We start from the raw sequence: 248,901 nt of genomic DNA on the forward strand, positions 1-248,901 counted from the left end.
CGCAGGGAGCCGTAACCAAGATGAAGAAACACACCTCTGGGCTTGGCCAGCATTCTCTCCAGCTGACTGAAGAAAATGACTGTGGAAGCTCCCCACGGCTGAGGCCAGAATCCTTTTAACCCTGAAGTTCCTTCTTCCTTAGGAAGCCCCTTCAGAAGAAAAGCATTTTCTTCTTAGCCTAAAATGCCCCTCCTCTCAGGTCTCCTCTAGGACCACCTCAGCCAGTAGATGATAACAATGACTTGTTGAATGGACGAATCCAGAGAAGGTGTCATCTAAATATGTCACCCTAAAAGCCTATACTCACCTTTTGGGTATATTGGCAGATGGGAAAACCTGGGTCGCTCTAGGCCTTAGAAAGTTCCCGTTTTATTAAAAATTTCTTTCCTTGCTGAGAAGTAAGCCCCACCTTCACTCTCTTCTGAGTACGTGCAACCTCAAAACTACAAGTCCCATAAGGCCGGCCGCGGGGAGTCACCATCTTGATGCACCTTAGCGCGCATGTCGGCGGGAGAGGGAGCATTTGGGGAGAAGAAACCCCGCCCCCCTGCAGCCCATTGGTTGGAGGAGCCGGCGGCGAGCTCAGCGGTTGGCCAGCGTGCCCGCCCGTCCGTCGCGTCGGCCGGGGTCAGAGTGCGCGGAGGTGAGTCGGTGTGTTGTGGACTCGTGGTGCTGGCTGCCGCTGTTGAGGCGGCCGGGAACGGGCGGTGGGGAGCGGGCCGAGCTGGCCCTGCCTCTGCCTGGCCGACGCCGCAGTCGGCGCGGGCCGCGCCGGTCGCCGTAAACTGCCCCGAGCGCCTGCTGAGGCCGAGGGAAACGTCGGGGCCTGCACTTGGAGGGAGCCTGCCGCGCTGGCCCCGAGGAGGGGGCGTTGCCATGGCGACAGCCTCTCCCGCCGCTGACGGGGGGCGGGGGCGGCCCTGGGAAGGAGGGCTGGTCTCCTGGCCCCCTGCCCCTCCTCTTACTCTCCCCTGGACTTGGATGGGTCCGAGTTGGGGGCAACACCCCGGGGTGGGTGATGGGGAGCGCCTCCCCAGATTGGGCCCTGGTTAATGCATGCGGGGTGAGGGTCGTGGCGCGCACAGTTTGTGCAGCCTGGGGTGGCCCATGTGCTCACCCTGGATGCGTGATCTACTGAGTAACGTTCTGGCGGAGAGGGACTGGGGCAGGGCTTTGCAAGACAGACCGGGTGAGGTGATTAAGGGTGCTGACTTCCTACCTGGGATTACTAGGGAAGAGGAAGAGAGGTTTGACCAGAGAGGATAGAAACTCAGCAAGGAGGTGGATAGAAAATCCCCCTTCCCCTCTCCCTAACACACACACCTACACACAAGGTTAGCCGTTTACCTGTTTGTAAATCTGTAGCGGTGATAGTAGTGACGAGGAAGGAGGAGTCAGGGGCCTGACTTGACTAGCTTTCTGTTTGCTTTTCCTTCAAATGTTCCAGCAACAGGTGTTTTCTTAAAACAAAGCGGCATGAACTTGGATTGGGGCTTGACTGCGAATTCTTGCAAAATGTAACTGCTTCTTGCTGACTTGAAAGATGGTGAATGTGGCCCCTCATTGGGGCTTTGGATTTTGTCCGTAGGGCTGGATTTTGCAAACTGATAGTGCCTATCATTGCCTCTGCTCTAGGTCTCTGTCCACTTCCTATGGTATTAGCGCTTGTCAGACATTTTATCAGTCTCCCAACTGAAGGGCAAAAATCCACGAATTCCATTGGCTAAAGACTGTAACACTGTTTGAACTGTAGTAGGTTGTGATTGGCCGAATGATTTTTGATTGTAGAGTTTCTACCAGAAATTGGCTTCATCAAATTCTGCTTTATTCTGACTTTATCATACACAGCATGCCTTGTTTTAGTGGGTTTGTGCCTGTAGCTTAAGTATATTATACCTGAATCCCCTACCATTTAAAAGCCAATTTATAAACAGGGATGTGGAGTGTGACTCCACTAATGTGTGTGTCTGTGATCTTGGTTAGAAACCCACTTGGCTGCCTTTCATCAGAGACGTGGGTGGGGGAAGGGAGCTGCCGGGAAGTGATTGATAAGGTTTCCTTTATGGATTCTGTGGTGCTTCACTGGAGCTCAGAGCACTTTGGCAACTTAAGCACTCCAAATTAAAAGCTCATTAACAATTCCTGCCCAAAGATCCTGTAAATAATCGGCTAGCTAGGTCACAGAGCTTGGCTGAGAGCTTTCCTTCCGACTTGAAATTTCCAAATAAAAGTGCTTTTATTCCCTTTCATTTTGAAAAGTGTTTTCTTTGTGGTGGGGTAAGTTGGTGTCATTTTCCCAGGGGATCTGAGTAGAATAAAGTTTTAAATGTGTAGAGTGGTAGACAGGAATAGGTTGGTTCCAAACCTAGGCGTTTCTTTGTGCAAAGGGCATTGTTAGCTTACAAGGGCACCTCTGCAACTTCTAGTCCTTCGGAAGATCTGAATTAGGTGGTAAATATGACAGGTGTCCACTGGTGATTTGACTTGGCATTTGGTTACCTTGACTTTCTTAGAACTTGAGGCAGACCTGAAGTATCCTGCAAGTGTTTCCTGGTCTGTGTGGCCATTTGCAGTATGTCTTGTGAGTTTGTGGCAACCAAGCCGTCCCTCAAACCTGGCCTCAGTTCCTGAGTTCTGAATATTGTCAGTCCTACCAGTGTAGACTAGGATTCTGAGATTATTCAGAGAGCCGCCACTTCATGGTCATCTTTGTCAGTCCAAGCTCAGATACTGTAAATGTTTAGTGTTTCTAGGTGAGAAGCCTCCTTAAAAAGAAAAGTATGCTACTAGGGAACATAAAATTTATTATTCTAAAATATGTAGTACTCGTAACTTCTGAAAGCTCTGTAGGGGCACTGTCCTTCCACGTAGATAGTTGTTATCCCAAAGTAGTTTGAGTTTAGGAGTTTGAAGTATAGTGTGGTCCTTAAATTGTTTCAAACAGCAGCCCCCTTGGGGATTTGATCCTTTATATTGAAGTAGACTTGTTGCAGAGATGTGTATTTATCCACAGCATTGGGGCTTTCCAGCTCTCACAGAACCTTCAGCATCCCCAGCTGCCAGTCTTGGCATCTTCGAAGTAAGGAGAGGTGAGAATCCTTGTTGCATGGTCAAGTTTGGCTTGACTTCTTCCTTACGAGTATTTGGGCTTAGCAGGTGGGTGGTGGGGGCTGGTGGAGTTTGTATTGTTCTATACCTTTTTCTGATAAGACACTGTATGCTTAAAGACTACTGAAACTTACCCAAAGTCTGTAAGTGATGAGAGTTGGAGGTGGGGGATCCCGACTCTCAAGTTCTGTCGTGATTTCTTTGTGGGCATTGCATGAGCAGGTACTTTAGGTTAAGGAAGGTTGAATAGAGCCGGAATAATCCTTTATCCTGAGAAATAGACATCTTAAGACAATAGGAGGAACACAATCATTTGACTTTTGATAATGCATTTGACCAAGGCCTTTGGGATCTTGGCTTGTGGGTCACTGTTGGGTGGATGGTTAATCCCAGCCTATCTCCATTTTACAAGGATTGGGGCTGGCTAAAAAGGTGGACTCTGATGATTGATATCCAGGATCTTAGAGGCTGTTTGTTCAATAACTAGAAGGCAGGCGCTTTGCTAGGTCCTGGGATTGTGTGAACAAGATAGCCGCTGTCCCTGACACCAAAGAGTTTCCAGATTCATGGGAGAGACCAATAGAGTAAAGAAGCAGTTATGATACGCTCTGAGAGTGCTATAATAAGGTAAGTATAGGTGCTTTGGGAGTACTCAGAAGAGTCCCCAACCTAGACTGGTGGGCTGAGAGAAGGCTCTCAGAGGAAGTAACCTCCTCGTCTAGAATTAGATGAAGACATGAGGGATCAAGTGTGAAGGTCAGAGCTTTGTTGAGTTTGAGAAACTGAAGTTCAGTGATTGAAACATAGAGTACTCAGTGGGCAGGGGGTGGGAGAGCATGGTGAGAAATGAAGCAAAAAAGGTAAGCAGAGGCCAGGGCCGTATAAGCTTTTAGGAGTAGATGGTGGTTGGAAAGAAAATTAGAGTATGTTGGCAAACTTTTTCTGTACAGGACCGGGTACTAAATATTTAGGCTTTGTGAGTTTCTGTCACAACTATTCAACTCTACTCAACTCTGCTGTTATAGCATGAAAGTAGCCATGGTATGAAAATGAATGAGCATGGCTATGTTCCAATAAAACTTTATAAAAACAGGTAATAGCTGGATTTGGCCTGTGGACCATAGTTTGCCAAGCCCTGGATCAGACTATCATAAGAGCAGTAAGAAGCCATTGAAAGGTTTTAAGCAATGGACTGATGCTAGATTTGTGTTTTAGAAAGTTTGCTCTGATTCCACTATTTAAGAATGGGTTGAATGGGGCCAATACTGGAGGCAGAGAACAGTAAGGAGGCTGTGGGAGTTACATGGGTAGTATTTTATATTTCTGCCTTTGAGGCAGTATTTTGACACTTAAAAATTGAGTATAACTGAATCTTTGCATATATGTGTATATTGATTCTCTTTACTAATTTCCTGGCCATCTGGAGCTTAAAAGATGTCTACCAAAAGTTGTTGGCAATCCCAGCTCCTATTTCATAGACTAGAAAAGATGTAGGAAGGGAAAGTTGGTGTAGGATGAATGAAGGGTTTCGGGAACTCTTTTCTGTTGAAAGAAGTGGGGAATAAATGGAGCCCTGGTAGGGTTCCTGGTCTTGGGGCTCAAAGCTTAATGTCAGTTGCTTTGAACTTCTTGAACTATCCACACATGGAGGAGAACCCATTTTCCTAAGCTTTCCAAGGAATTGTCCTCTCTATATATGCCCTACTCAGTCTTTCCTTGCTTGTAGCAAACTGATGACCTTTTTCTGGTTTGGGGAATGTTTCCTAGTTCAGGTCTGATGGTATGTGTCAGGCGCAGGGACTAAAGAAAGTATTTGTTGAGTATCCGATGAATTGTCTTCCTCCTGCAAGCCCCAGTGTACTTGTATTGCTGAAGGGAAGCCTGTAGGTTTCTGATAACACTGTTTGTGTGACCTTGGGCAAGTGGCTTCTCTGAGTTTATCTTTCCTGTCTGTAAAATGGAGATAATGGGACTTAATGAGGTTGGTCAAAGGATTTAATGAGATAATGTATGTAAAGCTCTATGCACAGTGTCTTTAACTTTTCTTACTAATAGTGTTTCACACTATTAATAATTTTTAAAAAAGCAGCCAGCAATTGAGTGAGTTGACCTTTGGCTTACTTAGTATGTTTTGGGTTCTTACAGTTGTCACTGTGGTCATATAATAGAAACATAGTCCCTGGCAGAGGCAGCCAGCAGACAGGAGGAAGTTACAAATAAAGCAAGGCATCCCTTTTCATAATGGACAATTTTCAGACAGGAGGAAGTTACAACTAAAGCAAGGCACCCCTCTTCATAATGGACAATTTTCAAACAGCAAGAGTCCCATTCAGAATCCCAGAACTTTCTTCAGGGTGGACCTTAGCCCCAACCCCATCAGTGAAGCGATTTGAGTGAGCAGCTACCCGAAAGAAATTCACCGAAGTGTGACCAGTCGTTTCTCCCTGTCTGTCGGGGTCATTTATTAGTGTTGCCACCCCGTGGCCCTGTATCTTTGTAAAGTGCCTCTCAAATGTTTTGTATTACTTTTCGCCACTACTCTGGGAAGTGGGTCAGGTGGTCAGCATTATTGTTCTTGCTACCCCTGTGAGGAAACTGAGGCCCAGGAAGGTTAAGTGTGTTGCTGGAGGTCGTGCTGTGAGGTACTGTCAGAGCTAGTGCAGATTTACCTCCAGATGAAATTGTGTTAGTTTATTGCTGTGATTTCTCTTCCTTTGAGTGAGAGATGTGTAGTCATTGCAGAACTGCTCTCTGATGTATGCCTTGTCTAGGTCTGCTAGGCTTGGTTTGGGTCCCACTGTATCCACTTGGTCCTGTTGGGTTTTAATTGATGACTGCTAGGAACAGGCCTGTGGGGAAGCAGATTCCCTTTGGGTCATTGTTTTTAGCCCGTCCTCCTTTGGGGACATTCTTGGGGGAGCCTTGGGTTACAAGAGATTGCTTTGATATGTTCAAAATTGTGCCTTGTGCCCCACAGCTACAGGTAAAATCAAAAGGCGGATAATTTATGGGAGTGTCAGAGCTGGCCGCTGGCACCTCAGGAGGCCATTAGTATGCCTGTTCAGACCCTCTGTGTCCTTGCAATTGATTCTTCTTTGCATGAGCTTGATTTGGGAAGCTGTAGATCTGTGGGTAGTGATTGGATGTGACAGTCCAAACACCGGTCCCTAAATTAATCCTTTTAATAGTATTCTGGCACCAAGGCAATGCGTGCTCTTCTTTCTCTCTCTCTCTTCAACCGGGGAGGACAGAATGGGGTGGGCTAGGACGAGGAAGAGAGGAAGAAAGAAAAGAAGCTTTGCTTGGTACTCAGGCCCTGCTCTGTTCTAACCTGTTCTGATTCCAGAGCAATTGACATCATGACTGTGGGCATATTAATTCATTCAGCAAACATTTACTCACACTTTGTGCCTAGCCCTGTGCTGGGTGCCAGGTATAAAGAAATGAATAAAACGTGGTCCTTGCCCTTAAAGATCTATGTCTAGCTCAGTATTTCTCAGACTTTTTAAACTCTTGCCCTATTTCGATGAAAAAAACTAATCTTATGCTTTTCTTTACTGCTACTTGAAAGTTTAAAATGCATTAGAGTCTGACAAAGAAGCAAGTCCAAGAAATTATTACGTCAAATATGCTTTTTTACACACTTGTGTGCGCACGCACACACACACCTCCTATCTTCCATCCTTCTCACCTAATTCCCTAAAAATTACTGGTAGGAAGAGAAACATAACTACGATCTTACAATATAGTGAGATAAAAGTTATGAAAGAGGAATAAACTGTGCCACTGGATCTCACTTAAGCAATTAACTTTATGATGGAGGGTCAGAGAAAGCTGCTAAAAAGAGGAATTTGAGCTGGATTTCGAAGAAACAGCAATAATTTGCCTGGTAAGAATGGAAGTACATTCCAAAACGAGGAGTAGCATTTGCCAAGGCACAGATTCGTAAAAGGAAACATTACATTTGGGGACCTGAGCAAGGGCTGGATGTCACCCTGCCTCCTGCCGCTTTCTCTGCTCTGTGAGATGGGAAGATCTGCTCCTCTGGAATTGTGTTTGAGAAGAGGCTTTGACTTGGGTTGTAGTTGTTTTAATCCAAAGGACCCCTTCCTGTTTCTGCTTTTTGTACCCAGGGCTGCAATTAGTTTTTCTTGTTAAAGTATAAAAAATTTATTATGAAAACCAAATTTGGTTGATTTGGACAGACTTAATTATTGCTGGTGGTTGAGTTACTTTTAGTTAAAGTCCCACCTTACCTCAAAAGAAAACTGAAGTTGATATGTACCATTAGCCCCTGGCTGATGGGAGAATCATCAAGTGGAGAAATGTGGGCTCTCAAACACTGGAGCGGAGAACAGGACCCCGAAGAGCCGAGTGCCTCTGAGCCTTAGTCTTCTCATGTGGATTAAGTGAGATGAAATATGTAAATATGTAAATCACTAATACAGTGCCTGGTATATAGTAGATTTTCAGAAAATGGTCTTTCCTCTTTTCCATGTACTAATGATAGCTCCCTTTTATTGAGCACTTAGTATTGTGCAAAGTACTTGATATACGTTGTATAGTTGAATTGAACACCAAAGAGATAGGTATTGTTATAGCTATTATTACAAAGAATATGTGATGAAGTCAGGATTTGAAGCTTGACTTTTCTAATACCAGCGTTTTAAGAACTCGGCTGTATGACTCCTTGTTTCTGTACCAGTTCCATCTTGGAAGCAGGGGTATAGGAGGTTCTGGGTACCTCTCCTCTGGGGTTAGATGCTGTCTACAAGTGTGGGAGGTGCTTAAAGGGATGAGAGTACCATACCCTGCCCTCCCTTCCTTTCTATCCTGTTTATCGTGTGTTAGGAAACAAGCCTTTGCCCCATCTTGTGTGACTCACACGAGACTTTCCCCCTGAAAACTGACTTGCAGGACTTTGCAAAGAGATGTTTCCCAGCTTTGGCCCTTTGGTGGAGTTTGCCAAAGTTCCTGGGTGTGGCTGATGGGTTAGCAAAAGGCAGGCAAATCACAGTCACTTCTTTTTGTGTGCTGCCTTGAGCTGTTGAGACAGGCTCATTGAAGGGGAGAGTGAGCCTGCTGTGGCCTGTGGTGTTGCTATCAGGATTTGGTGTTCCTGAAGGTCTTCAGTGACTTTGGCTCTACTGGTAGTTTCGGTTTAGCAGCTGCTTCTGATGTTGGACAAGCTCTCCCTAGCCCTGCCTTGGAGCAGAAGCAGCTGAAGCCTACAGGCCAAGGAAGTGATAGGTTGTAGAGAGGAGCTTTTTTGCTGAGGTGAACACCCAGCTTTAGAGTTCCTGCTTCCATTCCACTTTGGGGCTATCAGGAAGTTGCATAGAGGTTGCAGGGCATGTCAAGCTTTGTTTATCTCAACCTCTAGCCTTCAGCAGACTAGACCAAGCCCTCGGGCTCCTGGCCTCCATTGTGAGACTGCAGAGAAGCTTGAGGGTTGGGTGGTCAGGCTCCTCCTTGTGTTGGGCAGTGGCCTGGTCTGGGGTCAGGAGCCCTGGGTTCTGTTCTTACTCTTACTTGCTACATGGGCCTTGGGCAGTTCTTTTCTCTTCCTGGGGCTCATTTTCCCTGGCTGGTTGGACTGTGTCTCCTCTTAGGTTTTCTTTCACCTTTGACAGTGTGATTTTCAGAGGAAGTGGTCTGGCAGTAAGGATGCATTCATGAGGTTGAAGATTATGACTTTTGAAGGCCTGCAGTTTGTATTTTTCCCAGGCTATTTTTAGCTGCCTAGCACAGAGCCTGTGCCTGGGTGAGTTCCAGACAGGTATTAACCGCGTTCTCTGTTAATGCCTCTGTAACTCAGGTGCACTTGTGATACTATGGGTCAGATTGGGACAGGGGCTTGCCTCAGGACTGGGCACTGGGGAAGCTGTAGCTGTCTCAATGCTTCTAGTCAGCTTGACTCAGAACCTGTCTCTGGTGCCTTGGAGTTTCTCTAGAATGTCCCGCTGCCTCCCAATCTGGCTTTAAATGGAATGGATTGAATCCAGACATGGTAGAAACCCTTATCCTCCCCAGAGATTCCAAGTATATGTGGCTGGGGAGATGGGGTGGGAGTAGACCCTGTATTTCATGATGGGCTTCTCTTCTTTCCCATCCCCCAGGCTCCCCTGGCCTGTGTATGTGGATATTAAAGGATGGCCCCCTCCCTTTGCCCTCCCTTCCCCCCTCCAGTAATGGAAGGCTATAAAATGTCTATTTACCCAAGACACCAGAATGACTCCTCTGTGGTTCCACTAATCTGGTGATTTGGTGCTTCTCTGGTCTCTCAGGTAAATACAGATTGAAGCTTTTTATAAAGGCATATTATTTCCCTCATTAAATGTGTGTTTTGGCACATGCGTTATTTACCTGACCGACAGTAATGGCTGCAGAGGAGCCATTGGTGTCTGTTGTGTAAATAGTCTGCACAGAAACCATCCTCCAGGGGCTTTGGCCCAGGCCTGTTTCTCCAAATCGGGCTGGCCCTGTGGTAGTCTCTGTTTACCCCTCCCTTGTCCCCACTGGGGGGCTGGTTCCTTCATTTTGAGGAGAGAATCATTCATTTTCCTCCTTGCCATAGGTTACTTATTACCTTTAATTTGCTAGGAGAAGGAAAAGGGTGTCTGAGAATAAGTGTCTATAAATCTTGGTCTCTGATGAAAGAGAGTGTGCAGAAATACACAGAATCATAGACTGTTTCTTTTGAGTTCTGCCCCTCAACTAGATACTCAAAGTCCCAGCTGATAATATAAGTTATATACTTATATTCTGCAAACTTGTGACTAAAGTATGAAGACATTAATAGAAAAGGGAAATCCCTAAGGTGCTAGAGGGGACGAGGGTGGTAGGATGCCTCCGCAGGGAGTGCAGGGGTGTTTCCTGAGAAGTCTCCTATGGTGGCAGGAGTGCCCACTGAGGGGGCATGAGTGGGGGTGCTTATGATGGAAACTCCATGCTATGAGGGCTGGCTTTTGCCAGCCTCCCTGCCTCCCTTCGGTGTGCGGTATGAGGAGATTGCTCTCTCACGTGCTATCTATTCTCTGTTTCTCTTTAAAATCCACGTTGCATATGGATTTTTAAAAAGTTTGAAATAGGCCAAACTGACATAAAAGTTGGAGGTACAGTACAAAGAACTTCTTTCTGGAACCATTTGAGAGTTAAGTTGCCAACTTAACGCTCCATCACCCTGAATAGTTTGCGCGTGTTTTCTACATGCAAGGACATTTTCCTACCTAACCACAATACAACCATCAAAACCAGGAAATTCACATTGATATGTTATCTCCATCTAAGCCTCAAACCCCATTCAAGTTTTCCAGTTGTCCCAGTATTGTTCTTTGTAGCAAAATGATCCAGTTCAGAATCATGTGTTGCATTTAGTTATCAAGTCTCTTTAATCTCTTTTAGACTTTCCTCAGTAAATGTTTCGTGATGTTCATGACCTTGATACTTTTGAAGATCACAGGCTGGTTATTGTATAGACTTTCCCTCATTAGGGTTTGTCTGATATTTTCTCATGATTAGTTTCAGGGTGTACATCTTCAACAGGAATATCACAGAAATGATGCATTGTTCTCATTGCATCCTATCATGTGGTGCACGATTTTGATTTATCCCGTTATTGGTGATGTTCATTTTGATCACTTGTTAAGGTGTTATCTGCCAGCCTTCTGCATTGTGAACTGACTCCCTGTTATAATTCATAAGCATTCTGTGGAGAGATACTTTGAAACTATGTGACTATCCCTTATCAAACTTTAATTTTATTTATTTATTTGTATCTTTATGGACTCATGGTTTCCTTTTTTTATTCAGTACATTATAATCCATTAATATCATTATTTGTTTGGCAGAGCGAGCCTCTTCAAGCTGGCTTCTGCATCCTTTTGATATCTTCCCATCATTCTTTGAGTATTTCCTTGCTTTCTGGAACGAAAAGATACTCTAGGCTCATCTTGTACTTACCCTGCGACAGCCCTGGAATCAGCCATTTCTCCAAAGAGCTGTAGTTCTTTCAGTGGAGAATGTTATTTAGAAGGCAACTGGGTGCTAGATGTGCTCCTTGTTATTGGAGCATTGCTGCTCCCTGACCCTTCAGTAGACAGAGCTAGAATATATGCATGTGTGTATATATATCTGCGTATACGTATATCATGCTCATATTTACAATGTATCGTACTCACGTTTACATCCAGCTTTATTTTTATATATTATATATATCAGAAACCATGGGTTCACACTGTTAACTTCCAATTCCAATCCAACACCACAGATTTTTTCTCTTTCCATATTTTAATTCCATCCTCTGTGAGAAACCTAGTTCGCATTACCCTTAATATATGCTCTTTTTTGATCAGTCCCTCTGTGTGTAACTAATCTCTCATTGTTGCCACTGCCCTTTCCCTCTCTTGGGTGCCTGTTTTACCTTGCCCATGACTCCCCACGTCACACTCTGCCCCCACACATGTGGATGCCCTCTGCAACCCCATTTGGGCTCTGACTTGCTACATCACACCTTCCTGTCTCTGTATGGATGCCCTCCTCATCCTGCTTGGACTCTGATACTCCCCCCGAAACGCTTCTGGCTTCCCCCACTCCAACTGGTGTAGACACCTATCTTTCTCTGCCTTAATGGCTCTAAAGCCACTAGACTGGATTTTTCAGGAAGGGAAGAGGAAGAGCCGGTCTCTGTTTCTTGACTTGAGTTAAACTCAGTTGTTAGAGGTAAGAGAAGTATGGAATGCATTGACTACTGACATGTGGAGGCCTGGTCTCCTAATGTCTGTTTGCAAGACTTCCTACAGCAGAATCTTCTTGTTTGGTTGAAATCAGGTGAGAAAGCAAGGCCTGCAGGTAAGAAGACCTCAGGCCATCAATGTATTTGTCCATGGGAGGGGATAGGATATATATAGTTTGCTATATGGGAGGTGCAGAACATTCTAGGGATGCAGGAGACATTGATGTACTCTTTGAGGTTGTCTTATGTATTAGTTGGATTTATAGGCCCAAAGGATCGGGATCCAGGCTTGGCCAGGTGGGCATAGCCCAATAGGATAGCAGTAGTAATAATAGCTAATATTCTTGAGCCCTTATATGCCAGACACTGCTCTTAGAGCTTTACGTGTGTTCTCTCATTTCATTCTCATTTAAGGAGTAGGCACTATTATTATTGTCATTTTACAGATGAGGAATTAAAGAACAGAGCTTGCCTAGGGTGTCATGGCAAATAATTGGCAAAGCCAGGATTCAAACCTGGAAGCCCTCCTTAATCACAGTGCTTAATTGCCTGTAGTATTGGGCAGACGATGTCTGATTGACTCTATATACACTTTATACACTGTTTATACATGTTGGAGAGCAGTAAGACTTTCAAAAATCCTTATGCACTGCCTAACTCCAAGGCATTACAGAGGAGTTCTAAGGCCCTGAGGGACTTTGGGTCCAAACTAGAATGCGTAATCTGGGCAGACAGGGGTCTCCCATCTCAGCGAGTCTTCAGTGCAGTTCAGGAGTGGGTGATGTGAAGAGTTATTTTGGATTCCACTTTTCAAAGGGATATTGGCCCATTAACCTTTCCAAGAGATTCCATAATGAAACTCAAGCCACCCTTTGTCTATCCTGGGCTGAGGAATTTTGGCTGCATCTTTGGAGAGGCTGTAAAACTATGGTAAAAACAAGCACTGTGCTTGTGCAGGGTCCATGAAGAACTTAAAATAGTTGTTGGTCTTAGCGCTACTGAATCCCCAAGGAATCTCACTATAAGGATGGGGAAATTGAGGACCCACACTTGCATATATCCTAATAAATACTCAGGCTAGTTACTATAGCTTGTACAGTGAGTCGGGAGAGCTGAGACAGGAAGTGATAGTTGGCATTGCCTGTGTCCGCTCAGGTGGTAGTGGCTTCATTGCCTCACACACACTGAGTGTGCTCTGGACTTCCCAGGCTGCAATCTCCTCCACCCAACGTGAGGGAGCTGGTGTCCATTTGCAGCCTTTCAGAGGCAAGCTTTTGGCTCTGTTGAAATGGGGCTTCAGCAGGCATAAACTGTGGCCATTTCTGTATTGAGCAGTGAGATTTTCTTGTTTGACTTTGAGGATTAAACTTGAGGGAATTTGAGTGTTGGGTATAAAAGGGGGAAAAACACAGAATTTCTGTTTTGTTCCTGCCTTTTTTTTTTTTTAGGAAGCTTGAGTTATTTGGGAGTAAAACTTAGGCTTTGATTTTTATATTTACTTAGCCCTCTAAGAAGCAGGCATTCTGCAAATTTAAAAGGAAACTTGAAAAGTGATTTGGATTGGGGTTTTTTTTGCACATGTTCACTCAGAAAACTTTACTAGACTTTTAGCAATGCTCCCATTACTGCCACATCTGGGTTTTCTCTTTTTCTTCCCTATTTAAAAAAGTCCCGCAGTCATTCAGGGCCTCTAGTAGAGTGAGTCTAAAGGCAGCAAATGGGAAGGCCTGAGGCTGTTGCCAGCTGTGGTCTGCAGGCCTCATTCATTCCCCCAGGGTGCCACTTATTGGTGTGGGGGCTGGGGAATCACCAGAATATCGTGGCTCCATTCGCTTTCACATTGGGAGAAGGGAGAAGGGAGAAGGGTATGTGGAGATGTCAAGATACTGACAGGGAAGCCAGGGGTAAATGGCTCATCTCAGAGCTGAGGAGAGCATCTTGGGCATTTTCTGCTGTTTGTCTGAGTCTACTTAAGTCTACTTAGCTCCCATAACTGTTTGTGCAACTGGGTCACCTCATGTTACTTTGGGAACCTCAGCTTTAATGTTAACTATTGCCACCTGAGAAGTGACCGCAGTGTTTTTCTCTCTTTTCTCTTTTGAGCTTTAGAGCTCCATTTAAAGATGAAGGCCAGTGTTGCATGTTGTTTTGAGAATGATTTGGGAGACTCAGAGCTGTCATGATGCTGCAGGAGCCAGTATTAGGGTCTTGAACTCTTCAGTAATGAATACTATGATTCAGGAAAGGGGCCCAGAAACACTGGGGAGCGGTTCATGTTGTGTGAATATTCCCGAAGACTAGATGGAACAGGGCCACAGTGGGAGGGGAGTAACCCAGGCTCTCTGTTCTTTTTTTTTTTTTTTTTTTAACTTTCCTCCCCTAAGTTTTAGATGCTTCTGGATGTTCAATGCTAGCACCTTTACAGACTGGAGCAGCTCGATTTTCTTCATATTTACTTTCAAGAGCAAGAAAAGTGCTGGGCTCCCACTTATTTTCTCCCTGTGGTGTTCCGGAGTTCTGCTCCATATCCACCAGAAAGCTGGCGGCCCACGGCTTTGGCGCATCCATGGCGGCAATGGTGTCCTTCCCTCCCCAGAGGTATCACTACTTTTTAGTGCTGGACTTTGAGGCCACGTGCGACAAGCCACAGATTCATCCTCAGGTAACTGTTGCATCATTGCTTCAGAAAAGGTGGGGTGGGCAAGGAGGGAGGGAGGATAAGAGTCTTGCTTCCTGGGACCCAGAGGCACTTTTCCATGTCTTTCTGGCTTTTAGTTACTCATCTGGAGTTCCTGCCTAGGAAGCAGGACTTGGTTCAGGCATGCTAGGGTAAGGTAGACCTGAGAAGTCTCTGGAGAGAACTGGGCACGTTGTTCCTCTCTGGTCTCAGCTTTTGGGAATCAAAATATTTCCTTCTGTCCCATTCTTCCTCTCTCCTATCCCTTCCTTCCTTCCTTCTCCTTCTCCTGCTGCATGTTCTTTTAAGGAATACTGTGGTAGTCAGCCTCCATGATGGCGCCAGTGCTCCTTGCCTCCTGATATTTACACCCTTGGTCACTTCCCTCCCACACTGAATCAGAGCTAGCCCTGTGTAACCAATAGAATATAGTGGAAGAGACATTGTGTGACTTTTGAGGCTAAGTCATAAAAAGCAGTGCAGTCTGCATTGCTCTTTTGGATCACTTTTTCTGGATGAAGCCAGCCGCCATGCTATGAGGACACTCAAGCAGCCCCGTGGAGAGGCACGTGTGTACAGGAACTGAGGCTCTTAGCGAAAAGCCACTACCAGACTTGCCAGTCATGTTTCTTGGCACTCTCTTGGAAGTGAATCCACCAAGCCCAGTCAAGCCTTCAGATAACTAGAGCCTCAATAGACATCTGACTTCTACCTCAGGAGAGACCCTGAGCCAAACTGGCTGCTGAGCCACTCCTGAATTCCTGGCTCACAGACACTGTGAGAGATACTAAATGATTATTGATGTTTTAAGTTGCTAAGTTTTGGGATGATTTGTAATGCAGCATTAGATAACCTGAACAAGTACCATTGTTGGTCTATTGGAAAGGAAAATTTCTGGGCTTGTTTTTTTCTTAGTCACCAACTGCATTCAGAGACCTTTTACCTTTTAAAGTAGTGCTACTAGGAAGCTTGGATTAGTGGCTGAGAGGCACCTGTGCTAGGTGATATTGGCATGCCTGGTATTTGCTTTAGGGGAATGATTGGGGACTGATCTGGCAGTGCATTGTAGTGTGGGGGCCTTGAGTATGCCTGGCTCTAAGACTGTAACTTCCCTGTGGGGCCGGGTTATCAGGTGTGTAATTTTGGGATGCATAGACGTATTCTTCTGGGAGCAGCTTTCAGTAGTAAAGAGGAGGGGGAAAAGAGGACTGTAGCATCAGGTATTGGGGAGACCGGGAGTGGGGTCCATTCAGAGGTAAACTGGGTTCATTTCTCATGGTTTTTTTCCAGAAGGGGGGGACTATCTTCAGAATAGTAGATTATTTTCCATAAAGCAGATAATACAACCCTTTTATCTTCCCCTTTCTCCTCTCCTATTTGCCCTTAAAGTAGTGGTCTGCCTTTGGGACATTGGAATCAGGCCTACTGAGGCTTGGGAAGCCAGGAACAGGATGAGGAGAATGTCTGAAGGAAGGAGCTTTGGATGAAAGGGACTATGGCTTGGGAGCTACCTGAGCCACACGTACTTTCTCAGCCCCTTGCTCCTGCCTGTGCTGTAGAGTCTTCTTCTCTGCGTCTCACAACTGCTAGAGATTCTGGGGTGCGTGTGCTTGGGTGGTGGGTGGGAATTTTGGCTATCTAGATTCTCTCTGGTTGGAAATCAGGGATCCATATCCTGATATGCCGTATTATTTTCCTTCTTGATATAGATTTCAATCACTGAGTAGGCCCTATTGGGACCTGTTTAAAATCCAACACATCCCTGTTGCATATGATTCATTCCTCTTCTATACCCTCATGATTGCTTGGCACCTTCTTTATGTCATTTCCTGCTTTCTGCTTCCTGGCACATGCCTATGTATGTGTCTGAACTTTTCAGTTAGATTATAAGCTCAGGTAATTATGCGGGTCTGTTCTCTTGTCCTACAGAGGGTCCTGTCAATGTTGGTGAAGGTGAAGCCTGATTCATGTCTCAATTTGGTCTGCCAATTTCACCTTGCATCTCTCTTTCAAGGGCATTGTTCTTTTTATTTTTTGTTCTTTTTGTTTATTTATTGCAATGCTGAAGACATAATGCAGTACAGATTTAAATCACTTGTATCCAACCTCCTTCCCAGGCTTAGGCACCAAGGCCTTCTAGACCTAGGCTGAGGTAGGGCTTCATGCTGTTTACCAGGATGTGGGCCTGATTAAAGATTATCTCCAGAATCAATGAACCCTGCTGATGTGATTCCAAGGGCACTTAAGGAATTGGCTGCCCTGGTTCATTATTAGCAAAGCATTAGCTGCTGCTTTAGAGAACTCAGGAAGAAGCATTTGCTGTCTTGCTTATCTTTAAAAGGGGAATACGAATGATCTTGGAAATTATAGACCTGTTAGTTTACTGTGATTCCAGAGAAGATACTTGACCTGATCGTCAGATAATCAATCAGCAAACAGCTAGAAGAGCATAGGGTACTGAGTAATAACTTACATGGGTTTGTGAAGAAGAGCAAATCCTGTCAGATCAATCTAACTTCTTGCTGTGACATAGTGATGGATTTGAGTGGATCTAGGGCAAGTGATAAATGTAATGCATCTCTACTTCATTAAGCCTCTACAATGCTGTGATCAACAGGTAGGAAGGTGAGTTTGAGGCAAGACAGCTCTGTTGGACTACCCATTGGACCACTCTCAGGGAAGGGATGGGCAGCTCAGGAGGGACTTAAGACTTATTGTTCGTGGCAACTTAAAGCCTCTCTCTCTCTCTTTTTAAAAACACCTTCCCTAAAGTTTGTAGGTAGGAGGATCTTGATAGGATTCAGAGAAAATTTGGAAGATGGATTGGAGAAGTTGTCAGTCCCAGATAAGACAGTGTCCTTCCTCTGAGGTCATCATAGGTCAGGTTCTCATTAGAGCCTTTGTGCTATTTAGGTCTTCTGGTCAACAAGGGCAGTGGAGAAATTGGAAAAGCTCAGGATAAGAGGAACAAAAATCACTGGAGGCACAAAAATAGGACTTAGAAAGAAAGAAAAGACATTGAATATGGTTTTAGTGACTGATTTCTTGTCCAAACTAAATAAATTCATCATATGGGAAGTAGTTGTTCAAAGAGGATGTAATAACTTGCTCTTCGTTTTAATAAGGACAAAAAAGAAAGGAATTTAAATGGAAGCAGGGAAGATTGAGATTTGGGATGAGAATGAACTTCCAGAAGAGATAGTAAAAGGACAAGAATATGGTGTGCAAGTTAGGTCAGCCGCCCCTAGTGCTCTCAGAATGGCTTGATGGCTGTCCACTTGACAGAGATGCTTTGTGAGCCAGGTCCGTATGCCTCCTGGGGATGGGCTTGGGACCATGAATCAGAACCAGCCCAGCTCCCCTCCTCCCTGGCTCCCAGGAGCTTTCAATACTCGAGGCCCCTACATAGTACACTTCTGATTTTTGTGGAGGTGTGTCATACCCCTTGGGTGTGTAAGACGCAGAACAAGTTTTGGGTCAGGGCCTATCTGGAGGCTTGTCCTGGGGTTCATTCCTTTCATATGTCTCTGGTTTTCAGAAGTCCTTGAGTCAGCTTATTGGGACTATCCTAAAGGAATGCCACTGTGAAAAACTAGCAGGTGTAGGCTCTGTTGTACTTGGGTGAATAACAATATTGGTTACAAACATGGTAAAATATCCTGTACTTTCCATTTGTCTTCATTTTTGCTGTTTATTTTTGTACTTTGTTCAGCTAGGTGAAACTGGAGTGGTCGGTTTGCCAGTAATAGGCCTTTATTTTCTGGAGTTTGCCCTCATTTTGTTTTACATGTTTCGATTCAGATTAACATGATAGGTATTGGTTGAATATGAGACTATTTTTCATTTGAAAACATTTTTGCACTTAGATGTTAATTTAGGTGGTTTAAAATACTTTAGAGACTCTAAATTTGAGGAATATAATTCCTTTCTTGCTATAGGAAATGTTTCCTGATATAGAAGTAGGTTTTTTTGGGGGAGAATGTGGCTCCTTTGCCCTAGCTAGCAGGAGTTCATGTTGCTCCTTTTGGTGTGGATGTGCATCGAACGATGGTGGTCGTGACCCCGAGGCCCGGGGAGCAGCCTGAAAGCTTTGGTGGGATCTTTAATTGTGCATCTTTAACCTGGGGGCAAGTTCTCTCACCACCTCAGTGTTCAGAAAAGACCAAAGCAAATGTAAGTGAAGAAAATGAGGTATAGGCCACAGTGCGTGGGGAGGAGGAAGTAACCCCAGCTGTCGGATGGCCAGGAAGGGTGCAGCCCGGCTCTCCTCGTCTGGGGAGCCGACCAACTGGCTGCCGCCTCCTCTCCCTCGCTGAGCTCCCTCTGGCCTCCATCAGGCTCCTGGGTACAGTCTTTCTCACTGCTCTGCAGCAGCTCTGCCGGCTGCTTTCCTTCTCATCTGTATTCAAGTGCCCATAACTTTGGAGAAAAATGACCTTTGGGGTTGAGGTTTTCTGGTGGTTGGTCTTTGTCCTCAGGGGCTTTTTCTTTTTTTGTTCTTTTTTTTTTAGGAAACCTTGAAGAGACTCCATCTGCATTTTGAGTTAGAACTATGAGTAAAGGAGTTTCTCTTTTATAGAAAATTGTCCAGATGCTGGGTTGTTTTGGAAGGGTTGGGGGCGTGGGGGTTGATGGTGACAGGAGAAGGAATAATGTAAAAGAGAGGCGTTTGGGGGATTTCAGTATAACTTAAAGTTGCCACATCATTTATTAGTCTTTTGTGAGAGAGACATTTTGGAAAACTTCACAGGAAATTGGTTAAGATCCCTACAAATTCAACTATACAGATTTTGACTCCCTTCTCCTCCATTCAAGGCTGAAAGGTAGGCTCCCCCTGCCCCTGCTGCCCACCTGATACATACACCTTGCTCTTGCTCTCTGTGTACCTTCTTTCCTTCCCTCTGCTCTTCGTTCCTGTGCTCTCCAAGTGGACAGAAAGGCAGTCCCCTAGGGAAAGAACTCACCCTTCCCTCCCCATTCACTCGTCCTGGTAGCAGCTCCTCCAAGAGGGAGGGGTCAGACCCAGCTTTTTAGCGGGAGAGCCCAGTTGTTGGGTTGTTGTGTTGTGGTCCGTCTGCCCGTGGTCCCTGTCAGCCTGCACTTTTTTCTGTACAGACAGGCGAAGGCACTGACGCTATTCTTCTAAACTGGGAAATGAAATGCAAAACCGATGTTAATGCAACATTATGGTTGAGATTAAATGCACCAAAATCAGGAAATTCAAAGTTATGCTTCCCACAGCAACTATAACTCAGCCTCATCTGGCGTGTGTAGTATTTTGTGTTAGTGCGGATGGTGTTATATGTTAAGACATTAAAGTTAACACCATAAGCAGAGCACAAAATGCTTGAGGGGGCTGAGTTATGACGACTGTGTGAGCCGTAAGTGTTCTTGCACAGCCTCCCGACTCCTGGAATAATTTTTCCCCTGCCCATCAGACCAATTATTGCCTTTCTTTGTAGTTATATCTTTGCTTTAACACATTTCTTCTTCCAGGGTCACTATAAATGAATTCCTCTGTTGGTGGCCAGAGATGGTGGTGGGAATGGGGCAGCCCACTAGGCCCTTTTGTCCTTTTTGTTGCTGCTTCCATATATGTGGTGCCTCCCCCGCCCCCTTCCAAAGCCCCCCCTCCTCCACAGGCTGCTGATTCCTGGTGGTCCCTCATGGGGATGGGCCTCCCCCTGACTCTCACAGTGGCTCCTCTCTACTGTTCCCTGAATGGGAACAAGCATTTGCTGTGTCCAGGTCTTGGCCCTGTTGTAACTTCACGGGAAAGCCGAAGGGCCCTTCTTTATTTGGAGCAGACATAGCAATGCAGAAGTAAAATATACATCTCGGGGAGTGGAGCACTGATGCATGGTGGTGCTGCCTTGTGTGTTTGGCATAGCAGAGGCACGATCGAAGTGGGTTTATTTGCTCTATTCAGACTGCTTCTCTACCTTCCCCAGGGTTTATACCTTTCAGCTGCCATGGTGTATAGGTAGGCTGTGGAGTTGCCTGGGGGTGGGACCAGGAACTTTCTTTGGGGAGCACTGGGTCACTGGTAACAAAATCACTACATAGTTTAGTGCAAATCAGGAAACATTCCCCCCCGACCCAGCCTCTTATTATCCTGGTGGCCTCCCCTGGGCTGAGACAGCTGTCGGAATGCAGATTTTGTTAGACACTGGGCTAAGGTTGGTGGTGGGGAAGAGCTCTAAAGAATAGGGCCATTGATAAATGGTGAATGAAATCAGGGCCTGTAAACTAACAGTGGCACTGAGCTGCCTTTGAAAGTTTTTGTTGGACATGACAAAACCACGCAAGTCTGCAAAGGAATGGGGAGGATCTCATTGTAACCACCTTAGAGGCAATGAAAAGCCCTCTTTACTCTTTGGATAGCAACTTCAAGCTCTGTGTTAGATGCTAGGGATAGAAGGACAAATAAGAAATGGCCCCTACCCTCAAGGAGCTCATAGTCGAGGAGGGTAGACATTCGTGTAACCAGCATTAAACAGTATAATAACTACTATCACATAGGTAAGTACTTGGTACAATGGGGGCAAAAAGAAGGGAATGATCAACTCTGCTCATGATTTGGGGAAGGGGTTGCATAGGCTTCGTGTTAAGAGAAATTTAGGAGCCTGGAGGGGGCCAAGTCAGCCCAAGGCCTCTCAGAACTGCTGTAGCAGAAACAAAAGAAGGTGCTCACAGATTACACCAGAATGAATTGGCCTAAGTTTGAAAAACTGACCCGGATTGTAGGCTTGTTTATGGGAATATTGAAAATGAGGAAGAGGGAGAATGAAGACTTTGAACCTGGCAAAGATTTCACCGTTTGGTTAGTAGGATTATCTGTATCAGTTCTGTGGTATTTCTCGCAGTCAAACTAAAAGGTCTTACTGGGATGCTGTAAATGAGAGTACGAAGGCTAGAGGATGTTTAAGAGAATTTTAGCCAATAAAGTGGGCAAAAAGGGTGAGGGTCAGTGTAGAAATATGTGAGCTGGGGCTCTGAGGCATCGCCAGGGCAGGCTGATCTTATCCCTCCGCTGCCATTGAAGGTAGCACTGGGCTGGGCTGCTAGGTCTCTAGGGAGAGGCAAGGGCTGGAGAATGACATGACAGCCCCCACTCTCAAAAATACTGGCAATTTGGATCTGGATCTGCTAGGCATCCCTTGGGAATACCCACCTTCAACAGACTAGGTAGGCTTAGACCCTTCCAACAGGTAAACAGCCAGCTGACTAACATTGAGAAAAGTGAGGAAGGAAGGATGAATGAAGAGGCAGGAGGGCCTGGGTAACAAGAGATTTGCTACAGCGGAGGAGACTGGAGGGCATGGTGGTGGGGTTGAGCGCTCCCTTGAGCAGCTGCAACAGGTGCACAGCCATAGAAAGAGAGCCAGTAGGGGCCAGCCCCATGGCCGAGTGGTTGAGTTCGTGTGCTTCGCTTCAGTGGCCCAGGGTTTCTCTGGTTCAAATCCTGGGCACGGACATGGCACTGCTCATTGGGTCATGCTGAGGTGGCGTCCCACATGCCACAACTAGAAGGACCCACAACTAAAAGTATACAACTATGTACCGGGGGAGCTTTGGGGAGAAAAAGGAAAAATAAAATCTTGAAAAAAAAAAAAAAAGAGAGCCAGTGGATTGGGAAGGGGTGGGGAGAATGAAAGCCAAAGGAGTATTTAAGGTAAGTTCATAGGCTTCACTTTGCCCTGTCCCCGTGCTGTCGTGCTTTTCCTCTCCCCTCTATTGATGACATTTCTTACCTTGAAGGCTGATCTCAGTTGTTTGACATGAGGAAACTGACATTAGGAGATGTTTTCTTTATCTCTGTGTCTTTTTGGGAAAGAGGATCCTGAATCATTTTGATTAAGATGCCATTGGGATGATGATGTTTTATTCTGTTATCCTGGGTGTTCACAATACTTTAAAAGCCCCCACAGTTGTACATTTATGTGATCAGTTTTGAGCCTGAGCTGTGAGAATTGAGTCATAGCCTAAAAGCCTGAAGCAAGAGTGTTCCCAGTTTGATGCCAGCCCCCTAGGCTGGCAGGTCTGCAGCAGAAGGGTGAGCAGGCTGGGACAGGCAGAGAAGGGTTGTGTATGCTGAGTGCCGCCGTGGGCAGAGCTCTGTTAGGTGCTAGGAGAATCAGAAGAGAAGTAAGTAGACTCTGGAGGGAGAGAGAAACATCAGGGAAGCTTTTAATCTGAAGTAGAGGTACCTTGGAATGGGCTGCTATTTAGATCCCGTCCCTGCATGTATTTGGCTAGTGGGAGATCTTGGTCTGTGGACAGCAGACAGGTCTGTTGCATGAGCGCTCCACTTCTGTTCTAGCGCTGTGCTCAGTGTCTAGTCCTGGGGAGGCCCTTCCAGTCAAGGACTGGTCTGAAGGCTAAATGCTGGCAGAGGCTCTTATTTGGAGATGCCAATGTTGCCGAAAGGAAGGGAGTGTGCAGAGTCTACAGTGAGGTTGGGAGCAAAGTTGGTGAGCCAGAATAGGAGTTGTGAATGTTTTGTTGAGTGGAAGAGAGGAAACAGATGTTGGAAGTCAGAGTTCATGGGAATGGAGAAGATCGTGTTCCAAGGGGTTAAAAATGAACATAGAGGAAAGTGGTTAGGAGATATTACTTAAAAGAGATGTTAGTGGGTTGGACTAAGGTGGTGATGGTGGGAATGGAGAGAAGTTATGTGTCATAACCTTTACATGTGCTGGGAAAGAAACGAGCTTGAGAAAAATGCTCTGAAGCAGCTCATAGCTCCTTTGGATACTAGTGGGCTCCTGGGAGTCAGTGGTACCTAGAGATTTGGTCAGGAGTGGAGTATGGAACCTATGGTTGTTGTAAATGGAGTGCTCTGAGTTGAAGATCCATATCAGGGAGAACTGATGGAGGTGAGTTCCTTACTGGTGATGCAGGTAGTTACTCCTTGAGGATCTCTGTATGATGAACTGTTTGGCCATTGGCCTGTGGGAGGTGGGTAGTGATGGTTAGGTAGGTAGGATGACAACTAGCTAGAAAGCTTGGAATCTTGCTCTCCAAAAGTGTGATACGAATTGAGAGCCATGGCTTGAGATTGCAGTGCCTGGAAATGGAGTCCAGGGACTATATCTGCATTGTTCATGGGTGTTTTCCAGCACTGGAAACATTTGAATGAAAGGCCAACTGATTGACTGAAAGGGACTGGTAATTAGTTGGGGAGGGAGGAGGCAGGGACAGATGAATGGGGTGAAAGATGCCATTTTGGTAAGGTCTGCTTTCACTAGAAAGCTAACATGACTAGAGAAGTAATGCCAGGGGCAGGCCTTAAAGGAAGTTTATGGTGTGGAATGTGGTGGTTGGTGATGCGCGCGAGGAGTCCACAGCTTGGTGCCTCAGGATATTGCAGGAATTGCTGTGATCCTGTTCCAGGTCTGTGGCCAGTGTTAGTAGGGCCTTTCTCAGGACCAGAGGCAGTAGGATAGCTCCTGCCTTGTGTCTGTAAGGTCTTCATAAGAGAGGTATCCAATCCTGCTTTTTGGTTCATTTGGACAGAAGGAAGGTGTTTTTCTGGAGAGAATGGTGTGATGAGTGCTCTGTGGGTAGCTGATGCCCTGGTCTTGACAGTATACTTAAAGGGAGCAGGCATTGCCATGACAGGAAGACCTCTTGCCGGTTTCCTAACAGATGTGCCAACTTGCTCTGTAAAGTTCTGGGATGTGGCATGCCAGTTTTTTTCCCCTGGATCTTGGCAGCAAGGAGAATGAAATGTCTGATAGCAAGAGCCAGGAGTGGTTGGCAGATCTAAAGGGCTTGCCCCAGGTTCTTGAAATTGGGCCAAGTAAGGGTTTGTTTTGAGAAAAGAGGGAACCTTGGGCTCTGATTCTCACTTGGGCAGTATCTGTGATAAGGAATTAGTCTCATAGATGTTCTAGATTTCACCTTTGCTATTCAACGTGTAGTCTGAGAACCAGCAGCCTCTTCATCACCTGGGAGCTTGTTAGAAATCCAGAATATCAGGCCCTACTCCACTGCTAAATAGAATTTGTAATTTGACAAGATCTTCAGGTAATTTGAAATCTGAGAAACACTGCTCTAATCTAGACCAATGGTTCTCAAACTTCAGCAAGTGTCAGAATCACCTGGAGGGCTTGTTAAAACACAGATTTTTGGCCCCACCCTCAAGCTTTCTAATTCAGAAAGTCTGAGGTGGAGGCCAGGAATCTGCATTTCTAATCAGCTCCCAGGTGATAAGATGCTGCCTTTGAGGGGTCATACTTTAAACCACTGACTGCCTCAGCTTTCTGTTCTGTAAGATAGCTCAGTAATTCCTACCTGCCTTACAGGGGCAGGGATTAAATGAGCCAATGTGTGAGAAAAGTGTTCGTGCATTATGGACATGATGTCAGTCTGTATATTGCTTGCTTACTAGTCAGTGATTTTAAAAACTCACTGTCGTGCCATACATTCATTTCCCTGTCCTGGCTTCTGGCCTTCAGGTGTGGACAGAGAACAGGGAATCTGTGAAGTACCCAATGGCGATGTAGTCTTCTGTGAAGAGACCAGCAGCCCCTGGGGCTGTGGATGGGGATTACTGAGCAAAGGCCTTCTGAAGCCCAGCCACCTTCTCTGGGCTCCTATCCAAGTTGCCTCAGCAGAACCCTCTGTCTGCCTGAGTGAGCCTGGTCCTGTCTTGATCACCTGTTACTCACCCCCACCTCTTTACCCCCAGCTGGTGGGTCTTTAGTGCAATATTTGCATTGATTGGAAAAATGGTCTTTGTCTAACCACACCTCTGATTCATCTTGTGATCCCGAGCATGTCACATGACTTTTCCCCACCTTATTGGGTGATTAACTGAACAGGCTTTGGCTCCATGTGCCCAAGTCCCAGAATGTGGACTCTGGACCTCTGGAGTGAGGGGAGCTGAGGTAGAGGCTGTTGTGGTGAGAAGCAATATCGCATAGTGGTTCAGAGCGTGGACTCTAGAACCGGACTCTCTGGATTTGAGTCTGGTCTCCACCACCTACTAGCACTATGACTTGCCTTGGGCAAGTTACTTGTACTCTATGCTTCAGTTGCCTTATTGGCAAAATGGGGTTAATAATAGTACCAATCTTATAGGATTGTTGGGAGGATAAATGTAAGTGCTTAGAACACTGCCTGGCTTATCTAATACCTATATGTGTCAGCTCTTTTTAGTAGAATTACTGCTAGTATTATTCTGACACATGGCCTCATAGTAAGCTATTGGGGAACAGCAGGTGGCTGGGAGGCAGCCCCTCCTTCTCTGGGGAGCTTAGAGAGAGCCTGCAGGCTCTCTGTCCCCATAGTGGACAGAGCCACGGCACTACCCAGAGAGACTTTTTTCCTCCACTGGAATGGTAAGTGGGATTTGGCACCCTTCCACTTCCATGCCCTGTGTTAGTGCTGCCTCTGGGGGACCTCTCCTGTACCCAACCTGAGATTTGTTTAAATTAATTTCATGGCAAATATGTGTATACAGGTAGCTACAAAGAAATCATTTGGTTGTTTGCTGCCCTGAAGGGTCCACTTCACAGAGGCCACTAATATGTGAAGTTATTTACAATTGGGTATCTAAAAATGTTTGAACTGAGGCTGATTCAGAGTCTTGTACGTGTAGAGGTAGCCAAAGGCACACACCTGGATGAGGGTGCAGTTTCTACGACTTTGGTCTTCATTTATCGGTATTATATATATTTTTAAAGATTCAGATTTCAGTAAAAGTAAATTATAATTCACTCTGCACCCCCCTTCCAAATAAAGAATAGCAGTGTCTATTTTCAACCTCTTTTCTACATTTTAATTGCTCTGGGGTCTATGGGGATGGTGAAGAGGGACATGGAGGTGAAAAATCAGCCTTTTAAAGCTCTGATTTTTTACCCTTCCTTGTCCTGAAACTTCGAGCATCAGCTCTCATCTGTCAAAGTGTAAATCAGCAATTAAAACCCAAACAGCCAAATGCCAAAGATGACCCGAAGCACAAAGCAACTGACAAACAAGTCCGGACAAATCGACGGGTAATTTATAAGCTTTGCCCTAAAATCTAATTATTTGGCAATTCGAATTTGCAGCCAGCCAGGGCTCGGCAATAAATTTAACCCGCCATAAATTATTTAGGAGCAAGCTGTGGTGTAAATCAAAACCACGAGTGTTTGTTTAAGAAATAAGCTCCTTGTGCATAAAATGTCTTTTTTTTTTTTTTTCCAGGGGAGAAACTGTTAAGCAAATCATGCCCCTTTCGTTGCGCAGTGCAGCCCTCACTGCTCCCTCTCAACTTCCCCTCTTCCCTGTGGCCGGGAGGCTCCTTAATCCCTTGGAGAAAGGGCGTGCCTTTGCATGGGACTTTTATCCAGAAACCAAGTTTTTGGATAAAACCTGTGTTTTTGCCAGGTACTGCTTTTTCTACCTTCTTGTGTCATGATGGTACTTTTGGATTTTATCAAACCTTTCTGTGCAGGGGCTCATATTTTTTGGAATTTTCTTCAAGGGGTTTAGGGAAGAGATAGATTAGTTGTTTCCATCTCTAAATGGAGAGAATGCTAGTTCCTAGGTTGAGGGGGAAGCCATGAAAAGTGATCTGCTTGTTCCCCTATTTCAGACAGGACCATAGAACCATCAGCTCAGACAAAGGAGAATCTGTGCTTTGGAAAAAAGGTCTGTAAGAATGCTACACTATTAAACCCTCTGTCCCATTGTCAAGAAATCCCAACAATCTAACCTACGTCCCTTCTGCTTAAAATCCTTTTGTTGTTGTTGTTCTATCTTCAAATATAATCTTATCACTGCAGACACTTTAGTTACAGGGAGTTTGAATACCCTCAAAGCAACCCACACATTTATTTCTTGTAGTCTACTGATTATGGGTGTGAAATTTCATTTGAAATGCTGTTACAGTTTTGTGAACAGTTTATCAAGAGAATTTCTGGGGTTCCTAGGTGAGCAATTAGGAAGCACCTGTGTTTAAAGCCTTTGCTCCAACTTAAGCCTCTGCTCATTTGAAAAGGTAAAACAATATTTCCTTGTGCTGCTTTTTTATCTGTCTGCTCTCCCCTTTAAAAAAAGATTTGCAGCTGGCATTTTATTGAAGGAGACAGCGGACATAATAGATTTGGAACCATGGATACTTTGAAAAATCCAAGTTCTGAGGCTTTTGTCCTTAATTGCCAAGTTGTGGACATTTCCCATCTCCATCAGCAGGCCAGCTTTTTGAGTTTGTGATGCTCTACCCTTGGACAACCTAGTGTGCGGGTAGCTTGTGGATCGTGTAGGGTGACCAACTGTCCCAATTTTAGCACTGAAAGTCCTGTGTTCCAGGAAACTCTTGGTCTGGGCAAACAGAAAACTGGGACATTGGTTTGTAGCAGTTGGGGGAGGATGAGAAACCACTTATAGAAGAGAGGCAGTGGATCTGGTAGAAAGTGCTTTGGAGTGTTATATGTCTGGGTTTGAATCATGGCTGTCCCCTTAGGCAGATGACTTCACCTCTCTGGTCCTGTGGAGAGTCCGTGAAAGCAGAGTGTTTTCTCTTAGAGCCATGTGCTTGTGCTTGGCCTCTATCTTTTCATTTGTCAGTCCTCAACCAAAGGTTGAGAGAGTGAGGTCTGCCTGCTAAAATGGAGCCTGGGTGCTGAGATGCAAACTGAAGGCTCATGGTCCCTCCCTCCGTGAGCTCAGAGTACAGCCCCCTCTGTGTCCTTGCAGCCATAGTGGAGGCTTCGCAGTAGCAAACCTCCAGGACTGTCTGCCTGGTCAGTCCACATTCATTGCTCTTGTAACTTGAGAGCAGCCTCTCTTCCTAGCAGATAGTAGACTGTGCTTCCTAAAGATAGCTTTCAGACTAAAAGAATCAGATCTTTCTCGACCCCTCGGAGTTTGAAAGCTGCCAGCCCTACTCTCTTTAAGTCTCATTTTCCCATTTGGAATCCCAGCTCTGTCCCTTACTAGCATTATAACCTTGAACAAGTGACAGCTTCTTTTTGGGCCTTCGTTTATCTGTGAAATAGGGATAATGATTCCCACCTCATGAGTCGTTAGGATTCAATGAGATCATTCCTGTTAAGCGTTTAGCAGAATGTCTGCCACGTAGTAAACAACAAATGGAAACAATGAAATGAGTCTATTTTCTGCATGTGTCCGAGGATGTTGGGGCCAGCTCCTCTCTATCCGTTGCTCAGACTCTGAGCACTTCAGAGAGAGGAGCCACATCTCATTGTATTTGTCCCTGTGTCCACACCTAGCCCCTGTCTGGTAAACAGTAGGTGCTTAATAGTATTGGCTTATGACCTGTTGGTGATGATGATGATGATGATGATATGACCTATCTTCCAGGATTAATAAGGGTAAAATAAGAAAACTGTATTTGAAAGCACACTGTAGACTGAAAAGCATGACACTCAGTGTGTCCCTCCACTGAGATTTGTCGTAGTTCATTATTTGTTCACATCTCTTTTCTGCTCTCTAGTCCATGCACTTCTCCAAAGCAGAGATTACACTTTATCTCTGAATCCCACTCCAGTACCTGTATGATGTCCTTCACGCAGTAGATGCGCAGGTAGTTTAGTTGAATGCAAATGTCATACAAAAGTAAGGAATTGCAAAACTATTATTAGGGTTGAGAAAGAGGGCTGGTAAAAACAAACTGGTTCTTCTTTTCTTCCTGGTGCTACCTTTACACAAGCAGACACTCAACTGTTCCTGAAAAAAAAAACTTCTTCCCAGGGGAATGATGAAATTGAGGGAGGAAAAAAGAGGAGGGGCAGAAATAACAGCTTCATTATATGAGCAGCTAGCCCTAGAAGCTGGCACTTAGGCACATCTTCACAAGGTCTTGGGCTGAATTGAATGTCATCAACCTATTGCTTTGGGGTTACCGCTCTGATCGTCATCAGCTGATAACTGTTGAAGTGTTTGGCATGCCCCAAGTCATGCACTGGCTGCAGAGTCGTGTCAGCTTGGTACAGAGTGGGGTGCCTCTCCCATGAATGGGCTGTTGGGGCTGTATTTTGAGGTTCTGGGCTTGTCTGGGCAATACGGGAAGGTAAGGAGTACCTAAGTCAGGTCCTTTCTGTTCTGACTCCCCAGAGGTCTTCTATCAGAAGCTCCTCTTTTGCGTCCTCGGTGATTCAAATGAATGTGCCAGTGTGTAAGGTCATTGTTACAACAGCTGCTGACGGGGTTGAGGAAGGATCACTGCAGAGTCATGTTCTGAGATTGGCCCTTGAAAGTCCCTCTTCTTGGTCTTGGGGAGAAGGCCTGGCTGATAGGCCAGCAACATTGGAGAGGTATGTTTCAGATAGGTCCAGTCTGCTGTGCCCTGGGCCTTGGGTTCCTGGCACCCAGGCATTTCAGGGGTCTACCCCTCTTTTTGCATGGAGCTGGGGCTAGCATATTCCTCCTCTCTAGGAAGATGGTACTGAGTGTGAGAACTTGGGTTGGCTCCATTTCCCTAAGGGTGAGGAAGCTAGTGGCAGGAAAGTTTTGAAGACTGGGCTGCAATGGGGAAACCCCAAGGCCAAGTTTTAAGAGAATCTACTGGGGATGCTGACTTGGTGCTGGTCAGAGCGGGAGCTGAAGCGCTCACTATTTTATAATAAATACTAATGAAATTCTAGATCTATAATAACATTTCAGATATCTAAAACAAACCATATGCTTGTAAAAAAGTGGAAAGAGATCAACTTTAAGCCATAAATTCTTGGTAATAGAAGGGTTTTTTTCTATTTATGTTTGATAGATATTTTTGTTTCCAGAGGAATGTCAACTCCTAATTTCATAATGTATCATGGGCTTAAGAAAATTGAATTTAATAAAAGCCAGAGATGAATGGCATCCTTAAAGGTCCCAACACTTGTCTTTATTAGTAGGACAAACTGCAGGTCTCCAAACACTGCTTCTCTCCAAATGAAAGTTTAAATGAAAAGTACAGTTGTGTCACAGGTTAAATTTCATTGTGGGCCCGGCTAACATTGTTAGTGAGGAGCTGGCTGTATTTGTTTCTTTAGACACTAGGGCAGCCAAACTCACCAGGCCGTGGAGCTCTTTCTGTTGGGCAAGTGTTTCTTTTACTTAGTGGGAGAGAGAAGATATATCAGAAATTCAGGAGTCAGATGAGCCTGACTCAGAGGGGCCCTCCTTGGAGTTCGCTCTTGGAAATCTTGGATATCCGATTTTTCAAGGGGACTAATATGTATTTTCTGTGTGTCTGTCCCTCAGTTTTGCTTTTCAGAGCAAAACTCCTCTCCTTGTCCTAGTTTGTAGTGCTCTGTGGGGAACAAGAGGCCTAGGGAATTGGGGCTAAGTCCCCACCTCTCTTCGCCTTGGGAGGAGAGGTGTCGCCTAGTCCTCTCCATCTCCCGTCTGCCTCAGCCTTGCAACCTTTCTGCCCTTCCTACTTCTGGGGGCTCTTGTCAGCTTCCCCATCTGGGGATCAGTGCAGGAGGGACCAGGCAACCAGAACCTTTGAATTTCTCTGTCATGAAGTCTGACTGCCTTGATTTGGTCTTCAGTTCTGATGTAATGAGTTGGATAAAAATCTTTGAAACAAGCTCGATAGAGTGGACATGTTTGGTGGGGAGAACATCCAGCTGTCCTAGGCTGTCATAGAGATTGGCCATTTCTTCTTCTGAGTCCATTTCCCACTCGTCCATTTCCCGAGTGCAGTCAGGTGTCAACAATGCCTGTGTTGCTTCTCCATTCTGGCTGTCCCTGGAGAGAACCAATTTGCCTTGATTGTAGTCATACTGGAAAGTCCTCTCTGGAACAGGGGACCTGGGGTAGGGATGCCACTGGAGCTGACTGTCAGGGCCACTGAGTGGGCAAAGCCCCCCTTCTCTCTCTGCAGTGGCCCCTTTTCCGCATGCTAATTTTACTCGGAGGATTTTACTTTTATTTATTTTTTTTATTATTTCCTATTTGTCTCTTCCAGATGTTTTCAGGGCAGTTTTTTTTTTGTGTTGTAAACTAATTCCATTCATGTTTTAAAAATTTATGAAAGCGCTAATAAAAATGTCAAAGTGGTAAAAATGTTAGCTTTTCCTCTGCTTTGATTAAATTTTGCAAACTGTTTTTGAATATTAAAAAGCAATAATTTTTTTTATTCTCTCTCCTCGCTTTCCCTGTTCTCTCTGGTGTGCGTGTGCTCTCTCCTGCCCTCTCCCCCCTCTGGTGCGTTCCTCCCTTCCCAGGAGCGATGTATGAGGCGTGCTGCACAGCTAGCCTTCTGCAAGCCTGTTTGCACACCAGGACCTTGGTGCTGTGCATCTCTATTAAATAACGGAGACAAATTAATCTTAGAGACACCAAACAAATTGTCACTCCTCCTCCTTCTCTTCCATTACGTTCCAGTGGACTGGGAAGGGCTGGCTAAGCGATTGCAGGGTGGGGGTAGCAGGCTGGAGGGGAGGGTGTATTGCCTGAGAGAAAGGTGGGAGGCACTAGCTCCGATTACTCTTGCTCAGTTTTCTCCTTCTCTTTGGTATCCCCTTTGCCTTTATTTATTATTTATCTTTTTTGTTGTTGTAAAAACTAATGAATAAACTCATTGACTCTGTTTACACTTCATATGCAAAAGTCTGTGCATTGGTCTGTTGGCTGGTTGTCTATATGGCTGGAGATCCAGGCCCATTCCAGGGCAAGGACCTGGGCAAGGAGAAGGGCGGCCTACTTCTAGGGGCTCAAGTGAGCCGGCCTCTACTCGAGACCCAGTTGGGGAAACTGGGGTGGATTGCACTACTGTCTTCCTTCCCCTTTCCAGAGATAATGGTATGTGTGTCCAGTCCCTAGAACCTGTGAAGATATTAACAGTGGGAGGGTTGGGATTGTAATTAAGCTGGCACCATCTCACTCAGTCTTGGGTTTGGCCTGGCAGGAATTAAGGAGCACAAAATGCTCCCTCATTCTTTACTCTGAGTTATTTGAAATGGTTAGTTAAAAAAACTTATTCTTCCTTTTCTGTGTCTTTGCCATTCCAGGAAATCATCGAGTTCCCCATCCTGAAGCTAAATGGCCGGACCATGGAGATTGAGTCTACCTTTCACATGTATGTCCAGCCTGTAGTCCATCCACAGCTTACTCCCTTCTGTACAGAGGTAAGGACCCTGGGGCCAGGCAGCAAGGGCTGCTGGGACAGGAGCTTTTTGATCACTGATGCTCTATAGAGGTCGCATAGGGAAAGCTTAGGTCTTAACAGCAATTAAGGCAGGTGTACATTAGACCCAGCAGGTGGCTTTTTATAAAGTCTGCCACTTCACCTGGGCCACTGTGATCATTGGGGACCCAGGGAAAGCAGTGGCACAATCTGTCCCAGCCTCCCCAATATTTTCCCTTTCTTGTCATCCCTACCCTTCCTGGTGACCAGACTCTTGTTGTCCAGGAGCAGGAAGGTGCTTCTGGGGCTCAGCTTCTTTTCACTTCCATTTCAATAGGGCCCCTTGGCAAGAGGTGAAGATTTCAGCTTCTTGGAAGGATAAGTTATGTTCAGGCTTTCTTACGTTTTGGTGATGTTTTTCAGTCCTTGAGCAAAGTGGTCCTGTGTGTGAAGCATTGGTTGAGTTTGTGGGAAGCACAATTCTATCACAGAGGAAAGAGAAGGGCAGTCCAAGTCGGATATGAGGACAGCCTTGACAAGGCTGAAATGTCCTTATTCTAGGCTGGTACTGTACTTGGTCACCTTGCCAGCAGGTTAGTATTGGCCCCATTTTACAGATTTTGAAACTGGGACTAACTGGAGATCTTGGTGCTTGCTCAAAAGAGCCTTTGGCAGAGAGGCGGTACCCCTGAAGAGTTCTGGCTCTCAGGGCTGTGTGGAGAAGCCTTCTGTGGCTGCTTTCCCCTGTGATGTGTTGTGTTATGCACTCTGTGGTGGCCACAGGTTGTAGTGGAATCATGGGTCAAGTATGTGTGTTGCAAAGGTGATGGGAAAACATGAGTGTTTCTGGAATCTTTTAAGAATTTGGGTCTCAAGTACATTAGAGACTTTGTGCCATCATTTAGAGACCTACTGTCTATATATGAGTCAAATAGGAGGAAAGAAGTTCTTGAGTAATCCCAAAATAATCTCCTTGGTGTGGAGGAAGGCTGGGGAAGGGCCTGCCTGCTACTTGGGGGGCTGGTTCAGTGGGCTCTGAGGCTGACTTAGTCCAGATATGAGGTCCCAAGAATCACTCCGGGGCTTGATGCCAGTGTTTGCCGCCTGACCCTGTGGCCTTTTGTTACAGGCATCCAACTGCCAAGGTGTTTAGTCTCTCAAGCCTTTTGTTGTTCCAGTGAATGATGTTGAGGTTCTTGCTCCCCCTGGGGTTTACGGATTTTTTTCCTTTTTCCCCTGGGAATTACCTATACCACCAGGGGGCGCTAATTTGTCCTTTTTGCCCCTTTTGAAAAATCACCATTTTAGTGATGACGAAAATCCTCTTCCTTACAGGAAGGGAAGGGAAGACTTCCCTTAAACCAGCCAGTCGCCTGAGCCCTCCACTGGCCTGAAAGTGTAGTGTCCTCTTGTCCTTCTCTTCCTCCTCTCTGTGTGCAGACTCCCCCTTGGGTGCTCCAGCTTCTGCTCAGCTGCCTGGTGTAGACAGGCAGGCCCAAATTTTGGAAAGGTTGCTACCTGTTTATGGATGGAATAGAGCGCTTTGGGAGCTCAGCCCCTGGCAGGAGTGGGTGCTGGAGAGGATTGGGGAAAGGGGTCTTTTTCAGAGCAGGGCTGCTACTGCTGCTTTTTGCGGGGAGGGGTGGAGGCATTGTGAGACCATGATGAAAGCTATGTTTCCTTGTTTTTTTTCCTAAGTTTCACTCAAGGACATACATACATCATTTGGAGGGTAGTAGGCATGGTAGTGTTGGGATCCTTGTTATGAAGCCTGTTCGGAAAGTAAAGATGAAGCGTATGGCTGTACTGCAGACACTGAGTCTACAATTTTGTCTCAGGCTTCCAGAGCTCAAAACTCTCCCAGACCTGGTGCCTGCCTTTTTGTCCAGCCCCATATCTCCCTGCTTCATCTCTGCCTCACTGCCCTTACCCAAAGGTCGCCTCTGCATGTGAGGGTTCTTCTGCCTGTACCCTGCGCCTACTCTCCTCCCCCTGGCCCCTACTTGTCCTCCAGGACTCTGATAAAGGTCACCTTCTCTGGGAAGCCTTCCCTGAGCCCCACGCTGCACATGCTCACCCCAACATAGCACCAATCAGATACATTATACTGTAATTATTTATTTGTCTCCCCAGTAGACTGTGAGTTCCTTGAGGACAGAAACTAGACCTGATCCATCTCTGTCCTATTGTTAGGGCCTGGTACCAAGTAAACACTTAATACGCGTTCCTTGAATGAATATTGTCAAAGAGTTATTCAACCACACCTTGCCTTACCGCAGAGAAACTGTACTGCTGACTTGCTCTTTTGAGTAAGTAAAGTCGTCTTTGGAAGACCTCAGATCATCTAAATAATGCCTTGTCTCCACACCAGATGGAATGTAACGCGCAGAACGGGGGCCATTGTTCTGAGACCTCATCCAACCTGGCAGTAGCTGCCTTTGGGGGTAGGGATGGAGGTCGTTCTAGCCAGAGGGAATCTCTCATTAGTAAATTTGGGAACAGCCCAAACCTTCAGATTGCACTGAAGCAGCTCCTCTGGTAGGATTTTCTCTCGTGCACAAGAAGTCCTTAAGAATCCTAGCCTATGTGTGTGTCTGTGTGTGCACGCATCTATACATGTGTGTGTATGCATGCTCATACACACACGACACACATGAGCACACACAGGGGCACATGCTTGTGTGGGGAGAAAGGGTCAGTGCTGAGCAGCAGGAAGAGGGATTCTGCCTGGAGTGAGTCTGTAGCCCACATGTGGACACTCACTGCTCTGTGTAATGAACATGTTGTCAGCCTTCTTGAGGTCCTTTCTTAGTTCCGGTTCATAGTCTGTCTGGAGATGTGGTTCTGACAGAGAAAGGATAGGATGTGTTCCGTTCCTTCCCAAGCTCTTTCCCTTCCACCTCTGGGATCTGCTCCCACCCCTCGGATCTCTGTCTCTAGCAGCTAGGCTGCCGCACAGTCCCTGACCATGTGCAGTCTTTTTTCTTGTTGTCATTCTTGTGAAAAAAACTAGAAAAAATACCTGTTTTGCTAAATGCCAGTAAAGGCCTTGTCTTGCACCTGTACTTAGAAAGGGTGAGATTTATTGGTCTCTTTGTCTGAGGAGAAAGAGCGGGTCTGATTATCAGATTGCACACCAGAAACAAGTGCTTATGTAATCAACAAACTGTCTTGGTGTCAGAATACGATTGTGTGGGAGATAAACGGTGAAAGGAGAAAGCGCTGGATGCTGACATGCTATTGGCACTGAGTGTCCTGGGCTGCTTCCTGTAGTTGCTCGTGTTTATGGTGAGGCCAGCTCGTTCCTGGACAAAGTGCATGTGTGGGTGGGGGATCTGAGGAACCAGCCATGTTATCAGTCAGAGTCAAAAGCCCCTCACCTTGTGGTTTCCTGCCTGGAGATGCGGGAGTTAATCTGTAATCCCTCAGTGAAAGGAGCCACAGAGCACACATTAATTCTTCCTCTCACCTCTCCTGCTGGAAGTGGTTAAGGTCTCTGAGCTCTGTTTAGCCTGTGAGCCCTGGTTCTCAGCTTAATAATACTTGGCTTTGCTCTAGTACCTGTCATTGTGAGGATGTGAAAGCTTTTTACAAACGTATATTAACCCAAGTGGGAATGGGCTTAAACTGCAGCATGAAGGATTTAAGTTATGCCTGAGGCAGAACTTCCCGGTATTTATTTTATTAAATTGTCTCTCTCCCTCACAGCTTCTAGTATAGGTCTTACAGTTATCTTAGAGGTAGTCAGTATCAGGTACAGGGACTAACTTTCTTAATTTCACCACTTCAGCCAGTGCCTTGGCAGACTGATAAGAAGTGATCCATCCTTGGAGGGATTAATAGAGGGGAGTGAGCATGAAAGGATGCTTCTAGTTGAACCAATAGCTCAAGCCTCTGTGACTCTGGATGTTGAGTTCAAGTCCTTTAGGAACTCAGCTGTAAGCCATGTCTTGCTGGACCACAGGTCGTCTGGGAAGCTTGGAGACAGGGAGCTGAGCTCACTAGGCTCCTCCTCCTAAGCTGATGACCCTAGGATTACTGACCTCTGGAGCAGAGTGCGAGAAAGCCCTAGGATCCTGGAGCCCAGGATGGAAGAGGTGGGCCTAGTCTGTAGCGAGAGATCCTGCAGAGCAGCGCTCTTGTTTCCCTTTTTGGTGTAGTGATTTTCTCTCCCCACATCAGCGATTTTCCTAGGACCCAGAGCAGGTGCTGGTGGGGTACACAGAGGCTGACCTCAGTCCCATCTCAAGGAGGGAGGGTTCTGGCAAGGGTGCCATTGGTGTGTGTGAGGGAGACTTTCTGGAAGCCTTTTGGTGTTCAGACTATCTGAGTGACCCTTGGTGGGAACCAAGTGAAGGAGTAGAGGTAACCTTGCCCCAGGAAACTCAGACCAGACACAAGGCTGGCATGCAGGCCCTGGAGCTTTCCAAGAAGTAAGAGTGGCTCTGTGTTTTCCAGGATAGTCCTGACGCTAAGCCCCAGCTCCAAGCTTGAGGACATGGCTTGGCCCTGGAAGAACTAAGCAGGAGAGAAGATGGGCCAGAAAGGGCAGTGGTGGGTACGTGGGCCATGGTCAGTCATCTGGATGTTGGACCTGGAGTTGGCAGTGAGCCTGCTCTGGACTCTGGTCCCTACATGCCTGAGATAAAACACAGGGCAACTGCCCACTCAGTGTGTGGCTCTGGAAGATGTACAGGCTCTGGGTGCTAGCTGGGCTGGGCATAGGAGGGAGCTGCCAAGAAGAATGCGGATTCCATGAGGGCAGGATTTTCATGTTTTTCTTCACTGCTGGATCCCTGGTTCCTAGAATGGGGCCCATCAATAGTTGCTGACTAAATAAAAGGAGGAGTCTTAGCACTCCAAGGTTACAGCTGCTGACCTGGGGCCCTTCCCATCCCCTCCAGCCCTCAGTGGACCATCTTTTCCTGTCTTTGGCTCAGGCCCTCCCTCTACTGGGCAGTTCTTTGGTCTCCCAAGCAAGGAAAGGGTGTGGAGGTGCCAGCCGGGTGGGCATGCTGTGGGTTAAAGCCTTGCGAAACAACAGTGTAGTTAATCTTTCTAATTTATTTTCCTTTTAGACCATGGGAAGTCTGTAGGCAGCAGCTGTTACCCAATTAAAATACAGATTAATATAAAAACAGTTTCTGGAATATAAAATAGAGTGGCTGTGTCCTTACACTTCCTTAAAATACCACCTAATAATGACTTGATGAACTACAGAAACCCACCTAGAGGAACTCAGCGTTCTTAAAATGAAAATTTCTTCCCTAAAAGGTGTGTATTACCATTCCTTGTAAGTTGCTATGAGAAAACAACCCTCCCTCTTAGAGCCAGCGGTTTCTGTGAGTTGGGTATTTGGTATTCATTAAATGTAATTATAGTTTAATTGGAGTTTAATCCCCCCCCCCAACACTTAAAAAAAAAAGTTTCCCAGCAAGCCTGAGATGCTACTCTCTCTGGGAGTAGCCAGGGGCACATTGGGCTTGGTGATTTCCAGCTGGTCCAGGTCTGTGGATGGGGCCTCCTGCCTCCGGTCCTGGAGGCAGTCTGTCTTGGTCTGTGCTTGAGGGATATTTTCACTTCAAAACAAAACAAGCAAAGCAACAAGCTTGTTTAAACCTAGGCCTCAGCTGTGGGGAGCATAGGCCTGTGAGTCAGAAATCCTCTAGATCGGGTTTGTAAATTAGGCCTTTTTGTCTGAGTTTCCCCATCAGTTAAAGGTGCCTGTTTCCCGCTTGGCCCGTGGGTATTGAGGGCCAAGGTGTGCAAGGTGGATGCCTGTGGGGCTCCCCTGGCCCTTCACTGATGTTGGAGGGGAAATGCTGGACCTCGAGGCCCAGAGAAGGGGTGGACTTGAAACCAAGTATGCCTGTCTGGTGTGAGAATTCCTCAAGTTCTACAGGAACTTCTGTGAAGCTTGGAGGTGAATTTACTTTAGACTGTAATTTGTGGAGAGTTATTGAGCCTAGTGAATACAAAAGATACATAAAATCTTTCTTTCCCCCCCCCAAAATAAAGGCTGAAATAGGTATGAGAAACACCTGTGGTCAGCGTGTAGCTATGTATCCCCATCTCAGGGCAGGAGATTGTGGGGGGAAGTTCACATTGTGTCCTGGGACTTGATTCCCAAGGCTTCTGTCAGGTTCTGAGCCTAAAGCAGTGCAGGTCAGTGTCTTTTACGTAGAAGGAGAAAAACAGAAAGAAAAGGATCCAGTCGAGCTTTGAGTCCCTGTGCCCTGGTGGTCCACCCATCGGCTATTTCTCTTTCCTTTCAGCTTACCGGGATTATTCAAGCCATGGTGGATGGTCAGCCAAGCCTGCAGCAAGTGCTAGAGGTAGGTTGAGTGACCTTTAATTCCTGACCTCTGACCCCTTCCTGCTGCCTTTCTCTCTCTCCCCTCCTGAGGATGTAGCCGTGTAATTTGACTATGATTATGGCTTGATTAGAATAACATTTGCTGTCACATCAGTGACATGCTGTTGAGAGTATTGAACCATTGATCTGTCATCTCCAGCTGTTCCCGTCAGGGTTACTGACAAGATGTCCGAGTGCTGCCAGGAGTCGGGTGGAGGGCCCCCAGCCCTCCTGGCCCGTGGCCCGGTGCTGGCCGGCTCGGGGCAGCCTTCGCCGGGCTGGCTGGGGAGTGGGGAAGCTGAGCTGTGGCACTGTGGGACTAGCCCCGGGGACTGGAGGTGTTTTTGTTTAGCTTCAGTGTTGGCTTCTTGTGGCATGTGAGCACTTCATTAACTCACCCAGAACTCCCCATCGATGGCTTTTGTTTGCTGTCAGCTCCTCCAGGAGGTGCGGCTGGGCCCGCCTGCCCCACTGCAGCTTGCCGCTGGATGCATTGTGCCTGTCAGGGGTGCAGAGGCTGCACTGGGTAATGATTCCTAATCAGAATAATTACAACAATTGCCTATGTGAGGGAAATCAAATTAAAGGCTTTAGAACCCTTGGCAGAGACCACACTTCTAGGATGTTCTCCTCGGGGGAACTGGAAAAGGTTAAGATGCTGCTTCTTGTGCTCCAGCCTGAGGGAGTAAGGAAGGGCAGTGCTTGGCCTCAGCTTGTCTCCCAGCCCCTTCCGCTCGTAGGTGGAGGTGGGGGGCGGGAGGGGGGCTGTCCAGAGAGGGGGAAGGTCCCCCTCCCACTCCCTTCTCTCTAGGAGAAGGAGAGAAGAGAAAAAGCCTGTGGATCTCCTGAGGTGCTTTCTTTACTTTTAAGACCAGTGAACCTGAAGCTCAGCTCCATCAAAGCACAGGAGAAAGCAGAGTGTCGGGGGGCTAGCAGGGCACGTCTGCATTGGAGGTAGTCAGCCTACAGGAAGTAGGGTGGTGGCAGGGAGAGGAAGGAAGAACTCTCTATTTAGCCAAGGGCCTGTCCCATGGGGGAGAGAAAAGCAGACTGAATTTGCTGGGGCTCCTCAGGATGGAGTCAGGGCCAGAGAGACAGGTTTCAGCTCACCCTGTGCCAGAGTGTGCTCCCTGACCCTGGAGAGTGCGCGCCTGGGCTCTGGGTGGGCTCGGGGTTAGGGGTCCTGCAATAGACTCGGAGAAGATAAGATGAGCTCTGAGGTGTCTCCCAGCCCCACTGACCCTCTTTTTTTGAGGGGAGATTCCCTCCTATGACAGGTGGCTCCTCAGCATGGACTACTCCCTACAGGACCAGACTCAAGGAGAAAGAGGGCACCCGTCCTTCCCTGTGTCCCAGCCGGCATCCTCAGCCAGGGCCTGGCCCCTGTTGGAGGCCAGAGGACAGGCAGCTTTTCCCTGGAATGTCTTGGGCTGGGATCCTAAGAGGAAAATGCTGCTCTAGCCAGCACCAAATCAAGGCTGTGAGGTTATGGGTTTTTTCCCCTCAGTGGTGCCAATTGAGAGGGAGATAGGGTCTTCAGGAGACTTCCTCCTGCTGACCCCAGGCCAGCCCTGGAGCAGGATGCTCAAAGGATTCCCAGGAAGCTGCTTTCTGCTGCTTCAGCATACTTTATGGCTGAAGAGGGAATATTCTTGGTATCAGCCTGAACAGGGAGTCTCTGACAGGACAAAGAGACCAGACTGGGCTCTGCTTTGCCGATTGGCCCTTAGTTGGTTATAGAACTAAAGAACTCGGGGCTGGCCCCGTTGCTGAGTGGTTAAGTTCACACGCTCCGCTTCGGCGGCCCAGGGTGTCAGTGGCTCAGGGTTTCGCCGGCCCAGGGTTTTGCCGGTTCAGACCCTGGGCGTGGACATGGCACCACTCATCAGGCCACCTTGAGGCGGCATCCCACATAGCACAACCAGAGGCACTCACAACTAAAATATATAACTATGGACTGGGGGGCTTTGGGCAGAAGAATAAAAAAAAAAAAGAACTAAAGAGCTAACTTCTTGTCCTAACCAAGGCCCTGAGCAGGCAGCCAGCTAGATGCTTGTCTGACTCACTTGTTCTAAGTAGGGCTCAGGCTGGGCTCCTCTGGGCCTTCGGTAGCTGGGAGGGCTGGCCCAGCTGACAGGGGTTTTCTTGGTGGTTCCTCGAACTCTTTATCCATTCAAGCAGCGAAGGGAAGGAAAAGGACAGGTCTGATTCCAAATGTAGTATCACTTCCTGGACAAGCCCGTGTTAGAAGATGCTCACTGAATATCTGCTGCATGACTGAATGGCCTGCGCCCTGAGCTTCCAAGGACCCCAGTGAGTACTGGGTGCTCCTTATGATGAAGGCTTGGTCTTGCTGGCCATTGGCTCCTGACAGTCCTGTCCTGTTCTGATTTCTTTTCCAGGACCACTGTGCAGGAGTTGGGGCATTGGGGAGCCCCCATAGCAGGTGGGGCACTTGGGGATTTAAGGCCAGTGAGCCAGAGTGTTAACTGACTTGGGGAACTCCAGGTTTGCCTTACCTCTTTTCTTATGCAAAGTCTGCCTTATTTTCTGTAGGTGACCCTGGGGAAAGGATGTGCATGCGTGTGTGTGCATGTGCGTGCATGTGTGGGTGTGGGTATGTGTCTGTGTGTGTTCATACAAAGGGTTGGATTAGAGTGGCTGGGGAGACAAACCATTCAGGAGTGGAAGGTCGAGAATTCAGCTGCTGGGGAGCCCCTCAGGCTAAGGAGGATTCTCTGGTGTGTAGACTGTGAAGAGGGTGGGCATCGTCTGGCACTGGGGAGCAGTTCTGGTGTTCCGGGAGATAGGACGGCTGTAGCCATGGAACTAGATAGGATCCTTGGCGCTGCTCAAGGACTGCTCCAATATGGGCCAGGCCTCCAGGATCTCTGAGGTGTCCAGGAAGCCATCCTACGCCAGCTAGAAGTAATCTGACTTCACGATTTCCATGGGCTCTCCATTACCTGCTGGGCATACAAGACCCATCACAGTCTGGCCTAACCTAGTCCCCCAGCCTCCATTCCTGTCCCTCCTTTCTACACCATGTGGACTTCGGTCACATTACTCCCTACTCCTATTTCAATCAATCAGCAAATATCTATTGAGAAGATGCTGGGCTGGGTTGGGGATTAAGACAGTGAATGAGACGGGAGAGTCCCTGCCTTCGTGGTGCTTAGTCTGGTGAGGAAGGCAGACATTAAACAGACACTTGCTTCTCAAATACAAAATGATCGTCCCTGTGCCTTTGTCTCTGCCTGGAGTATCCTTTCCTAGGTTCCACCTGTCAAACAAACCCCACTACCAGGCCCCTAGTTCAGTTATGTTCTTTATGAAGCCTTTCTGACTCCTTTCCCTGTGAAAGGTAGAGCTAGCCACTTCCTCCTCTTGGTCCTCGAGGATTCAGGTCACTTCTCCATTGCTGCATCTATTATATCGTATTGTGATGATCTGTCTTTCTCCCCTTCTCAGCCCACTGTCTGTTTTGTGGTAGACAGTTAATGCATTATCACATAGAATTCTCAAAACAACCCTGTAAGGTTAGTCATCCTACCTCGTTTTATAGATGAAGGAGACTGAAGTTCAGAGGGGTTAAATGACTTTTAAATGACTTCCCATCAGGGATACAGCCAAGATGTGGAAGAGCCGAGGTTAGAACTCAGATATGTCTGACTTTCGATCCTGCATGTCTAGCTACTGTGCAATCTCGCCTTTAAAAATAATCCCCCTGTGTGAGTGGAGCAGTGGTGTGATCTGCGGCGCTCCTGCACCTGTCTGGGATCTTCTGAAAAGCAGTCAGTGCTGCCTGGATTCTTTGTGTCATTCTCTCGTTATATACTGATTTTAGTGTTTGTATTTCCAGTGTGGGTGCCAAGAATAAAACCAACCAAAGGGATGAAGGGAAAGGAAGGCTTAAAGTGTTTAGGAGCAGCTTCTTTCCCTGCCTGGGAATTGAGCTCAGCCTTCAAAAGATTCTGCTGAATTTGAACCCTTAACCAGGAGAGGATAAGGGGACGGGCCACAGGGGACTGGACGGTGCCCTCCCCCGCACACCTGGGCTTCCGTGCTCTTCCTGCAGGGGTCTTCCTGCAAGCGCCCCACAGTTCTGAGCCCGGGCTGAGAGCCCAGAGTGGAGCCGTGGCTGGCTAAGATTACATTTTTCTCCTCCTCTGATTACCAGCAGCTTATCTGCGTTTCACTGTTGTGACTCTTCACAGACTCAGGGGAAAAAAAAAAAAAGGAAAATCTCATCTGTTCTTGTTGTGTACTTTTCAGAGGGTCGATGAGTGGATGGCGAAGGAAGGCCTCTTAGATCCAAACGTCAAGTCAATTTTTGTCACCTGTGGAGACTGGGACTTGAAAGTCATGTGAGTATGAGAAGGGCTGCTTTGCTGGAAGGGCTGGGAATCTGTGGGACCAGGGCTTGCCTTTCATAGGCTTAAATGTCCAAGCCGACAGGGCAGCTGGGTCAGGGAGTCCCTGGATCTTTGGGGCGGCCAGGCGAGGAGAGGCCTGGGGGCCCTGCCTTCTGCCCTGGACCAGGAAGTGGGCAGGCCAACGACTCTACCGGAACTGCTCTTGTTGGGGCCTTCCTGCCGTTGCTGGGTCTCGCTGCTCAGGACAGCCCTTCCAGTTGTGGGGCTACATGTTATTGCCCTGGAAGGAAGGAGATAAAAGAGAGTCTTTAATTAAAGCACAGAAAGGTTAAGTAATTTGTCCAAGAACACACAGAGCCAGGATTCAAACCCAGGCAACCCTTCTCTTAACATATACTATTGCTGCCCTCTTATCTGGGATACAAGGCCCTGTGATCCATCTGAGCACCAGTATTGGGATGAGAGAGGGCTGCTTCCAGACAGCTGCCCAAGTCACCAGCCTCCTCTTTCCTCCTTTGTCCCCACTGCTTTTTCTCCTTTGTCTCCTGATCCTGCCCCAGCTATGGGAGACAGAACTGGTTCCTTTGCTGGGTTGACGCTTCTGCCTCTTGTCTATCCTCTTGGATACCTGGCTTCAAACAGCCCCCAGGGACCTAAAGGGGGGTGGAGGTGGAGGGGGCAGTGTTTGCTGAGGATTGATAGAATCGATACCTCTGTGTTCTTTGTGACTGAAGGCAGCAGCAAGCATTCTGTGTGCGTGTGTGTGTGCTTTTGAGCATAGGGTGGGGTGTTGGTGGGGGTGGCGTGGGGAGTAGTGGCTCTGGAGTGACATTTCCTGCCAAATCAGTCATTGTCTCCTCACCAAAGTCCTTTTTATGCCTTTTGGATGCTGAGCATTGAGGTGAAGTTATGTGCCCAGGTGGGTGTCAAGCCTGCTGTTGGACACCAACTCCTTAGGTGAGAAAGGAGGAAGAACAAGCCCAGATCACATAAACTCCCACACACCTCATCTCCCGCGTCCCTTAGGGCATGTGCACACACTGCACACCTCCAGGCTTGTATACACATAGCTCCCAGAACTTCAGAGGCTCTCTCTGCTCCCAGATGATACTCATTTGTCAGGGAAATGATAGAGGCCACGCCTGGAAGCAGATATGAATCAGAGGAGGGGTCCATGGAGAAGGGGAGGAGGAGGAGGAAGGCTGTTGCTCTTGTTTACGGCATCCTGGGCAGCTTTGAGCACTGGAAGCGGTAAGGGACTTACGTGGAGCTCTGCAGCACAGGAGGAGCCATTCGGGGCAGGACAGGGTTCAGGCTGATAACAGACAGTTCTGGGGCTCATGTGGCCCTATCAAGAGGCCCAGTTCCTCCAGGTAGCCTCCGAGGACTCCCACTCTTGCAGTGGTTTTCTCTCTTTGGCATGCTCATGTTCCCAACATCCGCATTTCTGAATATTCTGCGTTACCTGTGAATGGCGTGTACATATATGTGTATATGAAAACCTTCCTGTGAGGTTGGGGACTGTCTGGCTGGGCCTCCGCAGCTTGGAGTTGGTTTCTCCATGAGAAGGAGAGGGAATTTCAGAGGGCGTCGTCATCTTTGGGTCTGGCCTGCAGCACCAGTTCAGCCCTTGGCATGCTGGGCCCTGGACAGATTTTGGTACCTCAGGAGGCCGCCGTGCATTTTCACAAGAAATGATGTAATCAAGAAGAGGGATTGGGTTTTGGAATCCAAGCATATATGAAAGGAAACCAAATTTTAGTGAGCACATACCTTATCTCATTCAGTCCTCCTAACTACCTTCTCTGGTAGGAGGTGGTATCTCCCTTTTATAGATGAAAAAGCAAAATTAAAAACTGAGGCTCAAATTGGTAAAGACTCATAGCTAGACAGAATTGAATTCTCAGACCGTGTAGCTTCCAAAAGAGATGATACGGGCAGCCTTTGGAGGCTGGTTTGGGTTTGCATTGGGAAGGCCAGTAAAGCTCTGAAAAAGAGTGTGCAGGGAGGAGGCAGATGTCAGGTGGCAGAGGCTGGGGGAGGAGAGCTCTGTGGCTGCCTTTTAGAAGCAGGACTCCGCAACTGCTGGGAAGGCTCTTAATTAAATGTGTAACAAAATAAAAACAGCCAGAGAGGAAACCTAAGTAGTGCCGCGTGACAGTGCACAGCTTATCCGTGTTCCTGGAACCTCTCATCAGATGGCTCTCATCAGAGCCATCACCTTTTTATGCGCCTGGTAAAGGCTGCTGATGAGCCTGACAAGGGTGGTGTTAAATTGACACCCACAACTTGTTAGTGTGTGGCTTACCTCTTATTTTGACATCCGTTTTCAGATTTAACTAAGTCTAAAGAATTCAGCAAATATTTTCATTTCCCGCTCTAGTTTCCTGGAGCCATAGCTCCTTCTCATTGCTGTCCTTCCCTTCCCTCCCAGCCCCCTCCCCCAGCCAGCTTCACATCACTTTTGTTGGAAAGGGCCTGATTAGTGAGGCACTGAGAAATGGGGACTGAAGTGGCAGCAGGAATCCCACTGGAGAAAAGAAACCTGCTCCCACCCTGACAACATCATTTTGTGTCCATCTTTTGTTAAAGCCGGATGAGTTGATACTCCAGGTTTACGTGGGCTTTGATGTTATAGCCACAGATCCTGCTAAGGTGGGTTTCAATTTAGTGGGTGCCGATTTAATTTTCCTCTAAACTGTTTAAGAAGTGACACGTTGTGGCTTTGGCCCTTGGTCGGCTTGCCTTCCCCACTTTTCGTTTTCTTTACCTGGTGTTTCTTGAAGCTCCTTGTGGAGTTTGGTGTACTTTCACCAACTTTCTTCTCTGTTTACCCAGGCAGGGAATGTCTTTGGAAAGGGGGTCCATCTTTGATATGGTGGGAAGGTAGGGCTGGTGCAGAGTGAGGAGTGACACCTGCACAGGTGCCACCCTTGAGGAGCTTAGATTTTATTTTAGCCTGTAGCTTGAAGATCTGTACAGCCACTCTCAGAGTGGCTGAGAAGATGGACCAGCGGCTTTCCCAGTGGCCTGTGGATCTGAGAAGAGGAGCAGATCAGGAAGAAAGAAAGACTCGGAGTAGGGGTAGGGTTGGGGGCAGGGGTAGGGAAGAGTGACATGAAGGGAGGACCTGGCCCTCAGTGCAGTCTGGGAAGAGGCTCTTTGGAGGGGGTCAGGATAATCAGACACTGCTCTGGTGGGGCCAGGTCCAGGGGCTGCTCAGAGTCAGTTGAGAGGACCCTCACCTAGGCTCAGACTCGGCTTTGGAAGGGGTTTTCCTCCCACTGGAGGTTGAACGGGTGAATGCTGGGCTGGCATTTGGCTTGAGGGTTTTTCGTATTTTCCTTGTGAGGTGTGCATACCACACCCCTCTGTTGGTGTTGTGCAGATGTGGACCCAGAGCACTTCAGGTTTTAGAAAATGTGGAGATCAAAAGATTTCTTGCTCAGATTATCCCACTCACTGTTTGATTTGGGGGCATGCACTCAACAGGGGCTACCAAGGGTAACTTCAGGGCTGCAGTCAAGTGGCCAAGACTATTGAAGAGCAGAGACTGCTGTGACCTGAAGGGAAGTCCCATCATGATGGACCACATACCTGGGAGAGCACTGTGGGGTAGTGACTATCCTGTTGGGGGGTGTAGGCAATGGCTGAAAGGGAGGGTCAGTGACACGCTTGCTGGGGGTCAGTCTGTACCCTCTTGGCATCATTCACCAGAGTCGACCACTTCGTCTGTCTTTAAACACCTTTTACCTTTGTTTTTCTTATGTCTCCTGTTTCTCTGGCTTTTCCTTCACAGTCTCTTTGAAGATGCTTCTTTCCTTACTTTTTTCTTAAATTTGGTGTTTCTTAAATGTTAGTGTTTCTTTGATCTCTGTCCTAGCAGTTTTTTTTTTATTCTGCACACTCACACTTTCCAGAGTGATCATGTATTTTGCCGTAGCTTCAGATGTCCTCTGTATGCTGAGGTCTTCCATCCTCTTTCTCCAACTGAGAAATGGGAACTGACATGGCAGCAGAGATCCCACTGGAGAAAAGAAATCTGCTCCATGTGGCATCTGGACTCCAGGCATTCATATCCAGCCCTGTATTATATGTCTCCACCTGGATGTCCACAGACCCCTTAAAGCTCAGGTGTTATCTTTCTCCCAACACCTTGTCCTCCAACATTCCTTCAAATAATGACTGGTACCATCTACAGTCATGGGCTGCGTAATGATGTTTCAGTCAATGACAGACCCCATGTATGACAGTAGTCCCATAAGATTAGTACCGTATAGCCTAGGTGTATAGTAACAAAATCACCCAGCGGTGCATTTCTCAGAATGTATCCCCATCGTTAAGTGACAGATGACTGTAGTCAGTAGTTCTGTCAGAAACCTGAGTGTCATCCTTGATTCCTTTCCCTAGCCACAACCAATTAATTGCCAAATCCTGTTGATTCTTCCTCCCAGAGGTTTCTCAGAGTCATTGCCTTCTCTCCATCCCCGCCACCACTGCCCTAGTTAAGGTCAACACATTCTTCTTGGATTACTACGAAAGTCTTCTAATTGGTCTCTTTGACTCCAGTCTTGCTTCTTCTAGCCCATTCTCCTAATTGTAGCAGATTACGTCACACCCCTGCTTAACACCCTTCAAGGCTTCCCCTTGCCCTCAAGGCAAAGTCACACTGTTTATTGCGGCTTTCAAGGCTCAGGCTTACTTCTCTAGCCTCATCTCTCATTACTCTGTATGCATTCCCCTACCCTCCATCCCAGCCAGATTCTCCAGCTGGCCAATTCCTAAGGATCTCTCTTAACATCTTTCTCTAGGCGCTTTCCTGTGTGTTCCTGGAGCACATGTACTTCTTCACACATGAAACTGTATTGTAGCTACCTCTACTTGTCTGTCTCTTTCACTAGATTGTGAGCACCATTGTAACCCTCAGACAATGCTTACCTGTGGTAGTTCAATAAGTATTTGCTGAATAAATGACAATGAAGTACTGGAGTGGGCCTGTGGAATCCCTGCTCAGGAGGAATGACAGGAGTCATATGGGTAGATTCAGGGAGAATGGAAAAGAAGAAGAAATCGTGACCCTTCCTGCACCAGCCTGAGTGTGGGAGGTTAGAGAACTATGCTGTCAATGTCAAGAAGCTCCTGGATTTTCTCACCAGCGGCCCTGCAGGTCCTGTGTAATGGGCCTTCTGTGGTGGGAACTGGGTGAGATGGCCCAAGGGCTTGGCCCCTGGAGGAGGAGTTTGGTCCTAGGAGCCGTGCAGGGCTTTTTCTGAGAGATCTGTGCCTCCAGGACTGAGGGCTGGGATTGCTCCAGAAAGTTTACCTTGGATGATAAAGATAGCCAGCATTTATTGAGCACACGTTACATACCAGGAGTCCTGCTGTGCTATTTCTCCATTGTCTCATTTAATTCTTACCACAATCCTGTGAAATAAGTTCTTTTTATAACCTTGTTTTTTTTAAACAAATGAGGAAACTGGGGCCCAGAGAAGTCAGTAAGTTGTCAAGGGCACACAGCCAGTTAGTGGCTGGGCAGGGATTTGAACTTGGGCGTTCTGACTCTAGAACTCATGTCTTTAACCACTATGCCATCTGGCCATCTGCTTCTGTCCTTCACAGCCCATGGCTTTGTGCTGTGGTGGCAATGCCCTTCCTTCTCTCCTTTGTTTGCACTGAGTGGCAGAGCCTGGGGATGTTCTGACACCCTAGGCTGCTGGTACCTGAGCTGGTGTTGGTGGAGGTCTGGACTGTTAGGTTCATTTTGATATGCGGGTGTGGTTGGCCATGAGGTGTGGTGAGGGATGATTTGGGGCCTTCTCAGAGCTTCCTTGCTGAGCTACAAATGAACGAATCCTCAGATCTGTTTTAAGGATACCGCTGCCACTGTCACTTTGGACCCCTTTGTCCCGTAGGATGTTTGAAAGCCTCTGGGGCATCTCATCGTGTCACTAAGCTCACGAGAGCCTTGTCCCTTGCCCAGGGGTATACCAGTTGGTCTCAGCACTGAACTGCATCACCTTTGATTAGCAGCCTGCTGGGGGAAGGGGCTTGAGGAAGAACTCCCTGGCAGTCCTGACTTGTCTCATTTCCCGATACTTTTATCTGTCACTGCAAGCGCTTGGGCTCCCCTCCTGAGCTAATTAAGTTTGCATGTGTTTAGACACATTGCCAAATAGGGCTTAGCAAAGCGGAACTGAGCTACATCTCTTTCTGAGTAGGGAAGGAAGAGTATATGAATGCTCCTCCTCAAGGGCCAGAGAGAAGCATGGATGACATGGAGTGGCTGTGTGTACGGACGAGAGGCATTCTGCCCTGGCCCTCCTAGGGACACAGCAGGCCTGCAAAGCAACCTTCTGATTGGTTGGCAGGGGCAGGTGAGGGTCCACCCTCCAGCTCTCTTAGTGAGCTGAGCATTCTAAGGGGACTGAAGGTATCAGAGGGCAGGCTCTGATGCATGATTTTTCTTCCAGGCACAAGCAAAACTGAACATCGAGTTTAGTGGGATTTGCAGGGGGAGTTCATAGGGCCATGTGCTGTTTGCTGCTGGCCTGAACCTATCTAGCTCTTAGGTCTAAAGCCATGTGTGACTGGCAGAGTGCAGGTGGCCCTCTTTCTAAGTCTGTGAAAAGTACATTGGAAACATGGACAACCGATGGCCCACATTTTCCTTTTTGCCAGAAGACCCCAGTTCCCCCGCTCAGTCTCCTGCTCCCTGTGAGGTGGCGCCAGGGGAAGGTGGAGGAAAGGAGAGTAGTATCCTTCAGAATCTCCCCACCCTGCAGGTGAGGTTCAGCCTAATGGGTCACCATATGGAGGTGATGGCTGACGGCATGTTTTTATGTCAGACTGATGCCTGCCTTTTCGCTGGTGCTGGTTGGCCTGAGGTCTGAGATGCCCTGTGGCAGAGCATACTTGGGTCTTGCCCAAACAGCAGATATGGGGCACTACCATGTTGTGGACTCATTCTCTGAGGTAAGGAGTGAGGATGTTTCCTATAGAAAGCAGGAGAGCCAGCTGACAGCCCTGCTCAGGGCCTCACTCCTGTAGCTATGAGGCCAATGGGTCAGCTTCCTAGCCCCAAAGCGGCAAGATGGGCTCAGAGTCAGACCAGGTTCCTGGTGCACACGAAGTGTGTCTGTGGGGTGGGGAAGGGGTTCTGGAGGTTGTATAGGAATTCTGGGCCTCAAGCTGCAGCCTAAGCCCAGATAGAATGAGAACCAGACCTTCTGCCCTCCTTTCAGCTTCCCTAGAGCCCTCTCGTCAGCAGAGGTGCATCGGGTTAGCCCCAAGAAGGCAGCTTGAGTTGATGGGGTCATGTTTCAGCTGCAGCTAATCCAAGTCACTCGATATAAATCTCTCCCTGCTGCCTCTTCCCTCCCTCCCAGCCCCAACCCACAGACAGGGAAATGAATCCTGGCCCTCGCCCTGAATACATCATGGCAGGCCTGCCTCTAATGAGAGAGGGCCATTCATTGTGGGGTGAAGCTCCCTGCAGAGCCTGGGATGCCATTAATTAAAGAAGAGCCACCTGAAGCCAGTCGTGCGGCGCAGCCTGCCACGCTCAGATGGAGTGGTAGTGGGGTAGCCTCGTTAGCCTGACAGCTCCTTGGGCCGCGAGTTCCCCGGCTCAGAGGAGTGAGCGGTGCCCCGCCTCCACCTGAGAGCTCACATGCCTCTGGAGCCAGCCTACTCTCTCAAATGCGGGAGCCCCTCCTGCACGTGGCCTGGGGCCTAGAACTGGCAGTAAAGGGGCTCCCGATTGTGGGCTTGGCTGGGGATTATCTGTTTCCTAGGTGCAGGCCTTAGGGCAGGAGCAGGTTTCTCTGGAGCCCGAGGAGGGTCCTGGTTCCTGGCCTGTGCTCCCTTCCCACTCTTCCCCATGTGGTCCTGGAGCTGCAGCTCGACAGACAGCTTGCCTGCGTCCTTCGCTCAGAGCCTGAGTTTGGGAAGTTCGTCTGCTCTGGAAGGACTTTGGGCCTGGAGGGACACTGGAGAGAAGCTCTGCTGTCAGGTCAACAGCACACCCCTCCCTGCAGACAGAGCCTCTGCTGCTCTACCTTCTGCCGCTTCTAGGCTAAAGGGTGGGACTCCAGTGGCAGCCTCATGTCCTCGTCTCCTGGGAAGGTGTCAGAGGGTTTAAAGCACTTTAGTGATTATAGGAACCCCTGGAATGGAAGTTTTGCTCAGTCAAAACCCTGATAAAAGATAAAGACATTGCGTAGTAACTGGTCAGGCTTTGAGGTGTTGATGTCAGCGGGAGCCTCGCGCTTTGGCCTGCTGCAGAGCTGCTGACTGGCCAGCTCTTCACTGCCTAACTGGTCCTGAGGCAAGTGTTGCTGCCTAGACTCTGGACCCTGGACTTATATATGGAGCTTCCCTTGACCACCTATGAGGCTCTTATCACCGCCTCCGTCTTGCTGGCAGGAGGGCTGTAGGCACTGAGACCTTTGCCGTAGCCCAGAGTTGGGGTAGCTCAGCCAGTCTCTGCCCAGCGTGGCGGGAGGACAAATTGCTCCTGCCTCTGTGGCTCTTCGGGGCAGTCTCTGGAAGTCTGGTTCTATGCTCTGTGGCAGACTCTGACAGACAGGCTGCTTCAGAGAGCCTCAGAGGTAGCTGGGGGCATGGCTTGACCATGTGATCCATCTCTGCTTCCCCAGAGTGGGCCTGGTACAGAATAGAGGCAACATGTGGGCTCCCACCGGGCCATGGCCTTCGAGGCCTAGAACTTGGGCTGCACTCCTTTGTGTTTTGAACCTTTTTGGACCTTCCCAGGCCTTGGCCACTTGCTTGGGCCCCTCTGTCATCTGGCAATAGAGAGTGAAGGCTGGAGGGCTTGTCCCTCGAACTCCAGGGAGAAGGAGCCTCTGTTGCTCCTGGACAATATTTTCCTATGGGTGAGATACAGTTTAGATCAGAGTTTCTTGAAGCTCTTTGTGTGACTCTTGAGCACAACTTTCTTTTTTGTCATCTTTTTCGAAATCAAGGTATGCAATAGGTACAGGAGGATGCATAAAGTATACAAATGTAAAGTGTACAGGTCGGTATATTTTTATGCAAGTGTACACCTGTGTGACCACCACCCAGATCAAGAAAAGGAACCTTTTGCTTCATCCCAGAAAGTTCCCTTGTGCCCCTTCCCAGTCAATAATGTTCCCCCGCCCCCGCCAGGTAACTACTGTTCTGACTTCTTTTACTTTCAGGTAATTTTGCTTGTTCTTCGCTTTCATATAAATGGAATCACACAAGAAGTACTCTTTTGTATCTGACTTCCTTTGCTCAACATAACATACAAGAGAGTCCTCCATTAAGACTGTATGTATTAGTTCAGCCTTTTTATTGCTGGCAGTATTCCATTGTATTACTGTGCTGCAGTCTATCCTCCTCTTGTTGGACTACCTGCCTTCTTTAGTCCTTGAGTACATGCTTGTTTGAGTGAGTATGTGAAGGTTCAATCTGATATGAGAATCTCCCTAGGCTTATGAGCTTATCTCAATCCCCCTCATATTTTAAAACCTCATTGCAGTCCCTTGGATGTGTAGTCTTCACTGTCTCTTCTGGAATCCGCGCTGACCTCCCTCTTCTCTGAACTCGTATGACAGTGAGAAGCTGATTCCAGACCTGAGGAAGTGGCCTTTGAGCCGTACTGACCCATTTACTTATTCTTTCAGCAGATGCCTCTTGAATACCCGTTGTATGCCTTGCACTATTCTAGGTATTAAGGATATAGCAGTGGACAAAGAGAGAAAACTTCCAAAGTATCCTGCCTTCGTGGAGTTTACATTCCAGTGCATGCAGCTAGCACTGCCCTCTGCCTTCTGGACCCTGATGCCAGAAGAATCTTTAGTCTTGTTCAGGCTCCTCTATCCTGTGGGATTCTGCAGGAGCTAGGCGGCAGTGGCCCTTGCCACCTTGACAGGGCCTCTCTAGGGCTTGTGGGCTTTGGTCTGTCTTAGCTGCTGCTGCTGCTGCTTGGCAGTGAAAGGGTTTCTCAGTATTGGTACTTCCCCTTCACTATCCAGCAGTCTGATTCCCTCTGTGAGAGGACAGAATTAATCTCCAACTTTCCATGCCTGTAAGGTGAGTGACCTCTGTTTTGTCAGCGCTTGCCAATCTGTCCTCTAATTCCCAGCCAGGGTAATGGAGACATTACTTTGTGCTAAAGCAAACCACCGGTTCTCCTAGTGCGGATGCCGCGCTGATCCGGGCACTGGGAATGGCAGGGCAGCTCTGTGGGGATCTCCTCGCAGGTGTGCAGGCACCTGGAGGCTACAGGGGTGTTGGCAGCTGAACACCTTGGTCCTGCACTGTGGTTGGCAGATTTAGGGAGGGGAGATGCCCTGCCATCATATTCTCCCTAAGCACCATCCATGCCGGTGGAGTGGCTGCTTCAGTTTGGTCTGAAATAGGTTTCTTTTGTCAGGCTCCTAAGAGCACATGAGAGACTGCAAACACCTGAGTGAGGAAGAAGAGTCGGGGAGCAGGGGTCTTGGGAGATGAAGGCCAGGGAACTCAAGGCCGTGACTGGCATAGTGGCCTGTACCTGAACGATCTGTGGACTCTGGGAGCTCAGCTCTGTAGGGCTTTGAGAAGGGCGGCTATGAGTGAGTGGGATAAATTCTCAGTGTCCCTGGCTAAAGGGTGACACGACTCAGGCTTGATAGTTCTGTAAAACTGTTTCTTCCAAAGCCTGCAAGGATGTTGGTTAGGGGAAGAAAGCCAGCCAGCCCAGTGAATCCCGGGAGCCTGACAGGCCTTTTTCTCTGCAATTCTTTCTTGCAGGCAGCCCGAGGCAGCCTGTCTCTTTGTTAACAGAGTGACAGCAATGTGACACCATGGAAATAATTACTAACAAATCACGGTGCTGACTGCAAACAGCTCTCTGTCTTCAGAGGCATGTCAGGGTGCATTAGAGCAGGACTGGAGGAGCGGCACATGTGGGGGCTGAGGCGCAGCCCGCACTCAGATGCTCTCCTCCTCTTCCCCCACCCTGACCCCTTTTTGCTGTGTCTGACTTTCCTGCTCATGGCCTTTTGCACTAGGTCGGCTACGGGACCAGCTGGCTAACTGGCACGTGGCTAGTCCCACTTTCTCTGGGCAGGTAGCTGGGACTCCTGTCTTTACTAAGGAACACCTGGGTAGTGATGAGATCCAGGAGTTTTTCCATTACAGGACCCCCAAAAGGCGAAAGGATGCTCCATTTCTGATTTACTCTCTGCCAGTTGGTACCAGCTTCATCTGCCAGTGGTTTTGGGGTGACAGAGAGTATTTGCTCCAGCTGGACCCAGAATGTGGGGGAAGCCTTGCATCTCAGTGTTGGCTCAGCTCCCTTCCCCCGCTAGCCCTGGTTTCTTCTTCAATTGCCATAGTCAATTTTTGGTAAGTCGACTTTGTCCATTCCCTCTTGGTTAGCAGAGTGATTGCTCTGACTGTCAGGGCTGTAAATAATGTTCCTGGAGTGTGTGGCTGGAGGCGGCTGTGTAGGGTGGGGAAAGGAGTGGAAGGAGGAGCGGCACTCCGATGGCTCTCTCACTTGCCCCCCTCCCCTCTCATACAATATTTATCCAGGGATGGGAGTCAGATGCAGCGACCTCGGGGGTCACCCAGTTAAATAGCTTCTGAACCTCCCTGCATTCTAATTGCTGCAGTTGTCCTTTGCTCTGGAGACTTCTCCTCCCCATTGTCTGCTGAGGCACACACTAATGGCTCTCCTCCCTGGCCCTGCTGGGAGGCATGTGTGTCTGCCCGGGAGAGGGAGAGGGCTCATTGCTACCTTCCTTTCCCCAGGGATAAGGGAATCTAGGGCCTATTAACAAGTGGCTTTAGCTAGGAGGAGCACAATCCCCTGCCCTCCCCAAAGCTGGCAGGAGAAGGAGGCCCAAGCACTGGGCTTGGTTGACAGGGCCAAAGGGCTTCACCCATTTCCAATCCTATGAGCAGAATTGTGGGACTAGTGACTCCCTACAAGGGGACAGACCCTTGAGTACTCAGCTGATGAGCATCATCGTATGTTCTCATGGTCCCACATTCAGGGTTTGGAAACTTCTAATGAGTGATATTTCCAATTGGAATATGCTGCATTTTGCCCAAAGATTGGCCAGGTGGAAAAGTCTCTTTGGTCCCCTGGAGATCAATTTACATGATTGATGATGGTAGCAGGTATGTCCCATTTGTTGATTTAAGAGTGGCATGTGCCACACGTCTTCGCTAGGACTTTCTTGTAAATGTCAGCTACCCTACACTGCAGCTCGTCCCTTCCAAGGGATACTGTTGGAAACTGCCACTGAAGCTGCTAACCACCGCATGTCCTGGCATTCCAGGAAGAAGCCTGAAGTTAGCCCCTGTTAGAGCTGCTCTGGGCTCAGTAAGTACTGTGCTGGGGACTGTAGGGACCGCCTGGTGATCAGGACAGAAAGAGCAGCACATGCATAACTAGTTACAGGCCAAGAAAGGTAGAATATGAGAACACTACAAAGATGCAAAACAAATGCTATGAGAACCCAGAGGAGCACAGTAGACAGATTGAATGGGTAGTATTTTTTAGCAGTAATCTTTTTTTTTTTAGACAAAATATTAAAGCTCAAGCCACTACCTGTTCTAATGCCCACCCAGAAGTGTGACTCTTTTTAGGCCAGGTGCTTACATGTCTTGAAGGAGTCCGAGTTAGCTGGGATCAGAGCAGAGGAAACCAGCCAGGAGGTAAGGGGAACAGCTGTGTCCTTGAATGTATTGGAGCAGAGGTCAGACTGCGTCCCAGATCCTGAACGCTTGCAGGATGCCTCTCCATGGAGCCTCCAGAGGGCATTGTAGGCCACACAAAGGCAGCCCAGGCAAAGGGTCAAGGTGGCCACAGGCCAGGTGGTGACTGAAGTAGGGGATGAGCGAGGAATCTTGGAGACAGCTCCAACTGCTAAGGAGCTCCTGATTTCCCTGGCCAAAAAGAGAAGAGCTCATCAGCTGAAACACTGACCAAAGTGCCCTGGAAACCTCCGGTCCCCTGCTCACCCTCCTCTCCCTACCCAGTCCCTGCTGAGGCGTCTGCTGTTCTATCTGGGAAAGAGAGCTCTGGCCAGGTCCTGGTGGCAGTTCCAGCACTTAGCGCAGTCACAACAGGTGGGGCACTGTGCCCTTTTCCTGGAAGAATTGCCCTGGGAGGGACTCTGGAGGGATACTTGTCTTATTGTTTCACTAGCGAGGGGCTGGGGAGTTACAAGTTATTTGATTTCATGGAGTATTTGTGTCACTGGGGAGGTGCATGTTATACTGTTCCACGGGGTGCTTGTGGCACTTGTGTGCTTTATGTGGTCATTTGTGTGGGCTCCATGTGGGAGTAGAGATAGTTGGCAAGTGGGCAAAAAGCAGTGGAGCAGGGAGGTGCTATATACACGTCCAGTGCCTTTTGGAGGCTTCAAGCAACTGCTTGGCAGTGGGGATTTGAGGTTGGTTTTCTCTGGGAGGACTGGTAGCCTGGCCTGTGGGGCGTCCCTCTGCACCCGCCTGTGTTCTGGTTTCTGTTTGGGAACTCTCCAGAGCGGCATGTCTGGGAACACGTCCAGCTGTGCTGCCAGACCCAGACGCAGGTGACGGCCTTTCGTCTGTACCATAGGGAAACCAAGAGGAAATTAAATGTCATTTGCCCCCTGCACAGCGGGTCGCTGCCAGATCAGACACTGCTGATCGGAGCAGTGCAGAGGGCACCCAAGGGAAGGCTTATGCCTGCAGCCATGCCCTCTGAGCCGTGGCGACTCCCAGGTGATGGCCTGGCTTACTCCCAGGGCTTTCTCTGCCAGGCTGGGTTCACCCTGGCCTGGAGCCCAGCCCTGTGCTACATGGCAGCTGCGGCCCATGCCAGGCTAGAGGTGTGTGGGTACCCGTGGGAGGGAATGGAGGGGCAGGGCAGTAGAGGACACACAAGAGACAATGGGGTGATCAGCCCTTCCTCAGAGAAGCTGCATGGTATTGCGGAAAGAGCAGAGTTGAGAGAAACCTGGGCGAGTCCTGGCTCCCCTATTTACTAGTTGTAGGATCTTGAGAAAGTCACATTACCACTCTTAACCTCCATTTCGTCATCTGTAAAATGGAGATTCTAAGAAGGTCTGGTTCCTGACATCTGCGGGAGAAGTAGCTTCCTTGGGACTGGTGCCAGAGTTCCCTCCCCCACCTCCCCTAGGTCTGGAAGGATGGCTTGGAGCCCTTGTCCGTGGGGCCTCACTGTGAAGTGAGTTAGCTGAGGTTGATGGAAAGTGGGGTGGGTAGTAAGTCTGGCCAGGCAGGCACAGCTGGTAATCTCTCCCTGCCTGACGCCTTTCCTTTTTGTCCTAGTCCTCTCAACCAGGCACCCCAAGGCCTTTATGAGATGAGTATGGTGAGGATGGTCACCCTCTTAATTGCGGGCCTCAGCTGGCTCCCTCCAGGCTCACACTTGCACTCCTCTTCCTGTTTGGGAGGACCTCAGGGCTTACCCCATCCCTCTGTTGCCTTGAAGTTCTAGTGGCGGGCCGTAGTTCTCTGCTTTGCAATAACATTTATTAACAGGGCTTTGGGAAAAGATGTTTTAATATTGTGAGAGTTCTCCCTAGAAAACTCCCCACCCCCACCTCACCCCCCCATCTGAAGCATGGCTGCTGGTGGTGAAATTCATTAGTGTTCCCTGACAGGCAGTGGCGACAGAGGCGCTCGCTGTCTGCTTCCCGCTCCCTCGCTCTCGTGCTCCTGCTTCACGCACACTGATATTTAAAGCTGATGGGCTGCTTATAGACTTCTTGTACCATGACAAGTTTGGGGAGGGGGGTGGGGGAGGAAGAGACAGACAAGGAGCCAGCTGTCACGCTGGTATTTCAAACAGTACTCTCTCCTGACCCTTTGCAGGCTCCAGCAAGTGTATCATCTTTCTGAAGCCTGTGGTTGGAATTGTAACCTGCAGCTGTCCCAGAGGATGGGGGCAAGTGTAGGGGCAAAGTGGTCTGAGAAGGCAGGCAGGGAAGAATGGAGGGACAGAGTGTGTGTGTGTGTGTGTGTGTGTGTGTGTGTGTGGTGTGTGTGTGTGTGTGTGTGTGTGTGGTGTGTGTGTGTGGTGTGTGTGTGTGTGTGTGTATTCTAGCAAAGGGGATTGAAGCTGAGTCTTTGTAAGTGCTCCCCAGCATTGGTCTCCCGTCACCGGAAATGAGATGGCCCTTTCTCAGTAGTCTCTCCTGGAGTGATTTTATGTTTCATGCTGTGGTTATCTTTTGGGTGGGTCTGGAAGCTCCGTGAGTACGGGAATCAGGTCTGATTGGCTTTTACTCCTCGAGGGCCGTGGGTCTCAGTGATACCCATAAATATGTGTTGGCAATTGAGGTAGAAAGTTCTCCCATTTTGTGTCTAGACTGGGGCTTTGGCTTTTGTTCCCTGGTATTTGCCTGCTGATTCTTTGGATTTGGGGAATGAGTTCTAAGGTGACTTCTCCATCCATGACTCTTCCTCTCACCCCTGAGCTTCTTGGAATTCATTTTTCCAACTTTTGAATTGTTCTGGAACTTCCCCTTGGCCTGTCATCCTCAGCAAAGCTTCTCCAGTGTTCTTTTCCTGACTGAGGCACTGTCTTCTCAATGCAGGTGCCCTGGAAGCATCTCCAAAGGCTGTTGCAGGTTTGGTCTCAGCTGACCTCCTTATAGCCAGAATCTCTTCTATCAGCACTTACTTATAAAATATGTTTCTCTTGGCTGGCTCCTTCAGCCTTCACAGAGCAGAGCATGGAGGTGAGGTAACTTGCCCAAGGACACATGGTCACTTGACCAAGTTGTCTCTCAGTGCAGCAGAGCCATGTGCTAGGGGTGGGGGTGGGGGGGGGGGCAATGTACTGTAGTCTCCCTCTCCCCAACCCCGTTTACCTGTACATCTTCTGGTGGAGGGCAGACCAAGAATCCCTTTTCTGTCTATAGACTGAAGTGTGTTCTTGAACTGTTCAGCATCATCTTTCATGTGATCACCTCCTATAACCCCCATCACCCCCATCCTTCCCCAACCCCACACTCTATCCTTTAGGCTTCTAGTAGGGGTTGCTGGCATGGGGCTGCTATCTCTAGGCAGCACCTTTCTTTCCCTTCCTGTCTTTGCTGATCCCTGCATTGACTGAAAGCAGTGAGTGCTCGGCTTGCTGGGGGCAGCCCGGGCTGTATCTTCTGCCATGGTGCATCTCACAGGTGAGATGGAAACTAACCAGCTTTGATAAGTAGGAGGTTTGAGCATTAATTTTTTATACATCAGCAGCCAAGTCAGTGAATTCAATTATGAGTCTGCTTTCTCTCTACCCTCCTCCCCATAATGTGGTGGCTCAAAGCAGAGACTGAGGAACCTGTTGAAATGAGAAACCCCTATTTCCTAGCCTGACCCCCTCACTAATTCGGGTTAAATTGCTACGCTATTGCAGTAGTGACACATTGTGCTTGCCTCTGTTTGTATAAGAGGATGCAGTGGGGGAGGAAGGACCAATTTGCGCAGAGATAAAAGGTGTCACGGACAGATAACTAACGTCCTGCTCTCATTGTTGCTCAATTTGCTCCGTGTGGAAGCCCAGCCTTCCTCTCTTTCTTCCTTCCCTCCCCTTGCTCATATTTTACCTCGATGCCACAGTGTAATGATGCCCTGCGTAGTGGGGGAGGAGATAGGCACCTCTGGCTGACAGCCCTTCCTGATAACCAAATTCCAGCCCATCCATCACCAGCTACTCTCCTCAACTTGAGGAAAAGTGATCATGAAAGGCGGGCCGTTTATCACCCGGGGTCTGTTTATCTCCTCTGGGTGGGAAAATGGAAACAGGAGAGACAAAGAGCTCTGTCCCCAGCTAAGTGCTGCCTTGGCTGAGGCAGCCTGCCTGTGCTGGATGCTGACTGTGGAGGCTCTGACTAGGTAGAACTCCCAGATGGGACCTGGTGGGAATGAGACCTTGCCTGAGGCTCAGCCTTGGGACTTGGAGAGAAGCCTAGCAAATGTGGCGGTTCTGAGATGCAGGACAGCCAGCAACAACATTCTGCGGGAATGCTCATATCCGACTGAACAAGTTTGGAACCCTCATGGAAACAAGCCCTGCCCATCCCTCATAGATATCCCCTTGGCAGGAGCTTCCGTCTGGCTGGTTGACTGGGTCTGCTGGCCTACTCCTTCTCCAGGCTGGGCCTTCCGTGCTTCCATGGTCCAACTGTGGCTTTGAAGAAGACAGAGGCTTTCTCCCTGTTCTTCACCTTTGCTCCTCAACACTGCCCTTCTTCTACATCTCAGATGGACCAAAATAGTTTGCTCCTGTAGATGAGCAGTATGTGCATGTCCTAAAGCTTTTGGACACCTGTCAGGACTGACAGCCTACATCACTCCAAGATCCAAGTCCCACAGCCTTTCCAGAGAGGCATAAATGGGTCAAATATGCCTTCTCCTCTTTAAGGGCTTGAGTCTGCTAAAAGTGAGAGTGGCATGCATCTTCCTGATTTGGGATTGTCCCTAAGACTTGCAGAGAGAGAAGCACAGAAGGAATGGCGTCCAATGACCCTTTCCAGCGCTAGTGCCTGCTCTCCTGCTGGTCCTGGCTGTTGGTGTCTGCCAGTCTGTCTGTCAGACCTCCATGGATGCTGCTGGCCTCTGACTCAAGCCTAGCAGTTCTAGCAGAGCCTCCCAGCTCTGCCTCACCCAATCTTCAAAGCTGAGCTCCTGCTCACAATGGCTTCATCCTGCCTGTACCCATTAGCGAGGGTGGTGTTCCTTAATGAGCCAGTCTCCTGCCTTGGCTGGCGCTGAGCTAGTCACACCTGTTTGCCATCAGGGCTGTCTGGGCCCAGCCCAAGCTCTGGGCTGCAGGTGGTGGGGCTGGATGAGGGGTGGGTGGGGAAGGCCGGGCTCCTTTTGCTTTGGGCTGTTCACTTGTTGGAGGGGTGGTTTCTTGCGCCCATGTTCCTCCCATACTGTTCTCTTCTTTGTAAGCAGGGGAGAGCTCTCTGCTTTCTTTTTTATTATCCAAAAGGAGTAATAAGGGAGCTTGAGGAGAACCCCGTCTTTTCTAACTTCCCCCTGGATGGAGTAGTGAGGAACTAGTCAGGTGTCTGAGGGTAGGGTTTGATGATCTGTTCTGATGATCCTGGAGGGCCAGTGTGGTAAGAGCCGGGCCACATGGTAAATGCCAAAGGCAGAGCCCCTTGCTGGCCCTAGGCCTCACAGTATTTGGAAAGCGACCATATCCCTTACTTTAGAGCCACAGGCAGGACTGGGAGGCCCTTCCTTAAAGGGAGCCCACTGCATTCATGAAGCTGAAGGAAGTTTTGATTTGGTTGAAAAAAATCCCATTCTTTTTTACGGCCTGGACATAATTGGCTTTTTTCTATTGGCCATCAGTGATGTCATTCCGACCCTCATAAAGAAGGGGAAGTCACACCTGTGGACTTGGTGCATAAAATTTCATTGGGCAACAGTAATAAGCATGGCCAGATGATGTTTGGGCAGTTGAGGAGCTTTGTGCCCAGTGATTCCAGCTGCATGGAGACCTGGGCACCATAAACCTGCCTGCACGTTCATGCCCACAGGCTAGTCCAGGGCCCACTGCCAGTGGCTCTTTTCTTGGGATCACTGTCTGGTGGGAACTCACAGCATTCAGATCCCTTGTGTCAGCGGGACTTCTGCCCTTTTCCTCTCCACCCTGGTAGAACCATGTACCCACGGGTAACCATTGACCCTAGCCTTAGGCTCCTAAGAACCTTGGACCCAGTTGGGACCTTGAATGGTGACTGCCATGTTTCCTGCCTCTCCAAGGCCCCAGACCTTGCCATCCCAGGGACTGTAAAGAACTCTAAGTACATCTGTACGACTGATGCCTTATGTGGTCAGAAGACTCAGATCCGTTTCTAGTTCTGCCCTTGGCTTGTTATATAATCAAGCAAATCCTTTTTCTTTTCTGGGTGTCAGTTTCCCCTTTTATGTAGGAGATGACAACTGCTCTAATCCACCTTTCTCACGGAGTTTCTCTTGGTGCTCTCTAAGCTGGGGTAGGATTTTGTCAGAGAAGGGAGTAACTGTCTTCCCATAAAGCACCCGGGAGTTTGGCTCTCTGTGTCTTATGAAGATGGGCCTGGGCCCTGCTACATCTATACTGCTGTGTATTGGCATCATAAGACTAGGACCACCCACAGGCTGGAGGACTCAACAGCCCAAATGCCTGTGAATCTGCAAACTGCATGTGTGCCTGCAAGTGACTGGAGTCCCGAGTGAGGGTTGGAGTCCCGCCCCCTCTGCTTCAGTCAGCTATGGGGACAGGCACCCCTCAGGGTGGCTGCTGAGCTGATTCTGAGGCTGTGTATCCAGCCTGACAATTTCTCTAGTCTTCCTCCATGCAGCCCGTTTGGTATAGGTCCTCCTCCCAGAGGAGCAGGCGGGACCCTACTGAATTAGACCCTTCTTACCTGAGTAGAAATGTCCACAGCTGATGTCTGCCTTTGAAATCCTGCTCAAAAGGGAGCCCTTCCCTCCCCTGGGTAGCCACAGCCAGTAGGACTCCTGACCTGTGTCAACTAAAAGAATCAGGGATGCTGGGGTTGGCTAAGAGAATATGATAGGTGGCCCAGGAGCCCTGCCTTTTGCTGGCCAGTCCCCTGATCTGTTTCTTTGTAGATTCTGCTGCTTCTGGTGGCCCTTCACTCACAGGCCTTAATGTGATTTTTCAAAAATAGCTGACCTAAGCAAGCATTTTCACAAATACCAAGGATAAGAAACGTGACAGAAAAAGTGAAGGAAATGAGAAAATTATCCAAACATCACAATTCTGCTTCTTCGACAACCACATTCCAGCTCCTAAGGATAGCTTTTGTCCTTCAAAACTTGCCTAATTTCCTTATGTTCTTGATCCTTGGCTCCCACAATGGGACATCCTACCTAGGTAGCCCTTCACCATCTTGGCCTCAGCCAGAATTTCCCTTCCAGGAAATTGGCTGGTTGTGGTTAATGTCACTATGCCACCAGAGTGTTTGAGAGGAATCTTCCACTCAGGAACGCTATCTCAGGTCTTAGAAAAGTAAGTCTTTACTATACTGCCTGAAACATGGGGATCAACTTCCTATTAGTGTCTGTCAAATAAGTGAAGAGTGATGGAAGGAAGGCTAGACTGCCCTGAAACTTTCTGGGGTGGAACCAGTCATCTCAACTGGAGTCTCATTCCCAAACTTCCTAAAAAGGGAGTTTGCACTTGTGATCTCCACTTTCTTTTCTCTCTCTCTTTTTTTTTAAATTTAATTTTTATTGAGTTTATGATAGTTTACAATCTTGTGAAATTTCAGTTGTATATTATTGTCTGTCAGTCGTGTTGTAGGTGCACCCCTTCACCCTTTGTGCCCACCCCCCACCCCACCTTTCCCCTGGTAGCCACTAATCTGTTCTCTTTGTTCACATGTTTAAATTCCTCATGTGAGTGGAGTCATACAGAGATTGTCCTTCTCTATCTGGCTTATTTCACTTAACCTAATTCCCTCAAGGTCCATCCATGTTGTTGTGAATGGGACGATTTTATTCCTTTTTATAGCTGAGTAGTATTCCATTGTATGTGTGTATATATATATATATATATATATATATATATATCATATCTTCTTTATCCAATCATCAGTTGATGGGCACTTAGGTTGCTTCCACGTCTTGGCTATTGTAAATAATGCTGCAATGAACATCAATTTCTTTTCTCTTACTCACTGTTCAACACGTTGTATGCTGCCTTCTGCCCCCACCGGTCCACTGATGCCAAATTCATCGGGTTTTTCTCAGCTCTCATCTTGCTTGACCACCTTATGGCTTTTGACACTAGTGACCTGCATTGTAAGCTCAAAAGTCAGTTATATATATTCTAGAAAGGAGAAACTTGGTACCTAGTTTAGATTGACCACAGGTGATGTGAATTGGGGTCAAAAGAGCATGTGTGACCTTGGGTATGTGATACCCAGAAAATGGTCTAGGAGCCCTGCCTCTTGGGAATGGGGGTGGATTAGGTGAGTCTGGACTCATGGTACATTATCTCCTGCAGAATTCTTGAAGGAGTTGAGAGTATATGACCTGGAAAAGGGAACTCTGGGGGAAACTTCCTGGGCTCTCAGATTTTGGAGGGTTCTGCAAGGAAGAGATGGAAATCTCATTCTTTGTAGTTTCTAAAGACTTACCTCAGACTCATGGGTGAAAGTTACAAGGAGACAGGTTTTAGTTTAGTATTAAGGAAGGATGTTCTAAGAATTGAAGGAGTTCAAAATTAGAGCTGACTGCTCTGTGAAGTAGTGAGCTCCTTGTGTGTGGTGATGGTCTGGTAGGAGTGGCCTGGTTTCATTTTAGCTCAATAAAACTTTTGAAACATTAGCTTGAGCTCTGCTCATCTCATTCCATACTCGTCCTGGGTGATCTTATGAACTCTAATGGCTTTAATTTTACAGAAATTACGTTAATGATTCAGCAATTTATGTCTCCCATCAAGATCTCTCCTCAACCTGGACATCCAGCTGCCTCATCATCCCACTGCCCAGTGTCTCCTAGGCACCTCAAACTCAGCAGAGGTTGAGTGCTTACCATGTGCCAGGCATATCCTAAAACTGCATCCCAAACTCATGCCTCCTTCCGGTGGTGACCTAGGGGTGAGGCAGCAGGAGCAGTCCACCCTGGTTTGGGCAGAACGGGGATACACTGTATGTAGAGAATTCTAAAATGACAATAAAATTGACCACACGCTGGTCTGCTCTCGATGTCAAGTATGCTCTCTATGCCCGAGGCTCCTTTGTATCTTTTCTCAGTGAGTAGCATGAAGCTACTCAACCTACACAGCTTTGAATTGGGTTCTACTGCTTTCTCTCATTGGGCCCCATATCCCACTCAGTCACCAAGTCCTCCTTTACATCTCTTATATCTGTTGCTTGCTTGCAATCTCTATGGCTATTGTCTAGTCTCCTGGTTGCTACCCAGCTTTTTTAGTGTGTTGTTTTTGTTGCCCCAGAACAATCTTTGTAAATCACAACTCTTCAGAGGTTCTCCATTGCCTGTGGCCAAGCTCCCCTTAGCAAGAAAACTCTTTGATCTTCCCCAGCTGATATTTCTGGTATCTTTCTCCATCCTTCCATGTACCCCAGTGTTCTATCTTAAAGCTTTTTGTCTATTTCTTTTATTGTCAATTCCATCGAGCAAACTGTGAGCCCCTTATGGGCAGGAGTTAAGCCTTACTTTTTGAGTCCTAAGTGCCTCTTATTAAACATCAGTAAATGTTTGGGCAAATGGATTTGTGTGGGTAAAATGACATCATCAGCAAAAAGGGAAGACAGTTTATAAATTCTAATTTAAAGAAAAGACAAGAACAGACTCGGTTTAAATTCTGACATCTTCTTATCCCTTTGCATGGCCTCTTCTCTATCTGCAGAAAGCCTATAGCTAGAGACTTAAATGTGAGCTGAAGTCCCTGGCCAGCTATCTCTAAATCATGTGCTCTTTCTCTCTCTCCTCCTGCCTTACATCTCTGCCTCTCTGCTGTAACAAAACAACAACAACCACCTGGTGCATTGGAAAGAACATAGTCTTTGGAGTGAGACAGACCTGGGTTCAGTCCGTGGCACTATCGTTTTTTAGCTGTGGGACCTTAGGTAACCCCTCTGAATCTCATTTTCTCATCTGTAAAATGTTGGCAACAGTACCTACCTCACAGCATCGCTCTGAAGAATAATGTGAAAATGTAAGTAAGCTACTCAGCATATGTAGGACATCAGAAAATAGTAGCTGCTGATAGTATTTTGAATAGAGTTTCCAGGTTCTCACATTTGGATCTGAGGGCTGGATCTGGAGCCCACTGTCCTGGGTGCTGGAGGTGGGGTGCCTTTCTTGGGTAGAGTGGGACCCATGGCTAATGAATGGGTTGACCTTTTGAGGTCTAGATGCTCTATAGACTTTGTTGGGTTTCCTAGCTTAAGGCACCATCCCGGGGACATGAGTGTGCCCAACTTGTTCTCTCTTCCCTTTCTTGTAGGCTCCCAGGGCAGTGCCAGTACTTGGGCTTGCCAGTGGCGGATTACTTCAAGCAGTGGATTAATCTGAAAAAGGTACTGTGTCTGGGCCGCACGTGAGTGCTTCTTCTGGTTCTCCTGTGCCTCATGTTTCACCTCCTTCGCTTTCATTTCTCATCTCTGTTCTCTTTTTGTTGCTCTCATCTCTTTCCTTTTCTTTTTATTCTTCTCTTTTCTCAGTACCCCTCCTTCCTCTTCCCTAGCTAACGTGCACTAGAAGGTTGTGGTTATTTCTGGGAGCGGGGAGCTGCTTGGGGACCAGGCTGCTGGGTGGAGTATGACACTGCCCTACTTGGTGTCTCCCGGATGTGCAGAGAAGTCCTAGTTAAGGAAACTTTCCAGGATTCTTGCTCAGAGCTGAATCTCTGGGCTGAGCTGCTTGCATGTAGGAGAGATGTGGTGCTAACAGAGCCTCTGGTAAAGTGTCCTCTTTTGATATGATCACGAGTGTGTCCTCTGACCCTCCTGACCGGCCCTCGTATCTCCCTCTGGTTGGGAGGTAGAGTTGGTCAGGCTGGCTTTGGTCCTGCCCAGCTCCAGCAAAGCCTTGCTTATGTGAGGAGGGGCCATGAAAACTAGAGCCAGTTCCCTTTGTGCGAGGGAGGAGACTGGCACTATGGCAGCACTGAGCACCTGTGGGCCAGGAGGGACTCGGGTAGCTAGGAAAGTGAACCCTGGCAGAGAATGAATCACCCAGGAAACTGTACTTTCCTCGTGTGTGCTGTACTTCCTAGGGAAGCAGAAGGAAGAGGGTGTAGGAATAGAGTCCCCAGATCCCTCTCTGGTGGGATCCCTGCTCCAGGAGGCCCAGTCCTCTGAGGGACACTCACCCCCATAAATCCTTCTGATCGATGGGCAACAGTCCTGGGGCAGCCTCAGGAACCTCATGCCACCAGTCAGCTTAGTGACTGCCAGGAAGCTCAGAGAAAGAAGAACATACCAGGGTCAGGGTCGTGTCTCCCAGGGGGCTCAGAGAAGAGAGGCCATTGGAGGGTCAGGCTAGGTATTGTGAGGATTTGGGTCTTGAGCTGGGCATTCAAGGGAGGCAGGATGTAGATATAGGAGGAGAGAAGGCTTTCTAGGCAGGGGAAGCAGCATGCTTTTGGTGTGTCTGGGCTGGAGCTAAGCCTGAATGTGGAGGAGCAGTGGAAGAGAGTGACCTTGGACTTCGTTCGTAGGTCTCAGGGCAGCCATTCTCTGTGGCACCGTTTGTGAACTCCTTTACTCTGCCCTGGTGTGCAGGTCCTTTGCACTCTGGCTTGTCTATACTTTGACCCCTACCCACTTTCTCCCACTGATCACCTGGGCACCTGAGCAACAGCTACTTGCTACCAACCATCTTTGGCTGAGGAGGCCAGGCTCTGTCCTACCTTCAGGCCTGTGGCCTTACCTCTGTCTTAAATGTCCCCCAGTCATCTTCATCAGGCGTATTCCCTCTCCTTGAAGATTCAGCTCAGGTGTCACCTCTGCTGAGAAGCTCAGCTGTCAGTCTCTTGTCTTGAGGCTTCTTGACACTTTGGATATCAGTGATCTTAGAGTGTTGAAATTGAGTCATGTGTTTCCTTGCAGACATGTCCATCTGGAGCACAGAGACTGATTCCGGTTTCTCTCTGTGTACCTGGTGGCCAGATCAGGGCCAGGTACAGAGTATGTGCTCAGCAAATAATTGCTAGCTGGCTGGCTGATCTTTAAGAGCTGGCTCCATAGAGACTCTCTCGTGTGGGGCTTGGCAGGGCTATGTGAGCGGGTGTGGCTGGGCCCATGCTCCTGGAAGACGGCGTGGCAGCTGTCAGAGTGCATCTGAGGCTGCTTGCTGGCCTTGGCAAATGCAATGTGAAGGCCCGGCCAGGCGAGGCGGGCGCTGACCATGAACAATTGCTCTGTGAAGTTCACTAGACTTTTTGGTGTGTGGATCACTCCCTGCCTCTAGGTCCCTTGGCAGGAAAGGAGCCGACCCGTGTGGTAGCATTGCCACTCAGGGCTACCTTGGTGCTACGGGGGGTGGAGGTGGGCTGTCCTGGGCCTGTTCAGCTTGGTTCTTTGCCAGACTGTGCTGAGCTGTAGAGGAGGGGTGGGTACAAGGGGAAACTGAGGACTCATTTCCCACTTGGCCTTGTGATTTTGCCTCTTGAGAGGTAACCTGAGCAGGTCTAGGAAAAACAAGGGGTCTAACCCCTTTTCCTCTGCCCTCCAGCCACAGCGTATTCCAGCTGTGCTTGAAGACCCAGCAGGAGAGATGAGTTAATTCCAGACTTTAGCTTAGTCCTTGCCAGCAGCCATTCAAGACAGGGAGGCTGCAGGGCCCTGGAGGTCCAGAGGCATTGTGATCTTTCTGACCTTTATACTGCATGAGTTAGTGCAGGCTGCACAAAGATTCTTACTCCCTTAAAAAAGTAAATATAAGGGGCCAACCCAGTGGCCTAATGGTTAAGTTCCATGTGCTCTGCTTCAGTGATGCGTGTTCGGTTCCTGGGCATGGACTTGTCAGCGGCCATGCTGTGGCAGCAACCTATATACAGAATAGAGGAAGATTGGCAACAGATCTTAGCTCAGGCTGAATCTTCCTGAGCAAAAAAAAAAAAGTAGCCAAGTAGTTCATTACCAAGGTTGCAGGAGTATTATGCAAGAGCCTTATTCCATGCTCTCTTTTCCCATGTGTGACCCAGGCCATGACTGTCTACACGGTCTGCTCTTGTCCTTGATCATTACTTTGTCCTCCCCACTTCCCTTCCTTCTCTCCTCCACTCCCCTAGCAGAGCTTTGCCGCATGAAAAAAGTGGGGAGGGTCCTGGTCTGCTTGGCCACATAGACCTGCCTAGTGAACGAGCTACTGGGACTGAATTCACCATCTCCATTTCCTAAGGCCTCTAGTCTGAGAAGAGACATAATATTATCTTTCAGCTGCCCTCTCCTGTCCAGAAATTGTGTGGGTTGCATCAGGGAAGAGCAACTTTTCTATGGCCAGGTTTCTACTTCTGCCGCCTCCACCTACTTCCCCTGTAGCAGTGTGGAGCAAGCCAGTGTTTGCTGACATTTGGAGTGTCATTGAATGATCTTATACTCTTATTGAACTGTCAGCTTAGAGAGGACTTGGGGCCCTGCTCCCAGCTCCTTCCAGGAGGTCAGAGCTGTCACTGAGGGGCCAGAAGAACGAACACACACACACACACATACACATAAATAGACACATGTGTACTCATGTAAATGAATACACCCAAGTGGGCATACTCAAAATTATATGTATATATCCATATGTGCATACATGCGTATGCACATATTCACATAGTCGTTTGCAGAAATACATGGAAACATACACAGACACAAATGTGTTTATACATACATATTCATAAAGTGTAAAGACACATGCACATATATAAACATACACATCTTCATCAATAAATATTCTTGAGTGCCTTCTGTGTTCCAGTTACTGTGCTAGGCTCTGAAGATAAAACAGAAAAGATGGATATTAAACAAATAATTACAATTGTGTTCTAACACTAAAAAGTTCAGAGTCATGGGATCATTTCATAAAGGGGACCTGACTTAGTGGGGTGTGGTCAGAGAATGGTTTTTTGATGAAGGGCATCTAAGCTGAGATCTGAACTGGCTGAGTAGGAATTGACTAATCAGAAGAGACAGCATGTGGCAAGGCCCTGAGGTAAGAAGAAGCCAGGCAGCTTCACAAAACTAAATGTAAGTTCCATGAGAGCAGAGGATTTCTGTCTCTTTTGTTCACTGTTCTGCCCCATCACTTTGACTAGTTCCTGGCACACGGTAGATGTTTAATCATTCTTTGTTGAATGAATGACTGCCTGAAGCATAGTGAATGTAGTGAAGAGAGAAGGGTGGCATGAGATGAAACTAGGGGGGAGGAGGAGCTTGTAGGCCACACTTTAGATTTTGATTTTTATCCTTCAGGTGAGGGGAAGCTATCGAAGGGTACTAAACATAGGGGAGGCATCATCTGATTTGAAGTTTGAAAAAGCTCTCTCTGGCTGCAGTGAAGAGAGGCCTAAGAGTAGATACAGGGGACCAGTACTGGTTTTTCCTAATGGGGCTGCAATTGGCATGTTGGGGTGGGACAAATCATTGTGTGGGCAAAAGTGCGGAATTTGTAGCATCCCTGGCCCCTGTTCATCAAATGCCAATAATGCCTCTCTCCAAGTCATTGTGACAACCAAAAATGTCCCCTCCCCCCACATACACATACATTTCCAGTGGCCTAGACGAGAGTGGAGTGGGGAGGTATTGTCTGTGGTTGAGAACCACAGAATTAGACCTTTGCTGTAGTCCAGGTAAAAGATGATGGGTACTGGGATTAAACTGATAGCAGTGGAAATGTAGAGAAATGTACTGATTCTAGAGGGTTAAATGGTGCAGTCTGTTCAGCTGTAATGTAACATACACCTTCCTAAAAATCACCATGCTATGGAAAGTTGTGCAATAAAAATGGGGTTAGGAGCACAATACTCAAAAACTTTGTCAGAGACACGTAAAAAAGATAGGAATCTAATAAAAATGGTAGCATAATTTTACACATGTTAAATTATTAAGAAATATATAAATACTACAATACATATGGCACTTTACCTTGAAAAACATCTGAAGCTTGCTTGTAGAAATGGGCATGAGAATGCTTGCAGCTTGTGGATTATTGTGAAGTGGTCAAAGGAGCATTCTCTGAAATCAGATGGAAAGTTGCAACCAGATGGATGTGGCTTATAATACATGTGGTGATCTAGATAGCTGGTATGTTTGAGGTGTCTGCATGTGTGCATTTTGTGTATTCTTATACAGCTCTGTTCAGCTGGGTATAGTTTCCTATGTTTATCTAGTATTTCTTATGGACCAAATCACACATAGACAAATGTGAAATTCTCATTATTGTGAGTTGCTAAAACATTCCCTAATACATCAGTTGCATTGGAACAGATCTGCTCTTTCAAAACAAGTGTTATAGCAGAACTGACTGTACAATAGACAAGAAATGCTAATTGATTGGCTGTTAGAGTTGAGGATGAAGGAAGAGACCATGATGACTTTGAGGTGTATGATTGAGCAACAGGGTGAACTGGAATGAATTTACTGAGATAATGGAAGAAGGAGAAGTTTTGGGATTGGAAGAGAAGGTGAACTCAGTGTGGGACATGTTGAGTTTAGATGCCTTTGAGACATTCTTGTGAAGCTATTGTGGAGATAGTTGAATATATAGATCTGGAGTTCAGGGCTAAGGTCTAGATAAGAGATACAGATTTTGGGGAGTTATTGGTATGCGAATAATAATTGAAGCCCTGGGAGTAGAGTGTATAGGATGAGAAGAAAAGAGAGCCTAGGACGGAACACTGAGTAACACCAACATTTGATAGATAGAAGAGGAAGAGTCAGAAATAGAGAAGGAGGAGTGGTCAATAATAGTAATAATAATAGTTCTTATTTAATGCATTTTGTATGCTAGACCCATGTTGTCCAGTATAGTTGCTGCTAGCCACTTCTGGCAATAGATCACTTCAAATGTGGCTGGTATGACTGAGGAACAAATTTTTAATTTAATTTAAATTAATTTAAATTAAATTAAAAACTTTCTTGAAGAACTTTTAAGTATATTTAGAACAATCTGGGTGGTGAATCTACATTTTCAGCTGTTAACTATTTAAAATCTAACTATAGATCAAATATTTCTGATGAAGAGCGAGCCTTGATGGCCTAGCAGTTAAAGTTCGGCATGCTCCGCTTTGGTGGCCCAGGTCTGGTTCCCAGGTGCAGAACTACACCACTTGTCTGTCAGTAGCCAGGCTGTGGTGGCGGCTCACATAGAAGAACCAGAAGAACTTACAAGTATACACAGTTATGTACTGGGGCTTTGGGGAGAGGAAGAAGAAAAAAGGAGGAAGATTGGCAACAGATGGTAGCTTAGGCCAACTCTTCCCCTGCAAAAAAAAAAAAATATATATATATATACATTTCTGGCGAAGATTTAGCATCTGAATTGAGCTGTATTTGTAAGTTTAAATTACACACTTAGTATGAAAAAATACAAAACACTTCATTAATAACTTTTTATATTGATTACATGTTGAAATGATAACTTTTGGCTATACTAAATTAAATAACATTATCAAAATTAATTTCATCTGTTTCTTTTTACTTGAACTGGACATTCATTTCATAAATTGCTTATATGGCTCACATTATATTTGTAATGGACGGTGTTGTGGTAGATGCAGTGCTACCATACCTACATTATATAATGCTCACAACAACACTATACAGTAGTTACTATTATTTTTTGCATTTTTTTTTGAAGATTGGCACCTGAGCTAACATCTGTTGCCAATCTTCTTTTTTTTTTCTTCTCTCCAAAGCACCCCAGTACATAGTTGTATATTCTAGTTGTAGGTTCTTCTGCTTGTGCTATGCGGGACGCTGTCTCAGCATGGCCTGACGCGTGGTGACATGTCTTCGCCCAGGATCCGAACCGGTGAAACCCTGGGTGGCTGAAGCAGAGCACGCAAACTTAACCACTCGGCCATGGGGCCAGCCCCAGTTTTTTGCATTTTGAGGTTGAGAAAACTGAGGCACAGAGTGGTGATGAAACTTGCTTGATGTCTTACAGTGGTACATGGCAGAGCTAGAACTGAAATTTAGTTTTGCCTAACTCTTCGTGTTAAAGAGAGTAAACAGAGTAAAAAAGAGAAAGAGTAAAAGAGTGGTAGAAGAAGAGGTAGACCAGAAATCATGGTGTCACAGAAACCAAGGAAAGAAAGTGTCTTCAGAAGAAGAGGACTGGTCGGCTCAGAGAGAGCCGTGTAGTGTAAAGACAGAACTATGAGCACAGGACCTAGGCACAAGGACCTTGGTGGCCTTGGTGAAAACTCTTGATGGCATGCTAGGGACAGGAGCCAAACTGGAGTGAATTGGGGAGTAAATGAGAAGATAGAGAAATTTTAGCTTTTTCAGAAATGTGGCTTGAAGGAGAGAGAAAGGGCAAGAGCTGTGGTAAGGCAAGTGTGGGGTTGAGGCAGGTTTTGTGTTTTCAGATCGAAGACGTATGTGTTTGTTTGTAGGCACTTTAGAGAAGGAAAGATGAAAATATAGAAAAGAGAGAGAGGTCTCTGAGAAGGTGAGAAGAGATAGGATGGAACCCCAAGTTCTTGAAATCAGCTGTCTTCAGGAGGAAGGTCCCCTCTTCCCTTGTGATGGGGAAGGAGAAGATGAAAACAGATAGATGCAGGTAGGCTTGGAGATTTGATGATGGCAAGTTGAAGCAGTTCCCATCTGATGCCTTTTATTTTTCTCTATGAAATAGGAGATGAGTCATTTGCTGCTAACTAATAGGGGAGGGCTGGAAAGGTTTGCAGAAAGCAGAAAAGGTTTGCTATGGTTTTAGTAAAGAATAGACATGTGAGCTGACTTGAGAAGTGGAGTAGGATTTCTAGGCAGTGTTGAGGGTCCAGTTGAGGTTGGGGACATTTATTCGTGGTGGAACCACTCTGTTGAGTTGTATGACTTTTCTTTAGCAGAGCTCAGCTGCCTGGCTGTGGGCATGCAGAAAGCAGACATTTAGATTCTTCTAGAGCGAGATTTTCCCAAGAAGTTGATGAAAGGAATAAAGGAGTTGAAGATATTGTCAGGACACTGGTTGCCAAGATGGACTATGGGCTCTAAGCTGGATATTGAGGGAAGAAAAGATAGCAGGGGGCCTGATGGATACGGAAATAGTAGATAGGTCCCAGTAAGATGAGGAACAGGTATATCGGTGTGGTTGAGCATGCCACATGGAAGGATAAGAGATTGTGGTTAGAGAGTAGGATTGTCTGAATTAGTGATTTCAGGGGTCGGGCAGTTCTGGCTGTTGGCAACTTCCAAAGTGTGCCCATAGGAGTGGGTAGCTAAGGTTGGGTGGAGGAGAATGTTATTGTAAATAAGTGGTCAAGAAACAGATAGGTTGGATGAGACCTCTGTGAGGATGTGAGGATGTATACATATATGTGGATATACACATGCACACATCATATATGTTTACCCATTGCATGTGCACGGACACACAGGTATAAATGCATGTACCAATGCATGCCTACACATATACATATACAATTCATGCACATTCAGACCAAGCCATGCAAATGTGTGCGCATCACTCACAAATGGTCTGGAATTCCCTCATGCCTAGGCCTGTTTGAATGGGCTTTTGAGGAAGTAGGCAGGCAGCCTTAGGAGGATTCTGAGTCAGACCTGGCAAATGGGTCTCAGCCAGTCATGCTCAGAAGTTTTAGGGGTGGGGGTCACCTAGAATTGAACTGACCCAGATGTACCAGGCTGTGAGCTGCTCCACTTTTCCTCTGCCATCTGTGCTGTATGCTCTGCTACAATTTCTGGATGCTCTGAAGGGGGTGGGGTTGGGACCAGCTGTGAAAGAGGGAGTAAGGAGGAGGAGACCTTCTTGGGTCCATCCAAGAAGCATTTCTGTCTCCTCCTCCCCTGGGAGGGGACAGGAGGAGAAACTGCTGAAGGGAGAGTTGGTGCCTACAATTGAGTACGACTTTTCCTGACCGTGGAGCATTCAGAGTCCCAATCAGCGCAGTAATAAATTAAGGACTTATGGAGGAATAAATTCTCGGTCTTAATGAAGTTCTTTGCTGGAGGCCATAGGCAGGTCAGCAGGTTGGAGGATGTGGATTGGAGGCTCCGGTGAGTGGGCTGAGCTGGCTAGAAAGCCATCAGGAGTGAAAAGATCTGAAACTCTGCTGGTCAGGTCACTTTTTTAGAACTGTAGGGATAAAGCTGCCCAAGCAATGAGCAGCCTGACAGAGGCTGGGACTGTCTAGAATGGTGGCTGTGTGGTGCCAGCTGCAGAGCCTCTTGACTGGGACTATTCGCAAGCTAATTTGGAAAAAAGAAGAACAAAACAAAAATGAAAGCCAAGAGAGCCATGAAGATCTAGGGGCCCCTTCAGGGTGTTTTGTTTTACTTTGGAGCGGGGAGGGCTTGCATCAAGACAGATGCTTCTGGATCACTCAGTGGTCAGAATCAGACTGGGGCTGTGGTCCAGGTCTTTGGCATCATCCAAAGTGCAGAGCGTTGTCCATGGGACAGTGGGCAACTATGGGCTAGTATCCTGGTGGGAGCCAGCTCTGCAGCCAGGAAGATCAGGGCCTCTAGCTGTCTTTGGGAAGAAACATGTGCACAGAGAACAGGACACAGAGCACCAGGTATAAATGAGGGAGAGGTGGGGACACAGGCATGGGATAAGGAGAGGGCAAGTGGGAGGGCAGCCCAGAGCGCTTGCTGCTGGATTTGATGCTGAAGGCCAAGAGGAGCCAGTCTTGGGGGTTGGAGGCTCCTGAATAGTAGAGCTGAAACTAGAACCCAGGCCTCAAGACTCCACATCCTGAGCTCCTTCTCCTTTCATCCCACCCTCTGCAACATCTGCCTTTGGGGATGAGCTCTTGGGATGTAGTCCAGAGCTAGTGGAGGGAACAGTGCTGTATTTGGAGTCAGGGGCAGCTGGAGCTAGAGAGAATATCTCCTTTCTTCTCATCTCCCTGCCCCCATGGCGCAGTGCCCTGCCTGGGCTTTTCCTTTAAATATGTCTTACAGCTGTCTGAACTCTGAAATTTCTTTCACTCCTTCCCTCGCCTTGTTAACATGTGTTGCCTTTGGGGTAATCAGGGAAAAAATATTATGTCCTTTTACAATTACCGGGTTTTGGAATATTAAAATGTCTCGCTGCATCGGCACTGTTATTTTGATTGGTATTCTAACCTTTGACTAGCCCATAAAGCGCGCCGCTCCTGAAGCCAATATTGCAGGACTGAAATTTAATTCCGAAATGATTCCAGATAATAGGGAGACAGATAATATATGCATGAAGGATATTATGTTTGGACTAACTGCAGCAGGGCCAGGGCTGGGGAGCTGAATAATAGCCCAGAGTGAGTTATAATCTGTGGGACAGAAATGCCTTACTGTCAGGGCCGGGAGAGGAACTCTTAAATCAAAGGCACGGAAGAGGGTGCCACTGCAGTGTGCTTGTTTTGACAGGCAGAGCACTGGAGCCAAGAGGGTAGGTGTTGAAGGCTGTGGTCCATCCTTTCCCTTGAGCAAGATACCTGAGGCCCTGGATCATCTAACTCCCTGCAGCATCCCTATCTGCATATCTCCTGTCCCTCTGTGACATTCCGGCCATATCACACTTCTTGCTGCTCTTCAAGTAGACCTGACTATTTCACTTCCCTTTGCTCATTCTGTTCCCTTTGCTTACAGTGCCTTTCCCCTTTTAGTGTGTTGGAAAAACTCCTGTTCATCCTTCAAAACCCTCTTCTGAGAAGCCTTCTCTGACACTCCCCCACCTCTGGTAGAAACAGTAATCGCCTCCTCTTTTTTATGGCTTCAGTATGTTGTGTTCAGTGTATCATATCCTCTTGTAATTATCTGCTGACATGTTTGTGTTTCCTGCCGAACTGTGAGTTCCTTGAGGTCTGTATACCAACCATCTTTGTTTCCAGCGCCCAGCACTGGGCTTAGCATTCTAGGTGTCAACATGCATGAATCGAACCCACATTGAATATAAGGCTGGACTAATGCGCTCGAGTCCAGATGCCTGTTCCCTGGCCAGATTTCCCAGACAAATAGGCTTAGAGAAGTTAAGTAACTTGCCTGGGGGCACATAGCCAGGACGACATAAAGCCAGGATGACATAAAGCCAGGATTTGAACTCAGGTAGGCGTGTTCTTTTCCCCAGACCATGTATCTTAGGCAGGTGGGCAGGGAAGGAGTGGGAGGCCAGAGTAGGAAAGACAGAAACTCACTTCCCTGACTCTTTCCTTCCACAGCTCAGGACTTGAGGCCTCTTTGCTGGAGACTGTATTGGTTCTTAACACTCATGAGACTCAGGTCCTGAAGGGGATTGTGCCTCCTGTTGCTGCTAATGACCTTTGAACCATTATTCTACACAAAAGACACTTCCGTGCTGTGAGTTTTCAACTAAGGATCAGGAAAGTATCTTGAGGAAGACACCTAAGGGTGGTTTTGGAGAGCTCTTAGGGAGGTGGGCAGGCAGAATACATGGAGCTCTTAGTAATGTCAGAAAACTTCACACATTCCCTTCCCCCCTCAGGACTTTCTGGAACTTATATTTTGAGTGTATAGAGGTAAAGGAAGTACACAAAGAAAAAAGCTACAATGTGGGGTCAACCAGGTGGTATAGCGATTAAATTCATGCACTCCGCTTCGATGGCCCAGAGTTCACAGGTTCAGATCCTGGGTGTGGACCTAGCACCACTCATCAGGCCACGCTGAGGCAGCAACCCACATAAAGCAGAGGAAGATTGGCACAGATGTTAGCTCAGTGACAATCTTCCTCAAGCAAAAAGAGGAAGATTGGCAACAGATCTTAGCTCAGGGCCAAAAAAAAAGCTACAGTGAATTTGGTTGGCTTTTAAATGGATTTGTGTTTTGTTAATTACAACACTGTCTGCATAAACCTGGATAGACGGTATGGCTATCTGTGAGACTACCCTTCACTTAGCCTTCAGGTGACACTTAGTGTGTAGTCTGGCCCATGGGGATGTGGCACAGGCTGGAGACCATTGGTGCAAGAGAAAGAGCTTTGGAGCCAGATGGGTCTGGCTCAAACTTCTAATATTGCTGCTAACTAGCTATGTGATCTGGAGCAAATTCCATTACCTCTCTGAACCTATAAAAGATGACTAATATCTGACACACAGAACTTCGGCTCTGGAGTCCAATAGGCTCGATTTAGATTTTTGACTCTGGACTTACTAACTGTGGGGTTTTAGGAAAGTCACTTAACTTCTTTCAGCCTCAGTATCATCCTTTGTAAAACAAGAAAAACAGTACCCACTCCTAGAGTTGTCCTGGGCATGGAACGATAGCACTATGCCTCTGCTCCTCCCTTGTCCTCACATTGACACCGGAGACGAAGTGACAAGGTTACAGGGGCACAGGAGACAGGACCTCGAGGTAGACATAAGCCTTTGTTGGGAGGAGCTAGGAAAAGAGGCTCCCCCAGCAGAATTCAAGTGAGCACTAGGGGGGAGGAGCCGATTGCCATCCTTGGACTAACTCACCCTCAGCTCACACCGAGGAACAGAGCCGATCATCTCATGCCCTTGATTTCAGCTGCCATCAGCATGCTGGCCTGTCCAATGGAGTACAGAGTCACAGTCACCTTCCGACAGTTCCTAGCTTTCTCACATACCTGTGTTATGACTTTGACAGTTACTCACTTTCACAGAACCTTGGTTTCCTGTTTGTAGAGATAATTAATAATAATAATAAACAGGTGCTTCTGTAAAAGCTTTATGTGAATTAACTCACTTAATCCTTTATGTGAGGTAAGTGCTGTTATTAGCCATCTTACAGATGAGGAAACTGAGGTACAGAGACGTTAAGTACCTTCCACAAGGTTCAACAGCTAGCGAGTGATGGAGTAGGTACTTGGATCTAGGAATTAGACTCCAGAGATCATGGTCTGAACTTATTTGCTCTATTGCCTCCAGCACAAAGGAGGGAGGAGTCATTTTCACCTGAGGTGCGGGAAAGAAAACAGAGTTTTCCTTGAGGAAACACTTGATTTGAGCCTTGAATGATGAGTAAGTTTTCAGGAGACAAGGTGAAACGGGCATTCCAGGCAGAGAGAACAGTGTGAACAAAGGCCGGGAGGGGAGAAACAGCTTGCCAGATTGGGGAACTATAAATAGTAGTTTTCAGGTGTTTTAAGCTGCTGATGTGGGCCAACCAAGTGTTTTCCTTTTGCCAGAGGAAAAGCGGAGAAAGTGAGAGCAAGAGAGTGCTATAAGGAACCACCGCCCGGTATCTGGAGTGGAGCCAGACTAAGCTGCCTTCCAAGGATGGGCAGTGGCTGCAGAAAGCTGCCGTGTGTGTCCATGTGAGGGAAGAAGGAGCCTGCAGCCCAGGAGAGCAGGGAGGGAAGGAGGCCTTGTAGCAGTCTTGGCTGTGGGCACTCTAAGACTGCTATGCCAGAAGATCTCAGTATCCTTACCACGAAATGTGGCAAATTATAGTTGAGGAACCAATTAGATCAGGTTTGTAAAGCTCTTAGAGTGCTGGTACTCATTGTGTGGGTGGGCAGCCTGGCACACCCTCAGCCAGGGAGCCAGCCTGCCTTGTTCTGCATCCCTGGTGAGTGTAGCCACAAGGGGGAAGGAGAAAGTGAGGGAATCAGCTCAAGGCATCTGCAAGTCTTGCTTCCTCGGTGAGGTTCCCTGCAGCTGCTGCAGATTGACCTCTACCCTGGAGCTGCTTGCAGTGCCCTGTGTGCCAGGTCTTTACAGCGAGGCCCGCCCTGGGGTCTGTCTGCCTCTCGCGGGCTGCTGCTCAGAGTCTGTGTCCTGTCAAGTGGTGCAACCTCTTCATCCTGCTCCCACCGTGAGCCTCCTCTGTCTTACTCTTGTGTCTTTGAGAAAGTGAATTCTGAGCTCGCTCTGGAGCAGGGGAGAGTGGGGAGCTCTCCTGGGTCTGTTTAGGGCCTGCCTTTAAACCTAGGCATCCTGACTACAGCCCATACGCTAACCCTCAGGCCAGGTCGCAGGGCCCAGATAGCCCAGGGTCTGGGCTTCTTGGCTATTGTGTATGTCCTGGTCTGTCCCTGGTCAGGACCACGAGCCACTTGAGGAGAGGGACTAGGTCTGTTTCTTCTCTGAATCCACAGAGCTAGGCAAACAGAGGGGCCCTCAGGAAGCTGGAAAAGCATATAGATACTGTGGGAAAGCTGAGGGCAGTTTGAGAGGCGAGGTGGGGCGTGGTGGCAAGGGAGAGGTAGCCTTGTCAGTGCTCAGCGTTAAATCTGACAGAGCTAAGGGAACCCTTAGTTACTCTGCCTTCTCCCAGGTTGCGTTTTGTTTTGTGTTTTTCTTTTTGTGTTGTTGTTGCTAGTCTGGACCTTGGAAACTAGGAGGAATTACTGAAAAGGACAAGGAGACTTCCTTGAAGGCAGGGGGCACAGCCCTGCCTCATCTCCCACATTGCCCTGCAGTCACTCAGGAAAGGCAGGTTTGACCACAGTTATTGGTATCAATGATAGAACACCAACACAGTGAGCCCTGTGGGTGCCGGCCTCTGTGCCGAGGGCTTCATGTATGTTATTACATTGAGTCCTCACAGCTGCTCAGCAAGGAAGAGGCTATTGCCCTATTTTATGGGTGCTGAAATAGAGACTCAGAGAGATTAAGAAGCTTGCCCAAGGCCATATGACCAGGATGTAAATCCAGCTTCTCTCCTCCCATAACTTCACTCTTGTCACATCTCCCACAGCAGATACACCTGAAGGCAGTTCCTCTGGTCTGGCCTGGTTTGAGCTGGAGGCCCAGGCAAACACACACCATACTAGTTGTATGGTCAGTGAAAATCAGAGATTGGGGAAGGTTAGGGATTGGCCTCACACTCCAGGTCTCTCGGGAGTGACACCTATTTAATGGGGATCTGTCTGTGTGTGTAAAAGGGTGCACTCATGTGTACATGCATGTCTGTATGTGTTAAAGAAGCGTCTCTCTCTCCCTGTGAGGAGGTTTATGTGTGTGTATCCTCAGGTGTGCACATGTGTCCACACCTGGGAATATGGGTGAGGAGGTAGGTATGGGTTCCGTGGTCCGACTTCGGGCACCTAGACGTGGGCAGAGGAGGCCCTTGTCTCTAGAGGACAGCATGGTGCAAAACAAAGAACCCTGGACTGAACTTGAAGCTAGGAGATAAAGACATGGGTTCTGGTGCTGGGTCACTTGCCCTTTCTGAGGCCTCAGTTTCCTCATCTAATAAATACTGGAGCTGGATGAGGTGATCTCTTCTTGTGGTCTCTTCTACCATTGCTGTTCTGAGATCATTCATAGTACCTTAGGTTTCCTCTTTTTGCTCCCAGAGAGCAAATGAGATACAAGGAAGGTGAGAGAAGTCCCTCTTTCACCCCTAGCTACTTTGATCTCTTTTTGGGAAAAGTTAAGGGTCCAGGGAAGGCAGGGTATTGCCTGGCATCAGGTCAGGAGAGCCTGGGGCTCAGGTGTTGGGGAGGAGTTTGGACAGCTGGCTCCTGTTACAGTTCGGGGTGGCCTGGACTGGAGCTGATTGTCATTGAGGCTGCAAGCTTCTCTGTAAGAGAATGAGGTGGCAGGAAGGGGCCTCTCAGTACCTTAAAGGTGGGGTGCAGCCCAGGCCTTTCCTGGCCTTTGATCCTCTTTGTTGGTTGTCTTGGCAGACACAGAGTGATGGCCAGGGAGAGACCAGAAAAAGTAGCTGGCTGTGTGTTCACATTCATATGGGACTGCTGGCTCAACCCAGGGTCTTCCTGTGAGCTGACTTGGCCTGTTGTCGGCACTCTTGAGGGAAGAGCGGTTTTTCCCTGGGTGGCTCCTAGACAAGATCAGGTTCAGGGTGATATGGCTGTAGACTGGGTGCCTCCTAGAGGTGGCACCTTTGGCCATCTCAGTCTTCAAGTGGGATTGTAGGAGCATTTTGTATATTGTGTCCCATTAATTGACCATCAGTTCCCTGAAATTTCTGAATTTGAATTTGAATTTTTTAGCTGGGTCACTAGAAAGGAACAGGCGTTGTATGGACTCACAGTGCAGCTCCCTCAGCTCTGCTGAGGACTTCTCTCTGTTGGCTGGGCTTAGATCAGCCTGGACCTAGGCCTCGGAGAGCAAGTGACCTGTCTCTGCCTGGGCCAGGACATCAAAATTCACATCCTGCTACCAGTCACTCTTCAAAACCCTGTGCATCATGGCGTTTAGGCTCAGAGAAGAAGGAGTCTGGTCTCCACCTGTGCAGAGCTCCTGGTCTAGCAGGGAAGATGGGTGGGTCAAGGCAGGTGGAGGAAATACAATAGAGGTGGTAAGTGCAGTGATAGGAATATGTGCATGGTATATGTAAATGTGTTTTTAAAAAATAATTTATTTCGAATTTAGCTCTGTACTGAGTCAGAATTTATGAGAGAGAATCCATGTAAGCGTGTCTTTGTGCTCACGTGTCCCTTGCCTGTGTGACTTGCTAAGCTCAAAGCTACCCAGATGGGCTAGCCCCTGCTGCAGCCAGGCCTGTGACTTCTTCAAGGACCTTAAAGCAGAGCCCTTGAGAGACCCTAGGCTGCCCTACTTGGAGAAGAGGCATGGCCTTCCTGAGGAGATGAGGTCTAGCTGCTCAGGAAGTGCTTGTGTGTGGGTGTGGGCAGGTGTGCTTGTGAGTGTGCACAGGCGTGAGCCCAAGTATGCATATGGCAGCAGCCAGTGGTCTGTCCTCAGCACCACAACCAGCTCTTATGGTGCTGGGCCTGGGCTTGGCACCTACTTGGCTGCAAGCAGTACAGCAGGCTGCAGGCAGATCCCAGGGCAGCCCTGAGGCCTCCCCAGTGGTGTGTTTGCTGTGCCTAATTACCCAGCAGTTGTTTAACTATGCAAGCTGCATGCCTGCCTTTATTGCGCTGTGATTGCCGAGCTGCCTATGGGGAGTGTCATAAAAAGATATAAAATGCCCATTATCTGTCTGACGCCCTCCTCCTGGACTGTGGGTGTTTGTGTTTTATTTTATTTTTATGGCTTGAGGGAAGCTCTGCAGGAAGGAAAGGGAGGGAAGAAGAGAGAAGGGAGGGGAGGCCCTACAGGAATTGGGGGCTGGGAGACTGAGGAGCCCCCTTCATCCTGTGGTTAGCCATGAGCTGAAGGGCTCTCCTGACCAGAGGGGAGATGTGGAAATGGCAGATCTCCAGGGTCAGGACAGGATGCTCATGAAATAAGGCTGAGCTCTTCCCCTCATCCACCTGCAAGTCCTGCAGCTTATGTTTCCACGCTACCAAGGCTAGCCTCCGCCCCGCATGTGGGTTCGCTGCCTTGCGTGTAGGGAAGTCCGCAGAGAGTTCTGAGGATGGGCTCGGCCCCACTCAGTTCTTCACTGGCTTTGATGACTCGAATTGCCCGCTGGCCTCCTAGAGCACCATGGCTTGCTTTGGGACAAATACCGTGGGCACCACCCCTTGCTCCTGAAGCCCTCCGCCCCTACCACTTCAGCTTCCCCTTTTTTGCCACCCACAGCGATGAGTTCAGGCTACACCTATCCAAGATTCACCTGGCCTCAGGGGAACCTCCTAGCCCAGGAGAGGGAAGGGAATTAATACACTTTGAGCACCTGCCCTGTGTCAAGCAGAACACAACCTGGGTAAGGCACCAAGGCAAGGATCAGAGATCAGTCAGGGAGGGGCCCTACCTTTGAAGAGCTCACACTATGTAACCAGAGTGCCAGCTGCACAGTAGGTGTTCAATAAATGTTTGTCAAATGGGATTGAATTCAACGTAGTCATTCATTCATTCATTTTCATTCAGTAAATGGCTCTTGAGCACCTACTGGGTCAGGCACTCTGCCAAGCACTGGAGATACAATAGTGAGCAAAATAACAAATCCCAGGCCTCACTGGTCATTCAGGTGCATTGGGAAAAGAATTTAAGGATTTAAACCCTGGATATCCAACTCCAAAAACCATGTCCTTTCAACTAAAGACACGTTGTTTCCCGTGCCTGAACCATCAAACCCCAAGCTATCCTGTCTAACTTCTAACTTCTAACATCTAACTTCTCTACTTGAAAAATCTTGATGTCTACTGAATGAAGCATAAGCTCTCTAGCCTGTCCTTTGAGATCCCCAAAGTACCTTTCCAACTATACCAAGATGGCCTGTGTGGTTCACTTCCAGGCCTTGTTCACATTTGTTCCATTTGCCTGGAATGCTCTTTGCTGCATTTCTGCCTTGTGAACTCCTGCTCATCCTTTAAGACCCAACTCCTTTATGTCCTCTCTGAAGACTTTTCCAGTTTCCCAATGGGAACTTCCTCCCTCTTCAGACACCTACGTTGAGTACCTGGGCACTATGCTGGAGCCTTCCCTGGCTTTGTTCACTGTTGGGGAGCCTGCTGTGGGCTCCTTGCACTCCTTCTATCATAGTATACTTAAAAGTTTTATTGAGATATAAATCACATACCATACAATTCACCCATTTAAAGTGTAAAAGTCAATGTTTCTTAGTATATTCACAGGGTTGTGCAACCATTATCACCATCTAAGTTCAGAACAGTGTTGTATCCCCTAAAACAACCTCCATTAGCATTCACTTCTCATTTCCCCCGAAATGCCCCAGCTCTAAGCAAATCACTAATCTACTTTCTGTCTGAATTTGCCTCTTGCGATTCTGGGAGTTTCTTATATGTGGTCTTTTGTGATTGGCTTCTTTCACTTATCATAATTCTCAAGGTTTATCCATGTTGTACCATGAATCAGTACTTCATTTCTTTTTATTGCTGAGTAATATTCCATTCCGTGGGTAAACTACATTTTATTTATTCTCTCATTAGTTGATGGACGTTTAGGTTGTTTGTACTTTTTAGCTGTTAATTATGCTATGAATATTTGTGTACAAGTTCATTTTATTGTCTTTGCTTTTTTTCCTACATTTATCTGTCTTTCCTAGTAGATTGTGAGCTCCTGAGAGGAGAGTCACTTCTGTGTCATTCACTGCTGTATCCCCACTGCTTAGCCCATGGTTAGCGCTCAGTAGATGCCAGTGAATGAATACATGCATGTTTTCTATTTCTTTCTCCCTCCAAATAATAGCAAATTGTGGGGGCCTGTTTTAATTCCATAACCCACTCTGCCCTGGTATAACTGTATACCCATATCTGCCACCCATGCTGAAGCATAAATTCATGTGTCAGTATCCTGGACCATGCCCTTTTCATTCCACCTTTGGCCTCTCTGGTGTAAGTCCTTTGCCCAACAACAGGTGATATGAGAAACTTTCCCGAGTTGCCCCCACAGTGGCAGATATGGCTTCTCTCTAGCTCCACACTGAGGGAGAGACTGATTCTACCCTTCCCTCTTGGTCTCTCTTCTCCTGAGGGGCCTGGGTTGTTTTCTATGTGGAGGGCTAAATCTATGGGAGGACCCTGGAGGGAATGTTGGGCTGGGTGGCCTCCTGGCTTGAAGCCTGGGCATCTGAGGGAGGAGAAGAAGTTGCCCCTGCCATTCCAGTCAGTAGCCCATATGAACCAGGTCACTGGAAGAAAAGGAATTTCTAGAACCAGTAGCCTCTGAGAGATTAGTAAAACCAATATTTCTCTTTTCTTTGCACTTACTCACCCTAATAGTTTGAGCCCATAATTAGAATTGGGCTTTATTAGGCTAATTAGAAGGTAGGAATGATGGCAGGAGGGCATGTGGAGATGCATCAGGGTGGTGGGCAGTAAATCTAGGGTTTTAATAGGTTTGTTCCATAGTCAGGTGGTCTGGCAGGCTGACTGGGTGGCTGGGCCATCTCCCCTCCCTTCCTTCTACTCCCATCACTCCTTGAAGTGGCCTTCACACTTTGCCGTCCTTGTCCTCGATACTGGCAGTGGCGCTGGGATATGGGGGACTCAGGAGGGAGGGAGGAGACCCCACCCGGAGCTTCATTGCCTATGCACGCGCCATCCAGCCTGGCGGCATGATTACCTTGCTGAGAAATCCGTCCAGGCGCAGGGCTGCTGATAGCAATCATTGATTAAGAGGGTAATTGTCCTGAAAATTCAGATTGATCAGAAGGCAGAAATGATAACTTGTGTAACTGTGTTTAAAGCCACGTCCTGTCAATAGAAGAGACTGAGATGTATCGCGCCAAGAGGGGGGCAAAACGGATGGGTGTGTGCGGGCGGGCAGGTGCTGCCATCCTTCTCTCAGGGCTGAGCAGGATGTTTCTTGTCAGTAACCTGGACTATTGGAGATTCAATCACTTTTATCTCCCCCTCTCTCTCAATCCAAATGCCTTTTCATATTAGGAAATTAGAATCGGCCCTGCTCATGCAAGATTTATTAGCTCTGCTGAGCAGTCGCACCGAAGAGTAAATGATTTTGCTTTGCTGGAGCTTTTTACACATTAGGACCCAACTTCTTCCCTGCTCTATGCCGCTGGCTGCCTGGAGGAGTGGGCTCTAGAACCAATTACTCAGGAAGTAAGCTTTCAAAGTCTGATTTTGGGGGAAAGCATTGCTCGGCTCTGGCGTCTTTACCTGCCAGAGACCCTCTTGTGTCTGGCTGACTTCCTTCTGTCTGATCCCCAGACAGGTCCCTGACTGGGGTCTAGGCTGTCTCTCTCAAGTGAAGGGGCCAAGCCTCCTGAGAGGGTGAAGTTCATCCCTCAGAGTTGGATGACCTGGTAGAGGCTGACCTTGGAGGAGGTGCTGAGACTGTGTATGGAGTAAGGATTGGCAGTAGAGGCAGAGGATAGAAGGGCTGCCATGACTTCTCTTCTCAGAGCCTGGGAGGGTCTTCCTGTCAGAGGTGGGGCTGCAAGGGCTGGACCATCTTTCTGAGGCCTTGAGGAAGCTGTCCAGGAAGTTGTCTGGGAGTTTAGAATATAGAAGTTGGTTAGAATAAATTTACGGGTGTCTGCACCTGCTGTTGTGTGTGTCTAGAAGGCTGTAGGGTTGACTCTGGTTGAGGCTATCTGATCTGCCAGCAATGCAGGCTCTTAGGGAAGGAAGGGCCCGGGGTCCATACTTCTGGAACTCTACTGTGGCCTTGGGCTCAGAGGCAGCGTGAGCCTGTGTCACCAGCTGGACCTAGCCTGCCCTGGAGGCCAGGGCACCAGTGGGCCAGTTTGGTTGTAGGGAGGACCATTCTCCTTCACTGAGACTATATCATTCTCTCTCCTTCTTGCCCTCCCTCTTTAGCCCCCCACCTCCTTGCGTCACTTGGACCCATGGATAAACATCATGGGTCATTGTCATTCTTCCACCCTCCCTATTGCAGGTGTCTGATCCTGGAGGCCTAGTGGAACAGATGAAATTGTGGAGAATTCTTCTGATATGGGGCTGAGGGAAGGTTAACAGAAATTCTGGACTTTTTGTGAAAGGGATATGATCCCAAGGACTACCCTCTACCCACTGTGCTCTTTTACTTGGCCCTTTTCTCTGAACTTTCAAGTTATTTCCCCAAGTAGAGATGTAACTGGACAAACCTGAGAGTTGGAGCTGAAAGTGGTGGGGTCCCCAGGAGTGAATGGTGGAGGTAGGCAGTAGCCATTGTGATCTAAAACGAGGGCTGTGTTTGGGGGCAGGGGGTAGAGGGAGGATTTTGGAGGAAAGAATCTGGCAAGTGCCTGCAAAGGCCCCTAGATGGGACCTGCCACTAAACAGACCACCAGGACACCAGCTTTCTACTGAGGGTCTGCTTCAGGTGTTTCCTGGCCATCACCAGACGCTGTCCATGAGGAAGCCTTCACTTTCTTGGAAAGGTCCTCCTACTAGTCTGGATTGGGCAGGGTGGGTCTTCCTTCTCCACATCCCCGACTCCTTGAGAGTGTTGCCGAGGGATAGAGTGATCCGGGCGGCCTGGTGCAGTCCCACCTTCCCCTACTCTGATGAATTGTGAAGGCAGTGAATGCATAGGACCACCCGAGCTTCCTGGTGTGGCTCACTTCTGCCTTGCCTCTGAGCTCTGTGGGCCGGCTTCCTAGGAATACTTTACAGTCTAGAGGGAGGGCTGAGCCGTGTTCAGCTTAGTCTTCCGTTGGGGCTAGTTTTGGCAAAGTCAAGAAAGAGTGAAAGTGCCATGGGCAGCTTGGACCTGGGAATAGAGAACTCAGAAGGCAATGTCTCACCCAGTGGCGTGAGGGAGACATATAGTCACTACAGGGTGCCGTAAATGGTGTTGCCTTCCAGAGCCCAGAAGAAGGAGTGCCTGAATTCTGGAATGGCTCAGCCCGGCACCCAGAAGGGGGGCTCTTTGAACTGAGTCTGTGAGGAGGCTGGAGAGTGTGCTGTGGAGACCAGTGTGGGTGAGCGTCAGGGCCAAGAGAACAAGAAATGTCACAGATCAGTGGTTAGGGAAAGGGCTGGGTCCCAGTGGGGTTTATTTTCCCTAGCATACTTCTCCATCCTAGTTTAGAGGTATGGGCCACACCTCTGTTTTAGCAAGCCTGAGGCACGCGTACTTTCACCATCTAGCTGGGCTGCTGGGGGGCTGGGTTGGAAACTGACAAGCTGGAGCCTTAGGTTGGAAAGATGTGTAGGACAGAGCCTTAGGGAATGGACCCCAAGCCTTCCCTCTGCCCTGTTCCCTCTCCCTTTCTGCCTAAAGAACAGGGAAGGGGCAGAGGGTCAGGCTAAGGAAACAGCTCTGGCAAAGCCTTGGGCCAGCTTGCTCTGCCCTTGCTACACCCACTCCCAGCCCTATGTTGTACCTAGATCCAGCCCTGCTGCCAGGGGCCCGGTTGGTCCCTGGGCCTGGTAGGGAGGCTGGGAGGAGACCTGGAAGCCAGGAAACTCATTTTCACTGGGATTTGACCTAAAGCAGGATTGGAAGGGAAGAAAAAAATTTGAACAAAAGTACAGGCAGGAAGGCGCGGTTAACAAGCCTTTCTTTCTCTTCGGGGACAGAGTGGAGCGCATAGCGGGGCGCAGCCGCCCGCTCTCCTCCGCGGCTCTCTGGGTAGCTGCAGTCTCTGGCCGCCGCCTGCTCTCCCTCTCTCTCCTTTTTTCCCTCTCCTCTTTCTCGGCTCTCTCTATTATGGGGACTTGCTCCAGCTCTTTCTCTCTCTTCTGTCTCTCCTTTTGTTCTCTCTTTGTCTATTTATCACACTGTGAAGGTTGAAAGAGATGTTATTAATCTGGGAGAATGAAGGCAGGATTAGTGGTATGAATCGGATTTTGAGAGGTGTAATGATAGAAAGACTCGCTCGGCTGGCGGCCTGCGTGAGCTTGATAAATGGGGAGCACTCCAGACTGACTTGCGCCTTCCTCTGCGCTGTGCGCCCTGCCCGCTGGGGCGTGCCGCGCTCTCAGATCTGCCAGCCGGCCCACCCCGCTCCTACCTGAACCGGAGCAAAAAGCCAAGGGTAAAGCAGACACAAATATCTCCCATCGCACTTGGAGACATCATTGCTTTTAGCACCCTTTTCAAGTGGAGGCCTGTCGAGTTCTCAAGGGACTGTAGGCAGAGGGAGTGGGGACCCAGACTTCAGCCTGCTTCTAGGGCCTGTGAGAGTAGAGCTTCCCACCTGCCCCTAACATGGATGTCCGGGGTCAGTGAGTGATAAGACAGTCCCTAGCCCAATCAAGTAAGACTACCAGGCCATATGTAATATACAATTAAGCAAAGTACTGTTGGGAGAACTGTGGTATAAACTTAGGAGGTCAGGGTGAGACATGGGGGAGGGAGTTAGAGAAATCAGGAAGGGCTTCTTGAAGGTGGTATTCTGCCAGACAGACAGGATTTGAAGATGGCAGAGGAAGGCTAGTGTTCCAGGTGGGGAAATAGAGTAAGCAAAGATGTGGGATGTTGAAGAGCCTCAGATCTGATGAATTTCAGATCAGGAAGCGACCTAAGAAATCAAGTAATTAAGCCTCTCATTTTCCAATGAGGAAACCGGCCCAGGGTCTAGAGTCACCATTTCCTGAAATGATTTTCTATTCAAGTCCTGCTGCTTGTTCTAAAGGTGCCCCTTCCACCATCCTGGGACGATACAGTGAGCCTTTCCCTCTTCTCTGCCCTGTGGCTTTGGTCACAGTCTTTGAACCTTCATCTTTGCAACCAGAAGATCCTGGCTTAGGTTCACTGCTGCTTGGTCTCCAGCCCTTTCCCAGGAGCCTTGTCTCAGGGTCCTCCTCACACTCCTGCCACCAGCCCAGTCTGAGTCTGTGTGGAGAGCACCCTAAGATCTCTTAGCATGAGTGGTAGACCATTGGATGGCTTCCTGTCACCTTAGGAAGCAGGACAAGACCATATCGCGTCTTCTATGGCCCTGCATAGCCTGGTATCTCCTGCCTTCCTCATTAGCCACATCTCATGCTTCTTTCTATGCTCCAGAGGCACTAGCCTTGATTTGATTCCTCCAAGTGCTGTGTTACCATTTGCCTAAAGGCCTTAACATATATCATTCCATTGCCCCCAAACACCTCCCCCTCCCAGTCAGTCAGTTTCTGTCCTCAGGGAAGCATTCCCCAACTAAGTTGGGTTCCCGTCTTCCGTCCCATCATAACAGCCTACCTTTCTTCTTTGAGCCCTTTTGGCTATAACTTAGTGATTACGTATGTTGCTATTTATTTAACATCTGCTCTCTCCAATATACTGGAAGCTCTCTGAGGACAGTACTGTGTCTGTGTTGCTACATGTATGCATGTGGCCTGGCATATAGTAGGCTCTCAATAAATGTTTATGGTGACTGAGTCAGTGTGAGTCCAAACACTGCACTGTTCCATCGTATCACCCAGGTAGAGTGAAGGTGGAGGTGACAAAGGGAGGTATAGGGGCCCGCATGCTGGGTGTGCCCAGAGAGGAGGCTCTTTGGGCCTTAGCTCTGGAGGCTCTAGTGTTCAGCCTTCCCGTCTCTCAGCCTTCCCTTTTCCGCCTCCAAATGTCAGAAGAGAGAAGGGCCTCATTCAACCCTAAAGACTTTCATTCTCTTCCTGGGTGATCTTATCCACTCCCGCAGTTTCATGCACCATGCATATGCTTTCTTAGGACTTTCTTGTCTCAGCTCACACCACTGAAGTGAGCTCCTGGCCTACGTGTCCACCTTCCTGAGGCCCTGCTTTGGATGCCCCCCTGAAGACCATTTTGGTTCTTCTCGGCGATTTCCCTCCAGGCCTGGTGAGGGTTTCTCTCTTAGGGATTTTGCAAGATCTCAGCCCCCCACTGTGTGTGAGTTTACACACGTGTTTATGTGTCTCTCATTCTAGCTTGGAAGCTCCTTGAAAGCATTGGCTTAATCTACTTGATCTGTGCATCTCTAGCACCTAGCACAGAGCTTGGCACATGATAGTTGTTCAATAAGTGTGTTTTATGAGCAAGCCAATGTAGAGGGAAGGGGGTCTGGGATGAAGGTTTTGAACACTCTTTTCATTTTTCCCAGGGAATAAGAAAGTGGAGGTGTATGTGCTATGTGCAGGCATGCACACACCTTCGTGTGTGAGGGGTGGGTGGCGGTGGTGCTGGTGGTGGTGTCGTCACATGCTCAATAAAGGATTATATTTTAATTTGGAAAGCACTTTAGAAACTTAAAGTGCTTTGCCTAAGTGCTGACTGCTATTAGTGTCTCCTTTTTATTAGGAAAAAGGACACGATTTTTCTCTTTTATCTTCAGGCCTGTCCAACTTCTGAGAGTCAAACTTAGCAAAATGCCTGCCCCTCACTGAGGACTAGTTGCATGCCAGGTTCAAAGCTTTGGACTTGAAACACAGAATTCTGCTTTGCAGACTGGTTCTGACACCCCTGAGGGGATCAGCCCTAACAGCTCAGAGTCAGGAAGAGGGTGGGAGAGAGAGGGCCATTTGACATAGTTCAGGCTGCAGTCCTGAGCCCCTCCCCTCTCCATGTAGGCCTGGGTGGGAGGACATACGAACTTGGGCCATTTTGGGGGGATAGAGGAAACGACCCCGCTGGATATCAAAAACCCACTTGTTATGCAATACGAAGGACCAGATTTCAGAGAGAGAACTGCAAAGGAATGGCCCCAGGAAGAATTGGGTTTGTTCAGCTCAGGGATGATAGGACCAAGAGGCAGAGACATCACAGCTGCCAGACCTGGTGATGTTAAAAGCTGCCACCACAAAGGCTAGGTCAGAGGGAGGGAGTATGTGTGTCAATAGCAGGAGGAATTCTGGTCCAGAAGGCCATGAGGCAGGAACTTGCCTCGTGCCTTACAAGCACCTTTGAGGGCCTTGCTGGTTTGAAGGAAAGGTAACACCCCTCCCCGTGGACAAGATGTGGTGCTGCAGTGGCTGGAGGTCTGGAAGGCCCAGCTAAACCTTGTCACTGGGCCTCTCTGTGTGGCCTCTGCCCCAAGCTCTTTCCTGAGCAGCCACAAAACAGACAGCACCCTCATCTCAGTCCGGCCTATCTCTGCCAGCCCTGGATGATGAAGGCTCTGTCTATGGCTGAGGAGGTGACTGGGAGGTGAGGGCTGTGGCCCATCTTGCTAGTGCCCTGCAGTCCCCATCTCCTAATTGGGCCCTAATCTGGGAGACCTAGGGCGGGGTTGGGGTGGGGGGAGTACATTGAGCCTTCTGCCTTAACTGAATTTCCATACCTCCTGTTGTTAATTATAGAGATGTAATAATGCGATTAGTGCACGATTAAAAAAAATCCCTGATATGATTACCATGGATTTAATATCACATGATATATCATTATATCGTTATGCAGTGACAGATGTAATTGAAATACACTTATTGGAGCCGGGGGTGGTGTTTCATTCAATCCCCAGCACCCCGGGGAGGAAAGAGCTGGCTAAAAAGAAGCAATGAGAGAGGAAATTGTAATGAAAACAAAGAAAACTCACAATGTAGCTCTTACCCTGGGCAACTGGCTCAGACTGACCTGCTGCCTTCGACTCTGTGACAGTGCATGTGGAGCCCCAGACAGGCCAGCCTCTTCTGTTGGGGCTGAGGCAGCGTGGCTCAGGAGCTCCTTATCTGGTTCTCATCCCAGAAACCTCAATGTCCCGAAGTCCCCTCTGACTCAGCAATGAAGGAAGGGCTCTGGGAATATGAAGGAGATTACTCCACCTAAAAATAGACTCAGGACCCTCATGGGATCAAACTGAGCTGGCAGTTGTCCTCCAAATGTTGTGGACCCTGGACCTGTGGCACAGCCCCTACCTTTGCTGTGGTGGTGGTCCAGTGCACTAGAGGCGGCTGTCCTGTTGTAGGCAGTGAGCAGGAAGGTTAAGTACACAGAGGTGATAATTATCCCACTCAAGTTCTGTTGATGGACAGAGGCAGCAGCAGCAGCTCTGGAGCCCCTGAAGGATGTGAGTAGCCGGGCAACACTGTGAACACACAGAACTACCAGCTACGGGTAGAGAGGATGGTTTTGTGTCACCTGACGTGAGTGTGCATCCTTTTGCTGCTATAGCTGTGTTGGCTAAGCCTCTGTGGGCCTGAGGAATGGGGTGGGAGCTACCCACAAGGCCAGAGAGTTCAGAAAAGGAAAAGGAGGACAGGAACAGTCTCTCCTCCCTTCCTAACATAGGCAGCTGAACCCCTAGTTCTAAGGATGGCTCTGGGGCAATTGCTGTTCTGCTGGGCAAGAACAACAGTGGTTCCTGAAGAGACTGGATAGGATTGGCAGAAGCAGCAGCTCTGAAAACTCTGCCTTCCTGCTTGACAGAACTGCACCCAAAGACCTGTCTTTGTTTCCCTTCCCTCAGTGGAGACCATTTAGAGAGAAAGCAGATACAGCTCCCTGCCCTAAGAATCTCCCAGCATCATGGGGTAACAGATTTGTAAACAAATCTAGTGTTATAGGTGCTGTTCAGAGTGTAGGTGGGTTTAAAGAAGGGATGAGTCAGAAAAGACTTGATAAAAGAAGGTATTTTTGAGTTGAGTGTTAAAAGAGGAGTATGTGTTCATTAGAACAAAAAGTGGGAGAAGGCAGAGGGCATTCTAGGTGGGTGAAGGAATTGCTTGAGTCAAGTCTCGGAGGCATGAAACAGCAATCCCAGGACTTGGTGTGCAGTAAGGAAGAAGAAGGAAGCAAGGTTGACCCCCACATTTGTGGTAGACCAGGTAGACCACGCTTTCACTGGGATTTAGGAACCTAGGAGAAGGAGCACGTTGGGGAGGAGATGTTGAAGTGGGTTCTAAAACATATTGAGAATGAAATGCCTGAATGAAATCCAGGTGGAAATGCCAGGTAGGCAATAGCATATATATGTATGTTTGACACTCAAGTAGTGGCAAGAAAAATCAGCTTGGAAGTTGGAGAGATCGAAGACAAGGGAGTTGAAGAAATCACCCAGGGAGAGTGGTAGAGTGTAGACAAAAACAGGAAGAGAGAGCACATGAGTGTACGCATGACCAGATGCAGGAGAAACTAGACAGGAGGTTGTGAGGAAAATGTCAGGGAAACTCAAAGAGTAGAATGTTGAGAAAACCAAAGGAGAAGGGTTTCAAAGATAAAGCAAGCTGCGGAGTGGTGAAGGCAGCAAGTAACCTGAAACACCATAGATGTGGGCAGCACAGTGCGGGCTGTTGACCTTAGCAGGAGCTAAGTGGCTGGTAGGGCTGGAAACCAGACTGCAGGGTTAAGGAGTGATGGAGCAGGTGAGTGGAGACAGCCATGAGAAGTTCGGTTGTTGACAGAACAGGCAGTAGCTGGACGGGGATGTGGAGTGAATGAAGGACTTTAAAAATAATAATCTAATACTTACATAACTCTCAAAGAGCTGCGCATTGTTTTAAGCACTTTATGTACAATAACTCGTTTAATCCTCTCTGGGGTAGGGACTATAATTATCCCCACTTTACAAAGAGGAAACTGAGACATGGAGAAGTTAAGTAAAGATGATAGCGAGTCAAGCATATGCTTGAATGCTGATGGAAAGGTGACAGCAGAGAAAGGCAGGTTAAGGATTTAGAAAGAAAGAGGATACCAGATGGAGCAGGGCCTGAGGAGGTGGGGAAAGCCTGAGATGTAAAGCACAAGTACAGGATTGGCCCTGGACAAGAAGTGAGGTGTCTCTTCTGTTAGAACAGCATTGGTGAGAGAGCAGTTGGGGAAGATACAGATGCATTTGTAGGTGAGGGGCATGCAGCTGAAAGAGTTCTGCCCAGCAGCTTTTGTTATCTTTGTGGAAGCAGGAGGGGAATAGGATTGTTGGATGCCATTGAGGATTGCTAAGATTGTGATCTTGTATCCGTAGTGGCCGTGTAAAAGTGACTTCTTCTGGCATCACTTAACTCAGGCACAAGTGTGGAGAAACGGAGTCATGGTTGGGGATTTTCAGGGAAGGTGTACTAGGATAAGTGGACAAGGAAGTTGAAGATTGGGGGATGGGTGGTTGAAGTGATAGATTCAAAGGCTCCAGGCTTCGTAGCAAAGGGATTGAGGCCCGAAGGGGATGGACAGACTGGGAAAAAACAAGAGTAGAGGGAGAGAGGGTACACAAGCTGGAAGGATAGGAGGCTGGAGTCAGAGTGGACTCTGTCATTGTTAGAGTTCCAAGGGAGAGCAGTTCTGGATGATAAAGCCCAGGTTGTGGTCACAGGGACAGATGGCTGAAACAGGTAGAGGAGAAGGTCATTAGAGCACAGAGAATTGAGAAATTGAGAGGCAAAGTTCATGGATGGGTTACCCTCTAGATACTAAAGTTACCCAGAGTGAAGATGATTTCTGGAAGTCCCAAAGGGAGAGGAAGAATAGTCTAGAAGCAGCAAGAAAGAAGTTGAAGGTATTGGTAGAGTATATCCAGAAGTGAGTAGGTATTGGTTTTCCAGTTAGTATTGCTGTGTAACTAATCACCCCAAAACTTGGTGACTTAAAACAACAATTATTTTACGGTCTCTCATGGTTTCTGTGAGTCAGGAATTCAGGAAGGACTCAGTTAGGTGGTTCTGGCTCAGGGTCTCTGACGGATTTGTAGTCAGTCACTGGAGCTGGCATAGTGCATGTCTGGAGCAGCTAGGGCCTGGAGGGGGTCTGTCTTTCTTCACCTAGTCTCATGGCTTGTGTATGTGGTCTCTGCATGGGCTGCTTTGGGCTTCCTCACAACATGGCTGCCTTGGAGCAGTCTGGAAGTAGCAGACTACTTAGAGGGCAGCTCAGGGCTCCAGGGCAAGTGTTCCAGTGAATGAAGAGGGAGCTGCCTTGGCTTTTCTGAAATAGCCTTGAAGTCACATAGCATTACTTCTGCGTTACTCTGTTGGTTGAAATAGTCACAAAAGCCTGCTCTTTCTGAAAGGAAGGGACATAAACTCCCCCTCTTGATAACAGGTGTCAAAGTCACATTGTAAGAAGAGCACACGAGATGGGAGTTAGTGTAGTGGCCATCACTGGAAAACCCAATCTGCCACAGTTAGTGTTAGGCTGAACCTGGAAAAGGGAAAGGGAGCAGCATTCTCAAAGGCAATGTGCATTTTGGGTGGTGGCACCCAAATGCCATCTGGAGGTGGCAGTGGGAGTGGGTATTCCTGAGTGACCTCAGGTATACCTAGGGGAAGGAACTATAATCCCATTTTGTAGAACAGGAGACAGGCTCAGAGAGGTTTAATAACTCATCCAAAGTTATAGTGCTAATAACTGGCAGAACTCAGAACAAAATCCAGGTTTGTCTGACTCCTGAGCCTGAACACACTGCCTTTCTATGAGAGCTACTGGGTATGCCATCCTCATGTTTACCTGTGGCCTCAGTACTTGGTTCACCAGCTATAGAAGTGTTGGCCAATTAGATAAAAGGTTAGGTAGTAGTTACGTCTGTCACACTCTCTCTTCCCCATCCTCCAGAGCATCACCTTTACAGCTTCATCTGTTGGGTGTTTATGGGAATGGCAGGTGACCTGATTTGGTTTCTTGTCTTGGGAAATGGCCCATCGGCCTTCGGCCCACAGGGTGACAAGTCACGCAAAGCTGTGGTTAAAGGCCTGCTCCTCGCCACTCCATGGGGAGACTGGATGGGTCAGATGTGCTGGTGCCGGCCTGGAAGCTCTGGGTTTTCTAGAAGTTGCAGAGCAGTCTGTGCTTCTGTCTGCAGTTGAGCTGGGTTCTAGCCCCAACCACTGCCCTGCCCACTCTGTCCACCTCACTCTCAGGGCCCCGGTAGGTAGCAAATGGGTGGGCAGAGACACCCTAGCAGCTGTCGATGCCTCTTCTTTCCTCTTTGAAGGATCTGATGCTGCTACCGATGAGGGCTACTTCATCTATTAAACCCAATACACTTGTCGCAGCTGCTAAGCCCCCGTAAGCCGCCGGGCGCCGTGTTTGTGATGGGACTGACAGTGCATGGAGGAGGCTGATTATACACGATTCCATTTCGCAGGCCCAGCAATGTAATTTCACAGGGCGATCAGCGTTTGCATGTAATAGCAGGCTGTGCTGAGGTGTCAGAATATTAAAGGCGCTAATGGCAAAGCTCCCTGTTACACAGGGGGCCACCCGCCGCGCCTACAGCAGGGCTGTGCGGCAGGCCCGTCGCAGATGGCTGGCCACTAAGCTAATGGGGCAGCAGCCAAGGCGGGCAGAGCTGCGAGAGGGGAGAGCCAGCCCGGAGCAGCTCGGCACCTGCTTCTCCGCGCATGGAAATTACAGCAGCCCAGGGGAAGGGAAGTGTGCGTGCCTGCCTGGCACAGGGCTGGGATGGCATGGTTTGGTAGACCCAGCATCTTTCATCCCAACTCCACCTACCCTGGATAGGACTCAGGGGTTCCTCAGTCATCCTTCCACCTGCCCCACCCTCTGGTCAGGAACCAGCAGCTGAGCAGGTGGCCCCTGATGGCTGAGAGAGGTGCAGTTGCAGAAGCGGCACCCAGAGAATTTGGAACCAGCATGGGAAAGGGGCTTAAGCACAGGCTTTTGGCAAGAGCTCTTAAAACAGATTTTTGCTCCGTACAGATCAAGGTCAGAAAGCCTCTGGGTCCCTCACCCCCACACCCCACAGGCTAGTGGGAGAGATCAGGAATAGGAAGCAGGTGGGAAAAATGGGGTAGATGATAATAAGAGCCCCTTGATTGATGCCAGTGTTACACAGAGCTGGGAGGCAGCACCTCAAGATATGGCTTCTTCCACCCACATTGGCTTCCCAAGCCCTTGCCTGTGCTCTCACCAAGTTTGCTCCTGCCATTCTCCCTTGTCCTTGCTGTGTTTTCTTCTTCGTGCCCTCCAGTACCACTCCCTCCAGGAAGCTTTCCTAGCTACCTCCAACCCTACGTGGGCCTGTTTATCCCCATTGTCCTTGTGGGCACCCACAGGAGAAAGCCTCCCTGATCCTCTTGCTCTGATGGCTCCCTGGGTCCCAGCCTTGACTTCTCAGCCAGAATCTCTGAGACATAGCCCACATCACCTTGCCCTGAGCTGGACTCCCGGGAAGGCTCTGCTAAGATTCATAGATGGATATAATCTCTTAGGGAGGATGTCTGGAGGGAGTGGGGAATGGAAGGATGGGCTGAGGAACCTGAGGGTGAGTTGGTTCCTGTGTGGGTATGTGCGCTTGATGGTGTATATATCGGGGTGGGGGCCCTAGAAGTGAGTGCGGGAGGCAGTGGGTGCTTGGGTACAGGTGTAGAGGGGAAGCAGGTGCGAGGATTCAGACCACACATGGTAGGAACACAGATTGCTGTAGGACCCTGTGTTCTCTGGGTGGCTGGCTGTGTCTGCTGGCTGTGCCTGAGGGGTACCCGAGATGGCAGGAGTTGGGGGAGCTTGTGGTGCTGTGCCCTGGTACTGTGCCTAGGGGGCTCTCCGAGGCTGGTGGTCACATCTGAATGCTCAGCTCTGCAGGGGTGCATGGTAGTACCTGGGGCAGACATGCCAGGGCTCGCAGCAGAGGCAGCAGGGAGAGAGCCCAGGCTGAAGGAGAGCAGTTTTAATTAACCGTTTTTAATATCATTTTGGACTTTGGCTGGTGCGTGAAGGCCCCGCTGGAAGCAGCATTTGTAAAAATTAAATCCCTCTTATTAGGAGCTTGGCAGACCCACGTGCATGCCCCCCCGCCCCTGCCCCCCTGAGGAAGTGCTGAATGAGGCCATGTCATGGCAGCAATTGGTTATCACGCCTTATCTGGGAATATGAAACTGTGCGGCATGACACCCGTGGCTGCAGTGGAGACGCCAATTCATCTCGCCCTCGCTCTGACAAGCTAGACTGCCCTTCCTGAAAGGCATCCGTCAGGCGGGACCAGGGCGACCGCCGTGCCCAGTACCTCTGCTTTCCTGCCATGGGTTCCGGCTTGCCCTGCTCCAGCCAGGCTCGGCCTGGCCCTCCTGGGCTCTGCTGCCCTCCACCCCTTTCCGCACGTCCCAGTCTGGGGAAGATCTTGGGGAGTCGTAATTATAATAATAATCTAATCATGGTGACACGTCGGGGTAAGCGTCTAATGTTATCTGAAGTGGTCTTCTCGCTTAGCTGTGATAAGACTCAGGATGACGTGCAGATAACGTTGAGCTGCCCTGTCCCCGAGCCGCGAGCAGAGCAGAGGGGCCTCAGCAGCCCTGCCGCCCGCCGCTTTAAGCCGGGAAGCGGCAGCACCTGCTAATGCAAGTGTTTAATATTTGATGGGCTGGGATAAAGCAGGATCACCTTCGAATTGAATTGAGTGTCAGCCGAGAATCTATTACTGAAATTCGGGTGTGATTTGACAGCAAAGTAGACGATGTTATTCTTCACTAGTTACTGCAATCTTCTCCCCGACATCACTTAAATATTTTTTTCTTTGCTTGAGTAAACACACATTATCCTTCTTTTTTCCCCCTTCCTTCCCTTTTTCCTTTTTAGAGGGGAAAAAAACCCATCCAGCTCGCCTTCTCCAGGCTGATAGAGTAGATTGTTATTTCTTTATTTGTCCTATTAAATGGAATTTCTGATCATTTAATCCGGCCTTTGTAAGTGATTTTAAAGTACTTGAAAGCCGGCCCGCCGCTGCTCTCTGGCCCACTGCGCTCCAGCCTCGGCCCTGACCACGCTCAGCAGCTCCTCCAGCTGTTCACCGCCCACTGGCTGTTTCCCTGTTGCCTGCGCCCCTGCTCCCTGCCCTGGCTTGAAGCCAGCATCCTCTCCCGTGTCCTTGAGCCTCACCCTCAGCCCCCAATTTGTGTGTACAGCTGTGGCCCGAGAAAGGGTGGGAGGGTTGGCTGGGAAGTTGGGATGTGGCTCTACCTGTGTGGTCAAGGAAAATGGCTTTGGAAGGTGCTGAGGTTGAAGTACACTGGCTCCTCACCTCCCCATGCCCGCAGGGCTGAGCCTTGGTTCCGGCAGCTGGGAAGGAAGGGTACTAGCCCTCTGCCCAACCCCTTGGCCCTGGGACAGACTGTGTGTCCAGTCTCCTGTCTTTTGCTTCTGACCCCGTGCTGAGCATTCTCCCCTGGGAGAGAGTCTGTGGTGAGATGGGGATCTCCTGGGCCCAGTGATGGGTGGGGGTGGGGGGGCACTGTGGTGCCCATCTGACCATGGCTGGCAGTCACTTTGGTTCCATCAGTGGACTTATCATCCAACTTCTAGGAACTCACCCAAGCTTCATTTCCACTGACCACTTTCCTGTACACTGTCACCTTCCTGCCACTGGGAGAAGGGCAGCTTGGTGTTTGGGGACTTCTAAGGTGAGGGGATGGGTAATGTTGGAAGGGTCATCTAGCTACGCAAGCCCACTCATAGAAGCCCAGGACCCTGCTAGCAGGCTGAACAGGATTAAACCCCTGTTGGGCCACTTAACAGCATTCCAACCCTCTTAAGTCTCTTCTTTCTGGGCCTCAGTTTCCTCATCTGTGACATTAGGTCATCATACCTATAAGGCAATGTAAGAGAAGGTGCCGTCCCTCTCCTGCCATGTGCCCCCCAACCATGGAGATCGGTGGCAGCCAGGTGGCTGGAGTCAGGGATGGAAGAGGGCAGTGGAGTGCTGGGGGCCTGAACAGATCAATGCCCCCAGCACTTCCTTCCCCAACCCCAGGAAAACAATTAAGTACAGATCGATGGGTGGCTGCTTTGAATATGCATAAGTGAGCACTTGACCTTCAACAGAGATCTGCTCCCCCAACACACACACACACACACACACACACACACACACACACACACTCTCACACTCCTCCATGTGCTCGCCTCACAGCTGCTTGAGTCACCCAGGTGATCTCAGTTGAGCCCTCACATGGCACTTAGCCTTCCACAGCCTGACCTGCCTCCCTGTCAAAGTAAGCTTGGCCACAGGCAGGTGGTTGGCCCCCTCTGGCTTCAGTTTTCTTTCTGTGGATTGAAGTCTGGATACGTTGGTCTCCAAGTCCTTCCTGACACCAGTCTGTGACTAGTAATACTGTGGGGAAGGAGCCCAGCAGAGTGCTGGGACTCTGAAGAGGGGGGATCTAACAAGGGGTGCCTGGTGAAGGGGTGCCCTGAGGGGAGGAGGTGTCCTGATAAGGAAGGTCTTAGCAAGTGAGAGCTCTCTAGAGAAGAGCCTGGTGAGGGGGCACCCAGTGAGGGCTGGGGGCCTCTGATGGGGAGATACCCAGGAGAAGGGAGCTCTAGAGGAAGAAGGGTTTTTCCTCTGGTGGGGGGCCCTGGTGGAAAGGGGACCCAGCAAGGGGACTCTCAGGAGGTGGCATGAGGAGAGTAAACCCCTGGTGGGAAAATTTGGGGGTGGGTATTGGTGAGTGATGGGTTGGTTCAAGGGTCAGGGCCTCTGTTAACCACTCTTGCCTCCTGTCTTCCAGGCTTACAGCTTCGCCATGGGCTGCTGGCCCAAGAATGGACTTCTAGACATGAACAAGGGCCTCAGCCTGCAACACATAGGCCGGCCCCACAGCGGCATTGGTCAGTCCCTCCACATATCCCCTTGGCAGCTTGGTTAGTCCCTTGCCCGCATGCCCCAGTCCCCTGGCATACAGAGGGGTTCTGTGGCTCATGCAGTGCTCTAACAGGGCACTCTCCATAGCTGGGGGGAGTGGGGAAGGGGAGTGGAGTGAGGGGAGAGTGGAACCAGACCATTGGAAAAGATCTCTCAGAACAACATTTAGGAGGAAGCTTGGGTCTGGGCTTTGGGTGGGTCACAAGTGGCCTTGGATTCAGGCCAAGGTACCCCCACCCCCGGCTGCAACTCTGGTGGGTGATGTCCTCAGAGGTGGGGGCACATTTCAGCTTACCCACTCCCCACAGAGCTGGAGAAGGCTGTTTAATATTGTTTCAAGTCTGTGGCCACTAAACTGGGCGATCAATGGGAGTTAAGGAGATGAATTATTTAAACCTCACCAGCTTTTAATTAGTCGGGGTCCTTCTGACCGATGGCTCCGTCCACAGGGTATTGACTCCCTCGCAGGAGCAGCAGCCTCCAGTGAGTGGTGCCTGGCTTGGGAGGGGCCACTTGGGGTACCAGCTGGGGTGCACCCTCAGGGGGATTCCTGCTTAGGAGGAAGCTGGAGTGGCTGTGGTTCTAGGCATTGGAGGCTTGGCTAGCTTCTGATATATCAGTATGGATATGTGTCTGTCTGAGTGTGTGTGTGTCTGACACCTTCAGCTGAATGTCTCTGTGTGTCCATCTAAGAATATATACGTGTCCATGTATGTGTATATCTATTTGAATGATGCATTTGTGTAACAGTATATCTGTGTACATTTTCCTGAGGTCACGTGTCTGTATATAGAAGCAACCATCACCCTGTATGTGTATCCATCAGAAAGTGTATCTGCTTGTTTCTGTATATCTTATTTGTGTGCGTATGCACACGTGTGCCTGCAAATGCTTTCAAGCAGGGTACTTGACAGGCATAGGCTTTGTTCTAAGTAGGGAGGAGCAGGGGTATTTCTGAGTGGCCCTATGGCATTGTTGTAACCTGTGTACCTTTCGGGAGGTATGGGGAGAGGGGGCTGGCAAGATACACCAAAATGATCCAGTCACCTGCTACAGACTAGCCCCTCATCCTTTCCATAGACATCACTGGTGCCCAGTGGGTGCTAGGCATACTGAGTGGAAGTTCCTGTCCTCAGGGAGCTCACATCCTGGGAGGAGATGGAGACTGGCAGTTGCCACCAGGGGTACTAAGGGCCATTATAGAAACACTTGGGCTGCCCCAAGGGAGGTTTCCCCTGTCTTCAGTTGCCAAGGTAGCTTCTCCTTCTTCATTTACATTTCACCGACTTCAGGGATGCCCCACGTTGTTCTTGTTGGGACACGCCAAGGCTCTCCTGAGGTCCAGGGGAAAAGAGGAAGTGGTCAGTGGGCCATAGCAACTGCAGTTACCTCCCATAGGAGCTGTTCCATCCAACCTAGAGGAGACCCCAAGCCTAGCAAAGTCATATGCCTGAGAGGTCAGCGGGAAGTTTCCTAGAGAAGAGGACACTTGAGTCAGGGCATCCTTGAAGGATAAATAGGAGTTTGCCAGGCAGAAAAATGGGGGAAGGGTTTCTACCTAAGGGGACTGTGTGTACAAAAGCACAAGGGCATGAGGAAGCCCAGCATGTAGAGGACAAGTTCAGACATCTACAAGTAGTTTCCTGGGACTGGAGTGGGACATTTGGGTTATAGAACAGCTAGAAAGTAAATGGGGAAATAAGCAGGCCTCAAAAGCCAGGTTAAAGGGGGTGACAGAGGAAGTTTGTGAGTGAGAACAACATGGTCAGAGCTGTGATTCAGAATCAGTGAGGCCATTTGTTCAGCACAGACTAGTTCTAAGCAGGTGCTCAAGAAGTGGTCTGGGTGAGTGAATGAGTAAAATCAACGAAAGAGAGATGGGAAAGGGAGGGACCCGAGAACCAGTGAGAAGACTTGCACTGGCCCTGGGAAGGAGGAGCTGCCAGAAATTGAGTCCAGCTGGTGGGAGGATCCAGTGGAACTGGCTTAAAGCACGCTGCACAACGTTGAGTTGGGTGCCCTGCTTCTGTGTGTCTGTCCCAGGGGGTGCTTGTGAGAGGAAGGGGTCCCTGCTTCCCACTCTTTGCTGCTTCCTGGGATTCAGTGATGCCCATCTTGTCTGTTCACCCAGGTTGACTCTGGGTTAGGACCCCTGAGGTGTTCTCTCCTTCAGAGATGAAGGTTCTTCCATCTAGGTGGGCCCCAGGTGACAGCCCAAGGCTGAGTGACAATGTTGTAGGGGCTGTGGAGCCAGAAGTTCTGGCTTTACCACCCAGAGCCCTGTGACTTTAGACAAGGGACAATGCTACCCACCTCTCCGGGCTGTTGGGAAGATTCAGTGAAGTCACCTGTGTAAGAGGCTTGTGCAGTGCCTGGCACCCAGTGGGTGCTCAGGGAGCTCCCTCCTCTGCTGCCCTGCCAACAGCAGATCCTCCCCAGGGCACTGGGGGTTCCTGGCACCTAGTCTTTTTATCTTGGAATGCAGAGGGCTGCCCTGCCAGCTCCTGGCTGGCTCTGAGGGGTGGGTGAGGGTGTGTGGAAGGGAGGGAGGATGCAGGGCATTAATTGGGCTGGGAGAGGCAGGGAGGGGAGGTGTGGGTTTTGAGCAGTGAGGTTAATGGCCCTCGTGCCAAAGAGACAGCTTTAATGAGCTTCAGCTGGCGGTGCCCCGAGTTACTGTGCGTGCTAAAAGGGTCGCGCTGTAAGAGTTTGATGTGGACTGTTTCCCAGCCCTGGGGTCAAGGGTCAGCTCCCGTCACTGGCCACTCAGGCTGGTCCTCAGTGACATGGTGCTAATTAACTGTGTGAGGAGCTGCCAGCCTGGAGTGGGGAGTGGTATGTATCTTAGTGGGGGGTGAGGCGGCATTGGTGATGCCGGGTAAGGGTTCTGCAGATCCCACCACTTAGCCATCTCCAGGATCTGCTTGGTTCTCCCACAATACCATGGGGGGCAGTGTGCAAGTCACTAATTACCGTAGGCCCTAGAGGGATCTCCTGAGCCTCTTTTCTAAGGTATGTGTGGTAGGGGGAACCTGTTGGGCCTACCTGGCAGGGCCTCCTGCTGAGCACTGGTATGCTGGAGTTGCTGAGAGAGTAAGGGGGCAGGCATGCTGGTGGGGCTGACAGGGGCTGTAGCAGGGAGAGGGCTCTCTGGCATGGATGTGCACGGCTGATCTTTGAGTTTGGAGGGGAGCCGTGGGAGTGTTGGGGTAGAGGAGTGACCTGGTCAGAGTTGGGCTTCAGTCAGAGCAGTCTGAGAGTTCGTACAGGGAGAACTATGAGGAGAAACTGCAGAAAGGGTGGCCACAGCAGGGATACAGTGAGGTAGGTGGGAGGTAATGGTTAATTCGGAGCCAGCAGTGGCCGTGGGAGTGGAGGCAGGGACTTGTTCAGTGAATGTTTACCTTGCACCTACTACGTGTCAGGAACTGTGGTAGGTGCTAGAAATGTATTGGCAAAGATGACACAGTGCCTTGCCCCCTCGGAGCTCACAGGTACAATCATCAGGAAGGCATGATGGCTTGGTCCTGGGGACCGAGGGAGAGGTAGGGCTCAGGGACGACGCTCTGGGCAGAAAGGGGCTGTTGATGGCTGTCAGCGTGGCCCCTTACTGAGGGGAGGGACGCCTCCTCTTGGGGGAGTGGATTTGGCTTCCTCCTTGGGAGCCTGGTGAACAGGGTGGCGTGGAGCAGATTGTGGGTGAGGAGAGACTGCATGTTTGTAGAACTGCTGGGCCCATGGCTGCTGCAGTGGGCTCGGGCAGCTCCCGAGGCAGGGCAGCCTCCACAGGGGACTGCTGAGTGCCGTGTGGTCCTCCTTTGATTTCAGCAAAGGGTCAGCAAGATACTCACATTATCTGGGGGCATTTTATAATAACTAATTTAATTTTCACACCAATCTTATGCAGGCAGGCATCATCATTCCCATTTTACAGATCAGGAAGCTGAGGCTCAGTTAAGTGATTTGCCTGAGGTCACACAGCCAGTTGAATTGAGGAGCCAGGATTCAAACCCAGGTTCTTCCGAGCACAAAGCCTGTGTTCTTAGCATGGTGCTGAACTAGGAAGCATCTTTGTGGTGCCAGGCTTTGTGCTCCCAACAGAGGCGACGAGGAAGAAAACAAGCTCACATCCCTCGCTTCCCTCCGTGTCATGTGAAATGTGCAGGCCTTGACAAAGCTTCGCTAGCAGCAACTGAGGAAGAAAGGAAAGGAGGCATTGCCACCGCTTCACCCGTGCCACAGTCACCCTCAGAGCCAGGGCCCTACAACTACTGCCTTCTGACCTCCTGACCCGACAGTTCTTACTCTGGTTCCAGTTTGCTCTCCACCTCCTGGCCCAGGAAAATCCTGCCTGTCTTCCAGGGGCCACCTCCTCTGGCAATCTCGGCTGGTCCTCCCAGCACCAGTGTACGGAATACAGCCTTGGGCCCTGATGATAATTTGTTGGGGGTAGTGATCAGGCCCTACCTTCTTGACCTCTCTAAGGGCAGGACCTGGGCCTCCTTCCCTTCTTTCTCTTTTGAAATCCCCACAAGAAATGTCAGTAAAATCTCACCTGTTGTTGGGACGTGGAGGCCCCACACACTGCTGGTTTCAGCTAGCTGGGAGAATAACTGGAACCTTCTCTGATGCCCAGCTGGGTGGTGCTGCCCTGGTTGCTTAGCGCCTCTGCTCAGGGACTGAGGAGGGTCCCTCTGAGGCTCATGGTAAAGCAGGATGGCCAGACACCAAGAAGGTTCTCTCAGGAGCTTGTTGCCCAGCATGGTTTGGCTAGAGAGCTGGGCTGGCAGGTGGCAGGTAGGGGCCTGGCCCAAGGGGGGCAGTACTGGCCTGTGGTGTCCCCTGAAGGAGTGGGGTGTCTATCAGGAGTCCAGTCAGAGCGCATTAGCTCTGTGACACGGATCTCATTAGCGCCCGTGAGAGGTGTCACTGCGGGAGAATCGTCGGCTCAGGGAGATGCTTGTACCAAAAGGAAGAAAGGACAGTGACAGCCTTTTCTCTGCCGCCTCTGCTGCCACGCTCCCTGGGCCGCCCGCCCTCCTCCTCGTGGGGGGGTGGGGGTGCTGGCTAATGAGCTCGTCTCCAGTACAGCTTTGCCTTCCCCTCCTTGAAGTTCCCAGGTCCCTCTGAAGACCTCAGGCCTGGGATTAGCACACACCAAACGCCAGCCCCCCTCTTGCCCAGCAGGAAGTTCCTTCTGATCACCCTGCTCTTGCTACCATCCATCGGCAAGGGAAAGGAGGGGGGCCAAGACAGCGCCACTGTGGCGGGGGGAGGGGCTTTCACCCCTGGGAGGCTCAAGCCCTCTGCCTCCTCTGACCAAGTGACCATGTCTACTTCTCTGACGTGGGTCTTTCTTCTAAGAGTTGTGATCTCTACCCCTCCCTTCTCCATGATAACTCCTATCCCAGCAGTGCCCCCATCCCTATGGTGACCCCTTCTCTCAAGGCAGGGAAGAATGTGGGGACTCTGGCTGAGGGTTCAGTGGGTAGCATTTAGATCTGATCTGATACAGGACTTTCTGGCTCAGGTAGAAGGCTTCACAATCAATAAGAGCCCAGTGTCTGGGCTTCAGATGACCTGAGGCTGGTGAAGTATTGATATGAGGCCCCTGCAAACCTAATAGTCTTCTCTCTGGCTGTCCCAGAGATGCAGTGAGGTACCTCACCCCCAACCCCCACTTCAGCTATCTTCAGGGCTGGGAGGGGAGGAGTCAGCTCAGCTGTCTTATGGGGAGGGGGCAGAGACAGCTGGAGTGCCTGCTTCCCCAGCACTACCCTCCTTGCCGACTCCTGTCCACTTCTTTCTGGTGTGGCCCAGAGAAACTGAAGAGAAGGGGGGATGGAGGGCCATGTCTCCAGGCATTGGCAGCCTCCAGTGGCCTGCCTGGATAGTGCTCAGGGAGAGGGGTGCTCACTCCTTCCTCCCTAAGCTGGCACCCTTGGAGCCCCAGAGTCATCTGAGGAATTGGTCCTTGTCAGACACCAGGCTCTATTCTTTAGTAGCAACCATAGATGGAAAAAATGGATAGATGGATGGACAAGTGAACTGATGGGTGGATGGAGGAAGGTTCTGGTGTACGTATGTGTGTGTTGTGTGTGTGTGATGTCCTGGGAAGTACAATCTTTGTTTCCCTACCTTCCTAGCCCCAGGCCGGCCTGGCCTCCCCTTGTCTCTCTCTGTATCTCCTGTCAAACCATCGCAGACGTAAATGACAAAGAAATCAGAAAGACAGATCAATGCCGGCCAAATTAGCACTTGCAGATAGACTGTGCGGGGATGTCAGCGCCCTGACCCCTGGTGATCTTGCAGCCTCCGCTGCTGATATTATGCAAATTGCATCCATCTGGCAGGACCTGCGTGCTGGCTGCTTCTACTCAGGAGTAATGGGCTGGGGGTGGGCGGGAGTGTTGGAGCAAGAGTCGATGGAGTGAGTGTGTGCGTGTGTGTGCATGTGTGAGCATGTGCTTGAGTGTATGTGAGGGCGTGCAGTGCCCACCAAGCACTGGGCGGTGATGGAGTGATTGACAGGGCAGATAAGGGGCTGCATTGGATTCCTTAGGGCTGGGGGATTAGGAGCAGCCACAGATGGGAGATAACTGGACTTCATTTCAGTTTATTTTCCTCCTTATCCCCTCTCCCCACCTTCACTCCCCGAAAAACACAATCTTTGTAGTTTGCGTTTTCATCAATATTTGCAAGTCATTACCACTGGTTTAAGGTGAGAGACAATGTCAGGGCCCAGACCAGTCCAGCCCCTCCCCCAGTCCTGTACAGGTCTGGTACCCTGAGGATAGCTAGAGCAGCCCAGACAGCCTTCACTCCAGTGGTGTTCACAGCATCCCCTCCTCCCAGGCCCACAGTACTCATGGGACAATCCATACCTCATGGACCAGCCCTACTGACCTACTTCATCTGACCTAATGTCACCACAGTCCTTAAACTGGGCCCCTGCCCCTCCAACCTGAAGCTGCTGTGTGACATCCAGCATAGGTGCTTCTGCCCCTGGTACTAGCTGGGTCCCCTGGGAGCTGCTCTTTGTCTTCTGCAGGGCTCTAGACCCTTCCCCACAGCTCCTCCTGTCCTTGACACTATTGACCAGGGCCCAGACCCCAGCTGGGCAAAATGAGGCCTGTGGCCTAGGAGAGAGGAATTCGTTTGGTCTGCTCTGAATCCTCCATCAATACCAGTATCCTTCCACAACATTTGCTGAGTGCCAGATGTAGTATGGAAGACTTTGTTATCTCAATGAATTTCCAAACACTGTGGGATAGGGGCTGTCACCTCTAGTGAGGCAACTGAGGCTCCAGAAGGTTGTTATTCACCCAAGACTGCAGAGCAAGGAGGTGGGAGAGCCACAATGTAAGCACACATCTGTCTAGGGTCAGAGCTCTTAACCACCAAGCTCTACCTCCTCACTGCCCTGCCACCAGCCTCAGACATCACACATCACCACGCCTGGATCCATTTAAGGGAACCATCCTTGTACAGTAGGCAGGCAAGTTCCTTCAGCTCCTAGCCTCTAAACACAGACCCTGACCCAGACGAGATCCCCTGCCAGGCTGAACCAGACTGAAGGGGACAGGATTCAAACGCATCCCGCCCTCAGGAGCTGTGTGTCTGAGACAATTGGGCTGTAGCAAGAAGGACACACAGAGGACAGAATGCACCCAGCAGCTGAGCCCGCCTAGGGATATGTCACAGCACGTGGCATCCAGGCCCCTGCAGCTCAGAGAGAGGGGCTGAGCAGCTTAGGCCAGCCAGCTGTGGTGGCTGAGGGTATAGCTGTCTCAGGGGCCCCTCCAAAACTGGGTCCCTGCAGTACCCTCCCACCAGGCAGGGTTGGGAGCTGGGAGGGCTGGGGACATGTCCGGGGACACGTGTGCAAGGGGAACTTGTCCTAATGAGGAGAACATGGCTGCTAGTTAGGCAAGGGGCGGGCGGGGAGCCGCAGAGCTGATTGAAGGCAGGGGCAGGGGTCAGACAATTAGGCCCAGATCCGGCCGTTTGATGTGAGTTCTGAGGCCTCAAAGCCTCCCTTCAGCCCGCTCCCTCCACTCCCTCCTCTCCCTCCTCTTTCCTTTCTTCTTCTGCCCAAAGGCAGGAAGGATGGAAACGCTTACTCTCACTGTTACTATTATTAAACTCTGTGGCAGGCCAGGCAGACCCCAAGACTCTTGCCAACAGGGGGCACCCCAGACCCCCAGGAGGCTCCTTGGGCCCCAGGGGGTCATCTGGCCAGAAGCCAAGGCCAGCCTGAGGGCAGGGATGGGCTGAGCCCCACAGCAGGGTAACCCTGCTGCCTCTCTTACTTCGCATGCAGAAGTGAATGGGGCCGCCCAGTGGGGATTTGGGCACAGGGCTGCCTGGGCCACGTTCCAGGCCTGCTTTGAGCATCACCTCCTGCAACCACCTAGTTCTTTTCTAGTCTGTCCTGGGGTTTGGGGATGAGAGCATGGTTCATTCACGCTTATACCCCATCACACAAATAGTTGTCTGCAGCAGTCACACCAAAACCTTGCCCCACAAGATAAAGATACATAGAGCCACACAGCCCCACAGTACCGTCACATTCACACACCAGAACACCCCCCACACCCGCACCCCAGACGTCACGGCCACGCTTACCATCACAGGGTCCCCTACTTGAGTCACACCCACAGGGTCTTGCACAAAAGCCCTGACTGTCTCCTGTGGCAGGGCCCTGGGAGCGCAGCCCCTCCCCCAGAGTAGCTGGGAACAGCAGTCGGATCTTGTGTCCAGGGTGAGTGGGAACCGGGCCCCTCCAGTCCCCCACCCTAGGAAATAAGCCTAGAGAGCTGGTACTGACCAGAGAGTGGGAGGAAGCCAGATTGGGGGGGGCAGTGGGGAGAGGGAGGGTGGGAACAGAGATAAATGTTAGCTCATTTCTTCCGTAATTAGTTACTCCCTCATCCCCGCGTTGTAATTGTGAACAAGCTGTAATGTTTAATTAGTCTGTAAATGAAACCCCAATTTCATAATGGCCTGGCTGACAGGGCTAAGTGAGCAGGGGAGGAGGCGGAGGGGAGGTAATAGGCAGGGCCTGCAGGAGGGAGGCAGACTTGTGGGATCACCTCCTCTTCAGCCCCAGCCTGGCCTCTCTGGGGGGAGGCTATGGGACCAGTCCAGTACTTGCACTCCTGCCTCTAATATCCTCTCCATCGGCTCTTCCTACCAGAAAAAGGAGAGAGAAGGTGAGGTGCCTGACATCCTCCCTCCCTCTGCTGCCTCCCCCATTCTCTGTTTGCCTTACCACAATCACAGCCCCATCTAGATGCTTCTGGTTGGAGAAGCTGACTCTGGGGACCCAGGCCTTATGACCCCAGCAAGGATGATGGCTCCTCCCTAGGTCCAACCTTCTCCCTCCCCAAATCCTCCTACTAAGAGACCTTTGCTTGGCACGTGGACCTCAAGATCTGGTTGGCCCTACATCTAAAGGATCCAGTAATTGGCATAGGATAGGCCCCTCCCCCTCCAGTCCCACCGCTAAGCGGAATCCACGTGCGATGCTGACACCCCAGGCCTGACCTTCCTCTTAGTAGGTATCACTGCAGACTGTGATAAACTGGAGCTGCCGCAGGGGGGAGCCCCTGGCCCCACCGCTGCCTCATCGGTCTCTCCCTGTCTCCCCTACAACGTCCTCACCGCCTGCACACGCCCCCGCCCCGCCTGCTGCAGCCATAAATCTCAATTTACGAGGGCGGCTCTGGTGGGGGAGGGAGGCAGCGCCGCTAATGACGGCTCCTCAGCCGGATTTTTCATGTTGCACAGTCATAAATTTTTAAGAACAGCATGGGCAGCACGTTAGCGAGTTATCGAGGCTGCCTCCGTGCTGGCTGCCTAGCTCCAAGAGAGCAGAGACCCGGTAGGGCAGAGGAGGCGTTTGGGATGAGGGTGGAGAGACGCGGCAGCCAGACCAGTCTGAGGCAAGGGTAAGGCTGGGCCAAGCGTGAGCCTTTGCACAGGGTGAGAAAGTGCCGCCACAGCAGCCGGGAGCCCAGGACAGGCACGCGGTGGGATCAGGCGTGTGGGCACACAGACCATGGCGTTGGGAGGTGCTGATGGATGCCTCTGCTCCAGGACTTGACACCATGATGTACGGGGAGCCTGGAGACATATGGATTTTCAAAGTGGCCACTTTGAATAGAATTACAAACCCTGACCATGTGCACAGTGAGGCCTCTGCCCTGGCAGAGCTACATTTGGTTCATAAACAAGGTGCCTTTTAGATGGTTATGGAGAGCTAGAGTCCCTGGAACCACCAAGAGAGATCCCTGGGGAAATGCCCACAGAGGGGGTGGATCTATGGATATGCTGGAGCCAGAAGCCTGGAGCCAAGCGGACCTCCTCCTAGTTAAGGCTCATCACTTCCAGGTTGTGTGGTCCTGAGTAAGTCATTCACCATCCTGAGCCTTGTTTCTTCCTCTTTAAAATGGTGTTGAGGGGGCTGGCTCTGTGGCCGAGTGGTTAAGTTCGCGCGCTCCGCTGCAGCGGCCCAAGGTTCGGATCCTGGGCACAGACATGGCACCGCTCATCAGGCCACGTTGAGGTGGCGTCCCACATCCCACAACTAGAGGGACCTGCAGCTAGGATATACAACTATGTATGGGGGGGTTGGGGAGATAAAGCAGAAAAAAAAAAAAGATTGGCAACAGTTGTTAGCCCATGTGCCAATCTTTTAAAAAAAATGGGGCTGATGTTGGCCCCTACCTCTCAGGCTTACTATGAAGGTGAAGGAGATAATGCATTTGCAAGTACTGTAAAACCCTGAGTACAAGCTAGCTCCCTTCTCTTTCTGAATCTCTGGAAAATTTTGAGGGGAGTGTCTTGGGAGGAGATCCCTCTGGGAGATGGTGGGGTGTTCACTTTTGTTCAGTTGTTCATTCAGAGGATGTTTGCTGAGTCTTCTGGGTGACAGGCCAGTCCTGGGTTTTCAGAGGTGAGGGATGTTCCTTGCTGGGAGGCAACGTGAGCACTTGTGGCTGAGGTGGCTCAGTGTTCCCAGCCCTAGGTCTGGTCCCACCGCAGGGTCCATGGCCCTAGGCCTCAGGGTACTGAGAGGCCCACACAGGCCCCTTGCAAGCCTGCAGGCCAAGAGCTTACCTGAGTTTCCTGATCTTTGCAGCTGAGGATTGGTGATCTTGACCGCCTCTCAGGAGCCACAAGCACAAGGCCAAGAAATGAGATGTTGCTCTAGTTAGCAGAGGGGCTGTGAGTGTGTGTTTGTATCGGAGTGTTCAGGATGACTCCTTGGTAAGCCACCAGGACAAATGCTGGTCGTTTAGGGAGAAGAGCGTCCCCAGGCTGGGTCTTGTTGGTGTAGGCGAGGTCCCCTACCCCTTCTCAAGCTGCTCTCCTCATGCCCTCTGCTTTCCGGCACAGTGCCCTCCCTCATATTCTGGAACCTGCCATGCCTTCTCTCACCTCAGTGCCTTCCCATATGGTTTTATTTGCCTTGGGAGCCCCCCATTCTCACCCCTTTGCCTAATTAACTCCTGCTCATCCTTCACAGTGCAGCTTCAAATTTGCTTCCCCAGGGAATCCTTCCCTGACTCCTAGACTTGGTCGGGTCCCCCTCCCCTGTGCACTGCTCCTTCATAGCACGCTGCACCTCCCCTTTATAGCATTTGTCTTGGTGGTAATTAAAAAATAAGTTGTTTAATGCCTCTCTCCCAACTAGACTGTAAGTTCCCTGAGGGCAGAAACTTATGTCTGTTTTGTTCAGCTTGTATCCCCAAAACGAAACAGTGTCTGACTTATGTGGGCAGATAGTATATAAAATGTGTTGTTTTGAATTGAGGTAAATTGAAATGGCCCTGGCCCACCCCTGGGTGCCAGGGCCGGGGTAGGTGGGGGGAGTGCACTGAGGGGAGGTGGTTAGCGAAGTGCCTCGGGCTGAGGTGGTTCCCATTAGTCCTCATGATTAATTCACACCACACTGTGATGGAGTAGGCTTGTCCCCAGTCAGCGCCTCCGCTGGGGCCCACCTGTTAGCGACAAACAAACAAAGGGGATAAATAATGCATTGGGAGCTGAGCCAGGCAAGGCGGCTGTATTGAAATTAATAGGGATTAGCTGAGCAGCTTGAGGATGAAATATTTACCAGGTGGGACTGGGCTTAGGGAGGGCAGCCCCCCTCCCAGAGTCCCCAGGCATAGCTAGGCCCTTCTCCAGGGCATCATTGGCTAGGACTGGGGGGGCCCAACACCACTGCTACCACCCCAGATGCCTTGGTTTGCAGGACAGGCTGGCCAGAGTGCTGAGAGCTCAGGTCCCAGTCAGTGTCCTGGCACAGCAGGTCTTGAAATCAAGATACTAGGAAGGAGAAGAGGTGGGGAAGGGGCCAAAGTCTCCAGCACTTTGGAAGCTGGGGACACGATCATGACTGATTTTCAGGGCCTGGGCATGTCCGGGCTTCTAGTGGCAGATGTCAGGGCTAGAGTAGGTCACCTGTGGTCCTGTCCCCTGATCTTTTCCTCCAGTGCTTCCTTTCTTCCACCTAATACATATTTACCGAGGGCCTCTGTGTAGATAACATCAGTGCCCTTAAGGGGTTTGTGGTCCAGCAGGGGTGACAGAGGCAATCACAATGCAGGAACATTGGGTGCTATGGGAGCACACAGAAGGGGTTCCTAATGCAAATGTGGGGACCCAGGTAAGGCCCCTCAGGAAACAGCAAGCTTACGTTCTGAGGAACAAGGCAGAGCTCCAGCTGAGAAGTGAGGGAGGCGCTTTCCAGGCAGAAGGAAGAGCGAGTGAAAAGGCAAGAGGCCAAAGAGGGCTGAACCCCTGGCCCAACAGGAGAGTGGGAAGGATGAGGCCAAGAGGGGAACCTGGGCAGACCCCGGAGCTTTATAAAGGAGTTTGGACACTGTCCTGAGAGCCGTGAGGCACCTCTGGGAGGTGGCTGTTTGTTTCAATTAACTCAAACTTTTTGAACTAATTTTACATTTGCAGAAAAGTTTCTGTATATCTCTTATCCAGCTTTCCTCATGTTGACGTCTTACATAATCACAGTACAATGATCAGCACCAGGAAATTAACGTGGGTAGTATGCTATTAACTAAACTAAAGATCTTATTTGAATTTCACCAGTGTTTCAACTAATGTCTTTTTTCTGTTCCAGGATCATTGAAGGGTTTTAAGACAGGGAGTGAAATGACCAGATTTGTGGCTTAGAAGGACACCAGGGAGGAGATTGTGAAGGGAGGGCACTGCTATCCCCTAGATGAGAGACGGTGGTGCCCTGGACCAGGATGGTGGTGGTGGGAATATAGATTTAGAAATTATTGGAAAATATGTGGTAAATAAAGCTAAGGGGTGGATAAAATTGCCTGGGGAAAGTAGAGAGTGAAAAGGGAAGAGGACCAATGGCAGCTCTGAGCAACCCCACATCTTAGGGGTGCTCAGAAAAATAAGAAGGTACCAAGGAGCTGGAGGAGGGTTGATGGAGAGAGAAGGTGGTGTCACTGAAGCCAAGCAAGGCCTGAGATAGTCCGCTGGGTCGATCTAAACCTGAAAAGCTTCCACTGGCCTTCAGCCCCAGGAGGTCATGGGGATCATTAGAGGAAGCAGTTTGGTAAAGCACTGGTGGGAAATCAGATTGCAGGGTAGGAAATGAGGAAATGAGGCCTGGAGGGGTAGCAACTCGGAAGTTTGGCTATAAAAGGGAGGAGAGATGGGGTACTAGCCACATGGAAAAAGGAGCTAAAGGGAGGTTGTTTTTAAAGATGGGAGAGATGTAATATTTTACATGCTTTTGTGAAGGAAGCAGTGCAGAGGAAACAACTGAAGCGGGACCAGAGAGAAAAGGAGTTACTCATAATGTAAGGCCCTGAAAAGGCAGTAGGGTTAGACACCAGACCCGGGTGCAGGGGAGGGATGGGCTTTAGAAGTGACAGGAGGAGAACAGAGGACTGGCACAGATGCAGAAGAGTGGCATCTGTGTTTCCTGTGAAGTAGGAGACAGGATTGTGTGGGTGAGGAGGGCAGGGGTGATGTTGGGGCTAAGGGATGTGAGATTTGTGGAAAACAGAAAATTTGAAATTGTCGCTAGGGAAAAAGGGAGACAGAGCCTGCGCACTGATCAGGAACATAGAAGATTGGGCAGTTTTATACACCCACTTGAGGTTGATGACTGTGATTTTATGAGTGGCACAAATCTATATGGTGTGATTTTCTCTAGTCACACTCAGCCTCGATGCAAGCATAGAGAAGGCGGAGTTTGGGTCTTTCCAGGCAAGGGTGATGGAAGGAAAAGGGAGCAAGAGGGCTGAGAATATTAGCAAGAAAGGATTGAGATGATGGACCATGGAATCCAAGCTCCAAAGTGAGCTGTATCGGTTATGTTGCTAGGACAGAAACTTCTTGGTACATGCCCAACATCCATTGCCCTTCTTCCTCACTAAATAGAGCCCCAGTAATTAGGGGAAGCAGTATGTACCCAGTTAAAAGACTACTTTTTTTTAGCATCTCATACAGCTAGATATGGTTATGTCTCTGAGTTCTGGCCAGTGAGATAAAGGAAAAGTGTTGTGTAGGACCTCCAGGAATAATATTTAAAGGGAAGTGACTTAGCTGGAAGGTACATTATTCTTGCTTTTTCCTTCTTCCTCTTTAGTAAAATGTGGATATGATGGTTGGAGCTCCAGCAGCCATTTTGGACCATGAGATATCCTGGAAATTGTAAGCAACAAGCTGAAAAGGTCAGGGCAAAAAGAAACCTGAGCCTCTGATGACACTTTGTGGTGCTGTGGACTTTTAATCAACTTAGATTACAACCTATAGACATAAGAAAAACCTTTCTTAGTAAAGTTGTATTTTCTTCTCTCTCTGTTTTCACGTGGGTTCCTGTCTAAACTTGACTCTCTTAGCCTTCTTAGCAACGTGGCAAGCGTCCTGAGATATAGAAAGAAACAATTTGATCAAATGTTTGCAGAGAGCATAACAAGGGTTACCAGCTTCCTAGCCTGAAATAGCAGTGTCCTCGTTGCCCTTTGCCCTACCTCCTCCATTCTGCCAAGTTTACGTTATAGAGTCCATTTGTTATGTCCTTCTCTTTCCTGCCTTTTACATTCTGTATGAGTTGGTATGCTTTCACCTACAAGAAAAAGAAAGCCCAATTTAAACTATCTTAAATAGTAAGTGGATTTATTATCTCCCAAAAGTTTGAAGATAAGGTGATCCTAGGGTTGGTTAATTCAGCATCTCAGCAATGTCATCACGGACCCAGATTTTTTCCATTTTTCTGTTCTTTTATCTTCAGCACGTTCTTTGCAGGCCAGCTCCCCTCAAGGTTGGAAGATGGTTTCTGCAGTCCCAGACATTATGTGCAGACATGAAAACATCCAGCAGAATATAAAGGACTATTTTCCCCTTGTGCTTCTCTTCTTAAGAGTGAAGAAATTTTCCTTGAAGGTCTTTCAGCAAACTTACCCTCCTGTCTCAGGAGCCAGAACACAGGGCCACCCCTAAACCAATGCTGGCGAGGGGGACAGAATCACCACAAATGGCTCCAACTGTGGAGGAGTGACCTTGCACATGAGGGAGGAGTGGGCTCTGCCAGCTTGGCAGAGAGGGAATGGCTGTGGGTAAGCAGTCAAAAGCAGACAGGAAAAAAGTGAAGACAGGAGGGAGAGAGTAGAGGTATAAATGGTTTCAAGGTTCCATGCGATGAAAGAAAAAGTGTATTATTGTCAGTAACTAGAGATATTTGAATTTAATATTTCAAAGGAAGAGCAGTGGAAGATGTTAGAAAGGTGGAGGGCGTGACTGTGGAAATGGGTGGAAATAAGATACAATGGAAACGGTCGTTAGTGCTGAGGTCTAAGAACCAAGAGGCTGGCAGTAAGTTTCTCAAAGGACAGGGTGTAGAGGCTGTGACAGGCAGGTCTCTTGGGAAGGAGGTGGCCATGGTCTGGATTGATAGCACATGCTCACAAGAAAGGCTTCAGATAGGCTGCTGGCACGTGGGTCTGGGGCCGGGTCACAGATGCCTGGGCAGTGCAGGCAAGTAGTCTAACCTCTCGTATCCCAGTGTCCTCATTTTGGAAGGAATCTGCCCCGGTTGGTTAGACCATTCTGAAGGGTGTGAGGCCTGTCACCTTCCCACTGGAGCCACTCAAGGTCCCACAGAAGACAGTCTCACAGGAGACCCCTAAGGACAGCGTCAGGTGGAAGCCTAGTTGGGGCAGAGGTGGTGGCCAGGTATGGCGGATGTGCTCAGCTGTTCTCAGTAGCCACCTCTAACCCTTAACCTCTCCCCAGCCAGGCCTCCTTCACTTGGCCTTAGGTTATCTGGCTATCCTCTGGCACTTCTAGCTCTGGCATCCAGAGCCAGGAGGAGAGCGAGGCTTCTTGGCCCCTCTACCTGGATGGGGCCTTGGCTGGGAATGAGGAGGGGGAGGCGGGCACCCGTTGTAATGGCCAGAGCAGCCGCCCTGTTACTACAGCGTATTTCACTTTTAATTCTGACATATAATGTAATGATCTTTTTTAAGGCCCGATGATATTATCTGCCTGACTAGATTATTGAGTCTTCATCATCTCCAGATAAATTTATGGCCAGGACGAGGCTCAGGATTTATCATCAGTCAATAGAGCTCGATACTCTAACAAGGCGTGTAATAAGATATACATATTTAATGATCCAAGGGGAGGAGCGCTAATGGGAGCCCAGAGTGAGTAGTCCACGGGGCTGGGGCTCTGCCCTAGGGCTGCCATAGCTTTAGGGGCATGGATATGGTCTCTGCCCTGTGGTTCCCAGCTCTGGCCTTTCTCAGGACTGCCTCAGTCTCCTCCTGGTCAAGAACCTGAGGGAGAGGCAGAGAGGGAAGGGGAGAGGTGGCACTAGGGACAGTGTCAGAGCTGAGGCCTAGGCCTCTTCAGCGCAAAGGGTGTACACGCAGCCCAATGGGGAACTCCTCTCCGTGCCTTGGAGGGGTTGGGGTGTCCTTAGACCTGTACGCCCAGGCCCCTGAGCATTAGGGTGGGCCCACAAGGGGAGGGAGTGCCGGGGCTGCGTGCCCAGGCCACACTGATGGTGACGGATGGTTTTTCATTACAGCCTCTCAGGTCCTGCCCGCGCCCTGTGTGGAAATTCTATTTATTCCCTAATTTGTAAAAATTCCCTCTTTATCTGATCCCAATCAGGGTGGGGTAATTGGCTCTCTGGGGCAGCGGCTGGGGTCCTTGATGAAGAGCTATGTGGATGTACCCAGCCCGGCCCCCACCCGGCCCGCCACTAGGGCCCACAATTAATAATGATTTGCAAATGGCAGACAAGCAATAACACAGAAAGATGTGGCGTCCGCGCTGCCTCTTCATTTCCTCCCCTCGCAGATATAAATGGCCACAGAACAAAAACCCAGCACTATAAATTCTGGAATTAGTTATTCACTGGGATAAATGGGGCCTGGAGCTATCAGCCCCTCTCCCGCCACCCTTCTTGCCTGCTTTGCCTGATTCTGGTCTGTCCCCAGGTGTGTTCCTGAGCCTGACCCCTGGCTCCTCTGCGTCTTTGGTTCCCAGCTCAGTTCCCCAGCTTCCTCCTAGATCCTTCCCCACCAATCTAGCTACCCCTTCCTGTGTGGCCCAGAGTTGGGAGTGGTGCACCTGCTCTGGGTCCATAGCTTCCTCCACCTCCACCTCCTCTCATTGACCTCTCTGGCTGCCCAACCTGGCTTCTGTCCCCATTCTGCACTGGAGTTTGAATAGAGTTGATGTGTCCTGCCTGGCCTGGGAGTCTGGATCAGGATTGGTCTTGGGTATCTTCTGTGGCATTTGGGGCCAAACCAGTCATCTGCCTGGCCAAGTCTGAGTTGGGCTCCTGGTAGCCAAGTGTGATATAAGTGACATAAGGGGTTTGATGCTGTGCTTACTGGTCAGGCTATTGTGGGATGTTGGCACAGGCGTTTCCAGGCACTATGCCCTCTCGGCCAGGCGCATCCTCTCCCCGCCCCCTAAGTGGCTGTGAGCTGGCGGGTAATGGGCGTGTAATGGCCTCATTTCCATGCCCGGCCTCCAGGAGCGGCGGTAAGTGTTTGATTGCCTTAATTTCCAAACACATCATTATCCTAGCTTTACCAGCGCTTAATAAACACTTTATGAGGATTTTTTAAAAAACATCTTCGGTCCGCATACTTCTCTGAAGTGATAAACTCTAATTAAGTCTAATATTTAAAAATATGGTAATGGTGAGTTGTTTGAATAAGTGGACTGCATTTCTGTAATTTCATTATTACGTAAAACACGCTAATTATTTGGAGCACGCTTATTACGGAGAGAGAAATCGCCTGCTAATCAAGATGAAATTGCCTTTTCCCCTTATTGTAGAACCACCATCATCCTTCACCATCAGCCCTGTGGCACCTCCAGGCACCTCAGTGGGGTGGAGGGGGCCGAAGGGAGGGGCTAGAAGAGGGGTCACTTTGGAGTTGAGGCTGCAAGGGCCCTGTCTCCAAGGGAGCGGGAAGGAACTGCGGGAGGGTGTCTGCGGGGAGAGGGAGTCTGTGGCTGAGGAGAGGGTGTCGGGTGGGCCAAGGTAGCCCATCTTGGGGCCCAGAGGATTATGTGGGCCAAGGCTGGGACAAAGAACAAGGGGTTGTGGGATATCAGGGTATAACTGTTGGAATAACAATATTATTGTAATAACAACAACAATAATGATAACTAACCCAGCCACTATTTTAAGCACTTCAGAAATAAAAACTCATTTCATCTTTCTAACAAGCCTTTGAGGGAAGTAGTTGCTGTAATTAATCATTATTATTCCTATTTTAGAGAAGAAGAAACTGGAATACAGAGAGGTTAAATGAAGTACAGTAACTTGGTCAAGTTCACACAGTTAGTAAATGATGGCATTTGGGTTCGAACCCAGAATCTGAGGATATACAGGGGCCCTCTGCTGGTTCAGTCCTAAATTCACTGCGTGGCCCCCATCTTCCTTTGAGCTACCATTTGCTGTTGTATCCTGAATTGAGATGCTGGCCCCCAGTGTAGAGTTGCCGATTTAACGAAAATATAGGACATCAGTTAAATTCGAATTCCAGATAAACAACAAATAATTTTTTAGTGTATGTCCCTTGTGGTGCTGGGGACATATTTATTCTGGCAGTCCTTTGTTGAGTAGGCTCGGGATTGACCCACTGGCCCTTTGCTCTCAGGTATGCTGCTGCCGAGATGTCCAGACAGAAAGACAGATGTGGCAACAAAATGAGGTTCTAGAATATTGACACACTTGGGGTTTGTGCTCTCTCATCTTTACATGGCTGCTGCTCCTTGTGCTGTTCTCCTCCCCACCCCTCCCTTTGCTGGCCCCTGCTCCATGGGCTCTGGCCCTTTCTCATCAGCCCCTAGAGATCGCTAATAAGGTATGTTACCAGGCTGCACTTTTTAGGCAGGAGGCTTCAGGTTGTGTCTGAATCTTCCTTTAGGCAACACTGCTTCATCGCCCCATAAGGTCAGCAGCTTGTCACCCTGCTGCCCCGCTGGCCCCCAGTCCAGTTTGCCTCTTTGATCATTTCTTGTTCGTTCTCTTTCTTGGCTCCAACAGACCATGTGTGGGAATTGTATATTTGATAGAGGCATCATTTCAAAAGGGTGGGGAAAGTGTGGACAGTTCAATCAATGGTGACTGGACAACTGGCTGTCCACTAGGGAAAAAATAAAGTGAGATCTTCTATTTCTCACCATAGATAAAAATAAATCCAAGACAGATTAAAATAATATGAAAACTGAAACTATTCAAAGAAAATATATGATAGTTTTCTAATAACACTGGGAGGGAGAAGGCCTAGAAACCGTAAAGGAAATGCCTGATAAGTTTAGAAGTGCCCATAGAAATCTCAAGACTTAACACATTGAAGCTAAGTCCATCACTGCCCCAGACCTGCACTTTCTCTCTTTGCCTCATCTCCGTGAGTGGCACTAAGATCCGAGACTCCTCTCCTCCAGCCCTCCCAATCCCCTCATTAAGACTTGCTCATTCCATTTCCTAAAAATCTCTTGCCTCCATCCACTTTTCCACATCACCGATGTATCTCCACCTCTATCTCCACTGCCACTGGCCTAGTTCTGGGCTGCCCTTTCTACCCTGGACCATAGTACAACCTGCTTATCGGTGTCTCTGCCTCAAGGTTTAGCCCTCCAGTCCGCAAATGATAATTCTGAAACAGATCTGGTCCTGTCCTGTCCCTCCCTAAACATGTTAGTGTCTCCTCATCATTCCCAGAATAATCTTAAGCCCCTTAGCTTAGCATTCAGGGCTCTTCAGGGTTTCCTCTAGCCAGTCACTGCTGACCTTGGCAGCTTCATCTCTTGCCACTCCCCTGCCTCTTAGTCTTCATCACCCCCACTACCTGCTAGACTTCAAATCATTCTGGACACTCTACATTTCCCCTCCAGAAATGTGCCTTTGCTGTTCACTATGCCAAGAACACCTCCCCGCCTCAACCCCAACTTGTTAGCCAGCCCCCTCCCACCTGCCCCTCAGAGCTCGGCTTGACTTTGTCCTTCCAGGAGCCCTTTCTGGATCCTTGGACTGAACGAGGTGCATTTTCTGGGCCTCCTTTTCTCATAGCACTGCTCACACTGCACGACTGATAGGTCTGTCTCTGAGCTCCTTGATGGCAGGGAGCTACAGGGTCTGTGCAGCCCTGTGACCCAGAATGGCATGTGTGCACCCGGCACACAGAAGGTGTCACTGCGTATTTGCTAAAGGAATGAGTGCATGAATAAATGGTCCTCCAAGAGTTTCCTTGGGCCCCTTCCCTTCCGAGGGTGGCCCTGGCCCAGGCCCTGCTTCCTGTCCTCTGTGGTTCAGTTCCCAGAAAAGAGCAGCTAACTGGAGCATGTGTACACCTCAGGTGGTTGCCCTGTGTGAGCTCTCACAGGGTGTCCTAAGCCATCTGAGCCACCTTTCCACTAGCAGCACCTTTGCCAAGCAGATATTTGACTGCCCTTGGGCCCAGCCAACAAGCTTATCATTTGTTAGGGGCTAGCCCCACTCACCTCTCTGAGGGATTGATGCAGCTGCACCCCTGCCATTATAGTCTTGGCAATATAAAAATATTTCCAAAGTGAAGACTATTCATGCCCAGATAAGAACAGAAGAGTGTCATCTTGTCTCAAGTTGATGACCCTGCAGGAACATAAGAACAGATTTGTCTTCTAGAATGTGGAGGTGAGGAAGACCTGCTCTTGGAGACCTCTAATGTGGGCCCCCACCCTTCCCACCACTTCCCCATAACAGCTTCAGGCTGGCCTCATTAGCTCAGTGAGTGGTGCCAGCAGGTGGGGCTGCTGACCCAGGTGGCCCAGGGCTTCAATAAGAGGACTCTCCAAGAGGCCAGGTTGTCACCATGTGCTGCTGTCTCTCTGAACTTACGGCCTATTAAAGCCCCAGATTTGTCTCTGTGCTGCTTCTGCCCAGTTTTCTTCATTTTCTAACTGTGCCATTGACTTTAAACTCATCAGGAGGTAGCATTGACTTTTATGAAGGCTTCAAGGACTAGAAAAAGAGCCTGGGCTGGAAGCCCATAACTGCCATACCACTATCTTGCTGGGTGAACTGGAACAATTGTCTTCCCCAATCTGGGTCTCTCTTTCTTCTTTATAATGGACCAGCTGCAACAAGTTAGACTCCAGAATGCCCAGTACACAGGATCAGCAGTCAGTTTGTGAAGTGAATGACAGTTTCATTAAATGTGCTGGCCTCTATGTCATCTATGCTATAGATTGTACAGTATACACTTTCTCACCATTGGGTCATCCATAAAATTAGCATCCTTGCCTTCCCTTCAAGAAGAGAAGAGGTATTCCAAACATGAAGCATGTGCAAAGGCATGTGGGTGTATCACCTGTTCAGTCCTCACAATGACACCGGGGGGGGGGCATCCATTGTCACCCCTAGTGCAGGAACCTGAAGTCCAAAGAAGTCAAGCACCTGCCGCAGGGCACGCAGCCAATGGGCAAAATTAAGACTGGGAACCGGTCTGTGTGACTCCAAAACCCACCATGGCATTTTCAGAGAACACTAAGTGGTTCCTTGAGACTGGAATATGGGGATTGGGGTAGAGAGTGGTAGAGGTGAGACCAGAGGTAGCCGGAACCCGCTTTTGTAGGGCCTTTACCTGTAAGTCATATTAAAGCATGTAAACTTGAAAGTGGGGGCAAGGGGACCGCAGAAGGGATTTAAAGAGAAAAGGACATGATCAGATTTGTATATGAAAGATCACTTTGGCTACAAGAGAATGAATTGGAGGGAAGAAAAGGAGGACAAGCTGTTGTCCTAAGAGCAAGAGATGGCGGGGTCTGGCCTGGGGCAGCTTCTAGAAGGAAGGGTAGTGGATGATCAGGCAGAAGATAAAATCATCTTCAGTTCATATTTGATCAGATTTAGGGAGTGAGGGAGAGGGCAAGGTGTCAAGCCTGACTCTCAAGTTTCTTTTTGGGCATTTTGGGGTGTCGTTCACTGGGATGGAGAACACAGGGGACTGAAGAACCTTGGGGGAGAAAATTAGTTCATTACTGGACGTTTTGAGTTTGTATGGATATCTAGAAAAGTGATGTTCCAGAGGCGTTTGGATCTGTGGTCTGGAGCTCCAGCAGAAGTCCAGGCTGGGGATGGTGGTGATCTTCAGGGATAGTTGAAGGTCTCAGGATCGGGGTGAAACCATCCAGTGTGTAGCGTGGGGAGAGGCCAAGGACAGAGACTGGGGCACATGGACCTTTTCCCGGCTCAGGGCCAGGCACAAGTGGGAGGTCAGTGCTCACCCACTGGATGGCTGGAGGCCTGTGGGGAGGGGCTGGGCACATTCACTTGGGCCAGGGGGAGGTAGATTGAGCGATTTAACCAGCAATGAGGGAGGAGCCAGATGAAGTCAATAGAAAACTAATTTTCTTTTCTGCTGGAAGAAATGAGGTGTGTGGCCACTGGGTAATTGCAGATAACGAGGGGACTTATTCTTAATATGCACAGCGGCCATGGTCCCCAGAGTGCAGGAGATAGGAAGGATTGGAGGTGCCCTGACGAGGCCAGAGTTATTTGGGAAGAAAATCACCCTACTGTAGCCCTTTTGATGGTGCCATCACAGCGCCTGGGCCCTCTGGTAACCCTCCCTCCTCCCGGGGGCCTCCTGTCCCATCCCCACCCCCACCCCTCTTGCACAGCTCTTCCTGCCCGGTTCCCCTTCCTGTCAACTGCCAAGCTCCTCCTGTCAAAGCCCCCTCCCTCCACCCTCTACCCCCACAGCACAGGCACACACACTAAGGGAGACAAATGATGGGGCCTCAGCTGAGCGGGGCGCGTGTCCGGCCCATAAACCACGGGGATGGGTCACGTCTGGAGTTGCCATGGCCGCCACTACCTATCCATCTGTCTTCCCACTGTTCTGCCTCAGACCCACCCTTGTGGCTTCCTGAGTCCCTGCAGGAACAAGGTGTCCCCGTGTCTGGGTCCTGGGTCACCTCTCCATGCCCACACCCACCATGGGTACATTCATACTGAGTTCTGCAAGACAGAACCCTGTGTGACTTGTCCGGCCCAACCCAGAGACCTTATGTGCCCTAAGCAGGGTCTGCAGAGCTGGTGTCTGGCTAATGATACAGGCCCTGGGCTGACCAGCGACTCCTCCCGCTCCCACAGCCCTTTTCTAGCTCTGGTGGGTCCCCTTTTCTAGTCTAAGGTCCTGCAAAGGACAGGCTGTGGGCCTCAGTGGAAGGGGTTGGTCCTTGACAGATGTGGAGGCCTCTGACCCCACCTTGACCTTACCACCCCCTACACACCTGATTATGACATCAATGTATGATACTTCTGCAATCACAGCATCAATCCCATGAGGGTTGGTGGCAGCTGAGGTCCTGGTGATGGCCCAGGAGCATCTTTGGGAGGTAGGAGAGGGATGGGAGGAGAGGCAGGTGAAGGGACGGGGCGTTGGGGCAGCTCTGGGCAGTGGAACAGACAAACCCAGGCACTTGGGCCGTTTCTGCCCTGGGCTTACTACAGAGGGACAAACGCTGGGCAGCTGCACCTCCTGCTGGTGGTGGTGGGACAAGTCCCAACCCACGTCCATGATACTGAGGTCCTGGAGTACCTGTTCCAGCAGCCACCAGAGTTCTAGGACAGTTTTTGTTTCCCACGGAACCAATACTGGAGAAACTGCTATGACAAGGTCTGGCAGGCACGTACATATTTAACCTGAGATACGGCCAGAGACACAGCTAAAGCCTGACCAACACCAGCTTTGAGCTTCTTGAGGTGCGAAAGGCAGGGCTGGGGCGTACACAGGTGTATCTAGTAGACAGCAGCTGGCCAGGGTGTTAAAAGGACCACAAACCTGGACCCTCTCCACCTGTTGGGCTGCAAAGGAGCAGATGCCCAGGCAGGTTGCTGTTGGAGCACATAAGCCTGTCCCCAGGGTGGGAGTTTCCCAGAGCGCTGGCCTGGAAGTGCCAAGGCTTGTGCCTTGTCACCAGTGATTATGGTCTGGGCCACATCTACACACGCAAGTGCCGGCAAAGTCACCCTGGCCATGGGCGTGATGAATGGCCACACAGTAATGAAATGGAGACATCAAGGCGGGTGGCGGGAAGACGGAGTGTGGCGGACGGGCCGTCCCCACGCGGCGGCAACAAGAAGGATCGCCCAGCGGCCGGGGGCCGTCAAGGGAGAAATTACACATTTACTCTGCCTTTTTCTTACTGCGACGGCGCCCATACATCACCGCTGGGGCCGGGGCGGGACACGGCGGCCAATTTCCAGCATGAATTATGGGGCTGAGAAGCACTGAGACCAGGCTTCCTGCCGGCCCAGCATCACCCAGCCCAACCTGAAGCTGAAGATGCTGCCACTAGGGACCAGGATCCCGTTTTAGAGCCTGTGGCTCCTGAATCTGACCCTGCTTCCCACCCCCCACCCATGTAAGAGCACAAATAGGCACAAAGGGGAGGAGCTGGGGCCCATCTAAATGTCTTCTCTTCCTCTTTTTAGATGACTGCAAGAACATTGCCAACATCATGAAGACACTCGCATATCGAGGCTTCATCTTCAAGCAGACATCGAAGCCATTCTGATTGGCCTAGGATGGGATGGGGCAGGACAGGGTAGCTGCTTGGCCCAGCCCAGAACCCTCCTCCCCCTCACCAGAGGGGAAAAGGGAGAGTGGCACAGCTCTACGTCCAGAGTGTCCCCCAGCCTGCCCTGTGGGCTTGTGCCCTGGGTAAGGGCTTGGCCACGTGGCCCCTCTGGAGCAGGCACTTTGTGCCCCCCCCCCCCACCCCCACCCCTCAACCTCAGCCCAGTATTAGCCCTTCCTGTTGTGGGCCTGGGCTAGGGGGACCCAGGCACTCACCGCCTCCTCCCTGGTACACAGGCTTCTGCAGGGGCCACCAAGCCCCCCTGTGCCCCCTCCCATCCGTAGTGCATGGTGTGTGGTGCCCCCAGGGCTCCAGGACAGATCAGGCCCCACCTTGTGTCTACCCCCATCCCCGCTGTGAACGTGCCACTGAATAAAGTCGGGGAAACGAAGCCCTGGGTGTGTGTGTGAACCAGGCCATGCTGTGCCTGATGCTGTCAGAGGTTAGACTGTGTTCCAGGCTGCTCTGTGCTCAAGACCACCAGTGCAGCTAGTGCTGACTGGAGCAGCTGTGAGACCCTCACTGAATATGCACAGGGACTGTCTGTGCACGAAGTTATGTTTGAAGCTGTGGGTATCTGAGACCACTGCCATGTGTGGACCATCTTGAGTGTAGGACCACTGGTGTTCCCCAGTACAGGTGTTTGGGCAAAACTGGCAGTAGTTAGTGATTAGAGGGCTGCTAAGGGCCTCTAGGCAGGCAAGCCCCCATGCCACCCCCATGGAGTGGGTGTAGTGCTCCCTCCTGCCCACCCTCCCAGCAAGGGGCATCAGAAGTGGTGGGAAGGAAAAGGAAGCAGCCCAGTCCAACTCAGCAGCTCTATTTACACAGCAGCATCACCCACATCCTTTGTGGCCTCTTACGGCTTCTTGGCTTTCTTCACAGAAGAGGAGCTGGAGGCCGATTCCCGTCGCTTCCTCTGAGGAGACAGAGAAGGTGTGGAGGTCAGTGGCCCCTGAGACCTGATTCAGACTTGGTTTCACACTCTCAGGAAGGTGATGCCCACTGGCCACCCACTGCTACTCTCAGTCTCAGAATCTCTCAGAGTGACGACTCCTGTCACGGGCACTAAAGGGAGCAGAGCATATACATACATGTGCGTGTGCTCACATGCAGGGCCAGCTCATGTTCTCCCAACCTGTCCAGGCTCTTACCGAATTGGGCGTGAGGGGTGCGCCCACCACATCAATGATGGTGTCCTTGGTGGGATCAGGGCCAAGACCAGGTTCAGCTACTGCTGGCTCCGCAGAGGCCGGGGCCGGGCCTGACGCTGGTGTGGCAGGGCCCCCCAGCACGCCAGCGCGGGCCAGTGCCTCGTGACGGTGCCGCAGCATCTGTAGCTCATACTCGCAGTTGGCGCAGGCCTGCTTGAGCTCATAGAGCAGCACCAGGTCACTCCGCAGCTCATTGAACATGTGCACCAGCTCCTCTGTGGGTGTTGGGCTCAGCTCTGCAGGTGGGTGGGTGCAAGGCACAGGGGCAAAGCCAGAATGTGGTGAAGGGCCAGCACCAGGAACTGCCCTCCCCCTGCCCAGCCTTCATCCACAGCCTCCGATGGGTACATCCTGTGGAGGTGGAGCCCATTCCCTACACTCACCCACGCCAAGCTCCAGCAGCATCTGTTCCAGGGCCTTGATCTTCTTCTGCCCCACAGAGCTTGGCAGCTTCATCTGCAATGACCCAGGCAGCTAAGCCCTCTCCCCCACAAGTGGCTTAGGATGAAGGGGACTAAATCAGTTGGGGAGTGGTAGAGATGTTAGCCCCTGGAGACAGCTCTGAGTCAGAAAAGGAAATAGCCAGCAGGTGGAATATAGTGAAAGCTGTGACCTCAGCCTGGCCACATCCCCCTGAGAGCCTAGTGAGGCCACCTCTCTCTGCAGCACATGACACAACATCTCCTACTGCTCCAGCCCCATGGCCTATAGCATTCGGGCTCCAGAGCCCAGGGCCCAAACATGTTGATGGAGGTGACTCACGTACCCGCTGGCTCCGCAGTGTGACACCTGCAGACTTGAAGTCTGGAAACTTGATGCCTGCAGTCTCAGGAACAGCCTGGAGGAGAAAGAATTATAGAGACCAAGGTGTCACGGGAGAGGCCCAGTGTTAGTCCCAGCACCCTGCCAGCTCTGGATGCCTCAGAGCCCTTCTCTACGGGTCCCCTGTGCCAGGCAACCCCTCCCTGCTGAGCTGGGCTGACTTAGTCTCCACACCGGCTTCTCAGCCTCCTTCTTCTGGGGTAGCTTCTTCTTGGGGGCCTTGCGTTCCGTGCGCCGCTGCTCTGCAGTGGTGTCTGCCGCTGTTATCAGCTTCTGCAGGTCCTGACTGCGCTTCTCCCGCTCCTTCTTCCGGGCCTCGATCTTGCGCAGCTCCTGTAGCAGGTACTCCTCCTCTGCCACCTGGGAAAGTGAGAGATGCTGAGAAGTGTGTGAGGGCACATCGGGGAGTGAGGGTAGACAGGGAGATGAAGGGGTGCTGGGCCATCTGTGAAGGAATCCAAGACGTAAAGGATCATAAGGGAGGTGAAGGGCTATGGAGGGCAGGGAGGGTGGCCAGTGAGAGGTAGGATGGGGGTGGGGGTGCGGGGAGGCATGCAGGTACCAGTGGGAGGTAAGGGGACTTGGGGGAGGGAGTTGAGGGCACGGAGGAGAGTTTGTGGGGCTCAGGGCTGACCTGCTCTGGGGTCCGGTTGTAGAGACGCTCCAGCTGTTCCTTCCGCCGTCGCTCATGCCCAGCATCAAATACTGGTATTTTGAGGTCTGTGCCTGGCACGGCCCGCACGTTGGCAAGCTTGGCACAGATGTGGTAGTACCGCTCCTTCAAGTCCTCCACAGAACGCTTCTGAGGATAAAGACAAAGGGGAAGGGAGGAATGAACGCTCAGAGGCACGTGAAAGGGACGGCATGAAGGTAGCTGGTCTGCCACACATGCAACTGCACAACACCGGCTCACCTTGAACTGCTGGTGGTCATACCGGTCATGGATAACTACAAAACGTAGGTCAAAGCGGCGGCTGAGGTCAAACAGGTGGTCAGTTTCTGCCTTAGTCCAAGCGTCATCATGAAGATAAAGCTGATACTCCTGCTCTGAATACACGGGCACCTGCACAGTCTACTGGCACAGAGGGAGAGAGTTGGGGCATGCCCACGTCATGTCATGTCCAGCAGGCTCCTCCAGAGCCCCTCCTGTTTATTGCCAATCCCTGTGCTAGAAAAAGCAAAACCTCTGCCTGGAGCCCTGCACAGGGCAGCCTGGAGATGATGTTTCCTGAGTGAAGAAAGAAACTTTCTGCCTGACCAGAGGCCCTGGCAGGCTCTAGGACTGCAGCGTGCCTCTGTATTTACTCCAGGAGCAACTTCACCATGTCTTCAGCTCCAGAGCCTCAGTAACAGGACATATGCTCCTGCCCCTATCGTTAAGGTGAGGGGCCCACATGTAAGCACTTCTGTGGAGTCCAAAGGTCAACTTCGGAGAAGGGCAGAAGGATAAATACTGGAGAAAGGCTGGGGATCCCCTAGTCCATGGAACACTTGTCTGAAGCATTCCTGCCACCCAGTGGTGACAGTGAGACTTGCAGCTCCCCCAGAGCTGGCTAAGGTCACATCTCTTAGAGAGAAGGCGCCTGAATCCTACCCCCAACATATGCACCCATGCCCTTGCCTCCCCTCTCCCACACTCTGTCCCCCAGACCTCCCTCAGGGACAAAGAGCACCACCACCAGCCGGGTATGTCAGGCAGAGACCCCAGGACAGAGTCAATGCTAGTCTGGACCAGGGAAGTTCCTCTTCTCCATCAAAGACCACACTGGCTCTGAATCTGCTCTCAAGATGCTTATTTCCTGCTGCCTCTTGGATATCTCCAACTGCAGGTCCCATATACACCTCAACTTAATATATGTTCAGGTGACAGATGTTAACTAGACTCATTGTGGTGATCATTTCACAACATATACAAATACTGGATCATTATGTTGTACGCCTGAAACTAATAACAACATTCTATGTCAATTACACCTCAATAAAAAATAAACTTCATATGTTCAGTACTGAGCTCATCACCCTCCCTCAAACATCTATCTCCTCCAGTCCAGACCTCAGTCAGCATCACCATCACCCAACCAGATGCCCAAGCCAGAAACCTGGGCGGCATCTTTAATTCCCACCTTTACTCTAGACCCACCCCTTCCCCAAATCGTGCCTTTACCTCTGGAATCTCTTATCTCCACTGCTGCATCCCAGTCCAGACCACCACAACCACTTGCTGGATCAGAGAAACAGCCTCCCCACTGGTCTCTCTGCCTCTAAGCAGTTCTCCAGCTGCAGCCAAGATGTGATCTCTCTGAACAGTGCTACTTAAAGGACAGCCTGCAGACCAGTGCTGTTTGCAAACTGCTATGACTGTCTATGATAAGCAGGGAAACAGAGTAGGCACTTAGAAATCTTTATAACAGTTTTATAGCAATCATACAATGCTGGATCTAATATGAAGAAACAGACTTGTATTTTGTCTTTTCTTGTAGTTTTACTATCTTTATCAGTCTCTGATCGATTGGAAATTTTAAAAAATTCCTGGGGCCGGCCTGGTGTCATAGTGGTTTTTGGGCACTTCGCTTCAGCAGCCTGGGGTTCACAGATTCAGATCCCAGGCATGAACCTACACACCCCTCATCAAGCCATTCTGTAGCAGCATCCCATATACAAAATAGAGGAAGATGGGCACAGATGTTAGCTCAGGGCTAATTTTCCTCAGCAAAAAGAGGAAGATTGGTAATGGATGTCAGCTCAGGGCCACTCTTCCTCACAAAAAAATAAACAAATAAAAACAAAAAACTGTCCTTCAAAGATAATTTGGGAAGCACTGTTCTAGTATATCTGACCATGTTACCCAACCATCCCTATTAAACCCCTCAAAGGCTCCCCACTACCCTAAAAGTGCCTTCTAGATAATTCGCAAACTCCTCAAGAGCAAGGGTTGCCTGGTTCATTCTTAGCTTCCAGGTTCAGCACAGGGCCAGGCACACTAAAGCTATCAATGAATATTTACTGACTCAGTCAATGAACACATGGGTGAATGACCTGGCCTCTCTCTGCAGCCATCGATCTTCACGGACTCTAAGTTCTACCCAAATGACTAGCAGTTTCTGGAACATACCAGGCTCTCCCCCTCAGCCTCTACTGTTCTTGCCTAAAATGCATTCTCACTTCCACATCCCTTCTACCTAGATAACTTCTCATCTTTTTTATCTCTTTCGGGCATCATCTCCTCTGGGAAGTCTCTCTGGTTTCCTAGGCTAGCTTAAATATCCCTCCTATGCATTTCAATTCCATTTAATTAAAAAAAAAATACTCAGGAACTCTGTAGCCAGTCCTGCTCTCAAGGAGCTCACAGCCAAGTGAGAGAGACATTCATTCTTTCAACAAATATTTATCATGGGGGGCCAGTCCCATGGCCAAGTGGTTAAGTTCATCCAATCCAGTTTGGCAGCCTGGGGTTTGCTGGTTTGGATCCTGGGTGTGGACCTACATACCACTCATGAAGCCGTGCTGTGGCAGCATCGCACATAGAAGAACTAGAATGACCTGCAACTAAGATATACAACTATGTACTGGGGCTTTGGGGAGGGGAAAAAAATATCTATTTATCAGGTGTCTGCCAGACCTATGCTGGGGACATGCGGCTGAATAAGAGAAGGGCCTTTTCACAGTCCAAGTGAAAAAATAATTGAGTAAGTATGGCAAGTTTGATGACAAAGGTGTGCCTAGGGTGTAATGAATGACAGTGGGGACAAGGGTTGGTCAGGGAAGAGGTAAGTGAGGCCTGGCTCAGTCTTAAGGATAAGCAGAAGTAAACTGGTGAGGGAAGATGGAGGAGAGAATCCAGGGAGAGGGGGCAACACAAACACAGCGATGAAGAGAAAGAGCCTGATGTGTGCAGGCCCGGCAATCAGGGACATGTGAGGGAAACAGGTAAAGGGAGAGACAGGGAGAGGCATGAACAGAGCCTGAGTCAGCAGAGGCCAGCTGCTGCAGGCCTGTGTCCCCAGCTGAGGGGTCTGGAATCCATCCTGAGGGTGACAGGAGCCAGTAAAGTTAGCTTTAAAGAGAAGAGTGATATGGTCACCACCCTCACAGCAATGAGGACAGACGGTGTGAAAGCAGAGCCCGGAGAGCAGCTGGCAGGATTTAGAAACGATCCAGGTGAGAAGCGAAGAAGCCTGGACTGAGGCAGCATCAGGGAAGGGAAAGCAAAGGGCACAGGCTCAAGAGGCCTTAGAGGACAAACCACAGGACTGGGCAACTGGACGTGATGGGGAGGGAAGACGCTGTCACAGGTGACACCTGTGTCTCTGGCTTGAGCAAAAGAGTAGCTGGGGAGCCACGGACTGAGAACGGGACCCCAGGAATGAGCAGTATTGAAGGGAAGATCATAGTTCCTTTACTCCAACTTCACTCTCCACCCACAGTCACCACGACCTTTCTAAAACTCGGATCCGATCCTGACGCTACTCTACTCAAAATCTGTCAGTGGCACCCAAAGGCATCAGGGCAAAGCCCAAAATCCTGAGCCTGGCTGGCACGCCCTGCCTGACCTGGTCGCTGCCACCCTCTTACCTCCTCTCGCACCATGTCCTACCTTGGGCTTTAGGCTTCATCAGCAGGGCAAGGCCCGCAGCAACCCACACATGTGACTGGTTTTTTATTTATGCCTTTGCTCATTCTGTTCCCTCCACCTGAGAAAGTCACTGCACTCCTTTCCTAATATCACCTGGTAACATCCTCCAAGATTCAACTCAAGCTCGAACTTCTTCAGGAAGCTTCCATGACCTTCAGGTCTTCCCAATATAGCACGTATCCCACCAAACTGTAACTGCCTGTGCCTCCCCAGACCCCCTCCCCAACGATGTGGAGGGTTTCTCGAGGGCAGATGTTGTGTCTGATTCATCTTTGCGTCCTCAATGCCTAGGGCTTGACTTGGCATGCAGCAGTAGTTACTGAATACAAAATGAACATTCTTCTGTCTTCACCTAAAATAGTCTCATCCAACCTTCCCTCCTATTGCCTCAAACACCTCACCTCTTGGTTGTCCCTTCTCAACCTTACATCTCCTGCTTCTCTCTCCACTGGACCTGAGAGGCCTAAGGATGGTGGTGAGACGGGGGAAAACCAGGTTTGGGGCATGGGGGAGAATGATGGGGCACACATGGATGTGCTGAGTGTGAGAAGCCTGGGAGCCGTCTGGGGGAGGTGTCCGGGGCAGCTAGCTATCCTGGGCTGAGGGAAAAGAAGTCAGGACTGGGAGTCCTGGGTTCAAGCTGCTAGTGCTTTCAGGCTTGAAGTCTAGGCTGCTCCAGGCTGCAGGGACTGTGAGGCCATATTGTATGGTGGCTTAAACAGTGGCCGAGGAAATCCTAGCCGGGCCCAGCTCTGCCTCTCCCGGGCTGGGTGAGTCTGGGTAAGGCTTTCTCTGTGTGAGCTTCAGTAATCTAGACCAGAGATAATCCAGTTTAGACTAGGGTGCTGGCACAGAGGATGAAGGACATAGGCAGATGTGATCTGTTATGGAAACAGAACAAGCAGGACTCAACGATTAGATTTATCACTGAGGTCTAGTTCAAATGCCGCCTTCCCAGAGAGCCCTCTGTGACCACCCTATCTAAAGGAGGCCTACCCTACACCTGCAAGTTCACTCTTTATCTCGTTTCATATCCCATTCATATCCTGCTTTCACTTTATTGATGGCTCCTACCTGAAAGAAGCCAATTTATTTGCTTCCATGTTTGTTATCTGTTGTCTCCTACCTTCTTTGTCCCGTTGCTGACTGAAATAATTGAGAGCTAAGGAGAAGCTAAGTTAAGGATGATTCCCAAGTTTCTGGTTTGGGCAACTGGGTGGACAGTGGTGCCACTGACTGACATGGGGAACAGGTTTGGGGTGGAGAATAGAGGGAAGATTAGGAGTTCTGTTCAAGGGGACCTACCTGATATGAAGTACCTGTGGGGCCTTCAGGGAGAGACGTTAAGTAAACGATTGGATAGGTGGGAACTAGTGCTCTGGAGTGGAGATAGTCAGTTGGGGTCACTGGCACAGAGAGGGCAACTGAAGCCACAGGGTAAATGAGACACAGGCACAGAGCACAGAGCGAGAAGAGTAGAGCACCTAGGATCCAGCTCTGAGAAACAGTGACATTTGAAGGCCCAAGAGAAGCCACCAAAACCCAGATCAGGTCCAGCAAAGGACAGGATCCCACAGGCAGAAAAGCCTCACAGAGTCCCACCCTGCAGGTATTTGCCATGAGGACTGAGTGGGTAACCATGGTTGGGACAAAGGCCTGAGCATGTCTCTGGAGCCAACCCTAGGAGACTGGAGAGCTCACGCAAGTAGCTCAGAGCAGGTGGGCAACCTTGGCCTATGTCCAGATGGTGGTGGCTCACCTTATTGAACCTGGCAAAGGGGTAGTCCTTGCCCTCCTCAGCTGCCCGTCGCCAGTGGAAGAACATAGCTCCATCCTTGCGGGCTGGGTTGGTGAATGGCATCCACTTCCAGGGCCGCACCTTCTTGGAGCCCAACTTGGCCTTCACTGTGCGGTAGCCTTGGCCAGTGTCACTGGGTAGCAGTGGCGGTGCATCCCTGGCAGCAGGGTTTAGGGAGGTGAGAGGTTAGAGTCAGAAGGTGTGTAGAGAGCCTTTGGGCCCAGGTTGCTGGTCTACCCTGGAGCAAGGAAGTCATGTCCTGGAGCAAGGGATATGAGTTCCTCCTGCATCCTACTAAACAAGCGGGAACGCTGGCTGGGGAGGGAAAGCGGGGAAAGAATTAGCAGAGAAAACTAGGAGTTAGGGACATGCAGGTAGGTCAGGGACCAGAGCGTGCGGGACCTGGGATTCTAATACTTGCTTCTTGTCAGAGTAGAGCAGTGCATAGACCTCCCGGTGCATGCCCTCGGGCCTCTTGAAGGTCAGTGTCTCCGAGGACTTCTTGGACTTTTTCTGAGGAGGGAAACCACAGGAGAGGAACCACGGCCTAGACTCCCTTCCCTGAAAATTCTTTAGCCCAGCTCAACCCCTGAACAAACCAGCACCTACAGGTACAATGACACACTATGAAGGCACAGAAACCCACTCACCAGGGCACCCCGACTCTGAGCAGGTCATTCCCCTCCCCACCCCCACTTCAGCTGGGTAGATTCCCCCACCTGTCAGAGTAGAGGACACTTTTCCACCATCTCTCAGAATGTCACACCAACTAGATACCTACCCCCCACCCCCACTATCCTACAAGTGTCACGCTGTCTGAGTCCTCTCTTCTCCTACAAGTGTCAGACCTTCTTGGTCCCCACCATCTCCCACAGGTGTCCCTCCTCTGTCCCAGCTCAAGGTGACACATATTCTCGGTCCCGTTCTGTCACACCTTTGACAGCCCATCTCCCTAGAAGTGCAGCACCCCATCATCACCTCCCCCGTCTCTTCTGTTGTCACTCCTCCCCATCACTTCACTCCCGCTACCCAACGCTCTCAAACGCCCGCTACCTTGTCCGGGTTGATAATGTCCTTCTTGCTGATGGTCCCGGAGGCCGCATCCCCTTCTGGACCCCCGAGTTCTAGAATGTCTCGCACATCCGCGCCCGTAGCCATCGCGCCCAAGAGATGGGGAGCGCCCCGAGGTCAAGGGTCAGTGCCTGAGGAGGGACCAGGCTCAGATCAGGGGTGGAGCCACTTCAGCCCCAGGTGGGGGCGGGGCGAAGAGGCGGGCCGCGAGGAGAGGGGGCGCAGTTCAGGGCGGGGTTCCGCCTGTGTCCCGCCGCTCAGGTCTCCCTAACGGCCCCATCTGCCTGCGAACCCCCAGCGCCTCCGCACCTGGACTCCCTGACTGCGGGCCCGCCGCTCCCCTATACCTGCAAAGCCGCGGACAGAAACTTCCGGCCGTGCGCTTTAGAAATGTGGCCGACGCGAACACTTCCGGTCTGTGCTGCGCGGAAATGGAGCCGGCTGGCAACCCAGCGTGAAAGCTACTGCCGGCGCGGAGCCTGTCACAGTCCTAGGCTCCCATGAGCCCGTCGTGACCGTCCACTGCCCGTTTTCTGGCATTTTCCGTCTACGTTGCTGCGTTGCCTTTCGGTCAATGAAAACAGAGCAGAGCTTTGGATCTTGGTAGGCGCGTACTTTCTCTGAACCCGCTTCTCATTTGTAAAATGAAAACTAACGGGACCTGCTTAAATGATGTACTGACAGTCCGTGTAAAACATTAGCAAGGAGCCTGGCACATTTAATGTTTTTGTTAAATGAATTAGTGATATTAATCGCCCCTGCTCATTAAGTGCTAAGTATGTACCAGGCCACAGTGCTAAGCGTTTGAGATGAAGAGATTAACTAGACAAGGCGGAGCTTCCCGGGGGGCTGCCAAGATGGGGTGAGGTCTGGACTCCCGTGCGCCTACTCAGATGGGGGTGTCTGTGGGTCAGGGCCTCGCGGGGCTCGCCTGGAGCCCAGCTTCCTGGAACTTAACTAGTCCGGGAGCCAACTGCACTAGGGTGGGTTACAAAGAGGCCCAAGAACACAGCCCCAAGCAACGAGCAGCTGGAAGAAGTAGCCCTCAGGGGAAGAAACTTGCTGATCTCCCTGGAGAGAGAGACTTCTAGAACAGGAGGTCCTGAGCAAGGGCAGAAGGGGCTTGGGAAGCAGCTCCCAATTTCAGCCTCTGCGAACCAGCCTGCAAACGTGGAGGACACGTGGGCATTGAGCGTGGGGATGGCCTGGGGCTTGTTAAGGCATCAAGGAGACCAGACCCCAAACCAAGGCTGCCACAGATCCCAGCAGGGACTAGAGGAGCGTTACAGCCCACACAAGTTAGCTCTCAGTCTTGTAGCCTGTTCTGGTTTGGAGGGGATGGGGACACGGCAACTTCAGCCACAAGCTAGACCCCAAAACTTTGGAGAACTGGGCCTGGAGGTCCAAACCTTGCCCTGTGTCTGAGGCCTGATTCCTAGGTGACTCTTCTGAACTTCACACAGTTTCTGCAGAAGCCAGAGTCTTGCAGCAGAAATTGCCCACAGGGTAAGGGAATGGTCCTTGGAGCCAGAAGTGGACAGAGCAGTGGGAGAGGGTCTTGCACCTCTGCCTCAAACACCTGACTCTACTTATAGTTAATTGGTTGTGAAATTATTTGCTTAATATATATATCCCTTGGTAGACTCATTTCTGTGAGGACAGGGATCATGGTACATAAATGTATGTATGTGCCAGGCATTGTTCTAGGCTCTGGGGATGCAATGGGAGAATGAGATACAAATATCTCCTGGTGGGGCTTATATCCAGTGGAAGAAGAAACACTGAGCATATAAACAATAAGATAATGTAAGTTTTGATGACAAGAGCTATGAAACAAATAAAATAGGGTACTAGAATGGGGGTTATTTTATGCAGTGTGGTCAGGGAAGTTTTCTCTGGGGAGCTGAAATCTGAGCTGAGGTTTGAATGATGGAAACAGCCACAGAATACCTGGGGAGGAAAGTCTTCAGACAGGAGGATTAACAAGTGCGAAGTCCCTAAAATGGAAGGAACTCTTATGTTGAAGGGACGTAAAGAGAAAAGGCCAGTGTAGTGGGTGTTGGTTGAGGAGGGGGAGAATAGGAAGACTCGAGACCAGAGATAGGCACTGGGGACCATGGTAAGGAGTCTGGGTTTACCCTAAGGGCAATTGTATGTCCTGTCTTGGCCACGCGTGGATTCTATTCCCAGCCTTGGAGTGCCTCTTTAGCTGCTGTCACTGGGAAATCACCCAGGGTGACTGGTTCAGAGCTTCTTATCCCTTGGAACTGAGTCCAGGGAGTGGGGAAAACGAGATGAGAATGAGATGCCTCTCTCTTGGCCCTTCTGGGGAGCCACTGCCCACACTTCCTCTACCAGCCTGTAGGTGGCAATGAGTCCCACTACCAGCCCCAATAGGAGCTTGCTCTGCAGCCCTAAGCCCGCTGATCCTCTGGGAGCCCAGCATCCCCTCTGAACAGGCTCTAGCAACTGCAGTGACCTGATGAGGGGCCCGGGAGAATAACTTCAGGCTGGGGCACTCTGGGGCTGCAGAGCCAACTTTAACGGAGTTTTACTTAATCCTGAGAGCAATATGAAACCATTGAAGGGCATGGGGGGTGGGGAGCCAGTTGGGAAGAAGGCTGAAGAGAGTCAGATTCATCTTTTAAAAAGATCACTGGTGGCCTGCCAGTGGGGAGGGTGAAGATGGAGGCAAGAGAACCAGGTGGGAGGCAGTGGTAGAGTCAACTAGAACTAGGAACTGATCGGCTGTGAATATAGGAAGCAGAATACAAAAGGGTCCCAGAAGCCCATCACTCCTCAGCCTGTCTATTCACAGTTGAGCCCAGAAATAGTAGACTGGAGCTCCTGCGTGCCTGGCCTGGCCTGGCCCTCTCCTTCCTTTTCTGCTCTCCCTTCCCCCCTCTCCCCTCTACCTCCTCACCTTCCTCCCTTCTCCTCACCAAGACTCCTTGAGAGTGGCAGCAGGTCTCCTCATCCTGAGTTCTCCCAGCATGAGGTGAGCATGTGGCCCATTTTCAGGGGCTTCTTAGAAACTGGGAAAGGGGGTGATCAAGGGGAGTGTGTCATTGAGATTGTGCTGTGATCGAGATCCAGGGCATCTCCATCTGACCTGGTCTTGCTCAGGTTAATTATAAAGAACACTTTCCAACTACTAAGGACAAATTTCCCACTTTTTCAGATGGGCAAAGAACATGATTAGGAAAGTCACGGAAGAGGTGCAAAAGCCAAGAACTGTACAGGGAAGCATTTGGCCTCACTGGTATGCAAAGAAATGAAAAATTGCAAACTCTAATGAGATACCATTTTTTTCCTGTCAGGTAAAACTTTAAAATAATTGTGATACCCATTCTTGACGAGGACGTGGAAGAAACAGGCACCAGCCTACACTGTTGGTGGGAATGCAAATTGATTCCATTTTGTTCATTAGTTCATTCAACCAATATTCAACCAACTGTTTAGCACTTACTGTAAGCCACTTAGATCTCCAGCAGGACTGGGCTAGGCCCTAGTTATACAGCCATACAGAAGACAAACGTGAGCACAGCCTTCAGCTGGTACATCTAAGAATCGTGCACTTGATCATATGAAAGCTATACCTCAATAAAAGAAACAAGTAGATGGGAACTAAAGCTGCCGATTAGGCCTGATCAAGATGACAGCTCCCCAAAGCATGGAGACCACGTGGCAGAGCCCCTGGGGGAAAGGCCAGTGGGGAGCTGGCCGAGACTGGCAAAGTCCAGGGCAAGAAACTGGAGGACAGGGCCTTTGACAAGGCCTATGTGGTCCCTGGCCAGTTTTCAGCGCTGAAGAATGATGAAGACTTCTTCTGGGAATAGCTGAAAGACTTAGGTAGCACCAACATCAAGCAGTCCCAGGGCTGCTTCGGGTGCCTTCGAGAGTGGAGCGATGCCTTCCTGTGATGCTCTCTGGGGAGCCCCCAATCCCTAACCCCAGCACTGCATCTCCAGAGCTTGCAGCTGAGTGGAGACTCCTCCCCCGTCCTCCACAAAGGAAAAGACTGCTGTGGTCATACTCACCTCTAATGTACTCCAGGGCATTTGGGGATTTCTTTCCCCTCGCCCTTTCAACTTTTTTGGATTCTCACTCTTGCATGCATCTCCTTTCTCCTTCCCCTGCCAGTTGCATGTCGACAGTTACCAGCTTTCCTGGGTGGATTCCTGGCCTCTTCCCTCCCCCCCACTCTCACCTCTCTGGTCTGTTTTACGCCATTTGGCTCCTTTGGTTTTTTTGGCAGAACAGACTTCCCAGCTGCCAGAACTGTGAGCAATAAGTTTCTGTGGTTGAAGCCACCCAGTCTATAGCATTTCTGTTATAGCAGCTCAAACTAAGACGGCTTTTTTCTTTTAAATACATTTTGTAATTTTTATTTAGTGAACCAATCCTTCTAACGTCTGGAGTCTCTTACACACTTCTTTGCAGGTCAGTTCTTTTGCTTTCCCAAACCAACTAAATAAATAAAAATTTAAGTACGAGACAAGATGCCGCCCCTTGAACCACTCACCTCAGAGAAAGTGTTACGAAGCTCGGTGTCCTCTTTGGTTTTGGTGGCCACACGTCTTACCTTTGGATATGCTGCCCTGACCCATTTACCAGGTGTGACCTATAAATTTAGAGAGGGGCCTGGCTCAAAAAGGGCTCCTACAGTAGGGCCAGGTTGCAGTACAAGCTGTGACGCCACTTGGGCCTGATCTTTCAACAGACCCAATGGTTTTGGAAGTATTTTGTGACAAAGATCTTATATATACCTTCCGGCCATCCCAAGGGGAGAATCACAGCACAGGCACCCAAGATTCTGAAGTCAGGCCATGATCGCACCTGCAAAGGACTGGAAAGCAGTTCTGGCTTACAAATGATAGAAATCGGATGCCTGACCAGGAGACACCAACCAACTCAGAGTCTGGAACTGCCCAGCATGAACTGAGAATCATCCGATTCAACGAACCATAAAGTTGGGGATGCAAGTCAGCAGTCCATGATGAAATGTCAGGGGTATATAACCTTTCTTTTTTCTATTGTAAATACTTAACAACTATAAATTTCACCCAAATCACTGCCTTAGCTGCATCCTGCAAATTATGTTACATCTTCACTATCATTCTAATCTCCCTCGTCATTGCTTCTTTGGTCCATGGATTACTTAGAACTATGTTGCTTAATTTCCAAATATTTGGGAGTTTTCGAGGTACCTTATAATTATTGATATCTAGTTTAATTCCATGGGAGTTAGAGAACATATTCTATATGATTTCAACCCTTTCAAACGTATTGAGACTTGTTTTATGGCCCAGCATGTGGTACATTGGTGAACATACCACATGTACTTGAAAAGAATGTGTATCCTGCACTCGTTTAATATAGAATTCTGTAAATATCAATTAGGTCAAGGTGATTGACACCATCGTTCATATACTCTATGTCTTAATTGATTTTTTTGTCTATTGTTCTGTCAGTTGCTGAGGGGGATTTTAAAATCTCTAACTACGATTGTGGAATCGTCTATTTCTTCCTTTAATTCTGTCAATTTTTGCTTCACATACTTTGAAGCTCTGTTATTAGGCAGACACACATTTATAATTCTTATATCTCTCTGGTGAATTGACCCTTCGTCATTATGAAATATCTCTCTTTATCTCTGGCAGTAGTTTTTGTCTGGAAGTGTACTTTATCTGATATTGTAGCCACTCCAGCCTTTGCTGGTTTACTGTTTGCGTAGTATATCTTTTTCCTTCCATTTTCTTTCATCTTTTTTTGTATGTTTACACTTAAAGTACATCTCTTCTATACAGCAGATATTTGAATTTTGCTTTTTTTAATCCGCGTGAACAATCTCTACCTCTTGAGACCATAGGTGTTGGTTGAGGGGTGGGTGGCAAAAGAGAACATGCTCAGGCTGGGTCTCGTTTGGTTCTTTTGGGATTTTTTTTTTTTTTTTTTGCTTTTTCTCCCCAAGTCCCGCCAGTACTTAGGTGTATATTTTTAGTTGTGGGCCCTTGTACTTGCAGCATGTGGGACGGCACCTCAACATGGCCTGATGAGCAGTGCCATGTCTGTAACCGAAAGTTCGGTCTCTGAACCCAATGCCAATCCAAATAATGAGAACAGAGTCTTGAGTGGAAGAGGAAAGGTTTTTACTATGCCAGGCACGGGGAGAAAAGCAAGGGCTCATGCCTGAAAAATTGCTAGCTCCCCGATGAGGAATGGGTAGGGATTTTTATTTGGGGTTTTGGGTAGGGGAGGGGGTGCATGTAGCTGTGCAGGCTGGCGTTTTCCCACCAGCCTGCGTTTGGCCTTGAGTGGCTGCTTGCAGCAAGGCGGGGGCGGGGGGCGGGGCGGGTGAGATAGGAGGATGGCAGGTGGGCGTCCTTCGCCGTTGTAGATTGTCTCGTCTTCCTGTTTGAGGAGGGTTCGAGCGCCGGGAGTGAGGAGTTGAGGTCTAGGAAGCCTCCGCTCCTTGATACTCTTGAGACAGTGGCTTTCCTGGCAAACTCAAGGACACATGATGAGCTAAACTTTAGTGTGCCTCCAACTCCAGGCCACCTGGGCTTTGAACAATTTGTAACTCCCATTTAGCTGTAAAGCTCAAGGAGTCCAAGTTTAAAGAAACAGGTATTTACATATGAGTGGAGCTAGAGAAGCAGGAAAGGGGGGTGGGTTTTAGTTTTAACCCCATATACGCTGGGTTCAATGTGGGGAACTGATATCAGGGCTGATGTTAAGAGCCTGTAACATGTCCACGCCCAGGATCCAAACCGGCAAAATCGACGGCCGCTGAAGCGGAGCATGAAAACCCAACCACTCAGCCACGGGGCCGGCCCCAGGCCTGGTCTCGTTTGTATCCTTCTACTTAAGGATGAAGCTTTGGACACTACAGGCTTCATGGTGGATCAAATAGTTTGCAGGTTATATCGGGCAGTTCAGTTTGCAGGGCCGCCTGGTTGTCCCATGGACAAGGATTCAGTCTCTTTCAGGTCCCAGTAGTGAGATAAAGCTGTTTCTCAAAAGGAGATCAGTTCTTTGCCAAACTAGGCCTGGCTTTCTTCATAAGTCCCAGGAGCTTCTCCTGCAGTATTCCATGTGGGCTTGCTATACACTCCGTCAGCGTGGTGATCGCAACATGATTGGATCTGGTGGGGCATGACGACCAAGTGGCCTAACTACTTACACTGCAGCCTAGACAACTGGATAGTTTTCCTTGTGCTCTGGATTCCTCTCAAAGCTGACAGCCTTTCAGGTCACTTAGTAAATGAGTAGGGTGCTAGACACCCAAATATGATGTATGTCCCCTCAAAAATCCGAGAAGACCACCAAGAACCATATTTCAACGAATCTGAGACACTATCAACTGAAAGTTGCGCCTTCATTTATGTTCCACTATGAAGAATTTTTAAAACACTGTCAATTAAACTGTAATATACTTTTGATTGTAAGATGAATTCTCATTTCAGAGATGTTAAAATGTGGGGGGAAACATTGTGAACGTACTAAATGCCACCAAATTGTTCACTTAAGAAGGGTTAATTTTGGGGCTGGCCCGGTCGTGTAGTAGTTAAGTTCATGCGCTCCACTTTGGCAGCCCAGGGTTCACTGGTTTGGATTGCAGGCACAGACCTGCACACCACTCATCAAGCAATGGTGTGGCAGCATCCCACATACAAAATAGAGGAAGTTGGCACAGATGTTAGCTCAGGGACAATCTTCCTCAAGCAAAAAGAGAAAGATTGGCAACAGATGTTAGCTCAGAGACAATCTTCCTCACCAAAAAAAATAATAAAATAAAATGGTTAATGTTATGTTATGTGAATTTTACTTCAATAAATTTTTTTAAAATGTGAATCAATAAAATGGTATTCTGCCTCTTTCATATTGTAGGCGGGTGTAAGGTGAAGCAACTTGTACTTAAGAGAGGACATTGTGACGCCCCCCTAGAACACTGGACCTCCAGAAACATCACTGAGATGTGTTTTCATGGGGTTTACCTTATTTCATTGAATCTAAGAAGCTTTGATTCTGGCACATTCTTGATTTACCAGAAGGTGTCAACATAAGGCTTTCACAGAACTGTGTCACTATTTCCTCTTGCTGACAAGGAATGTCAGAAGTCACTCATTAGCCACAGCAGGGGAAGAGGAGCCACTTCTGCTGGCAAGGGAGGCTCAGAGGGGTGGGATTTGGGATGCTCTGAATCATCTGAATGCTTTCTTTTCTGGTCAACACTCCAACATTCATGCAAGAGTCCTGGCAAAGCTGCGATTTCACTGGCATTGCACTCCAGTCATTCTCAGCATCACACTTTGAGTTTGATTTTTATAATCAGCCCCATGACTGCAAGAGATAAATTATTTTGATCATAAACATTAGAAAGTCAATGGTTTAGGACTTGCCTTGAGCCAAAAGTTTAGGGCATTGAGCTTGACATTCTTTTTCTTTACTCTATCCAGAAAGACACCCTCCTCACTGTAGTTCACAGATCCCTTCTGCCTTCCATCCTGTTCTGTGGCAGAGGCCATTTGTTTCCCTAAAGCTTTGCCTTCAATCTGTCTTGCATTCAGATGATAGCCGATTGCCCGTGATAATCTGTTAGCGGCAGGCGAAGGGCTGCCTTTGGTAGTAGCTGCATTTTCTCTGCCCAAAAGTAAATACCAAATTCATGCCTGCTCTGATACCAATTTCTTTATCAGTTAAAGCTCATAGTTCTTAGTTACGTTTTCTAGTAAAAACAGGTAGCCAAAATTGTTCCAAGAATTAGAAAACTGAATAGAGCAATAACCACAGAAAAACTAAAAATATTGTTATTGAGCTACAATTTTAAAAGATAACAGGCTGAAAATTATAAATAAGTGAGTTGTAGTTGACCTTCAAGAAACAGATCATGGGGCCGGCTCCGTGGCCGAGTGGTTAAGCTCGTGCGCTCCGCTGCGGCGGCCCAGGGTTCAGATCCTGGGCGCGGACATGGCACTGCTCATCAGGCCATGTTGAGGTGGCGTCCCACATCCCACAACTAGAAGGACGTGCAACTAAGATATACAACTGTGTACGGGGGGGTTTGGGGAGATAAAAGCAGAAAAAAAAAAGAAACAGATTATTCCTCGTTTAAGTCTGCTTAGAACGTATAGGAAGTTGAAAATTTTCTCTATTCAACTTATGAAAGTAGCACCATATCAGAACCCAATAAAGAGAGAAATGCCTTCGAAGAATACATAGTTCTCACCTTATATAAACTATTTGAGGAAAGGCTGAACATCCTCCTAACCGATCAGGGCACGTGGTGGGGTGGGGCTGGAGGGCGGGACAGGCACGGTACACTAGGGGTTGGAAAACCATGCTACGCAAAGAACTTGTGTCAAGACCAGAACTGAAATATATTCAGGTGGATGATTTGGCTCAAAAAGTCTGATCACCAGATGTTATGAAGTCTAGCTAGATGGCTTCTCCCAAGAGTGTGCTGAAAGAAGCACAGATCACAGCACAAATCCCCAAGGATGTGGAGATTACAGAATGTGAGGCAAGAGTTATAGATCAGATATTGGAGTTTGCCTTCCATTTGTGGCCACAATTCTAGATGGATAGATAGATAAGCAAAAACTTATTCAAGCCATGCTAAGAAAACTACTGTTGATGCAGATGATGCGCAATTGGCCATCGGGTGTCGCCCTGACCAGTCTTTTACTTCTCTTCCCCAAGAGATTTTTTCTTGGATATGGCAAGGCGAAGAAAGCAAGCCCCTTTGCATTGTTCAAACCGTATTCACACTCGATACATAATGCCTGACTGCTCCAAGCTATAGACTTAAGTCTTTACAAAAAAGATTTTTATTCTGTGGGAAGAACAGCAGTTCCACAAGTAAGTGTTGGTTCAGTTATTAACAGACCACTGCCTCCTCTCTAGGCGCACCAACCCCGCAAACCTTGTCTAGTTCAACTAAGGTAGGGACTCCAATGTCCCCCACAGGGCAAAGATATACAATGCAGATGCTCACTTCACAGTTCCCAGCTGTAAAAGCCTCAATTCCTGCAACATCAGCTGTTTGGAATGTTCTAATTAATCCATCATAAATGGAGTCCAAAAACATTCTTTTATTTTTTTAATCTTTTTGAGGAAGTTTAGCCCTTAGCTAACTACTGCCAATCCTCCTCTTTTTGCTGAGGAAGACTGGCCCTGAGCTAACATCCATGCCCATCTCCCTGGCCCTGAGCTAACATCCATGCCCATCTTCCTCTACTTTTTACACGTGGGACACCTACCACAGCGTGGCTTTTGCCAAGCGGTGCCATGTCCGTACCCAAGATCCGAACCAGCGAACCACGGGCTGCCGAGAAGTGGAACGTGTGAATGTAACCGCTGTGCCACCAGGCCGGCCCCCAAAAACATTCTCATTACACTAATGCTGTCATCACAAAATACTTGCCAATGAATCATCAAATGCATTACAAGAAAGTGTGAAGATGGTGATGATGACGACTATGATTATTTGTAACCCAGCCTCCATGCGTGTAACAAGTATACCTGGTCTTGAATCCATTGTACTGAAATTAAACATGCATGCTGGATGTTTTAAGTTGTTTTAGAAAACTTAAATAGTATTTAATGAGTAAATATAGTTACCATACATTTCACTTAAGATGTTGGATTTTCTTTAAGGGGATTAGTGATGGTTTTTCATCGGTCTTTAAGTGTAAAAAATAAACTTGTCATTCACCAAAAAAAAAAAAAAAAAGAGGAAAGAAAGAAAGAAAGAAGAAAAGATGGAAAGCCACTCAACACATTTTACTGACCAGCATATCCTGACAGCAAAGCCAGAGAAGGACAGCAAGAGAAAAAATATGTACGTGATCCCACATATGAACAATGAAGCAAAAATCCTAAATAAAATGTTAACCAATTAAATCCGCAATGTGTTAAAAGAATAATTCATCAAGTCCAAAGAGGATGTAGCCTAGCATTGCTAAGAAGGCTCAGCATTAGACTATATATCAATTTAACTTATTATAATAATAAATTAAAAGTTAAAATATGACTATTTTAATAAATTCAACACTCATCAATGATATAAAATAAAAAATCTCCTAGAAAACTAGGAAAAGAACAGCCTTAATTAGAGACTGTTTGTTTTTAATAAAACAATGATAAAACCTATAGTAAATGCCAGACTTAATGGTGAAACATAAGACACAGTCCAGTTGAAGTCAGAAAAAAGACAAGAATGGCCTTTATCACCACCACTATTCAAAATGGAATCAGATGTTCTCTCTAAGGCAGAAGGAAAGCAATAAGAGGTATAATCATTAGAAAGGAAGAGGCAAACTGCAATTATTTGCAGATGACACTATCACTTACATAGAGAAACCTGAGAAAAATCAATTGACAAACTATTAGAATTAATAAGAAAATTCAGCAAGGTGACCACATACAAGATCAACGTACAAAAATCAATAGCTTTCCTATATACCAGCAATAGCCAATTAGAAAATGTAATAGAAAATAAGATTCCATTCCCAATAGCAACGAAGACTACTAACCACCTAAGAATACGCTTAAAAATAGAAATTATTTTGGGCCCTTAAGGATAGTTCAAAATTAGGAAATCCGTCAACCTAATTAATCTCATTGATAAAATCTAATTGAAAACTATACAATTTTATTATATGGCAGCCGAGAAAACTCAAGAACCATTTCTAGTAAAAATGTTAAGTAAAACAAAAGACAATGGACATTTCCTAACTATGATAGACAGTTGGTTTGTTTTCTTTTTCCGAGAAACTAAGAGCAAATATCATATTAAACGGTAAATATTAAACGTACTGCCATTAAAGTCAGGAACAAGGCAGGGACTATCGCTCTCTCAAAATCATTTCATGTAAAAATGAAATAGAGGACTTGAAAATGGGAGAAACAGCTTCCTATAGCAGACCCTTTTCCAGAGTCTGTCAAATATAGATTGGAAGTCCTCCCTCAATAAGCAAGACTGCTTTGATTTCATGTTATACAATAGGATGGAAATTGAAATCTCACCCAGAGACAGAGACTGATCGTAAGGGGTCTTACTTTCTTTTTTCCTTATCAAAGCCATTGCCAAGCATTATCCAGACAGTACTCACACTGCTCTCGTCCTCTGCTTGAAGGAAAGATTTTTTTAAGTATCTAAACAGTCCTGAGACCCAGAGCTGGTTTTGGCAATGGGGCAATGGGGGCTGATGACAGAAGGATGCCCGAAATGCAGCTATGCAACTGAGGGTACAAACAGCTATCATACCAGTGGAGATGGGGTCTGACACCTTTTGCCACTTTCCTCGTGCTCACAAATTGTAGGCACATTTGGATGTCCTATCACAGCTCTTACCTTGCTTTGGAAACTGAGGGCTACATTTATTCCTAATTTTTTTTTAAGAAAGGGAAAACCCCCACCAAGATGGGTTCTAAACAAAGTTGGAGGGTGGGGCTTTTAAGCGGGAGGTTTCCTGAAGTTAATGTTTGCTTCTCATCTCTGGTAAAGAGCACATATGCATTACTTTAGAATAAAAACACTTACTCCAGAGTAAGTTGGAGGTGAGATGGGGGTTTTTTGAATCTCCCCATAACCCCTCATGAAAACAGACAGAGTACTGCGTGTTGAGCCCCTTGAGAAGCATCCTCTGAAACAGCTACTCTGATCTCTCTTTAGGGAGTACTCTTGGTACCTGCACCTATAGAGGGAAAGGGAAAAAGCAGGTTTGGGCTTTTCTATTATTAAAATTATTCTATTAGTTAAAAGGAGAAGTTGGACTGTGATAAAATCCCAACAAGGCCTCAGCTGACCCCTCGAGGTACCCTGAAGGTGGGATGACCCTTCAGAGTTGTCTCCAGATGGCGTGAGGCAACCAAACCCTTGTTTTCCCATGTCAACCTGTCATCAGATGTGATGACTTTGCTATCCTGTGAAGCGGAATGACCTTGGGTGAGGTGACTGTCTTCAATGAAGGCAATTTCAATTTCAGCTACTGGGAGAATCCAGCCTTCTAAGCAGCTGGGGGAACCCAGGCAACATAGTATAGCACCCGCTAAACAAAGTAACTAGGATAGAAAAGGAAAAAAATGCACAGACAGCATTTTTGACAATGTTTCAACAAAACGGGGGTGGAAAATATTGCCCACAAACCCTAGAATATGACCTGGCGGGGTCAAACAACAACAAGACCTGGGTGGTATAAACAACAATGAAGGAGGAAGCACAGAGAAGCCAAAGGATAAATCTAGAAGTCATCAACAAGTATTCACCTCCGAAAGGGAGGCTACCACCCAGAGTGGAGGACTTGGCTGGCAGAACTGAGAACAGTCAAAACTGGGAGGAAGTTACCCAGGCTTTGATATTTAGGTGGGCATAAAGGGGCTGCAGGAAGGTCTGAGGGAACTCAGGCAGTCTGGGTCCTCAAGGCTCCGGAAAATATCCAATGAGAGGACAGAATGCTCCATTCACTGAGAAAAAACTAATGTGAACAGTGTACAAATTGATCAGGGCAAATATTCTGGAGATAAATAAGAAAGAAGATTGGGGCCAGCCCGGTGGTGTAGCAGTTAAGTTCGAATGTTCCACTTCGGTGGCCCGGGTTGGCGCGTTGGGATCCCTAGTGCGGACATGGCACCACTTGGCAAGCCACACTGTGGCAGGCATCCCACATATAAAGTAGAGGAAGATGAGCACGGATGTTAGCTCAGGGCCAGTCTTCCTCAGCAAAATGAGGAGGATTGGCAGCAGATGTTAGCTCAGGGCTAATCTTCCTAAAAAAAAAAAGAAGAAAGAAGGCTTAGCTATTTGTTGGAGAAAGGACAAGAAGGGATAGATATCTGAGACTGCTGGTGAGGTGGTAACCCTGATCAAGTATACTTCTTAATGCTTCAGAGTGAAAATATAAAAGAGATCTTTAGAGCCATGAAACTAAGAAAGGCATCCTGGCCCACTCCCCACTCCAATATGGAAACCTTCTCCTAAAAGCACAAGGAAACCAATCTCACTTAAACATGAGCAACAGAAAGGGATTGTGGTTAAACTCCATGGAAATTGTAAGAAAAAAAGGATAAAAATAATAACATACCTGCAGAAAATGAGGCAACTGGAAAAATATGGCCACAAAGCTGAAGACTGTAACTTAATATTTTTTAATGACCAAAAGAAATTAAGAAAATAATAGAAGCTCTGAGAGAGTAACACAAATCAAAATTTTAAAAGCTCAGACATAGAATGGGTAGGCAACAAGAAAACTTAAAAAGAAACTAATAGAGCTCAGAAAAGAATTAGAAATAATAGAAAGATGTTTCAGAGATAAAGACTAAGCAGAAGGAACCAGAATGACTAGACAGCACTGAAAATTACATAAATTGAAGATGGAAGGGAGAAAAAAGAAAGCAATCAAATGAAAATTAAGAAAGATATTTTAAAAAAGCCTTGAGAGAAAGTGATGTGGAAAGCAGGCAAACAAGATTCAGAGTACGTATAATGGGAGAACCCAAAGGAGAAAGTCAAAGCGATGAAACAGAACAAACACTAAGAACTGTAATCCTAGAAAACCCTCCACAATATAAGAAGGTACACATAGAACACGAGAAAGAGGGCACTATATGGCTGATAAAGTTAGCCCGGAAGGACCAACACTGAGACGTAGTCTAATAAAAATATCGATTTCAAAGAAAAGAAAAATAATCTGAGCATCCAGGCAAGAAGACTGAATTACTTATAAGTAAAAGAAAATTACATTTGCACCAGTGTTTTCAGATGAAGCATTTTCTGCCAGAAGAGAATAAAGTAACGTACTTAAAATACTCAAGAAAATGTAAGCCAAGCATTTTATATCCAGCTAAACTGACCGTAAAGTATAAAAACCATAGATAAGCTGTTATGAACGTGTGAGAACTCAGGAAATATTGCTCTCATGACATCGTTCTTGAGAAATGTAGCAGAGAATAAACTCCAAACCACCAAGAAATAATTGGAGAAGCTTCATCATAAGGACTAGTGGTAAACATTGAATACGTTTGATTGTAAAACTAAAAGTTAATACTGTAGTGAGGATATGAGTGACAGAATGATACATACTTTTATATGCTCTGACAATGTAGATAAACTCCAATATCAAAAATGGGGGAAAGAAATGGAGGATATATGGAAAATAGGATAAGCTCATCAATTGCCTTGTAGTTAAGAGGGAGTAATAATATATTACCTTAAATAGATGTCAGGGAGAAGGAGAAGATGAAGAAGTTATAATTAGTTAATTTTAATATTGTTCAAAGTAGGGAACCAACAGACTATTATCTGAAAAAAGAGGGAAAATGGTATTTTGCAAAGGTATTATTATAAAGGTAACAATTAGAACAAAATGTAAAACTATATTCCAAGAGAAATATTTTTTAAAAGAGCTGAAGAGTAAGAGAGAGAGAGAAAAAAACAGATGGCCATATAGTGAAATATTTTATAATTGAAAAAAACCATATTGGTTTTTATCAATGACATAAATGAAGCTAACTCACACATTAAATGAAAGCATTTTCAAATTGTCAAACAAAGCAGAGTGTGAGCCTATGGTACATATAAGACACACCTAAAGCAAAGAGATTAAGAAAATTGAAAAATAAAAGGATGGATCAATATATACCAGGTAAAATGTAAAACGCAAAGAAAGCAAGGGTGATGATGTTTGCTATCTGTTAAGGTAGCATTCTGACCAAGAAGCATCAAAAAGAAAAAGGAGGACGTTTTATAAGGTTAGTAGCTAAATTAACAATGGAGATAGATATATATCTTCTCATAACACAGAAATCAACTTTCATAAAATAAAAACTAGATGAGATGCAGACGAAATAGAAACACATTAACAAGAGAAAAGTTTAACACATGACTCTCATTCCAAGACAAATCAAGTGGACAAAAAATGAATAAGGATTTAGAAACCGAATCCAGTTCTACTGAAAATGTGATTCCAGACTGGTGCCAGTTCATGAACTGTGGTTACAGATGCCATGGGCTAAGAAGTCTGCTCCAGAATATAAATCACTGTACCACTTCCTTCACTGAGGCAATCTGGCTACCAAAAAAAAAACAGTCTGCTGAACTGTTACGTGTGTAGTAGACCGGCTAGTTTGAGTAGCACTGACCTAAACAACATAGTCGACACGGGAACTCTTACAAATATACATCAAACTCTGAATCCCAACATTAGACAATACAATTTCTTTTGAATGCACATGGAATGTTCATAAAAATTGTATCTTAGGCCATAAAGAAAAACTGCATTAAAATGCAAATAACACAAGCCGTGCTCTCTGACTACAATGCTAGAAATTGATAAGAATAACAAAGTTTCTTCCACTTCGAAATTTTTTTAAATGCACATACTTTTAAATGATTCCTGCAATAAAGAGAAAATTTAGAACTCTTGAAAATAATACTTCTAATAATGAAGACATCACTTAATGTGCTATCCAGTTCTGGATCCAGTTCACATCCGAATAAATGATCTACAGCAGAAACAATTATTAGAGAAAAATTCTTACTATTAAATACTTAGATCAATGAAAATGAAAGTAAATAAATGAAACATTGATGTCACAAAAGTAGAAAAAGATCAAAGAAAATCAAAGGAAAGCATAAGGAAGGAACTAATGAGTGAAAAATGAATGAATTAAAAAAAGAAACAGAATAAAAGTAATAAATAAATTAAAAGGCTTATTATTTGAAAACACTAACAATGAACATAAACTTTTAGATAACTTAATTTTTTAAAAAAGAGAGAAAATACAAACATACAAACTAAATGACAAGGGAGACATGGCGTTGAAATAGAGCCAACTAATTTGTACATTTTTTTGCAAATAAATATGAAAATTTTGATGAAATAGAGAATTTTCTAAAAAAACATAATTTACCAAAATTGATCCCAGAGACGATATAAAGTCTAAACAGACAGAATTCTGCATAAGTATGAAGTTGTAAAACAGAAACCCAACAAAAAAAGCATCAGTGCCAAATGGCTTCCCAGGACATTTATACCGAATCTTTAAAGACAATCCTGAGGGCTGGCCCAGTGGTGTAGTGGTTAAGTTTGCATACTCTGCTTCAGTGGCCCAGAGTTCATAGGTTTGGATCCCGGGTGAGGACCAGGTGCGGCTTGTCTAGCCACACTGTGGCAGCATCCCACATGAAATGGAGGAATGTCAGCACAGATGTTAGCTCAGCGACAACCTTCCTCAATCGAAAAGAGGAAGATTGGCAACAGGTGTTAGCTCAGGGCTGATCTTCCTGTCACACACACAAAATACTGTCTACCAATAAATACTCACTTAAAAAATGATAAAATAAAGACAATCTGAATGTTACTTACACACTTCTAGGGTATAGAAGATGAAGAAACATTTCTAATTTCTTTTTGTTAAAGTATAACATTGTTACTAAATGAACAAAAAGGATAAAATATTAGCTAACAGAACTGGATAGCACATTAAGTAAATACACATAACCAAGTGGAGTTTATTTCAGAAATACAAACGTAATTTAACATATTAAAAACAAGACAACAAGCCCAAAATGGAGTCACTTATGCTAAGCCCCAGGTCACCAAACCAAGGCTTAATTACAGTTTCAGCTCTCCTAGAAATGAAACCTTAAACCAGGCAGTCAGGAATCGCCTATCACCACTAGTTAGGCAATGTACTTGATAGACCCCTGCCTTCCCCTAAAGGAAAGTGTCCTTGCCACACCCAGTGCCCTTTTTGCTGATATAAATTCCTTGCTCCAGCTCTCTTTTGCCTATAAGTCCTTCCAACTCCTCAGAGCTCCTCTCTATCTGCTAGATTGGTTGCTGCCCGATTCAGGAATCACTGAATAAAGACAATTTGTTTTTTAACAAATATTAGGAAATCTTTTAACATAATGTGTCAAACTCATACATCCAAGAAGAAAATCAACTGATAATCTCCATAGATGCTGAAAAGGCATTTGACAGAATTCAAAGAGCATTTATGTTAAAGACTCAGTACAACAGAAATGGAGGGCTCTTTCCCTTACATATCTTTACCCCAAATTTACCCTCTTAATTAATGGGCAAACACTAGTGACTTTGCTGTTTGTGATATAATTAAACATTTTTTTTGGTTTTTGTCCTAGGTTCCTGGCACAGAGCTTCAAAAGCCCTTGGAATTTCCTGAGTGATAGGAGTGTCTTGTTCATAATGAGCCCCTTGATACTTGAGTTTGTGTACTCAACACTTTATAAACTCAACACTTGAGTTTATGCTAATGAGGTGATTCGTGGGGGTGATTCATGGGGGGAGGGGTTTGGTAGTTTCAGGTTGGGAGCTGGGGCCAGAGGGTCCAACCACGTGATTAGAAGGTTTGAATTTTCAGCCCCATCTGCAACCTCAGGAAACGGGAAAGGGACCGGAGACTGAGTTCAGTCACGAAGCCAGTGTTTTAATAACCCTAGGCTACAAGGCTAAGGGAGCTTCTGATGTTGGTGAACACCCCGATAGGCTGGGAGGGCTCAAATTCTGCAGGGAGAGGGCATGGAAACTCTGTGGCCCAACCCTTTCCCTGCAAGACCTTGCCCTATCCTTTACAAGATCCTTTAAAAGAAAATGGAAATTGTAAATATAGCACATTCCTGAGTTCTGTGCGTTGTTCTAGTGAATTGTCAACCTGAGGGGATTGTGGAAAGCCCCAAATTTGTAGCCAGCCAGGCAGAAGTGTGGGTGGCCTGGGCACACCCAGGAAATTCAACTGGCATATGATGTGGGGGCAGTCCTGTGGGACTGAGAATCTTGACCTGTGGGCTCTTGGCTAACTGTGGGTAGTCAGTGTCAGAATTGAATGGAATTGTAGGGCACAATTGGTGTTGGAAGTTACTGCAAAAATCAGAAAAAGGACAGGGACACCCACTATTTTAATACAAGAGAAAGCAATTAGAGGCATAAGAATTGAAGAAGAGATAAAATTACATCTCTGTGCAGATGATATATTTCTAGAAAACTTATAAAGAATGAGAAACCTTCTATGAACAGTAAAACATTTTGTAAAGTAGCATGATATAAAATTAACATACGGAAATAGAGTCTTAGTAACCACTTGGAAGAAACAGTAAGCACTTGGAAGAAACAATGGAAAATGGGATCTCAGACTCCATTTAGAACAGCAAAAGCAAAATAAAACAAAATGCAAGCACCAATTTAACGAGAATTGTGTAAAACTTACATAAGGAAAACTAAAATATTCTTACAGGACAAAAAGCAGACTTGACTAAATAGAAAAGCATACCATAGTATTGATCAGAACAATCAATACAGGCAAGATATCCATTCTCTCCAAGTTAAAATGTATAAACTTAACGTGATCTCAATAAAAATATCTTCAGATTTTTTTGTTTTTTCTGGACCCAGATAAATTGATTATAAAGTTATTTTGGAAAATAAATACAAGACTAGCCAAGAATCTCCTAAGACAGAAGAACAATGGGGGACTGGCCCTACCCGACATTAAAACATTGATAAAGCCCCTCTAATTAAAACGTTACAGCATTGGTGCCTAACCAGGGTATAAAATCCAAAGACAGACTCAAAGGCATATGGAAATTGTGTTTGATAAATAAATGGTGTTGGAACGACTGATAGCCATGTGGATGAAAATAAAATTGGATCCTGTGGCCGGCCTGGTGGCACAGTGGTTAAGTGCGCACATTCCGCTTCGGCTGCCTGGGGTTTGCCGGTTCGGATCGCAGGTGCGGACATGGCACAACTAGAAGGACCCACAACAAAGAATATACAACTATGTACTGGGGGGCTTTGGGGAGAAATAAAATCTTAAAAAAAAAAAAGAAACTCAAATCCTAGTCTCACAATCTAGTAAAAAAATAGGAAAATTATAGAAAAATAAATGCAAATAGCTCTTAAATATAGGAAAAGATGTTCAACCTTGCTCATAATAAGAGAAATGCATATTAAAACTAAATGGATGGGCGGGCCCAGTGGCGCATCGGTTAAGTGTGCACGTTCTGCTTCAGCGGCCTGGGGTTCCCCAGTTCAGATCCTGGGTGCAGGCATGGCACCACACGACAAGCCATGCTGTGGTAGGCATCCCACATATAAAGTAGAGGAAGATGGGCATGAATGTTAGCTCAGGGCCGGTCTTCCTCAGCAAAAAGAGGAGGATTGGCAGCAGATGTTAGCTCAGGGCTAATCTTCCTCAAAAAAAAAAAAAAAAAAAAACCCTAAATGGAGATACCATTCTTAACTATCAGATTTGCAAAAATCCCAAACTTGACAACACACTGAGTTGATGAGACTTCAGAGAAATGGTACTTTCATGTATTGCTGATGAGGATGAAAAGCAGTATGACCATGGAGGGAAATTTACTGTATCTAGCAAAATTATGTATACGTTTACCCTTTGTCCAAGCAACTTCCCTTCCAGGTACATGTACCTAAGACAAAAATGACAAAAATCTGAAATGATGAATGCTCAAGGCTATTTATTGCAGCACATTTTGTAGTAATACAAGACTATGAACAGCCCATATGTCTTTCTATAGAGGACAGGTAAGGAAACAATGGTATGCATGTGCACTGGAATACTCTTCAGCTGTGAAAAGAAAGAAGACTCTCTCTTTATATTACTAAAGAGTGATCTCCAGAATAAAGTTGAAAAAAGTAACAGGCAGAAGAGTGTTTACAGTATTATACTTTTTGTGTAAGAATGAAAAGAAAATAAATAAATATGTATACATATCTATCTATCTATATATATACAAAAAATTGTTTCTATTTTCAAAATTTAAAAGTGTGTAAAACAAAAACTAATAAAAATGATTACCGGGGCCGGCCCAGTGGTGCAACGGTCAAGTTTGTGCGTTCTGCCTCTCGGCAGCCCAGGGTTTGCCGGTTCAGATCCCAGGTGCGGACATGGCACAGCTTAGCAAAAGCCATGCTGTGGTAGGCATCCCAAATATGAAAAAAGTAGAGGAAGATGGGCATGGATGTTTGCTCAGGGCCAGTCTTCCTCAGCAAAAAGAGGAGGATTGGCAGTAGTTAGCTCAGGGCTAATCTTCCTCAAAAAAAAAAAAAATGATTACCTATCAGAAAAAGGATAGAGATGGAAGCTGTATCCCTCTGAATATGCCTTGTTTTATAGTTTGGATATAATAAAATATATACATAATTAAAAAACAAATTTAACTACAAAAGAAAAAAGCAATCACTATTTTTAAAAAGCTGAATAAAAACAAACCTATTTGTCTATCAACTTGTGTCACAACCACACAGAGAAGAGCTCTTTCAAGTGACGTTGAAACAGTATGTTGGCTGTACAGTGAGACAGATCTGAAGGACAAAACAAACACTGTTTTAAAGTCTTTTTTCCTCCCCAAAGTGCAGTGCCTAGTTGTATAGCCTAGTTGTACGTCCTTCTAGTTCTATGTGAGTCCTTGCCACAGCACGGCAGCTGACAGATGGGCGGTGCGGTTCCGGTTCCGTGACGGGGAAACAAACCTGGGCCGCCAAAGTAGTGAGAGGGCCAAACTTTCACCACTAGGCCTTCAGGCTGGCTCAAGAAATCCTTAAACAATAATCAGTAGACTTACTGTTAGTAATAATATTGATATTTCAAAACTATTATATTCATAGAATAAAGTAAATATCATTAGGAACCAAGGTCTTCAGTATGAGAGAAAAAAGCATGTTTGTATAAAATCATGAAGTTAAGTAAAAACTATATAATCTTTAATTTGAGTCAAAAATGTCAATTTGAACTCTTGATTGTTTACTCCCTTTCTAAAAAAATAAGTATTTCCTCTTTCTGGTCACTAAAAGCCCTAGAAGCGATGACAATCTAGTAGCGATGAGTACCCCTAGTGGTCAGGTTTTGGTCTCTAAAATGCTATTTCCCTCTAAAAGTTACCAGAGCTCTTTGGAGAAATGGCTGCTTCGGAAATATACAGAATGAGCCTAGGCTATCTTATACCTGAAACTAAAGGAGCTGGAAGAGGCTTTCATTGGCCAAATAGGGAACAATTCCAGCATCAAGAAGAATTATGACTACAATGAATGAAAACACATGGAATATATACACATTCATGATTTCACGATGATGATAATTTTTTGAAACCTCATTGCTACATGCTGATCTTTTGTGACTCATTGTTTTGAATATCTATTGCTGCATAATAAACCACTCCCGAAACTTGATGGCTTAAAAAAGCAAAAACCTCATTGGTCACCTCTGGATGTTGCTAGGGTACCATCTCACTATTCTGAAAATTGATTTTTTTTTTTTTTTTAAAGAAAAGGATGCAACTGCCTTTTCTGCAGGTCCTGGATTTCAGGCTATCAAAATCAATGATGAGAGAAAGTTCTTTATAGAAAAACCACAGCTAATAAATGCAAAAGAAATGACAGAAATAGAAAAATCACTATTTTGTGATCCCTTAGGATATAATGGATCTAGGCAATGATCATCAATTACTACTAAAATTATCAGGTGAAAAGTTCATGGCAAACTTGAAGCCAGGCTGAAAATGCCTGAACCCACTGATCAATCTCGACATCATTTCAAGCCAGACAATGTCATGTGCCTCCTCCGGATAGGATGCAGTAGAAAGTACAGAATGCCACTTACAAAATATTCTTGACAAAAAGGAAAAATCAAGCCTCTAGGCATAGGCATCAGTTTATAGAGAATGTGGAGGATACAAGAATATATTCAGTGACATCACGAGGTTACAAATCCAAATCCAGAAGGTGGGAAATCCCATGTGACAAATTACCTAGTTTCCTCAAAAAATAAATGGCACAAGACAAAACCAAAAGGAAACCAGTAACAAAAAAGAAGGGTCATTTTATTGATTAAAAGAGACTTGAGAGTATCGAAGTTTGGCCCCAGCAAGATGGCAGACTCGTGGGAGCCCGGTTACTGGGAAGGTGTCTGGAAGCTCCCATCCTACACAGTGAGTCCCTAGTGGTGACATCTTATACCAAATTTTCTGGGGCACTCTTTTTGTTGTTGTTATTTATTTATTTATTTTATCAAGATCATATTGGCTTTTAACACTGTGTAAATTTCAGGTGCGCATTATCGTATTTCAGTTTCTTTGTAAATTGCATCGTACTTATGGTGCGCTCTTAAATGTCAGTCTCATAGATAACACACGGAGAGGGTCAAGAAGAGATGCACCAATTTGGACAACTGACGACAACATTGCTTCTCAGCCAGCAAACACACTAAACTTTTTTTTTCCTGCTTTTTCTTTTTTCTCCCCAAATCCCCCCAGTACACAGTTGTATATTTTAGTTATGGGTTCTTCTAATTGTGGCATGGGGGAATGCCGCCTTAACATGGCCTAACGAGTGGTGCCATGTCCACGCCCAGGATCCGAACCCTGGGCCGGCAAAGCGGAGTGCGCGAACTTAACCACTCGGCCACAGGGCCGGCCCCCATACTAAACTTTTTAAGAAAACACAAACATAATGCTGATTATGCAATCTCAGCAAGACAAGGGGCGGATACACTGGCTTACATTGCTGTCCTCGAAAAAAAGCTACTTCCTGCAGTGCTTCCGCATTTTCGACTGAGAGTGACAGTTCTCTGCTGTGACAAAGCTATGGCTTGGGTCTGCGCCATGAATCCCTCTTCCCTTGAGTTTGGCCCTTCCTGGAAGAATGTCTAAGGGAGAACTGAACAGGATTCTGCTGACCAGACAGCCTCCGTCTACACCGCTGGGACATGGAAGCACAGGCACACACAGCTGCCAAGGAGGGTCTGAATCTTCTGTCCAACAGATTAGGGACACCTCAGTTTTTCTTTGGAGAGACCCTTCTACCTTGGCTGCCTATGTTTTTGGCTTCCCTGCACCTCTAAGTTCACTTTCCTAAAGTTCAGTTACAAGAACATTTGAAACAGTTCTCCAACCTGTGTGCTCTTTCAATGACATCCTAAACCGTTATTTCAGGCTCAGTCTTGGAGATCGATGACAATCTCGCCAAAGCCCTCAACTCCCTCCTGAGTGTTGGAGGAGGCCATGGAGAGAACGTGACCTCTGGTTTACTGCTGAAGCTGGCCCCCGGCAATCAGAGACTCTTACTCCTTCCTCTGTCCTGGGAATGTACATTCTGCCCACTGTTCCCACACTCGGAGCCATTTCAAGGATGCAGCCTTGGGAAAGTAATGTGGTGTTGAGACCATTTGGACCAGATACAGGCCTGAATCCCGTTAAGGTCTAAACGTTTAAGATTCCGGCAGGCGGGTACAGAGATCTACTCATCTTGCAGCCTCCCAAGACAAGCCTCGTATGTAAGTTTTCTTGCTTATTAAAACTGCCACCTACCAATCTGGAGTGGTCTCCTTCTTTCTTCCGTCTCTCCTTGCCCTCCGTGTGCAGGGGCCAGTTTCAGACTGCACACAGGGAACTCCCGAGATGGCAAACTCGCGCTCAGAAACTGCCAACACTCAAGTTGACTCCAGCAGAGGAAGAAAGCAATTCCCTACAGCAGCCATCACCCTGACAGTTGTCACGCTTTGTGCCTAAGGTTTTGCTTTTGAGTCACAGGACTGTTGCAGTAATCTCTTACAGGAAGCGAAGGCAAAAATAAAACACCGTTAATAGGTTAGAGGAAGACTCTGAAACAAAGGGAACTTTCTGGGCCATCTTTTTTTTTTTTTAAAGATTTTATTTTTCCTTTTTCTCCCCAAAGCCCCCCGGTACATAGTTGTATATTCTTCGTTGTGGGTCCTTCTAGTTGTGGCATGTGGGACGCTGCCTCAGCGTGGTCTGATGAGCAGTGCCGTGTCCGCGCCCAGGATTCGAACCAACGAAACACTGGGCCGCCTGCAGCGGAGCGCACAAACTTCACCACTCGGCCATGGGGCCAGCCCCTAGGCCATCTTTTTTTTTACTATGAAGGTTCTATTTTAACTTGGCCATGCACGTTATATAATATCAAGATGAACATTAAATGAACGTGGAGGAAAAAAATACATTGTGCCATATATATATGTTTTTTGAAAAACCTGCCTTAATCTTGGCAGATTTTTGCCTTTGGTTCACATTTTCCTGACCAAAAGGTACAATTCTGTTCAAATGTGCATTCAGTTTATTCGAGTTAATTAATTCAATTTATTGGTTCTCTTAGACCAGTCTGAATATCTCATACGTGGCTCTTTGGCTAAGACTTTTTTCTTCTGTTTAGAAACCTGATGCCTGTGTTAGGAACTAGGAAAAATATAAATTGCTGCAAAAGAAAAGCCTGTATTTAACTTTGAAAAAAGAAAGACAGAGACTTAAGAGACCCACCAATCAAACACAATATGTAGATCTTGTTTAGATCCTGATTTACATAAACCAACTATAAAAACAGATTTTGAGACAATTGGGGAAAACTGAACATGGACTGATTATTAGATGATATTAAGGAATTATTAATTTTGCTGGATATGATCATGAAATGGTGATTATATTATGGTTATAAAATAAGTCTGTATGTGTTAGAGATTTTTACTGAGGAATTTACAAGTGAAATGGTACGATGTCTTGGATTGTTTTAAAACACTTCAGCAAAACAGAAAAAGTAGTGGTGGGAAGGGTGAGTATAAATAAGAGCAATAGAATGTTGATAATTGTTGAAGCCGAGTGATAGGTGTATGGAAGCTTATTATAGCATTCTCTCCACTTTACGTATGTTTGAAACTTTCCATAATAAAAAGGTATGAATTCCCTCGCTCACTTGTCTCCCCAGGTGAAGCCATTGAACTCAAAAGAGAAAGATCAAGTGTTAGATCAAATAAAAATGTTATAACATAAATTACTTTCTTTAAGTTGCTTTCTTTGGTCTTGAAAGCCTTTTAGCAGATAGAAGTTAAAGTATTATGGAAAAATAAAAGACCATTGTCACAGTCTGTTAATCCCATATGCTTCCCATGAGAACGATAAATAGTTAAATGGTGGTTTTGTGGGATCCAGGGCCCACTCTAGGAAAACTTCCCAAAGGGCTCTCTAACACTCCATCCTTCCTTTTCTTCTTCTTTTTTATTTTTTTTTAATCAATGTGGGCAGATGGGGAAAAAAATTGAGGCATGAAGTAATCTCTTACTTGACTAGTGAGAGCAAAGTAAAGATGAGGGCTTTGGTTTGAGATACTCTGCTGTGATAGAAACCTAAGTATGTTAAAGCTACAAGGACAATTATCTGAAATTGCTAACTTTACCCTAATAAATAGAGGGTCTTTTAGAAAGCATGTCCTCTTCAGCAAGTGGCTCGTCTTCTGAGAACTAGCACCTGGCTTGCTACCGTACTCCAGGAAAGTATAAAAACACTTAACCATGAAATACTGGGTGACTGTGCAACTCAAACTGATCCTAAACCCTGAAACAGAGAGCCCCCATCCATCAAGAGGAAGTGGTATTTCTAAGACCAGGCCCAAGTCTGAATATGCAAGTAAGTTGCATGAGCTGGCTGCTTACATTCCTAGTACGTCTGCTCCTATCATATGTCATCCATCCCTCACAGAGTTTCCCTTGATCAGTGAGAAAAGAAGGAAAACTTTGAGCCTTTTTACAGAACACTCAGCACGGAAAACTGGCAGTGGCTACAAGTATACTATTGTCTCATTGTGTGATGCTCAGTGTCCCTGAAGGATGCAGAGAAGGGAAATCCTTCTAGTGGGTAGAAATTCAGCTAGCACAGCTTGTTGTCCATTTTCCCTGTCAGGGAGGACAGCCTGAGGTAAGGTCCTACAGGGATACGTAAAATGGCAAATTGTTAGGCTGTATGGTCAGGGACTTGCAAGGGGCAAGATAAGAAAATTGACGAGGGGCCGGCCCCGTGGCCAAGTGGTTAAGTTCGCATGCTCCGCTTCGGCAGCCCAGGGGTTCGCCAGCCCAGATCCTGGACGTGGACCTGGAACTGCTCACCTGCCATGCTGAGGCGGCGTCCCACATGGCGCAGTCAGAGGCACTCACAACTAGAATATGCAACTATGTACTGGGGGGCTTTGTGGAGAAGAAGGGGGAAAAAGAAGATTGACAACAGATGTTAGCTCAGGTGCCAATCTTTAAGAAAAAAAGAAAAGAAAATTGATGACAAGGAAGATTGGAAAAGAGGTATGTAAATAGCTTTAAGACCACCTTAAAATGAGTCCAGACTGCGAGAGTATTTATGCACCTTATGATTACAAATCCTCAAAATAGAAGACACTCTCCAGGGGCCAGCCCTGTGGCCGAGTGGTTAAGTTTGCACGCTCCACTTGGCGGCCCAGGGCTTCGCCAGTTCGGATCCTGGGCGCGGACATGGCACCGCTCATCAGGCCACGCTGAGGTGGCGTCCCACATAGCACGGCCAGATGCACTCACAACTAGAATATACAACTATGTACTGGGGGGCTTTAGGGAGAAGAAAAACAAAAAACAAAAAGAAGATTGGCAACAGTTGTTAGCTCAGAAACCAATCTTTAAAAAAAAAAAAAAGAAGACACTCTCCATAATCTGGTAGACAAGATGACCTGTTCTGTGGGTGTCAGTCAGCCTCCTTCCCTAGTCACTCCAGTACGTGCTCAATGGGTTCATAAATAAAATGGGCACACTGACATGGACTTCCCCTTACCAAGGTTGGCATGCTTATTGCCATGACTGATGCCCGATTTACCGGCTGCAGCGACTAACTCTTCACCCCTTGCACTTGGGACAGCCAGGCACCTGGAGGCAGGTTGATTACACGATAAAGCGGTAGTGACTTGACTCCCACCAGAATCGACACACATTCTGCTGTGGATTTCCCCTGCTCACCATGTCTCTGGCAGCACAACGGCCCGAGGCTCGTTCAGTGCGTTACGCAGTTACAGTGTCTCATATTTGTGAATAATGCTCATTTAAAGGCAAAAAAAGACATCCGTGCACATTTTTTGAATATGGAATCCCACTAGTCATAGGTTTATCTTATTCTTACGCACAAAAGGAAAATAGAAAATTTCCAGTCATGCCCAATAGAAAGTACAGCTGTGAAACTGTAGTACGTCTGGAGTCCTTGAAAGTAGCTTTTTCTTGATTGTTGGAGAGATGCTGCTCCCCTGCAGAGATATTGTGTTCTAGGCAGTGGACTGAGGGCACCATAACATTCACATAAATGGGAATTTTTTTCACAAAAGCATTGAGGCTCTTCTAGGCTACACAGGAAAGACAGTTGTTCTGTTTGCAGGCATCTAGTGAAGGAAGAACAGCAGGTCATGGCTATGTGGAATGACACTAGACGACCAGGAAACAAAATTATCAAGCCCTTTTAAATCATTTTGTAGATGGCCTTAGAATGTTTTCTGTGTAGATCGGAACAGAGAAGCTAGAACCGAAGCCTGTGATTGTGAACTGTTTAGCAGTACGTGGAATTTAGGACCATGTTGTAGCTGGATTAGGGGCAATTGGAAATGAAGGCAATATTGGTTCATTAAGAGAGTGGAGATCTTGATTAAAAGATAGATATTCTGGGGCCGGCCCGGTGGCGCAGCGATTAAGTGTGCATCTTCCACTTCCGCGACCTGGGTTCGCCGGTTCGGATCCCTGGTGTGGACATGGCACCGCTTGGCAAGCCATGCTGTGGTAGGCGTCCCACATATAAAGTGGAGGAAGATGGGCATGGATGTTAGCTCAGGGCCAGTCTTCCTCAGCGAAAAGAGGAGGATTGGCAGCAGATGTTAGCTCATGGCTGATCTTCCTCAAAAAAAAGGTGTTCTTACTAACTTTGTAGCTTCCCAAAAGGTATCTAGGTACACAAAAACTCTCACTGGAAAAATAATCTGTTTTCAAAGTGATTTAATTACAGAAAGGAGACCTTCTTCTGCTTCCAGATGTGAAGGATACTGCACTGGTTTCCTGGGGCTGCTGCAAAAGCGTCCTGGACCCAGTTCCAACATGTGTGTGGAGCCTTCCCCACACCAACAGGCAGTTCTCGGCCGCCAGCTGAACGTTCAACTCAATTCTGACACTATCTATCTGGAGGTAGAATCAGATTCCGCAGGTAAAAGGCTCAGTTCCCCCAAGACCACCCTCCCTGTCAGACGCCAGCCGTGAGCCCAGGTCTTTCCCTGTGCTTCTGAGCGACCAGCTACAAACTGGGAGTCCCCACGACCCCCTACTTGGGTTCAACTAATTTGCTAGGATGGCTCACAGCAGTCAGGGAAGCACTTAGTTACTCACATTTACCAGTTTATTAAAGGATATGATAAAGGGTGCAGGACGAACATCCAGATGGAAGAGATGCTAAGGGCAGGGTATGAGGGAAGGGGCGCAGAAATTCCCTGCCCCCTCTGAAGCGCCACACTCCCAGCACCTCCACAAATCCACCCGTCTGGAAGCTTTCTGGAAAACAAAGCCAGCAGCTGTCCTCTTGGCTTTTCATGGAGGCTTCATGACATAGTCACGTTTGGCTAAGTCATTGGCCATTGGAAATTGATTTGACCTCAAGCTACCTCCTCCCCTCCCTGGAAATCAGGGGGTGGGGCTGAAAGTTCCTGTCCTCTGATCACATGGCTGGTTCTCCTGGAAACCAGCCCCTACCTTGGGTGGGGCCCAAAAGTCACCTTTATTAACATAAACAAGAAATTCCAAGGGTTTGGGAGCCGTGAGCCAGGAAGTATAGTTGAAGACCACGTATGTATGAGAAACATATTTTGGTCATCTGAATGACCAAATCTATATTTCTTATAAGTCACAGTATGGCAGCTGCCACAGCAAAGTACCACAGACTAGGTGGCTTAAAAAATGGAAATTTCTGGGGCCAGCCCTGTGGCGCAGCAGTTAAATGCACACGTTCTGCTTTGGCGGCCCGGGGTTCGCCAGTTCGGATCCCGGGTGGCGCATATGACACCACTTGGCAGGCCATGCTGTGGGAGGCGTCCCACATATAAAGTAGAGGAAGATAGGCATGGATGTTAGCTCAGGGCCAGTCTTCCTCAGCGAAAAGAGGAGGGTTAGCAGCAGTTAGCTCAGGGCTAATCGTCCTCAATAAATAAATAAAGTGGAAATTTATTTTCTCACAGTTCTGGGAGCTTGAAGTCTGAGATCAAGGTGTTGGCAGGGTCGGTTTCCTCTGAAACCTCTCTCCTTGGCTTATAGATGGCATCTTCTCCCTGTGTCTTTACAGGATCTGTACCTGTCTGTCCAATTGCCTCCTCTTATAAAGACACCAGTCAAACTGGGTTAGGGCCCACTCGAATGACCTCTTTTTAACTTATCTCTTTAAAGACTCTATCTCACAATTCAGTCACATTCTGAGGTCCCAGAGGTTAGGAATTCAACACGTGATTTTGAGGGGGACATAATTCAGCCCATAACAGGTACTTTGAGAATAGATTTACCTGCAGGAAGTGGTTGCTCCAGGGCCTTGCCCAGATGCTCTCAGTTCCCCTGTATCAGCTCTTCTCCCAGCTTCCACTTGCTTTCCTGCTAAAAGCGTACACTTGCAGCCTTCTGAGGATTGCCCTGGCGCACTGGATGCCCACTTCTACCCCACCATAGAGAGGGCTGGAAGTGCCTGGGAGTCTTACAAGTCCACCTGACCCTCAGCCCAGGCAGCCCTCAGCTAGTCGTTGACTGAGAGTACACAAGCCCATCTCTCTAGCGCAGGGCAAACTCTGAAGCCTAATTCCTGCCCCAGAGCCCCCAGCAGGACCAGGTACGTCTGGAACATCACCTGCAGTCTTGCCCTTGCCTCGCTTCTGCCTGTTTGGGATCCCGCTTCTCCATTCCCTCACGGTTCTCCTGGGAGCCTTCCTTATAAACCATTTCCACATGGGTCCTTGGCTCGGAGTGATCTTCTGGAAGAATCCTACCTAAAATCTATTTTAACTGGCTAAACAATGAATAACCCAACCTACCATGTCGAGGCCAGAAGGAAAGGGCATGGAAGCAAGGACTCTCGTTGTTTGGAGGTCATTGAAATGGTGTTCTTAGAACTGGACTTCGGAGATGCAGTTCGAGCTGCTAAGGCAGAAACCTCCTGCCCAGGTCTGCTGATGGGGATTCTTAAAGGGAATTATGACTCAACAGGTTCATAGGAAAGGAAAGATTTCATTACAAATGCAGAATGACCCTAAAGTAACATTTGCAGTCACAATTGGATTAGAAATTCCCACAAAATTAAAAATTTCTGAAGAGAGAGAGAAATTTCCCAAAACTTATCAGAACTGGAACATGGGGACAAGCCCTTGACTTGGATGCCACCTAGTGTGCGGAAGACCTGAAGACCAGGGTGACCTAGGGGTTCTGCCATATGGAAACGACCTTCTAATTCCCAGGCTCCCACAGAGGAGTATGGATTTGGGGGTGCAGCTTGATTCTGAGCCCATTGAGGAGGTGGGTCCAAGAAATTATTATAGTCTGGAGGTCAATATAGGTATTTATTTTTCTAAAGGTCTCTTTGCCTGCAGAAATGAAAAGTTTCCCACCCAGAACCCTTGTTAAAAGCCTTTCCTCCTCTTTCCTTAGTAGTTACTCTGTCCTCTTCCAACATTTCAATTTTTTTTTAATTTGTAAGGCTGTGATTCTATTATTTTGCTCTAAAAATTATGAGCAACTTTCTGCTACTGTCAGAAAACTAGCAGTAGCGATTGACTTGAATCTGTATTCAACTATTGGCACTAAGTAGAAACAAAGGCTTCTGCTACCTCTGTCCCTTGGTGTAGAACAGGCCCAAGATTTGGTTGGTAGGGTCACACGTTTGGCCACATGGCCAACACAGTCAGCAATGTGGGAGATACAGATTTGATCAGTGCTGCTGGTATGGTCCACGGGGTTGAAGCCAAGGAGGAGGGCAGTGCAGTAGGCATGGTTGGCAGGACCAGCACCAAGGGATTGGCTGGCTCAGCCAGAGTATCCAGAGGTCAGTGGGATCAAGGTCAACAGGCTACCAGTGCGGCCGGAAGATTTCTTACATACAGGCATGTTGAGCAAGCAAGTAAATACACTGAAAATAATGGGAACCTGGCTTCTCAGTTTGGAGAAGGGAGTTACAAATACAGAAGGGGGAAAGACTAGAATAATTCTGTAGGATTGTATTAAAATTGGAGGTATCAACGAGAACTCATGATTTTTAACAGAAAGATATTAAAAAGCAAATATAGATGTTTTTATACATCTGTGTTTGTGAGTGTGTGTGTGCATGTATGTGTGTTTCCTAGCTCTTCCCACTGAGAAGGCCTAGAAGCAAGGACACCCAATAGCAACGAGGGCACCTAGCATCCAGATATAAACACTATTTTCTCCTAAAAGGAAACAGGGCTTCTAAAAGAAATGGCTGGTTCCAGGACTGGATAGGAAAAACAAAAAAGAGCCTAGGATATCCTGTTGTGTCAGAAAATAAGGAAATGGTGAAAGAATTATAGGAATAGGTCAAAAGGAACTTGAGAAAAGGATACAGGTACTACCTCTGACCAAATTAGGGACAATTTGAGCATCAAAATATATAATGATAGCAATGGATTATAACTCATTGAATAAAATAGGGACCCATGATCCCATGTTCATACAGTAGCCCCCCCTTATCTGCAGGCAATATGTTCCAAGACCCTCAGTGGATGCCTGAAAACACGGACAGTACTGAGCCCTATAGATATACTACGTTTTTTCCTATACATACAAATCTATGATAAAGTTTTATTTACAAATTTAGGCACAATAAAAGATTAAAAACAATAATAATAAAATAGAACAATTATAACAATATACTGTAATAAAAGTTACCATAGATCTTAGCAACCTCAGCATGTGATTTTTTTCTTTCCTTATTAAGTCAAGAACTTTCACCTTTTCACTTAAAGGAAGCCCTTTATGGCTTCTCTTTGGCATATCCAAATTGCCAGCATCACTACTCTTGCACTTTGGGGCCATTATTAAGTAAAATAAAGGTTGCTTGAACACAATCACTGCAATCCACAACAGTTGACCTGAATATCGAGATGGTTGCTAAGTGACTAACAAGCGTATACAGTATGGATACGCTGGACAAAGGGATGATTCACGTCCTGGGTGGGACAGAGTGGGACAGCAAGAGATTTCATCATGCTACTCAGAACAGCATACAATTTAAAAATTATAAACTGATTATTTCTGGAATTTTCCATTTAATATTTTCAGACCGTGGTTGACCGAAGGTAACTGAAATCTCAGAATGCAAAACTTGGCTAAGGGGGGACCACTGTATAAATAAATAAATGAATAAAAAAATAAATGAGGAAAAATGGAAAGCTCTGCCTTACAATAGGATGCCAGCTAATAAGTGTAGTAGAAAGGGCAGAACCAGAATATTATCAAGTGGCCATCATCATCATCATCATTGATTTACACAAGTATCATCAATGAATGCTAAAACTAATGGGGAATGTTTGATGAGGAAACAGGTATTCGCATAATCTCAAATTGTGTCCCACAAAACACTTATTAATTGCTTGCTAAATTTACAAGTACAAAATACTTGCTAGTTAAGTTAATAAGGACAACACTTCTGTTAATTACCTTTACAGTGGCGAAAACTGGAAGACACCATCTTCACCAAGTGATTAAAAGTTAACGTTAACAGTAATGAGGCAAATGAACATCATATACCTCCTGATATGAGGTACTGAGAAGAACAGAGCATCACTTCTCAGATATTCCTGCCAAAGCACATAGTCTGAATCTAATCATTGAAAACATCATACAGACCCAAACTGAGGGACATTCTACAAAGTAACTGGTCTGCACTCTTACAAGAACGTCAAGGGCTGGCCCCATGGCGGAGTGGTTAAGTTCACGTGCTCCGCTTCAGGTGGCCCAGAGTTTTCCAGTTCAAATCCTGGGCGTGGACATGGCACCACTCATCGAGACATGCTGAGGCAGCATCCCACATGCCACAACTAGAGGGACCCACAACTAAAAATACACAACTATGTACTGGGGGGCTTTGGGGAGAAAAAGGAAAAATAAAATCTTTAAAAAAAAAAAAGAATGTCAGCATGCTGAAAGACAAGGTAAGACCAAAGCGCGGTTGCATATTAAAGAAGAATAAAGAGGCATAACAAGTAAATGCAATAGATGACCCTGGATTGAATCTTGGACCCACAAAAGACATTAAGATAATAGGCAAAATGTGAGTGGGGCCTGTAGATTACACGGTCAAATTGCTTTGATGTTAATTTTCTGATTTTGATGGTTGGTTGTACTGTGGTTATGTAGGAGAGTGCCTTTGGTTTTAAGAAATTGACATTAAAGTACTAAGGGGTAGTATTAATGGGGCATTGTGTGCAACTTGCTTTTAAATGGTTCAGGAAAAAACAAACATATCTATATCTATATACACAGAGAGAGAATAACAATAAGGATAATAAGGAAAATGTGGTAAAATATCAACAAGTGGGGAATCTGGTTGGAGGGTATATATTGGAGTCCTTTGTACTATTCCTGCAACTTTTCTGCAAGTTTGAAATGATTTCAAAATAAATTTCTTCCTCAAAAAATGGAATTCATTGGGGTTCTAGAATCCTCCTAAAATCTTCATTCTCTCTCTCTCAATCAATTCATGCTTTCCTCTGGAAAAAAATAAAATAAAAAGATCTCACACACTCAAAGAGTTGGAGAATTCATCAAATTCTCAGGCAATTTAGAGACTTTAAGAAGACCTTCCTCTGAGACAACAGGTCTCCTTTCCCCAAAATCAAGTTCTGGTGTGTATCCAGTCCAGGCACAGAGCTTGTAAGCCAGGAAACTCCCATGTGAGGAATGTATTATTGGAGAATACATCTTCCTATTATATATTCTGCAGAAGGAGCTGCATGCAAGAGTGGAGAATGTGGACGGTTCCTAGCAGTGGCAGAACACAGACAATATCAACAAGGATTCACCTCCAGGAGAGGAACCCATCCTGAAGGCAACCACTGAGAGCAGGTCTGAGACTGAGGTGTCAGAGCTTTAGCAGTAGAGCAGTCAAAAGGAAGTGGCTTGAAAATGCCTGTGACCAAAGTTGTGAAGTCTCTGGAAGGCACCACTTCTAAAGGAGAAAAAGAGAGACACCCTGGAAGATAGCAGTGTCCCAAGGAGGACTCAGTAGATGATGAAGAGGAGGAAAGAAGCAATTCATAATAAGGATTCTAATTAAATAGATAATATCTAAGGATCAGAGAAAGTTTGACCAGAAATAAAGTTACCATATATTAAAGAAACAGCACTACACTGAGGCAACAGAAGAGGGAGCCCTTGAACTGAAAATTAGTAAAAACACTTAAACCTTCCCTTCTCGCCCTCCAAAAGTTCTTCCTTCAAATAGATGGTCCAGAAAAACTCAACACGTTCCAAACACAAACAAGAAAAATTTAAATCAAGCATACATACAAACATACAATGATTTTTAAAAATGAGAATCCATTATTTTTGTCAGGTGAATACACAGAAAAATTCCTATTATGTAGCAGAGGAAGATTGCAAAACAACACTCCAATCTGAATTTAAAATACTTAAACAAGCAATTGTAGATATAAGGGGGAAGAAATCACAAGAAACAAAAATGCAAACATATAGAAACAGACCAAACCAAAGGATGATGTAAACTGTAGCTTATTAGCTCAAAAAAGAGATCAAAAAAACCAAAATTATCTCAGAAATGAAGAGTAAATTACAGGGTGTCCAAGGCAGAGCAAATAAGCTGAAAATACAGTAAAGGATATAGAGAACAGAAATGAAAAGAACCAAGAAAATGATTCAAAAATAAAAAGAGATTTAAAAAAATGTTCAGAAAGAAAGTAATAGATCCAGAAAAGAGGCAAGGGAGATTCAACAGATGTATAATTGGAGTCTCTGAAAAAGAAAATCAAAATAGTGAAATGGAACTAATTTTTGAAACTCTAATTCAAGAAAACATTTTGAAATTAAATAGGATCCAAATGTATTTATTTAAAAGGCACTGCATTTACCCGGAGAAATTGACTCAGTACAATTAACCCTGAGACATATTCTGGTAGAATTATTAGACTTTAAAGATAAAAACACACACTCACACACACAAAACCCTTAGAGACTCCAAGAAGAAAGACCAAGTCATTTAACAAGTGGAAAAATCAGTCTGGCATTATATTCTTGACATAAACGTTCAATACAAGAAAACAGTAGAATAGCATCTACACAAGAAAAGGAATTGTGGGACAGTTAACCTGTATCATTAAGGCAGTGGAAACACAATTTTAAACACGCCAGAACTCAGAGAATATTTTTCCCATTAGCTCTTCCTGAAAAGGGGTGGGGATAGAGCTGACAGGAGCAGTTTTTGTATGATATTGAAGTTAAGCTGGTATAAATTCTAATTAGAGTGTTAAAACTTCAAGATGTTAAACATAAGCCCCATGGTAACCACAAAGAAAATAGCTATAGAATATATGCAAAAGGAAACAAGAAAGAAACTAAAACCCACCAAAAGAAATCAACTAAATACAAAAGAAGACAGCTATAATGCTGGAAATGAGACCAAAAAAATGCTATAAGGCATATAGAAAACAAATAACAAGATGGCAGAATTAAATCCTTCCTTGTTAGTAATTACTTTAAATGTAAATGGATTAAACTCTCCAATCAAAGACAGAGATTGATAGAATGGATTAAAGAAACATGGTGCAAACTTTAGATCCAAAGACAAAAAGTGAATTGAAATTGAAAGAACAGAAAAAGACGCTCCATGCAAATAATAGCCAAAAGAGAGTGGGAGTTGCTATACTAATGCCAGACAAACAGACTTTAAATCAAAAACAGTTAAAGAGACAAAGAAGGATATTATATATTAACAAAAGATTTGATACAGCAAGAAGATATAACAATTATAAACATTTACATACATAATAACATTCTTCTAACTTTCAACTACACATTCTTCTCAAGTGCACATGGGACATTCTCGAATATAGACCATATATTAGGCTACAATTCTCAATAGATTTTTAAAAATAGGTATCATACAAAGTATTTTTTTTTAAGATTTTACTTTTTTTCCTTTTTCTCCCCAAAGCCCCCGGGTACATAGTTGTATATTCTTTGTTGTGGGTCCTTCTAGTTGTGGCATGTGGGATGCTGCCTCAGCATGGTTTGATGAGCAGTGCCATGTCCGTGCCCAGGATTCGAACCAACAAAACACTGGGCTGTCTGCAGCAGAGCACGTGAACTTAACCACTCGACCACGGGGCCAGCCCCCTCATGCAAAGTATTTTCTCTGACCACAACAAGATCAATAAGAGAATCAATAACAATATCAATCCAATATCAACAAAATCAATAACAGAAGGAAAATTGGATAATTCATAAATTTATGTAAACTAAACAACATATTAAACAACCAATGGGTCAAATAAGAAATCATAAGGGAAATTTGAAAATACTTAGAGACAAATAAAAATGAAAATACACTGTTCTCATTTGCACACTAATGAAAATATCAAAACTTGTGGGATGCAGTGGAAGCAGTCCTAAGGGGGAAATTTAAAGCCATAAATGCTTATGTTAAAAAGGAAGAAAGATCTCAAATCAGCAACCTAACTTCGCACTTTAAGGAATTAGAAAAGAAGAGCAAACTAAACCCAAAGCTAGCAGGTGGAAGGAAATAATAAAGATTAAAGCAGAGATAAATGAAATAGAGAAAAGAAAAAGAATAGAGAAAATCAAGGAAACCAAAACTTGGTTCTTCTAAAAGATGGACAACCCTCTAGCTAGACTGACTAAGAAGACTACATTTGAATTTCAACAGGTTTTCCACTACTGTCCTTTTTCTTTTTCAGAATCCAGTCCAGGATACTGCGCTGCGTTCATTGTCATGTTCCCTTTATCTCCTCCAATCTTTAATAGTTTCTGCCGTGTTGGCTTGTTTTTCACAATCTGGACACTTTTGAAGAGTACTGGTCAGGGATGTTGTAGAATGTTCCTCAATTAAGGTTTTTCTGCTTTTCCCAGGATTCCATTGGAGTTACGTATTTGGGGGGAAAATACCACAGAGGAGAAGTGCCCTTTTCGGGGTACATGATATGAACATGACTTATTACTGTTCAGGGGAGAAACAACCTTATGACAGCTCTGAAGTTTTGTCCTGACACTTTTCCCCGCGTTGTGGGAATGACAAACAAGGCAGGTTTTACTGCCCTGTAGAACGACTCTGGAAGAATTAGGAGCATAGCAATTTTTTTCTAAAACCCCTTTGAGGGTGCATTGCCTTAGAACGCCCAAGCAAGGTGAGGAGCAAACCTTCCGTGCTATTCCGTGACTCTCCAGCTGGGGACACAGGCAAAAATAATCCGAGCGCAAGAGAGATCTTGATCATGGAGAACGGCAGGATCAGAAAAAGTCACCGAAAAAAACTGGTGAGTTCACAACCATAAGAGCAAAGGTGACGAAGAATGAGAAATGGCTACACTCTTGCCTATGCTATTAATCAGTGACAATATTTTGGTACATCTCGACACAAAGTAACATAAGGAGCATTAGAAACTTCTACTCCTTTAAGAGTGAGAGGGTAATAGTTTCACAAATGTCTCAAGTGGAACTATCCAAAAATGTAATACAAGTCAGTCCAAATGTTAACACACTCTTGAGGATAGGGTTAATACTTGGTGAGACCACCTAAGCAGAAGGGATAAAAGAAAGACAACATTTTTCCACCTAGTTTTGACCACAGATTATGCACCGAGAGCCCAATCCTTTTATCTCTGAGCCACCAGTCTCTCTCTTTTATACATTTCTTCTATTTGCTAACTTTATTATACATTGAAACTTCAGTAGGCACATCTACACATATTTATATAGTCACTTTAAACAGTGTATTTAAATGATATTATTTAAAGCTTTAAATTCTGTTTTTTAAAATAAAATTAACCTACTCAGTCGCCTTCTGGGGCAGAGTTACACAAAGCAGTCCCCTGACCCGCAGGAGCAGCATCACCTCAGAGCTTGGTGGCTTCAGATTCTCCTGATTTATTTCAGACCTACTGAGTCAGGATCTCCAGAGGCGGGCCCAGAAATCTGTATTTTAGTAAGCTTTCCAGGTGATTCTTATAAACTCTAAAGCTAATGCAAAGATGCACTATTTTAGGACAACGATTTCCAGACATGGATTGACTTTACATCTTAATTTGAACATTGTGAAAAACAAATGTATAGTCAAGAATACATAGGTCAAAAATTCATTTGAGGACTGTATGGGCCGGCCTGGTGGTGCAGCAGTGAAGTTTGCACGTCCCACTTCTTGGCAGCCCAGGGTTTGCCAGTTCGGATCCCGGGTGCGGACATGGCACCGCTTGGCATGCCATGCTGTGGTAGGCGTCCCACACATAAAGTAGAAGAAGATGGGCACAGATGTTAGCTCAGGGCCAGGCTTCCTCAACAAAAAGAGGAAGACTGGAAGTAGTTAGCTCAGGGCTAATCTTCCTCAAAGAAAAAAGAAAAGAAAAAAAAAGAAAAGAAAAAAAATTCATTTGAGGACTGTATGGCAATTAAGAATTTTATTTTCTCCCCCTTTCTGAATTTTAATTTCTTTGGAGCTAAAGGGAAACAGTGACCATTAATTATATCACTATTGTATTAGTCCAAGATCTTAAGTCAGTTAGCAATCTTAGATAACATAATTATCATTCAAGAATAATACAATCAACTGTTAATAACAAGAAATCTGACAGAGAAATATGATCTCTTAAGACTTTACCCAGTTAGTATGTATCTGAGCAACGGGCTCACTCTGTTTGCTGAGATCTGAGCCAATAAATCACAAGTTAGAGATAAAGAAAGGAAGTTTAATTAGATTAGCCGGCAAATCAGAAGATGAATGACTAATGTCTCAAAAACCCACCTTCAAGGATTACAGAATCTTGAGGCAGTTATGAAGGGAAAACGGGCAGTAAGGAGGGGGTTTCCTCGGATATGACGGACTCCAGGGTCTTTCATTGTTCCATTCTTCTGTCAGCTCTGATGGATACCTTGTAGATGTGTTTCCCGCCTGTGGTCAGCCTGTTCCTGGAGAGAAACTCATAGAACAAAGTTTTAATTTATCAAGCTCTCGGGGAGTACATACATAAGTGGGAGGCCATAAATTAGGAGAGCATGTGAATTTTTCGGAGTACGTGCAGAGCAGCGAATAGTCACACAAGGAGGGGCTGGGGCCATTTAGCGGAACAAGATGGCCTCACCTTGGTCTCCTACGAGTACGGTTAGCATAACTCCATAGGCTCACATAATTTTCACTTTTGTCTGAGATTTATTTAGGACAAAATTTATAAAGATTCTAGTTATTTAAATTATGATTCAACTTAATTGTACACCCATGTTTACATTTAGAATTCTTAAATACTAACATTTAGTCAGTATTTAATAGTATATTAAATAGTAGTAAACTATATGACTCATAAGGCAATTTTAAGGAATTTACATGATTCTTTTAATTTAGCCTTTTTATTTAAACCAAATCCAGAGACTTACATAAATTAAACAGATATATTTGCATGTTTCTTTCTCATAGTGGTAAAATCAAGAAATCAAATAGCCATCCTTTAAACCCCAGACTCCTCAAACAATTTAATTTACCAAAAGGTTTACCTTGATTAGGTGTATTAAATTAATTTTTATGACATGTTAATTTCCTTGATTTAGTTTACTTTCTAAATCTCAAAGTCTTAGAACAAAAGAGTTTCTTGAAACCTTTTCTACGACTATTAATTGTTGACCTAATGTCAATTTGCATGTCTTCATTCTTTATTTTCAACTCAGCATGAACACTAGAGCCAAGAGCCAAAGACAGCTTTTCTCTTTTCTTACCAAACTCTTTAGGCAAAGGAATTTTATTAGAGGAATACAATTTAAAATTTTGCAAATAACTTAGTTGTTGTCATGGTTATTCACATGAAATTCTAAATTGTTATTAGAGTGTAATGTTTACCTTTTTAAAATTTTAGAACTCATTCTATTCCAATTTAATTCTTTTTTGCACTTGGCAGCCACATTTTTTTCAAATAGAAAACCATAGTAAGATTCAGACTACTAAAGACTAATTTCTTCAACCTGTTTACTGTATTTTGTTAGCCAATCAATGTAAATTCAGTCAGTGACATTGAATTTGAGAAGCTTATGCCCTTTATTTTCTACACATCTATGAAGGCGGACTGGCCTCCCTTATTCAAATTTCTCAATTTATTCAAAGGTAACTTCAAAGGGAACTGACTTTCCTTTGCCCTGGTGGTGTGCTCACCCAAAATGCTTCCCTACTCGCTCTGTTTCAGAATCAGGAAAGCCAGTCTCTCCTGGGGACCCGAGCACTCCGGGATGGCACCCCCTCATTCTCTCTAGTCTCACAAAGGAAAAAACCTGCAGTTAAAAGGAGTACACTAATCCTCTGTCCACATGAATAGATCTCACGACATAACATCCAGTGAAAAAAGCAAATTTCAGAATAAGTGCTGAATAATGCCATTTATATGAATTTAAAAGCTATACTTTGTCATTTATACACATGAAGTAGTGAGAGAAAGCAGATCTGTGGTCGCCTGGGGATGGAGGGGTGGGGGTGACACAGCAGGGATTATAAACTTGTCCCAGGGCAGTGGCTGCCTCAGAGTGACGGGAGAACAAGGGAACCAGTGATGTGGACAAGGACAGGCCTGCAGCACGGCGAGCAGAAGCCAAGGTCTGGGAGTCCCGGGCTCCAGGCTCCTACGGCCCCTCTCGCCTCACCTCTCAACGCACCAAGGGCCCCTGGCCAAGGGGCGTGGGTGGCTTGCCTTAAAAATTTTGGAGACCTGAGCCTGGCTGGGTGGCCCTCTGGCTGGACTTTCCCCAATCGCTGGAGCCCCGAGGCTCGCTGGGGACGGATGGGCCACAGCGGTGGGGACCCGATGGAGACCGAGGACAGAGTCCGAAGCGGGTCACAGGTCTCTCATGGCCCCCAGGCCTGTGTCACCTGCCGGGGTGAAACAGTCTCTGGGACCTGACGGTTGGGAGGAAGGGAGATCGGCATTCAAAAACGCCATTACCATTTCTAGGTGACCTGATCGAATTTGGAATTTCATCCAGGAAGTAACTCTGATTAGATTTGCACCAAAGAGATGGAATTTGCATAACCGAGCGGTTGATTGGATCTAGGGTTGAGGCCTCGTGTGTGTTTAAGGACTCAGACTACAAGCGCAAGGTCTTTTGAGTTCAAATCTAGACTCTCAGATTGACTCTCTTTGTGACGTCCAGCAAATTACTTAACCTCTCTGAGCCTCAGTTTCTGCATCGTTTGATGACAACTATAAAGTCCACCTCATCGGACTGTGGCGAGGATGCAATAGGCTAATTCATGTAAATTGCTTCCCTGCACAGTGGGGAAACTTGGGAAATGATTGTCTCGACGCCCGGAGCGCCTTGTGGGTAACGTAATCTGTCCCTATCCCGAGAGGTCTGGACTACGCAGGTGGCTGGAAGATGGTGCCCTGGACTCCGCCCCGAGGGGCGTGGCCAACCAAAGGCGCGAATCTGTGACCCTAGCGCTTCCGTCCTGGCGCTATAAGAGGCCGGGCCCTGCGCCCAGCAGCTCAGTGCTGGCTGCCCTTAGCCCTCGAAGTCGCAGGCCCTGGCCACAACGCTGGTTCCATTCATGGTGAGTCTGCACCTCCAAACGCAGCGGCAAACGTCCGGATCCTGGGGTGGGAGGTCAGAAGCTCCCAGGTGGACAGTCGGGAATCCTAGCAGGGTGTCCACTCATGGGGGAGGAGGGGCTGAAACATCCAAAATGGTTCATTTCTTTGGGGACGCGGTTATTGAGCGCCCCTGCGTGCCTGCCCTGCCCAGGGGGGTGCCCTCTAGACAGACGCGGGCCTGCAGAGGAGACAGTGGTGGCACTGGTAGTGTTGGCTGCTGTCGCCTAAGACTCCTCGACGGCATGGTCGCTACCTGGCTGGTCCCTCAGAGTCCTGGTCCTGGGCCACTGGAACCTCTGTGGAAGGGATGGAGGGATGCGCAAAACGCGAGGCCAGTGAGGGGAGGGGCTTGGGTGGGTTCCGTTAAAAATTAGAGATCAGGAGAGGGAAGTATAGCACTTGAATGGGACTGGTTTCTTCCTTCTTTGAAAATCTTTTTATTTTCCCCAGCTTTATTGAGGTGTAATTGACAAAGAAACTTGCATGTGTTTAAGATGTACAATGTGATGATTTGTACACATTGATGATGATGTATGCATATACGCTTTGAAATGATTACCACAATCAAGATAATTAACACAGTCATCACCTCCCATGGTTACCTTTTTGGTTTTGATGAGAATGCTTAATATCCACTCTCTTAGCAAATTTCAAGTATACAATACAGCATTATTAACTATAACCGCCATGATGTACGTTAGATCTTTAGAACGTGTTCACCTTATAACTGAAAGTTTGTAGCCTTTGACCAACATCTCCTGTTTCCCCACCCTGCAGACCCTGACAACCACCATTCTATTCTCTGATTCTATGGGTTCGACTTTTTTTTCCACATATAAGTGATACCATACAGTCTTTGTCTTTCTCTGTCTGAATTATTTCAGGTAGCATAATGCCCACCAGGTTCATCCATGTTGTCACAAATGGCAGGATTTTCTCCTTTTTTACAGCTGAGTAATATTCCATTGTGTATATATATATACCACATTTTCCTTATCCGTTCATCCTGTTAACAGACAGGCACTTAGTTTTCGTGTCTTGGCCATTGTGAATAATGCTGCAATGAACATAGTGTGCAGATGTCTCTGAGAGTCTTGATTTCGTTTCCTTCTGATAGATACCCAGAAGTGGAATGGCTGGATCATATAGTTCTGTTTTTAATTTTTCGAGGAACCTCCATACAGGATAATACTGGCCTCATAAAATGAGTTTGGAAGTGTTCCTTCCTCTTCAGGTTTTTGGAAGAGTTTGAAAAGGACTGGCATTAATTCTTCTCTAAATATTTGGTAAATGCACCAGTGAAGTCATCTGGTCTTGAGCTTTTCTTTGTTGGGAGATTTTGTTTACTGATTCAATCTCCTTACTAGTTATAGGTCTATTCAGGTTTTCTATTTCTTCATGGTTCAGTCTTGGTAAGTTGTATGTTTCTAGGAATTTATCCATTTCCTCTAGGTTATCCAATTTGTTGATGTATAATTGTTCATAGTAATCTCTCATGATCTTTGTATTTCCAAAGTATCAGTTGTACTATCTCCTCTTTCACACTTGATTTTATTTATTTGAGTATTGTCTTTTTTTCATAGTTACTCTAGCTAAAGGTTTGTCAATTTTGTTTATCTTTTCTATTATTATTCTAGTCTCTTATTTCATTTATTTCTGCTCTGATCTTTGTTATTTCCTTTCTTCTGCTAACTTTGGACTTAATCTGGTTTTTCTATAGTTCCTTGAGGAATAAAGTTAGGTTGTTTGAGAACTTTCTTGTTTCTTTTTTTTTTGTTCTGCTTTATCTCCCCAACCCCACCCCGTACACAGTTGTATATCTTAGTTGCACGTCCTTCTAGTTGTGGGATGTGGGACGCCGCCTCAACGTGGCCTGACAAGCAGTGCCTTGTCCGCTCCCAGGATCCGAACCCCGGGCCGCCCAGCGGAGCGCGTGAACTTAACCACTCGGCCACGGAGCCGGCCCCCTTGTTTCTTAATACAGATGTTTAAACTGCTTTTGCTGTGTCTCATAAGTTTTGGTATGTTGCATTTCCATTTTCATTTATCTCAAGATATTTTATCTCTCTTTTGATTTCTTCTTTGGCCCATTGATTGTTCAGGAGTGTGCTGTTAAATTTCTACATATTTGTGAATTTTCCAGCCTTTCTCCTGTTGATTTCTAGTTTCATACCATTGTGTCAGAAAACAAACTTGATATGATCTTAATCTTCTTAAATGTTTAAAACTTGTTTTGTGACCTAACATACGATTTATCCTGGAGAATGTTCTGTGTGCACTTGAGAAGAATGTGTATTCTGTTGCTGTTGGATGAAATGTTCTGTATATGTCTATTAGGTCCATTTGGTCTAAAGTTCAATAGTTTCTTACTGATCTTCTGTCTGGATGATCTACCTATCATTGAAAGTGGGGAATGAAGTCCCCTACTACTATTGTGTTGCTGTCTATTTCTCCCTTCAGATCTGTTAATATTTGATTAATATATTTAGGTGCTTTTACATTAGGTGCATATGTCTACAATTGTTATATCCTCTTGATTAATTGATCCCTTTTATCATTATATAAACCTTCTTTGTCTCTTGTTACAGTTTTTGACCTAAAGTCTATTTTTTGATATAGTATAGCTACCCCTGCTCTCTTTTGGCTTCCATTTGCATGAAATATCTTTTTTCATCCTTTCGCTTTCAGCCTATGTGTGTCCTTAATGCCGAAGTGAGTCTCTTGTAGGCAGCATGTACAGTCGGCCCTCCATATCCATGGGTTCCACATCCATGAGTTCCACATCCATGGATGTATATACACTGTACATAGTTGTATTTCCTAGTTGTAAGTCCTTCTAATTCTTCTATGTGGGATGCCTCCACAGCATGGCTTAATGAGCAGTGTGTAGGTCTGCACCCAGGATCTGAACTGATGAACCCCAGGCTGCCAAAGCAGAGCATGCAAACTTAACCACTATGCCACCAGACCAGTCCCTTTACATCATTTTATATTGTGCATCCATTAAAAAATTAGTGTAGCTATATTATCCTACCCTGGGATCCACAATGGTGATGGCTGTTAGTTACTCCAAGGGCAAAAACTGCAGGTGTCCTCTGTGGAGCAGGCCACTTGTGTCCACACTTGACAACGTTATGAGATACTTTGCTGTGAAAGCTGCAGGAAGTCCACAGCTATCACAGGGACCATTGAGGTCCTCAGTGGCAAAGGCTGCTGGATTCCCCCTCAGAGTAGGCCACTGGGGATGGCAATGGCATCTGCTGTGTGCCTGTTATAGCCTTTACTCTTCTTCTTTGTTCCTAGCCATCTCCAGACATCTCAGCTAAGACAGTATTCCAGCGATCCTTTCTCTGGGATTATTCTCTGTTTTTTGCTCCACTGTTCTGCTGTAGGTTCTTAATCCTTGAGCCCTTCCAGAGCTGTTTTCCTTCAAGGATTGCTATCTAGTTGTTTTCTGTGTGTGCTGGGGGGAGATGAATGATGGTATATTCTGCTCTGCCATCATGCTGACATCACTCCTGAAAACCCAGGACTGATCTATGTGTCCTTAAAGCTGGGAGGGATCTGCCTGCTTTCCTGAAGGCCTGAAGTATTAGGGACTGGATGCAGACCTCGAGGTGAGGAAGTGGGACTCAGAAGTCCTTCTTTGGGTCCCTGTTTTCTGAGGTCCTCCCAGCAGGATCTGTCAGACTCTGCTCAGGATGAAATAGAGTTCTCTGGCCTTGAGGAGCTTCCAGTCCAGAGGTAGGGGCAGGGGAGTAGATAAGAATTAAACTATTACAAGGGTAGGAATGGTTGGAAAGGAAGTACCAGAGTAAGATGTTATTAGAGGTTGACTTTTGATGAGGCCATCATCTCAGAGAAACCCTAGGTTTGATGGCTCCTCTTGGCGGAGTGTCACTACAATGGCATTGGACTCGTGGAGGTGCCCTCAGCCCACATCTCCAAGTGACAGTGGCCCCTATTTACATTGTGGCTTGGAAAATTCCATTTATTTCCAAGTGTGATTTTATATATTAATTAAATGTAAAGCCATCTATCACTTCTATGGATTTGGCGTAGAAGAAGAGGACTTGACAGTTCCCTGTGGCACTAATATGGTAGATGTCAGTCTACCATATTAGATGACAGTGTGCAGTACGGTCGTAAGTTTTGAATACAAATTGGGGAAATTATCATGGCTGTCTCTCTGCTCTGAGAGTCAGGACAGGGCAAGAATAGGAAAGGAGATCATATTTGATAAGACATGATATAACTTGGCTGAGTAAGGCAGGCTGAGCAAGAGACAGGACAGGGACATGGCAAAACTGAGTGCACTGGTCTGGCTGTAGCAGGACAAGAGCTGGAAAGAGGCAGACCAGATGAAAATAATGTGAGGCTACTCACATGATGGCTTTTGGGAGATAATTATAAACCTGGGACCAGATGTATAGGAAACCTAGAATCATAATAGTGGCCATTTTGAATAGAAGTATAAACCTTGACCTTATACCCATTAGGCTTCTGCCGCTAAAAAATCTACTTCTTGGAATAGTTCCTGGAAGCTGATGCTTTCCAGGATGGTTCTCAGGAAGCTAGAATCCCTGGGAGCACCCAGGAAGATCTCTGGGGAAAAGATACAGAGTAGATGCAGGTCTGTGAGCACCCAGAGGTCCAATTCAAGTTAAGAGTCTTCCACTTGGGCCAAGTCACTTCACCTCCTTGGACCTCTGTTTTCTCTTCTTTGAAATGGGATTAATTGTGGCTCCCATCTTTGAGGTCATGGCGGGAATGAAATGAGATAATATGTTTAAAAGTTCATTAATTTAACCAAATCTCCAGTACCATGTCTGGAGAGGCGGGGCATCTTTGGAAAAATCTCTGGGGCAAGATCTCTGCAGGGGATGGTGGACATTCTGAATTCATCTAGAGTCCCGCCTCCATTAGTAGGTAGGAGTAGCATGGTAAGAGTTTGCATTTTAGAAATGCTACCCTGACTGTGTGTGGAGGGTTCATTGGATGGAGACAATTCAGACTCAGAGAGGCCAATTAAGAGGCAATTGCGGGCTTCGAGGCAAGAGATGAGGGTGGGCTAGACTAGGACAGGGTCAGCAGGGATGGAGAGGAAGGGTGCGTAGGGATTTGAGCTGAGTGGGACACCTGAACTTCTAACTTTTTTGCAGGATCCCACAATTGAAGATCTGCTTCAACTATCAGGCAACAGCAGAGAGATTTCCACGGACTCTTTCCTTCAGACATTGGAGGAAATTGAGGAGTGTCTCCAGGACTTCTCTGAGACACATAAGGCAAGAGCCCCAGCTGTACCAGAGCCACAGCTCTATATACCTCCGACTGCCTGTGGTGAGGACAGCCAACGGGAGTCAACCCAGAGCCAGGTAATGACTTCCCTGAAGCCCACAATGATGATTTCTGCTTGTTCTAGCATCCCTGGGATAGTCCTTGTCCAGTACTCAATGCCACCCCCTGTTAAAGCCCTTGATATGCCCCTTGGAGACCTAAGTGAGATTTTTCCCATGGAGCAGGTGATCTCCTTTGATCAGAGAAAACCCACAGCAAATTCCCAGATGAGAGATGTCACTGACACCCCAAAGACATCATTCACTGATTGCCAAAAGATAACCATCACTGCAAGCAAGATGACAATCCCCAATGAAGGTAGCCAGATGAAGACCCTCAGTGATGACCAGACCCTCTTTGGAGGCCAGATGACCTTCAGTGGGGACCAGATCCTCACTGAGCACCATACAGTGACTTCCGGTGGTGACCAGACCCTAAATGGAAGAGAGATGACAACCCTGTGTGAAGAGCAGATACATACCCTCAGTGATGACCAGGTTCTCTATAAAGGGCAGATGAAGACCCTCAGTGGTGACCAGACCCTCTATGGAGGCCAGATGACCTTCAGTGGGGACCAGACCCTCTATGGAGGCCAAATGACCTTCAGTGGGGACCAGATCCTTCATGGGGGCCAGATGAAAGCCCTCAATGATGACCAGAACTTCTATAGAAGCCAGATGACCTTCGTTGGGGACCAGACCCTCCATGGGGGCCAGATGAAAACCCTCAGTAATGACCAGAACCTCGGTGGAAACCAGATGACAGCTCTTAAAGGGGGCTTCACAATGACCTTTGTTGGCAACCAGACCTTCACTGGCAGCCAGATGACAACATACAGTGGTGACCAGACCTTCTGTGGGGGCCAGGTGATGACTTTCAGTTGTGACCAGACCCTCTATGGGGGTCAGATGATGCCCCTTAAGAGGGACTATATGACAGCTTTCCCTGATGACCACACTCTCTCTGGAGGCCATATGATGCCACATCAATCGTCATCATTGCCATACCCAGGATTCCTGTACTTTTCAAATTCCCATTTGATCCAAGGACAATCTCTAGAAAAGCAGAAGTGGAACCTCAAGTCCCAGAGACGTCAGTTCCAGAAGAATTCTGACATTTTGAAGCCCTACGCCTGCACATACCAGGACTGTGGGAAATCATATACAAAGCCTTCCCACCTCCGAATCCATGAGCGCACACACACTGGTGAGTGAGGGCTGAGGGATGGGGGTGGCAGGCAAGTGATGAAAGATTTATGTCTTTACAAAGCTTTGGGATCATTTGAGATTGTTGCCACCTCCCTCTAAGCCTGGGACCCAGAAGACTCTAGAAAAAGTTGGCAAATTTGAAAGGGTGGGTAAAGTGGTCCTAGGGACAGACTCTAGTTCTAGGCCAGAGCCAACCTGGCTGCAGCCTTTAGTGGAGTTGACTGTGCTGGGATGATGGGAGTAAGTGGAGGGATTGGTTTGACCTCTTAGGCTGGTCTTGACCCTACCTCTACTCAGACTGTCACTTCATGGACTCCCTTTAGGCCCAACAGACACCCCCTGCCCTCAACCTCCTTATTCCCCCACTGACTTTCCTGCTGACCCCTGTTCTCCTCCTATTTTTCTTTTTCTCTTCCTTTCCCTCCTTCACAGTTTTCCTCCCATCCTTCCAGCTCATGGTACCCTCCTTCTCTTCCTCTTTCTCTCACCCCTCCAGTCTCCTCTCCTCTGGCTCTCCCTCTTCCACTCCAACATTCCCAAAACCTTTTTCTTCTACATTGACTTTCAACTTCCCTGTCCAACACTAACCTGAAGCATGACGAGTCTCTCTTTTTCTCTCTCTGGTCTAGGGGAGAAGCCCTACGAATGCAATGTGAAGGGATGCACGTGGAAATTCTCCCGTTCGGATGAGCTCAACAGACACAAGAGAAAGCACAGTGGGGAGCGACCCTACTGGTGTACTAAATGCCACAGGACTTTTGCACGGTCTGATCACTTAAAGCAGCATGAAAGAGTCCATAGATGACTTTTGCCTGTGACTGTGAACCCATCGGCCCATGAGGAAATGAGCACAGCTGAAAGATTCTCCCTATTGAGGCTTTGTTTGCTAAGCACCTAGCGCTGTGCCAGCACATAGTCAGTGCTTAATAATAATTGTAAACTTTTAAGGTTTTCATTTATTTTTTTCTAAAACATACAAGGAATACATGTATGCATTACGGTAAAATCAGAAGCACTCTTCACTCCCTCCTCTCTCCAGCAGTGTGCTATGAATCCTTCTAGATCTTGCTCTGTGCCTTTATCTCTGTGTGTACATGTAAAATGTATATATGTAGACGATTGAAATGTATACATAGTTCAGATGTGTAAAGAGTGTAGTATTCTATATCTGAACTCATGTTTGGAGCTCCATTTCTATGGGGTTAAGAGAAGGGGGACCCTTGGTCACTTCCGGTATTAAATGGTCTCAGAATAAATGCAAGTCGTTTGGTTGAGTACTTAATCCATTCAAAACTCGAACCTCCTGTCATGGCTCTTCCTTCTCTCAGGCAGTGTCTCCCTGTCCCCTCTGCCTTCTCCATATGCTGTCAGGATACAGAAGGTGATGGCATTGGGGGAGGGGTGGTCAAGTGCAGGCTGCCAGGGGAAGGGTCTATCTTCCAACTGGGCCTTGGGCCCTTGTCTTCATGGCCTCTGCTGACGTGTCTGCCGGTGGGGTAACCTGTGGTCTGTTTTGCGTGGGCGTGGCTTGGTAACTGCTCCCGAGGAGCGTAGCCATCATTCCCTGCTGACTAGGTCCTTCTCCCAGCTCCTGCAGGCCCTGCCCTCTTAGGTCTGGCTTTGACTCCCATCCAACCCCCAGCTCGTGTAATGCCCCTTGGCAAGAACGTCTGGGTAAAGTCAAGGATGTGGTCTATCCCACTCCTCATTTCCAAGGGGGGCACTTTGAAAAGCACTTTCCACCCAGAGCCCTAAAAGGGAGTGGACCGCAGATCCCCAGGGCTTCAATTTGCCATGCACCATTTGAGGCTCTTCTTGGCCCACTCACTCTCACCTCACAGAGGCCCCAGAAGCTAGATCTCTGAATCTTTGAGGGACCCAGACAGCATTTAAAAAATTGTATCTTAATGTTGTATTTGATATTATATGAAATAATATATGCAAGTTATAAGTATAAAAAAAAGAAGATCTTTGACAGCCTATCACCCAATGGCATGCAGTCAGGTGTCAAGTTGGTCAATTAGGACAATGAGCCAAACTGAAAGTAGCAATCAAGCCTTTATATATTTACTGCTACAGAGAAAGCAAGATGCAAAAAGAAGAGGTGCCAGCTCCCCAGTGTTCCATCTTTCCTTATGAAACCAGGCAAGTGTTAAGTGACATGCAGTGCAGATGGGGGGAATTCTCTCACCGCCCCAAACAAAAGGCTCCCATCTTTTGATGGAGGGGGTATAGGGAAAGGAAGAGTGGAAAGGGCTAGGAATGGAAAAGTACTGAGCCAGATGGTGGAAAAAGTGCCTCAGCCAAGGCTCCCAGTAAGGAGGCTAGGAATGCAGAAATGCATATGAGCATGGCTGGCCTGTGTGGTGAGTCCTTAACAACTCCCTTCAGAAAATTGCAATGCGCTGGCTGTGCATCAAGTCTGGTGTGGGGAGGGCAGCTTCCCCCCATGAGGCCTGCCAGGCGGTCTTATAATTACCAGAGGTTGGCCCTGAAATATCACAAAAAGGATTTTGGCCTGGAGTTGGACTCGTTAACTCCACTCCTTGATCCTTCAAGGCCTGAGCAAGAAGCATAGGCTACCTTACCATGGATTCAAATGAGCCAGACATTGAGGGGTTGTGACCATGCTGGGTCATCAGTCTGAGGGCCATCATCAAGGTCACTCCAAGTAGGATGATCAGGCCTGCCTGGAGGAGTGAATGTAGCCATGGGCCCCAATGGCTGTCAAGCCGGAAAAAGATGTCCCATAGTTCATTAGGGTCTAGTCTCGAGAGCCAGGAGGTGTCCTGCCTAAGCCTCCAAATAGACTGTTCTATTTTGCCGGTTTTATTGATCCAAGTGTTGGCAATCACACAGACCCCCTTCTTGGCTGGCCAGCAGTTACCCAGCACCATTCAGGTCAAAGAGTTGAGGCTGGTCTTTTGTGCCTCCAAAGCTGAGACAGTATCATTAATAACCTCAATGAGGGTAAGGACAGATTGCATATAACCTTTTCTAATTGGATGACCTCAGCAGTGAGAATAACCACACAGTCTGGAGGGCAGGAGGCTACCACCAGTGTGGCCAAATAGCTCTGGTGGCAGATCCTGCACCCCTCTTCCGAATGTTCTGGTTGCCTCCTTCTTTTACATTTAGGGATGTATTTTGCTCCTACAGAATCCAGTTACAGCAATGTATCATGTCCACATTAATAAGGTGGATGCCTCGAGGTACTAGAAAGGCCCTAACAGGCCAATAATTGCCTCTCAAAGGGTGTGTACCTTTCATCTTACTCTGAGAGTTTATGGATCCAAAACCCAAATGGCGCCACTGGCCCATGGCACTGTTCCTCTGCCATAGGCTCCAATCAGCGAACTGAGACCTGTAAGTCAAAGGCAAATGTGGATCCATGGGGCCGAGGGGAAGGGTGGCCAGACGGCTCATTGGAGGGCCTCTGGAGAATTCATTGGTAGAGACCCCACTCTAAGGTAGCAGCCTTTCTGGTAACTCAGTAGATGGATGCCATCAAGATGCCCACATGTGTTATGTGAGAGCACCAGTAGCCGAAGAGATCCACCAATCACTGGGCCTCTTTTTATTTGTCAGGCCAGTCAGCTCTAGAATGATATATCATGCCCATTCCCAGATAATGCCCAGGAATTTCACTGGACCCTAGGTCCTTGTGCCTTGCCTGTGTTAATGGCCTGGTTTTGTTGCTGCCATATAACAGGTCTGTTGTAGTATGGGCGTCAATAGGGTGTCTAATCCTTGTTGGACGGTGCCCTTGTCTGGGTCCACCAGGAGGATGTAGTCAATATAAGGAGGGTTAGTGCCCCCTCCAAGAGCAGGACTTTTTCCAGACCACATTGATGAGAGCTGAAGAATTAGGTAGCCTTGTAGTAGGACATTAAAGGTATATTGCAACCATTCCACATAAAGGTAAATTGATCCTGATCATCTGGGTAGAGAACGGATGCTAAAAAAGGCATTTTCAATAGCAAATGCAGCATACCAAGTTTCCCCAGCTTGGGCAATAACCTCTCCAACAGTCACAACATCAGGTCCACCGGGGCTATGGCACTGAGCCTCCTATAATCAATGATGAGTCTCCAGACTCCCAAGGCCTTGAGCACAGGCCAGACAGGGCTATTGAATGGAAAAACTGTCTCAAGGAGAACTTCGGCTTCCTTGAGATTGGCAATGTGGTCGGTTATTTCTTGTTCTCCCCAAGCAGACAAAATTGTTTCGGGTAGACAATGATACTAGGCACTGGTAGGTAATTGAGCAGATTCATGGGTCATCCATGTGCCTCACTAAAGTGTAGCAGTTCTTTTCAGGCATCTGGAGCAAAGGCAGGTAGGAGTACACAAAGACGATACATCTACACCCATAATACATTCCGTAGTGGGAGCCATAGTAAAGGAGGTTTGTAGGGACCAAAAAGGACCCACCCACAGCTGGGCTTGGGCAAGGGTCCTAGTGGTAGTGGCCTCAAACTCTAAATCAGAGAGCTTTATCTGTTTCCCCCTCATCCTGGAGCCAGGGTTTCAGGGATCACAGTCACTTGTGCACCAACAGCCAAAGGCCCAAGACGTGCAATTCTCCCCTCCATTCTCACTGAACCTTGACCTAGGCATAGGGCCTCTGCTCCCCCAAGGGGACGGGAGGGAGCTTGGCATAACCCCTGGTCTTATTTACTTTTGAATGCCAAGAGGTCCAGGTAAGATTGGCAGATGGGAAAAAGTCATCTCCAATTCATCTCCAGGCTCATTGGGAGCCCCATCAGGTGTCCCACACACCTGCGTACTTGGCCCTGAATTCCTTGGCCTATCAGTCTCCTTCGAGACTGTCAGCCAGTGATCAAATTCAGAGATCTTTTGGGGAAGGCCTTCGCCCAGGTTGCCCAGGAGAGGGTGACCAGGTTATTACTCTTACGCTGCCCTTTGTCCTGGTCAGTCTTTGCTATTTCGCCAGTGGCCGTTTTTTCTGCTTCCGGGAATTTGTCAGTTAAGACTCGGACTTTGTTATGGAAGGATTGACCCGACCTCACGAGGAGATTTAACAGGGCCAGGTGACCCGTGCCAGCAGGAGCAGCATGGACGAACCTGGAAATTTGAGTCTGGCTAACAGTCTTACCACCTTCTGTTCTCAGTTCCTCACTGTAGACCTGAGGGACCAAAAGGATGGCTTGCAAGGATGCTACAGCCTCTGCAGGTGTGGTCCAAACAAGGAGCTTGTTATGGGTGGGCCAAAGCCATTGGAACCAAGTAGTACCCAGTCTTGACGTTTGCACCCTCTCGTCCCCTCTTCCTCCTCCTCCTCAGGCAAGAGGGCCACTGTCAGGGCACTTCAAAAAAGGGGGTCTGTAGTAATGTGCCCCACAAGGCACCATTCTCCATCACTAAGTTTCAAAAGATGATCTTTTTCATTGTGGAGGCGAGCTAACCAAGTCTCTAAGGTCTCTTCGGGCCCCCGGGCAAAGTGATCCCGAAGGACTCTATACCCTTTGCCCAAAGGCATGAGTCTCAATAACAAGCTGTGTTGCAGGATGTGTGTTGGCACCAGGGACCTGCTTAGAGCCAGCAACGGTTACTGGATGCAGCTCAGCACATGGAGTCTCTGACAGTTTTCGGTCCCATTGCTGCAGGACCTTGAGCAGTAGCCAGAGAACTGTTTCCCCCAGCTTCCCCAGAGTCCCTCTCTTGGATTTCTAATCTGACCCACGGGGCGAGCTCAGCCAGGGGGCTGAGGACCAAAGGTTCCCCTCAGAACTGAAAAGTTTCTGTAAATAATCCACTAGCACTCCCCAAGGCCCATTGGGTGCCCCACGGGACCCTCAGACTTCTTATTCTTGCAGAATTGCTACGCGTTCTACTGGCCACCATGATCGCTGCATCGTTTTGTGGAGTTGCCTGGTGCCAAGATGGTTAATCAGGACAATGAGCCAAACTGAAGGCAAAAGCGAGCCTTTATTCACTCACTGTGACAGTACAAGCGAGAGGTAAAAACGAGAGGCATTGCCTCCCTCTCTAATGCTCCATTTTTCCTCGTGGAACAGCATCAGGCGAGGTGAGATCAATGCAGGCAACAGGGGAATTACCTCACTGCCAGGAGCCCCTAACAAAAGACTCCTGCCTTCTTATGGTCCTGGGGGACCTAGGGGAGGAGGAGGGGGCAGGCTAGGAGTGGGAAAGTTCTGACTCAGAGTGAAGAAGTGCCCCACCCCAGTGAGGAGGCTTCTGAGTGGAGGTGACCGTGCTGGAAATGCAAATGTGCATATGAGCATCTCTGGCCCCCAGGGGCCCTGAGTCCTTGCAACTCCCTGCAGAAAAGTTCAGTGCCCGTCTGTATGCTAGGTCTGGTGTGGGAAGGGCGGCTTCCCCAGCTTCCCCAATGAGACCAGCCAGGCAAAGACTTATGGTCAGGCCTAAAAAGAAATATCATACATAGGATTTTGGCCTGGAGCCCGACTCGACTCTTCACCCAACCTAAGAATTAGAATATTGATACTTTCGTATTTACCTGTGTGCTTCCCCCATCCAACCCTCTGTCTATCCTCCAGAATTAACTATTACTCTAAATTTTGTATATATAAATTCCTTTGATTTTCCTTGTATAGATTTGTCACAAATGTATGTATTCAAAAAATGTATAGCTCTTCTTATTCTGAGTTTCATATAAATTATGTTAAACTCTACATAGTCTCCTGGAACTGGTTTATTCTCAGCTCAACATTACATTTCATTCATATATTCATCCATGTTATTGCTAGGACCAAAAAGAAAAAAACCCACAACAACCCCAAGCAAAACTTCTCTACGTTATCAACGCACTGTGGTAGGGAGGAGACCAAAGAGTTATGAGAGAGCATTTGAGTCTTATGTTAAGTGCAACCACCACAAAAAGAAAAGACAATCAGCCATTCCTCATTATCCAAATCTAACCTGCTAGACAGTGAATTTTTAGATGTTAACCTAAATATGAAAAATAGTAACACATTCCCAACCCATCCAAAAACCCCAACCACTTTCCTCAAATTTCATCAAACACTCATATAACAATCCAGCAAGGATTTCACATGATATAAAGCATTAAAACTCCCAATTACATTATTTATTTAAAACATGATGTACTTATTAGTAGACATGGTAGTGTGCGGTATGCAATGATACTGTGTAGTACTGTATGCTATCTGTAATTGCATCAGTCTTAGTCCACTGAGGAGACAGAAAGCACACAGTGATTTACACAGGGGAAGTGTAATATCAGGAATGAATGAACTATGATAAGAGAGTCACTATAAGATATAAGAGAACACTATGTGGTACTCAAGGGCTGAGAGAGGGAGTGCCTAACTACAGAAAGCTTGGAAGATGAGGTTGGGGTTCAGATCTCATTGAAGAAGATATAGTTGCAAAAGGTGGATGGCAGAGAAGTTTGCTGGTTCGTAGTCATTGGAAAAGCAGAGTTGATCCACAATCACCTCCAAGAAGGAAGGTGGCAACCCTCCAGGGGAGCAGGGGAGCTGTAGAGAGGAGCCAGGCATGGAGGGAGTAGAGGTGCTGGCATGGGCAGGAGGCATGGAACACAACAGTGCCCATGATGGAAGGGCTGTGGTGTTGGGAGGGTCAGGAGAGATGTCTTGGGAGTTAGCAGAGTGACTAGGGGCACTGGTGTGGCTGGGAGGTCTGGAGTGTGCAGTGTCTCCATTGAGAAAGCTGCAAGATCAATGAATATGAAAATGGCAAATGAGTAGACTAATAGACCAGTGGAATAAAATAGAAAGTCCCTAAATAGACCCAAGTACGTACAGAAAATAAGTATATGATACAAGTGACATCTAAAATCATTGGAGTGAAGATGAACTTCAAGAAATGGTGCTGAGACAGCTGCTGAACCAGGTAGCAAAAGCCAAAGTTAGATCTGTACCTCATTCCACACATAAGAGCAAACTCCAAATAGATCAGGATTGGTAAAATTGACTGCGTGAAAATAAAAATCTTACACATGGCAAAAAAAAAAAAAGAAAAAGATAAAATCAAAAGACAACTGGCAAACTCTTAAAAATTTAGGGGAAAATACACCAAAACCCAGAGGAAAAGATTGACAAAATCACAAGCAGACAATTCACCAAAAAATAATTTCATAATTTCATAAATATATGAAAAGAAACCTAATTAGCAGCCATAATTTGAAAAGTGCCAATTAAAACTATGGTGAAAGAATGATGTCATTGACAAGGGTGGAGTAAGAACCTCCAAAGTTTCTGTCCTCCATAAAAGCAATGAGAACAGTGGCAAAAATGGTTACAATCAACATTTCCAAATTCAGGAAGTTAATCAAAGGCTTGCAGCCATCTGGGGAGCATTTATTCAAGCAAAATGGCTGAATATCAGTAAGAACAGTGAGCTTTGTGACATCTCAGTTTGTCCTATTCCCATCCCCCCCAGTTCCATGGCAGCCTTGAAAACTCACAGCCTGCAGTCATGGTGAAAACTAGCAGCTTGACAGCCACTGCAGGGGGCAGAACAAGACTGGCGTTCCTTTAAAGCACCACTCCCAGGGAATTGTCATTATTTGTCACATCTGGTGGGTCCCTGGAAGACCCCAATCGCAAGGCTGTCTTGTTTATACTTGACCTGACTCAGAGCTTGCGTAGTGCAAACCACTTTTTCTCTGGGGGCTTTATTGAAAACGATGAGGCAATTTTTGAACATCACATCTGCCTGAGGCAGAGGACAACAGTGGCAGGCAAGCAACAGGCTACCCAAAAGGTTAAATGGAAAAGCTGGAGAATAAGATGTCAATAGGGGACTTTGGAAAGCTCCAAAATATTCCCGGGAATCTAGAAGGCCATGCAGATACATAGGGCTGTGCTCATGCCCAGGGCTCTACGCTCGCTCAGGAAAGACCTGAGAAGGCCTTAAGCTCTCATCTCTGGCTAACTTTGAGGCTTTGTGCAAGCAGGAAGTGAAGACTAAGGTAGAGCTGTCAGTTGCCTGGCTGAATGTTGGAGATGTGCTGCCCCAATATGCACATATAGCTGCTTGGCAAAGACCATGGAGATCGATTGGTTCCAGGAATCTAAGGAAATCTCTATCCAATCATTAGCTGACCACTAAGGTAACCAAGCAGAGACTTCAGTGGTCACACACAACAAAAATACAGACTTTGTAGAATCAGGTCAGAAAAGTCATCAAGCAGATAACAGCAACAACCAACCCTGGAGAGAAGGAGAATCAGATTTCTGGAGTTGCCACATTATATTATTCTGTGTCCAGTTTTCAACAACAACAACAATGACAACAAATGTGAGACGTGCAAAGAAACACAAAATGTGGCCCATACATAGTGGGAAAAAATAGTCAATAAATTGTCTCTGGGAAAGCCCAGACTTTGGAATTATTGAACAAAGAATTGAAATCAGCTATTTTAAATGCAGTCATGCACCACATGGCGACATTTCAGTCAACAATGGACTGCATATACCACAGTGGTCCCATAAGATTAGTATCATATAGCCTAGACGTGTAGTAGGCTATTCCACCTAGGTTTGTGTAAGTACTCTCTACGATGTTTGCACAACAAAATTGTCTAGTGACACATTTCTCAGAACGTATCCCTGTCTTTAAGTGACTTGTGACCGTATGTCCAAAGAACTGAAGAAAAGTATGAAAATGATGTCTCAGCAAATAGAGAATATCAATACGGAACCAAAAACAGCTGGACATCCACACGCAAGAGAAGTCACAGCATACACAAAAATTAACTCAAAATGATCAAAGACCTAAACCTAGAAAACTCTTAGAAGAAAACATATGGGTAAATCTTTATGACCTTGAATTAGACAATGATTTCTTATTTTTAGATTTTTTCCCCCTTTTTCTCCCCAAAGCCCCCGGTACATAGTTGTGTATTTTTAGTTGTGTGTCCTTCTAGTTGTGACACGTGAGATGCCGCCTCAGCATGGCTTGATGAGCAATGCCACGTCCGTGCCCAGGATTCGAACCGGCGAAACCCTGGGCTGCTGAAGCAGAGAGCACGAACTTAACCACTCAGCCACGAGGCTGGCCCCCGGCAATGACTTCTTAGCTGTGACACCAAAAGCACAAGCAACCAAATTAAAAATAGATAAACTGAACTCTATCAAAATTTAAAATTTTAATGCTTCAAAGGCCCCCATCAAGAGTATGAAAATACCACACACAGAGTGGGACAAAGTATTTGCAAATCATATATTTAATAAGGGTCTAGTATCCAGAATGTATAAAAACCTTTACAATTCACCAATAAAAAGACAAATAACTAGGGCTGGCCCCATGGCTGAGTGGTTAAGTTCATGCGCTCTGCTTCGAAGGCCCAGCGTTTCGCCAGTTCAAATCCTGGGTGTGGACAAGGCACCACTTGTCAGGCCATGCTGAGGCAGCGTCCCACATGCCACGACTAGAAGGACCCACAGCTAAAAATACACAACTATGTACAGGGGGCTTTGGGGAAAAAAAGGAAAAATAAAATCTTTTAAAAAAAAAGACAACTGAACTGAAAAATGAACAAGAGATTTGAATAGACATTTCTCCAAAGAGAGAATATGAATGGTCAATTAGCCATATTTGTAAGAAAAATACAAAAGAGAAATATAAATGGCCAATAAGCCCATGAAGAGATGCTTACCATCACTAGTCGTTAGGGAAATGCAAATCAAAACCACAGTGACATACCACTTCACGCCCATTAGAGCGTTGATAATCAAAAAGACGGATGATAATAAGTGTTGGTGAAATGGAGAAATTGGAAGCCTCATACGTTGCCAATGGGAATGTAAAATGGTGCACTCACTTTAGAAATAGTTTGGCAGTTCCTCAAAATGTTAAACAGAGTTACCATATAACTCAGCAATTCCACCCAAAAGAACTGAAAATATATGTTCACACAAAAACCTGTACATGAATATTCATAGCAGTATTACTTATAATAACCAAAAAGTGGAAACAACTCAAATGTTCATCAACTGATGAATGGACAAAGTGTGGTATATCCATACAATGGAATATTATTCAGCCATAAAAGGAGGGAAGTACTGACACATGCTACAGCATAGATGAACCCTGAAAACATTATGCTAAGTGATATAAGCCAGTCACAAAAGGTGACATATTATATGATTTCATTAATATGAAATGCTTGGAATAGGCAAATCCAGAGACAAAAGTAGATTAGTGGTTGCCCAGGGCTAGAGAAAAGGGGGAAATATGGAGGTAACTATTCATGGGTATGGGGTTTCTTCTTTGGGGTAACGAAAATGTCCTGAAATTAGACAGTCGTGATAATTGCACAACTTCATGAATATGTTTAAAAACACAGAATGTACACTTTAAAAGGATTAATTTTATGTTACGTGAATTATATTATTTGGATATAAATTATTAAATGAATAAATAAATAGAGAACAGACAGATCTCCCATGCAGGAGATTCCAAGTAATTTATGTAGAAACTCCACCTTCAGGGAGGTAGAACGCAAGCGCCCCCTCCTTGGTTATGGGCTGCACTTAGCCACTCCCTCCCAAAGAGTCCAGTGCAGCAGGGGAGGAAAGAGTGACTTTATGATGGAGAAACTTCACACTCCCTCAGCCGGGCGCGCAAGCCAACATCAACAGTGGTAATGAGTCACGTGAGTGGTATGTATCGATGCTATGATTTGCTAGACATAGCACTTTATCTCTATGGTCTTTCCTAAAAACACACAACTCCAGCTGAATCGTGCAAAAAACATCAGACAAATCCCGGTCGAGGGACAGATACTCTACAAAATACTTGACCAGTGCTCCTCAAAACTGTCAAAGTCATCAAAAACAAGGAAAGTCTGAGAAACTGGCACAGCCAGGAGGAACCTAAGAAGCCTTGACTATTAAATGTAATGAGCTATCCTGGATGGAATCCTGGAGCAGAAAAAGTTTTGTGGTTTTCTTTTTTGGAAGTTTCTTTTTTGTGTGTGTGGGGAAGATTGGCCCTAAGCTAATGTCTGTTGCCAATCTCCCTCTCTTTTTTTCTTCCCCCAAAGCCCTGGTACATAGTCGAGTATTCTAGTTATAAATCATTCCGGTTCCTCTATGCCACATGCCGCCACAGCATGGCTTGATGAGCAATGTATGGGTCTGTGCCCAGGATCCAAACTGGCAAACCCTGGGCTGCCAAAGCAGAGCGCAGGAACTTAACCACTCGGCCACAAGGTCGGCCACAAGCAAGCTAAATAAAAGTATGGACTTCAGTTAATAAAAATATGTCAATATTGATTTATTAATTGTAACAAATATGCCATACTAATGTAAGATTTAATAATAGGGGAAACTGTATGAAGTATACGAAAACTCATCATGCCCATTTTTCTAAAACTGCTCTAAAATAAAGTTTATTTAACGACCTCCCAAAAGGCAATAAAATAAATCAGTAAGACTAAATATTTATAATTGCAATGGCAATAAATTCCTCTATTAAAAGAAAAATAACTTTCTCAAGATTATACTATCGTTTCACAGCAAAAAGCTGAACGTCCTTCAACAGAAGGCTGATGAAATAAATATGCTACCTCCATACGATGGAATTCTATGCGTCAATTTAAAAGATTCTAGTAGTTCTATATTTGCTTACACAACAGTCTCCAGGATGTACTGATAAGTGAAACAGCTGGGGACGCAACAGTGTGAATAATACGCTGTTTGTATACTATAGATAGGTCTGAAAGGCACACAGCAAAAAGTAGCATCACTTCCGAGGAGAGAAGTTCAAGAGTGGCTGGGGGACTTTTCACTGACTAATGCGTTCTACCTTTTGAATTTTGTACGATAGCTACCTCTCATTTAAAATGTTTTTAATGAAGCAGGCAAAGGAAAAGGAAGAAGGAAAGGAGAAAAAACTGAGTTAGAGGGCTTATCTTTTATCTCAATCCTTAGCACAAGTAAAAGTATGATTCATAGCCTGAGGTATGAGTCAGCAAGCGAGAACTGAATGAATGAATGAACACCTGAAAGCTGAGAGAGAGACAGACTCACTCAAGAGGCATTATTTTCTTGCTATACTATATGTAGGCTAGGACTAGATGTGCCGGTGTTTTCTAAAAGCCTTTTGACATGCCATCCCGCCTATCCCTCCTCCACCCCGCCCCACACACCTTTTCTGTAGCAATTCAGGGCTTCTTCCATCCCCTTTTCCCCGGAACCTGGCATTCTCTTCAGGAACTGTCTCTCCAGTCTGCGGAGGGAGGCAGAATTCCACACTGACCCAGACAGAGGAGCGGGCGTCCCCCTCTGGACCTCAGCCAGGTCTAGGGAAGTTGCTTTTGGGAAGACATTAGCTGCAGCCCCAGAGCCCCAAGTCAGGCAGCCTCCAGTACTTTCTTGACAGAAGCAGGATCATCATCATATGCCACTCAGCACCAGGGGAGTTGCCGGCACAGCTGGGGATCATGGCTGGGGGTTAGGAGGTACCTATAGAATGAAGTCAGAAGTTGTTCTTCTCAGCTCAAATACCTCATCCCAAACACTGCTCCTCAAACTCTGCTTGACCGTGCAGACCACCATCTGCCAGCTTCCCCACATGCAGACGCCTACTCTTCTGCCCAGAATCTTCTATCCATCCTCCACACAAGGCAACCAAGATGGGCTTTCCAAATACAACCGTAATCATCTGTTTCTGAGTCAGCCTTTTCAGCACTTAGCCCAGAGCTCCAGAGTTAGCTAAGATCCAGTTGACCATTTGGCCACTGTATCCCCATCACTGGGAACCCCAGGAACCCAGTAGATACCCAGTAAATTTTTGATGAATGAATGAGAATGAATAAAATGAGAGTTCCAATACTGCTGGGTCAATGTCCAAAAGACCTTTGCAAAGCCTTCCCTTCTTCCAGTTCTTATTTCCTATCCCTCCCCCCCAAATTACTCCACTGTACCCTCTAGAACTCCTGCTCCACAATCTGGGAACTCCCCTACATCCTCCACCTCCTCCAAGAAGCTCTCTCTTCTGCTCACCTTCATATCCCATAGCATCTCTGCCTTGTAAAGATCTCTCATTCTCCCTATCCCATCTACCTTTGGACCTTTCACCACAATGCTACTTAAAAAACATTATTCTCCCGGGGCTGGCCCCGTGGCCGAGTGGTTAAGTTCACGCGCTCCGCTGCAGGCGGCCCAGTGTTTCGTTGGTTCGAGTCCTGGGCGCGGACATGGCACTGCTCATCGGACCACGCTGAGGCAGCGTCCCACATGCCACAACTAGAACCCACAACGAAGAATACACAACTATGTACCGGGGGCTTTGGGGAGAAAAAGGAAAAAATAAAATCTTAAAAAAAAAAAAAAAACAAACATTATTCTCCCTCCCCACCAAAACCCTGTTCCATTGGATACTCCACCTTTCTGCTCCTAGTCACTGTTCTCCACTCACCTCCCTGCTCACTTTCACTCATCCCTAGAATTTGTCACTTGCCTTCTGTACTCTATCCACTTAAGGTTTAGCCATAGTCCTGGGCACCATCCAAGGATGACGCAGATAACACCCTTGACTCTCTGCATTTCCAAAAACCTTCACCTCTAGTCCACCCCAGCCACCCACTTCTCTGGCCATATCTTGGATCTCATCATCATTCTACCTCCAAAAATAGCTACTCGACATCCTTATCTCCACCTCCACCTTTCTCCCTAGCGTCACTCAACTGTTCCTAATCTACCAGTTATCTGCTTCATTGCAACCTCTCGGTAGCTCTGCTGCATCTGTTCCTCAGCCTCCTCTGGACTTCACATTTCCCCACCTCACCCCACCCCATCTTGGATTCCAGGGTCCCTTGATTCTCCTGCCCTTGTCCTAAACTTCCTTGTCCCTTTGTCCTGCTGTGGCACTCACCTGTCAAAATCCTAACTCCTTCTAACTCTAACCAACTCCTCCACAAATACACAAGGAAGTGATGCCACAGGAGAAAGTCCTGTAACAGGATAGACTGACACTTCTATAAATTGTCACCAAGCTCAATCAGGACCTCAACCTTGCCCTACAATCCTGTTTCTATAGTCAGCTGACCACCCACTAACGAGTCAACAAGTACCCTTCAAAAAGTGCCTCAAAGAGAAACTTACAAGTACAGCAGAAGGTTTAGGCAGGAATATTCAGGGCAGCACTTTCTCAATAATAAAAAGAAAGCTGGAAGTGACTCAACAGAATAAATTGTATATTCAGATAATGGAATACTACACAACAATGAAAGTGAAAGAAACTCCATCTGCATGCATGATATTAATAAATCTCAAAAGCATAATTGCAGGCAAAAAATAAATTCACAGAGTTCATTACAACATGATTCCATTTAAACGCATTTTAAAGATGGTGTAACGCACACTGGATTTACCGTCCCACCTTAAACAACGAGAGAACCAGACAAAATACATGAAGCAGTGGATTTCAGCAACGGACAACAGGCAGCACAGAACTGTGACCCCTGAGATAAGGGAGGGAAACCAAAACAGAGTGGGTAAGTCTCACTGAGTTGAGGAGACAGAGACTGAAGTTTGGGAAAGCCAAGGCAGTTAGAATTTACTAGGCAGAGTACCTGAGAGAATAAAGTTTTGCAAAGAGAGAGAGCGCTCAACATCTGGAGGGGGTGTCCTTTTAAGTCTTTGACTGAGTACTGGTCAAGCATGAAAAGAAATTACCCAAGACTAGGAAAAAGCTCACTGAAAAGACACACACAGAAAACCCCTGGAGCTCACACAGGGCTGGATGTAGCTTGTTTCTGCTAGCCAGAACGCAAAGATATAACACAGATCAAGCAGAATCCTCGATATTGCCTTACGAGTGGGGCTAAGTTAGCCCTAGAAAAAAGACAGCTCTGGGTTTGTCCTAAAAAAGCTTAAAAGTAAGCCTCACAGAAATAAAAATTCTCTAAGGGGAAAAAAATAAAGTAGGCCTCCAAGGAATCCAATTAATTCTAAGTAAAATGCATGCCAGAATCAAAGCCAACACTACTTAAAGGGATAAAACAAAACCCAGCAACCAACCAGGTAAATTCACAATCGTCTGGCATCCAGTAAATTATCAGCCATTCAATGCAGGAAAATAGACAACTACCAGGAGAAAAATCAATCAATTGATACAGACCCAGAAATGACAAACATGATGGAACTAGCATCTGAGGACATTAAACCTGCTTTTACGACTATGCTTCCTATGTTCAGTAGGTAGAGGAAAACATGAGAGTGATAAGGAGAGAAATGGAAGACATAAAGAAAGAGCCAGATGCAATCTCTAGAGTTGAAAAACACAGTGAGACACACTAGTTGGAACTGACAGCAGATTATACACTGCAGAAGAAAAGATCAGTTAGCTCCAAGACATCTGAAATGAAGCAGAGAAAGAAAAGAAGACTGAAAAAGATGGATGGAGCATCAGTGACCTGTGGGACAACATCCAGTGGTCCATTATATGGGCACAGCATGTGCCAGAAGGAGAAACGAAGGGACAAAAAATTGACAAAACAATGGTCAAATTTTTTCCAAATTTTATTGGCTGTTAACCTTTGGATTGAAGAAGCTCAATGAACCCCAAACAGAATGAAGTTCAAAACCACATAAAACCAATCACTATACTGTCTAAGAATAGATACATATATGGTAAAAACAACAGAGAGGCAAAGGCAAAATTAACCAAAATTCATGATAGCAGTTACCTCTGTGGGAAGGATGAGGGGACGTGATCAGAGAGGGCCACTCAAAGGCTTCCAATGTATTCCTATGTCCTTTATAAGTGGCATAAAGGGTAAATGAGTGGGGTTTTTTCTTACCTTTTTTTTTTGGCGAGAAAGATTGGCCCTGAGCTAACATCTGTGCCAATCTTCCTCTATTGTGTATGTGGGACGCTGAGACAGCATGGCTTGATGAGCAGTGTGTAGGTCTGTGCCCAGGATTTGAACCTGCAAACCCTGGGCCACCAAAGTGGAGCACAAGAACTCAACCACTAAACCACCGGGCTGACCCCAGGTGTTTTTTTATTATTTAAATCGTATACATACAAAATATTTTTTGCACATATAATAAGTATCACAATGAAAAAGAGAAAAATAAATTAACAAAGTTGTTCATTCTCCTGTTACTTGTAACACAAGCTACAAACCGGGAGTCATCCTTGACCACTCCCTCACCAATCAACTCCAATTATCACCAGGGTTAATTCTCTCTCCTAAATCTTTCTACTACTCTCCACCCATTTTTAAGTGTGACTAATTCTCTTTCTCTTCAGCTTGAATCTATCAATCGTGCCCCACTAGCTATCTGAAGCCAAGAGATACGTAAATTGCCCAGGGCCACAAAGGCAGGAATTGGCAGAGACAGGATTAGAAATCTGCTAGTCTTACTTGAGAGCGTATAATTTCTTACCCACCTACCAGCCTGCCTTGTGTTGAACAAGATAGTGGGAAAGCCTTAGCCCCAGCCTCCCATGGATAAAGGATAGATCGATTTCTTCTCCTCCCTTCACCGTCTCACCTCCTTTCTCTGCCTAACTCCTAGTTAGTCACTACCTCTGAGCTCAAACCACACTTCCCAGCAAATGCCTTCCTAACTCCTTTGCTCTAATGCAGCAAGTCCATGATACTTGTCCTCCCAGCACTCTACATTCCTGTCATCCCTCCTCCACTAGATCGCGACCTCCACAAGGGCAGGGGCCTGTTTCGACCACCACTGTAATGTACATAGCTCACCCCTGCCCTCTCTAGCTCCTCCTCCTTCCATTCCTCAGTGAAAGCGATGGGTCACCAACAGGCCTCTCTTGCATCCCAACAAGCAACCTGGCCTGCTGACCCTACCTGCAGGGCTGTGTGTGAGCCAAGTATGGGGGATGTGGAGACAGAGACCAGCCCTGGCCCACTGAGCCTGAGATGCCCTGCTCCACAAAAGGGACCTAGTGCCCAGGTGAGAATGAGAGAGACTTTGGGTACTCGAAACCTCAGTCTCTGGGGTACCTGGGTAACAAATAGCACTCCCCGTGCCTTTTTTTTTTTTTTAAGTCCTCTCCCCTTGCTTGGAGTTTGGGTGGAAGGCACCTGGATGCCCAGCCCAGGTAAGCTGGGGCCACTAGGGGAATAGACCAAGATGACCATGCAGGGTAAGGTCAGGGTGGAGGTGGGAGGGACAGGGAAGGCACAGCCAAGTCTGTGGGACTTCCCCAGACGCCTATAAGTTTGAGTCCATAGAGGTTCGGCTCCTGTCCTTGGCAGCAGTGAGCACTTTCAGAATTTCTGTCTGTGATCCCTCTGCCCTGAAGCAAGGCACGGTCATGCCCTGAATCCTTAGTGTCCAGCACAGGGCATGACCAAGGGTAGACATCCAGGAAATGGGAGGTCCAGCTAAGCCCCGTGAGCCCTCAGCTGTGACTCAGGCGCCTCCTTGACAAGTCTTTCTTCTCTGACACATCCTTTCCTCGTCTCTGTGCCCCTTGTGAGTTCCCATAGCGGTGGTGTTCTGTGTATTGTGGGCTCAAAGAACACTTGTCAAATGAGTGGAAGCTTTCAGGTTGACTCTCTGAGCAGCTGCCAGGTCCAGCATTCTCTCTGCTTGGAATGCTCTTTCCTCTTCATTCACCTACTCAGTTTATTTCCACATTCAAGGGATTACTAGATGTTACACACACTCACTCAAGGTTCACTTCCCCAGAAAGCCTGACCTTCCCCATTGGAGCACCTCCTCCCCATGGCCACTGTACTTACGTGCACCTCTCAGCCCCTAGACCAAGGTGGTTCCTTCACCACGGGAACCAGACCTGACCATCCTTCTGTGGCCATCTCCTGGCAGTGCTTGGCACTGGACTGGGTGCAGGCAACACCTGTAAAAGGCATCTTCTCTGGAGTAGACAGAGTCTGGTTGGGATCCCAGCTCTGCCACTTGAGAGCTTCCGCAAGTTCCTTTCTATTAGTTGCCGGTCAATAAAATGATTGGCTGCTAAGTCCAGAAATGAGGTTTTTAACTGGCTGGCTGATGACCAGGATAGTTATTATGCCCTTACCCCTGGGGGAAGAGCAGGGCAGGACAGGGCCTTTATACCTGGTATGTGGAAGTCCAGGTAACTGGACTTGGGGTTGGGGAGCAGGGGAAGTTACAGTGGGGTTTGTCCTTCTCTGCCCCACTCTAATGTCCTCCACCCCAAAGTCACTAGGAAACAGAGCCTAAAAAGAGAACAAAGTACTGATGTTTTATTTGGGTGGTGCAAACCCAAGGCACTGAGAGTGAGAAAAGGGAAGCTAGGGCAGGGAAGAGCTGGGGGTAATGCAAGCTGACAGCAGGTTGGGTCCTGATTCATGACTAACATCCAAGAGTCACAGCAGGTGTGTCACTGGCTGCTTGGGAGGTCTCCCCATTAGCTGTACTGTTGGGAGAAATGGTGCCTTGCAGCAATTCAGGCAAGGGAGGGAAGAAGAGGGAATCTATCTGCCTGGCTCTCTCCCATCTCCACTAGTCAAACTCTATCCCAGGAGCAGTGACTCCCCCACACTTCTGGGTTGCTGGTGGCTACTTGAGATCCCAGATCCCATGCCCTGTAGTGGAGCATTCCATCCAAGTCTGGAAGTGGTGGAAAGAGACAGAAACTCTGAGCGTGTGGCTGGTGAGTATCGGAGGGAATCTGATTCGGTTCATAAGATGTGTCCTGAACAGTCTAATACTGTTCTTCTCATTTACCAGAAGAGGAAACACAGCATAGTGCTCAAAGACCTTTCCCAAGGTCATCTGGATAGTAAGTGGTAAATTCAGAATCTGGACATAGCTTGGCCCTGGAAACCGTGAACAACCAAGATAAGGCACTTGGATCTTATGTAGTAGGCAAAGGAGAATCACTAAAGGGTTTCAAGCTGGGGAGTGACATACGATAAAGAGCTTTTTAATAAAGCTCCCAATCTCTACTTTGCTCCATCTTCCCATGTGGCTAAACTCGGCAGAAGACAATTTTTGAGGAGTCCCTGACTGAGTCCAGAGCTCATGTGGGCTTCAACACTGCCTCATAATCTCTGTCTTCATCTAAGCCTACACCTACCAAAGAGACTAGCTGGTCAGAGGCAGGCAGGATCTGGGTGGATATGCCAAAATGAGAGGAAAAGGAGATTGACCTAAAGACCAGGAGCAGGAGGACCAGGCATCTGTCCATTGCTGGCCTGTGCGTCTGAGGATCCTAGCACCTGCAGATGAGTCCTGTGGTGTTGCCTGAGATGGTCAGATCTCATGAACTGTCGGCCGCACTGATCACATCTATACGGTCGATATCTGGTGTGTATCCGCATGTGTCGTCCAAGCTCATCGGAACGAAAGAAAGACCACGTGCAGCCTTCCCATGTGCATTTATAGGGCCTCTCACCTGGGGGGGCAACAAGGGAGAGAAGGAGTTAAGTAGAGGAAAAGGTCAGGAAAGAAGGGGTCTGACTATGAGGCAGAGCAGCCAAGGTTGAGGAATCAAAAGGAAAAACTTAAGAAAGCGGTGAGGAGTCAACACAACCAGTGGTGCCCACCCCCCATCATCTTGGTACAGTCATACTGGACTGTGGGAACCCAAGTCAGTGGGGCCAGGATAGCTTGACCTCAAGTTTGAAGGATGATGGGCTAACCCAAAACCATTATAAACCAGTGGTCCAGCACAAATCTAAAGACCAGGACTCCTCCACCCCACCCCACCTGTCTGACACTTCATTCACCTGTGTGTTTGCGTTGGTGACTCACAAGGTGGGAGCGCTTAGTATATGCTTTTCCACAGTTCTCATACTGACAGTGGTAAGGCCTTGAAACCGGGGATCTCCTCCTGGGAGCCCTTTCCTGGGGTCTGAAATTCTGCTCTGCTCTCTGCGGAGCAAGTAAGGGCTGCTTGGGTAGGAAGAGGTCTTCCTGGGAGGCTGGCTGGCTCACAAGAGTGTCCTGGGATTCTAATGCCAGCAATGTTGGGGAGCCAGCTGGGGACATCCCAAGGTCGTGGGGATCTCTAGCAGGTAACATCTGAGCCAAGGAGGGGAGTGTTGCCTGGACCTCAGTGGAAGGCATGGTTGGGGACAATAACATTTCAGGTGTTAAAGAGTCTCTGTTAGAAGGTACTGTTGGGGGGCCAGAATAAGGCATGGTTGATGCCCTGATGTGGGACATTGTTGAGGTTCCACTAGGAGCTGGGACTAACCCATTGGGAGGCATCCTTAGATTCCCACTGAAGGGCATGGCCACCCCTGGAATACCGGGCTCTCCTAAAGGCATCGTCTGGGGTTCCTTGAAAATCATCATTCCTGGTTGGGAGGGAGACACTCCCCGACAGTAAATCATCTGGGAAGGAGTAAGAGTCACTTGGGGGTAGTAGCTCACACCATGCTCAGGTAGCGACATACTAAACTGCGGCCCCATTTCATTCTCATTCTGCCTAGGTGCCTCGGCAAAGACCAAGGGGATCCTCTCCAGCTCTGTGCACTGAGGGACGTGTTGAATGACTGGCGGGCCATGGTTCCAAGAGGTGTGCACGCCACTGCTTCCAGGAGACGGAGACATGTCCAAGATGGACATTAACTTCTCAGCATCCTTGGAGAGAGAGAGTCAGGTGAAATTCACCCTAGCTCAAATTCCAGTTCCACATGTCCCTCCTCCCCATCTCCAGACCCCACCCTAATCCAGGCCTCCATCATCCCTTGCCTGAATTATCCTGCCTCCAGGCCATTCTCCAGCTCCGGCTTTCTAGGATGCAGGGAGCAAGGTGGAAGCCTAGATGTGATTCTACCATTTTACCTCTTTGCCATTTTACCTCTTTGGCAAGTTTTTTGCTTTTTATTTCATAAAAAGCAACAAAGAGAGCAAATAAAATATTCCACAGCCTACACTTTCAGCAAAACTCTGAGAAAACCCTCAAACTCCAGATTATATTTAAGTGTGGGGGTGAAAGAGCATCCCAAACCAGCAGAATGAATGCAGAAAGCCACAAAGATAGGAAGAATGGAGGGCTCAGATGGATCCTGGCTTTAGCAAGACTTAGAAACCACTGCAAATATTTACCTACAGAAGAGGGCCTCACCTGAATGGGAATTGCTATGTGCAAGTCTGGGATCAAGCATTGGGGGAGACAAAGAAAAGACAGAAAATTTAAAAAGCGCTTTAAGGGGGCTGGCCCAGTGGAGCAGTGACTAAGTTCGCGTGCTCCGCTTTGGCTGCCCTGGGTTCGCTGGTTCCAATCCTGGGCACAGACCGACTCACTACTTGTCAAGCCATACTGTGTTGGCATCCCATGTAGAAAAACCAGAGGGACTTACAACTAAGATACACAACTATGTACTGGGGCTTTGGGGAGGAAAAAAGAAAGGGTAGGGGACTGTCTTGGAAGTCAAGACCAGTATCCCTTGGCGACAGGTATGAAGGGAAGCAAAGAAGGGATTGGTAGCAAAACCTGTTGAAAAAGGATAACATACAAGAATTCTATTTTTTAAAGATGTCCATTACTGTACGAGTAGAGACAGAGCTCTTGGGCTGAGAAACTATTCCACTATTCCACTGAGACAGTAAAGACCAATCAAGTCAAATATGAAAACCAAAACAGAAGTAAAAAATACTGTATCCATCAACTATACTGACACATCAAAATAGAAATAGAAGATTGTAATTTCTCAGAAGAAAAAAGACAATTCACCAGAAAAATGTTGCCCAAGATCAAGGAAAAATTAGCAACATTCTCATAAAATTGAAAAAAAAAAAAAAGAAAGAAAGCTTTTACACCAATTATAGGAGCATCACGGAACAGAAATAGAGGAATTCAAAGAAGCTATGTCCAGACAATAGGCTATGAGTTATATTAGAGGGGAGGGAAGGGGTAATGATATAAGGCACTGGAGAGGCTTCTGTGGTGCTGGCAATACTTCACAGGTGTTTACTTTGTAATAATTCATTAAGCCATACAATTGTATTCACTTTTCTGTTTGTTATTTTTTCACAATAAAATGGTTTTGAAATAATATCGTGAGAAATAAGGATTTTCAGTATAAGTACAAAATTCTATTATAAAAATCAGAGAAGTAAAAATAATGCTAAATTTAAATAGGAGATATTCTATACAAATAAACTCACAAAACCCTCATGCTCAGATTTTGGTCTCTAATTCCCTTCCTTACTAAAAGGAAGAGCCATCCTTGGAGAATCTCCTGACTCCAAGTTTGGAACAAGGGAGGAATACATGAGCCTGGTATATCTTATTGTGCCAGAAAATAAGGAAACTTTCAAAGATGATCAGGACTGGGGCTGGCCCCGTGGCCGAGTGGTTAAGTCTGTGCACTCCGCTGCAGGCGGCCCAGTGTTTCGTTGGTTCGAATCCTGGGCACGGACATGGCACTGCTCATCAAACCACGCTGAGGCAGCGTCCCACATGCTACAACTAGAAGGACCCACAATGAAGAATATACAACTATGTACTGGGGGGCTTTGGGGAGAAAAAGGAAAAAATAAAATCTTTAAAAAAAAAAAAAAAAAAAGATGATCAGGACTGTCTTAAAAGGACATAAAGTGATACCAGGGAAGATGACAGACTAGGAGGCACCAGGAATCTTTGTCCCCACCAAGATAACAATTACATCTGAAGAATTTGTCTGATTTAACTATTTTGGAGCAATGAAGTCTATCAAAGGCTTGCAACTTCCAGAGGAAGACTTGGAAGGTAAACTGCAGTTAATTTCAGCTCTTAGGTAGTGGCTACCCAAAAAACACCCCTGGTCCCATAGTAGGCAGCTATGGACATGTTTCTGGAGCAGCTTGCACTCAGCTTGCAGTAGCCAGAGCGCGAGGGAAGCCATTGTTGCAACTCCTACTGCCATTGTTATAAACCCCTCCTCCTCCAAGTGACAAGACTCTCAGGGTATTTAAAGGGCTGGCACCTGTTTCTCCCCTCCTCCATTTCTCCATTTTTCCCTTTTTCCCCCTTTAGGAGTCAGACATTTAAGGACTAGGATATTCAAAAGCAACCACATATTCTGAGGAATTTAGAAAGTCACCACACATACTGAAGAAAAGATGCTGGCTCAGAAAAGACCTGAGAAGACTTTAAGTTTATACCCCTGGTTGATCCTGGCACAGAGACAAGATACAACAATAAAAAAAAAACTATAAATAAACAAAAACAGCAAATTCTGAGGAAGGAGGGAGAATCTGATTTCCAGAGTTTCTATATTGTAAGATTCAAATGTCCAGTTTTTGACAAAAATAAAATCACAAGGCATAAAAAGACACAGTAAAGTATGACCCATGCAAGGGGAAAAAAATCAACAGAAAACATTCCTCAGAAAGACCAGATGGTGGATTTATCACACAAAGAATTTTAAACAACTGTCTTAAAGACCCTCAAAGAGCTAAAAGATGTGTACAAAATCATGAAAATGCTATATGAACAAAATGGAAGTTTCATTAAAGAGATGGAAAACCTACAGAAAAACCAAAAATAAATTCTAGAGCTGAAAAGGGAAATTAAAAATTGACCGCAGGTTGGAGCTGGCCCCATGGTGCAGTGGTTAAGTGCACACATTACTCTTTGGTGGCCCAGGGTTCACCAGTTCGGAACCCAGTGCAGACATGGCACTGCTTGCCAAGCCATGCTGTGGTAGGCATCCCACATGTGAAGCAGAGGAAGATAGGCAAAGATGCTAGCTCAGGGCTAGTCTTCTTCAGCAAAAAAAAAAAAAGGAGGATTGGCAGCAGATGTTAGCTTAGGGCTGATGTTCCTCAAAAAAAAAAAAAAATTTGACTGGAAGGATTCAAAAGTAGATTTGAGCTGGCAAAAGAAAGAATCAGCTAATCTAAAGATAGGAGAATTGAAATTATTGAGTTGAGAAACAGAAAGAAAAAAGATTAAAGAAAAATGAACAGAGCCTAAAGGACTTGGGGAACACCAGTAAGCTGACTAATATATGCATTGTGGGAATCCAAGAAGAGAGAGAAAGCAGCAGAGTGATTACTGCAAGAAGTAATGGCTGAAACTCCCCAAATTTGATGAAAGACATGAATGTAGACATCTAAGAAGGTTAATGAACTTCAAGTAGGATAAACTCAAAGAAATCCACACCAAGAGACATTACAATAAAACTGTCCAAAAACAAAGAGAGAATCTTGAAAGCAGCAAGAGACGCAATCCATCATAATAAGTGATCCAAAATAAGATTATTAGCAGATTTCTCACTGGAAACCTTGGATGCCAAAAGGCTGTTAGTTGATATATTCAAAATGCTGAAAGAAAAAACCTGATAACCAAGAATCTTATATCTGGCAAAGCTCTCCCTCAAAAATGTGGGAAAAATTAAGACATTCCCAGATAAACAAAAGCTGAAGGAGGAAATGCTAATGGGGTCCTGCAAATGGAAGTGAAATGACAAGACAGGAACTTGAAGCCACATGAAGAAATAAAGATTTCTGGTAGGGGTAAATATTTGGACAATTATAAAAACTAGTCTCATTGTAACCTGATTTGTAACACCACTGTTTGTTTTCTACATGGTTTAAGAGACTAACTGTGAAATAAGAAATCTATGTATTGATCTTTGCCCCAGGTTCCTGACACAGAGCCCCTAAATCTCTTAGGATTTCCTGGCTGACAGGAAGGTCCTTTGTTCTAACAAAGTGAATCTTGGTGGGCTCCTGAATGGTGGCTGGTCACCAGAAAGACTGAGCCATGATTAGAAGCCTGGAACTTTCAGCCACACCCCTCATCCTCCAGAGATGTGAGAGGAGCTGGAAAATGAGTTAATAATTGATCACGGCTACATGCTAAAGCCCCATAAAAATCCCTGAAGGGCAGAGTTCAGAGAGTTTCTGGGTTGTTGAACACATGGAGGTGCTGGGAGGGTGGTGCTCCTGGAGATAGCATGGAAGCTCTGTGCCCCTTCCCCATACTTCCCTCTTCCCCATACCTCATTCAATGCATCTCTTTATCTGGCTGTTCATCTGTATCCTTTAAAATACCCTTTGTAATAAATAAGCAGTAATGAGTAAACTGTTTTCCTGGGTTCTGTGAGCTGCTCTAGCAAATTAGAAAACCTGAGGAGGGGGTTGTGCGAACTGTGATTTATAGCCAGTTGGTCAGAAGCTCAAGTGACTTGGACTTGTGACTGGTGTCCAAAATGGTGTGTGTAGGGCAGATGGGGGTGAGTCTTGTGGGACTAAGCCCTTAACCTATGTGATTGGACACTAACTCTACGCAGTTAGTGTCAGAGTTGCTTGGTGTAGAAAAACCACACATCTGGTGTCAGAGAGTTTTTTCTCAGACACTAATGCATAAAAAAAATTATTAGTCCATATTTTGGATATGCAGTGCACAAAGATGTAATTTTGTGACATCAATAACTGAAATGGGGCAGGGAATAGAGCTGGATGGGGCAGTTTTTGTATGCTACTTAAGTTAAGATGGTATAAATTCAAATTAGTGTTATAACTTTTGGATGTTAAATGTAATCACCATCATAAACACAAAGAAAACAGCTATAGAATATATACAAAAGGAAATGAGAGGGGAATTAAAGTTCACTACAAAAAATCAACTAAACTCAAAAGACATAATGTGGGAGATGAGGGACAAAAAAAGCTAAAACGCATATAGATAAACAGCTCAATGACAGACGGCCCTCCTTATTAGCAATTACTCTAAATGTAAATGACTTAAACTCCCCTCTCCAAAGGCAGAGATTGGCAGAATGGATTAAAAGAAACATGATCCAATTATATGCTGTCTACAAGAGACTTGCTTTGGATCCAAAGACAGAAATAGGTTGAAAATATGGGAAAAGATATTCCAAAGAAATAGTAAACAAAAGAGAGTGGGAGTGGTGATATTATCAGACATAATAGACTTTAAATCAAAAAAGGTTACAAGAGACAGAGGACATTATATATTAATAAATGGTTCAATATAGCAAGAAAATAAAATAATTATAAACACTTATAATGTCAATAACAGAGCCCCAAAATATATGAAGCAAAAGCTGACAGACTTAAAGGGAGAAATAAGACAGCTCTACAATAATACTAGGAGATGTCACTACTTCACTCTAAATAATGCATAGAACAACCAGACAGAAGATGAGTACGGAAATAGAGGACTTGAACAACACAACAAACCAACTAGACCTAACAGACATATACAGAATGCTCTACCCAACTAAAAAATACACACACTTCTCAAGTGCACATGCTACATTCTCCAGGCTAGATCATATGTTAGGTCACAGATTAAGTCTCAATAGATTTAAAAAGATAGTTAGAAAATAATAATGGCAAGAACACTGGAAAATTTCCAAATTTGTGGAATTGAACAACACGCTCTTAAACAACTAATAGGTCAAAAAAGAAATCACAAGAAATCAGAAAATACTTAAGAGATGAATGAAAACAAAAACACAATATAAAAAAACTTGCGGTAAAGCAAAACAGTGCTAAGAAGGACTTCATAGCTGTAAATGCTTACAATAAAAAAGAAAGATCTCAAACCAACAACCCGGCTTTACATCTTAAGGAATTTTTAAAAGGAAAACAAACTAACACCAAAGCTAGCAGAAGGAAGGAAATAATAGAGAAATACCAATGAAAGCAAAAGTTGGCTCTTTGGAAAGATTAAGAAAATCGCCAAGCCTTTAGCTAGATTGACAAGAAAAAAAAGAGAGGATTCAAACTACCAACGTCAGAAATGAAAGTGAGGATGTTACTACTGATTCTACAGAAATTAAAAGGATATGAGAGAGTAGCATGAACAACTGCATGCCAACAAACTGGATAACTTAAACGAAATGGATAAATTCCTAGAAAGATAAAAACTACCAACAACAAATCATGAAGAAATAGAAAATCTGAATAGACCCATAACTAGTAAGGAGAGCAAATAAATAATCAAAAGCCTCCAGGACAAAGAAAGGCCTTGAACTTGATAGCTTCATGATGAATTCTATTAAACATTTAAAGAACATCAATGCTTCCCAGATTCTTCCCAATAATTGAAGAGGAGGGATTACTTCCTAACTCATTCTATGAGCCCAGCATTGCCCTGATACTGAAGCCTGACAAAAACATCACATGTTAAAGAAAACAATAGACCACCATCTTTTATGAATATAGATGTGAAAATCTTCAACAAAAAACTAACAAACCAAGTCCATCAGCACATTAAGCGGATTATACAACATAACCAAGTAAAATTCATCCCAGGAATGCAAGCGTGATTCAACATATGAAATCAATCGGTGTAGCATACTATATAATAAAGGAAAAAACACATCATCTCAATTTGATGCAGAAAAAGCATTTGAAACACTTCAATACTCTTTCATGATTAAAAAAAAACACTCAAAAAACTAAGATTAGAAAGAAACTTCCAACACGATACAGGGCATTTATGAACAATCAACTGCTAACATCATACTCAACGGTGAAAGACTGAAGGCTTTTCCTCTAAGATCAGGAACAAGACAAGAATACTCACTTTTACCACTTCTATTCAATATCGTATTGGAAGTTTTAATCAGAGCAATTAGGCAAGAAAAAGAAATAAAAGGCATCCAAATTGGGAAAGAGGAAGTAAAACTCTCTCTGTTCCCAGATGATATAATCTTATATGTAGAAAATCCTCAAGATTACACACACACACACACAAACCTGTTAGAACTAATAAACAAATTCAGCAAAGTGGCATGATACAAATTCAATACACAAAAATCAGTTGTTTCTATACACTGACAATGAACAATCTGGAAAGGAAATAAGGAGAACAATTCAATTTACAATAGCATCCAAAAGAATTAAATAATTAGAAATAATCAAAGAGGTTAATAATCAGTGAAAACTACAAAACACTGCTGAAAGGAATTAAAGACGTAAATAAATAGAAAGGCATCTTATGTTCATGTATTGCAGAACTCAGTAGTTATGATGTCAACATTACCCAAAGCAACCTACAGATCCAATACAATCCCTGTCAAAATCCCTTTTTGCAAAAATAGAAAAATTCCCTCCAAAATTCACGTGAAATCTGAAGAGACCCCTAAATTGCCAAAATCAACCTTGCAAAAGAAGAACAAAATTGGAAAATTCAGGCTTTCTGATTCAGAATTTACTACAAAGCTACAGTAATCAAAACAGCATGGTATTGGCATTAAGGATAAACCTACAGATCAACAGAAAGAAACAGAGCCTAGAGGTAAACCCTCACATATATGGTGAAATGATTTTCACCAGGGGTGCCAAGACCTTTCAAGGGGAAAAAGATAGTTTTTTCAATAAATGGTGCTGATATAATTGGATGTCCACATGCGAAAGAATGAAGTTGGACCCTTACTTAATACCACATACAAAAATTAACTCAAAATGGATCAAAGACCTAAACGTAAAAGCTAAAACTGTAAAATTCTTAAAAGAAAATATAGCGGGAAGCTTCACGACATTGCGTCTGGCAATGATTTCTTGGATATGACACCCAATGCACAGGCAACAACAGAAAAATTACACCAAATTGGATTTCATCAAAATCAAAAATTTTGTGCATCAAAGGACACTATCAACAGTATAAAGGCAACCCACAAAATGGGAGAAAACATTTGCAAATCACATATCTGGTAAAGGACTAATATCCAGTATATACAGAGAACTCCTAAAACGTAACAGAAAAATAACCCAATTCAAAATGGGCAAAGGACTTGAATACACATTTCTCCAAAGACATACAAATGGCCAATAAGCACATGAAAAGACGCTCAACATCACTAATCATTAGGGAAATGTACATCAAAACCACAATGAGATCCCACTTTCCACCCATTAAAACGACTATTATCAAAAAAACAAGTGTTGGCAAGAGGTGGAGAAATTGGAATCCTTGTGCACTGCTGGTGGAAATGTAAAATGGTGCAGCCACTGTGGAAAACAGTATGGCAGTTCCTCAACAAATTAAAAATAAAATTGCCATATGATCCAGCAATTCCACTTCTGGTTATATAGCTATAAGCACTGAAATCAGGGACTGGAAATGGATATTTGTACACCCATGTTCAGAGCAGCATTATTCACAATGGCCAAAAGGTGACAGTAACCCACGTGTCCATCAACAGATGACTGGATAAACAAAATGTGGTATATACATACAATAGAATATTATTCAACCTTAAAATGGAAGGAAATTCTGACACATGCTTCAATATAAATGAACCTTGAGGAGATTATGTTAAGTAAAACAAGCCAGTCACAAAAGGAAGAATGATGAATGATTCCATTTATATGGGGGTACTTAAGGAAGTCAAATTCAAAGAGATAGAAAGTAGAACGGGGGTTGCCAGGTACTGAGGGGAGGATTAGGAAGTTACTGTTTGTTTAATGGTTAAGGAGTTTCAGCTTGGGAAGATGAAAAGAGTTCTGGAGACGGATGGTGGGGATGGATGCACAATAACGTGGATGTGCTTAATGCCACTGAAGTATACACTTAAACCTGGTTATAATGACAATTTTATGGTATGTAGATTGGACTACAATTTTTTTAATGTTTAAAAAAGGACAAGGAAGGGATTCTCACTGGGCAAATTTGTAACAATTTGAGAATCACAAAGAATAATAACTGTTGATTTTACTAGATTGAATCTATGAAAATTCATGAGCCCAAAGTGACAAAAGGTCGGCTATTATCCCAGCTTTGAACATTGCTAATTGAAGTGAAAGAATTAAGCATTTTTTCTCTTTCCAGTAGGAAACTTATTTCAAAATCACCAAATGATTCCCGTTGTTTAAGAAAAATATTACTTTACAGAAGAATACAAACTAATAAATGCAGAAGAAATGGTGAAACTGGAAAATCATTATTTTATAACCCCTAATGAAACTTCTGGTTGAGGAAAAATTAACACTTCGTTGAAATCAGTAGGTGAGCGATTGGTGGGGAACTGGACATTCTGAGGCTTCCAAGGTAACATTACAGATTACTTTCTACCCAAGAGACTAAAAGATAAGTTTGAATACAGAGATCCATCGGGCTTTTCGTTACCTGAATTCAAGGGCCAAGCCCTGTGTCACCAAATGTGAGGAGCCAGACGTGTCTCCTAATGTAATGCAAGATGAAGCCTTGTGTATCTGTGAGAAATGCTTACCAAAACCCTGGAATCCAATTAAGCCTTAAGATCTCAGGCCAATTTAGACGTAAATCAAGAGAAAGAAGGATCAAGTTAACTTATACCATGAGAAAGCAATCTGATAAATCTGGAAAAAGGCACACTCTACAAAAGTTAGGATCACGAAAAACGGAAAGGCAGTCAGGAAAAAGGACTATTCTAATTTCAAACAGGCTCAAGAGACACAGTAACCAGATGCAGTGCGTGGTCTTAAATTGGATCCTGGTTTGGACATATCCGCTGTAAAAGCCATTTTAGGGACAACTAGGAGAATTTGAAAAAGAATTACATCTAAGATGATATTAAGCAAGTGTCACTCATTTTGATAGGTTTGATACTGTTTTGATATGGAGGGAAAAAAAATTTTTTTTAACCCTACAAGGGTTGGGGAGATCTTATCTGTTTTATTCACCCGATAAGCTCAGCAACTAGCATAAAGTAAGCACGTAACAGGCCCCAAAGAACTGTCTATTGGACGGGTATTTCCGGAGTGCTCAGTCCCTTTTCCCTCCCTCTCGGCAATGGCCGTTTTTTATTTTCCTGATCCTTCACAGCCAAACTTCTTTGAAGATGTCTAAACACAACTTTAACTACCTCGCCTAATTATTCCCCAAACTCACTCTGGCCCCCATCTCTCCACAGGAACAGCTTTCATAAAGGCCACTGATGGCTTCCATGTCACTAAATCCAAACACTTGTCACACTCCTCCTTGCTCCACCTCTCAGGAGCTTCTGAGACTCTTCCTGAAATGCCTCCTCCCCTTGACCTCAGAAACGCACTGCCACAGTTGCCTGGTTTTGCTCCTCCCCTTCTCTCCTGGCCCTCCTCCTCCTCAGTCTTCTTTGCAGGTTTTCCTTATGCTACTCTCTGGGTAATCTTTCTCATGCTAATGAATCCATTTCTGTTTCTATCCCAATTATTCTTAAAGCAAGAGCTCCAGGGCAGACCTCTCCAGAATCTTCCAGCTGCCAAACGCTTGGTCTATTTGGATAGCCCACAGGCTATTCAACGGACTAGTATGTCCAAAACTCAGGATCATCCTTACCCACCCACCCTCAAGGGAAGAAAAAAAACCTATTAATCCTGTTTCTTCTCATCCGTTGCTCTCTCAGAAAATGTCACCACTATTCTCACCCAACTGTGCAAGCCAGACGTCTGGTATATTATCCTGGATGACTTCCTTGCCACCTAGATCCAAGTAATTACCAGTTCTTGGGGTCTCTACCTCCAAAACGTCTCCAGAAGCTTTTCCGTTTTCTCCATCTCCACTTCAACCTCTCTAGTGAGGCCGCCATTTTGATTCCAGCTTGGATTCTCACAATAGCTTTCTAACTAGTGCCTTGAATTCTGTCCACGCCTGCCACGGCACTCTTTAAAAAATGCAAATCTAATTGTGACTGATCCTGTTTAAACTCATGAGTGGCTTCCTGCCGCTCTTGGATTAACCAACTCAAGCCCTGCAGGACCTCCATGGTGCCCGGGGTTCCTGCCTCTGGCCTCCCTGGGCGACTCTCCCATCGCTCTCTTGGCCTTGGTCTCACAGTTCATCTTTCACGTCCTCCAAGGTGGAGGCGTACTATCTGGGTCTCTCGACCTGCAAACTCTTCACCTAACCGGTTCTCCAATCCCAGACCAAATCCTCCGCTGTCCTCTCCACCTCCTAAAGCAGATCAAACACCTCTGCTGTTTGTTCCCGTGGCCCTGGTGCTTCTTGACTGTAATTTGTACGCTTCCAATCATTTGGCTATTTATTAATAAAATGGTATAATATGGTAAATCACCATTGCATACCCAGGGTCTGGCAAAGGCCTGCCACTTACTAGAGCTCCAATAAATATTTAATTTCTTCTCCCTGGCCCCTCCCCGCTTCGGAACTTTGTCTCTTTGCTGAGTACTCAAGTCTCTCCACCAGAAGTTGCCTGGAAGCTTTTTACCCCCAGCGCCCAACATCTGCGCTAATGCTCGGTGGATATTAACTGAATAAACGACACATCATTTACGTCCTCCATCTCCCATCCCTGCCCTTCCCAACCCAGTCCCTCCGACTTCTAATGCCCCAGAAGTCGGCTTCCCTGCACACACCCACTACCTCCCCACTAGTCCCCACGCCCCGCCCCCCCGGGGCTGAGGCCTGGACTCACCTCCTCCAGCTGCTGCTGAGCCGCCTGCCACTGGCTCAGCCCCTCGGCCTCCTGCTCCATCTCAGCCTGGGATCGGCTACACATCGGGACCGTGAGCGGGTCCAGACCCACATCAGACCAGAGCAGAGACTGGCAGCCGCGGCGTGGCGGGTCAGCTGACCCGCAGCACCACGCCACAATCGCCACGCTCAGCTTCGACTTCCCACCGCGCTGGGGGGCGGAGCCAAGGGCCGCACCCAGCGACCCACCCAACAGGGGCTGCCCCACCCTGCCCCGCTCCAGCCAGACCCCTGCCGTGACGCAGCAGGGTCACTAACAGGGGGTCTCAGACCTTCACTACTTCTTCAGTCTTTCGTCTGCCCCGCCCTACTTACCCCATCCGCCCTTCAGTCTGAGCATCTCTGTTTGGCCGAAGTGGGCGTGGGGGCAACGATATTTCAGACTCCAGGCAGGCCTCCCTGACCTTCCAGTGGAGAAATGAGGAAGGAGTCTGGAGAGAGTCTCTGCAGACGGGAGAACCTGCACCCCCACCCCCATCCCCATCCCCCCAGGTCAGGGCTCTTGCCATAGGCCCCCCACCCCCACCCCGGAGGCCTGGATTTTCTCCGCTGGAGGCCAGAGCTTGTCGCTTGTGTGTACACCACGGCACGGTGTCTTTATTCTGTGTTACTCAGTGAGTACGCGCTGTGGATCAGACACTGTTTTTTGGGACTAGGGATACAATGGCAAACGAGACAGAAGAAAGTCCTTCGTCTTAAGGAATTTTCATCCTAAATGGGCAGACGTGAAATGAATATAATAAAGTCGCTAGTTCATATAATTTTAGGTGGCGGTGAGTGTTAGAGAGAAAACAAAGTAGCAAAATGTGAGCTGAGAACCAAGAGCCTGAAAGGAACCAGCCATGGGAAGACTGGAGGGATCTGAGGCAAGAAAGAGCTTGACATGTGGGAGGAAGCATAGGACGGCCAGGTGACCTCTGTGATGTGAGCAAAGGGGAGTGGAATGACATGAGGACAGAGAGGGACAGGTCTTGGAGGCCGTGGAAACTAGTGTGGGTTGTATTCTAAGTGTGGTGGGAAGCTGCTGAAGGATTTTAAGCAGGAAGTGGATTTAAGTTTTTAAGATAATCGTTGGGCTCCGGTGAGGTTTACCATCATAGGGAACAAGATGGAAGCCACAAGAGGGATTCCAGTTGGAAAGCTAAAGGAGCTCTCCTAGAAAGAGATGTCAGTGTTTGGTGGGTGGTGGTGATGGTGATTAGAGAATATTTTACAATTAAATGGGGCAGGACTTGGTAATGAATTGGAATAGTAAAGGGCTGGGAGGAAAAGAGGAATCAAAGATGATTCCTACATTATTGACTTGAGCGACTGAGTGATGACTGCACCATTTGGTGATATGGAAAAATGGGAAGAGGAGCAGATTCGGAGGCAACTGCAATGAGAATTCCATCTTAGACGTGTTGATTTTGAGACATCTATTAAATACGCTCAGGGAGACCCCAGGCCTGTAAATGTAAATTTGGGTGTTGTCAGCAAGGAGGTAGTGGTTATATTTAGAGTGGATTATATCAACTAGAAGGATAGTTAGTGAAAAGGACTGAGGACAGAGCCTGGGGACCTCCTATATTTAAGGGCCAGCAGAACAGTGAGGTCATCCAAAAAAACTGGGAAGTAACAGCCAGAGAAGCAGGGGAAAGTCAGGAGCCTATATTTTAAGAAGCCAAGAGAAACACGTATTTAAAAGAGGGACTGTTCAGCGGCCTCAAACGTTGCTCAGATAAGAACCAGGTAAGTGCCTATTGGATTTGGCAAGATGGAAGTCATCGGTGACTTTGACAAAAGCAGTTAGAGAGGAGAGAGAAGCCTAATGGGAGTGGATAAGAAGAGAACAGGAGTTGATGGGGTGAAAACACTGAGACACTGTCTGTAAAGAACTCTTTCAAAGAAGCTTTGCTGTGAATGGGGCAGAGAATTGAGGTGTCGGTTGGAAAGAGGATGAAGGGAGGCTGATGGAGACCCACTAATAAAGAGAAACTGATACTGAAGCTGAGAGAGAGCTTAGTTAGAGGAGCGACATTGACATTGTCCTTTCTTGACAGGACCCAGGGTACACATGACAAGAGGGCCTTTGGTGACAGCAGGGACTTTTGCTCCATTGTAATAGATGGGGTAACAAGAGTCTTAAGTGTGTCTCCCGCTACTAGCACGGGGTGGGGCTGAGAGCAGGCCCCTAAGAAATGGTGGCTATGCTTCGTGACCAACAGCTGCCCAGGTCTCAGCTGAGGTGTCACGTCCTCCTGGGGCCATCTCTGACTCCCATTTGATGCCTCTTCTAGTTCCCACACATCTAGTTTTCTCCCAACGTGGTACTTAGAAAATATTTGTGGAATGAATCATATTTGACACATGGAGCAGATTTTTAAATACCTCACTCCTCTATGGGATAAAATTATTTTCATAATTCAAATTTCATATTTTCAAATAATCATGAAATGAAATGAAAAATAATAATGACCAGAAAAGAAGTGCAGAAGTGAAATTTTTCTTTTACAAAGCTTTGTATGTATATTCATGCCGGTAAAATAAATAAATACATACAATTAATATTACAGTCCAAAAAAAATGAAAAAGTTCCAACTATTTACTTCAGTCATTTCACATCTACCTAATTGTTTGGACTTTGATCCTTTCATTACACGCTGATATAATAGCTTATGTAAATGATCCTCCAGTAACTAACAAGTGAATTTAAATAAGACCGAAACTGCTAAATTGCACCACTGGTGTAGCACTTATTTTCCTGATTTATCTTTCGTTTTAAAACAACGAACACTTTTAAAGGAATAAATTTCCATTTTAAAAGTATGATTCAAATTCAGTAAAATATTCTGATAACCACCAAGCTGTTCTCTGTCTTTATGAGTTCAGCGTTTTGTTTGTTTTAGATTCCACTTATAAGTGAGATTATACAGTATTTGTCTTTCTCTGTCTGACTTATTTCGCTTAGCCCTGAAGGTCCATCCATACTGTTGTACATGGCAGGATTTCCTTCTTTTTTATGGCTGAATAATATTCCATTGTGTATACATACATATATATATATATATATATATATACACACATCACATTTTCTTTATCCATTCATCCATTGATGGACACTTAGGATGCTTCCATGTCTTGGCTATTGTAAATAATGCTGCAGTGAATATGGGAGTGCAGATATTTTTTTTGTCTTCGTGTTTTCTTTTCCTTCAGATAAATACCCAGAGGTGGGATTGCTGGATCATATGGTAGTTCTATTTTTAATTTTTCGAGGAACCTCCATACTGTTTTCCATAGTGGCTGCACCAATTTACATTCCCACCCCAACAGTGCACAAGGATTCCCTTTTCTCCACATCCTTGCCAACACTTATTATCTCTTGTCTTGTTGATAACAGCCATTCTAATAGGTGTGAGATGCTATCTCATTGTGGTTTTGATTTTCATTTCCCTGATGGTTAGTGATGTTAAGCACCTTTTCATATACCTATTGGCCATTGGTATGTCTTCTTCAGAAAAATGTCTATTCAACATCTCTGTCATTTTTTAATAAGAATGTTTGTTCTTTTACTATTTTTTTTTTTAAGGAAGATTGGCCCTGAGCTAACATCTGCTGCCAATCCTCATCTTTTTGCTGAGGAAGACTGGCCCTGAGCTAACATCCATGCACATCTTCCTCTACTTTATATGTGGGACGCTGGCCACATCATGGCTTGCCAAGTGGTGCAGTGTCAGCACCTGGGATCCGAACCAGAGAACCCCAGGCTGTGGAATGAGCAAACTCAACCGCTGGGCCACTGGGCTGGCCCCTGTTCTTTTACTACTGAGTTGTGAGTTCCTTACATATTTTTTTGATATTAACACCTTATCGGATATATGATTTGTAAATATTTTCTCACATTCAGGAGATTGCTTTTTCATTTTGTTGATGGTCCCCTAATTTTTATGTATTAATAAAACTAAATAAACTCAACAATATCCACAGCAGTTGTTTATAATTTAGACGAACAAAAATTTTTTTTAGAGAGGAGTATTTTATCACAGACACTATTTTATTTTATTTTTGAGGAAGATTAGCCATGAGCTAACATCTGTCAATCCTCCTGTTTTTGCTGAGGAAGGCTGGCCCTGAGCTAACGTCCATGTCCATCTTCCTCTACTTGATATGTGAGACGCCTACCACAGCATGGCTTGTCATGCAGTGCCATGTCCACACCCGGGATCCGAACCTGTGAACCGTGGGCCACCGTAGTGGAACGTGCAAACTTAACTGCTGTGCCACCGGGCCGGCCCCAACATTACTTTAAACTGCTGACCCGTGGTAATAATAAAAAGCAGATCAACATTTAGTTGGACATATTATTTTTAAGCTCTCTGCAGATATGCACCCCTTAAAGCGTGCACCTGGGACAGACCACCCCCAGAATGAATGAAGCAGGCAAAGGATCTGAGGCCACCTCTCGACCTTTGGCCAGGTGACCTGCCTTATTTCTGCCTGGAATGCTCTTCCCCCCATTTCTGCATCTACTAATTCCATTTTTTAAACCAAGATTTAATGAAGGTCTGCTATAGGCTACTCCCTCTTACTCAGCTTGGGGTCACCTCCTCCAGGAAGCCTTTGCTGCCCCCGCTCTATTTTTGTGCCCTTCTCCCAGGAGGGGTCCTTGGGTGAGCCACAGGGATCAGCTGGAATTCATCTCTACATAACCACTGTGGTCAGAAGAATTTTCTAGACCCATCACCTGATTAAGAGGGGACGTCTGGATCCAGGCCTGGGTTTGAATCCCATTGGCTCTGGTTCTGAGATTTTGGAAACTGTAACTTAATCTCCCTGATTTCCACTTTCTTTATTAGCACCCAGCACCTGAGAGGATTAGCTTTGAGATTTATTAATGATCCGTGAATGCCTTTATTCCATCAAACCCCCCAGGGCAAGGCAAGACAGGACAAAGCCAGCCCCATCTTCAGTGTTTTAATTTAGAGCCTATGTTTGTTGTGGACAACTGGAACACCAGGGGCTTATGAGGAAGAGGAGCTTACTCTGGGGTCCCGCCTCCTGTCCCAACCTGAAACTACATCTCATCGTCTGCTGACCATCCTAGAGAAACTCACCTTGGACCTGGAGTGACTCAGAGGCAGGCATGTCCGCCTGTCTTCCCTGCCACCCCCAGAACCAGGGTCACTGTGGGCTCAGCCCTGAGTCAGTGAGCTGCCCTCCCACCCGCTGCGCCCCACCATCCAAGCAGTTCTGATTCCTGTGAGAATCCCTCACAAAACAGCAGCAGTACCAAGCAACGGGCACTGCTGTAGGCACCTTTCATGCCTTCTCTTCTTTCGTCATTCAAAGAAAGGATTATCGCATCCACCTGGTACATGTGGAAACGGATGCTGAGGCTCAGGGAAAAACAGCCCATCAAATCATAGGAGCCGTATGCTCCCTAATGCCTCCAGGACCTGTTTTTCTGCCAGGGGTGTCCTTCCCACTAGAGCATCCTCAACCTAACTCCTGACTGTCTTGCACCTCCTATAAGGCAGCCTCCCCTGACTCTCAGGCTGGGTTAGGTGCCTCCCTGTGCTCCCACTGCCCTGGGGTACCCACTTCTTACTATAGATAACTAGTCGCCCTTGTTGATAATGGGGTTATTATTTAGGGGCCAGCCCGGTGGCACAGCAGTTAAATTTGCACGTTCGGCTTTGATGGTCCAGGGTTCTCTGGTTCAGATCCCGGGTGCAGACATGGCATTGCTCAGCAAGCCATGTTGTGGCAGGCATCCTACGTATAAAGTAGAGGAAGATGGGCACAGATGTTAGCTCAGGGCCAGTCTTCCTCAGCAAAAAGAGGAGGATTGGCAGCAGATGTTAGCTCAGGGCTAATCTTCCAAAAAAAAAAAAAGAATCTTCCTTGTCTGCCTTCCCGCTCCCACTCTGAGGCCACGTACACACTCTGTTCTTGTGTTTGCCTCTCCCTCCTCTGTGCTACTCAAAGTACATCCCATGGATGACACCGGTTTGCAGACTTTACCAGCCTGCAACGAGATAGGTCCAAAAATTGAGAGAAATATTTAGAAACTTTTATAGCAATTTTTGTTTATTGAATTTAATAATGAAAAACTGGAGCTTGTATTTTGTATGTCCTTTTTGCATTTTATTTGACTAGTAACTGATTTTCATTGTATTTTACAAAAAGATCCAGCCGTGACTGGTTGAAAATAACGAAAAAGAAAAAGAAATGATCCTTCACCACAAAGAGTTTAAGAAACACTGGTTTTTCTTTATTTCCCCAGCACCCAGGACAGGTTCTGGCATAAAAAAGCATTGAATAAATGCAAAAATGAATAATAAATGATTGCAGTTGACAAATGTGTCTGTCCTGAGGTAATAGGATAGACGGAACTTGGTACCGCATTGGACGGATGCTGCGGAAGAGACGGGCGTCGAGGAGAAGTTCTGGGAGGTTGCTGAGGCCATTCCCGGAGATACAGGGAACACTGGAAGAAGAGCGCATTCAGGCTGTGTTTACAGATGATGAGTCTTTGAACAGGTTGCCTTTGAGGTTACCTGTGAGATAGCCAAATGGGGAGGGATGTCCAGGAAGCAGTTAGATCTATGGGTTGGACTAAGCTCAGGAAGCAAAGTCTAGGCTGGAAGTAGATTTCAGAGTTGAAGCCATTGGAATGAATGAGACTACCTGAGATGTAGAATGGGAAGAGAAGTGGCTAAGGACCAACCTCTGGGTACCTAGCACGGTGTTGGGCACAAGAGAGATGATTAGTAACTCTTTGTCAAACAGAGAGGTAGATAGATATGAACCTAAGTCTATTTCATTCCAAGCCCAAGTTCCTCACTGTTTTGTAAATTTTTTAAACTTCATATTTTCCTGCTGCCTCAATGGCCCCACAAACAGGCCATGAGCCCCCTGCCCAGGAGACCAGGTACACCTGTGTGAGGAGGCTCGTCCCTGCCACAAGTTCCCCTCCTTGCCTTAGCCTGACTATGACCTAGTACATTCAAATATACCAGTGAAGTCCTCTCAAGCCTTTTGCTCCACGCTGACCCTCATATAGGCACCTGCCCATGGGCCTCACTCTCTCTCTCTCGGCTCCCCACCTGCTTAGTTGAGCCAGCTCCCTTGGTGCTCCTCCCATATGGCCCCCCACGTGGCATCCCTGCCTCCCCCTTCTATGACCTGTGGGCATGATAAATCTCTCACTTTCATACACTTCTATGTGGTGTTATGCGTGTCTGCACTCATCATCAAAAAACCTCATTTTACGTAACAATTATTCCTTACAACATTCTTCCTAACCCCACTCTGCTCTTAATCTGCACAGCATTCTAACAGGCACTGCTGGGGCCGGCTGGTGGGGTGAGGGAGATGATCAGAAAGGGTAAATCTGGGAAAGAGGAAAGCACTGAGCAGAATTAGACATTGCTGGAGAGCTGGAGAAGTCAGTGGTGTACTTGGAGGGTTGGCTGGGGATGAAGAGGAGGCTGGAAAAGAAAGTCAGAGCCAGATTTTGAACGTATAGGCTTGGACTTGATCCTGAGTTACAGATAGATGCTCTCTCTCTCTCTGTTTCCTGACAATGTAAACAAGATAAGGCAAAAGTGCAAGGATGGCACCGGTTTATAATAGTAAAAGAAATTTAGAAACAACCTAAATATCTACCAACAGAATAAATACGTCGTGTTAGTGTCAGACAATGGAATTCTAACCTCAATCGGAATGAATGAATAAGAATGCTGTGTATCATGATAAATCTCAAAAGTGCAATCTGCTAAACATAACGTGGTATCCTGGGTTGGATGCTAGAACAGGAAAAGGACGTTAATGGAGAAACTGGAGAAATCTGAATAAAGTCTGTAGTCTAGTTAGTAGTATTATACCAGTATTTGTTTCTCACTTTTGGCAAATTTACGAGTTATGTATGAGGGTAATGTTATGGGAAGCAGAGTGAAGGGTGTACAGTAACTCTCTGTTCCACCTTTGCAGCTCTTCTATAAATCTAACATTATTTTCAAATAAACAGTTTATTTATAAAAATGTCAGCTCAAAGCAAAAGTAAGTTTTTTTGTAAAAATGCAAGCTCAAAAAAAAAGAGCAATTCATGCAATATGATAGCATTTATAGAAAGTTTTAAAAGATACAAAATGATACCAGATATTGTTTATGGATACATACATATAAAAACATTCACGCGAATGATAAATACGTAATTTAAGATAGTGGTTTTGATGGGCAGGAGGAAGGAGGGTAAGGAAGGAGATCCAAGAGTAGTTAGGGAGTCTCAAAAATAAATGTACTGTTTCTTTCTCTTTAAAAGAATCTGGGGCAAATATTGTAAATGCTAAGATCTGAAAAACCTAGGAGATGAGTACATTGGTGCTAATTAATATATATTATTCTCTATATGTTTAATTTTTTTTGAAAAAGGAGAAAACTATAAGGGCTTTCTGAATTGTCAGATTATATAACTGCAGAACATACTTTAATTTTTCAGTAGTGTCATCTCAACCTTCAACTTCAGGTTCATGCTAACTCTGTCAAAGTAGAATTTTTTAAAAGTTAACTCATTAATCAGCAGATGCGGAAAGCTGACTCAAAGAGCATTTAAGGAACAGAGATTTACATAATTACGTAGGAAGGGAATGCTTAAATAAGTTTGCTAAATCAGAGACTGTTACAGACTGAATGTTTGTGTCCCTCCAAAGTTCACATGTTGAAATGTGATGGTCTTAGGAAGTGGGGCCTTTGGGAGCTAATTAGGTCATGAGGCTGGAACTCTCATGAATGGGATTAGCACCCTCATAAAAGGGATCCCAAAGAGCTCTCTCATTCTCTTTCTGCCGTGTGAGGATACAATGAGAAGAGAGCAGTCTGCAACACAGAAGAAGCCTCTCACCAGAACCCCACCATGCTGGCAGCCTGATCTTGGACTTCTGGCTTTCAGAACTGTAGGCTGGAACTAGAAAGAAATAGAAAGAAATGTCTATTGTTTAGAAACCACCCAGATGAAACTAATTAACGCACTACAGAGCATTAAAACTCTAAGCTTTGGAGTTATCTCCTCTACTGGATAGAAATCATTTACATCTGTACTAGGCAAAAATCTACAAGTCAACATGTAACTTCAGAGAATCTAGGCCCTAAGTAGTAGTAAGAACAAGTCAAACAAAAGAATATTCCCTAGGGAACTAAATAATAAAGCTTGTTGGACCATCCTCCATTATAACATGAAAAGGACATGTAGTCAGGAGAGTGATGTCATCATCATGGTGGAATAAAAGCTTTCTACCATCTTCCCCCCAAAGAGTACCAATGTAGACAATTTGAGTTCAGAGAAATTAAAGAGGGTAAGAGGAACAGTTTCTCTTTACCTGCATCACTTCTCCCCTAACAAGGCACATCTCAGTGCTAAGAGAGGTTTTTTTGGCCCATGATTCCTTCCATGGGGGAAAGTGAGCATGTGGGCACCCTGCATCCCCAGTTGTGCAAGAATTGCCAGACACCCACCTCTTTCTTGCCCCATCCAGAATACTGAGGTGTGCTACACAACAGGAAGGTGGGGAGTGGCTGGGAAAGTGGCAGATAGAGCCCTCAGAGGGCATCAAATGGACACACATCCTACTAACTGTGTCATGGATTCCATCAGGAAGCCTACCCATGAGCCACTAGGGACACCTCACCTGAAAATCCCCCCAATTGGCCCACAGCACCTCCAGCAGTCCATGCACCTCACCCACACACACCTCCACCTCATGGCCAACTCCCTGTGCGTGTTCCCAATGGTGGTGAGTGAGCCTTTGCAGATTACTGGTGAGCACACAGAGAAAGCCAGCCCAACTCTGCAGGCCTGGGAGAAATCACAAACTTGAGCATTCAGCACCATCACAGGGAAAGCAAAAGGGAGGCTGTCAGCAATCAGTCTGTCTTTGCAGGATCAAGAGAAGGCATGCAAGCTTAAGAATTCTGCTACAAGAGGGAACAAGTATGGAGCAGTGTACCCTTAGGAAAAGTCTGAGAAAGCCTCAAAATTCCTAGCAGGGGAGACAGAAGGTATTTCTCTCCCAAAGCCAGTCAGTAAAGACTGGAGGAGGTGACTGCTTCTTCAAATGGGAAGATAGCAATGCAAGACTTCAAGAAACATTAAAAAAAATCAAGGAAACATGACACCACAAAAAGAACAAACTAATTTTCCAATAATCAGTCCCAAAGAAATGGAGATCTACAATTTGCCCAAAGGAATTCAAAATAGCTGTTTTAAGGAAGCTCCGTGAGTTACAAGAAAACACAGAAAAGCAATTCAATGAAATCAGGAAAACTATATATGAACAAAATGAGAAATTCAACAGAGAGATAGGATAATAAAAATGAACCAAACAGAAATTCTGGAGCTGAAGAGTACAATGAATGAAATGAAAAATCAACAAAGAGCATCAGCAGCAGATTCTATAAAGCGAAAGAGAAGATTTCTGAAGTAGAGGACAGAATCTTTCAAATTATCCAGTCAGAGAAGAAAGAACATTCCTATTGAATGGAAGAGAATGAGGAAAGCCTATGTGAATTATGTGACACCATCAAGTGAACAATATTCACATTATGGGAGTCCCAGAAGGAGAAGAGAGAGAAAGGGACTGAAAGTTTATTTAAAGAAATAATGGCTGAAAACTTCCCAAATCTGGGAGGAGATATGAACATCCAAGTACATGAAGCTCATAGGTTCCCATACAGATCCAGCCCAAAGAAGACTTCGCTGAGACACATTATAATAAAACTGTCAAAGAAACAGAGAATTTTGAAAGCAAAAAGAGGGGGGAAAAGCTCATCTCATGCAAAGGAAGACTCATAAGGCTATCAGTGGATTTCTCAGCAGAAACCTTACAGGCAAGGAGAGAGTGGGACTATGTGTTCAAAGTGCTGAAAGAAAAAACTGCCAGTCAAGAATACTTTACCTGGCAAAGATTTCCTTTAGAAATGAAGGAGAGGTAAAGACTTTCCCATATGAACCAAAACTGAGGGAGTTCATTACTGCTAGACCTGCCTTACATGAAACGTTAAAGGGAGCTCAGCAAGCTGAAATGAAAAGACACGAATTAGTAACATGAAGGCATCTGAAAATATAAAACTCACTGGTAAAGGTAAATATATATATAGTCAAATTCAGAATATTCTAAGACTGTAATATAGCGGTGTGTTAATCACTTAACTCCAGTGTAAAGGTTAAAGGACAAAAGTATTAAAAATAACTACAGCTACAACAATTTGTTAATATATACACAATATAAAAAGAAGTAAATTGTGACGTCAAAAACATAAAATGGGGAGCTGGCCCGGTGGTGCAGCCATTAAGTTCGCACATTGTGCTTCGGCGGCCCGGGGTTCACCAGTTTGGATCCCAGTGCGGACATGGCACCACTTCACAAGCGATGCTGTGGTAGCATCCCACATATAAAGTAGAGGAAGATGGGCATGGATGTTAGCTCAGGGCCAGTCTTCCTCAGCGAAAAGAGGAGGATTGGCAGCAGTTAGCTCAGGGATAATCTTCTTCTTCAAAAAAAAAATCATATGATCATCTCAATAGATGCAGAAAAAGCATTTGAAAAAATTCAACACCCTTCCATGAGAAAAACTCTGAACAAATTGGGTAAAGAAGGAACATAGTTCAACATAATAAAGGCTGTGTATGACAAACCCACAGCTAAAATCACACTGAATAGTAAGCAGTTGAAAGCTTTTTCTCTAAGATCAAGAACAAGACACTGGTGCCCATTCTCACCACTCCTGTTTGTCATGGTACTGGAAGTCCTAGCCAGAACAATTAGGCAAGAAAAAGAAATAAATGGCATCAAAATCAGAAAGGAAGAAGTAAAACTGTCTCTGTTTCTAGATGACATGATATTATATATAGAAAAATCCTAAGGACTCCACCAAAAAACTGTTAGAACCAATAAACAAATTCAGTAAAGTTGCAGGATACAAAATCAACATACAAAAATCAGTTGTGTGGCCAGCCCCTGTGGCCTAGTGGTTAACTTTGGCGCTCTCTGCCTTGGCAGCCTGAGTTTAGTTCCCAGGTTTGGACCTATACCACTCATCTGTCAGTGGCTGTGCTGTGGTGGTGGCTCACATACAAAAAGAGAAAGATTGGCAGTAGATGTTAGCTCAGGGTGAATCCTCCTCAGAAGAAAGAAAGAAAGAGAGAGAGAGAGAAAGAGAGGAAGAAGGAAAGAAAAAAAGAAGGAAGGAAAGGAAGGAAGGAAGGAAGATCAGTTGTGTTTCCATTTGTTAACAATGAACTATCAGAAAGAGAAATTAAGACAATAATCCATTTACAATAGCATCTAAAACAATAAAATACTTAGGAATAAACTTAACCAAGGAGGTGAAAGACCTGTGCAAGGAAAACTGTAAGACATTGATGAAAGAAATTGAAGAAGACACAAATAAAGGGAAAGATACCTCGTGTTCATGGATGGGAAGAATTAATGTTGTTAAAATGTTCATACTACCCAAAGTGATCTACAGATTCAGTGCAATCCCTATTAAAATTCCAGGGGCACTTTTCACAGAAATAAAACAGACAATCCTAAAGTTTGTATGGAAGCATAAGACCCAAATAGCCAAAGCAACCCTGAGAAAGAAGAACAAAGATGGAGGCAATGGAATACTATTCAGCCATAAAAAAGAAAGGAAATCTTGCCATTTGCAACAACATGACAGACCTTGAGGGTATTGTGCTAAGTGAAATAAGTCAGACAGAGAAAGACAAATACCATGCCACCTCACTTCTATGTGGAATCTAAAAAAGCCAAACTCATAGAAACAGAGAGTAGAATAGGGGTTGCCAGGGGCTGAGGGGTGGGTAAGAATGGGGAGTTGCTGGTCAAAAGGTACGAAGTTTCAGTTAAATAAGTCTTCAGGATCTAACGTACAGCGTGGTGGCTATGGTTAACAATACTGTATTCTGTACTTGAAAGTTGCTAAGAGAGTAAATTTTAATGTTTGCACCACACACATACACACAAAGGTAATTATATGAAGTGATGGAGTTAGTAACTAAGCTTATTTTGGTAATCATTTCACTATATATATATGTATCAAATCATCACATTATGCATCCACCTTAAACTTACACAATGTTATGTGTCAATTATATCTCAATAAAGCTGGGAAAAAACAAAAAAGAAAGTAGAAGAAAGGAAATAATGACAAAGGCAGAAATAATGAAACAGAAAACAAGTATAAAATAAAGAAAAGCAACAAGCCCAAACTGATATTTTGAAATGATGAATAAAATTGATAAACCCTTAGAAAGACCAATCAAGAAAAGATAACTGAATATGTTATTTTATACATGCAGTTAAAACTTAAGGAAATGTACAGAATTGTAAAAGCTACCTTAAAGTAATTAATAAAATTTTCTAGGTTCATAAATATCATAATATTAAATATTAGAATTATGTGAATTTATAGGAAAATTTCTATGACTGTATGAATATGAAATAATAGAAATTATTTTTTAAAGAATAATATGAGCAGTATATAAAATAAAATCTTAAGAATGAACTGGGCTTTTTACCATTATAGCTATAATGAATAAAATATTAACTTTGAAAAACTAAAAAGAAAAATGTACATAGTTACATAAGATGTTAACATTGTGAGATGCTGGGTGACAGGTATATGGGAACACTCTGTACTGTCATTGAAACTCTTCTGAAAATTGAAAATCATTTCAAAATAAGAAGTTTTAAAAAAACTTTTAAAAAAGGACATGTAGTCATCCTTTTGCCTTATTACCAATTTTATATAATTTTTCTTAATAGTTTCCCATTGTGATCATATTCTCCAAGGGTTTTGTTTGTTTGTTTTTTTGTGTTTTTTGCTGAGGAAGATTCACCCTAAGCTAACATCTGTCACCAATCTTTTTCGTTTTGCTTGAGGAAGATTAGCCCTGAGCAAACATCTGTGCCAATCTTCCTCTATTTTGTGTGTAGGCTGCCATCACAGCTTGGCCACCAACAAGTGGTGTCCGTCCACACCCAGGAACTGAACCCAGGCCACAGAAGCAGAGTGCACCGAACTTAACCACTAGCCCAGCGGGGCTGGCCCTGCAGACTATTCTCGATCAGGAAGAAAGGTGGGCCTCACAGTGTTTGGCCCTGTTCATTGACAAGTCTTCCTGTAGCTTGGTCAACAGATCTAGGGTGACATGGTGTTGAGCAACTGCTAAGGCCAGAATAGTAATCTTTGTCCAGAGATTTCATAAGGAATCTAAGATTAGACTTTTAAAGTCTTTTATTATTTGCTCTTCAATCCCATTGTTAGGGAAGCCCCCAAAATTTACTTCCACCACGTTTCACCCACAGTGGCTATAAATGTGGTAATCCCTTCTCAGGTTTCCCCAAATCTGCTGAGATTTGGCACGCCAGAAGGTGACCTTCCTTACTACCTGACAGGCTGCGACGCTCTAAACCGTAGAACAGGTAAGATGCCACTTCAGCTTCTGGGAGGGCTTTGTGGGATTTGATGCCACATATGAAGTGGAACCCCTGTTCCTTAATCAGGTTTGCCCAGCGGAATGAGATTTATTCTCAAGTATGTTATCCCAGGGATGGGCGTGACTGCACAAGAGATTTTTTCCAATTAGATGCTGGTAAAAAGGAGGACAGATATCTATTGAGCCCATGCTAACATCACCTACTTACGATGTTTAAGATTAAGAAAGACAGGACTCAGACAAATACTTGTACACCAATGTTCACAGCAGCATTATTCACAACAGCCAAAAGGTGGAAACAACCCAAATATCTGTCAACAGATGAATGGATAAAAAACGTGACATATCATGCAATGGAATATTATTCAGCCATAAAAGGAATGATATTCTGATACATGCTACAACATTAATGAACCTTGAAAACATTATGATAAGTGAAAGCAGCCAGGCACAAAAGGACAAATATTAGATCATTCCACTTATATGAAATATCTAGAATAGGCAAATTCATAGAGACAGAAAGTAGACCAGAGGTCACCTGGGTCTTGCCCCGGGGGGAGGGCGTGGACGAGTAGTTATTGCTTAGTGATTACAGAGTTTTTGTGTGAGGCGATGAAAAATTTTGGAAACAATGCTGACGTTTGAACAATGTTGTGAATGCAATTAATGCTGCTGAATCATACACTTAAAAATGGTTGAAATGGCAGTTTTTATGTTCCATATATTTTACCACAATTTTTCAAAATTAATAATGCAGTATACCAAAAACATTGAATCATACACTTTAAAAATGGGGGAGTTGTATCAACAAAGCTGTTTTAAAAAAGGATTAAGAAAAACATAAAATTATATGTTCAACCAAATTAAAGTATAATCCTGCCACACTTTTTGAAATCAACAGTAATTAGATTCTGTAACATGTCAGCTTAAATATAGTTCCCAAGATCCTTAGTTAACTTTAAAACCTAGGATGAATATTAAATAATGGTTATAGAATATCTGGGTAATTTCTAAGATAGAATGCTCAAACATTGGTCACCAAGTATAGTCTACATCTAGCTTTGCTCCTTCTTCTTGTATGTCATGGAGAAGTCAGACGTTTGGGTCATTTAAACTGCCATTTTAAGAAGGTGTGAAAGGGATGTGTATGGCCCTGGGGGTTACTTCATGTGTTCTTGTAAACTCTGTTGGTTTATGTGTTACTGTAATTTATAATAAGAAATACGTATTTGGTCTTCCTCCCATTTCTGGCAGAGAGCTCTTAAGACCCTTGGAATTTCTTAAGTGATGAGAGTGATAAAGGTGTCTTTTGTTATGTTAATGAGGTGACGTTTTGAAATGCCCCTAGATCACCGAAGGGGGCTGGTCACCAGAGGAACCAACCATGTGATTAGGGGGTTGGAACTTTCAGTCCCATCCCCCTGACCTCCAGAGAGGGGAGAAGGGCTGGAGGTTGGATCAATCGCCCACGGCAATGATTTAATCAATCATGGTTACATAATGAAGCCTCCAGAAAAACCAGAAAGGACGGGGTTCAGAGCGCTTCCAGGTTGGTGAACTGGAAGAGTGGTGTGTCTAGGGAGAGCATGGAAGCTCTGCACCCCTTCCCACACACCTGGCCCTACAAATCTCTTCCATCTGGATGTTCACCTGTATCCTTTATCATATCCTCTAATAAACTGGCAAACGGAAGTGTTTCTCTGAGTTCTGTGAGCCACTCTTGCATATTAATCGAACCCAAGGAAGGAGGGGGTCGTGAGAACCTCCAATCTGTAGCTAGTCCATCAGAAGCACAGCCGGGGGCGGGAGGGGGCTGTCTTGAAGGACTGAACCCTTAACCTGTAGAATCTGAGACTATCTCTGGGTGGATGGTGCCAGCATTGAATTGAACTGTGGGACACCCTGCTGGCGTCCGAGAATTGCTTGTTGGTGTGGGGAAGCCTACACACAAAAAACACACACGTTAGAATTGGGTGCAGGAACCTAAAAGAGTTTGACAAAATGTTTGTGCATGATAAGTGGTTCTTAATGTCCTACCTCCCTGTTCTCTTTCTGAAGCAGAACCTGGTCACTTTGGTAAAAGTTAGAGTCAAGGTGATTGAAGCTATTCCAGGAGCAACAGTGGCAGAGGAATATATTATTAGAATGTTTATATCAACTATTTTCTTCATGAGAAAACAAGCAAATCTTAAAAATCAAATAAACTAAAATGTGTTTGTATTATAGTCCACACTGGTAAAATTAGGAAAAAGACATGTTTGTTTTTAAGGTAAAATTTCAGATCAGTCTGACTGGTCCAAGGATTAAACCTTTCTTGAATCCATGACTTTGGATTTTATATAAAACTGCCTCTGTTCTAGCAGTTTCTATGAGAAAGGTTTTGTTTGTTTAACTCATTTAAAGTATTAGAGTTTAGCTTCTTTGTTTTCTGGGCGTTTGGGCAATATTGGATTTATGTAAGCTCTTGTTAGTCTCTATAAACCAATCAGAGCAAATCTCCTTTAATTTGAGTCTTTACAATCTAATTTGTCAATCCTCTTAGGAGGTAGGAAAATGTTCTACACTCGCACAATGAGATTTAAGCCTTTTCTCATTTATGGACCTACAGATGCCCTCAGTTTACAGCTTCAGTTTTACAACTTCAGTCACTAGTCAGAGTAGACACAGAACCACAAAAACCTACCATTCAAAAAGATCTCGAAGGACTCTTCTTTCCATTGGGCACAAAATATTTTAAGTGATTAGGTCTCACAAATCAACAATGAGACAAACAAAAAGAGCTAGCAGACCAGAATCTCTGTCATCTCTCACTCAACAGAGAGATCTCATCATCCACCCAGCAGAGATCACCAATGGTGAAACCATAAAACCAGGTTCCTGAACACTGTTGCTCCCATGGGGAAAATTCATCGCCCTTGCACAAATGAGACCCTTGTATACACAGACTGCTCTCTCAGCATAGCGGTCCAGCCTGGCCTAATGGTCTGATACCCTCTCGTAAAGGAAGAACCTCAGTTTTCTACCTCTAGAGTAGGGAAAACCCAGTTCTTCCCTGCAATGTCTTTCTTCCCTGAGTGTCCCCTTTACTTTTAACAGAACACTTTGCTTCGGACACTTCTGGTCACCAAACGTGTGGAGGTTTTTCCCTCACCAAGCAATTCTCTGACACTAGTCGAGTGTCCTACAATTTAACTCAATTCTCACACTGTCTACCTGGAGATAGCATCAGATCCCACGGGTTGAGGGCTGGGTCCCATGAGACTGCTCCCCCTACTTCAGATGCCAATTGCAAGCAATAGGTCCCCCAGCTACCTATAATTTCTGTCCGACTTGGCTATAAATCAGAAGTTCCCATGAAATCCTCCTTCTTTGGATTCAATTAATTTGCTAGAATGGCTCACAGAAACCAGGGAGAGGCTTTACTTACATTTACCGATTTATTATAAAAGGATATGATAAAAGATACAGATGAACATCCAGAGGGAAGACATGCATAGGGTAAGGTATTCAGGAAAGGACACAGAGCTTCCATGCCCTCTCCAGGCTTGCCCTCTCCCAGCACATCCATATGTTCTCCAAACCCCATACTTTTGGGATTTTGTGGAGGCTTCATCACGTAGGCATGATCAATCATTAACTCCACTTTCAGCCCTTCTCCCTTCTCAAGAAAATAGAGGGTGAGGCTGCAAATTCCATGTGTCTAATCATGAGCTGGTTTTTCCAGTGACCAACCCCCATCCAGGAGCCTACCCAGAGTCACCTCATTAGAACAAAAGACTCTCCTATCACCCAGAAAATTACAAGGATTTCAGGAACTCTGTGTCAGGAACCAGGGTCAAAGAACAAATATTAGAACAAAGATGCTCCTAGTACTCTTATCACTTAGGAAATTACAAAAGTTTCAAGAGTTCTGTGCCAAGAGCCAGGGGTAGAGAGCAATAGTATTTCCCATTGTCTCACACCTCTATTCATGGACCAGCTATGGAAAGGGACACAGCCCAAAAGACGAGTTAGACAAGTTACAGACAAACAGAATAACCAGAAACAAAAGCAAAGAATCAAAAGGAGAAACAGAGAGTCAGCAAAGGAAAATTCCATTGCCTCTTGGGATTCACTCCAGGAGTCAAGAAAAGATACGTTTAGGCTTAAACAACCTGTGAGAGTCTACTGCCAATCCTGACAGAAGGCAACCTGACAGAGTTTGCACTGCCAAATCCCCAGCACTAACACAAGGGAAGAAACCTCTCAGAATCTCTAACCAGGGCTTTATCTGTCTCTTGAAACCTCCAAGCTGACTATTAAGTAAGGTCAGGAGAACACATGCAAGGTCTTGGGGAAAGGAAGAGGCTCTACACAGGAGATAATTGGCTTGTTGAATGGTCTGAAACTCAGTTGGGGTACAAAGACGAAACTGTTTTATTATTCTCTAATCACTGCCTTCAACTCAGTTTTGTCACATTTCCCTCCCTGGTGCCTCAACAATATCTTGGACAGGCTCATTAGCCTTCTGGGTATTTAGTATAATTTAAGTCTCTAATCTCATATTCATCAACCCATGTCCATCATCATTGCATTTCCACCTCTATTCTCATCTCCATCTCCCACCCACCTCCTTCTCCTTTTCCATCCTAAAGAGCATCATCTCTGCAGACAGATAAATCAGAGGTAATTGTCCATTTCTGACTCCTTTCTTCTGCCCCATTTGAATAAAAAAACAATACTAAAGAGATAAAGGATTGAATGGCAGGGCAGACCATCTCTTTTCCCTTCTCTATATTCCTGATGTCAAAACCTGACCTGTGGACGAGAAGGAAAAAGGATGGGGAAGTCCAGACTAAACTGGACTTGAGATCTGTTACTCCATACCTTTCTTTCTCTTTTGCCTCTTCTGGTCTCTGACTTTCCTCAGCTTCTCTCTTTGTGTCTTTGTCTTCGTATCTCTCTCAGTGTTTCCTTGCCTCCCTTCAACTTCCTCCTACTTCCCATCCCAGTCCCAGGCCTTCCCCACACTTGCCATGGACCGTGGAGAAGCTCTATCTGAATTCTAACTTAGTGATTTCTTTTGAAGTTTCTCACTTGTAATCTGAGGAGGAAATTTTGTATGGAGGGAACATCAACCTTGATAGTCCCCAACATCTCCCCAAACTTTTAGACTTCTTCACGAATCTTCCTCAGTTTTTACCCTGGAGGAAGAAAGAGTGCAAGGGAAATGTATAGGAATAGGGATGGGGTACATGGGGGAGACGACAAAGATAGCAATGGGGGCAGATCCACGAGGGGTGGGGAATGGGGGGGTTTAGAACTGAATCCAGGAAGAAGAAAGACTGTTGATAAACATGGATGGCAATGGAGCTAGAAATGAAGATGGAAATGTAAATGGAATGGTGACCAGCTGGGAATGGTGATGAGAATGAAGAGGGGATAGAATCTGAGGATAGAGAGATGGATCAGGAAGGAGATAGATGGCAATGGGAATGGAGATGGGAAGGTAGATCTGTAGGGATAGGGGAATGGTGATGGAAATAGGGGTATAGAGATGGGGGTAGGATTGGGATGGAATGGGAGTGGAAATGGGAATAGGATGGAATCATGAAATGTGTGGCATCGAGTTGGAGATGATGATTCATATAAAGTCAGGATGGTAACAGTACACTTCACTGCTTCCAGTTGATGGTGTCTCTTCACCCATCAGCCAACACTCTTGAGTAGGTAAAATGGCTCTGATCAATTCCAATGTGTGTGTGTCGGTGGGGTGGAGGTGTCCCACACCACCAGGGATTAATGCTTTGACACCAGCTGGGTGTCTTACAATTCAATTCAATTCCGACACTATTGTTAAAAGAAAAAATAGGGGCTGACCCAGTGGTGTAGTGGTTATATTTGCACACTCCACTTCAGCAGCCTGAGGTTCACGGGTTCAGATCCCAGGCACGGACCTACACACCACTCATCAAGCCATGCTGTGGCAGTATCCCACATACAAAATAGTGGAAGATTGGCACAGATGTTAGCTCAGGGCTAATCTTCCTCACCAAAAATAAGAAAAAGAAGAAAAAAGGAAAAATAGGCCCAAAATGAAGTCACTTATGCTAAGCCCTACCAAGACCTGATACTTAAACTAATTGCAGTTGCAGCCTCTTCCAGGAGTGGAATTTTAAACCAATCAGTCTGGAATTTCCTCCTGAACACTAGAGAGGTAATCTGCCTGATAAGATCCCCTGCTTTCCCCTAAGAGAAAATGACCTTGCCTGAAAGAATCCATTCCTTTTCTTGTTTAAACTCATTTTGTTTATTTTTATTTTGTTTTGAATTTGTGATGTATCTTCATTATATTATTATTATTTGAGGAAGATTAGCCCTGAGCTAACATCTGCTGCCAATCTTCCTCTTTTTGCTGAGGAAGACTGGCCCTGAGCTAACATCCATGCCCACCTTTCTCTACACTATATGTGGGATGCCTTGGCTTACCAGCATGGCTTACCAAGGGGTGCCATGTTCGCACCCAGGATCCAAACCAGCGAACCCCAGGCCACCAAAGCAGAACGAGCGAACTTAACCACTGCAACACCGGGCCGACCCCTGAAATAATCCATTCTTTTAACTTCTTTGTCCCACTCTCTTTCTGCCTATAAAAACCTTACATTTTGTACAACTCCTTGGAGCTCCTTTCTATTTGCTGGATGGGATGCTACTCGATTCATGAATTGTTGAATAAAGCCAGTAGACCTTTAAATTGACTCAGTTGAATTTTTGTTCTTTAACACTATCTTCCCAGGGATACCATCAGATTCTACAGGTTGAGGTCTCAGTCCTACAAGATTGTCCCCCTCCCCACTTCAGAAGTCAGTAGCAAAGCCCAGGTTATCATCTGTGCTTCTGACCAACTGTCTAAAAATCAGAGGTTCCAATGACCCCCTCCTTGGGTATGATTAATTTGCTAGAGTGGCTCACTGACCTCAGAGAAACATTTTATTTGCTAGACTACTGGTTTATTATAAAAGGATATAACTCAGGAACAGACAGGTGGAAGAGATGCATAGGGCAAGGTATGTGGGAAAGGGCGTGGAGCTTCCATGCCCTCTCCAACTGCACCACTCTCCCCACATCTCCAGGTGTTCACGAACCTGGAAGCCCTATGAACCCCATCCTTTTCATTTTTTATGGAGGCTTCACCACATAGGCATGACTAATTAAATGACCGGCAATTGATTTAACCTCCACCCTTTTCCCCACCCAGAAAACCATGGGGGTGAGACCAAAAGTTCCAACCCTCTAACCACATGGTTGGTTCTCCTAGCAACCAGCCCCCACCCTGAGGCGAAGTCCAAAAGTCACCTCATTATTATAACAAAAGACACCTTTATCGGCCTCATCACTTAGGAAATTCCAAGGGTTTTAGGAGCTCTCTGCTGGAAATGGGAGGAAGACTAAATATGTATTTCTTATTATAAATCACAATATCACAGTAGAGAACTGGCAGGGTAGCTTAAGTTCAACTATCTTTCATGGTGGCCAACTGGCCTACAGGCAACTCCAATCACAGGAGTACAGGCTTCTCCATGGTAGCATCCTCTGTTTACCCTGCCATCTCTCTACAAATTCCTTTCAGGTTTCTTTAGAGTCTGGAGTGCCTGATGCTGCTTTTTCCTCCGCTGTGGTCCTAATGGACCACTTAGAATGAGAGGAAAAGTCCCTTTCAACCTCCTGTTATCACCATTGTCATTTAATTGATCAGGTTAAGAGATGATCATGTAACCACGAACTCTCTAGGACCAGTTCCAACTGACCCCATCTTATCAACAGAAGATTAAAGTTGTTTTTCAGGGGCAAACCCCCCACCCCCCCAAAATGCAAGTCACGTAGCCAAAGCATACACAGAGGAGAAAATCTTGACTTGAAATAACACCCGGAACTAAAGATTCTCCCCCGTACAGAATCAAAGGACTGGGACGTGACCAGAACTTGAAAGTCAGACTCTCATCAGAAGCGAGGGGTCCATTGTCTAGGAAGATCCAGTGTTAAAGCCCCTTTCAGTTCTTAGCATAAATGTTTAAAGCCCTTCAATCAAATCCTGCCCCGAGAGGGCTTCCACATGCCAGCCTGTTCCCTCTAACCTCTTAAATTTTGCCCCAAGCCCTGGATGTCAGAGACAGATTGGAGAGCCTTGCCTCCTGTCTCCTTTCTGGTTGACCTCGCAATAAAGCCTTTTCTTTTCTCAAAAACCAGTGGTGTAATTATTAGCTTTTTATGCACGTTGGGCAGAGAACCCCCTTTGTGTGTGATAATAGACCGGATTCCACTGAGAAGTTGTTCTCACCTCCAGGTGCAGATGTGAGTGGTTTTTTCCCCAGTGACAAATAAAATGGCAAGGAATAGGATATATTGGAGCATATGAGGAAGTCATTTGGTGTAAATCTAATTTGGATGGACTTTGTTTTTCCAAAAGGGCCTGACATGGCCGTTGAGCACACATTGTATATCTGCTTAAGCATTTGCTGTGTCCCAAAGACAAGAACAGATGCCCTTAAGATAAAGATGCAACTTCCCCCACATTGGCATTTCCTTAAGGATAAGCATCTTTACCTAGGCTAGGAATTGATTGTTGTGCCCATCCTGTGACCACCCAGCTTGAGACAACAGACTGTGTCCACCAAGATGGCAGACCTACTACCTGCTGTGTCCATCAATCGCTGTGCCAACAGAGCAGTCTCATAACTATTGTAAAAGAGACATTTCAATCATATGTGAAACATGCCCTTTGAGGGTATATAACCACTCTGTATACCCCACTTCTTTGGTGCCCTTCCTTCCTTGGGGAAGGAAGGCCCCAGACTGTATGGTCCTCACATTTAGCTCAGAATAAAGTCATCCCAATTTTCATTTATAGATTGGTTATGGATTATTTTCATCAACACCAGTATGAACTCAGAATTTGTCAGAACAAGGTGTGCTCTCATGAGGTGCAGTCATGGATGGTGGAGGGTCTACACTGACTCAAGTTGAGCGTGCTCTTTGTATAAACTGAGTTACAAAATCTCCTGGGAGAATGTCCCCAAATGCTTATAGCCTGAGGCAGTCTCCCCACTCTCACTAAGGGCACTTCATCCAGCCCTTGCCACACTTCCTGAAGGGGACTCTGGCTCCAGACTTTGGAGAATAACACTTCCAAGGAAGACAGTGGTCTATGTGAGGAGGCACCCAGGGCTGGCAAGTCCTCTCGGACAATGGGCAGCTATGGGCTTCCTTTGTCTAAACTCCTACTTTTCCATTGGCCAGTCCCTACACTAATACCACACTGCCTTAATTACAATAGATTTGTAATCAATCCTACTCTCTGGTATTTTTGGTCCTACTGCCTTTTCTCAGGAAAATTGGTAATTCTTAGCCCTTTACACATCCACAAATATTTTACAATATTCTTGCCATGTTGAGATTTTCTTTGGAATTGCATTGAATCTATAAATTCTTCTTCTTCTTTTTTTTTTTTGAGGAAGATTAGCTCTGAGCTAACTGCTGCCAGTCCTCTTCTTTTTGCTGAGGAAGACTGGCCTTGAGTTAGCATTGTGCCCATCTTTCTCTCCTTTTTATGCGGGACGCCTACCACAGCATGGCGTGCCAAATGGTGCCATGTCCACACGGGGGATCTGAACCAGCGAACCCCGGGCCACCAAAAAGCAGAACGTGCGAACTTAACCGCTGTGCCACCAGGCCAACCCTGAATCTATAAATTCTTTTGGAGAAACTTGATGCACTTAAAATATCAACTCTTCTGACCTGTAAACGTATTATATCTTCCCATCTATTAGATCTTCTGCAATGTCTCTCATTAAAGTTTCATAATTTTCCCTGAACAAGTCTTGCACATATTTTGGTGGGCTTATTCCTAGGACCTCACTTTTTTTATGCTATTGTGGATTTTTTAAATTTCAATTTTGGTTTCTTATGGGAATGTAGAAATAAAATTGATTTTTTATGTTGATTTTATATCTGGCAACTGTGCTAAGTTATAATTATTTAAGGCTTTTAAATACATACAATCATAGCATCTGCAAATAATGCCAGTTTTGTTTCTTCCTTTCCAATCTTTTACCTTTTACTTAATTTTTTTCCTTTTTATAGATGGCCGGCATGACTTCAAGGACAACATTAAATAGAAGTGATGATTGCAGGCATCTACATCTTGTTCCAATCTCAAAGGAAAGCTTTGTTGCTCGCTACAGGGTTTTTGTAAATAGCTTTTATCAGATTAAGGAAATGTCATTCTATTCTTAGTTTGCTAGGAGTTTTCATGAATAGATATTTAATGTCATCGAATGCTTTTTCTGAGTGTATTGAAATGGTCATATGATTTTTCACCTTTAGTTTATGAATGTGATGGATTACATTGATTGATTTTTTTTTTTTGAGGAGGAGGAGGATTAGCCCTGAGCTAATATCTGCTGCCAATCCTCCTCTTTTTTTGCTAAGGAAGATTGACCCTGAGCTAACATCCATGCCCATCTTCCCCTACTTTGTGTGTGGGACGTCTACCACAGCAGGGCTTGCCAAGCAGTGTGTAGGTCCACACCTGGGATCCAGACCAGCAAACCCCAGGCCGCTGAAGCAGAACATGTGAACATAACTGCTGCACCACCAGGCCTGCCCCTGATTGAAATTTTTAATGCTTAAACTAAAGGTATCTTATTAGTTGCATTTACACATCTGAAATTCCTCTTGGTTACTATGGGAACAGCTTCCTCAAATTTCAGATTAAATTTTTTTAAATGTACATGTCAGAGGAGGGGCTCTTATACTGAAAACCAAATCTCTTTACTGAAACCTGCAGCCAATCTTTCCCCACAGTTGCCTGAACAGCAGTGTACAGATGAACGCTCCATTATTTCAACAATCCACTTTAGTTGTTTCTTTTAAAACTGTGCCATAAAATTCCAAATCAAAAGAGAAAACAGGAGCCGTTTACAGTGCGGTTGGAAAGTAGAGCTTATTTCACTTTGTTTCAATATCTTCTAAGACATATTTGGCAGAGTTTCCATAAATCTCAGCAAGTTAATTCCACCTACCAAAAATTCACAGGGAAATCCAGTTTTTGAGTTAAAGGGTTTCTTAGCTTTTCTTTATGGGTCGGCCCTTTGTAATTTTTTTAAAGAATGATTATAATAATTTCTAGCAACTACCATAGCTTTTTTCCTCCCTCATTTGAAAAAAAATCTCAAGTGCATATTGTTTCTTTAGTTTAAGTAAGCAGATTTTTTGAAAGCAGAGATTAACCATCTGGCTGCTTAGGTGAATTGGCAGAAATCCCGCCTCTCATTCTTCCATCCAGCAACCACACCCAGCAACTATTCCAGGCCACTGAAACAGCCTGAATCTCGCCAGCTCTTTAAGGACTTTGTATATTTCAACAGCTTTGAGTGTGTGAAGGGATAAGCAAAATGTGGTATATACACACAATGCATACAATGGACTATTATTCAGCTTTAAAAAGGAAGGAAAGAGGGGTGGGGAATTGCATGGAGGTGGTCCAAAGGTAGAAACTTCTACTTACAAATGCGTACTGGGGATGTAATGTACAACATGATGACTATATATATATATATATATATATATATATATATAGTTAACACTGCTGTATGGTTTATTTGAAAGTTGCTAAGAGAGTAGATCCTAAAAGTTTTCATCACAAGAAAAAAAAATTTTTTGGTAACTATATGAGGTGATGGATGTTCACTAAACTTATTGTGGTAATCACTTCACAAGTCACTATACTGCATACCTGAAACTTTTATAGTGTTGTATACCAATTATATCCCAAATTGAAAAGAATTAAATTAAGTTAAATTAAAAAAGGAAGGAAAGTCTGCTACGTGCTATAACACGGGTGGACCCTGAGGACCTTATGCTAAGTGAAATAAGCCAGACACAAAAAGACAAATATTTTATGATTCCACTTCTACAAGGTATATGGACTAATCAAATTCTCCGAGACAGGAAGTGAAATGGTGGTTGTCACGGGCTGGTGGGGGGTGGAAATGGAGCGTTGTTGTTTAACTAATATAGAGCTTCAGTTTTGCAAGATGAGAAAGTTCCAGAGATTGGTTGCATGACAATGTGAATATACTTAACACTGCTGAACTGACATTTAGAAATGGTTAAGATGGTAAATTTTGTTATGTGTGTTTTACCACAATTAAAAGTAAAAATAAAACACTTAGAGTCTATAGGTGTAACAGTGCATCTGGCTGTTAGTTAACAAATCAGTTGTTTGGGTTTTTTTTTCCTTTGTGGCATCATCAGATTTTTTTTTGTTTTTTGGGGGGTATTTTTTGGTGAGGAACATTGGCCCTGAGCTAGCATCTGTAGCCAATCTCCTTCTTTTTGCTTGAGGAAGATTGCCCCTGAGCTAACATCTGTGCCAATCTTCCTCTATTTTTTGTATGTGGGATGCTGCCACAGCATGGCTTGATGAGCGATGTGTAGGTCTGCACCTGGGATCCAAACCCGCAAACCCTGGGCTGCTGAAGTGGAGCATGTGAACTTAACCACTATGCCACCAGGCCAACCCCATCAGTGTTTTTTTAAAGACACTAATCAATCTCAACAATGACAACTGCACTTACAGCTTAGGGTATAACAGCACAAGAACTCCTTTAGTGGTAGGAGTGCCACTCCTAAAGACAAGGCTTTGAGCTCTGAGCTGAGTGTAAGCTTTAATGGACTCTTTGGGGCAGTTGGAACTGTGTTTCTCTAAGGGACGAATCAGGTGGTCATGATCCATCTTCGAAGTCCTTTTCTGCTGGTATCCACATCTCAAACAGCTACCTCAGCCTGGAAAGATCCTCTAATTATATTTGGGGTGAAATCCTTATGGCCTGGAGTGTCCACGAATGTAATAATTTTGTTTCCTACATTTTCATCTCAATATGCATCATTACTTCCTTTTCCCTGTCTTTGCCAGTGTCGTCTGAGACTGTGCATATGGAACAAAGATTTGTCTTTTTTTTTCGTTAAAGATTGGCACCTGAGCTAACAACTGTTGCCAATCTTCTTTTTTTTTTCCTGCTTTATCTCCCCAACCCCCCCGCCCCCCGTACATAGTTGTATATCTTAGTTGCAGGTCCTTCTAGTTGTGGGATGTGGGACACCACCTCAACGTGGCCTGACGAGCGGTGCCATGTCCGCGTCCAGGATCTGAACCCTGGGCCGCCGCAGCGGAGCGGGCGAACTTAACCACTCAGCCATGGAGCCGGCCCCAAGATTTCTCTTTTTAAACTGCTGTTCATACCAATGCATAGTTCTTTTGTTTCTATTACCCAGAAGAAGCAAATGGTCCATCAGTGACACCACCAACCAGACCGGTGACCACCAGGCTGAGGAGCTGCTCTTCCTCCTCCACGTCCTCGAGTTCTGCAGTAGCAAACAACTCCCTGATCTTAGTGGTTTGGAGCAACAGGGCTTATTCTTGCTCATGTTAAATTTTTGGCTGCAGAATTCACATTTTCTTCATTCTGAAACGCAGACAGGTAAAGCAGCCCCTATCTAGGACATCTGACTCCTGTCACTGAGGAATCAATGGCAGAACCTCACAAGGGTTCCTAAAGCCTCTGCTTGAAAATGGCACATGTCACTTTTACTTAAATTTTGTTGGCTAAAGCAAGTCTTTTGACCGAGGCTGATGTCCATGGAGAGTAGAAGTGTAATTCTCTCATAAGAAATGGCAACAAATAATTGAAAGCAATGATATAGCGTACTAGTGTTATGTTTAAGGCATTTTGTTTTGTTTTGTTTTGTTTACCTTTTTGGTGAAGAAGATTGGCCATGAGCTAACGTCTGTTGCCAATCTTCTTTTTTTCTCCTCCCCAAAGCCCTAGTACATAGTTGTAATATCCTAGTTGTAAGTTCCTCTAGATTTTCTATGTGGGATGACACAACTACAGCATGGCTTGATGAGTGGTGTGTAGGTCTGGAGCCCAGGATCCAAACCCACAAACCCCAGGCCAAAGTGGAGTGCTTGAACTTAACCACTACACCACCAGGTCGGCCCCCTAAGATTTTTGATTCAATGTTTATGGGCGAGATTGGCCTGTAATTTTTCTTCCTCAAAGTGTCCTTGCCAGGTTTTGGTATCGAGGTTACGCTGTCCTCATAAAGTGATGTGGAAAGTGTTCCCTCTTCATTAGTTCTCTGGAAACATTTGGATAAGATTGGAATTGTGTCTTCCTTGGGTGTCGGTGGAACTCACTAGTGGCAATCTGCCATCTTGCTTCTGTTGGGTGGGTTGGGTGGGTCCAGCAGCTGCACTCATGGCGGTTTCCTGCTACAGTGGCTCTTTCACTTCCTGTGGTGGCGCTCCCTCCCGACAAATAATGGCATGCTCTAACACCCGCGTATCAGATACGAAATGTTGCTTCTTCTGGTCATATGATCCTAATAATTGCCCTTGTTAAAATCCAGCCCGTTTCCAATTCCAACCAAGGGAGAAGCTCATGATAGCTTTTCAGTTATTACCAAACTACTAACATTTAATGTTAAATCCTCCCAAAGTAACGGTCTTGCCAGGTCAGTGAGATTCTCAAGGGAAGCTCCACCCAGGAGGTTTTGGCTTCAGCAGGAGGCCGTGGAGAGGTTCCCTCTGCCCCTCACATACTGTTCCTCTTGCTCCAGCTTATTCCTCTGCTGTTTGTGAATCTGTTAAGATTTATATTTATTCCTCAGTCTGCTTGAAATGATGCGTAATTGTAGGCCATTGTAGACAAATGGGAATTTTTCACCTCTGGAGAAGTAAAACTTTGGAATGGTCCTTGTACTCTGTTACATGCCTTACTTTGTGCTGTAGCTATCCAAAAAAAGTGTATTACTCTTCAAAAATCTTCTAGTGACTCTCCACGTGAAAACGCTCTAGCTCTTTGCTGCCTGAGTGTGGTTCCTGAACCAGCAGCACGCACTACCCAGGAGCTTGTTAGAAACGCAAAATAACTTGGCCCCTCCCAGAGCTGGGAATCAGAATCCGCATTTCAGCAAGACCCCCAGGGGATCTGTGGGCACCGAAAATTTAAGAAGCACTGCTCTGGCTGGTGCCGTGTACCTCTCCCGGGCCACGCTGCTGCTTTTGTCCTCCCCTATCGATGCATTTCCTCTGGTGGTCCTGTCTGTCAAATTCAGAAAAGAACCCCAGGAGACTGGTGTCAGGAAAAATTGAAATTGTACTTTGTGTTTAAAAAAAAATTCCCGTAAGCACTATTTATTTTAGAAACTCTTTTAGGGACTGGCCCTGTGGTCTAGTGGTTAAGTTGGCGCTCTATGCTTCAGCGGCCCAGGGTTTTGCCTGTTCGAATCCTGGGCATGGACATGGCACCGCTCATCAAGCCATGCTGAGGTGGTGTCCCACATGCCACAACTAGAAGGACCCACAACTGAAAATATACAGCTATGTACCGGGGGGCTTTGGGAGAAAAAGGAAAAAAAATAATTCTTTTATTGTGAAATATAACACACACATAAAA

At 46.3% G+C, this 248,901-nt stretch overlaps 3 protein-coding genes and 3 pseudogenes across 38 annotated transcripts; 4 read left to right on the plus strand and 2 right to left on the minus strand.

The window, feature by feature from the left end:
• The first annotated feature begins 569 nt into the window (after positions 1-569).
• Positions 570-127,215, plus strand: ERI3 (ERI1 exoribonuclease family member 3). 35 transcript variants are annotated; one of them, XR_011503435.1, is made up of 11 exons: positions 642-1,011; positions 3,014-3,089; positions 14,227-14,504; positions 32,477-32,593; positions 38,868-38,927; positions 43,223-43,314; positions 66,314-66,386; positions 77,186-77,324; positions 79,135-79,420; positions 101,536-101,635; positions 126,679-127,215. XR_011503435.1 is itself a non-coding variant. In XM_044770629.2 (9 exons), exons 3-9 carry the CDS (start codon positions 14,250-14,252, stop codon positions 126,759-126,761), a joined length of 780 nt encoding a protein of 259 aa, XP_044626564.1. In that variant the 5' UTR covers positions 620-643; positions 3,014-3,089; positions 14,227-14,249; the 3' UTR covers positions 126,762-127,215. The 35 variants fall into 35 exon arrangements, 34 of the variants coding, with proteins under 34 accessions (XP_070366180.1, XP_044626560.1, XP_070366169.1 ...); XM_044770629.2 differs by lacking the exons at positions 77,186-77,324; positions 79,135-79,420 and having other exon boundaries at positions 620-643; XM_070510064.1 differs by lacking the exons at positions 77,186-77,324; positions 79,135-79,420 and having other exon boundaries at positions 628-643; positions 101,536-101,668.
• Positions 127,216-127,628: 413 nt separating this feature from the next.
• On the minus strand, positions 127,629-136,837 carry DMAP1 (DNA methyltransferase 1 associated protein 1). Of its 2 annotated transcripts, none has more exons than XM_014867506.3 (11): positions 136,710-136,837; positions 136,345-136,493; positions 135,713-135,804; positions 135,253-135,448; positions 129,774-129,932; positions 129,495-129,662; positions 129,035-129,220; positions 128,805-128,876; positions 128,422-128,494; positions 127,979-128,274; positions 127,629-127,743 (listed from the first exon to the last, which is right to left on the minus strand). In XM_014867506.3, exons 2-11 carry the CDS (start codon positions 136,447-136,449, stop codon positions 127,684-127,686), a joined length of 1,407 nt encoding a protein of 468 aa, XP_014722992.1. In that variant the 5' UTR covers positions 136,450-136,493; positions 136,710-136,837; the 3' UTR covers positions 127,629-127,683. The 2 variants fall into 2 exon arrangements, with proteins under 2 accessions (XP_014722992.1, XP_014722991.1); XM_014867505.3 differs by having other exon boundaries at positions 136,672-136,757.
• A 2,518-nt stretch (positions 136,838-139,355) lies between these two features.
• LOC139045390 (barrier-to-autointegration factor pseudogene) lies at positions 139,356-140,433 on the plus strand (annotated as a pseudogene).
• A 5,262-nt stretch (positions 140,434-145,695) lies between these two features.
• On the plus strand, positions 145,696-146,559 carry LOC106847896 (transcription initiation factor TFIID subunit 9-like; annotated as a pseudogene).
• Positions 146,560-159,748: 13,189 nt separating this feature from the next.
• On the plus strand, positions 159,749-160,364 carry LOC106847907 (metaxin-3 pseudogene; annotated as a pseudogene).
• Positions 160,365-205,699: 45,335 nt separating this feature from the next.
• KLF17 (KLF transcription factor 17) lies at positions 205,700-218,941 on the minus strand. The gene is made up of 3 exons (XM_044770621.2): positions 218,858-218,941; positions 206,279-207,137; positions 205,700-205,944 (listed from the first exon to the last, which is right to left on the minus strand). The coding sequence occupies exons 1-3, from the start codon at positions 218,939-218,941 to the stop codon at positions 205,700-205,702; spliced, it is 1,188 nt and encodes a 395-aa protein (XP_044626556.1).
• Positions 218,942-248,901: the final 29,960 nt, after the last annotated feature.

Source organism: Equus asinus, chromosome 5, assembly GCF_041296235.1.
Source record: "Equus asinus isolate D_3611 breed Donkey chromosome 5, EquAss-T2T_v2, whole genome shotgun sequence".
In the NCBI taxonomy this organism is placed as follows: domain Eukaryota; kingdom Metazoa; phylum Chordata; class Mammalia; order Perissodactyla; family Equidae; genus Equus; species Equus asinus.

Excerpts from the sequence above, each read along its gene's own strand:
- ERI3 (XM_044770622.2), top strand. The coding sequence starts at position 877 with ATGGCGACAGCCTCTCCCGCCGCTGACGGGGGGCGGGGGCGGCCCTGG. Across the intron at positions 1,012-3,013 it reads GTTGGGGGCAACACCCCGGG|CATTGGGGCTTTCCAGCTCT; the intron begins GTGGGTGATGGG and ends ATTTATCCACAG. Across the intron at positions 38,928-43,222 it reads GCCTGCAGCAAGTGCTAGAG|AGGGTCGATGAGTGGATGGC; the intron begins GTAGGTTGAGTG and ends TGTACTTTTCAG.
- DMAP1 (XM_014867506.3), bottom strand. The coding sequence starts at position 136,449 with ATGGCTACGGGCGCGGATGTGCGAGACATTCTAGAACTCGGGGGTCCA. Across the intron at positions 129,663-129,773 it reads ATGACCACCAGCAGTTCAAG|AAGCGTTCTGTGGAGGACTT; the intron begins GTGAGCCGGTGT and ends CTTTATCCTCAG. Across the intron at positions 129,221-129,494 it reads ACAACCGGACCCCAGAGCAG|GTGGCAGAGGAGGAGTACCT; the intron begins GTCAGCCCTGAG and ends TCACTTTCCCAG.
- KLF17 (XM_044770621.2), bottom strand. The coding sequence starts at position 218,941 with ATGTGTAGCCGATCCCAGGCTGAGATGGAGCAGGAGGCCGAGGGGCTG. Across the intron at positions 207,138-218,857 it reads CTCAGCAGCAGCTGGAGGAG|GATGCTGAGAAGTTAATGTC; the intron begins GTGAGTCCAGGC and ends TCTCTCTCCAAG. Across the intron at positions 205,945-206,278 it reads TCACCAACGCAAACACACAG|GTGAGAGGCCCTATAAATGC; the intron begins GTGAATGAAGTG and ends TTGCCCCCCCAG.